The 210,660-nt window shown below is 37.4% G+C and overlaps 2 protein-coding genes and 1 pseudogene across 2 annotated transcripts in view; 1 reads left to right on the top strand and 2 right to left on the bottom strand.

The window, feature by feature from the left end:
* CPNE3 (copine 3) overlaps window positions 1-20,298 on the top strand; it is a 44,722-nt gene extending 24,424 nt beyond the window's left edge. Inside the window, exons 8-16 of the mRNA XM_076005176.1 lie at window positions 3,945-4,043; window positions 5,711-5,797; window positions 6,523-6,582; window positions 7,114-7,247; window positions 11,071-11,125; window positions 11,206-11,257; window positions 14,607-14,740; window positions 16,101-16,337; window positions 17,941-20,298. Coding sequence (XP_075861291.1) covers window positions 3,945-4,043; window positions 5,711-5,797; window positions 6,523-6,582; window positions 7,114-7,247; window positions 11,071-11,125; window positions 11,206-11,257; window positions 14,607-14,740; window positions 16,101-16,337; window positions 17,941-18,051 — 969 coding nt within the window. The 3' untranslated portion in view covers window positions 18,052-20,298. The remainder of the gene's footprint in view (window positions 1-3,944; window positions 4,044-5,710; window positions 5,798-6,522; window positions 6,583-7,113; window positions 7,248-11,070; window positions 11,126-11,205; window positions 11,258-14,606; window positions 14,741-16,100; window positions 16,338-17,940) is intronic.
* Window positions 20,299-42,113: 21,815 nt separating this feature from the next.
* On the bottom strand, window positions 42,114-187,737 carry CNGB3 (cyclic nucleotide gated channel subunit beta 3). The gene is made up of 18 exons (XM_076004675.1): window positions 187,627-187,737; window positions 183,775-183,856; window positions 172,596-172,722; window positions 129,565-129,719; window positions 128,008-128,160; window positions 126,947-127,155; window positions 121,010-121,060; window positions 111,381-111,467; window positions 108,056-108,120; window positions 107,199-107,321; window positions 96,387-96,528; window positions 91,418-91,577; window positions 88,841-88,938; window positions 72,561-72,644; window positions 62,274-62,392; window positions 44,319-44,465; window positions 43,906-44,080; window positions 42,114-42,374 (listed from the first exon to the last, which is right to left on the bottom strand). Exons 1-18 carry the CDS (start codon window positions 187,735-187,737, stop codon window positions 42,114-42,116), a joined length of 2,349 nt encoding a protein of 782 aa, XP_075860790.1.
* LOC109731084 (atos homolog protein B pseudogene) lies at window positions 64,974-70,769 on the bottom strand (annotated as a pseudogene).
* Window positions 187,738-210,660: the final 22,923 nt, after the last annotated feature.

The following is a 210,660-nucleotide window of genomic DNA, read 5'->3' as shown; positions in this document are numbered from 1 at the left end:
AAATAGGCGCCATTATTATTGAAAACCACTTCATTTCTGAAATCCTTAAACATTGTTCCCAGTTTGTAGAGAACTTTAAAAATCCCATGTAGGTATGATTTGTATGGTATTTTAAACAACATTGAAAAATATAGGTCCAAAATAAATAGTGGAAAACTAGCTATAAAAATTAGGGGTTTTTTTGAGACAGAATCTCACTTTGTTGCCCGGGCTACATGCCATGGCATCAGCTTAGCTCACAGCAACCTCAAACTCCTGGGCTCAAGCGATCCTTCTGTCTCAGCTGCCCGAGTAGCTGAGACTACAGGCATGTGCCACCGTGCCCGGCTAAATTTTTCTACATATTTTTAGCTGTCCGAGTAATTTCTTTCTATTTTTAGTAGAGACGGGGTCTCGCTTTTGCTCAGGCTGGTCTCGAACTCCTGAGCTCAAAGGATCCACCCGCCTCAGCCTCCCAGAGTGCTAGGATTACAGGCGTTAGCCACCGCACCCAGCCAAAAAAAAGTAGTTTTTATTATTATAATACCAAATCCGTAACTTTTGCTTTTCTCATTAAAAACAGTAAGCATCATTACATGTGAGAAGGCAGCAATGTCTGGGGGAAAAAATGCCTAAGCCATAACTATTTGATTGTTTGTAATGATATGTTAACAATAAAACAATGTTTTAAACTTTTTTGCTCACAGTGGCATGCTTACAGGGCTATTTTATTATAGTAAGTAAATTGATTTTCTGAGTTTTCCTCTGGTAAATGTCTTTCATTCTTCAAAGTTTCTTGGTTTGTTTTTAACTATACATAACTTGGTTTGACATGTCATTACTGACTTTATTTCACTCAGTTCTATGTTTTTTTTGCAATATCAGAAAGTCATACATTTGTGATTCTGTTACTGTTTGACAGTTGCTTACAGGCATCGTAAAGAGTAAAGGGCAGAGAATAGAGTCAGAATCCTTGCTAGTTTCTTTGCTATATAATATGTTATTACTCTAGCATGTGTTATTTCCATAAGATCAGGTGAATAAGAGAAATAATTATGCATGTTGCTACCCTGCCTAAAATGGGAATGCCTTAGTGAATGTAGTACTGTGTGGTGTGTGTATTCTTTTACATATATACATATGAACATATGTATATATACATACATTTATTATTTATTATGCATACACAAGGGCTGTCCGGAAAGTATCCAGCCATATACTATGAAAAATAGAGACATTTATTATATTAACCATGGCTGGATACTTTCCAGAGAGCCCTCATTTATTATGCATATGCACAGTATACATTATATGTATATTATGTATATGCATTATGTATCTGTATATGTATAGGTGTATTTTGTATAGCTGTTAAATGTATATGTATACATTTATTATACATTTATATATACATATGCACATGCATACGTTATTATGCATACTGTTATGCATAACAGAATACATAACATTATTGTGCATACTGTTGTTTAAACAACCAGTAATACTAGTCTTTGAATTCTTGAGAAGAGAGAAATTAAATAATATAAATCTTCTTATCTCAAACTGTACCTGGACATATGCCAGTATTATAAATATCATATCTACCTTTAAGGGGACAAAAGGGGCTATTCTATATTTATTATAGTGAATAATCAGAACTTTTAGTTTAAAAGTATTTTTTACATTTCCTAAAGTTTCAGTCAGCCTAAACATATGAACAGTTTTAGCCCTATTTATAAGCTTTGTTTAAATAAAATCTTGGCCTTACCAAGACTTAATCTTGTAGATACAAATTGGTATTCCATGAATGCAAAGTTATTTCCTAAATTATAAAGTTCTGATTTCCATAACTGAAAAATGTCTGTTAAAAAAAAAACATGAACTCATGAAAATATTAAGAAAGTTTGTTTTCCACCTTATCTAAGTTTTATTTCCTCTGGAAAAAATTATTAAAATTATTAACTTTCTTTTCCTTAGATACACTAAAGAGTCAGATAAAAGGCTTTTGGGTTAAGAATTGGATATTGAAAATGTAGGGCAAGAGTCAAACTGTCAGACTTGGTCAGTGACCAAAGTGCCTGCAAAGCATTTCTTTTTTTGTTTTTTCTTTCCTTTCCTTCTTTCCTTCCTCCCTACCTCCCTTCCTTTTTTCCTTCCTTCCTTCCCTTCTTTTTTTTTTTTTTTTTTTTTTGTGAGAGGGTCTCGTGCTGTTGTCCAGGCTGGAGTACAGTGGCATGATCATAGCTCATTGCAACAACCTTCAGCTCCTGGGCTCAAGCAATCCTCCTGCCTCAGTCTCCTGAGCAGCTGGGCCTATAGGCACACACCAGCGTACCTGGCTATTTTTTAAATTGTTTGTGGAGATGGGGTCTCACTCTGTTGCCCAGGCTGATCTTGTATTCCTGGCCTCAAGTGATTCTCCTGCCTTAGCCTCCCAAAGTGCTGGGATTACCACACCTGGCCCAAATAAAATACCTTACTGTTAACTCAAAATTGCAATTCTAGATTTTGGCTATTTTGATTGATTGATTGATTTTTAGTCTTCCTGAAGAAGAATGAAAACACAAGTAAGGAATTTAAGACTTCCAGTTATGGTAAGCACTCAATTCATAGAACCAAGGAGAAAAACAATTACTTCGCCAAGTATATATATAAAATCTTGAGCATTTTAACTTGATGATTAATATCACTTTGTGAAGGATAATAGCAAGATGAAGCTCTTTTTTGGCTAAGGGTAAATGTAAATTGCTTCTCGGTCACAAGCTTTCATTTTAAAGCACAGGCTATAGAAGGATTCAAGTGTCCTAGCATATCTTCACTTTACCTATGTTGGTTACCACACAAGGCATCTTGTCTTCTAAGACTTTATATTTAATTCCTCCAAGTTTTAGTTCTGCAAAATGGGAATAATAATAACAGAATTCTCACCCTCTGTACCTCACAATGCTATTAAGAGAATATGCACACAGCACATCATGAATGTTTGCAGAAATGAAATAATCTGTTTTGAAATTATAAAATACTCTAAAAACATTGGTGTTGAATGTACACAGTTATTATGGCCAGTTTGCAAGTTCCCTTGAAGACCTCTGCTTGCTAATAATTCACGCCACCTTATTTTTCCCACTGCAAAGAATATTCTAGTATTCTAGTGCATATTTACTTTTTGGTTACTTCTGTCAACCTGGCACAAAACTACATGTAAATTAAATACTCTCACCTCTCTTCTTTCTGCTTTCAGAGAGGGAGCATTGTAAGACTAGAACTCACCCTGTCTTACATGGAAATAGAGTAAATATAACCCTGTATAGATACTTCCTCAGTGGACTGAGTACTCTTGCCTTGGAATTGTCCATTTCATTGTATGAGTTGGGATCCTCAGAATGATGCAAATCTGACTTTATCATATTTAACTTTTAATACAAACCTAGCTTCACCACACTGTAGCTAATGAAATATATTTTCCATAAATCTAAATTATCTAGTATTTGATTATATAATTTTTAGCCACCTAGGATATTGACTTCCTTCCTTTCTCTAGACAATGGATTTTAGCCCTGGCCTAGTGCTAACGAGGTAAAGAAGCGGATGAGAAAGAAGCTATAATTTCATTTTGTCCTTTATCAGCATTTGTAGAGGACGTAATAGAGGAGCTAGAAACTGCTTAATGTGGAATTTAAGTAGTATTTGTGTTTTTCATCTGCCTGTGATCTATCTTAGAGCCCCATTCTAAGGATAGTTTGGGTTCAAAAGTGTTTCACTATTGTTACTCTAGGAAGTTAATTCCTACTTTTCCAAGTAGGGACTGCATATTAAACATTTTCACTTCTTTTAATTAAAATGGCACTTCTTCATAGGTTACATTTATTGCAGTCAGCACTTTGAAATAAAATTACATTGATGTTTATATATTTTATTATACTTATTTAATAAAGTTTATGTATTTTTGTTATACTTAATTTCAGGTAGAGTGTTATGATTATGACAATGATGGGTCACATGATCTCATTGGAACATTTCAAACCACCATGACAAAACTGAAAGATGCCTCCAGAAATTCACCTGTAAGTTACATCTTTGCATTTGCATATTCCTTATAGTTTGGCTATATATTTATTACGGTATTTCATTTTTTTCCCTTGGCATAGCAAATGGTTTACCGTGTTTTTACTCTGTATCACATAATGCTCTGAAATATTTAATAATCGCATAATCCAGAATTCATATTTGGGATATGAGTTTTATTGAGCAGAACACCATGTAATGGTTACCAATGCCAGGTAAGGACCCCAACTACATAGAGGTCAAAGCAAAGATCATCACAATGTCAGTTACTACAAATAGAAGTCCAAACAGTTTTGTCTACTGTGTCTTGGAATTGGAGTCACCAACACAAACACCATACAATCAAGCACTGGAGGGAGCAATACTTTACTCACTTGCAGAAGAAACAGAGTAGGATCAGCTTCAATAGTAGACATTGGTCCCCCATGGACAGCAGGTCCATCTGGCAGCCAACATAAGGCAGTTGGCCTCAGTGTACTCTTCTGGTGCTGCAGTAGAAGGACCCCACCCCTCCCACATGGAGTCTGAAAGCTGGGGGCAGGCCTGAGAACCATTGATACACAGGCTTAAGCAGAACAAAGGAGTACTTATTGAACCTGAAAGTGTGAATGAATGAAGTAACGTAGCCTTTTTTCAGTGAGAATTGTGTTTAGGGCATTTATGTATTTCTAATACTTAATAATTAATATTTCAGATTATGACCAAAACTCTGGCAAGATCCTGAACCACCAAGGAATTTGTTTAACATAATTCTGTTTTGCATGATTGTATCAAATGTATTTTTCAATGCTTGACTCTTAGAGAATTAGTAATGACTAAGTATATAAGTGGCTTTCTGTTAACTAGAAGAGGTAGCTTATTGGATGCCTCTTATGGTATTATTAGGCAAGACAGTGAGAATTTGAAGGTATAACTTGGAGGTGATTATACCCTAGCTGTGAAATAAAAATTAAATGAAACAATTGAGAATAATACAGAGTATGTAGCTAAATTTTATATGGTTATAGAAGTTTAAGGAGATGAATGAAGATCAGAGAAGACTAGAACAGTGGTGGAAATTACAGAGAAGAACAATGTGAGACCAAGCCTTAAGGATGGATAGGTGGATAGGAGGTGGAAGGAAGATCATTCTGTTTGGGGGAAGGGACTATAAAGGAGAATGTATTAGAAATTGGATCTATTTCTAACACATATTCCCAGTGGAAAGAGATGGTCTTTGCTGCGTATTTTACCATAGGATTGGGCTTTCATATATTTGTTTTATGATGTTGGGTTATTTCCCCTCTTTCCTAAAAGCCATATTTTTGTTCTTTGTGTTGATAATAGCTAGGGGTAATATTATATTTCCTTTATTATAAAGGATAAAGATTATTACTTGTAGCATTGCAGGGAAATTACCTACAGAGGTAATGTTTGTTCTTGAGAACTATTTTAAATAATATGTGATTCTTAATTGCCTTAATTGGTAGTGCCTTAATTGGTAGTAATTTAACTGATAAATAATCCATATACTTAATGTATTATGTAATTGTTTCTGAGTTGTATTTTGCTACAGACTTATATCAGTAGGTGGTTTGATTCCAAGAGAAAAGTAATTTATTTGAATTTGCATTGGCATTTCTATGATTGCTAATAAAAAGAAACATTTTGTCACCTTTTTCTACAGATTGAATTTGAATGCATAAATGAAAAAAAGAGGCAGAAGAAAAAAAGCTATAAGAATTCAGGTGTTATCGTTGTGAAACACTGTGAGGTTAGTGGGCCTTGGCTACTTATAATGTAATGAGATTATATTTCAAGTTCTTTGATCAGTATGGTTTATATCAAACAAATAATTGAATTTTAGGCAGTTGAAAATCCCGTGAACATCTGGTCACTTTTAGGAAAAAGAATAGAGTTGGAAATAGTAAAGATATCTTTCAAGTAACTTGCTTCCAAGGTTTGACAATGTATTAGCAAAGGACAAGGAAAATTAAAGTTTTTCATTATCTTAGGAAATATAAAGGCATTGTAGTATTTTCCCAGCCCAGTAGGAAATGGCCTGACCCAGTGTATTTATTCTGATCATAATCTTAAGATGAGATGTTATGAGTGGAGAAGAAAAGCCAGGTTTCTTACAGTATACAAGTGGAGGTTTTTTTTGTTTTGTTTTGTTTTTTTGAAAATCTCAATTACTGTGCTTATTAAAGTTCTCAACATATTAGACTCATTATTAATTTCTTAAAATTTAAAGTGAGTGTATTTCACCTTTGGCCATTAATATTCTAATGTTAACATTCCTATAATCTTGAAGTAATATTATACATTCATGACATCTAAAGGTAGAGATGCCTTAAACTTGAAAGCAAGGATGATTTACACATGTTTTTATCATGTGCTATTCAATTTACAAATTTTTAAAAACATATGCCAAGAGCTTTTTGTTTCTGTTGTATAGTAGGAGAGTTGTAATTTTAACAGTTTTTTCTTTATTTTTAGATTACAGTAGAATGCACATTTCTTGACTATATCATGGGAGGATGTCAGCTGAATTTTACTGTAAGTAACACACTGAATTTTTCAGCATAGTTTGTAACATGTTACTTTTTTCTCCATTTTACAGTATTCTTTCTTTTACTGCAGACTGACTTTGTGATGAAATTTATACAATCTGCTTAGCATGGTCTCTTCAAAGACCTCAGACAGGTTGTCTAGGTTTATCAAAACTCTCAGCTTTGTTGATGAGATCTCTTCTTCCTGAGAGAAAGCAGATATATACATATAAACTAGTGGTTCTCCTGAAGTAATTTAAGTAATAGAAAGCATCAGTCAAACAAACTTACAAAAAACAGCCTCTAAGTCTAGGTAATTGGTATGTTAATTCATGATTTAAGACATTTAGAAAAATAGGAACAGCAGGTTGTTTCATGTTCAGGCCTTAACTATTTAATTGTCTATGGAAACAGTGGTGGGTATTTGTTAGGAAATGGCAGTAGCAGGCTCCAGAATGAATGTTTGTCTCCCTTCTCCTGAAGTTTTCCTGGACATCAAGCCTTCTCCTTGGTAAGGGCTGCGATTGTTATTTGACAGGTGGGAGTGGACTTCACTGGCTCCAATGGTGACCCAAGGTCTCCAGACTCCCTTCATTACATCAGCCCCAATGGTGTTAATGAGTATTTGACTGCCATCTGGTCTGTGGGACTGGTCATTCAAGATTATGATGCGTGAGTATGACTTTGGAAAAACTAAAATGCTTGTTTTCATAACTCCACAGAAAGGGCAGTTCCTGTCTCATCAGATGGCTAGAACTCTGATATAGGTGGTAGGCTGAGTGTGCTGGGAGGAATATCTTTCTCCTTAAAATTTCCCTTATTGTTTTCTATTTTTCTCTTTGTGGCAACCTTAGTGTTTACCTTTGATCTTGAATCTCTTGCTGTGATTAGCTATATTATGTATAGCTTGCTTATTTAATAGCTGATCTATGTCAGCAAGGCTGTTTTTTCTTTGATCATGTTTCCTTGGGATTTATTCATTAGGCATAAGTTGTATGTGATTGAAGTCCAGATGACATGTTTTGTACTTACCAGTAAAAACTATTTTTTACCTATTTTCTTGGCATTCGTCAAATTATTTTTAATGGTGACTTTTAACAAGTGCTGAAGATAACTTGATCTAATTGCTGTAAAATATTCTGAGTGGATTCTCAGTGATTAAATTTTGAATATATTTAAATAGGTCCTCTTGAAGATTTACTAAACAATAAGAAAAAAATCTATGTTGGTATTTTTTTTCTGGATCTATTAGAACACAGGATAAATTTTCACTTGTTCTTGCCTATTAATATTTAATGATAAAGCCCTTACATATTGATGGAGCTTTTCATTAATCCGTCGCAGCATTTAAAGAGGTGAAATTTTCCGGCGAATGCAAACAAATCTAAAGCAAAGGTGGCAATTCTAATATCAGGCTAGTAAACTTTAAGGCAAAAGTCATTAAATAAATAAAACGTTATAAAACACTTTTTACTATAATCCAAAATAAAAATATAACCATGGACGTGTTTAATAGCAGAGTATTAAGTATTTCAAGTAAAAATAGCTGGAAATAAAATAAAAATTTCAAAGTAGCCCAATTATAATGGGATTCTTATATAAAAAGGAGAAAATATGTAGGGTTGTTTTCTCAGAGTGCCACCTGGAAATTAATAACAAAAGAATAGCTAAAGAAAATTTACCAAATGGAAATAAAAAAACTCAAGTGGTTCTTAGATCATAGAAGAAATCAAAGTGTAAAAATAGACTATCTAGAAATAAAGGACAATGAGAAGACTATATGTAATACTGTTTCTACAGAGGAAAATTTCTGGCTTTACATGCTTCTATTTTTCAACAAGAAGAATTAGATATATATAAATGAACTAGTTTTGCAACAAAATAAAATTAAAATAGGAAGAAAAAATAAAGGAATAATAATAATAATAATAGAATTCCATATATGTGTTAGCCATTATGTACCAGGGATAATTTAAAGCATTTTCTATGTGATATTCACCTAATCCTCATATTTCACCATGAGATGGGTACTTTCATCTTCATTGTACAGACGAGAAAACTAAGGCACAGGGTGGTATATAACTTGTCTAGTGTAACTCAGCTGGTAACTGGCAGAGATGGATTGAGCCTGGGTTGTTGGGCTCCAGAGACATGCTCTAATAGTAATGATTTGGAAAGTTTAAAGAAAAACCACCAGACTTATAAATTAAATCAAGAGATGATTCTTTGAAAGTTCAGCAAAACTTAGGGAAACTTTGGTAGCACTGACCCAAAAATCTGGATTAAAGGATGATATTTTAGCAAGCTGTAAATTACCAAAGTTGACTCAAAGAGGCAGAAAACCTGAATAGACCAGGAACCATGGAAGGAATAGAACAGGTAGGTACCAGTCAAAGAGCCACTCCTCGCAAAGGCACCAAGCCAGGACAATTTCATACGTAAATTCTAACAATCTTGTAAGGAATGAATGCAAATCTAAAAGAAACCAGCTGATAAATATTAGATAGTAGTGAGTTCAGAAAGGTGGTTAGATGCAGCATAAAATTAAACATTAACAATTTCTCACTAACCAGCAATAACCAATTCAAATAATGATAGTGGATAAAAGTTGCAATTCATAATGTAATGAAAAATGAAAATGAATTTAGTAAAAAGTCTAGGATCATTAGTAAAGAAAACTACAAAATTGTACTGAAGGACAGAGAAGGAAACTTGTATTTAAACAAGTGGAAAGGTATACTACAATTTTTAGACAGGCAGATGCCATAATGATGATGTAAAATTTTCTCCCTGAATTAATCAATTTTTATCAAAATTGCAGTGGAACCCTGACAAAATGATTATTAAAATTCTCTAGAAGGAAAAATGAATCAGACTAGCCAAGAAATTTTCTAGTAAAAAAGAAAAAAAAATGAAGGCAAATGTTCTCTAGCAGATATTAAACTTATTTTAAAGTTATCTTAATTAAAAGTATGAGTACATGACCAGTGGAAACAAGCAAGTAGTCCAGAAATAGACACACGTGTATAAGTGAATTTGGGATGTAACAGCTGTCAAACTGAACAAGAATTGAATTTGGATTCATGACTCATACCTATCTGTGTATGTTAGGATACTATTCTGTATAAATTAGAATTTAGAGCCATACTGCTGAAACAGACACCCAAAAACAAAGTAGCTTTGATAAAATAGAGCTTTATTTCTCTTTCATGTTGCATATTTAGTTAGGACTGATAGGGCAGTTCTGCCATTCTTAATTCATAGCTTCCAGCCCTGGGTCCAAAGCAGCTGCTCTGGTTCTTGTCTTCTCTAGCCAGTGGGAAAAGAAGAAAGGGACCTAGGAGCACATGTGCATTCCCTCCCAGGGGCATGATTCAGAAGTGGCTGACCATACACTTCTACTTGCATCTCCTTGACTAGAACCTAGTCCCCTGACCACATTGTAGAGAGCAGCAGTTTCTGGTTCATATCCTACTCCAAAACACTTTCCAGATGAATTAGAAATTTGATATCAAAAGCAAACTTGACAGCTCTAGGAGAAAATATTTGTGAATTTTTGTATAAGCTTGCATTGAGAGAAAGATCTTTAGGTAAGACAGAGAAGGCAGGAAAGACAGGGAAAGAAGAAATCACAAAAGAGTTTTTAATGTGTTCACATTCATTGATATTTAAAACTCTGAAAAGAAATACACTTTAAACAAAGTTAAAGATGGACTGCAAACTGGGAAAAATATTTCAGACATGGTAAAGGTTCTTTCTTCACTGCAAAAAGAACCATGAAGAATAATTATAAAAAGAGTAGCCCTAATAGAAAAGTTAATATGTTCATTACAGTGTTTTATAATGGCAGAACATTGGCCATCTGACATTGAGGGAAGAATAACCATACAGTGGGATACTCGGCAACCATTCACAGTATTTTATATGTTCGGGTCCACAGTACCTAAATGCTTGAAGCCAAATATTGGCAAATACATTTTGCCACAGAAACTTGAGAGTTTTATGATCTATAGCATTTGTACTGTGTTTCTGTGGCCAAATATATAAATATTCATATTAAGTGGCATGGATAAAGGCTATAAATAACCTCTTCCCTGCTGAAATCAGATTTTGCTGCCAACTGAGTTTGCTGTAAGCAAATGAAAAAACTTATGATTTTAGGGATTTATTTACACATTGTTCAGTAAAGTGATGCACAAGCTTTAAGTAGAAAAAAGTAGGCTATGAAACATGAATATTAACTCCACTTTTATAAAATATATATAGAGAAACATTTTTCTTCCTCAATACACACAAAAATATTTAGAATGTGAGTTGTCAAATGCTAATGTTGAATCTCTCTGGCAGTTATAAGTAATCTTTGTTTTATCTTTATACTTTTCTAAGATTCTGATTTTTTTTAAATTAGTTCATATTAATTTTATTATGAGTAAAGATAAAGCTCTTTTTATTTTGAACAAACAATATTTTACTTTTTAAAAAATTTTCTTTTTAGTGATAAGATGTTTCCAGCTTTTGGTTTTGGAGCTCAGATACCTCCTCAGTGGCAGGTAAGAGGAAATTTCATTTTAAAGCTTTGCCTTCTGGAAAAGCAACACAGGCCTCATCAATCTACTTTCATTTTTGACAGGTATCACATGAATTTCCAATGAATTTTAACTCATCCAATCCCTATTGTAACGGTAAGTTAAAAAAAAAACAACATGAAGTCTTTAAATTTAAAACCGGACTAGTCTTTGTTACTTGTTTTATTCTCTTAGTTTAAAACTAGTCAGATTTCATCTCTAGGTTTCATTCTGTTACATATTTAACTTTCTGTTGTATAAGGTAGAAAAGTTGCATTAGGTTGGTGGTTTGGGTGGTAATGATAATTATGGGGCAAATCAGTATTATGATGATGGAGGCTGTGAGATAAATTCTTCTACCTTCAGAGGTTTAATAGAACAAAGAAATTCTCAGTCATGGGAGTAAATCAATAAAAATTATCATATTAAAAGTATGTTCATGTACAAGTTGATTTAAAAATAAACCTTCAATAAAAAGAATAATTCAGCAGACAGATCTTTTGAAGCTTTTCTAAGTATCAGTATCTCTGCACAAAGAAAAAAGTGCCCAGCATCTAATTACTTGTTGCTCACAAAGTGTTCTGTGCTAGATGGGGTGGATGAAAAGAGCAAAGAATTGAGCACCGATAGCAGCTTTTCCTGCAGAGGGCAGGAGGCACACATTCATCTTTTATTTCACTTTTTTCTTTACACCTCAAATATTCAAGTGCTTCCTCCTTTTTACTACATTGATCAATCAACCTAAAATGTCATCTCTCTCACTAAATTACATAAGACTAAATAGTTTAGAGGAGGAAAGTTAGGTGTGCAGGCAGAGGCATAATTTAAAATTCTAGACAAAAGGCTGATTTTCTGCAAAGGGTCCTTCTAACAATTATAAAATGTATAGCTCTCTAAAGATGTTCTTTCCTTTTCTTTTAAATAATGATCATAGGGTGGAAGAGCATGAACATTTTTTGGGGGGGGTAGTTTGCATTAGGGTTTTCTCCTTTTTTCCAAAACACTTTTTCCATATTAATTCAGTGTTCCCTTGAGGCACTTTCAGTGGCTGGTTGTAACTTATTTTTTTTTTAATTTTTATATAATCTTTTACTTCTTTATTTTTTTTTTTCACACAGACCCAGTGGGGTTGAGTCCCATGGTTGTAACTTCTTTTATCCTTGGCCATTTGAAACTTGAAATATTATTCTTTTCAAGAAATGTGCTTCATGCTTATGATGAAATTGGAATAATTTCTGGAATTTTTTATAATTAAATATGGATGACATATCATGTGATAATTCATTCTAAAAGTTCATTTACTCTGAATTTTATGAGCCCATCTTTGGGCTGCTCACCATGCACAGCTTTTTTATTTTTGGTTTGCAGTCTGGAAAAAGAATCTGTGTGGTTTTAGACAAAGGAGATACTCTACAGAAAAAAAATACAGAGCCTTATTTTGAGGCAAAGAAATTTAATATCTTTGCCTAATTAATCATTGAACTTAGTTGCCTAGAAATAGCATGTCCTACCTGTTTCTTTAATTCAAAGGAAGGATTTTGACATAATTCAGTTTTAGTTTGAGGAATTGAAGGCTATTGATATTTGTGAATAAATTAAATTAATTGTTTATACCTTCAGGTTGAAAAGCAAGCTAAGATGATAGAGTTGGAAGAAAACATTAATGCTCTGGTAATGGGCTCAATTTTTCTGCAGCATTTGTCATTGCAGTGAGATTCTGCTCCAGCAGATGTTAACATTATTTTTATTACTACTGGGCTCTTAGTTCCATGCACCTTAGCATGTAAAACCACCTCCACATATGAATGAGTCATGTTCTCAAAGGTTGGTTATAGGACTACTTGGTTCTAAGTTCAAAGTAACTAAGAGGAGTTTATTGGAACTGCTAAATTTTAAGAAGGGGGAGTTGATCTTGTGAAGCTTTTAGATCAAGGACAGTCATGCATCAGATTACAATGTTTTGATCAATGATGGAACGTGTTTATGACTGTGGTCCCATAAGATTGTAATAACATGTTTCTATTATACCTTTTCTATGTTTAGATATATTTTGGTACACAAATTTCCATTGTGTTAATTGCCTGTAATATTCAGTACAGTAATGGGCTGTGCAGGTTTGTAGTCTAGGAGCAATAGGCTGGACCTATCAGATAGCTTAGATATGTAGTAGACTGCACCATCTAGGTTTGTGTAACTACACTCTGATGTTCCACACTGCACGATGAGGAAATTGCCTAATGACACATTTCTCAAAACGTGTCCTTGTTGTTAAACAACACATGACTGTGTATGTTTCTCTTCCTTGTTGCCCTGTGTTCTATTGGACATTTTTAAAGCAAAACACCTGTTTTGGTTTATATTAAAAGTTTTTTTTGTGGCAAATATCTGTGATGACCCCAGCAAGTATTGGGGGGAATTCTTTAGGATTTCTAGTGTATCCTACCTGCATCCTAAACACTCTGACATTAAGGACAAATTCAACAGGTGCATATATGGGATACAAGTTTTCATCGGCAGTGCTTTTACCAACAATGTCAGTCAACTTTCATTAGGTTGTGCGGTTAGGATAAACAATCGCTAAATCTCAGTGGCTTATAATGACAACAATTTATTTCCTGCTCATTTTACATGTGGCTAGATTGTAGCTCTGCTCTGTGTTTCTTCTATTGGGACTGAGGCTGCAGGAGCAGCTCCCACGTGGGATGTGCTGTTCCCATGGCAGAGGGAAAGAGCAAGAGATCTGGCGCAGACAGGCAGTAGTTCTGAAGACATCTGCTTAGGCAGGGATGTCATGTTCATTCACATGCATTGCTCAAAGCTAGTCAAATGGTCCTGTCCAATTTTCAACCTACCTCCAGCAGGCCCTGGGCAATAGCCCATAAACAAACACATTAGTGTTTCCATAGCAAAATGGATAAGTAACCTGGAAGTGAATATTTGGAACTAATACAGTCTACAATACTATGCTTAGCCTTTAAATTATTGAATAAACACTTACATCAATTAATTAACTAGGATTAATACTAGGTTTATAGCCATCTGTTATGGCTGTTGTGGAACCTCTGGCCATATATGTGATTATTATTATTTTTTTTTTTTTTTTATTTTATCAGAAACTTTTTCTTATCTTTTATCGTCAGTTGTATGATACAGCACCTTTTTTGTCGTTCTTTTTCCATCAGTCATGTTCCCAAAACACTTCAAAATTAAGCACAAATGTAACAGTCCTACTGTAGACGAACAATTTGACTGAGATGAGAATAAATGCCATTTACTGGGGAAGGGAGAGTTTATAGGTTTTTGCAATGGAGCATAGCTATGGAGTTTTGTAACACATAGCTTAGAGGAACTCCTGAACTTTTGACTATTTAAAACTCTATATGTTGATAGATATCATTAAATTAGCCCATATTGTAAGTAAACACATTGTGCTTGAGAATTTTTAATACTGCTTTTTTTGGTCTAGGAATCCAAGGCATAGTGGATGCGTACCGGGCCTGTCTTCCTCAGATAAAACTCTATGGACCAACTAATTTTTCTCCAATCATAAATCATGTGGCCAGATTTGCTGCTGCAGCCACACAACAGCAAACAGCTTCTGTAAGTGTTCTGTGGCCAGCGTGTGGGAAGAATGTGGGTTGGTACTTGCTCCTGTTGCCATTTTTCTATTGATTTGTCTATTTTGATACAGAGTTAGGATAAGATACCATGGTATAGTCATCCTTGGCTTGGGAGTAACATCTATTGTTAAATTAATGATCATTAAGAATAAGACAAAATTGGTCAGCTGTGGTGGCTCACACCTGTAATCCTAGCACTCTGGGACCAGCCTGAACAAGAGCAAGACCCTGCCTCTACAAAAAATAGAGAATTAGATGGGTGTGGTGGCGCATGCCTGGTACCCCAGCTACTATTGCCTGAGCCCAGGAGTTTGAGGTTGCTGTGAGCTGTAAAGATGTTGCTGCACTCTAGCCAGGGTGACAGAGCAAGACTCTGTCTCAAAAAAAACAAAAGAAAAGAATAAGACAACAACAAAACAATGCTTACCTTCATGAATCTTTTCTGTCTCTTTTGAATGGATTTTCTGAAGATCCTACCAAAAAGGCTATTAGCTATCTTTTTGAAATAGACTTAACAAATTAAGGCTTGATGGCAGCACATCAGTTGCAATTATAAGATTACTTACTGTACTAAAGAGATTTGAATTAGCTAACCTTACCTGTTGGACTTTGGACATCAAATCTCTCTTATTTTAATTATGTTCAAAAGTAAGGTAAGGGAAACTACCTCATACAGTTGTTGAAAGGGCTAAATATAATAATTCGTATAAAGAGCACAGTGCCTGGGTCAAGAGTGCCTGGGTCAACATTCAGCACATGTTAGCTACTATTATACATTTTATTCCATTCTAGACTTAAGTAGCCCAAAAGATGGAGTCACAACTCTATGTAACATTTTGCTACTATGAAAAGTTTTATCATAGATGACTGAATGTAGAGAAAGAGACCCTTAAAGCATACCCATGTTTTAAAAAGCGTAATTTAGCATGGTAAACAATTCTACTTCTGTATTTGTTCTTTTGAGAATGAAGTTGTTACTTGCTCCCTTGATTGATACTTTGACATATTTAATAGTTCAGTTAAATTAAAGTGTTTATTCCTATGCTTATTGAAAGGTTAATCTTTGACATTTAGATGCCTTGCTTCTGTCTATTTTGCCAACCCTATTTTGTGGTCTGCTGCACTTTTAATGAACCTGTAGCTTTTGTAAGAGTCCATTTCCTTGTCATCAGAGAATCTTAGAATATTTTATGCAGGTGGTATCCAGGGTAGAGACTGCCAAGGAAAATGAACAAGATAGAGACTGAATGACTCATCAAGCTAGAGCTGTCATTAACCATAGCTTTTATTGTTTGGGAGTTTGACTTGCTCATTGGAGATAATTTCTTTTCTTTTGGCAGCAATATTTTGTGCTCTTGATCATTACCGATGGTGTGATCACAGACCTTGATGAAACCAGACAAGCTATAGTTAATGCTGCCAAGCTGCCCATGTCCATCATCATCGTTGGAGTTGGAGGTGCTGACTTTAGTGCCATGGAGTTTCTGGACGGCGATGGTGGAAGTCTTCGTTCCCCTTCGGGAGAGGTGGCCATCAGGGATATTGTCCAGTTTGTGCCTTTCAGGCAGTTCCAGAATGTGAGTAGTATTCTTCCTTATTCATATGGTAAGATGTTTGAACACAGAACTTTGCCTGTCCACAGCCAGGCAAGTTGAGTAGGTGTGGGGTTACAGAATGTGTCAACACTGTCTTTTTTCCATTTGAGAGCTCTGATTGGATTTGGAGTGTTGCTTCTGGGCGTATACGGTGTGCTTCTTGCAGTCTATATGATAAATTGTCAAAAATGACATTGTTTTGAATATCTTAAAATATATTTTATCTTTACCTTCATAGCAATAGAAAGAAGCTCTATACAAGCATATGCTTAATTTATCAAGCTGGAAGTTAGTTTGATGAAAATTTCTCAGGAAACTGTTGTACATAATTTACTTCAGTGGTAACATCTTGAAAAACTGTGGAACAGAATCATAACCAGGATATTTACATTGATATAATCAAGACACATCACCACAGGGATCCCATGTTGCCCTGTTATAGCCACATCCATTTCCCTTCCACCTCTATCTCTTCCTTAACCCTTGGCAACCACTACTTTGTTCTCCATTTCTGTCATTTTGTCATATCAAGAATGTTACATAAATGGAATCATCCTGTAGTATGTAACCTTTTGGGACTGGTATTTATTTTTATTCAGCCTAATTCTCCCAAGAGTCAGCAAGTTGTTGCATGTATTCATTTTTATTGTTGAGTACTATTCCATGGGATGGATGTACCCCAGTTTGTGTAACCATTCACCCATTGAAGGACATCTGAGTTGTTTCTCATTTTGTCTATTATAAATACAGCTGCATATAGACATTTATGCATGGGTTTTTATGTAAACAATAAGCTTTTATTTCTCTGGGTTAAATACCCATGAGTATAATTTCTGGATCATATGGTAGTTGCATGTTATTAAAGCAACTGTCAAACTTTTCCAGAGTGGCTATACCATTTAACGTTCCTGCCAGCAATGGGAGGGAGTGAGGGCGTGTGTGTGATTATAAAGCAGCAATGTTAGAGAGCTTTGTGGTGATGAAGTACTTCTGTATCTTGATTGTGGTGGTGGTTACACAGATCTCCCTGTGTAACAAAATTGTATAGAATTTTATACCCACACATACAGTGAAGTGCATGTAAAACTAGCAATCTGAATAAGGTCTGTGAACTGTACCAATGTCTGTTGCCTGGTTTTGATATTGTACTATAGTTACAAAAGCTGTTACCTTTGGAGAAAACAGGGCAAAGAGTACATGGGACCTCTCTGTATTATTTTTTCAACTTCCTGTAAATCTATAATTATTTCACAATACAAAGTAAAAAAAATGTAATACCAAGTGAATGAAAGACCCACATTTAAAAGTTAAAGAACAACAACAAAATATCATCCAACGTTAAAATGCTGGAGTTGAAAAAGGGCTTGGTAAATGTTAGCAGGGATAATATAATAACAGCCATCGTAAGTAACATTGGTTACTTAGCTTATTCCATATTTCGTGGACTGTTCCTCAGAAAAGATACAGGCCTAGGAATTGGGAATTACTGCTTTTTAATGGCTTCTGAAGTATCCCTAGTCTTTTTTCAACAAGCTAATAAAAATTCAGTTGCTGATAAAGTTGTTTTGATTTTGTTTTTCACAAGGCTCCAAAAGAAGCACTTGCTCAGTGTGTGTTGGCGGAAGTTCCCCAGCAGGTGGTGGGCTACTTCAACACCTACAAACTCCTTCCTCCCAAGAACCCAGCTACGAAATAAGAGGAACTGTGACCACTTCAATAGAATTCTTTTGTGCTGTGTGGAGCAATGCTACCTTTTATCCAGAATCGTGTATCTGTCATTTTATGTACTCTTCACCTCTAGCATTTGTGATGTAGATCTAGTTTTCTATGGATTGTATCTGTTTAAAGCATTCTTTTGTACTTTTTTGGGGTGATAGTGCCAAGTCCATCTTTGCTCAATCAATTCAGTGATTACTAGTGATTTACAGTAATTGCAGTGAGGCTATTTTGATTAGAAACTAGTGTAGGAAAAGCTGAGTTTGTCATTGTTGTTTTTTACTTTCATATGATGAAAATGATGTTTTTAAATGTTTGTCCTTAGGAATGAAAAATTGTTGGGATGATGTGATTTGCAGGTTGCTGTACTTGGTTAATAGTGTATGATAAAGCCAATGTCCATACCTAATTATGAGAGCTTCTTAAATTAGATGAGGTTGAATTTGTTACTGGAACTCTGTGTTCACTGCTTTTCCATGGAGTAAAACCTCCCTTTAATTACATCTGATTTTTGCTGCAGTTTAGATTCTACAGTTTATAAAACAGCATGCACTCACATGGGACTTCATGAAAAGTACTAAATGAGCAGGAAAAACACATACTCAATTTTTTAAATGTACAATCAAGTAAAAAAAAAAAACCTCATGTAAGTAAGCCATTTTTATTTGCTTTTCTAGATAATTTATTTTCATTGTGGAAAACCGTAAACATAGTCAGATTCAGCCTTTCTTTTCATTGACTGAATGTGACAATCAGGATTCTATAGATGCATAGATGATAGATGTTCCAGATTCTACCTTATTAGATTATTTTAATTGAGATTTGTTAAAATGGTTAGGACCACTTTATCCAGGAAAGCTATGAGGACCAGACATATAAGGTGAAATTCAGAATTCCATTTCTTTCTAACTAATGAAAGATGTTACTTACTAAAAAAAAGTTTTTATATTTTCCTTCTAAGGTCCCATACATTGATTTGTACAGATTTCATTTTTATGTTTTCTACTTTTCTTAAGTGGCATTTTGGTCTGATTTTTAATCTAATGATACAGGTTATCTGTTAATCAAATCACATTTTACGTTTTAGTAATGTGCTATTTCCTAAGTAGAGAATATATCATATTAAGCATAAAACCTGTTGTAACTTAAAAAGAGAAAAAACCAAACAAAACCCTTTTTAAATGCTGCATTAAGATACAGTGTAATTTACATGCTTTTTTTAGAGTAGAATTTTTTTTCCTGACTGTTACCCTTTACAACATATTACTTAGTGAACATTACATTTCCAGAATAGAACATTTTATTGAGGACTTGTGTACTAAGTACTATGCATACCCATATATTGGCCACTTATCTTCAGTAATTTAACATTTAAAATTGTGTGTTTATAACATATCCTTAAGTAGATGCACACAGTGCCATGTTGACATGCCTCTCACTTTTATTGAAAACCTGTCCCACAGCGCATGTCTCTTGTTCTCTGCCATGTGAGAAGGAAGTGAGTGAGCTGTCAGCTACTAACAGCTTTGGCTTCTCAGAAATACTCTCATTGCCAAGGTCAGGCTGAGAGGGGACCTGTCTGCTGTCATGTTGCTTAGCCCAGGTGAGCAGTTACCTACCCACCTTCCTGCTTGGCTACCTGGCCTCTGGATTTGTGCTGTTAACTGGAAGGTACCTAACTAGTAGTCTGTTACTCTATAGCAGGTATCCTCAAACTACAGCCCGTGGGCCACTTGTGGGTGTTTTTGCCCATTTGTTTTTTTACTTCAAAATAAGATACATGCAGTGTGCATAGGAATTTGTTCATAGTTTTTTTTAAACTAGAGTCCGGCCCTCCAACAGGCTGAGGGACAGTGAACTGGCCCCCTGTTTAAAAAGTTTGAGGACCCCTGCTCTATAGTATGGCTCATTAGTCAGTTTTGACATTACCAATAAGGAAGAAGAAAACTGATTATTCTTCTAATTATTTGGAGCCACAGTTGTCTCAGATGTCCTTTGTCCTACAAAGTTCTCTTTGTATGCTTGGAAACAGTATAGCAATGTTGTTCTGGTTTTCAGAATTTTCCCTTTTAAGCACAGGACGCTTTTAAAAAAAATGACTTACACATATTCTCAATATATGATAAAACAGAAATGGAGCTTCTCTGTTTAATGCTGGGGCAGGGTCCAGAGCCCTACCTGTTAGGCCTACTCCTCAGTCTCATTCACCAGCTTCTCAGCAGCACCCAAGTCACCTGTACAGGGTACAGGGAACTGCTGGTCATGAACACTCATTGTTTGGCCAAATAATAGTCATCACTGTCAATTTGAGTTGGTCTTCATAATTTTGAATATTCTGATTTTACCAGAATTGTTGCTTGTTGTAAAAAAATTTTTTTAAATTATTAATTCTTGATCAGGATCATCAGTAGATGCTGTTATTCATAAGAACTGTGATTCCAGCAAATTAGGGTAATTAGTACCCTTTTGTAGTTTTGAATAAAAGCATGTATAATTTCTAAATTATCAGTTTGTAAAATTCTTACAAATTTTATGAGACTGACGCGCTACCTACTGCGCTGAGGCACCTAAAATTCTTACAAATTTTAACATTCACCACCATCACATACTGATTTAATATTGTTTTATATTAAAATAGTCCTTTTCCCTATTGTGCCACTATTTATTCAAGTGCCATTTGTTCTTAAAATGCATTTAAAGAAAAATTAGCCAAATTGACTTTTATACTTCATGTACTCAGATATAATGCAAACATATGTTGCAGTGACAGTGCCCTGGATAGACGTAATATTTCTCCTGTATGCCTGTACTGAGAAAATATAACAACTGTCCTAGTCACCTTACCTTATAGTTAGAATTGAAATTTTAAGACCATAAAAATTTAAAGACTGGTCAGGGATTTACAAGTGTTCACTTTGGTAGTGCCTTAGGCAGCCTTTCCAAAGTAAATTCAGGACCCCAACTTATGTTATCTTTTGGCATAGTTTGCCTTTTTCATTTCGTAAATTTCCTGGAAAGACACCTTCAGTAAGTCTCTCCTACTCTCTTTATATGTGTAGTTGATAATCATGGAAACGACACAAAAGGAAAGCTAGAAATTTGGTGGAAATTGTGAGAGACTATTTTGTGCTTTTATGGATATTATACTTGATAATATGTGTGTAAGTTACTAATATATGAATTGATGTTGAATATATATTCCATTTGGATTCCTTTTGGATAAAGTTATTTCTTGATGTAACACAGTAGTGTCTTGTTTTCATTTTTATTCTTTACATATTATCAAAACAATTGAAAAATTAGAAATAAAGAGAATATAGTGTTTTAGGTGGCCTGTATTCCATATTTTATTGAATTAAACAATTTGGGGGATGTTATTTTATGATATTTATTTATTGAAAAGATATTAAGTGGGTTCAAGATACTTTTCTGGGCACAGTAAAGGGAAGATTCTCAGCTTATAGATAGGGTGGCCCAAGATATATGGGACTCACATTTTATCAATCACATTAAACAGGATGGTATATCCATCTAACTTTAAAAATATATTTTTAAATTGCTCTGTATGTTGTAGCCATTGGACAGGGCTTTGCAAATGCAGTGGTGACCAAGGCAGCAACAGTTGCGACCTTTGTAGAAATAATGCTAGAGGGACAGAGAAAACATTAAACAAGTCATTACAGAGGCATGAAATCAGAGTGTGATATAACATATGGTAGAGAGACCTAACCCATGTAGGAAGCAAGGAGCACATACCTGAGGATAGGTCATTTAATCCAAGACCTGAAAGTTAGAAGATGAAGAAGGTTAAAAGTATTTCTGAAGGTGTCAGGTCAGCAACAAGTTTGGAGTTGAATGTTTTAGAAGTGGAAAGAGGTTTGAGTTTGTTGGAATGTGAAATGTGAGAGGGGAAGTGGTAAAAGAAGAGCAGGGGGCTGAGGTGAGTGGCTGGTGGGGCTTACATCCTGGGGCTCCCTGCGGTGGGTAAGGGAAATCAAACTTAGACTAAAGGTAACAGGATGCCACTAAATGGATTTAAGCAAAGGAATGACGTGATTATATTTGTGTTTCTGAAAAACTATAGAGGACCTTACATTTTAGGGCAGACAGCTGAGCTCAGAAGCCCACACAGTTCCAAACTTGGGTCTGGCCACTAATGGCTTTGCCTTGGTGACACCCTGGTGGGGTAGCTGGTGGTGCTCACCTTCTGGTGGAGACTCAGCTGTTTGTTCACTTGCTCAGTGTCTAATTCTAGATGTTCCCAAATGCTGTGCTTTTCCTACCTCAAGCCTGCTCCCATATCAAATCATCTGTTAGGCCTTTATCTCATCAATTCCTTAATGGTTCAGAGTCTGGCTCACAGATCTGTGATAACAGATCTCTAGGACTGCCAACCCCTTGCTGGTAGGAAGACCATCACCCTTGTCATTTGTCGCCAAGCATTATGTGTTTGGCCAGATTCCCCAGAAAAATCAAAGCAGGTTACATTGTTCTTGGAGAATCACACTTTGGCTTGGCTGTTGAGTCTTTCCTCCCGTAAAAGAAATGATCAGTGAGGCAAGTATCATTACAAGCAGAATGTTGACTTCTTATAGCTTGGATAAGGAGGGCTGTATTTCTGGTCTTTTCATCAGTAGACTCGCAAAGCGCCAGGTTTTATAGCAGCACCTGGTCTTCTAGGACTGGACTGAGAAGAATTTCAGGAATTGGGGAGCTCTAGAGAGTTCTCAGAGCAAAGACAATAGGAAATAATTTGTCTTTTTCAACCACCCCTTCCATCCAGGAAGAAGCATTCACTTGTTCATTGAACAAATATTTGTGGAGTGGCTTCCTCCTGACAATCAGTAGAGGGATTTAAAGAGTAAGGAGTAAGGAATTCTTACCAACTTCAAAGGTTATGACCTAATATGGAAAAGGAGATGGGATATGATGCTAAAACAAAACAGGAGTGAGTGAGGTGAGGGAGCCCACTGTATTTGGAGTAAGCCTGGCCCTTGTCATACCTTTGGGAGTCCATGGTCATGAGGAAAGAGGGGCCCCTGGACACTGCTTCTGGAAAGATGCTCCTCCATCCCATCCTTCTAACATAACATTGCTCTCCACCACTGTCTTATGACTCCAGAACTGTTGCTATCAGTGCTCACGAGAAACCCAGATCATTAGCTTCCTCACTCCATCCCCTATCTGGCTCCTTCATACAATCCCTACCCTGACTCCACATCCACTTTCCCCCAATGCCCCAAACCCTTCCACCCTGGGTCATTCATTAGCAAAATCTCTTCCAATGCTGCTTCTAGACAATCTCTTCACCTGGCTCTCTTGAAGAACGTTGCTTCCTCTTCAGCCCTCTCAAGTGGAGGTCATTTCTTCTTCCTGATCTACCACTGGGCTTGGAGGTTGAGTAGGTACTCTCCCTGGTCCTCCCTTCTGATTCCAGGTAACTTTCTCCTCCTCTTTAAAACCTCCAACTTTGAAATTCCTATCATTAGAATAGATGACTCTCTGTCCCTCCTTAGAATAATCTTGTTCTCTACCTCAGCCCATAGTCTGAAAGTCATATCATGGATAACAAACTCCCCCTGATCAAGTATTCCATTTTCCAATAACAACCCACTTTCCAGCTCACTCCTGGTTCCACAACTCTAACGAATCTCCATCAGTGCCTTCACTCCACTAATCTTACCAACTTTTCAACTCTCTCGTGATATGGCCCCTCTGGCTGCTTACTTTTCAAAATGTACTTTGCCTTGGACATTTGCTCCAACCACGTGGGCTATCTTGCTCTTGCTTAAATATGCCTGGCATACTTCTAGCTCAGGACTTTTGCACTTGCCATTGCCCCTTTGTGGAAATCTCATCTCCCTTGGTCACTTGGGAGCCTTGCTCCCATACCTCCTGCAGGCCTTCACCTAGTGAGTCTTTCGCTGATCACCTCAGTTAAAATTGTACCTCTTGGCTGGGCATGGTGGGCTCACGCCTGTAATCCTAGCACTCTGGGAGGCCGAGGCGAGAGAATCGCTCAAGGTCAGGAGTTCAAGACCAGCCTGAGCAAGAGCGAGACCCCATCTCTACTAAAAATAGAAAGAAATTAATTGGCCAACTAAAAATATATAGAAAAAATTAGCTTGGCATGGTGGTGCATGCCTGTAGTCCCAGCTACTCGGGAGGCTGAGGCGGGAGGATTGCTTGAGCTCAGGAGGTTGAGGTTGCTGTGAGCTAGGCTGATGCCACAGCACTCTAGCCCAGGCAACAGAGTGAAACTCTGTCTCAAAAAAAAAATAAAATAAAATTGTACCTCTTTTTCCAGCATTTTCTATTTCTCTTCATTTAGGTTTTATTTGCTTCTTGTCTTCCTTCACCACTAAAATGTAAGTTCCAAGAAATCAGGGATTTTTGTCTGTTCACTGCTTTATCCTCAGAGTCTAGAAGAGACCTTGGCATTTAATAGGCACTCCCTAAATAGATACTGAAAGAATGAACCAATGAAGTATGCGAGAGAGCAGATGTAAAGATAGAAGTTAGTTTATATGAGACAATATTGAAGCTTAGAATGGGGAGATTTTCTCTACAATGTGAGAAGCAGTCAGGACAGTGGGAAGATCCGGTAGACCTTCTTGGATGGTTTGGCATTGCATCTGGGATTTGAAGGTTACAGGGGATTTTATAAGGTAGAGAAAGCAGAAGAGCCTTTTAGACAAAGAAATCAGCATTGTCAATGGAATAAAGTAGGAACGTAGAGTGGGTTGAGGAACATTGTCAGTGTAGGGAGATGAATAGTGTGCTTGTAAGAACCCTTTTGTTTCATAATTCAATCTCTTTGCTCACTTTTACAAATGAGATATCAAAATTCAAACTATGTTACTCTTTCACGCATTTCTATTTTAGTGAAATCTGTCATTAGGTCCTTTCTGAAGGACACACTAAATCTGAATCTTTCCTGTCAGATTAGGAATATAACCATGGTCCTAACATGGCGGACTTGGTCATCATTTAAACCCATTAAATCTTGGCAAATGTATTTGTTTGATCCTTTTTCAGGCCGATGCTACGTTTATGATCTTCAAGTTTGAAAAGCAGGGTGATATCTGTGATCATGGACTGTGCCGTAAAGCTGGACAAAGGATCTTGTTTTGTGTTTTGCGAAATGGGGACTTGGAGTAGGAGTCGCTAAATTCCCTTTCAAGGCTGATTCTAGTGTAAACAATGGAGCTTGATTTATTTAAAGCTGGATGCAGGAAACTGCATCACAAGCCTGGTTAATAGCCCTTTGCATGCACTGTGTCCTGAATTCTGTATCACTTGGGATTCCCAGCAGAGAGGCTTCTTATAAATGTGAAGCAGAATCATCGTGTGCAGTGGGCAGAGATGGCGGGAGGTGTAAAGGGACAGGGAAAGGGGCTGTAACCTTTCTGGTATCACTCCCTTTCCTCACCCAACGGATTTATTATCTAGAAATGTCAGGTTGTATTGCTTAATGATGCACATTTATTTGGCCTTTGCACCATCACTTTCAGTCACAAAAGTTATAATAGGAAAAATACAATCAGTCATAAAAACCCATAGAGGAAAACATCAAATTTTACTATAGTGTATGGGGAAGGTACTTAAAGCATGAATTTCAAGTATCTTTGCTCTGATTAGGTATAATAAATTCCAGAACGGCATAATGATTAACATCTTCTAAAGATTTAAAAAATTCCTCCTAGGAAGGTAAAAGAATTATTGTCAATACAAAACAGGCCCAAATTACAAAAAGTACAGATTCTTCTCTTACTGATGTTCTATGTAGCAATTTTCCATCTGATACAATTGAAATGAAATAGCCTCTTATGTATTATTTTAGGGTTAATACCAGTATTAATGGTCCCTAGAATATGGAGAGGGAGCCAAGTTACTCCTTTCCTTTGGGTATACTTAGAGCTTTTGTCTCATTCTAATCCTATATTTGGTGAAGCTGTACTCTTTAAAAGTAATTTCTAGTTCAGAGTCCTCTTTCTTTTAGATAGAGAAAGGTTTTGCTTATTTTTGACATGATCTGTATAGGGTTGCCAGATTTAGTAAACAAAAATACAGGATGTCAAGTTAAGTTTGAATTTCAGATAAACAATGACTATTTTTTTTAGTATAGGCATGTCCCAAATATGGTACAGGGCATATCTGTACTAAAAAATTATTAATTAACTGGGTGTCCTGTATTTTATCTGATAACCCTATCTGGGAGGTAGATTGCAAAAATGACCACAGCCCTTCCCCTCTCTCTGGATCCATGCTTTGGCAATGTGACTTTGCAGTCTTCCCATTAAAAAGTGGGATTTATTTCTTTACCCCTTGAATTTGGGCTGGTCTTGTGACTTTGGCTAATGGAATGTAGTACTGTCTTTCCCCAAAAATAAGATCTACCCATAAAATAAGCCCTAGCAGGATTTTTAAGCATTTTTGCAATATAAACCCTACCCCAAAAATAAGACCTAGTGATGGGTGTGGCTACACAGCATATCTGCACAACCCATGATCTGCACAACCCATGCATTTCATCCCAGAGCAGTAAAGAAGACGAGCAGCCCTTCTAATCTGCCCTATCGTGACAGCTACTATCCCAGAGGTGACCAGAAAGGTATGGGCAGCCCCACCAACAAGGTCGGTTCCCCCTGTCAGGTCCCGGCCACCCTATGCGTGCTGCAAGCTTAGGCTTTGAGGGGAAAATAACACATCCCCTGAAAATAAGCCCTAGGGTGTCTTCTTGAGGAAAAATAAATATAAGACCCTGTCTTATTTTGGGAGAAACATGGTAGATGTACTGATATGCCAGTTCTGAGCCTAGACCTACGGAGCCTTGCTCACTTCTGCTTTCTCTTTCTTGGAATCCTGTGCAGCCTCCATGCCCACGTTAGCCTTTTAGCGGATGGGAGACCAGGTGGTTAGAGACAAGAGGGCCCATCTGAGACTATCTTACACCAGCCAGGTCCAGCCAATGCAGCCGCTGAATATAGAGCATGAATTAGCCCAGCTCAGATCAGAAGAACCACCAGCTGAACCAGTCCAAATTGGCAACCTGTAGAATTTAATAAATGATTCACGAGCTAATACTTTGTTAATATAAGTTATTAAGTTTCAGTTAGCAAAAGCAAAATTGATATAGTCTGACAATGTAAAGCAAAGCTGGGCATGTTTAAGATCAAAGAACAGCTTATAGGTTATGCTGAGTTTTAAGGGCCACAGAAAAAAGTAATATGAGGTGGTTTTTGTCATCGATTTTGAGCAAATAACACTTGGGGATGGCTTCCGTGAATCAGAAAAAATTGCTTGTTGAAGTGAACACTTGTGCCTACAGGAAAAAAAAGTTGACTCTTACAGAGACATTGTTTTGCTTCTTTATTTAATGTTTTAAAGTGTAGAACCTCTGCTAAGTGGCCTCTTTCTCCTTCCTTCCCTGCAGATCTTATCAGGATACATGTCTTTTAACCAGCCCGTTTTGCACTATATTTCTGGCGATTGATTGTTGAGGTCAGATCTGGGTTGTGGTGGGGGAAGAACTTTCATGTACAGTAAGTCTTCAATTAACGTCAGCGACAGATTCTTGGAAACTGTGACTTTAAGCAAAATGATATATAAGGAAACCAGTTTTACCATAGACTAATTGATATAAACAAATACGTTCCTACAGCATATTTCTGGTCACAAAAACATTACCAAACTTCTAAATATAGATAAAAACACTTCTAATAATAAATATTGAAATAAATGTGAACTATACATATATTTAAGAAAAATTAATAAACACAAGTAAGATAAATATTTACCTAATTATTGCAGTTCAGGGTCTCGGGTGACCAGAGCCTCTCCAGGCAGTTCAGGGTGCAAGGCAGGCACCAGTCCTGGACAGGATGCCATCCCCATAGCAGGGCGCACTCAGACAGACACCCACACTCACTCCGACTGGGACCATTCAGCCACACAAGTTCACCTAGCGTGCATGTCCTCGGGATATGGGAGGATAGTGAAGAAAACCTACACAGACAGAGGGCAAATGGGCAAACGCCACACAATGTCAAATGATTAACAATGGCTGGGCATGGTGGTTCATGCCTGTAATCCTCGCACTCTGGGTAGCCCAGGTGGGAGGATCGCTTGAGGTCAAGGAGTTCAAGACCAGCCTGAGCAAGAGCAAGACCCTATCTCTACCAGAAATAGAAAAAATTAGCCAAGCCTGGTGCCACATGCCTATAGTCCCAGCTACTAGGGAGGCTAAGGCAGGAGGATCCCTTGACCCCAGGAGTTTGAAGCTGCAGTGAGTTATGATGATGCCACTGCACTCCAGCCTGGGTGACAAAGGGAGACCCTGTCTCCAAAAAAAAAAAAAAAATGTAAGACTGGGATTCAAAATTTTCCCTTAGAGTTGCTCCTCAGGTACCTGTTAATTTCATGCCCCCATGGACCTCTCTTATTGTTGTATCTTGAATCCCCACAACGTTCTCCTCATCTCCTGTTCACTGAGCCTCTTTGCTGCTTTTCCAAACAATCGCTTCTTCCTACCGTAGTTCATGAAACCAAGTGTATCAGTGTGCTAGGGCTGCCATAACAAAAATATCACAGACTGGATGGCTTAAACAACAGTGATTTATTTTCTTATAGTTCTCAGAGGCCGGAAGTCCAATCTCAAGATGCAAGCGTTATTTTCTCCTGTGGCTTCTCTCCTTGGCTTGCAAACAGCAGTCTTCTCACTGTGCCCATCCTTGGTGTCTCTCTCCCTTCTCATAAGGACTCTAGTCCTACTGAATGATAGCCTCACCTTTATGACCTCATTTAACTTTAATTACCTCTTTAAAGGTCCTATCTCCAAATGCAGTCACATTGGGAGTTAGGGTTTCAACATATGAGTTTTGAAGGGACACTATTCAGTCCATAACTCTAAGCATTCTCAATAGTCTTTGCAATGGTCAAGAGTCAGGCCCCAGTTAGCAGATGGGGTGGCACTGTGCCTACGGCAGCTGCCCATGTGGCTGAGGAGCAATTGAGGGTAAAGGAAAGATCCTCGTGTTAATAGAGTTCTCACTTCTCTGCTGGCCCGGTACTAGACAAGACAGCTGAAGCTCAAGTGCGTAGAATGGAGTTAACTGTACTTCTCAGTTCATGACACGCTGTCATCATTGGCTGATGCTCTTGCTTTATTTTTCTCGTGTTATTTATTCCTATTACCACTCCCATTTCCCTCTCTCCCCATAGTCGCTATCTCTAATGCACATACCATGGTTCCTTGGACATATGTATACTTTTTAAAGACATAGAGTGTTTTTTGTGTGTTTTAAATTGGGAACCTGTAAAAACTGCTTTTGTTAACCGAGAAAAGGACACAGTGCTGAGAAACTTTGTTTTCTCAAATCATAGATTGTCAGAAACTTTGTAGTTTGAAATCGTATCAGTAAGACTGAAACATTCCACTTTTGCCTGGAGGATATGAATTATTTTGAAACCGAAAAGCAACCAGGTGTACAACTTCAGATAAGGGAATTTTGGATACAACATTCTGTTTATCTTAAGGTAGTAGTTTCCAAGGTAACAGGATCCTGAATCTGCTTCTTAGCCCCAGGTCTGAGGTTAACCCCGTTACATACAGTCTTATTTTAATTTGTGCCTCTCAAAACATCATTTCATTTAAATTCTACCTATCTTCTACCCTTCCACAATATCCTATAACTTTTGCCTTTCCTGTGTTTGCTGGGACGCCCTTGTTTCCTCTGCTAACAGTCTCCCTTATTGTAGCAAGTTAATAAACTTGACTTTAATTGTACTACATGTTTTGTTCCTGATGGTCTTTATCATATGGGCTTTATAAAAATATATATGCATGATATTATTGAAGATCTCATTTTTTTTCTTACTTAAATCTATACTAGTATTTAAAAAAAATCTATCCATATTGCTATATGTAAATCTAATTCATTACTTTTAATCGTTGACTAGAACTTCATCTTACAAACACATCTGCACTCCCACACACCATATTTTTTTTCTCAGTCTCCTCATGGTAGGTACCAGGGTTGTCTCCAATTCCTTGTAGTACAAACAATGCTGCATATCCTCACACATTTTCTCTTACGGTCCTGCTTGAAAATTTTCTGGAATATATGCTCTGAAATGGTACTGCTCAGCTCTAAGGTATACTGTCAGAATTTTGCTAAGTATTCCCAGAAAAGTAACTCCAGTGTACATACTTGCCAGCACTTGGTACTATTATCTGCTTTCAATGGTTTTCCAATTTGATGGGTATAAGGTAGTATTCCATTTTGGTTCTGATTTGTATTTCTTGGAGTACAAGTGAAGTTAAGTATTTTTTCTATGTCAGTTACCCATTTGTTTTTCTTCCATGATTGCCTGTTTATATTCTCTCTCCCTTTAAAAAACTGGGCTTTCTGTCTTTATACAAATAAAGCATAAGAGCTAGTCTTTTCCCTGATAGAGTTTATAATTAAACAGAAATTAAAGGACAATAGAGCGCTATATTATGTAGTACTTCCTGAAAGTGCAAAAGATAATCCTTTGAGATAGAACCAGCATAGGTTGATGTTTTTAGAGGCAGTGGAAGAGTTAAAATGTGACCAGATTTGCAAGTAGGACAGCGGTCCCCAACCTTTTTGGCACCAGGGACCAGTTTCATGGAAGACAATTTTTCCACAGACTGGCAGCAAGGGGTGGGGAGGATGGTTTGGGGATGATTGAAGCACATTACATTTATTACACTTGCAGCCACTCCCCAGCACTAGCATCTCTCAGCTCCACCTCAGATCATCAGGCATTAGATTCTCATAAGGAGCACACAACCTAGATCTCTTGCATGCACAGTTTACAGTAAGGTTCGTGCTCCTATAAGAATCTAATGCCCCCACTGATGTGACAGGAGGCAGAGCTCAGGCGGTGATGCTGGCAATGGGGAGTGGCTGTAAATACAGAGGAAGCTTCACTCACTTGCCCACTGCTCACCTCCTGCTGTGTGGGCTGGTTCCTAACAGGCCATGGAGTGGTACTACTCCACAGCCTGGAGTTTGGGGACCCTAGAATTAGAGGAAAGAGGTAAGTGATGGAGGAGAGACAGCCTTCCAAGACAGTGGCAGGCAGCATGGACAAAGGCCAGAGGAAGAAGGGCAAATGTTAGTTCCAGAAAAAGCAAGGAGACCAGCTTAAGTGGAGGGTATGGTTAGGGTAGTGGTAATTAAATTTGGATAAATATGATTTAATTGATGGGAGGACTGGTAGGTTTCTGTGATGGCTAGTTGTTTTAAATTTCAAAAATGAAGGGGGTACAACAGTGTTTTTTGTTACGTGTACAAATTGCATCATGCTGAAGTCAGGGCTTTCAGTGTACCCATCACAAGAATAGTGTACATTGTACACTATTCTATAATAGGCAGATTTTTATCCCTTACCCCCCTTCCATCCTCCCCCTTCTTAGTTTCAAATGTCCATTACAGCTGTTTATTACCATATATATCCATCATTTAGCTCCCACTTATAAGCGAGAACATGTGGTATTTGTTTTTCCATTCCTGAGATACTTCACTTAAGATAATGGTCTCTAGTTCATTGAAGTTGCTGCAAAAGACAGTATTTCATTCCTTTTATGGCTAAGTGCCACTCCATGGTATATATAGACCACATTTTCTCTATCCATTCATCTAATGATGGGCACTTAGATTGATTCCATATCTTTGCAATTGTGAATTCTGCTGTGAAAAACATTCTGGTGCAGGTGTCTTTTTGATAAAATGACTTCTTTTCCTTTGGGTAAAAGGAAATAAAATTACCCAGGAATGGGATTGCTGGATCAAACGGTGGGTCTACTTTTATTACAGTTCTTTGATAAATCTATATACCGGTTTCTGTAGTGGTTGTGCAAGTTTACATTCCCACTAACAGTGCATAAGCAGTCCCTTTTCACTGCAACCATGCCACCATCTATTGTTTATTGACTTTTTAATAATAGCCATTCTGACAGTGGTAAGGTGGGATCTCATTGTGGTTTTAATTTGCATTTCCCTGATAATTAGTGATATTGAGCATTTTTTCATGTTTGTTGGCTGTTTGTCTATTTTCTTTTGAGAAGAGTCTGTTCATGTCTTTTGCCTACTTTTTGATGAGGTTATTTGTTTTTTTCTTGCTGATTTCTTTGAGTTCTCTGTAGATTCTGGATATTAGGGCTTTGTCAGATGTATAGCTTACAAATATTTTCTCCCATTCTGTAGGTTGCTTATTTACTCTGTTTATTATCTCCTTTGCTGTGCAGAACATTTTTTAGTTTAATTAGGTTCCATTTATTTATGTTATTGCTGTATTTTCTTTTGGGGTCTCAGTCATAAATTCTTTGCCTAGGCCAATGTCTAGAAGAGTTTTTTCCATGGTTTCTTCTAGAATTTTTATGGTTTCAAGTCTTACATTTAAGTCTTTAATACATCTCGAGTTAAGGTTTGTATATTGTGAGAGATAGGGGTCCCGTTTCATTCTTGTGAAGGAGGCTATCCAGTTTTCCTAGAACAATTTATTGAATAAGACATCCTTCCCCAGGTGTATTCTTTTGTCTGATTTGTCAAAAATCAGTTGGTCATAGCTATATTGTTTTATTTTGGGGTTCTCTATTCTGTTCCATTGGTCTATGTGTCTACCTTTATACCAGTACTATGCTATTTTGGTTACTATAACCTTATAGTATAATTTGAAATAAGGTGATGTGATACCTCTAGATTTGTTGTTTTTGCTTAGGATTGCTTTGGCTATTCAGGGTATTTTTTGGTTCCATGTGAAGTTTAGGGGGTTATTTTTTCTAGATATGTGAGAAATGATGTTAGAATTCTGATGAGTTGAATCTGTAAATCACATTGGGCAGTATGGACATTTAATATGTTGATTCTTCAAGTCCAGAAGTATGGGATGTTCTTCCATTTGTTTGTGTTATTTATGATTTTTTAAATCAGTGTTTTATAGTTCTTCTTGTAGATATCATTAACTTCCTTGGTTAAGCATATTCCTAGGTATTTTATTTTCTTTGTAGCTACTGTAAATGGCATTGAGTTTTTGATTTGACTATCAGCTTGACTGTTATTAGTATATAGAAATGCTAATGATGTATATTATTACATTTTACATGTACATTAATTTTATAACTTGAAATTTTACTAAATTTATTCATCAATTCTAGGAGTCTTTTGGAGGAGTTTTTAGAGTTTTCTAAGTATAAGATCATATTGTCAACAAACAAGAATGGTTTCTCTTTCTTGATTTGGATGCCCTTTATTTCTTTCTCTTGCCTGATTGCTCTGGCTAGGACTTCCAGTATTATGTTGAAAAAAATTGGCAGCAATGGGCATCCTTGTTTTGTTCAGTTCTTAGATGGAATGCTTTCAACTTTTCCCCATTTAGTATGATGTTGGTTGTGGGTTTGTCATATGTGGCTTTTATAATTTTGAGATATGTTCTTTCTATGCCTAGTTTGTTGAAGATTTTTGTCATGAAGAGGTGCTGGATAGAAAATGCTTTTCTCCATCTATTGAGATAATCATATGGTGGTCTTTGTTTTTGCTTCTGTTTATGTGGTGAATCACATTTATTGATTTACATATAATAAACCATCCTTGCATCTCTGGGATGAATCCCACTTGATCATGATGGATTATTTTTTGATGTGCTTTTGAATTTGGTTTGCTAGTATTTTGTTGAGAATTTTTGCATCTATGTTCATAAAGGATATTGGTCTGTAGTTTTCTTTTGTTGTTGTGTCCTTTCCTGGCTTTGGTGGCAGGGTAATACTGGTTTTGTAAAATGAGTTAGGGAAGATTCCCTCCTTCTCAGTGTTATGGAACAGTTTCAGTAGAATGGGTGCCAATTCTTCTTGGTAGGTCTGGTAGAATTTGGCTGTGAATCCATCTGGTCTGGGGCTTTTTTGTTGTTGTTGGGAGAGTTTTTATTACTATTTCAATCTTGTTATTCATTATTGATCTGTTCAGGATTTCTTTCTGATTCAAGGTTGGGAGATTGTGTGTTTTCAAAAATTTATCCATTTTCTCTATATTTTCTAGTTTGTGTATGTAGAAGTTTTCGTGGTAGTATCAGATGATATTTTGTATTTCTGTGGTATCAGTTTTAATGACTCCTTTTTCATTTCTGATTGAGCTTGAGTCCTTTCTCTTCTATTTCTGGTTAATGTAGCTAGAAGTCTATTAACTTTATTTATTTTTTCAAAGAAAAAACATTTTATTTGTTAACCTTGGTGTTATTAGGTTATTAAATATGAGATGTTCAATTTCCTTAAATACTAAGTTAGACAGTTGATATTGCTGACATTTCACTTTAATGCTTCTTGTTTTATTTTTATTGTGAAGGTACATCCTGTGCATTCTTTTAAATGCACAGTTTGGCTTGTAATTATCTCTCAAAATTTTTTTAAGGCCGGGCGCGGTGGCTCACGCCTGTAATCCTAGCTCTCTGGGAGGCCGAGGCGGGCGGATTGCTCGAGGTCGGGAGTTCAAAACCAGCCTGAGCAAGAGCGAGACCCCGTCTCTACTATAAATAGAAAGAAACTAATTGGCCAACTAATATATATAGAAAAAATTAGCCGGGCATGGTGGCGCATGCCTGTAGTCCCAGCTACTTGGGAGGCTGAGACAGAAGGATCGCTTGAGCCCAGGAGTCTGAGGTTGCTGTGAGCTAGGCTGACGCCACGGCACTCACTCTAGCCTAGGCAACAAAGTGAGACTCTGTCTCAAAAAAAAAAAAAAAAAAAAAAAATTTTTTTAAGAGAATTTTTTGTGAAACGATGGATAAGTCAAAAATTCATGTTATTTTAAAAGATGAGTTCCGTTGTGGAACCAATGTGGCACAGACAGCTCGAAATATCAACAACTTGTTTGGGAATGATGTGGCTAATGATGAGAGTACATCGATGGTTTGAAAAGTTCCATACTGGTGATTTTAATGTTGAACATGAGCCATGTGAGTAACCAGAGACCAAGGTGGATAATGATGAACTGAAAGGTGTAGTGGAAGAAAGTCCATCTCAACCTACACATGAATTAGCAGCAAGGTTTGATGTTACTGTTCTAACATATTGGACAATTTGAAACAAGTCACTGAGGTAAAGAAGCTGAATAGATAGGTACCACGTGAATTAAACGAGCATCAGAAGAGAAATCATCTTGAAGCTTGCCTTTCTTTGCTGTCACAACATAAAGGCAAACCATTTCTACACATATTGTTACGTTTGATGAAAAATGGATTCTTTTTGACAATTATATGTGTTTGGGCACAATGGTTGGATAAGATGAAGTGCCAGAACACAGTCCAAAGCTGAATATCCATCAGAAAAAAGCTAATGGTGTCTGTTTAGTGGTCCAGTGCTGGTATTATCTACTCTAGCCTCAAGAAACCTGGACAATCAATTACAGCAGATGTTTACTGCAACAAATGGGATGGAATCATGAGGATGCTTGCAATTAAGCAGCCAACACTGGTCAATAGTTACGGGCCAATCCTCTTGCAAGACAATGCTCTACCACATATTGCACAAACTACGCTGTTGAAACTATAGAGGCTGGACTTGGAAACTCTCTCATCCATTGTATTCACCAGACCTTGCACCAACTAACTACCACTTCTTCCAGGCTTTGGACCACTTCTTGGAAGGAAAAATATTCAATTCTCCAAAACCTGTGGAAAACGCCTTTTATAATTTCATTGCTGGCTTACTCTCCAGGCTTCTTCGCTGCTGGCATAAGCAAGCTACCATTAAAATGACAAAACTGTTGATAGTTTAGGCACATACTTGGATTAATTGTACTGCTTATTGTTTGAGATATAATAATAAACTTTTGATTCAAAATCAGACATTTTATATTTAATGGTATTTTCTTGTTTCCATTTCATTTAGTTCTGCTCTGAGCTTTGTTATTTCTTTTTTTCTACTAGCTTTAGGTTTGGTGTCTTCTTTTTTTAGTTCCTTGAGGTGTGACATTAGTTTGTTAATTTGCGATCTTTCTGTCTTTTGTTTTTGAGACAGAATCTTGCTCTATCTTCTGGGCTAGAGTGCAGTGGCATTATCATAGCTTACTACAATCTCAAATTCCTGGGCTCAAGTGACCCTTCTGCCTCAGTCTCCTAAGTACCTGGGACTACAGGCATACACCACCATGCCAGGCTAGTTTTTACATTTTTTGTAGAGACACGGTCTTTTTCTTGCTCAGGCCAGTCTCAAACTCCTAACCTCAAGTTATTTTCCTTCCTTGGCCTCCTAGAGTGCTAGGATTACAGGCAAGAGCCACTGTGCCTGGCCCTTTCTGTCTTTTTGAAGCATTTAAGGCTATGAACTTCCCTCTCAAGACTGCTTTTTCTGTATCCCATAGATTTTTGGATGCCTGTGTCATGTTTGTCATTCAGTTTGAAAAATCTTTTGATTTCCATCCTAATTTCATCATTGACACAAGGATCGTTCAGCAGCAGTTTGTTTAATTTCCATGATTTTGTGTAGATTTGAGAGTTCTCTTGGAATTGATTTCTAGTTTTATTCCACTGTGATCTGAGAAGATACATGGAATGATTTCAATTTTTCTAAATTTGCTTAGACTTGTTTTGTGGGCTAACATATGATCTGCCATGGAAAATGTCTTATGTACTGATGAGAAGAATGTACATTCTGCAGTTTTGGGGTAGAATGTTCTGTAGATGTCTGCTAGCTCCATTTGTTTGAGAGTCTTTTTTAAGTCAGTGTTTGTTTGTTGATCTTCTGCCTTGATGATCTGTCCACTTCTGTGAGTGGAGTGTGGAAGTCCCTAGAAATTATGATGCTGCTGTTTATTTCTTTGGTTAGATCTAGTAGAATTTGTTTTATGAATCTGGTAAGTCCTGTATTAGGTGCATATATTCCTAGGATTGTTATATCTTCTTGCTGGATTGCTCCCTTTATCATTATATAAGGACTATCTTTGTCTTATTTTTTTTTTTACCATTGTTTATTTAAAGTCTATTTTATCTGATATGAGAACAGCTGTTTCTGCTTGCTTTTGGTTTCCATTTGCACAGAATATATATATATTTTTTCATCCCTTTACCTTGAGTTGGTGAGAAACTTTGTGAGTTAGATGGGTTTCTTGGAGACAACATGGTGTCTTGGTGTGTGTTTTTTCATTTGTTCAGCCTGCCTATATCTTTTAAGTGGAGCATTAAACCTATTTATGTTCAATGTTAGTATTAATATGTGAGGTACAGTTCTGTTAATCATGTTGAGTGATGCCTAGTTGCTTTGTTTTCTCCCTTGTGTTACTGTTTTATGAGTTGTGAGCTTTACTTTTCGGATGTTTTTATGCTGGTGGGTATTGATTGTTCTGTTCTATGTATAGTGCACTTTTAAGCGTTTCCTTTAGGGCAGGAAATGTTTGTTTGTTTGATTCTCTGTGAAATACTTGACTTCTCTTTCATTTATGAAACTTAATTTTGCAAGATACAAAATTCTTGGCTGTGGCTGAAAGTTATTTTGTTTAAGAAGACTAAAAATGGGACCCCAATCCCTTCTGGCTTAACAGGTTTCTGCTGTTATTCTGATGGGTTTTCCTTTTTAAGTAACTTCTTGCTTTCATCTCACAGTTTGTAGGATTTTCCCCCTCACTTTGACTTCGGTCAGGCTGATAACTATGTGTCTTGGTGATTTTCTATCTGCTCTGTATCTCCCAGGTGTTCAATGACCATCTTGTTTCTGGACATGTAAATGCAATACCAGGGAAGTTTTCCTCTATTATTCTCTGAAATAGGTTTTCCATAACTATTGCTTTTTCTTCTTCTCCTTCTAGGATATCTATAATTCTTATATTAACTTGCTTTGCATAATCCCATATTTCTCGCAGTGATTGTTCATGCTTCTTTGCTCTTTTTTCTACATTTTTTACTGACTGCTTTATTTCAAAATCCTTGTCTTAAAGCCCTGAAATTCTTTCTTCTGTTTGGTCTAGTCTGTTGCTATTTATGCTATATTTTGAAATTCCCTAAATGATCTTTCATTTCTATAAATTCCGTTATCTCTTTTCTAATATTACCTATCTCATTTTTAATAATTTTTAATTCATGTCCTGAACTATTATTATTATGTTTTTGTTTCTTTGAAATAATTTTCTACCATCTCCTCAATTCTATTCATCTTACTTGCCATCCATAATCTGAATTCCATATCTGTCATTTCAACAATTTCTTTTTGGTTGGAGTCCATTGCTAAAGAGCTAATGTGATCCTTCGGAGGGTACCAAAGCAGCCTGTTTTTTCATGTTGCCAAAGTTTCTACACTGGTTTCTTCTTATCTGGGGCCTCTTCTCTTAGCCCCAAACAGATAGAAGAATGGCACACCTGTTCTCCTCTGCTAGGACCTCTGTTGCTCATTGAAGATAGGATGGATCCTTGGATGGCATGTTTGGATCCTACTCTGGAAGCTTTACCAGACAGGAGAGGGTTGGATGCACTGTGACCCTTTAACACTGCTGCTCTGCTGTGTCTCCCCTGTTCCCTGTGGTTGTCACTGGGCTGCTGTGGCAGGGCTGGCCCCTGGTGCAAGGTGCACACATGAAGAGGGGCTGGCCTGCAGGACTGGGTGTGCATATGGGATAGAGGAGATCCACTGGGCATGGCTCACATTCATGCATGCCTGTGTAGTCGAGGTGGCAGGTGCATGAATGGGCTGAGGCATGCATAGGATGTGACACATATGCAGGGTGTAGCAGGCCTGAGGGTTGAAGCCAGCTTATAGGGCATGGGGGCTTGCAGAGTGGCACCAGTCCCTGGTGTGGAGTAGGCCTATGAGGTACCGCACATATGCAGGATAGAGTGGGTCTGTGTGTCACAGCTCTTGTGTGGAGCATGCAGGACCCTGGGACAGAGCAGGCTCGCAGAACAAAGTGGCTGCACAGGATGGACCAAGTCTGTCAGATGCTGCACTCACATGCAACAGCCAGGGTGGCCTCAGAGCAGGGCACACATGCGGGCAGGCCAGTAGCAAGGGGAGGGGCAGCAGTCACAGATCCGACCCCTGGACAGAAGAAGCATTTGGGAGTTGGGATGCCACAATGGCACCAGCCACAGTGCCCTGGGTTCACAACCAGCTGTCCCTTCTCTCCAGAGCAACGCAGCTGCACAGCGTCCAGTCAGGTCTCTGCATCAGTCCGGAGGAGGCCTGCTGTGGGGCAGGTGCCCCCTGCCATTCTAGTTGCAGTATCCTCAGGGGAAGCACAGAGCCTGGCGTTCTCTTCTCTGTCCCTTTCCCACATGTGGGCGCCTTCCCTAATTACCTCCAGTCCTGCTGAGCAGTTCACCCCACTTCTCTCTTCTTTACTCCACTGCCGCCTCCTCTCTGGGGATTCTCAGTGCTCTCACTGAGACCATCCATCCAAAGGTGGCTATCTTATTCACCACTTTCTAGTCTCTGTGCGAGAGCCGCCTTGTGCAGGCTGCTTCCAGTCTGCCATCTTGCCCTCCTTCAAAAATCTGTGTTGGTTAATTTTATGTGTCAACTCGATGGGGGTCACTGGGTGCCTAGTCTGTGAGGGTGTTTGTAGATGCCATCAGCATTTGAATTGGTGGTCTGAGAAAGCAGATGGCCCTCCCCAACGTTGGTGAACTGTCATCTAATTTGTTGAGGGCCTAAATGGAACAACAAGGTGGAGGAGGGAGAATTTGCTCTCTCTGCCTGATTGCCTTTACTGGGGCATTAGTCTTCTCAGGCCTCAGATTGGAACCCTCTGCTGGTCCCTCCGCCTTAGGACTCAGACTGGAACCACACCAACAGCTCTCCTGGGTCTCCAGCTTGCAGGCTGCAGATCATGGGACTTGTCAGTCTTCATAATCATGTGAGCCAATGTCTTATAATAAATCTCTTTATAGATAATAAATGTCTTTATATGATATATAATGTTAAAATAATTAAAATAATAAATCTCTTTAAAATGTTTACATATATATATATATATATATGTAAACATATTAGTGTTGTTTCTCTGGAGAACCCTAATGTAGTCTCTGATCAGGGAAGTAACATTGTCAAAAGTGGTTTTGTAGAAGGATCTGATTTTCCTATGGCAAAAGAACTTGAGAAGGCAGACCAATGACTAGAGCAGACTGTAGGTGAAAAGTGAATGTTTATTTGGATTAGACAGAAAATGTGTACTGGGTGTTAGCATTGGGATTGAAAAAAAAAAGGATAATTAGAAAGATTTAAAAAGAAAAAGATGGTGGCACTATATAAGCAAAAAAAGAGTTATTGATTATTCTTAGACTTTAGTCTGATAGACTGGAAATAAGAGGATATTGTCTGAAATAGGATAGTTTGAGAGGAGAAATAAGTGCTAGGGGAATAGCATAAATTGCAATGATGTTATATTTTAATTTCATTTGAATAAATTACAGGGTATAAGGGGAGGCATATTGTTCACAAGTTCAGTCTTTTTATTTTCCTTTTTTTTTCTTCCACAATTATCAGATTCTTTCCAGGCCCTATTTCCACCTTTTCTTTCTGGATTTTTTTACTAACTCTTTTAATACACAAAATCAGTCTTTCTGCACACAAACTTCCATTTATCAAATAATGCTATTTGGCAATTTATCCATATTTCCTTAAATTGTGAAACAAAACCCCAACCAACCTTTTGTAAAGTTTGTCATATTTTGTGACACTCAAGCACCATATTCATAAATGGTGACCCTACCAAATGATGCATTTTGTTATAGTGATTGATTTGTACGTGGTTTGCTGAACACAGTGTTGCAGGCTTTTTGGCTAATGTAATTTATTAAAACCCTCTCAGCAAAGTGCTGTTACAATGACCATCTTGTGGGACTGGGAAATAGCCTTATTATACAGAACTTGGTGTTATACACTAATGGCATTTATTAGAATGGAATTCTATATGTATTATTACTTCCGACATCAGCCTGGCCTTTTTAGCCTCCTCACAGCATGCAACTTTGGTAATTATGTTAATGCTAGCTAATTTATGAAGACAACTTCCTAAAGTGCACTTAATTAACTTGGAGATTTTGTAAACAGCTGTACATGTAGGTTCCACAAATTGTGGGGCTATGTCAATCTGACATGTGTACAGTCTGCCTTCCTAACCTCATCCCGTTTTACACTAAAGCTTAAAACGAAGAGAACCTCCAATCTCTGGTAACTTTTGCAGCAAGTGCTTGTAGAAGATTATGAAATATGTCACTTTGGGCTCTATGAAGATGAGGATGATCTGATTCCTCTGGTCTGAGTCTGTTGAGCCAGATGAGTTAGGTAGATTGTTGCCTTTTAAGTTGGTATACAGAAAAATATTAAAGTTTGTTTCCTTAGCAAAGGGTACAATTTTTTCCCAGCATGTTGCTGCAATGTGATTTTGCCAGTCAGTTTGCTAGTCCTGCTGACTAACATTGCTCTTCAGGGGACTGTTCTGAAAATTGGATTTCTCATTCAGAAGGTCCCATGGTCTCTAATTCCCTCCAGTCCCAGCCACTGGGTTGATTTGATGTTATAGTGACTCATCATGCTCATTTGAATGGACATCACTTGATGTTTGACCTACATTATTAAAATCTCATACTCCATATCCATAAGAGGAAAGATTCATAAACCTAGAACATTTGGCTAGGCTTAACAGTGCCACACAAGAAATTACACATGATAAAAATTTAAGAGAAAAGTACAGTGAATCACATCAGAGCCAAGACCAAGTTAATCGAGATGGAGGGAAGGAACATCATCAGGAAAGAACCAAAGGGGGAAAAAGAATCCTACTACATACAATTAGAAGAAATAGCAATTGCACAAAGTTAATGACAATGGAGAATAGGGATGGTTTTTAATAATCTTCTTATTACTACTGCATGAAATCACACTTTCAGATAAGTCCTAGAAACTAAGCTAGGGATTTGCCTTTGATTTTCAATGGTCCCAGCAAGGTCAGTTCCCCTCATTAATTTAAGCTACAATGCTGGGTACAATCTCTTTGGGAACTAGCTAGATTACATCTAAAGATAATCAAACATTTATTGCTTAGCCTTTTCTTTGACTTCAATAGTCAAAACCTCTTCTCCAGACTCAGCAGACGGGGCCATGCTGATGATGAGTGATTGATGGGTAGTTCCTCGGGGTAAAACTACCCTTTTCATCAACAGGGGCTTTTCTTCCATTGTAATAGAACTCGCTGTACCTTTGGATCTGTCTGGTGGTTCCTCTGCTGGCTCTCTTCCTTTATCTTCATATTCTTTTCCTTGACCTTCTCCTCCTTCAGTATTTTCCTTTTTTTCCTGGGTTATAAAGAATTGGTATTAAAATAATAATTAAATACATTGAAGTCTTTTGATTAGCATGTAATGGCTAAGATCACCACCAAGACAAAAACTATCCAAATTGAGCGAATATGGGCATCGTGTCTGCCTTGCTTCTGACTATCATTTGACTAAGTTTTCTGGTGTGCTGGAGAATGCAGGTGTTAAATTTGAGTTACGGTATTAGTCCAAATTGCTTTTTTTTGTCCTGGCCAGGGAATTCTCTTCCTGTTGTTCTTCATACTCTCTGAATTATCAGACTCAGTGCTTTTAAAATATTTACTTATTTATTTTATGGAGGTAAATTTTTAAATATTTATTTTTAATAAAAATGTATTAACCAAATATCACATGAAAGTACTACAGAGAGTATTGTTTTCCTCCTGCATAAGCTCATGGGAGAACTTCCGGGAGAAACTCATCTCTTTCCTACTGCAATTTTCTCCTTTTGTCCCGTAGGTGCTTGAGCTATCATTTTTGAACGTATTGTGTTTAGTATTATCTATAGAGATTTCATAAGGGCCGGGCGCGGTGGCTCATGCTTGTAATCCTAGCACTCTGGGAGGCCGAAGCAGGTGGATTGTTTGAGCTCAGGAGTTTGAGACTAGCCTGAGCAAGAGTGAGACTCTGTCTCTACTAAAAATAGAAAGAGATTATCTGGACAACTAAAAAAATACATATAGAAAAAATTAGCTGGGGATGGTGGTGCATGCCTGTAGTCCCAGCTACTCGAGAGGCTGAGGCAGTAGGATTGCTTGAGCCCAGGAGTTTGAGGTTGCTGTGAGCTAGGTTGATGCCATGCCTCTAGCCCAGGCAACAGAGTCAGACTCTGTCTCAAAAAAAAAAAAAAAAAGAAAGCACTTACATAAGGTGTATGGCTCCTGCCTATAGTCCCAGCTACTCAGGAGACTGACGGGGTGGGGGTGGGATCACTTGAGCCCAGGAGTTCAAGGTCAGCCTAGGCAACATAACAAGACCTTAATCAATAAAATAAATTTAAGAAATTTCATAGTAAAAAATGGTATGCTCTTTTCCAGTAATACTTGGGATGAATTTGAGAGAGGCTTCTCTGAGATATGAATGTGCAGAGAGAAAGTTGAAAATCTAACTTAACATATTTATTTATATATTTCTTTACCTTCATACATCTTTTATGCAAATTACTATTCCTATGCTAATGTAAATGAGGCATTTGGTTTACACTGTATCCCTGATTTTCACCACAGTGTTGTGTGTTTGGAAAAGAAAGAATATGAATAATGAGAGTTAAATGTACTTATAAATACATATATAATAAAGCCATCTATAATAAACACGTGGGGATTAAATGTGATGCTATATGAGGATTCAGTTTAAATAATAATAAGTGCTATATATAATGCAGTCATTATTAGCATTAGATTAGTCCTAATTTTCCCAGTGTCTGAAACAGAATTAGAGTAGGAGCTTGAGTGCACACACTTAGTTTAGGGCTATCTATTGCAGCCCTCCATTCACTCTGCTTTGTTACCTGAGCTGTTTGTTCCCTCTTCAAATTGAGTAGTCTTGCAAGACTTGTTTTTCCTGCATCTCTCAGGAGAGTTTTAAACAATTTGGGGGTTTCTTCTTTTGGTGGGAAGAGAAAGGCAAGTTCTTTCCTTGGAGGGGTTGCCTCTGCGCCCTTAGTCTTCTGCTTTAAAAGAACTCTGGACAGGAGAGAAAAACTGTTTTAGGTAGCTCTGTGAGAGTTCTGGCAAAATCTACCAGAAAAACTGTGATTCCTGCTAACCTGTGAAGTTCTAATGGGTATCTCCATTAAAAGTTGTTTATTAAGCACATGTCATGAAGAAAGTTGATCACAGTTATAATACAGTTCCTCTCATCTTAGATGTTACAAGGTAAAATCAACTCTGTCCCTCTCAAATGGAGCTTTAAAGGTTGTACCTGGCTTTCTTCATGAGGACCTTTTCAGAATCTGGATAATGCCTTACAATTTCTTGGAGAGTCTTTTTGTCCAGAGTTAAGAGATTGGCAAATCCATGGGCCACCACGTTGGCAGTTCGACGGTTTCCTCCTCCTGTTGCTAGAAGGCTGTGAGAGAGAAAAGTGAGTCTTTGCTGTCAATTTCACTTTTCCTCCACTGAAATCTTTAAAAAAAATAAATAGCAACTATGATATAATCAAACCATTTACACTGATTCAGAGATCATTTCCTCTGGAGGTGAGAGTTCAGGTGATTGTGTAGAGTCAAAACTTGGTGGCAATAGAAATGGCAACAGTTTTCAACATGTTTGATCGCTAACTCCTGCCTCAAATCAAGGATTTATAGTTCTCAGTGCCCTCTCAGATCCTTCATCCCAAATTCCAGAAGTGCAGAATCCTTTTGGACTCAGTATCCTCTGTTTGCTCCTTCAGATCCACTTTTCACCCTCCCCATGCTCCTTCACTCCCCAGAAAGCTAGCCTCTGTGGGCATGGCTTCTGACTTCCATTTGGGTTCAGCCATTGGGAAATACCAGCAGGAAATCAGAGAGCAGAAAGGGAGTGGTGTCAGAGCATTTATTTCCACTGTTCTTTCCCTGCCAGGTTTTAGGTTAGCAGTGGCTGCAGTTTTCTACCAAAATCTTCAGCTCCTGACACATTGGTATCTTCTAGAAGTGCAATTCCCATAGCTCTTTCTGGGTTCTGGTAACTGTACCCTTCCCTTGTCCTGTTCAGGCCTCGCTGTAACAAGGTAACAGTTGTTTTGCTGTTGCTAGATTTGAGATGCGTTGCCATCTCTTGTTGGCTACTCTTAGACTCTTCCTCACTTCTGTCAGTAATCCTGTCATTAGAATCTTCTCAGTTGCCTCACTTGAGTGTTTCTGTTTCCTGACTGGTCTCTGAGTGGCGCAGCTCCCAACAGCAAACCTGAGGGCCAGCTCTCATTGATGCCTTGGTTACCTCAGCAGCATCCCATCTCTTCTCCTACAAAACTCCCAAATCATCTTGTTTCTCATTATCATAAGCCGCTCTATGGTATAGTCACACACAACTCTGCATCTGAATGTTAGTGAACTCCGGGCTCTAGGTCTCTGAGGGACATAGAAGAGCATTTTGTATTTGAGAAATAACCAACAGATAGTGGAGGAATAAATAAACAGAGAAAGGACTAAGATAAGTGAATAAAAATTCTATCATTTATCAATGATCTGAGAAAGAAAGGTTGGTCTGTAAAATCTGAACAAGAAAAAACACATTTCAAATGTTTAAAAAAGACACCACAGGTTCCTCACTGAGAGGATAACACAGCAGATTGATCCTCTTGACATCACTCAGTTAGAAACCTGATTAGAAAGAAAGATTACATTAATTAACACAGTCTCTAGAGGCAGAAAGGACAGAGAAAACACTTTGACCTTTGGGAACAATGAGCTGTGAGAAGCTTCATGGGCCCCATGCCTGAAGATTTATGTTAGATGTTATGAATATCTCCTAATGTTGGTGTAGAAAAGAGAACATTCCGGTTGGTTGCTAACTGTTCAAAATCTAACGTAGGGTTTCAGCTCTGACAGGTAAAGAGCTTGGAAGTCATTATCTATCCCTACAACAAGATAAAGCTGGACTGGCTGGGTGCAGTGGCTCACACCTGTAATCCCAGCACTCTGGGAGGCCCAGGCGGGTGGATCACTCAAGGAGTTGGAAACCAGCCTGAGCAAGAGCGAGACATCATCTCTACTAAAAATAGAAAGAAATTAATTGGTCAACTAAAAATATAGAAAAAATTAGCTGGGCATGATGGCGCATGCCTGTAGTCCCAGCTACTCTGAAGGCTGAGGCAAGAGGATTGCTTGAGCCCAGGAGTTTGAGGTTGCTGTGAGCTAGGCTGATGCCACGGCACTCTAGTCTGGGCAACACATTGAGACTCTGTCAAAACAAAAACAAAAAAGAAAAGAAAAAGCTGAGCTGAACAAATGAAAAATTAATGTCTTCTCTTGGATCCCTCAGAGGACTAAGGTCATGGGGCAAACTACCACCCCCAAATTTGGAGATTCAAATGAATCCATATAACCACCGCTATTAATAGGTCTGTTTACCTAGAACAGAAGGCCCTGGATTCATAACTGATGGGAACTCTTCAGTGGTAATTTTAACAAATTGTTAGAGGCTGAGTGTGAACTAGCATGAGGGTGAGAAACTCTTGGGGGCACAATTATGAGGACATTCAACATTTTTATGGACTTTACCTCCAGGAATTTCATCAGGTTCTTAAGTTAAAGAGCCAAGAGAGATCTTCCCACTCAAAAAACACCTCTGGCAGGCATACCGGAAGATTAATCACTGTGAAATAGCCCACAGCATATGTGTTCTCTATGCCACAGGCCTACTATTTAGGGAAAAATACTTTACCAGAACCTTATCCCACCTGAAGGAAGAACATTTACCCCAAGGCATCCCCCTCAAAGCCTGTCTTTTCAAGCAGGGATGGGAAGCTAAAAAACTCTTGTGAAGGTCATACATAGCAGTGGGACACAAACCCCTCAACTGAAACTTAATCATAGAATTATAGATAGTTTCCCTCCTCTTTACCTTACCCCCACACCGAAAGGGCTCCTGTATAATAATAGCGAATTATAGCTGAAATAGCTGCAACATGCAGATCCTCTCTGAGCAGCCTCCCTTAGGCTTCTCTAAGCCCAAAGTCAACAGAAGAGACAAAAACAGGTACCTGAGAGGAACTTGAAGCCTCTGGCACCTGCAGCTACAGCAAACATAAAACACAGCCCAACTCCTAGCTAGATTAGCATAAAACGTCACAATAAAAGACCTGTTTCTACAGTTCTTATTATCTGTTAACATAATTTCTGGCTTTCAACAACAAAAAAATTACAAGGACTATTAAAATATAAGTGTTAGGTCCAGAGCAGGGGTGGGGGGAGGGAGGGAGAGAGAGAGAGAGAGAGAGAGAGAGAGAGAGAGAGAGAGAGAGAGAGAGAGAGAGAGAGAGAGAGAGAGAAAGAAAGAAGAGAGAAGAGAGAGACTGTGCAGATGGTTGGAGGCTGAAAAAGGCTTCCTGGAGAGAAAAGGGAAGAGCCCTGAGTTTTATAGAGGGTTTTTATTTAGTTTTTTTCAGGGGAGTAAACAAATTCTTTTCAAACAATGGGGAGGGATAAGGAAAGTAAGTTCCTCTTTTGCCTTTCATTCCTGTATCTCCCTAGGGGTCTGGCAAAGGCTGCATACCTAATACACTTCTAGGAAGGGGAGAGGGGTGGGTTTTATAAGAGGTTTGGGTGGAAGTTTGGGGAGGGTGAATTCTTTAAGCCTAGCAGTAAGAAAAAACACATCTCAAGAGACAAGAAAGCATCAGAAATAGTCTGAAATGTGACACAGATGTTGGAATTATTAGACATGAAATTTTTAAAAATTAGAATAAATATCTTAAAGAATTTAATGAAAACAGTAGATATCATGCAAAAACAGATGGGTAATGTAGATAGACAGATGGAAATTCTAAGAAAGAATTCAAAGGCAATGCTAGAAATCAAAAACACTGTAACAGAAATGAAAAATGCTATTGCTGGGCTCATCAGTAGACTGAACATGGTCCAGGAAAGAATCAGTGAGCTTGAAGATAAGGCAATGGAAACTTTCTAGACTGAAATGTAGAGGAATGAACAAAATGGAAATGCAGAGGAATAAACAAAACTGAACATAAAGAACTATGAGATAATTCTTAGTGTTGTAACACACAAGTAGCTGGAATACTAGAAGGCGAAAGAAGAGAGAACAGAAAACATGCTTGAATTAAGAATGGTTTAGGACTTCCCAAGATTAATATCAGACATCAAACCACAGATCCAGGAACACTGGAGAACATCAAGCACAACAAATACCAAAAAAGCATTGACTCTTGGGCATATCATAATCATCCTGCAGGAAACCAAAGACAAAATCTTGAAAGAATCTAAAGGGTCAGGGTAGGGGAACAAATCTCAAGCTATAGAGAAACAAGGATAAGAATTGTAGCAGATTTATCATCAGAAACTATACAAGCAAGAGAGTAGAAGGAAATATTTAAAGTGTTACAATAAAAACCAACCTGGTACTCTATCTTCAGTGAAATGGTCTTTCAAAAGTAAAGGAGAAACAAAGACTTTCCCAGGAGATCTGCCCTGTAAAAAATGTTAAAAGTTCTATAGGGAGTAGGGAAATGATGTAGATCAGAAACTCAGGTCTACACAAAGAAAGGAGGAACATTAAAAAAGGAGTAAATGAAGGTAAAGTAAAATATTTTTATTCCTAATTGATTTAAAGATAATTATTTAAATAATAAGTAGCAATTATTGGGTAATTATAGCCTGTGGATATGTGAAATAAATGACAGCAATGTCATAAGAGCTGAGAGGGAAGAATTAGAAATATTCAAAGTTACCTGTGCTACATGTGAAGTGGTATAGTGTTATATAAATGTAGGTTTAGATTAGTTTACAATGCCTATTGAAAACTTTAGAGCAACCATTAAACATAAAAAAATAAGCATACTTGTTATACTAAGCAAGATGAGAAAATGGAATCATATAAAGTGCTCAATTAAAGCCAGAAAAGGAAGAAAAAGGCAGGAAGGAACCTAAGACAGAAAGTATGTATTGGGAATCCTTAAATGTTGACCATGTTAATGCCTACTTATTTTGCTTGATGATTGCACACTCCATTTTTTTTTTTTTTTTTTTTTTTTTTGCTCCATGGCAAAAAAACACAACAAAAAAACACCAAACACACTATCTTTAGTCCTTTCCTAAGGTTGTCTCTTTTTTTTTTTTTTTTTTTGAGACAGAGTCTCGCTTTGTTGCCCAGGCTAGAGTGAGTGCCATGGCGTCAGCCTAGCTCACAGCAACCTCAAACTCCTGGGCTCGAGTGATCCTCCTGCCTCAGCCTCCCCAAGTAGCTGGGACTACAGGCATGCGCCACCATGCCCGGCTAATTTTTTCTATATATATTAGTTGGCCAATTAATTTCTTTCTATTTATAGTAGAGACGGGGTCTTGCTCTTGCTCAGGCTGATTTCGAACTCCTGACCTCGAGCAATCCGCCCGCCTCAGCCTCCCAGAGAGCTAGGATTACAGGCGTGAGCCACCGGGCCCGGCTTCTAAGGTTGTCTCTTAAAGCAAGCACTGCCTTTGCCAGAGAAGAGAAGAGAAACGCTAGGCATGGTGTAATCCTAGCATTTTGGAGGGCCAAAGCAGGAGGATCTCTTTAGGCTAGAAGTTCAAGGTCAGAGAAGACAAAAGAAATGAATTTTACCCCATCTATCTAAATATCATTCTGTCTATCTGTCTATCTATCATCATGGTCACCTCTTCACTCAGTCACCTACCCAACTTCCTCCCTATCTCTCTGTGAAATGGATGTTAACGTTTGAAGGACAATGATTGGATGTGTCTCTTTCATTCACATTCCTGTAGCCATAGACACAGGGTAATCGAGTGGTTAGGCTGGGCTGGGTGACATTGGGGAGGTTGATTTGAACCTGAGAGTGTCTGTGTCTGTATGTCAGACTTTGAGAACAGAACGGAAATAACATATTTAAATGTCAGGTTATTTTGAGATTTCTCGAGTTTTAATTAAACTTGCCTACAGGTTACACGTTTGGAGTGCTTGATGAGTTTTTGAACGGAAGAAATAGTCTGTCTGCCAGATGGATTTTGCCCAAACTCTCTGAGCAGCATTTAAAATAGCATCTTTTTTTTCCCCTCTTGTCCACAAAATGCTTCTCCAGCACTCCAACCAATGGAAAGTTTCACTCAGTAAATAGCTTAGTAAGGTTCCTAAATATTCCCAGCTCCACAAAGAGTTTCTGAAAGAGCCCATGCCGGAGGACGAATAGATGAGGTTAAAATTAAGTATCCCCAGGTAAAAATAGAGTGAACAGAGGAATGGCCCAGGAAACAAAGGAATTGGTTCTAATACTAGAGCCACTTCTATTTGCTGTGACCTTAGACACATACTCAAGGAAATTTTTGATTTTCACTCCAATCATTGTAAGTATTTATTAAGTGCCTACCATGTATTCAGCACACTGAAGTGAAATTGGGGAAAAGGAGAATTATTAAAGCATGGTATGGTTTTGTGAAAAGAACACAGGCTTTGGAACCAGATAATTCTACCATTTATTAAGTGTGTTTCTGAGCAGGTTACTAATCTCTCCCGTAGGAAACAAGGTCATATTTAGGTAGGTACTCCGACCATAGACATCCAATTATCTTTAAGAAGAAACAGCTGTCTGTAGGCTCCTGACTGATATTCAATTATGAAGAAGGTGCTATTAGGTAAAATTTATGGCTGAGCAGTTTTAAACCCTAATTTGTGGAATGTAACTGGACACTAAACTACTTGCTTGGTACTAGTGTGCCAAAGTTGAGTGAGTGAACAAAAGCAGTTGTGAGGATGTCACAGAGAGATGGTGTATTCAGAGACTGTGGGAGAACTTCTATGTGCAAAACTTGGTAAGTGTCAGGAACAAATAGCAACATGGAGATTTCCTATATACATAAACACACATATATATTCACACACATACATAAGTAGTATATATAACATTCGTGTGTGTGTGTGTGTGTATTTTTTTCTTTCAGAGAGAGAATTTTGAGACAGTCGAAGTCCCTGGTCAGTCATTCATTCCAAGCTTTGTCCAGGCCTGCCACATGTGGCATTGCAAATTGCGTGTTGCATACACAGACTATAATGTGATTGGCATTGTGCAGTGCACAACCTGCGTAGCCCTTTTTAGCAGAGCTACGATATCTGGAAAGCACACACATGGGAAAGTAGAGTACAAAAGAGCATGAATTAAATGTATGTAGCAGCAAAAGAAAACAAGAATGGAGACATAACATGGGATTTGTATAAAAATGCAAATTTCATCACAGGAAGGCTTCAAATTTGGCTTTAGGACTTTTATACCATAAGAATGGATCAATTCTAGGTTTTAAGACAGGAGGGCTTTTCTGGAGGGCTTAGTAAAGAGACTGTAAAGAGACTCTGTAAAGTGTTGGAAAACTTCATATTCTCTCAATAGACACAACAATAAATTTGCTAGGATCATTTGTAATAGAGTCCTCAGAAAGGGCTATGAATCACTCCCAAGTATAGTTCAGTAAGAGTAATTCTATGGATGGAGGGAGCTAGGTCAGTATCATGCATTCTAAATATCTATCTCTCTCGTTGTTGCTCTGACATGACCCATGGTACCTTTCAGAATAGTTAGAGAAACAAATACTCCTTCTGAAATATTGCCTTTCTCAGGTGGGCTTTGATAAGTAGTTTTTTGGATGAGTTTGAGGTTGTACAGAGATGATTGTGCTTTGAAGGTCAGTCATTCAGGGAAAGATAAAGAATTCACTGTACAAATTGAAAAGAAAAGGAAAAAATAAATTAGAGATAAATTAAGGGCATGTAGAAATAGTGTACTCCATAATGGGATAGATAAAATGCCAAGTTTTGAGTATATAGAAATGATTAACATCTTCCCTCAAACAGCTTGTAATCGAAGAGTGGGGTAAATGTGCATATAGATAGTCACACTGGCAAATATTAATAATAATATTAGTAATAGAAACATTAATAGATAATATTGAGTGCTTACTATGAGCTATTTTCCTAAGTTATTTTTTTATGCACTAATACATATAATGCTTTTCAATCTTATGAGATAGTTGTGTATCATTGCTACTTCATTTTGACTGATGAAGAATTGAAGTCTCAGCTGCATAACTTGTCCATAGTCACACAGCTCATAAGTCGTGACACGGAGAAGTAAACCTAGTCAGGCAGCCTTTTTAAACAGATAAGCACAATTTAGAATTATTAATGCTTTGATAATTGTAGGAAATGGAAGTGTTTCCTAAAATAGAGAAGTTTCTAGTCTGAACACATATTCTCATGTAGAATGATTTCCTAGAATAGAAATACAACTACCTCTAAATGCTGTCAATGGAAAGAGCAGTGCTTCTGATGCTGGGTAGGAGATTAAATCTTCAAATATTTGTTCTCATTAAGCAAATTTCCAACTGGGTCGTATTTGGGGAACATGAGGTTGGATCACCTGTGTAGACTTTTTCTGTGCTATTCTTTTATTTTTGTCAAAGTTATTGGAAAACACTTTGTTCCTTGAAAGTTTTACAACTCAACTAAAAATAAATTCTAACAAAACTTTTGTGGGTGAGCAAATAGTAGAGGATGTTCTAGGGTCACCTCTGTCTGGGCATCTTGCTCTTTGCAGATGCTTTGATATTCATAAAACTACTGAATGGCAAACACATATTAGCCTAGATTCTTTTTTTCTGTAAAATGTTTTGAGGAATGTTTGCACACATGGATTTTTAACAAAGAGGGTTGAGCTATCACAGATATAAAATATCTAGGCCCCTTTTCCTCCAGCAGGTCTTGATTTCAGAGGTGAATTGGCCTTAGAGAAGGAAATGAACACTGAAGGGTCTGAGTAAAGATTCTAAGGAAGGAGAGAGGAGAAAAAGAATAATATAAAATCTTTATTTTATGTCCTGTTTATCTACCTTCAAGTACCAGGAGAATATTTAATGATGATACTTCGGCTGGAAAATACTATATCAAACAAGTTAATACATTAGCCTAACCAAATGTTTCTTTGGAGTCAAAAACAGCTAATAATGTCATATATTTGTGCAAAGTTTATAGTCCTAAATGTGTTTTTTTTTAAAAAAAAAACCACAAATCTCTCAATTTTCTCATTAAATGACCACATCAGTGTGGCGAGGCAGGTTCTTATCTATGTTTATAGACATGGAAACTGAGGTCCAGAATCAGTTAAGTGAATTCTTCAAGAACAAATACTTAAGAATTTCATCATCGAAATGAAAATCCAAGGTGTGAGCTGACTTCAAGTCCAGGTGTCTTTTCCTTATACCATAACCTTAGTAATGCCAGTGAAATATTGCTGTTGTTTTAATGATTCACATTTGCCAATGAACATTAGAAAAAATAAGAGAGGAAGCCAACCAGGCTGGTGTGATAAACTATGTCAAGGTCTGACGCTCAGAATCTTTACTTCCTCTCTGTTGTCCCAAATCGTGAAGAGCCTTGGTTTAGCGCTAGATAAAGTTGCTTTAGGAGAGGTCCTGAGAATATTTAAATAAATGTTTAAACAATGATATTGATAGTATATTTGTTCGAGGAATATTGAATTAATGCTTTTTTTGCCCTAAGCAAAAAGGTGCTACACAAAGATTGTATTCAAAAGGATGTAGGGAAAATGTAAATATATATTCATAACACAGGTAATGTTCACAGGTTTGAGATAGGAAAAAAAATGGCATAGAAATAAAGAATTTTCTCCCTCAGAATTAATCAAGTCTTCTAAGTCTTCTTCTCCCTGCTCATACTTCTTTTTTTTTTTTTTTTTTTTTTTTTTTTTTTTTTTTAGACAGAGTCTCACTTTGTTGCCTAGGCTAGAGTGAGTGCCGTGGCGTCAGCCTAGCTCACAGCAACCTCAGACTCCTGGGCTCAAGCGATCCTTCTGTCTCAGCCTCCCAAGTAGCTGGGACTACAGGCATGCGCCACCATGCCCGGCTAATTTTTTCTATATATAATAGTTGGCCAATTAGTTTCTTTCTATTTATAGTAGAGACGGGGTCTCGCTCTTGCTCAGGCTGGTTTTGAACTCCCGACCTCGAGCAATCCGCCCGCCTCGGCCTCCCAGAGAGCTAGGATTACAGGCGTGAGCCACCGCGCCCGGCCCATACTTCTAATCTTCTCTCGTATCTATAATACTATTTCTGCCTTTTGGGAAAAAAAAAGAGAGAAAGGAATAACAGAGTTATTCTGATAAAAAAATAAGAATAAGAAATGAAAATAGTCCAAACCCCTAGAAGTTTCCCTTGGTACCTGTATTTAAAAAACTGAGTGTTCAGGAGAAAATAGGCAAAAATGGTTTAAAGGGAAAAAAGTAGATTTAAAATTATTTTTCAAAATATTTGGCCTTCACATGCAAAAGAACGGAACAGGATCTGTATCTCTCACCACTCACCAAAATTAATTCAAGGACTTAATTAATTTAGGACTTAAATGTAAGGAATGAAACCATAAGAATTCTAGAAGAAAATGTTGGAAAAGCTCTTCTGGATATTGGCCTAGGCAAAGAATTTATGAAGAAGACCCCAATGGCAATCACAGCGACCATAAAAATAAATAAATGGGACTTAATTAAATTAAAAAAGCTTCTGCACAGCCAAGGAAATAATTAACAGAGCAAACATACAATCTATAGAAGGGAAGAAAATATTCACAAGCTATACGTCCAATAAAGGACTACTAATGAGAATCTACAAAGAACTCGAGCAAGGAAAAAATCAAACAACTCCATTAAAAAGTGGACAAAAGACATGAACTGAAAGTTTTCTAAAGAAGATAGACAAATGGCAAATAAACATATGAAAAAATGCTCAATGACACTAAGTATCAGGGAAATGCAAATCAAGATCACAACAAAATATCACATTACCCCTGTTAGAATGTCTTTTCTTAAATAGTCCAGAAACAATAGATGTTGGCATGGATGCAGAGAGAAAGGAACACTTACAAACTGTTGATGGGACTGCAAACTAGTACAACCTCTATGGAAATCAGTATGGAGATTCCTCAAAAAACTAACAACTGACCTACCCCTTCGATCTGGCAATCCCACTACTGGATATTTACCCAAAGGAAAATGAGTCATTTTATCAAAAAGGCAACTGTACTTGAATGTTTATTGCAGTACAATTCACAATTGCAAAGATGTGGAATCAACCCAAATGCCCATCAATTTATGAACGGATTAACAAAATGTGGTATATGTATACCATGGAATACTACTCAGCCACGAAGAAGGATGACTTACAGCCTTTTGCAACAATTTGGAAGGAACTGGAGACCATTATCCTAAGTGAAGTATCTAGAGAATGGAAAAGCAAACACCATATATACTCACTATTAAATTGGAACTCACTGATGAGCACACGTGTACAGAGGGAAGTAAAACCCAACAGAAAGCAAGCAGGGGGAAGGTGGAGGGGGTGGACTGGATGGGTGGAAACCTACCTAATGGGTACAATGAACACTATTTGGGTAAAGGGCACACTTATAACCATGACTCAAGCATTATAAAAGTGATCCATGTAACCAAAAGGTTTGTACCCGCCCATAATACTTTGAAATAATAAAAAAGCCTTTCACAATGATATGAAGTAAAAATCAAAAAGAAATCCTCAGAATGGGTGATTTGAACAATATAACTATTGAAAAGACAGAACTTAAATAAATGTTTTGAAAAACGTAAGAATACATCAATGACTAAATTCTACTTAATAAATTGTTATATATGATGAAAAAAGAATGATGCACAAATTAAGAAATGCAGAAGGTAAATGATAACATTTATGAAAATAAATAGGCTCATAGGAAATTAATTCATTTAGCAAATATTTATTGAGGATCTATTATTTTCCAGGCACTATTTAGAGAAATGCAAATTAAAACACCCTATTAAAATGCAAAGCCAATGAGAATAATAAAGTAATATCAGTAATGCTAAGGAAAAATAGCTATACAGTGCTGTTTATATTGTAAATTGGTTTAATTTTTTTCTAGAAAATAATCTTGCTATATATTATAAGAGTTATAGAAATGCTTCCACCTTTTGACCTACTTATTCCAGTTTTGGGAATAAGCCTCAAAGAAATAACTTAAAAGAAAAACAAAGTAATTTTACAAAGATAAATATAACAGTGCTATTCTTAATAATGAAAACTGACAAAAGGGCACAAGCTGAATATGCATATTCATGACAAAAATTATTGTGTATTTCTACATTCACAAAGATAGAAAGATAATTACAGTCAATTATTTACTCAATAACTATTTATTAGGCACTTATGTGGGCCAGCCACTGCCCTAAGGGCTGGGGATAGAGTGTAGAACAAACCACACATGGTGTCTACCAGGATCCCTGGGAGCCTGTGTAAAGTATCTTTGTGTAGACTGGAAAAATGTGGCCTCTCTGGGCACATACAATCCTGTGCTTGGCTAGAAGAAAGCTGCCTTTTGCAAAGTAAAAGGCACCTGTGCATGAAGGAGTGCACAAAAGCCAGGGCTCATGGCCCAGGGGTGGGCTGGATTCTAGCCCTCCCAGCTCTCTGGGCCCTCCCAGCCCCTCACTGGACTTCCTGATGCAGAGCACAGCTGGCACCGCCATATGTGGTATTTCTGGTGCTTGCAATTTAGTAAAGAAGAGAAATGGGGAAGAAATAAATGCACTAAAGCATGTAGAGTTACAAAGATACATGCCCCAAAAGAAAAGAATATATAGTTGGACAAAAGCATATAGAAAGGAGACTTGAGAGGTCCCTATGATGGGGAATCCAAGAAGGCCTGAAAGAAGCTGAGATCTGGGTAAAGGGTTGGAGAAAGCATCTAGGCAGAGGTAACAACATGTGCAAAAAACTGGATGGAGTGTGCACATAATGGGAACTGAAAAACAGCAGGATGTTTGGACTAAAGAGAGCAAGGAGATTTGGGTAGAGAGGTAGGCAGGGGCTAGATTCTGCAGGATCTTGTAGGTCAGGAAAATAATTTTATTCTTAGGAATAAGACCAGCATGAAAGTATTGAATAGCTTTAAGCAGGAGGGCAGTAACATGATCAGGTGTGATCATGTTCTAAAAGGTCCCTCTGGCTCCAGAGTGGAGTCTAGATTGTGGAGGATGTGCTTACTGGAGTGGGCAACTTGTGGTAAACCATGCGGTTGTTCAGTGAGAGCTGGAGGTGGTTGGACCAAAGTGGTGGCTGCAGAGAAGGTAAGATACAAATGATCTGAGACATACTTAGGAGGTAAGATCGACAGGTCTTAGAGGTAGACTGGCCATGTAGGGTGAAGTAGAGGGAGGTGTCAAGCATACCTTTTTTGTTCCAGGAAAATTTCATAAGTTAACAATTTAAAGAGTTTGTTATTTGTAGGTCAGGTGCGATGGCTCATGCCTATAATCTTAGCACTCTGGGAAGCCAAGGTGGGCAGATCATTTGAGCTCAGGAGTTTGAGACCAGCCTGAGCAACAGCGAGACCCCGTGTCTACATAAAAAATAGAGAGAAATGAGCTGGACAACTAAAAATATATAGAAAAAATTAGCCGAGCATGGTGGTGCATGCGTGTAGTCCCAGCTACTTGGGAGGCTAAGGCAGGAGGATTGCCTGAGCCCAGGAGTTTGAGGTTGCTGTGAGCTAAGCTGATGCCATGGCACTCTAGCTCGGGCAACAGTGAGATCTGTCTCAAAAAAAAAAAAAAAAAAAGAGTTTGTTATTGTATTAGTTTCCTGGTATTCTATTGTTCCTCCTGTAATAAAGGATCACAAAACAAATGTTTACAATCACAGAAATTTATTCTCTCACAGTTCTGGAGGCCAAAAGTCCAAAATCAAGGTGTCAGCAGGGCTGTACTTCCTCTAAATACTCTAGTGAAAAATCCTTTCTCGCCTCTTCTAGCTTCTGGTGGCACCAGGCATTCTAGGGCTGTGGCTGTGTTACTGCAATGTCTGCCTCAGTCTTCACATGGCCTTCTCCTCTTTTCCTCCCTGTTTTTTATAAGAACACTTGACATCAGATTTAAGGCCCCTTCAGATAATCCATTAGATCTCATGTTGAGATCCTTGACTTAATTACATCTACAAAGACCCCTTTTCCAAATAAGGTCACATTTATAGGTTCCTAAGGTTAGGATGTGGCCATATCTTTATGGGGGCCATGGTTCAACCCACTAGAGACATTATGCAGATAATCTTTTACACACCAAATGACAGGAGCTACCAGGACTGACCTGTGTGCACATATCATTGTTTCCAAACATCATTTGAAGAGCACTGAAGTTTCTGCCTTCAGTTCCCAAATAACCTCAAGTAATTGCCAAAGGATATACCTTAGTCCTTGTGAAGTCTTTGTACTCCATAGCACCCTGTGCATAACTTCCTCTTTGGATGCAACCCATACATTGAATCACCTGATTATTGAAGTCTTTTGTTTATTTGTCTCACTTGTTTGTAAAGCCCCCTAGGGAAGTGACTGTTTCTTATTCACCTCTGTACCCTCATGGCTAGAACTGTGCCCGGCAAAGAAGGAATAGTCTTCTTTAAGGCACTTCACATTATGTTGTCAGAGGCCCCCAATATAATTTTCTTTTGTTTCTTTCAAATCCTAAGGAACTATTTAATTAATTAAAAATTGCTGAATAGCTGCTGCAAATTGTTTTTGAATGAAGGCAAGACATAAATAAAAATCACCACTTACTGTGTAGTTTTTATGTGACTGCTGATGATTTAAAGATGAATAAATTCTAGTTCTTGTATTTTCCTAGCTCAGTCTGTTGGAGAGACATGTCTGAACAAATTCATTATAAATCAGTAGTAATGACTATAATAAAGGCATGAAAGAAATACCAGGGAAGCATGGGACAGAGAACGACCAGTTGTTTTGAGGGTTAGAGATGGCTTGAAAAAGGTGACACTTGAAAGATGAGTAGGAATTTTCCAGGAGGAGGATATTCCAAAGAGAGATGAATCCAACAGAGGATCCTATTGAAATCAAAGTGGCAACACAGGAGTAAAAATTCAGATGCGTTTCAAGAAAAATAACATTTTAACAGAGGCAGAGGCAGATAGGAAGTGGTTAAATACATTCAGTGAATAAGACTTGGCACTAAATGTACACGCAAGGGAAATGATGCGGTCAGAACCACCGCGAGGCTGTCCCTTGGCAGACCCTGGGTCTCTCTTTTAAAAATGGGGTGTCTGCACTCTTCAGATGTTAATTGGAAATGTGGTCTGGGTTTTCTCCGTGACAGGCTGTAAATCTATATTTTAGTCAGGGCTTTGCTCTTTTGGATTAATATATAATGTCCTTGAAAGCCCTCAATTTTTTCTTTCCTATTTTTTTTTTTCCCTAAAGAAAAAGAATCTTCTTTAAAAAGCCATGTGATAGTGCTGGATTTAGCTCATTTTAACAAAGGTCACAGCATTTTTGAGTAGTAAACAGTATTACTAGATCTTTCCAGTATCTGGATGTTTGGCAAACGTGTCTCTATCTCTGGAATAAATGACGAGGGCTCCAGGGGCGTATGACAGCTCTGGCCCTGGAAGCCTGTGGGTATCTGGGAAGAGGCAGATACATCCTGTTTCTCTTCAACCACAGCCAAGAAGAGAATCAAGGCGCAAAAAGCTGCCTTTTGCTTGAATCAACCAGACTATTGAGCAAGTCTCGAACTTGTCTGGTCTACTGGTTTCAATTTGGCCTCAGAAACCACCTGGATAAGAGGAGATTTATTTGAGAAGCTGCTGCCAGGAATCTAGGATTACTTTCAGTTGCAACTCAGCAGCCACCTAGATTCTATTCCTAGGGCAGTTCCTTCTGTGATGATAATATCAGCAATTAACATACTTGTATTTATAAAGCTTTATTCTTCAGGGAGTCCTCAACCCTTGGATGAGGTCAGCTAATTAATTTCTGCAATGTTTCAGATTAGACTGTTGCATGTTTTATGACCTTGAAGATTGCAGTGATCATTAAGTCACAAAACATTAAATCACTTTTGCAAGGACTCCCAGCAAGGAGGTGATAGGAAATAGGCAAAGAAATAAGGTCTTGGACATTCTGAGATGTGTTTCCACCACTGCCCCCAAAGCAGGACCCTCATGGGATCACCTTAACAACAGTCACTTGTTAAGCAAGGAGAAAAAATAAAAAAGAGAAGCCACATTATAAATGGAGAAATTACATGCTTCAACATTCTACAGAAACCCTAATTATGCTAGTATGAAGTCATCTGAAATTATCCATATCTCTGGAATGTGAAGATAACTTCTTAGCAGCTATGAAATTAGAGCTTGGGTGAATACCTTTCTACTGCAGTGTGGTGGAAAGACCACTGGACCACGATCCGTGAAGACTCAGGTTTATGTATTGTTCCTATCACTTATTAGCTATGTTATCCTGGGCAAGATACAGTACTTGGCACTTTGGAATAGCAATTTTTTTCCGTTGTGAAATGAATATACCAATAACTGCCTGACAGTGTACTCTTTTTCCACCTTAAGACCAGTGTCCTAATTTAAGACACCATCATCTTTCACTTGAACAGCTGCTGCTCACTTCCAACTGGTTCTCCTCTATTTCATTCTTGCTCCACAGGGCTGTAGGAGTGGTCTTTTAAAATCATAATTCACATTGTGCCATCCTTTTGCCTCAAGCCCTCTACCGGCACCCATTTGTATTTAGGATAAAACACAAATTCCTCACCAAGGCCAAATAGACCATGTGTAGTCTGGTCTTTGCTGACCTCTTGGGCCTCATCTCCCAACAGTGTCCTTACTCATTGTACTCCTTCCTTCCCCTTGGCCACACAAACTTGCCATACCTCGAGGCCTCTTGCCCTTGCTGTTCCATCACCTGAGAGGTTTTCTCTCCATTTCTGAACGGCTGCTCCATTTACTCTTTCAACTCTCAGGTCACATATTGTCTGTCCGGAGAGGTCGTCCCTGACCACTGAATCTAAGTAGTATCCCCTATCATTTTCTAACAAGTTTTTTTTTCTTTTTTGCCTTCTAGCAGTTACTACAATGTGAATTTATCTTGTCTAATTAATTAACTACTATTGTCAGTTTCCCCCAACTAGCCTGTAAGCTCTGTGAGGGGTGATATCTTGTCTATGGTTTTTACAATGTATTCCCAGAATTTAGAGCAATACCTGACAATCTAGCATGTACTAGACACTCAATGAGTATTTTTTGGTTGAATAATAAGTTTAAATGCAATAATGCATATGGAAGTGTTTAGCCCACAGAATGCTTAAATTTCTTGTCTATGTTTTTACTCTTGGGGATGTACTTGTTCCAGGATAGACTTCTCCTGGTCAATAGGAAATAATGGCAATGATAGTTAATATTTATTGAGCTCTTAATATATCATGGACACAGTTCAAAGTGCTTTTAATGAATTAAGTCATTTACCAACCCTTTAAGATATGTACTATTGGCTGGGCACTGTGGCTCACGCCTGTAATCCTAGCTCTCTGGAGGCTGAGGCGGGCGAATTGCTTGAGGTCAGGAGTTGGAGACCAGCCTGAGCAAGACCCTGTCTCTACTAAAAATAGAAAGAAATTAATTGACCAACTAAAAATATATTTAGAAAAAATTAGCCAGGCATGGTGGTGCATGCCTGTAGACCAAGCTACTTGGGAGGCTGAGGCAGGAGGATTGATTGAGCTCAGGACATTGAGGTTGCTGTGAGCTAGGCTGATGCCACAGCACTCATTCTAGCCTGGGCAACAGAGTGAGGCTCTGTTTCAAAAAAAAAAAAAAAAAAAAAGATATGTACTATTATTATCCTAATTATTAAGATGAGGGAACTGAGGAACAGAGGAATCAGGTAAGAGAGGAACAAAGCTAGTAGGTGGTGATGTTGGAATTTAGACTCAGGCAATTTGACCCCACAACTATGATCGTAGCCATTGCCTACTTAAGACCTTCGTCTTAGCAAAGCATTCAAGTCTTCCAACAATCTGACAACCATTAAACGCCCCAACCTCTTCTCTTATTATTCATTCATTCACTTGCACATCCTTTCAATGTATATTGAGCATCTACGTTATGCCAGGTATTGACCTAGGTCCTAGACTAAAGAGCGGAATGACCCAGTCCCTTTCCTGAGGTATTTTGGGGGAAGGGAACAAAAGGAATGAACAGAAATGTGAAAATCTTTGATTTACCAATGCTTCCAGCACATTTGAACTTTACTTATTTTATGATCTAAGATTTTTCTTTTATGACAAATGATAGTCTTCAATATTTATGAGATGCCTTTCAGATACCTGATTTCTCCAAACACAGCACCAGCTTTCAGAGTGACCAGAACTTGAGCACCATCAGGGCCTCCAAGGACTTGGACTTCTCCTTGTTTGATGATATGCATTTCCTTGCCAATTTCTCCCTATGTGCCAGATATAAAGAGGAAACAGTTCTTGACAATTATACCCCACATTAAGAAATATAAACTCTTTCAGAGGAGTAAATGTAAGTGAAGGAAGCTAAGGAACATCAATGTACAAGTAATTATCTTTTTTTTTTTTTTTTTTTTTTTGAGACAGAGTCTCGCTTTGTTGCCCAGGCTAGAGTGAGTGCCGTGGAGTCAGCCTAGCTCATAGCAACCTCAAACACCTGGGCTCAAGCAATCCTGCTGCCTCAGCCTCCCAAGTAGCTGGGACTACAGGCATGTGCCACCATGCCCGGCTAATTTTTTCTATATATATTAGTTGGCCAATTAGTTTCTTTCTATTTATAGTAGAGACGGGGTCTCGCTCTTGCTCAGGCTGGTTTCGAACTCCTGAACCTCGAGCAATCCGCCCGCTTCAGCCTCCCAGAGTGCTAGGATTACAGGCGTGAGCCACCGCGCCCGGCTACAAGTAATTATCTTAAGATCTGAGGTAGTTGGCAGAAATCGGTTGTACATACCACGTGAAAGGAAATGATTAGGAAGGTGACACCTGAAGACATTTCGATTAGCACACTGCTCCAGGAAGGGGTATGGGTAGAGGAAGTAACTGATTGTAAGCATGGGCAAGCCTGGCTTGGTGAACACTGCTACACTTTGAAGAAGGTGGCCGGCCTATCCAAAGGGCCCAGGCTGCAGCCATTCAAAGACAATTCTGTTCTTCTGCCTATGGCATTAAGGTCTCATCTTTGGGAACTGGGGCATAGGAAATTTTAAGCCATTATTCTTATTTCATATGGAGAGGAAGTGTTAATCCTGCAGGTTGTTTTACTAAGTTTTTGCTTAACTTTGGGAACTCTGAGAGTCAGGGCAATGACCCTTGTTCGAGCCCTGGGAATCAAACTCCTGGAATGTTCACATGGCCACTGGCTAATTGTGTTATTCTCTATGCCTGAGGCAGTGTAGCAGGATATACCAAGCTGTCAGTACTGTTTAATGTAAACACGAAGATTTATGATGTGTACCTAGCACCAAGTTTGAAGTCTGAATCGTGCCTGGTCATGCAGCTACATGACCAGCCCCATTTAAGAACTCTGGACCCAAAATTCACATGGGCTTCCTAGGGTGGAGATATTTTCCTCATGTCTTTGCAGTCCACTGCAGAGAATAATGTATCCATGTGACCCTCACAGAAATAGGACCCAGGAATCCTGCACTGATTCCTCTAGTCTTCCCCCATGTATAGCTTTTTCTTCCTGTTATGGCATTGTATTCTTTGCTGTAATAAATCTTAAGCCATAAACACAGCTTTATGTTGAATTGTGTGAGTCCTTACAAGCAAATCACCAAACTAGTAGGTGATTGTGAGACCCCTGGAACACATTTTCTCACTCCAATTTCCAAAAAAAAAAAAAAATTAAATAAATAAATAAATATATCTTACAAGAGGTCTAAAGGGCATTTAGGTCAAGAAAGCTTGTTAAACTCCAAACAGGCCAGTTTGCATAATACTAGGCAATATTTGGATAGTAGTACCTGCTTGTCTGAATGAGTAGCGTCTTGATCACCCTCAGCTACAAAAAAAAAATAGCATGAATACAATAAATTCATTCCCTTGGTTTAGGAAGGGACTGGGTTATTTATTTTTTTCCAAACAAAAATTTATTCTTTCTTTTTTATTTATTTTTTTTTTCTAGAAAAAGTACCAGGTACAATTTTTTCCTGTTTTTTTTTCATTTTGTTTTGTTTTTTCAAGTTTCAGCAAATGCTTGTTCCCCTCAGCCCAGCCCCAGGAGTCAGGACTGAGGCTGGGTCAGAGTCTGGAGTGGGGAATGGGGTAGTTGGGGACCACACGACTGAGTTTGAGGGGCGCCCCTCACCCCAGCTGAGGTAGGTGGGTCAGAGTCTGGCCAGGTGAGAGGAGGGACCCAGTCCTTGGCCCTGACTCTGCCCCCTGGACACCTTCCTCAGCCAGGACCCCAAAGCAAGGAGACATAGGCAAGAGGAAAGGGACAACTGGAGTCTGGAGCCCTAGGTGAGGGGCAGCTAACCCCTGTGTGTGCATGCATGGACGCTTTCTCTCTCACACACACATGCCACATAAACACAAGCTTGTGCACACACACATACACATAAGTTGGCTCTCAGAGATGGGTCAGAAGGTAGGGAAAGTGCGGGGACTGCGGAAGGACAGGGGAAGCTGAGTCTTTGGCTAGTGACTCAGTCCCTCTGGAATAACCCCTCTGCCCTCAGCTGAAAGAGAGCAGTTCTCCTCCCGCCCCCTCATATGCCTCTTCAACTCCTGAGGTTGGAGCAATATCTGAGAGTGGGAAAGGAGGAGAGGTGATTCCAATGATCAGGTTTGGGAGGTTACCAAGGCAATCCAATTTGAATAGATTATAAATTAAAAATAAATAAAATAATAAGTGGCCCCTGCCCAGGACAGGGAGGCAATGCTGGCATGACTTGCCTGGGAACTTAGGACAACCTCAGGGTAGCTCAGGTTCCTCTTACCTAAGCTGGCCTGGGAAACCGAAGGGAAGGGACAGGCACATGGAGTACCTGGAGTAGGGCAGGGTATAGTAAGGATCAGAGGCTTTAAACACCCAAATAATCAATTTGGGCACGAGCATGGCTAGGGCTTTAATTCAAGCCTGAAAGGTCTCTTGCCATCTCTCCACATTTGTACTCTGTCCAGGATGGAGCAGGATGGGCAGGTTGTTGGCCCATGTGGGTTCAGAGTGCTGGCAATGAGGACAAAGGTGAATAACGTGGATTGTGAGGGGCCTCAGTTACGGCCTGCAGTGAGCTAAGCTGACGCCATGGCACTCGCTGGCTCCAGCGGGGGGAAAAAAGCAAGTGGGTATCTCCATGCAGGCTTAAGCGGCCTGAGCTGGAGCTTGGGAACCTGAGGTACAGCGAGTAGCAGAGGAGGGGGAGGGTGGGGCTAGCATTCCCCTCCTCACCCACAGGCACCAAAAAGAGGCGATGGCGCAAGAAGGTCATGTGGGCAGCAGGCATGTCCGAGAAGTCAAAGGTCACGAGGAACATCTTCACCACAGTCTGGTTGGGGTTAAACAAGGTCACTTGGATGGTGCCCACTTGGGGCACGCTGTAACCCTTCCTCCCGAGGGGGAGGTCCATGATGCCCAGGAAGGGGGCTGGGGCATTTTGCTCAGAAACATCAAAAAAGGTGACAGTGACAGGCAGCGTGACATGCTGGGGGCAGTAGGACCCACAAGCTCCAATCTCTGCTGTGAAGCTGTTGATGTGGCCAGATGGTGCAAATCGCCCTTGTCCTGGCAGCAATGATTCCTCAAGTTGCCCAGCAGGGTATGGCTGACAGCAGGGGTAGGAACGCGGGGGGGAGGGGGCAGAGGCCCTGGGGAGGCTCAGCAGGCATGGTCCCTTCTGGAGGCTTCAAGGGAGCTCAGCTTCAGGTGACGGGCACCTTTCAGCCACTGCCCCATGGGACTGCAGTCTGTTGGGTCCAAAACAGGCTCCTTGGGCCCCGGGCAGCAGGTGGCTCCAGAAGGGTGTGGCTTTGGCATCAGAACGGTTGGCAGCAGGAGGGTGGCCGAGGGTTCCCCGGCGCCTCAGAGGGGCTGCCCCTCATTCTCAGAGCTGACATCTGGGGCGTCTCCAGCAGGGAGCAGCCTTCGCTTGGTGGGGCAGGGGCCTGGTAGACTCCGGGAGATGTCGCGTCCTCTGCTGGGCTGTAGCCCATGAGCAGGCCACCCTGGAGAGCCCCCTGCCTGACTGGAGGCTGTGAAGGGCCAGCCTCTGGCTCCGCCTGCACGTGACGCATGAAGCCCCCCCTTGGGTCAGGGGGGTCCCCCCACACGGCCTTTATGCTGGGCCTGGGCTAGGGGGCCTGGGGACATCCCCATGAAGAGGCCTTAAGCCTAGCTGTGTGTCCCTCTTCCTGACTGAGGCCTTGCTTGCTCCCCTAGCTTGCGGTCTGGTCCATGCCCGCTGCACTGGCAAGGTGACTGCCACCATTCCATGCAGCTCCTGGGCTCAGATAGACGCGACTCCTGGACTCCTTGTTCTGGACGATCCCCTATGCCCTGCTAAGCCTTCCAGGTCCTTTCTCACTCCTCTCCTCCCCACTGCCTGGGGCAGGCCCCATACCCTACTGGAGCTTCCGAAATTTGCTTTTTCCTCTTAGCACACACTCACCCCACTCCCAAACTGGCTCTGCTGCGGTGGCCGCTGCTCCAGGCCCTTCCATCTCGTCCCGGTCCCTCACCCCGGATCCCCCGTCCTCCTTGCCTTGGGCCCCTAACTTAGATAAAGGGTGGCTCAGGCTGAGCCCTGCTCTGCTAGGCTCTTCTCTGTTCAGCTTCGTGTGCAATACTAGCCGACTCTAAGCGTCCGTAGCCCCCCAGGCTCTGCCGCGCCTCTCCCTGCGACTGTCCCTACGCAGGGCAGCCCCGCTCCGCTGCCCCTCTGACTCACAGGCCACGTCCTACCAGCTGATGGGGCCGCCCGCCCCGCCCAGCGCCCCGCCACCCCCGCCGCCGGGTTATTTGAATTAATCAAATATTCTCATTAACCATACTTTCAAAAGATTAGAATATACTAAAATCAACTCAGGATTAAACAATATTGATTATAATTTTTGCTCTGAGCTGGTTGAAACAATGTCTACTTTGTCCCAGTGCTGAGCACAAGGCTTGCCGTATAGTAGATACTTATTTATGAATGAGGGAAATATAATTTAACTGTTCTCTGGGAAGCTTTAATGTTCTTTAATACCTAGGTTTATTTTCCTGAACAACAATTATTGTTGTTTTATAATTGTCAGGTTGAATTTAAAGTTAAGCAGACTCTAGCTCTTAGTTAACAACCGGGAAGTTCAAATTCTCATTTTATCTTCCTGATACCCGTATGAGGCAGGTAGAAAAAGTATTGTTATTTTCATTTTGCAGAAAGAAAAACAAAGGCACAGATTGGCTTAGCCGAGTAGCCAAATTTCCATGACTCCAAAATTAAAAGCAAAGGGAAGCTAGAACCCACATCTCCTAACTGAGCAATACAAGAAGTATGTTTAAGTTTTGCATTGTGCAAAATATTAAGCATAGACTTATATTCAAAAACAAATCAGAGGCCGGGTGCGGTGGCTCGTGGCCAAGGCGGGTGGAACGCTCAAGGTCAGGAGTTTGAGATCAGTCTGAGCAAGAGTGAGACCCCATCTCTACTATAAATAGAAAGAAATTAAACTAAAAATATATATTAAAAAAATTAGCCGGACATGGTGGCCCATGCCTGTAGTCCCAGCTACTCAGGAGGCTGAGGCAGAAGGATCGCTTGAGCCCTGGAGTTTGAGGTTGCTGTGAGCTAGGCTGATGCTATGGCATTCTAGCCCGGGCAACAGAGTGAGACTCTGTCTCAAAAAAAAAAAAAAAAAAAAAACCAGATCAGAGTACAAATTCTAATATAGATTTTATTATAGTTATTTGCCTTTGCATAGTACTTTTAAAAATCACAATATATTTGATATTGACATAGCTCCTTATTTTAAATCCTGTATTTGTTCTGTCAGAACATACTACTTTATAACCACAAAGCATTTCATAGATATTGACACATTTAATTCTTGCAAAAATCCCAATGAAGTCAAATAAAAAAGGCATCATTACTCTTATTTAAAAATAGGTAGTACAGGCTTAAAAAATTGAGTGTCTTGAGCAAACTTATAAAGCTGGCAAGTGATAGCACTAGAACTAGCAACGCTTATGTTGCTTGGCTCTGTACAATATTAATACATGCAGATGGACCACATCTAACGGTGACTCCAATATGAAGACTGATCTCTTAAAAACCAATGAAACAGCTATGAATGATTTTAAAAATAAGGCAAAGTGTCTGAAAATTAGTTTTCCAAGAGATACTCCAGGAAGCAATGATCAGGATAGGTCATACTCCTTATTCTTTGCATGAGGTAATTCTCAAGGAACTGGAATGATTGTTCAAAGGCAGTTATTACAACTGACTGGAGGTAGAAGTGCATAATGGGTATTTAAATATAGTTCAGCACTTTTAATTATTTTTTAACGATCATTTCAATAATTTTCCAAGGAGATCTGGCATAATCAACGAACCAAAACTTCCACTATTTCTTGCATATTTCTAGGCTAATTTAATCCTTTCCTGCAAGTTTAATTAGCATTCAAATGAAGTAGACATTCCTCAGAGAATAAGGGCTGACAGCGTGTGTAAAATAAGATTGAACCAAGCTCTTGTGGTTGGTGTCTGGACTAATTTGGAGAAATTGTAGAAAAGCAAGAGCTTCATGCAGAGTGAGGTAATCCTTAGAGGGCATTTCAAAATTTCAGGGGTACTGTGTAGGAGGCTATTTCCAAGGCGGGGGTGGGGTGCGGGGGGGAGCGCATTATGACACTCAGGTGTACCCCATCAGAAAATAGCCATGCTAGTCAAAGTGTGCCTCCTGCGTCAGCGTCAGCATTAGGAGCAGGTTTAGAGGTGCAAATTCTCGGTCTACTGAGAATTCTCACTGTAGAAATATGGGTCAGAATCTCTGGGAATGAGGTCCCAGAATCTGTGCTTTAGCAAGAGCTCTATGTGATTCCTACACTGCCATGGAGCATTCTGAGAAAATTCCCCAAACCTCTTTCAAGCAGTCCAAGCTACCCACCAGTGAGTTTAGGAACCATCCTGAGGATTGGATGGGCCAGCAAACAAGGTCCCAAACCCTGCCATTTCTTCCATTACTTAGGTAATTTCAAGTTGAACATAACTGTTTTTTTTTTCCCCTTTCCTAAAATATTTTTTGAAAAGAATAAGCAAAACCCAAGCTGAATTCAGCTGTCTAAAATCTGGTCAAGAAACAATCTTTTTTGTCTGACTATATCTACTATCATGTAAGTCCCCTCTTAAAAAAACAAAAACAAAAAATGTGACTTGTAGTTCTGGTGCCTTCTCATTTCTACTCTTTCCCCTAATCATTCCTTTCTTTGACTCATTTGTCTTTGCTGATCGATTTTTGTTATTGAGTGGTGGATGTGATATGAAGAAGAAATCAGAAAGGAGAAGGCTGCAGGCACTCTGCATTTCACACTTTGTCAAGCTAATTTGCACTGCTTCTTGGGCATGGGTGCTAACCTTCATATGCGCTATCTCCGTTTGCAGTCTCTGCTGCTATTGGTATAAATGGGAACAGTCATTTTGGTGCATTTTTTTTTTTTTTTGAGACAGAGTCTCGCTTTGTTGCTCAGGCTGGAGTGAATGCCATGGCGTCAGCCTAGCTCACAGCAACCTCAAACTCCTGAGCTCAAGGGATCATTCTGCCTCAGCCTCCCGAGTAGCTGGGACTATAGGCATGCGCCACCATGCCTGGCTAATTTTTGCTATATATATATTAGTTGGCCAATTAATTTCTTTTTATTTATAGTAGAGATGGGGGTCTCGCTCTTGCTCAGGTTGGTTTCGAACTCCTGACCTCAAGCAATCCGCCCGCCTCGGCCTCCCAGAGTGCTAGGATTACAGGCGTGAGCTACCGCACCTGGCCCCATTTTGGTGCATTAAGGTCATGTCATTCCAATCCACCACTGCCCCAAAGGGGTCCTTAATCTGCATTGGGGCTTGTGTTTCCCATTTTAATAAAAATGATTTTATATCACCAATCTGTTTATTTTAACTTGGACTAATTTCCATGGGGCTGTAAATCTTGGTTTCCATTTTATCAGAAGCTTACCTTCTCTCTCTCTCTTTTTTTTCTTTATATATATATATATATATATATTTTATTTCAGCATATTATGGGGGTACAGATTTTAGGGTTTCAATAAATGCCCATTCCCCCCTCCCCCCACAAGTCTGAGTCTCCAGCATGACCATCCCCCAGATGGTGCACATCTCACTCATTATATATGTATATACCCGCCCCCTCCCCCCTCCCACCTGCCCAATACCCTATTACTGTAGTACCTATGTGTCCACTTAGGTGCTGCTCAGTTAATACCAATTTGCTGGTGAGTATATGTGGTGCTTGTTTTTACATTCTTTCACCTTCTCTTTTATCTCTGACAGTTCCTTCTCAGTTGCCCTCTCTGATTCTTCTTTTTTGATCTCCTCCATAAATGTATTCTTTAAAGTTATAGTCACAGCCCTCTTCTCTTCTGTGAGCTTGGAATCTTTGAACTTCTCTTGAAGTCAGCTTGTATTATGTTCCGGTTCCTAAACATTTACTTCCAGTTCCATCCTCTCTCATTACACTGATTTCCACCTGTGCACCTGGCATCGCCACCTGATGCCTTGAAGCACCCCACACTCCATTTGGCTTTGTCTTTAGCCGCTGGGACTTGCTTCTGTTCCTTGGATCTTCCAAGCTCTGTCTTGCCTCTGGACTCATGGCTCCAAGTTCTCATCAAAAATGCTGTCCCGTCCACTTTTTTTTTTCTTAACTATAGAACTATTTTTGTTTAGATTTTTACAAAGGTCATGCCTGACAATCTAATAACCTCTCCATCTCCCAATCCTGAATCTAAATTAAGTGCCTTTGTCACTACAAACTCTTTGAGCAACTTGTATTTTCCTTTTATACAGCTTAACACACTTTGGAGTTATGCATTTATTTAATATCACTTATTTATTGCTTGTCTCTTCCCTCAGGCCAGTGGTTCTCAATTTTGGTTGCATTGTAGAATCATATGGTAGATTTTAAAAAATACTGCTATGTGGGCTCCATCCAGACCAATTGAATCACTGGAGGTGGAGCCCAGACTTGTCCATTAAGGTGATTCTGATGCACACTGATCTGAATACCACAGCACTAAATGGTAAACCCTGGAGGGCAAGAACCATCTTTTGCTCAGTACTCAGCACAGTTCCTAGCCCATAGAATTGAAAAATATTTATTGACTTGTATTAAATAAATCATACTAAGATTGTTCTAACATCTGCCTTATTTTAATTCTCTGCACTCCCTCTGCAGACACAGTTCCTTCCTTTTTGCCTTAGCTCATGTTATTTCTTTCCTTTATCCAGAACACCTATTTCCTCTTTCGCCTTGTTCACTCCAATTCATTTTTGCAAGACACAGCTTGGACATCATCTTCTATAGGAAATTTTGCTAGTATCCAGGAGGGAAAAGTGCCCCTACTTTATGTCCTACAGCAGTTTGTGCTTACTTTGACCATAGCACTTAACACATTGTTTTGGAAGGATAAAAGTGTTTCTCATCCTCATTCACTTGTGAACTCACCAAGGTCTTGGATCACCTCCCATTTCTTTAAATTGCTCATCTTCCTCTATTTTTAATTTCCATTATTGACATCATCAATGATATAATCTCTCAAGATATAAAACCCAGAGTCACCATTACTTCTCTCCCTTCGTTTAAGTTAGTGATTAGAGATGTGCAAAAATATTACCCAAGGCGATGTTCATTGTAGAGTTATTTATAATAGCAAACATTTGAAAATTGATTATGATACACCCATAGGCTGGAATATCATGCTGCTTTTAAAAAAAGGATTGTATAAGATTACTTAATAATATATAAAACGTTCATATGATATATCATGACATGACAAGTTTCAAAACATATTTTCAGTATGATACCAATTTTATAAAACAAGCTCTGTCCATCTATCAATTTGTGTAAAAAAATAGGCCAAAATATGTTTTTAGTGGTTATTTCTGGATGGTGGAATTTATAGCTTTGTGTTTTTATGTGTTTTCCATTTTGAAAGTAATGAACGTGTATTATTTTTATAATCATAAAAAGCAGAGTAAAGTTTTAAAAAAATGTGGCTTCAATTATTTACTATTTGGGTGAGCAAAATAGAGGTAACTGATATTTTGTCAAAGACATAAAAAAGGCAGAACCACCTATCACTCTGTAACTTTCTCCTCTACTTTAAATATTTGGAATTAATGGGGTGTGACAATTGATAATTTACATTTATACAAAGCAGCTTTCCAGACTACCTACACTTCTATAAGTAATGAAATCCATACTGTCTTGTTCCGTTTTGAACTCTGAGTGCACATTATTGTCTTACAGAGCTGTATATCATAATTATTTCTATACTATGGCATTCATCCTGGACAAATTTTGTTGAAACTATGCTCTTGACCTGAAATTCTCAAGTGCATTTATTAGTTGTGCATTTGAAAAACAATACAGGTATGCACTCACCTTTTTGCAGACAAAGTCACCAGGTAAATAGACAGTGGATTTCAATCTTAACAACATGTCATAAATCATCTGTGTGTCACAGCCCTATATAAAGAGAGAAATAATTCTTATAGACACAGCTGAAAAGCCAATATTTCAAGTGAATTTGAAATGCAATGTAAGTAAATAGTAATAGATGTTGTCTGCATTAGCATTAAAATATTAATTGCCAATGGGTATAAACTTGCTTTGATCTCAAATTTTGAAAAAAAAAAACCTATAGCATACTGGCAAGAGTTTGGATTTTGATCAGATAGATTTGGGTGTGAATCCTGTCTCCACTACATATTGTTATGTAATCTCTCATGCCTTCAGTTTCTTAACCCATAAAATGGGAATAAAAATGGTCCTTCAAGCAAAACAACATGGTGCTTAATTAATGACTATTAGTGATCATGATAAATATGATAATAATGATTATTATTATATTAGGACAGACATGGATCAAAATCTTGGCTAAATATTTTTCTTTCTTATAACATCTTTGGTACTATATCTAATATTATTAGACATTACTTAACTCTGCAAGCTTGTATGTCTTTCTTTACCAACTCAATTTTCATCTTAAAGGCAGGGAAAATGTATATAACAGATACAAAAGCAATATGTGTTGAGTGATTATTTATATCCATCTTCATAGTGTAAGAAATAAATTGTATTTCTTCAAATATGTGTCTATATTTGTAGTCTGTCTAAATAATTATAATTTATCTATATGATGGGCTAAAGAAAATCTATAGATGTTATAAAAATCTCACTTTACAGAGTGGTTTTGAATCTTTTGCTTTCACCAAATATTTATATTTTTTCCTCTCAGAGCTGCTAACATGTAGTAGCTTTCCTTTTGGATTTGGTTCTGCCCACCCCTTAGGGGAATTATGATTTTGCAGAGAACTAATCATCAAGTCAGTACCAGAGAAAGGAAGAGGAGAAGCAAACGGTCTGCCCCCAATTTGTGGATTCGATAATAATTCCTTCATCAATCACCACTTTTCTGTAATAATTTCAGTAGCAGACACTTGACCTAGATCCATATGAATTTTAGACCTTGGGGTAGCTTGACTGATAAGGAAAATTAACAATTTGTGATTGAAGTATCATCAAGTAGCCATTGGTGAGAAGCATTCAGATGAATTTTGTGTTAGAATTTAAAAAAATCATTTGAGAAAGTATAGCTTATGGTTCTCCAGAATAGAAAAAGGCCAAGGCCAGAAGGAATATCTTCTTAATACAGTCCAACAAATATTGATGAGAAGCTGGTTTGAGCAAGGCTTTGTATGATGCCCTGGGAGGAGGTAAAGATGAACCAAAGTCAGTCTAGCTGGGGTGATGCAGGTAAACAGAAAAGCTATAATTGATGGTAGAAGGTGGTAGAAGATAATCATGTCACAAAACATCCCCCAAATATCCATAAACCTTGTAAGAAGAGGGAAGTTACTTTTGCTCAGGAGTGGGATGAGAGAGAAGGGAAGCATCAGGAAAATGCTCTTGCAGGTAACAAAAGTGGAATCACTTGAGGATGAGTGTGATTTGCATTTGCAAAGATGCACAAAGGCCCTGTTAGGCAGAAGGAAATTTCACTTTTCTTTCCTTGTTATGTATTTGCTTTGCAAAAAGTATGTAATTTTTATTTATATTTGTTATAGTCCTACCATGTCTTTTAGGTTATCATATTTGCTAAAGCAAACCACAAATATAATTTTTTTTTCTAAAAGGTGTAGTTATTTTGTTTTCAGTAAAAGTTTTCTAAATAAATGGCTCCTATACTGAATTTCTTTAAATGCTGTCATCATTTGAGAATAATTTTATTTCAAAAATTGGCATTCTGATCATTTAAAACCCACTTAGAAAAAAAACACAAACATACTTTGGATTGATTTTTGGATCTTCTCTACTGAGGAACGTTTGTATCTTTGATGTTTTAAAGAAAATCCATTTGAAATATGCTTGGAAGTTCTTGAGCATGGACATGTCTGGAATATTATTGCAACGAAGGTAACACTCAGACATTCATATCCATGGAGAAGATTTATATTATAAATGATTAGAAATAGAAGACCTCAAGAACTATTTACTTTCATATGTGTATATTTACTTTAATATATAAATATAAAATATATTATATAAATATAAATAAATATATTGAATATGTATAAATATATAAGATATATTTATATATTAAAGTAAATATATTTACTTTCATATGTGTAATTTGATTTTTTTTGGCATTAAGTTTTACAATCTTAATTATAATTTGTAAGTCAAAAATACAATTTTTGTTCCTTAAATAAAATTCCTATTGGAATACACTTTGAAGAAAATTCCTAACTATATTAAGTTGTAGTCATAGGAATTATTAATGATTTTAAATGTTGTTTTCCTGTCACAGTAATTCTGATTCTCTCTTTCTATCTCTATATGTATATACACGCACACAAAGATGTGTATGTACAGTAAATTCTTATACTTTTATGTTGCCTCAATGCCCATTTTGAAGTTTAACTTTCTTATCCCAGAAGCAAGGCTTAGTCACTCTTGTCACAGTTTCCAGTTCTTTGCCTCTTCCTAGTTCCTCAGTGTGGTCGATCCAAAATCTACCTTATACAACTGCCTCCTGGTGACCACCTCTCTGTGGGACAGCTACATACTTGACTCCCCCCACTGACCCCCGTACCCCACATGGCCTGCACAGATAAGCCACAGGGACCACCTGTCAGTCACAGGGCGACACCCGCAGAACTCATGGCTGCTCACTATAAACCCACCAATTAGAACTCCCCATGGGAAACCTCCCTGGGTCAGACTTGGATCCCAATAAAGGCTTTGCCCTCCCCCCTCTCCCCCAGCCAGCCCCCACTCCCTACACACTGGCTGAGCACAAATATTCTCCCTTCCTGTTGGCCCTGTGAAGCTGCTGGCCTGCTCTCTCTGGGATCTGTAAGGGAGAAAACTGCTCCTGCTTTTTCACGCGTTCTCTCGTGCTGCCTCCTGTGTGCCTCACCTCACCCACACACTCGAACCTAACTTTTTTCAGGTCAGGGCTCTTCTAGAGAGTGGCTATCTTGTAGGAATGAACTGGACACAGGTCAGACAAAAGCCAACAGGGGTAAACAAACTTCCTGTGAGCGGAACATCTGGTCTTGGGTTGGAGACCTAGGCGTTAGGCCATCCGTCGGGATAAAGAAGTACCCAGAGAAAGGCGCTCTGTAAACAGCCACTGCCACCGCCTCTGCAGCCTGGCCAGGCCAGGGCTGAGTTTATAGCCATTCTCCAGAGAAGGACCACAAGACCAAGCTAGAGGAAATCATAACAGCGTGGCCGCATAGACGATGGCCCTTTATATCCATGGATTTTGCATCTGCAGATTAAACCAACCGTGGGTGGAAAATATTCAGGAAAAAAAAAAGAAAATAACAACACCACAATGAAAATAATACAATTTTTAAAACACAGTATAACAACTATTTAAAAGACATTTACACTGGATTAGGTATTATAAGTAATCTAGAGAAGATTTCGAGTATAAAATAGGTTGTGTGTGGGTTCTATGCAACAACTATTACTATCTAACATGTTATATAAGAGACTGGAGCTTCCACAGATTTTGGAATCCTTGGTGGGGTAGGGGTAGGGGTAGGGGTGGGTCCTGGGACCAATCCCCTGTAGATCCCAAGGGACAACTGTATCATTTTCTATCTTTTTTTGAGACAGAGTCTCACTCTATTGCCCCTGCTAGAGTGCAGTGGCATCAGCCTAGCTCAAAGCAACCTCAGATTCCTGGGCTCAGTCGATCTTCCTGCCTCAGCTTCCCCAGTAGCTGGGACTACAGGCATGTGCCACCATGCCCAGCTAATATTTTATTTATACATATTTTAGTTGTCCAGATAATTTCTTTCCATTTTTAGTAGAGATGGGGTCTCGCTCTTGCTCAGATTGGCCTTGAACTCCTGACCTTGAGCAATCCACCCCTCTCAGCCTCCCAGAGTGCTAGGATTACAGGCATGAGCCACTGCATCTGGACTGTATCATTTTCAATACTCCGGACTGTATCATTTTCAATACTGAAAAAATTGGAAACAACATAATGTCAATATGTAGGCAGATAAAATATTGAATATTTATAGGTTGGATATCATAGCGTGGTTAAAATATATACACTATATATATTTATGTATGTGATTAAACTCAACAAGTAATGTGGTCTGAACGAAAGTATGGTAGAGAATATATTCACTAGGATTCTAACTATGATAAAACTACACAAAACACTGCCTGTTGTTTATGTTTATGTAGATATAAAGTAAAATTATGAAAATGAGGATTTAGAAGGATAGCCTCAAAAAAACATCCTAGTAGCCACCTCTGGGGAGGAAGGAAGGAGAATGGATCTGGGGAGAAGAATTAATGAGATTTCAACTTTAATTGTTTTTTTTTTTTTGAGACAGAGTCTCACTTTGTTGCCCAGGCTAGAGTGAGTGCCGTGGCGTCAGCCTGGCTCACAGCAACCTCAAACTCCGGGGCTCAGCGATCCTACTGCCTCAGCCTCCCGAGTAGCTGGGACTACAGGCATGCGCCACCATGCCCGGCTAATTTTTTGTATATATATTTTTAGTTCGTCAATTAATTTATTTCTATTTTTGGTAGAGACGGGGTCTCACTCAGGCTGGTTTCGAACTCCAGACCTTGAGCAATCCGCCCGCCTCGGCCTCCCAAAGTGCTAGGATTACAGGCGTGAGCCACCACGCCCGGCTAATTGTTTTAATTTTAATAAAAATAATAATGTCTCCCTTTGTGGAGAAATGCAGTTTTTCCCCTCTTTTATGCCTCAGGTGTGCTCACTGGCAGAATGCACTAATAAAGGAAACCAAATCAATGGGAAGTGTTAGGCCACCTTAGGAGATAAGCGCTAAAACAGACAAGCAAATAATTAGTGCTCTTCTCAGTCGGAATGTATACAAGCACTCACATTGATAGTTTCAGCTTTAGCTTGGATTTCCTCAGATAAAAACATTTGAACCATTTTAAATATGACTACTGTTAACACACTTGGATAGGACATGGATCGAATCATGCAAACTGAACCTAGCAGCTGTATATTGTAAACACTTAGAATTAAGTGATTGTGTCCCCTAACTTGCTTCATGGAAAGGTGCCACTGGCTTTGGGGCACGTGTGGTTTACAACTAAATCTTTCTTCTCTGGATTTAGGCCTAATGAAAATGAAGTTTGCATTATGAAGTTGTTATATTTTACGATGTGCTTGAGAACTATTATCTTTTTTTCCCCCAGAAAGTGATTATTTTCTAGAGATACGCTTTGCTCAATTATTGTATGATTAAAAAGGATTACATCCTGGGGCTAGCTTTTCTTCTTGGTAACTCAGCTCCATTTTCTTCATAGGAGTCAGGAAATTTTCTGATTTACAAAAAAGCCAAAGGATTGTTTCATAAATGCCCCCTTGTCTACTAAGACAGGATACCTGTATAAGCATCGACATTAGCATTATATTAATATATAACATTTATATTAAATTTTACTGTCTTCTTTTTTTTTTTTTTTGAGACAGAGTCTCACTTCGTTGCCCAGGCTAGAGTGAGTGCCCTGGCGTCAGCCTAGCTCACAGCAACCTCAAACTCCTGGGCTCAAGCAATCCTTCTGCCTCAGCCTCCCGAGTAGCTGGGACTACAGGCATGCGCCACCATGCCCAGCTAATTTTTTCTATATATATTGTTGACCAATTAATTTCTTTCTATTTATAGTAGAGACGGGGTCTCGCTCTTGCTCAGGTTGGTTTCGAACTCCTGAGCTCAAACGATCCGCCCACCTCGGCCTCCCAGAGAGCTAGGATTACAGGCGTGAGCCACCGCGCCCGGCCAATTTTACTGTCTTCTCATCTTTACTTATTTAATTCTCCTAACTTTCCTGTGATGCCTGGCATTAGTGAATATATAGTCATTACTCTTGGTTTTTATTATTATTTTTTAGGCAGAGTCTCACTCCATTGCCTGGGCTAGAGTCCAGTGGCATCAGCCTAGCTCACAGCAACCTCAAACTCCTGGGCTCAAGCAATCCTTCTGTCTCAGCCTCCCGAGTAGCTGGGACTACAGGCAGGCGCCACTATGCCTGGGTAATTTTTTCTATATAATTTTAGTTGTCCAATTAATTTCTTTTTATTTTTAGTAGAGATGGTGCCTTGCCCTTGCTTAGGCTGGTTTCGAACTCTTGATCTTGAGCAATCCACCAGCCTTGGCCTCCCAGAGTGCTAGGATTACAGGCGTGAGCCACCACGCCCGGCCCTACTCTTGGTTTTTAGATGAAGGACTGGAGTCTCAGCAGTCAACTGACTTTCTCTAAGGTTACACATGCAGAATGTGTCAGAGAAAGAGTGTCACTAGAGTGTGTGCTTTCTATACTTCCAGCAACTGCAGGGCTAAGGGTGTGTATTACTCACTCCTGTACCCTCGGGGTCTCACCAGTGTTTGGGGCATCCTAGCCATCCTAAATAAATATGGGCTGATGTATAGAATGAAGCTGTTAGAAATTATTCCATTTTGGACGATGAAAACTTCAGTGCTGTCTAAAAACTGTGTGTTACAGATTGAATTACGATTATAAAGATTTGAATGAAGTTGGAAGAAATCTTATTTTTATTCTAAAGAAAACCTGTATGTTAGACGGTGTTTCCTATACCCAGGAAATTCTTCTTTTAATAACGGCAAGCTTTGAATACAGTTGAAACGTTGGCAAAAATTTATCTTTGGAATGCCTACCCTCGTAGTCCTTTAGAATTTCTGTTTCTAGGCTCAGTTCTGCTTTCATCAAAAGAGAATTTAAGATATGATCAGTAATTTGTAACTCACTGTGAATTTAAGCCACTCACAGGTACAAACAATGGTCTTCAGGGGTTTTTCCACCTCAGCCTTGTTTATTCTAAAAGGATATGCTTTGCTCTATCTTAAACTCCATTCTCATTAAGCAAGTAGGCTATGGGTGATATGACTAGGGCAGAGATTCTGAATTCAGCTGGTCATGCCATTGACCACGCCAGTCATGGTACTGACTGGTAGCTGTTGGGAGCAGCAAAGTCAAATGTGATATATAATTTGCAAGGCACTCCGATATCATAACGTATTAATATTGAGTTCTAAGTAAGATCAGTCATCACCCTATATTTGATATTTGCAAACACTAGTAAAAATCATCTCCATCAAGCTTTCCTTGAGAACCGACAATAATTTTGTTTTTCTAGGAGTTTTGGTATCACATGGTCAAAGTTGGAAGTCATGAGTTGGACGGAACCCTGAGGATGAATGTAATCCACCTTCCTGTGATCAAGCAGGGCCATGTGAAGAGTCTGATCCTACGTGTGTGGAAACTCCCCTGTGATGATATCAGTTTTATTTCTCAGTCAATAATAATAGTAATAACAGCAATATAACTGATATAAGCACTTTACATGTTTTGAGTCACAACCACGCACGTTATCTTTTTCATTTAGAGTTCCCCCACCCTACTGGAGGGCCCCAGAGAGCAGGGACAATATGGCCATAGTAACTGGGAGCACCCCCTAGAGCCTAGCTCAGTGCCTTACCCAGAGGAACTGCTCAGGATATGTAGATGGCTGAAGTTCGTCTATATTATAAGCTTATTATTCAAAATACTTTAAAAGTGCTAGCAACAATACTGTATTACAATTATTTTTTTATTTTGCCTCTGTCACCCAGGCTAGAGTGCACTGGTGTCATTGTAGCTCAGTGCAACCTCAAACTCCTGGGCTCAAGTCCTCTCTGCCTCAGTCTTCTCAGTAGCTGGGACTACAGGCTTGCACCACCACGCCCAGCTAGTTTTTTCTATTTTGGGTAGAGACGGTGGTTTTACTCTTGCTCAGGCTGGTCTTGAACTCCTGAGCTCAAGTGACAGTCCTGCCTTGGCTTCCCAGAGTGCTGGGATTGCAGGCGTGAGCCACTGCACCCTGCCAGTATTTTATTGCTGATACCACTAGGGTAAAAATAAAGTTGGTAAAAATGCATCAGTCTCACTGTAGCGTTCAGATTTCAGGCCCTGAGGAGTAAACGTGTGATGACATATCGGAATAGCATGTCACTGCTGGGGATCCCTGTGTGAGTGGTAGACGGCAGTTTGCCATTCCCGTCCTTTTCCTGGCTCAGTCTGTCACTCACGTGCAAAACAGTCCTCATCATTCCTACCACAGGAGACACAGCCTGTGCTGGCTTTGCTTCCTGCATAATCACAAATAATGAGTCACAGATGCCAGTGAGGTGTCCTGTTGGGCTGGGCTCTGCCTTATTGCCAGAGCAGCACATAGACACATTGTGCCTGCTTTGTTAGACTAGTGGTGCCTACATTCCAATTTTGGGATTGCTGGGTCCCTGGTTTTCATTTTCCGCTGTTGATCTGTGGGCGCCTTTTGTTTCTATAGGGTGCGGTTTTAATACTAGCCACTAGGTGGCGAAAAAGAACTTCTGTTAAAATGTCTCCTATTTCTGGTTAATTTAGAGGCAGAGGCAAAATGTGCTTTCCCCAGCCTTTAATTTGGCAAAAATATATTTAAAAATAGAGATAGAAATAATAAATCAGAAAAGATGGAAAATTTCCCAATCTCTCCTTATTAGAATCGCTCCTTATTAGTTCCATAGTTACGCTTGGGCCTGGAATAACATGGAATCTGTGAAGAAGAGCCATTTTGTAAAAAATTAAAAAAAACAACACATATGACTATTCATCTCTAAGCTATTTCAAAACTCTGATCACCGCATATTGAAGCAGCAAATCTTACTAATTAACCACAATCGATTGAAGCAAAGTTTTAGTGAAAATCTGTGACTCTAATTCTACCTGCTTTGATTAAGGGGCGGGGGAATCCCATGAGATTCAGTCTTTTCTTAGCAGGGGAGCAAAATGTGTGTGTGAATTTAGGCATCTAACTGATGTGCCAAGTCTGAGTCTGTGAAAATTATAAGGAAGGATTCCCTTGAGCTTGACTTTTGACTCTAGTGAAAGTTATGGTTCCTTGCCATCGTATCTGTCACCCAGGCAAGGTTGGTGGGGGCTGAAAGGTGGCCTGATACAGTGGTTGAGTTCCCAGACTGTGGTGCAACAAAACCTGCGCTCAAACTGTCCCATTGCTAGAGTTCTGGGACCTCAGTCAGGTAAGTTGTTTACCCTCTCTGTAAAATGGGGACGGTAACAAAACTTTCGTCGAAGAGTTTCGCCATGTAATCCTAGGGCTTTGGGAGGCCAAGGTGGGAGGTTTGCTTGAGCTCAGGAGTTTGAGACCAGCCTGAGCGTGAGCGAGACCTCCTCTCTACTATAAATAGAAAGAAATTAGCCAAGCAACTAAAAATAGAAAAAATTAGCTGGGCATGGTGGCGCATGCCTGTAGTCTCAGCTACTCGGGAGGCTGGAGGCAGGAGGATCACTTGAGCCCAGGAGTTTGAGGTTGCTGTGAGCCAGGCTGACACCATGGCACTCACACTAGCCTGGGCAACAGAGTGAGACTCTGTCTCAGAAACAACAAAAACAACAACAACAAAAAACCCCCCAAAAAAACAAAACAAAAAAGAGTTTCCCCAGAGCTAGGGCTGCTATAACAAAACAATACAAACCATGTGACTTAAACAACAGAAATCATTTTCTAGCAGTTTTGGAGGCTAAAACTCGAGATCAAGGTGTCGACAGGTCTGGGTCCCCTGTGGCCATTGTTCTGTGTAGTGGCTCCCCTGGTGTCGCTTGGTATGTCCTGATTTCCTCTTCTTAAAAGGATCCCAGTCAGATTGGATCAGAGCCCACCCTATGGGCCTAATTTTAACTCAATCACCTTTTTAAAGACCCTGTCTCCAAATACAGTCACTTTCTGAAGTGCTGAGGGGGTTAGAGCTTCAACATAAGAGTTTTGGCAGACACAAGTGAGCCCATAACAAAAGAATTTCTGCGAGAAGGTAATGTGGCAGTTAGTACAGGGTAGTACGTGGTATGTACTCAATAAACAGCTATTGGTAATTATTATTTTTGTGAAGACATATGCATAGATTTTAAAGTTTAGGGTCAGCAGCAGTTTGGTTTCTTACTTTTGACTTAATTATATTCCCCACAACCTGGAGAGCACTTGGAGGGCCTGTAAGGTTTGGGCATGCCAAGGTGTACAGGGACAGCGTTGTTGGGATTGAAGAATTATGGACAGAATGGAGCACCTTCTTATGACATTGTCCTTATTATTTATGATACTGCAGCATAACTTACATTACTCTTGCCAGAGTATTATGAAACTTACTGTTCTACTAATATATAAACAGATTTCACAAGGCTAAAAGGAAAGGATATAAGCATACTTGTACTTTTCAGGGTTTTTAGCTTGAGTATATAGTGCAAAATTAAAGCATCAGACATATGTCTTTTGACAAACTAAAGCAAATTAGACTCATTCTCTGGTGCTACATTGCAAACAATTTCCACAAGATCTGTATTCATTCTCAAATTTATAAAATGGAGGACAGTCCTTTTGAATTTTTTCTTTTAATCACCGCTATATGAATAAGGGCAGAAAATTCATTCTTTTTTTATTTGTATTGTAATTTTTTTTTTTTTTTTGAGATGAGGCTGGACTGAAACTCCTGGGCTTCAGTGATCCTCCTCCTTCAGCCTCTTGAGTAGCTGGGATTACAGGTGCGTGCCACTGCACTCCTAAAATTTTTTACTGAGGACCTAAGACATACGCCTAAAGCATCCCCTGGGGCACCATAAAATATATATTTGTGAATTTAATGACTTTAATGCATTTTATTTACCCTATCCTGAAGACGGGAAGGGTACAAAGCATGCCTGCCAGCCTCCAATCTTGGGATCTTAGGGAAAATTCTCTCTCCCTCTCTCTTCCTGCCTGCCTTTCACAGATATGGAAGATTCAATTTCAGGGAGGATTCAAGATAGGGAAATTTTCAGCAGGTGACAATCACCCTTCTTTGTATCCCTGGATATTGTGGTTGGTCTCACTTTTTGTGTCTTTGTAAAACTGAAATCTATACTTTCTGTCTCCTCCTTTCACAACTTCCTTTGCCTATAGGATTGGGCTCACGCGCCACAGCATGGCTTCAGTTGACGTCTCCAGATTCATCTTTGGGCATCACCCCATGATCTGGTTCTAAAGACTTCTCTTTCAGTGAACAGGTTAATACTTTTCCACATCTGTGAGCCTTCACCCAGGCACCTCTAGCTTTTCACTCCAGAGGTTCCTAAGCATCCTTCTAGGCACCCACATTTTGAATGTTCCCTCCTTTGTGCTCTGAGCTCCAGGGGTGCATAGGTGGCTCTCATTGTAGGGAGCGGACTGATTCAGACAGAAGCATTGCAAGGATCAATTGGGTATAAGCTATGAAGGGTGTAGGATCACTATTCAGCCTATTTCCCTCCTAAGAAAATAACAGATTTGTATACACTGCTAAGACCGTCTCCACGAAAATAAATTTAGAAAAATTTCATACCTACTTATTTTCTATTTTACTTGACTTTAGACAAAAATAACTTTTGCATTTAACAGAAATGTAAATGGGTTCTTTCTGGAAAGAACTCCCTCTTTAATGGAAATGTCAGAAAAAAATGAATCAAAGTTTATAAACAACATTAGCAAGATGTGAAGATTTAACCTTTTTTCTCAATCAGATGTTGCTGATTTAATGGATTTCCAAAAAGTACATGTAAAAACAAAGAAAAAACTATGATGCAGAAAACCGATAACTTCCCAAATTGGAGATAATCCTATAAAAGTCATTGGTACCTAATGTAAAGTATTATTTTTTTCTTTAGAAAAAAGTTACTTGTTATCACTTATTCCCAATTTAGGTACTCATTATGGTATAAAGAGTTTTATAATATGTTAAAATACTGTTAATTTAGCTTAGTGGCTTTCATATATACATACATACATACATACATACATATTTTTCTTTTTTTTGAGACAGAGTCTCACTTTGTTGTCCAGGCTAGAGTGAGTGCCGTGGCATCAGCCTAGCTCACAGCAACCTCAAACTCCTGGCTCAAGCAATCCTGCTGCCTCAGCCTCCCGAGTAGCTGGGACTATGGCATGTGCCACCATGCTCGGCTAATTTTTTCTATATATATTAGTTGGCCAATTAATTTCTTTCTATTTATAGTAGAGACAGGGTCTTGCTCTTGCTCAGGCTGGTTTTGAACTCCTGACCTCGAGCAATCCACCCGCCTTGGCCTCCCAGAGTGCTAGGATTACAGGCGTGAGCCACCGCGCCCGGTCGCTTTCATATATTTTTGACCATACTCTATAACAAGACATGCATTTTCATTGTGTCCGCAATACCTACCTTTCCTTATTTGTGATGCACTATGATATTTTCTCTTCCATTTTATATGCTGGTAGTGACTTACTTAATTGAATTCATGACCCCCTAGTGGATGACAAGCTGCAGTTTGAAAACCTATCTAACTAGAGAAAACCACTAACCAATGTAGAAATCCTTTTCACAGCCTACCTTATAGAAGATCAGAAAATTCTGCTTGTACACATTCTGTGATGCTTCTGTTTTACTGGGAGCTTTCGTTGTGGAAGAATTCCTGCTAGAAATCAGAAACTACTTTCCTGTCCTCTCCAAGAATTGGTACCGGTGCATCCTCCCTCCTTTCCTGATGCCCTTGCTAAGCAGCTACTCTGTGTCAGAAACTGTGGTGTGTACTGCTGGTATGAAGACAATTAGGACCACACCTTGCTTTTCCAGGAGGTTTTATTCCAGCAGAGGTTCTGCAGCTTAGAAATGGAATTTAGGGTGGAGTATTATTTTGTGAGACAATATAGAGTAAGACTCATTCCTTGTCCATATAACAGACTTTAGTATAAGAGACTTCTGCTGTCCTTGAATCATTTTTCCCTACAACTAAACACCCTCAGCATCTACAAATTTTTCTTTTGAGGCCATTTTCTTCTCATGATTATTATTAATTTTTAGAGTTGGTGTCTCACTATATTGCCCAGGCTACTCTCAAACTCCTGGTTTTAAGTGATCCTTCCAGCTCAGACTCTTGAGCAGCTGGGATTACAGGCACAAGCCACCACCAGGCTTTTCTTTTCTTTCTTTCTTTTTTTTTTAATGGAGCAACAATTTACATACAGTGAAATATACAGACCTTAAGGGACAGTTAGGTCAATTCTGACAAATGCATACAATTATGTACCTTCCCTAGCAAGACACAAAACATTTCTATCACGCTACAATGCTCTGCCATGCCTCTTCCTAGTCAATCTCTTCATCCCCACTCCACTCTAGAAGCAATCATCGATCTGATTTCTATCATCACAGAGTAATTTTATAACATTATCCTTTTACTATCTTCTTGGTCCACTACTCAACTCCTACTTTTAACTGTTTAGCAGGAAGAAGATAATCTAACTTGTCAAAAATCCTTCTTAAAACTGGTTATTTGAAATGTGATATGTTAATCCAAATGTAGTTTAAATAATCAAGAAAACCAATATTTTGTTAACATTTAGGGGGATCTCTTACATAGCTCTGCTGACTCATATAAAGTTTTAGGCCAAGTGGAACTCCCTGGTCTAAAAAGAATTGTTATAAAATTACAATTGCTCTTTTTAATTAAGGATTGCTCTTTTAAACTAACTATTGCTCTTTTTATGTTTGTAATATTTTAATTTTGGACTTAAGATTTTTACTTGTATGCTTGTTAAAGTTAATTTTGTTGGCTTTGCGCATTGTTTCAAAGTATTCAGTAATTTTAAATTTTGTAATTAACACATTTTATACTATTCCTTTCTGCTTCAAGTCATCTGCAAATTTGAAAATCACACTTTTTATGTCTTCATCAAAATCTTGACGGACGTCTATAACAGGATATAATTAAGAAAAGAGTCCTAAGATACTGACCCAACTCTAGTATCCTATGGAGTCACAGGTTAACCTAGTGTTGGGAGTGGCTAGACCTGACCATTCTTCTACACAGCTTCTGCTTCTTCATCTTGTCTCCAGTGGTATTGATTATCTATTTTCAAGACATATCCTTCTGCCTGGATTACATTTTCTTTTCTGTCTATACTTGCATCTTAAGTGATCACATCGAGGGTGTAAAATGCACCAATATGCTCATAGGTACATTTATTGCTCCAGCTTGGACCTCTCCCTCGAAATCAGATTTATAAACCATATTGCCTGCATGTTATTTCCATCTGAAAGTCTAACACTTACCTAGTTTCACACATCAGTCTTTGCACTGCTATAAAAAAATAACACAGAATGGGTAATGTATATGTAATAGAAATTTATCTCTCACAGTTCTACAGACTGGGAAGTCTAAGATTGAGGCACCATCAAGTTTGGTGTCTGGTGAGGGCTGCTCTCTCTTGCAGGATGACACCTTGTTGCTGCATCCTCCAGAGGAGAAGAACGCTGTGTTCTCACATAGAAGGGTATGACGGTGCTTCCTTTGTCTTGAGCTATTTTATAAGGGAGCTAATCCTATGCATGAGGGTGGAGCCCTCATGACTTAATCATTTCCCAAAGGTCACATCTTTTAATACTGTTGCATTGGGGATTGAGTTGCAACACGAATTTTGGAGGGACTATCATCATTCAAACCATAGCAACAATCAAAAACAAAGACTTTTTTAAAACTTAATCCAAAATTTCCTGTTTTGCAAATGATATCTTTGTTTTTCTGGTCCCTGAGGCCTAAATCCTTAGAGTCACCCTTGGTCTTTTTCTTCCTCTTACCTGCTTCACCTAATCAAACAGGAAAAAGTATGGCCTCTTCCTTTGAATGTAGCCAATATTTGGTCACTTCTCAATAACTCCTTGACAACCCTGGGTCTGGTCACCACTATCTCTTCTGTAGGTGGTTAAGATAACTTCCATTTGGCTTCCTTGCTTATTCTCCACATAGTAGGAAGGATAATGCTTTCCAAACCAGTCTCAATGGGTTACTTTCTGCTCAACATCCTCAGTGTCTTTGCATCTCAGCGTGTGGTCCAATATCTGTACGACAGCCTCCAAGGACCTCTATTAACTTGCCCCTTGCCTCTGCCTCCTTTTTTAAACTCTTCTCTGACTAGTCTGGCTTGCATCACTCTGTGTTTGCCCCGGCCACTCTGGCTTCCTTGCAGTGTGTTCCCAGCTCAGGGCTTCATGCCATCCATTCTCCTGTAATATTCTATCCTTTCCCCTACCCCTCTGTCCTCTCCCACTACTTGCATAGCTCACTCCCTTGCTTCCCCAAGTCCTCTGTTCAGGTGCTCAAAGGCACTTCCTCGGAGAGTCCTTTCATGGCCAGTGACACCTTCCTCCTCCTCCTCAATCTGCTTAATTTTGTTCATGGCATTACCACCTCCACAACACATTATATATTTATTTTTCATTCCCTTCTGGAATTTAAGCTCCACTTGTGTATTTGTTTTCTTGTATTCCCAGTGGCTAAAATGGTGCCTGAAACATAGTAGGAACCTAATAAACATTTGTTGAATGAATTAATTGAACAGATGAATCAGTGAATGCCACACACAATTAAATCTTGGGTGAGAAAGAGTTATATGCAACATATGTTTAAAAAAGAGAGTATTAAAATCAAAAATATTCAACATTTTTGAAATTTCTTTGTTATGCATTTTTTTTTCTTAAAAAAGAATGAAGCCTCTAAGTTTAAATTTGACCATTTTGAAAGTCTAAATGCAAAGTATCTGTAATAGGAGACATGATTAGGCATGATTCTTTGACTGTCAGGCCAATCTAGAGCTAATCTAGGGCCTGATTTGTTGTGCATTGCCAAGGCACGTTCATAAATGGGAGGTGACACACATACTAGCAAAGACATAGAGCTATAGAGTTTAATTATATTTAAATGAATGCAATAAGAGTCTGAAGAACTCTTCTTTGACATCAGTTAGAAGAAAGACCTGCAATTTATTTGACTCTTTAATGCCATATAAATTCTCCAGGTTGTTTTGACTTTGTTAAAACATAAGGCAAAAAAATCATAAATGCTGTATACAGGAAAATCTTAACTTTCTCAGAGGAATTTCTTTTTTTTTTTTTTTTTGAGACAGAGTCTCACTGTTGCCCAGGCTGGTCTCCTGAGTTCAAACAACCCACCCATCTCAGCCTCTCAGAGTCCTAGGATTACAGGGATGAGCCACCACTCCCGACCTCTTGGAGGAATTGATATAGTGCCTTTCTACTAACGGTAAAAGCACTTGCCTTGAATAAGTCGACTTTGCTGATGATGCTGAAGTTCATATCGACGGCGAGGGCTAGCTGTACGGTAGTTGGCAGGGTCTTAAGCAAACTGGACTCATCTTTGCAAAGATAAGCACATCAACCCCCAAAGCAGAATTATTAATAAAATAAGGCACCAAAATATAAGTAGAAAAATTCAAAAAAATGAAGGAAACAAGATGCAAACACTTTTTATACATAAACAGACACATTGCATTCTCTATCTTCATTACTTCTATTGGCTGTACCTACCTATTCCAATGACACTGTTATCCTCAGGGGAGAAAAACGAGTATTTTAACTCTGGATGATGTATTGAATAACTCTAGAACATTATGCATGCTGAAGCTTTGGGATATGAAACTTAATGATCATAGGCCAAAGGCTGGTGAACAAGCTGCCATGGGAGAAGAATCTAGTTCTTGTTTTCCGATTGTCTTGATTCCAGCCCTAACATCCTGAGGATGGCAAATCATAATTCACACCGTGTGGCATCTCATCTGAAAGCTTGCAGAGCTCTGTCACACCCATTATCTTCTTTGACCCTGGTGACAAGCCTAAGGGTGAGTGTCCTTATTCCTACTTTGCAGGAAGAAGAAAAACAAAAAGAACTAAAGACCCACAGAGGCTGTAAGTGACTTGCTTGATTGTGCGTAATTAGTAGGTAGCTCAGCTGGAATCAAATCTAAAGAAGAAATGGGCTAAGGGAGAAAATCCAAATTATTGTTATTTACTTGCTTAATAACTCGATGAAGAATATGAATACATTACAGATTTTTTCTGAATGTGAATTAAATGATGGGCCTTCAGGCTGATAAAATGCTCCATAAACAACACTGCCTGTTCTTAATGTCTAGTAGGGAAAGGGTTTCTGAGAGTAGATTATTTTTGATGTTTTCTTATATTATTTAGAAATGAGAAAAATTACTGTATTATATTCCTATTTTTATTCCAATATAGATTCTAAATATAAAAATCCTCCATAAAAAAAACACAGTTCCTTGTTTTTGAAGGTTGTTTGTCTCTAGTTATCTCCTAAGCCAGGGAGTTGGGTCGGTATCTACAGCTGCTAAGGGGAGTGAGGGAAGAAGCCCGACACCACTCCTGTCGTTGCTCTTCCTGCTCACTTCAAATGCCCTGGAGTAGCTGTAGGTGCTCAAGAGAGAGGCATGCTGTTTGGTCATTCAGGAAGAGATTCTACACATGAGGCTGGAGTCTCTGAAGATTGGCAGAAAGGTGAAGAAAAGGTCCTACTGTCAACAGCCGAGTGGTTCCTGTGTGGTCCTGGGAACCTTTGTGACTGGAAAATCTCATTGTCATTTGCGTTCTGGAGGCAGTAGCGTTTTTGGCATCTTAGTGGCACTAATTCCTATTTTTATATAGTGAGGAACAAATTATTATAAGAGTTGAATTTGGTTATTGTCAACTAGTGCATTGTCTTGAACTTATTTTATATCCTTTAATAAAAGTTATTTTAAATTCCAATGGTATGGTACTAATAAAAGACACCATTAATTATTTAGGGTCTTGTAGATGCAATGGTGTGCCTTGTAGCAGGATGGGGTGGCCTGAAAGGTTGCTGCTCTTTAGTAGCACAGCTGACCTTTGCATGGCATGGTTTTGAATAACGTGGGTCCACGGATACAAGGATTTTCTTCCATTTCTGCCACCCCCGAGAGAGCAAGACCAACCTCTCCTCTTCCTCCTCCTCTTCAGACTACTCAACATGAAGATGACGAGAATGAAGACCTTTATGATGATCCACTTCCACTTAATGAATAGCAAATGTATTTTCTCATCCTTATGATTTTCTTAATAACATTTTCTTTTCTCTGGTTTGCTTTGTTTTAAGGATACAGAATATAATACATATACAAAATTTTTGTTAATTGCCTGTTTTGTTATTGGTAAGAATTCAAGCCAACAGTAGGCTATTAGTATAGGGAGTAATAGCAGTAGGCTATTACAGTAGGCTACTTAATAGCAGTAGGCTATTAAGTTTTGGGAGATGCAAATATATGTGGATTTTTTTATTGGGTGGGTGTTGGTGCCCCTAATCCCTGAGTTCAAGGGCTAACTGTACCGTGCTCTGGGCAAGACAGTGATGCCGCAGAAAGAGCAAGGGTTTGGAAGAAAACAGATGCTGGTCTGAGTTCCATTTAGACCATTTATTTGTTGGCTCTATGTCTTTGGCCAAATTTCTCAGGAGCCTCTGTTTTCTTGTCTCTTAAAGGAATGATAGGTGATACTGAATTTTCCTGATCCCCTTTTTTTTTTTGTGTGTGTGTGTGATGACTATATAAGACAATGTGTGTAACACCTAGCATCCAGTAGGCACTGAATAAATTTAGACTTTTCTCTTCCAAAGTTTAGGTAACCAGTAAGATAGAGCTCCATATTTAAGAAATAAAATCCCATGGTATTAAACATTAATGCTTTATAGATCATTTAATTGCTTTTCAATCTTTTGTTCAAATCTAATTAGTCTCTGCTACTATACGGAGTTTTTATTATATGACTAGGTTTACAGGAATTTAATCAGTAATCTGCCATGCTTACCTAGCATTCTTTGAGAGGCCCATGTGTATTCATACCAAGCCCGAACTCGCTTTTGCACACTTTTAGGAATGGAGTAATTGTTCATGTAGGCAGTGGTATGATCCATGCGGGTGCGGAAGTAGTTCTGGTTGGCTGTAGCTGCCCCAATTACATCTCGCATCTAAAATGACAAATAAGGTCACTCCACACCCAGCCAAGGAACTGGGAGAGTTAATAAAAGTTGAATTAAGTATTCTCACTTGATGCACTCCCTCCTAATGGCTTGATTACTTGATTTTAAACACACTGATATTGTGTCCTAATTTCACCCATTTCCATAAAATACAGGGTAGATTGTATTCTTTCAGTGACCCAATATGGAAAAACAAGAAGACCTGTTGGGCCAACCATGTGAGATTTTTGTTAGGATTCAGGAACAAAAAATGCATACGACTGCACGTAATTTTCTATGCCAACTTATATATTACTGCAAAAATGTTAGTAGATATTTTAAAAATTATACAGCTGTGCTTATGCAAGGGAAGTGCAATAAAAGTTGAGCAATTATCTGGCAGAATGGCTAGTCCATTTTGGTGAGTTTCACTTTGAAAGCATCCTTCATAGATTATCCAGTGTGGCTGGCTATATAGACTCAATTCATCACGAAATTGCAACCTCTGTACTTCTCTTTGTGTTGTTTAGACAGATAAAATCAAATTTCATCATGCTTAAGGCATAGTATTCAGCAGAAGTTGAAATGTGCTGAAATTACTGAAGCATCATCTACTGCTGTGACAATTCTTAAGAAACTGTCAGGTTTTAGTTCTTGGATGTTTATAACTCAGCCATAAAAACCCACTCTAGGTTAAAAGCTGATCTTTAAGGTCTCAGCACAAAAAAGATATATAGCTCCACTCTTCCTCTCACATAGAGGGAAGCAAGTGGCTGTAAATTTGCTTTGACTACGGGTTTATAATAGGGAGGAAAACCAGGGCCTTACTTTCACACTCATAAGACTTCACTCATTCATGCTAGTAGCTGCTGAGCCCTTTCTGCTTATGGAAAAACTACTCATTCTTTGAGGTCTAGCCTAAATGGCTCTTTCATTGTCAGCCTTCCTTAGTTTCCATTTTCAGAGTCAAAAGGTTCTTCTACTTATCAAAAGTATCTGCTGAGGAGCTATGCAATTAGTCCAACTGTACACATCTTTTTGAGACTCTAACTTCTTTTTTTTTTTTTTTTTTTGAGACAGAGTCTCGCTTTGTTGCTCAGGCTAGAGTGAGTGCCGTGGCATTAGCCTAGCTCACAGCAACCTTAAACTCCTGGGCTCAAGCAATCCTACTGCCTCAGTCTCCCGAGTAGCTGGGACTACAGGCATGCGCCACCATGCCCGGCTAATTTTTTCTATATGTATTAGTTGGTCAATTAATTTCTTTCTATTTATAGTAGAGACGGGGTCTCCCTCTTGCTCAGGCTGGTTTCGAACCCCTGACCTTGAGCAATCCACCTGCCTTGGCCTCTCAGAGTGCTAGGATTACAGGAGTGAGCCACTGCACCCGGCCTAAGCCTCTAACTTCTTAGTGGCAAAGTGGCTCTTCCAAATATTCTTCAACAACCTCAATCCCTAGGTCTCTGTTTTTCATGCTGTTCTCGGCAGATGACCTACATTATCACAGAGACTGGGAGACTTGGGATATTAGGGGTTGGGTTGGAAGATTTAAGAAAGCGCTAAATTTGGAACCAAGGACAATTAGAAGCATTATTGATTGGTGTTGAGGACCCAAGAATTTGTAGTGGCAATAATCTGAATGGTTTGTGTGCTATCCTTCAGCAATGTTGGGTTTTGTTGGTGAAGGGGTTGAGGAAGATGTACATTCCATGGTGGGTCCCAGGCTAGGGAAGTACACGATGGTATGAGAGGAAGAAAGTATCAGTTTCTATGAGTTGTATCAGAGAATAGAAAGTTGCAGTTAAAATGTGATGATTAGTTCCAGGGTGTAGTCATTAGTGTGGCTGTATGTGGGAATTCTGAACAAGGGGCGATTTTGTCCCAGGCTGTCTTACTGTTGTTTCTGTCTGTTCCCTTTCTCAGCATCTTTTATTCACTATGAAAGTTTAAGGCACAAATCTGTACCTCCAGCCTCAATCTTTCTCTTGTGCTCTACTACCACATTTTCAGCGACTTGATATTTCTTCTTGCTCCTGTTGGCATCTCAAATTCAATTTAAAAGCAGGTGTGGTATGACATATAAAGCAGCACCTCTCAGAGCTTCATGTGCATATGAATCACTTGAAGCTCTTATTAAAATGCAGTTTCTGATTCAGTAGGTCCTGAATTCTGAATTTTTCAAGTGCTGCTGCTGGTCCACAGATTACACTTGTGAGTAGCAAGAGAATTGAACTGGTGCTAGGCATAGTTCTCTAGTCTTGTAAAAGTTGTCCTGCACATAATAAGTGCTCAGTGAATGTTAGATTTTACTGTTATTATCAGCATTATTATATATGGTTCTATATCATATGACTGTATGAATTGCATGTATAAATCAGGGATGCCTCTTAATCTCTTTAAACTGAAATTTCTTCATCTGCAAAACTGAGAAATCATTGACTGTGATGTGACTACCTTACATTGATTTTATGAGAAATTATGAAATAATGTGATTTTTGCTCTTTACATTCAAATTGATCTGAATTGATTTCCTCTAAACCCAGCTTCCTATTTCAATGATTGTTAACACAATCTTCCCAGCCATTAGGATTATGGGGATTTTATACTTAAAGTTTTTAACTCTTAGTGTCCATCTTCCCAAACCTAAATATTTTCTACATAGAGTTTTCTTTACAGCCTCTGTCTCCATTTCACTAACTTGTTCAGGCTGCAGTTGCCATATCCCTGTGTATCTGTATTAACTGTGCTTTAGTTTTCTGTATTTTGATATGTTGCTATCTGGGGCCTTGCTGATCCAGGCCCTTGCTTAGGGTTAGCTAATTACTAGAGAGAGTAAAGTAACTAATCCAGCACCCATACCCCCAACTGCCGTCTGTATCAGGCTCTCACAAGGACTCCCACATTCAGGCCACTATCCACCTGCCCTACACCCCACTGCCCGGTACCAGGCAATAAGAGACAGCTCCTGTACACCAGAGCCTGTGAAATTATTCAAACCAGCCAACCTTAAGCCTGCTTCCCCTGCCTGGTCTGTTCCTCCCCTGCTGGTGCATCCCCATGTAACCCCTCCCCAGCCCCCCATGTGGTATGTGCTGCCTCCTCTTGGGATCTGAGAGTATAACAAACTGCCTTTTCAGTGGCAATTGTCCCCTGATCTGTTGGTTTTAGCACACCTAAATAATAGTCATATATTTTAAAACAGTATCATCCCCTCCAATTCATTATATTTTGATTAATCTTCCTTAAATCTCTTTGTTCAGCATCCTCCTCTTGCTCACTTCCATTGCCTTCAAGATAAGTCTAACATTTTTTTTTTTTTTTTTTTTTTTTTTTTTTGAGACAGAGTCTCACTCTGTTGCCCGGGCTAGAGTGCCACGGTATCAGCCTAGCTCACAGCAACCTCAAACTCCTGGGCTCGAGCGATCCTTCTGCCTCAGCCTCCCAAGTAGCTGGGACTACAGGCATGTGCCACCATGCCTGGTTAATGTTTGCTATGTATTTTTAGTTGGCCAATTAATTTCTTTCTATTTTTAGTAGAGACGGGGTCTTGCTCTTGCTCAGGCTGGTTTCGAACTCCTGACCTTGAGCAATCCTTCCAACTCAGCCTTCAGAGTGCTAGGATTATAGGCGTGAGCCACTGCGTCTGGCCCAACATCTTTAATTTAAAATTCAAAGCCCTTAAAATATCCTGTCCTTACATGCTTCTCTTATTTACAAGTGTCCTTCACTCTGCTCATTCTGGAACGCTTTCTGTTTCCTTAAACATGTCTTGTGCTTTAACATGGCCATCTTTTCACACACTGTTTTGAATTGATTGAGCTACCTATCCATCATACTGAATCCTACCTGCTTTCTAAAGCTGTTTCAAATGCATCCTCCTCCATGAAACCTCCTGGGAGACTTCCTTGTCCTGAACTAATGGAGAGCTTTCCAACTCTCCTCTGGTGCTTGCCATTCACAGATGTAGTATTTCAGTTTGGACTATTTGGGAGCAGCTTCAAATATCATAAAGAATAGTTTTGACTGTTAATTTTTGTTAAAGCATGAGTTTTATTCATACTCTATATGAAAAGAGTCAGTTAGTGGGAACCAATAATTTCTCTAGTAGGAATAATCATTTCATGATTTAGGCTAACCCTTCACCTGGGACAAATTTCTCAACATGGCTTTTTTTTTTCCTCTCCACCATTTAGTATGTAAAGTTCCTTCCAAAAAAGCATAACTTCTAAAGATGCTATGCTGTGAAACTTTTTATTGTGAATTTGGAAATCCACAAAGATTTGGGGCTGTATCCCTTGTAAATGCTAACTACTTTTAACATAATTATTTATGTATTTGTTTTGTTTTCTTACTACATCGATTTTTTGAGAATGAGTACAAAGAGATGCTATAAGAAACACTTGTGAAACAATGATTTATTAATCACTTTGATGGCGTTTCATAGCCCCTGGTTTAAATGACCTCGGAAGTTGATTTTAACCTGGTGAATTTATGACAATATTTGAAGTTTAAGTAAATGAGAGCTTTTAATGGTTTTCAGGAACCTCTAAGTGAAAAGTTAACTTAGAAACAACTTTCTCTGAGAGTTCAAAGTAATGCTCTTTGCTGACAGGTCTTTTGATAGATTTAATGGTTTAAAAATGGAAAAGTACTGTTGTCCCAATCACACCCTCCTTCAACTCATTAAAATAGATGAAAGTTAGTTAAAAAAATAAAAAGAACATGACAGATTTAAGTTTTTCCTCCATAAAGTTTATAAAGACTTGTTAGCCTTTCAAAAATTGACAGCACTGTGTATCTAGGAATTCGCACTCAACTTACCTGACCAATTAAGCTGGAGAACACAAAAACTCCAGAAAAAAAATTCAAGAGTTGAAAAACAATTTCAAATAAAGTTTCTGGTTCTGGAAGCCCCCCAATGGTAATTAAACTTCGAACTGCCCAATAATAACATCTCAGATACCTGTGAAAAGAGAAGATACACATTTTGCATTTTTCTTTTTTTATTACTACTTTTTAAATTTCAGAATATTACAGGGTACAAACACTTTGGTTACATACATTGCTTTTGCACTGCCCAAGTCAGAGCTACAAGCACACTGCACCTATTAGGTGTGAATTTACCTATCCCCTCCTCCCTCTTCCTTATGTACTCATAAATGTTGATCAATTAGTGCCAATTTAATGGTGAGTACATGTACTGCTTGTTTTTCCGTTCTTGTGATACTTCACTTCGAAGAATGGACTCCAGCTCCATCCCGGATAATGCAAGAGGTGTTAGCTCACCATTGGTTTTTATGGCTGAATAGTACTCCATGGTATACATATACCACATTTTATTAATCCACTCATGTATTCATGAGTAGCAAATACTACTGTGCTTGGGAGCATAGAGTACTACTAAATTATAACAAATTTTCCTCCTGATGAAGATTTTCTTTCTATAGACAGCACAGGCAAACACCATGTGTGCTAATGTAAACTTCTTACTAAACACTGTGAAATGACTAACCAATTAAACCCGAGAAATATGTTTACTAGCTGTTCCCGAAATTTAGTGGTATAAAACAATCACCACTTTTATTAGGCTTACAGTTTTGCAGGTCAGAAATTTGTGCAAGGCCCAGCAGAGATGACTTATTTATGGTCCATGATAACTGGGCCTACAATTAGAGTAACTCAAACGGCTGGAGATGTCTGGGAAGACTTGAGTTAGGCCAAATGTCTGGGACCTTGATTCTGACTATTGGCCAAGTTCCTCTGTTCTCCACATTACCTCTTTTTGGAACACCCAAGGTAGTTTCTTACCTTACCTGTCTGAGCCTAAGCTGGGATGGTTGGAATAGCTGGAGCTTCTAGCTTGGGCTTCCTCACAGCATGGCTGTTTCAAGGTAGATGGATTTCTTACATGGGAGCTGGTTTCCCCAGAACAATAGCAGCCAAGGCAATAGCTACAAGGTTTCCCATAACTCAGAAGTCCTATAATGTCTTATAGTTTATATTTACTACATTAATTTGTCAAGCAAGTCACTAAGGCCAGCCCAGATTCAAGGGAAGAGAAATTTGAATCTACTTCTCAATTAGAGGAGAAAGAAAACAATTTAAGGCCATCTTCAAACCATCACACTAGTGATTTGTGAGAACATTATAGAGATTAAGTATATTTATGTAGATAGGAGAGCCTTTTATAGTTTATATCCAATTGTTTTTAATAATGGGAAACAAAACAGATAAATACCTCTTTATTTTTCTACCCACATTTTATTATAGTATTGAATATATAAACCATGGCAGAGACAGAAGAGAATTCAGCTCTATCTTAATAGGAAAATTACTATTGGGTGCAATGGGTAATTTTTCTAGAAATTTATTTATTTATTTATATTTATATTTGTTTGTTTATTTTTTAGACAGACTCTTGCTCTGTCACCTGGGCTAGAGTGCTGTGGAGTCAGCCTAGCTCACAGCAACCTCAAACTCCTGGGTTCAAGCAATCTTTCTGCCTCAGCCTTCTGAGTAGCTGGCACTACCGCCGCACACCACCATGCCCAGCTAATTTTTTCTATATATTTTTAGTTGTCCTGCTAATTCCTTTCTTATTTTAGTAGAGACAGGATCTTTCTCTTGCTCAGGCTGGTCTCAAACTCCTGAGCTCAATCAATCCTCCCTCCTCTGCCTCCCAGAATGCTAGGATTACAGGTGTGAGCCACCGCGCCCGGCCTGGGCTTTTATTTCTTATGTGAGTGTGCCACATATAAAATTAGCACTTTGGGTAACTGTGCATTACTCTTTAAATAAGGGTGGCTTTCTTCTTAGAAAAATAGTTTGTGATTTTCAGACATTCAAGTAGTAAGAAGTTGAGGTTTACAAAGAAAGAAAGAAACTGCAGTTGAACTCAATATTCAAATAAAAACAGATCTGGAAAGAAATCACTCATTTAAAAATTCAATACCTTTTGAAGGACATGGGATTTTTTTTTTTTTAACTTGGTGGTTACAGGAACAGAAAAAAATAATTAACTCTTTGGTAGAGTTTGAAAGCAATGTGCCAAGAGAATAAAAATATTACCACTGTGATTTTTTTTCTAGCAGGCTTCCTTGGACTTACTAATATTATAGTGAACTTGATGTCAAAGAGAACCACCTTGAAGAAGTATGGAATTAATTTTATGGATTGCATTTTAACTTTTCAAATTCCAAACTATAATTTTTCCATTACCTGATTTATTTTGGTCCTAGGTCCTGCACCTGTGGGTCTCTTTAAATTAAGGAAATTTATTAAATCTGACACTACCCAAGAGTGGAGAGGGACTAGATTCTCCCCCTACATGGTCGGCTCCATTATAAGTGTTGGAATACTGTCTCCTCCAAAGTCACTCCAAAGTTTGTTGTAGTATTAACAGGAAAAAGCATATCAATGACCTTCTCTCATTTCCTTATTTATAATGTTAAAAAAATAACAATTGAATATGAAACTTTGGCATTGATTTTCCAACTCTCAAGGTTTAGCCTTGAACAATTTTTTTTTTTTGTATATCAAATAGCCTGCTATGTTAATTGGAAATTTTCTGCTCTGATGCTTTGAGGTTTATTTTAGGATTCTTTTCTCAGTCAAGTCTTACACCTAGACATGCACAACCAAAGGTAAGATTTGTAATTTAATTAGATGGCATCTTATTGATTTTCTAGGATTAGCTTAATTAATCAAGTGTGTCTATCTCTAATATCTACATCCCAGGATAGATCTTTTCAAAAAGATTCTATCTGGCTGATTTAATACATGAATTATCTAATATTTAACTGTGAACTATCTAAAACCTGAACTATATGGTACATGAACTATATCATACATGCTATACATATATACACACACACATACACATATACTTTAGCATGCTCCAAGATAGAGCAATAAGGCAGAATTTGTCATAAAACCATAAAAAATATTTATTGTGAAAATAAAAATTCTTCCTCTGTGAAACAAATGTGACATGTAATTCTCCCTAATATTTTATAATGAAACACTTAAACAGAAAAATCAAAAGAATTTTACAGTGATCACATGTATACCCATCACTTAGATTCTACCATTAACGTTTTACTCTTCCTGCTCTGTCACATATTTCTCTATTTATCCACAAATCCATTTTATCTTTTGGATGCATTTCAAAGTAATTTTTAGACAGATATTTCCTCCTAAAAACAGTACTTTGGAATATACTTGTTAACTGGAGTTCAATATTTATTTAGAGTTTCTTTTTTATTTTGAGCATACAATAAAAGCACTAATCTTAAGTAGTACCATTTGATGAATTTTAAAAAATACAGTTTTGTTAACTATAGGCATTATACTATGGAGTAGATTTCTAAGACTTAATTTGTCTTGCATAATTGCATAACTGAAGCTTTGTACTTTCTGACTAACACCTTCCTATTATCCCTTTGCTCCAGCCCCTGGTAACCACCATCCTACTCTTTCCTTATAGGAATCTGACTATTTGAGATCCCACATATAAGTGAGATCGTGCAGTATTTCTCTTTTTGTGTCTTATTTATTTTACTCAGCAAAATGTCCTTCAGCTCTACGTTGTTGCAAATGGCAGGATTTCCTTCTTATTTGAGGCTGAATAGTATTCCACTGTATATGTGTGAATATGTATATATATGTATATATCACATTGTCTTTATTCATTCATCAGTTGAGGAACATTTAGGTTGCTTTCATGTTTTCGCTATTGTGAATAATGCAATGAACACGGGGGTGCAGGTATCTCTTCGAGATCTTAATTTCAATTCCTTCAGATATGTTCACAGAAGTGGGATTGCTGGATCATGTGGCAGTTGTATTTTTAATTTTTAGATACTGTTTCCATAGTGATTGTACCAATTTGCATCCCCACTGACCATATATAAGTGTTCCCTTTTCTCCACATCCTCATCATTTGGTATCTTTTGGTTTTTGGATAGTAGCTATCATAATAGGTGTAACGTGCTATCTCATTGTGGCTTTGATTTGCATTTGTGTGATAATAAATGATGTTGAGCACCTTTTCATATACGTTTGTATATCTTCTTTTGAGAAATTTTTTAGGTCTTTTGCCCATTTTTAAAGCAGGTTATTTATTTATTTTTGCTATGGAATTATAGGACTTCCTTATATATTTTGGATATTGACTCTTTATCAGATATGTAGTTTGTAAATATTTTCTCTTATCCTGTAGGTTGCCTTTTATTTTGCTGATTTTTTACTTTGCTGTGCAGGAGTTTTTTTAGTTTGATGTAATTGCATTTGTCTATTTTTGCATTTATTGCCTGTGCTTTTGGGATTATATACAAAAAATCATTGCCCAGACCAATGTCACAGAATTGACCCCTAGGTTTTCTTCTAGTAGGTTTACAATTTCAGGTCTTACATTAAAGTCTTTAATCCATTTTGAGTTAATTTTTGTGTGTGATGTAAGATAAGGGTCCAATATTGTTCTTTTGTGTGTAGACATCCAGTTTTTCCAACACCATTTATTGAAGAGAATATTTTTCCCCATTGTGTATTCTTGGTGCACTTGTTGACAATCAGTTGACCATCTATGCATTGATTTATTTCAGGATTCTCTATTCTGTTTCATTGGACTAGATGTTTGCTTTTTATGCCAATATCACATTGTTTTGATTACAGTAGCTTTGTGATACATTTTGAAATTAGGGTGTTGATGCCTTTAGCTTTGTTCTTTTTGATCAACATTGCGTTAGCTACTTGGGGTCTTTTGTGTTTAGGAAGTTTTGGATGTTTTTTCTATTTCTGTAAAAAATGCCATTGGGATTTTGATAGGGATTATACTGAATCTACAGATTGTTTGGGTAGTTTGGACATTTTAACAATACTACTTCTTCTAATCCAAAAACATGGATGCTTTTTGATTCATTTGTGTCTGCTTTAATTTCTTTCATCAGTGTTTTATCATTTTCAGTGTACATGTCTTGCACAGCTTTGGCTTATTCCTAGTATTTTATTCTTTTTGAGGCTAGTGTAAATAGAATCATTTTCTTAATTTCCTTTTCAGATAGTTCACTGTTAGCATATGGAGATGCTACTGATTTTTGTATCATTTGATAAATTTTTGACAAATGCAACCAAAAGACTTATCAAGACACAGAATATTGCCATCACTCTAGAAAGTTCTCTCAGTCTTTTTCCCAGTCAATCCTTGCCTCCAGTGCCCAGAGGCAACTACTGTTCTAATTTTTTTCTACAATAGATTAGTTTTGCCTGTTTTAGGACTTCACATAAATGAAATCACAGTACATATACTTCTGTGTAAGGTGATAAGGTGCCTTTTACTTAGCATAATGCTTTTGAAAGTTATTCATGTTGTTGTATGTTATCAGTAATTTATTCCTTTTTATTGCCAAGTAGTATCCATTATAAGTATATATACCACATATATATTGTGTATTTATTCACCTATGGATGAATACTTAGGCTATCTCAAGTTTTTGATTATGATAATCATAGCTTACTGCAAGCTTGTTCCTTTCTTTCTTTCTTTCTTTTTTTTTTTAAGACAGAGTCTGGCTCTGTTGCCCAGGCTAGAGTACTGTGGTGTCAGCCTCGCTCACAGCAACCTCAAACTCTTGGGCTCAAGCGATCCTCCTGCCTCAGCCTCCTGAGTAGCTGGGACTATAGACATGTGCCACCATTCCCAGCTAATTTTATATACATCTATATTTTGTTGTCCAGATAATTTCTTTCTATTTTTTTAGTAGAGATGGGGTCTTGCTCTAGCTCAGGCTGGTCTCGAACTCCTGACCTTGAGCGATCCTCTCGCCTTGGCCTCCCAGAGTGCCAGGATTACAGGTATGAGCCACCATGCCTGGCCCTTTTTTTTTTTTTAAATAGAGACAGGGTCTTGCTTTGTCATCCAGGCTGGAAAATGCAATGGCATGATCATAGCTCATTGCAGCCTCAGACTCCCAGGTTCTAGTGATCTTTTTGTCTCAGCCTTCTGAGTAGCTGGGATACAGGTGTGTGCCACTGTGCCCAGCTCAGTTAGATGAGTAGAACTTCTATAAATGTTCTTGTACAAGTGTTATTCTATGGACAGATATTTTCATTTCTCTTGGGTAAATGTCTAGGCTTGGAATTTTTGAGTTGTAAGGTAGATGTATGTTTAGTTGTAAAAGAAACTGTTGGATCTTTTTCCATAATGGTTTTACCATTTTACTTTCCCTCCAACAATGTATGAGAGGCCCAGTAGTCCTGTGTTATCCTAACGCTTGGCACGGTCAGTCTTTTTAATTTTAGTCATTGTGGTGAATATGTGGGCCATGTGACTTTTAAAATACCCTTTCTATACTTGACTTTATGTATGGACTTTCTTAACTCCCTGAATCCATCTTAATTCCTGGTTTCTGTAAACTTATTACTGGAAGCACTGGCTGTGAGGGACAATGGTCTTATTAGAATATAAGTGCTACAGAGATAGATGTTGGTGGACTTATTAGCACACAATAAGAACTTACTAATATGTGTTGGCTGATATGAATGAGTAAATGGTTGAGCATACCTAGACTTACTGAAACAAGAATGTAGGAAGACTGTATCTGTGAGCACATCTGTTTAATCTCCTGACTCTTCCCTGTCATGCTGCCAGCTGTCCTTCATCTCCCTTCTCGTCCATTGAATGCTTTGCTCTGGTGTGTTTTGTTATATCCCAAGGCATCCTTCCAGGCATTAAAATACAAGATTATTTCTCTCTCTCTCTCTCTCTCTCTCTCTCTTTCTGTCTCCCACCAGTGTCTGAACTCAAGGGACATTGAATAAATATCTTCATCTATCTAGGTCTCATCTTCTTCATCTGTAAAATTAAGGTGGTGGATTACTTACATTTTTCTGGCACTATGTTATAGTAATTCCGACTCCTTCCTTATTCTGACTGAAGTCAATGATTGCATGACAGCTTTGCTTGCTTCTCTTCTCTTTCTTTGAGGGAAATATGCATCAGGAATTGGGTCCACGGTTTTGTTAGTTTTGTGTACATTGAGAAATTTATGTCAGAAAATAAATAAGGTTGGGATGCATGCGGACAAAAGCACATTAGGGCTTTTTTCAAGTGACACATAAGCTTAATTTCTTATTTGTGTTCTCCATTTGAGCTAAACATTTGCCTTCTTTGTCAAATGTTACAGTCTAAAGAAGGATACCTTTCATTCAATATAAATAAAAATGCCTTCTTGCCTTCCACTGAAATGAATAGAAGTTGTTGTTTTGATGCAAATTAATAGAATTATAATAAACTTGACTCATTTTGAGTGTTCACAATGCTCCACTTATGCCCAGCAATCTGCTGCCTAATTCTAACTAGGGCAAAGTTTACAAATCCAATGGCCTCGTGAATAACCTTCAGTTCACAGGTCATCAGAACCATCACAGGGTTAAGTTAAAAAAAGATGTTTTATGTCATTATTGCAAAAACTAGGCTTATAAGGTCAAAGGGTAATATAGAAGGAGAAGTTGATGTTTAAAAACTGTTAGGAAAATGTAAGGATATTAGTAAATGCCATATGCAAATTGTCTAAAAAATATAAGTAAAAAGGTTGCTTTTGAAAGCATTTTCTTTGCAAGAATGGCAACCTGTGTCCATGACAGTTGGTAACAGGATTATTGGAGCTTTGGTTTTGAGTGAGAATGCTCCTGTCCAAATGAGCAGAGCAGAGCTGATGGGGTAACGTTTATCTTTACAATCAGAGGATGTGGACTGTAGGATAACAATGCTGTGAAATATGTTGAAACTTGCTTTTTGGCCTAGAAAATGATCATTTTGACTAATATTTCTGTGAGCGATTAAGAAGAATGGGCAGTTTCTAATTCCTGGGTACAGGATTCTATTTGTATCCATTAAATCAAGGTTGTTGATTGGGTTCTCAAATCTTTTATATGTTAACTGTTTTTGACTGCTTGACCTATCAATAATTGTGTTGATTTCTCACAGTTTGATGGTGCATGGGCCAACTTTTCCTTCTATTAATTTTTGCTTTATGATTTCCTTTGAATAATTCTAAGCATTCTATTAGGTGTACACATATTTAGAATCAGAATATCTTGATGGAATTAAATACAATTTATGAAAGCCCATTGGTTTGGACTGAACTCCTGTACTAGGCCAAACAGCCCAGACCAAAATGGAGCTACCCATGCTGAACTTCTATGTTATCAAGCTGAAACTCAGTTGTTAATCTGCCATTCCAAGAAATCAGAAGTCAGATAACAACCAAATCCCTAAAGAGGCCAGTGCAGCTGGCATGGTTAGGAAGTCCCCTCTGCTTTCAGCTTTACAAGGTGTAAGTTTGAAATGACCAATCTGCTTTTTCTCTGTTTTGGCTTCCTTCAGCCCTTTTCTGCCTGTAAAGCTAACCTCCTCTGTGCAGCTGACCTGAACACTAATTCTACTTTATGGAATGAGGTGTTGCCTGATTCTAGAATCACAAATAAGAGCCAATTAGGATCTTTAAACTAAATTGGTTGTAATTTTGTCTTTTGACAATGGTGAGTCAAAACTTTTACCATTGCGTGGTGACCTTCTTTTTCCCTAAAATGTTTTTTTGTTTTAAAGCTTATTTTGACTAATATTAATTGACAATCGTTACCAGCAGGTGAATTTATTCCATATTAATTTACTGTGCATATTGATATATTTTAAATTGTTCTTGCCACCTTACTTTGTGCTTTTTACATTCTGCCTTTCCTATACTTCTCCCTACTACTGCCTTTCTTTATTTTTGTCTTTATTTTTGATTGTTGGTTTTCTTTTTTAATTTTCTTATTTTTTTCTTCTACTGATTAAGAAGTTATCCCTCTATTTCTGTTCCTTAGTGGTCACTGCCCTCTTATTCAATACTCTACTCCAGCTTCAGTACACAAGCTTGGTTTCAGCGTTTGGAGATGTTTCTTATGTTTTAGAGATTTCAGCAATCATTGAAAACTGTTATAATTGTATTCACCTAGAAATTTATTTATAATAACCAATTAAAGCAAGTAACTTAACAACAAAAATTAAAACAGGTAATTTATCTCGTATTTTAGAGGGCGTACTTCAGGTAGTTGGAATCAGAAATCTAAAACACTGGCACACTTTACTTTAAGTTTCTTATGAGTTGAAGTTACGATTTCTTTCTTCTTGTTATAATACATTATAGTTATTCCTTCCTTTTTTCTATACTCCCTCTCTCTCTTCTTTCCTGCCTTCTTCACATACCTAACATATATTGTCTATTATATTCTTAACACTGTATGAGGCACTGGGAACAAGATCTGCTTCCTAGAAATTCCGCCAAGAGGCATCTTGGTGTAAAGAGAGAAATAGCTCCATTTTTTCTGGAAGGTATTCTGATGCGACCTTATTTTTTTTTTGCTAATTTGACAAAAATAGTTACCAGACACAGGTACCTAATGGTGTCAGGTTACATGCTCACTTTCAGACCATATTTAATATAGTTGGTATCTTACTCAAATTTTTGAACAAATTAGTTATTTATATCAAAGTAAATTCCTACTTAAATTAATTTACATTCTAAAGAGAATTAGTAAGTAATTTTGATTATAAACTTGTAGGTTTGGTTATAAATTTTCTGGAAATTAATTGATTTCCTGTGTGTGTATGTGTCTGTGTGCGTGTATGTGTGTGTGTGTGTGTGTGTGTGTGTGTATGTTTCCCAATCCGTGGACCTTCTGGCTTTAAATTCTTTAAAACCAGTTTTGGTTAAAACTTCAAAAAATGTTGTTATAATCCCTTAAACACGTCTAGCTCACTAGGTAGTGTGTCATTTTGAAAGTTATTTTCACTCTCTTTGCTCTCTCCTATAATTGCTCTCCATTCCAAGGCTGCAGTGAGTTACCCTTCAAAGCAATGCTGGGGCCTGTTTTCCCCAGTAAGGACATTGCCTTATTATATGTTCAATGTCAGGTCATTGGAGCAGAAAGTTAGTGGAGTCTACCTCATGCCAAGTCCTTGTATCTACCAAAAGGAAATTTCACTATTAAATAACCGAGTTGCCATTACTGAGTCATGATTCTACTGCTCTAAATTTTTCAAATGATCTCTTTTATTCCTGGGACACTTGCATACCTAATTGTCAAGTTTAATTTATGATCCTCGTTACTCTCTAAGCGTTTAATTGAGTTAGTGGTTATAGCTGACTCATAAACCCATAAAACCCTTCAGTAGTAAACTAATTAGCCAATGCACCTGCCCTCTAAATGATTAACATTGTTCATTACTAACAATCAGCATCGGAGTTATTAAAAGTTACCTTACTGCTCAGTTTTCTAAAGTAGAAGCTTTCAAACTTTTTTGATCATGATCCAGTATAGGAAATGCATTTCACAAACCAACCCAGGATACACGCCCCCACACACATACCCACACTCCTACTACCTATCAGACAGACTCTGATATTTTCTATTCTCTTAATATTTTCCTCTACTCTTTCAATTAAAACATACTGACCTACTAAAGAGGTTGTACAGCCCATGAATGGGTTATGCCCTACAGTTTCAAAAACACTGGCTTAAGAAAATTCATACGCTGAAACAGAAAGTTAAGAAGCATCAATAAAAGTTTCTTTCAAAATTAAAACTTACTTGTTTCCTTCACCATCATACACCCATCTAGTAGTGCCAATTCCTTCATAGTTTGAAGCCCAGTAATAAATACAGGCATTAATGTGCAGAATAAACAGCAAGTATCCAGTTGTTCGAATGACCCTATCAGAAAGAATGGATGCAAAATAAGAGTTCATGTTGTTTCTGGAATACAGCCTATTTTAACATTTTCTTTTCCTTAAAGTCTCTGTTGAGCTCCCTTGCTTTGGATTTGTGAACTGTTAACTCTCATTAGTGTGGCATAAAGTGACGGTGCCATTGCATGTTTTCTGACTGCAGTGTCTTGACTGGGACTGACAGAGTGTAAAAAAAAAAAACTTCCTTTCTTTTCACAGCTGGTATGAGTCAACTCCGTGAAAGACATGCCTCAAGGGTCACCTCTCCATTTGAGTCCCATAAAATATGCCATGCTGATTTAACTGGATATCTCTGAAAAGCTCGTGGGACTTTATGCTGTAATGAACTGCAACTAGAGGTCTCTGGCAAGTGAAGTTCAGATCAGCAAATGAATGAAATTCAGATCAGGAATGGATTGTCACGAGAGAGAAAGTCAACTTTTGAAAGAGCATGTTTTTCTGTACTTATTTTGACTGAAGCAGGTAATAATTCCTATTTTTTAGTGCAATACTTTTCTAAAATCTGTTATGATTTTCATATTTTTATTTCACTTAAAATATCCAAATCTGTTGTAGAACATATTCCTATATTTTATATTGCCAAAATCTGATATTATTTCCTTTTCTTTAACAGGAAAGTCCCATTCCTGCTAAATGCTGTCTAAAATGTTGTACTATTGCCTTTTCCCCTCCACCCAAGGATTGTGAGTTATTCTTTACCTGTAGATGTACGCTTTGTCCATTATAGACTCTAGGTGATGATTAAACTCAAAAAATGAAGTGCACTATGTAGAAAACAAGCAAAAGAAAGCGAAAAGTATGTCAGTCTTAGATACATCTATTTAAATAAAGCTATATGAAATAGGTTTTATTTGTTAGTCAAAATAATTTTATTCATATGTCTTCTTAAAAAACTAGATCTTGTTTAATGATATTTTCCTCTGGGAAGTACATTTTATAGCATGGTGCCTAGTTTCCAGAGATTTTTGCTTTATTTTATTTCTACCTGGTTAGTAATAGTTTATTTGTAATGCTTATTGAAAATCAAGTTTAAAAAACATTTCTTTCCTTTTCCTTTTAAAGCATATACTAAAACTCTATTTCACAACAATTGAAATCACACTCCCCTCAAAACATAAATAAAAGTCTAATATAAATCCATTGAAGTCATAGATAGGTGTTAAGTCCTGTTGCTCAGCACTAGCATTATTTTTAAGCAAATTGCATTAAAAGTGCATTTGTTTCAAAAAAATTTAAAGCCCAGTAAATATTAGCATTGGCTAGATGTTCTTGACATTATTCAAAGATACAATGAGTTTATACACATATAATCCAAACATTGCTATTTCCCTCAAGGTTTTTTCCTGCTTCTACTTTTATCTCAACTTCTACTTCTTACATGCATTTTCCCTCTTTTCTTTCTTTCTTTCTTTCTTTCTTTCTTTCTTTCTTTCTTTCTTTCTTTCTTTCTTTCTTTCTTTCTTTCTTTCTTTCTTTCTTTCTTTTTTTTTGAGACTGAGTTTCACTTTGTTGCTCAGGATAGAGTGAGTGCCATGGCATCAGCCTAGCTCACAGCAACCTCAAACTCCTGGGCTCAAGCAATCCTACTGCCTCAGCCTCCCGAGTAGCTGGGACTACAGGCATGCGCCACCATGCCTGGCTAATTTGTTCTATATATATAAGTTGGCCAATTAATTTCTTTCTATTTATAGTAGAGACGGGTCTTGCTCTTGCTTAGGCTGGTTTCAAACGCCTGACCTCGAGCAATCCGCCCACCTCCGCCTCTCAGATTGCTAAGATTACAGGAGTGAGCCACCGCGCCATGCCTCTCTTTTATTTCTATAGGCAGTGAGAGCATGAAATCCAAAGCCAAAAGCCAGCCTATTTCTGCTACTTTTTAACTATGTAACTCTTACTATTTCTGTACCTTGGTTTTCCCATCTGTAAAATGGGGGCAATAAGAGAACATACCCCTAAAAGTGTGCATACATGAGTTAATATACTTAATATGCTTAGTAGAATCATAGGATCTTACAGATGACAGGGACCTTCAAAATTTCACCTAATGTAGATATGACTGCAGTAGAATACATATACTATAAAATAGTATATGTAATAGTTATGTAATATGACTACTTAACTAGAAAAATATGCAATTTGTTTTTTTCCAGAATTTCTGATTTTAAATTTAGCTTAAATGTTCACCATAGAGAAAATTTATATTCTTAATTTGTTTTCTTGCTTATAACTTGGAGATATAGATGATAAATATTTATGCTAGAGAATTGTGCATTGAAACGATACCCTTATAAATAAGTGAAATGAATTGACTATGGGGCTATGAAAAGAATATCACTGTTGACTCTCAGGATCTCCTATATTTTAAGAAAACTACTGGATATAGAGGGCTTTGGGGCATCTTAGGGATACAGAGATGAGGTATGAAGAGTGGCATTTTATAAACTTCTAGTATAATGCCAGAAAAACTCCCAAGTTTGTAGGAATCTGAGTCTTTCTGAAAACTGTTTATTTCTGAAACTTCCACAAAACACTAGAAATTTGATGAGAGGCAGCCTGACCACTAGGTTGCTTGGAGCATTGAGCCTCAATTTATAGTCACATTATGTGGTCAAACCAGAAGTCTCTAGAGTTGTCTTGGATGCATGGAAATACAGGGAAAGAGAACACTTATTGAAAAATCAGGGCATAGAAGGAAAGCCATTTCAGCTTCAGGCTTAGCTGCCAACCTAATTATAATAAAGAATTTGGAGTCAAATAACTATGTGATAGAGCTGAGATGCTGCCACTCATTGGCAGTGTGTCTGGACAGATTTTTTTACTACGTGAATTCTCCTTTTTTTCATCTCTAAAATGAAGTTGTTGGGATGAATAAGTGAGATAATGAATATAAAGTTTGAGCAATGTGTTGTTGTTGTCAGGATCCACCAGTGTTGCCAATTTATGTCAGCTTGTCTTCCCAAGATGCAAAAGAGATAATCACCTAAAATTTGTGAAATCTTGTATGATCCTTTTAAGAAGTTTATTTTTGGAAATAAAGAGAAAAAATTACCATTGTTGAAAATTTATATAAAATTTCAAATTCTGATTGTCCTTAAAATTTTTTTAGGTACCCAATGAATCTATGACTTACAACATATTTATGTCTTACAATCTTTTAAAATAGGTAATACATCCACATAGTTCCAAACAATATGAAATATATACCTTTAAAAGTCATGCTCTGACTCTTGCCCTCATCTATCCTGATTTTCCTTCATCCTTCTCCTTTCCACCTCCAGTAATCACTTTTATTAGCTTTTTTGTTGCCTTTAGTATTTATGTAAATATAGAAAAATGGAATATTTTTCCTTTTTGTTATACAAGAGTTAGCATTGTTGTACCAACCATTCTGTAACTAGCTTTTTCTCTCAGCAATTTATCTTGGAGTTCTTTCTATATCAGCACATAGAAAACTTGCTCTTTATTCTTTTAAAACTACAAACATTCTGTTTATATAGCTGTATCTTCATATATTTAACTAGTTCCTCCTTGATAAATGTTTGAGTTGTGTTTAAGTATGTAAGTGATTTTGTGATGTAAAAGTATGATTGCATTTTTTTAGAATCATAGAATTTTAGATGAGTAAGATAATTTGGGTAATCTAAATGGGTAATCTAATCTAAGACTTTAATTTTACAGCCCAGATACAAGGCATTTACTAACTGATCAAAAAGGACAAATAGGAAAAAAATTAAAATTATAAAAGATCCATTTGTAATTAGAGTTGAATTTTGAAGTACAAAAGTATTCCTATTTATGTCATAAAAATACATGTTATGAGATAGAGAATAAAAATAACCAGGAACAACTACCATCAGGCATTTATCCTTCATTCATTTAAGAAAATTCACAGCATTGATGAGAACAGAAAGATGGAAAACTATTTGGGAAAAATTAAGAACACTGGTAATTTTAGTATATTTAAAATTATTTCAAGATTGCTTCCATTATCATAAGGAGAAGGCAATTAAATATAGTATCTTACCTTTAATATCCTATTTGTTCTAAATATTGGATTAAACCCAAAGAAGAAGTAAAAAACATCAAATGGTATAACTGATGCGACATCCAACTGTTGGAAGAACACATTCACAATTATATTGTGTTTGCATGCTTTCAGGGGCATGGATATATTTATACTGGTGCAAGTAAAAGTTGACTAGTCACAATGCATTACTTGTTGTTTAATCCAAAGTTGCCTTCAGTTAAATATATGGTACCATTGAAAGGCATATTAGCACCTTGAAAACAAGAACACTATTTTGTAGCCTACTTCCAGTGTATTTCATTTCCACCTCCATGCGTCTGATCTCTCCTTAGGCACTGCATTTGCTGGGATTTTTATTGAGCTGCCACATATACTTCAGTTATGGCATGGTTGCTAATGTTAAAATACATTTTAATAGTGTATTAAACATGGGGCCTCTTGGGTCAAAAATCAAGTCCATTCTTGATTTTATTTGAAACCATTGCACTTTCATTGCAGTGATATATTTTTATGTTTCAGCCAATTCTCCAGTGTTCAGAGCTGATTACATTGTTGTTCATCCATGTTCTTCAATGCTTTCTACTCCTGTCTACTTTGAACCATTTTGCTACCAATAAACTTCTGTGAAAGTATTGACCAGAGACTGTGCAGGCTAAGGGAGAAAAGGAAAGAAATCAGTCCTGTTTACAAATAATCAGCAGCTCTGATGGGAGAAGGTATTAAAAGTACTATTATATCTAAAAAAATTTTAAAAATATTTGCCATGTATTAAAATTATCTTCACCTTCTATTACCCTGGTAATTATGAAATGACAACACAACACTTGCATACTTTCTTGATTACAATAACAATAATAAATTCTTTTATGCAAAATAATTATTCATTTTCATGGTCTTAAAAAAGAGTGTATTAAGAAATTTAAGATGTCTTAAGACAGTTAAGAACAATTAAGTACATATTGTAAGGCCGCACATAAAAAATAGAGTTGAGGTAATTAATTGTGTAACAGAATTTCAAAGCCTATTGTTATTGAATGGGAATTGAACTTCTAGTTTGAATTATCCAGATTAGTTGTTATAAACAAATTACTTACTAAAAGTATTGGTTTAGAAATTGCATCATATCATCAAACCTCATTGATTTTATCCTACGGATATTGATCCTTGTAACATTGAGAGACATACGGAACAGTTACTAAAATAATATCTCTCAAGAAAGAAAGCAGGAGCACAGAGCTGTTGAGTTGTCCAGTGCTACCCCAGAAACCACTGGGCATGGATGTACTTGGTTATTCCCCTACTGGATTTTGTTAACCTACCATGAATGGAGCTTGTAGGCTCCATTGTAGGCTCCAAAATGATCTTTTTACTCCATTCAATTGTTCAACTCCCTGCTCAACTTCTCTATGTAGATGGTTGTTAGTCATTTTAATATCAACACATTGGCATGGATTTGTGTAAACAGAGATAATCTATTTCTCATTGAATTGTAGAAAATTGAATTGAGGAAGTATTCACCAACACTAAACTCTGTGCAAGGCACATTGCAAAGCATCTTGGGGTTGAAATAGGAGTAAGATATTGTTTCTGTCTGCAAGAAGTCAACAATCTAATAATAGTAGAATAACCAATTACAAAAATATAGTCATATGTCGCTTAATGATGGGGATACGTTTTGAAAAATGCATCATTAGGTGATTTCATTATGTGAACATCATAGAGTATACTTACGTGAACCTACATGGTATAGCCTACTACACACCCAGGCTATATGGTATGGCCTATTGGTCCTATACTCCAAACTTGTGCAACTGTGCTTTACTGAATATTGTAGGCAATTGTAACATGGTAAGTATAATATTTGTGTATCCAAGCATAGAAAAGGTACAGTAAAATATGATGCAGAAGATAAAAAAATGGTACATCTGTATAGGGCACTTAACAATGAATGGAGCTTGAAGGCCTGGAAGTTGCTCTGGGTGAGTCAGTGAGTGGTGAGTGAGTATAAAGGCCAAGTGTTACTGTACATTACTATAGACCTTGTGAACCTATACCTAGGCTATACTAGACTTATCAGAAATTTTCTTTCTTTAATAATTAATTAACCTTAGGCTACTATAACTATTTTATTGAATAAACTTTGTAATTTTTAAAAGCTTTTTGACTCTTTTAATAACACTTAGCTTAAAACACAAATGCATTGTACAACTGTACAAAAATGTTTTCTTTCTTTATGCTTTTATTCTATGAACTTTGTTCTGTTTTTAAAAATTTTTTATTTTTATTTTATAAACATTTTTGTTAAAAGCTAAGACACAAATATACACATTAGCCTAGGCCTACACAGGATTGGGATCATCAATATCACTGACTTCTACATCCACATCTTGTCCCACTGGAAGGTCTTTAGGGGCAATAACATGCATAGAATTCTCATCTCCTGTGTTAACAATGACTTTTTCTGGAATACCTCCTGAAGGACCTGCCTGAGGGCATTTTACAGTTAACTTTTTTTTTAATAAGTAGAAGGACTACGCTCTAAAATAATGACCAACAGTATAGTCAGTACATAAATCAATAACATAGTCATTATTATCATTATCTAGCATTATGTACTGTACATAACTGTGCTATATTTTTATACAGCTGACAGCACAATAGATTTGTTTATATCAGCATCCTCACAAACATATGAGTAATACATTGTGCAATGATGTTATGATTAGGCTACGAAGTAACTAGGTGAGAGAAATTTTTGAGCTCCATTATAATCTTTTTTAAAATTTCAAAGTATTAAGGGGGTACAAATGTTTTTGTTATATGGATACCTTGTATAATGCTTAAGTCAGGGGTTTTGGTGTGTCCGTCACCAGAATAGTGTCCATTGTACACAATAGGTAAGTTTTTTTTTTTTTTTTTTTTTTTTTTTGAGACAGAGTCTCGCTTTGTTGCCCAGGCTAGAGTGAATGCCGTGGCGTCAGCCTAGCTCACAGCAACCTCAAACTCCTGGGCTGGAGTGATCCTTCTGCCTCAGCCTCCCGGGTAGCTGGGACTACAGGCATGCGCCACCATGCCCGGCTAATTTTTTATATATATATCAGTTGGCCAATTAATTTCTTTCTATTTATAGTAGAGACGGGGTCTCGCTCTTGCTCAGGCTGGTTTTGAACTCCTGACCTTGAGCAATCCGCCCGCCTCGGCCTCCCAAGAGCTAGGATTACAGGCGTGAGCCACAGCGCCCGGCCACAATAGGTAAGTTTTTATCCCTCAACCCCCACTTACTGGTTTCCAATGTCCTTTACATCTCTTTTAGCTCTTGTGTACCTATCGTTTAGTTCCCACTTATTAGTGAGAATGTATAGTGTTTGGTTTTCCATTGCTGAGATACTTCACTTAGGATAATGGTCTCCAGTTCCACTCAAGTTGCTGCAAATGGCATTATTTCATCCCTTTTATGACTGAATAGTACTCCATGTTATTTAAATACACCACATTTTCTTTATCAACTCATGACTTGATGGACACTTAGGTTGATTCCACATCTTTGCAACTGTGAATTGTGCTGTGATAAACATTCAACTGCAGATGCCTTTTAGACAAAATGATTTCTTTTCCTTTGGGTAGATACACAGCAGTGGGATTGCTGCATTGAATGGTAGGTCTACATTTCTTTCTTTCTTTCTTTTTTTTTTTTTTGAGGGAAAAATCTAGAGAATACATTTATTTCTTTGAGGAATCACAATACTGTTTTCCATAGAGGCTGGACTAATTTGCAGTCCCATCAACAGTTTATAAGCGTTCCTTTCTCTCTGCACCCACACTAGCATCTATATATATATATATATATATATATATATATATATATATATATATATTTGACTTTTTAATAATAGCCGTTCTGATAGGGGTAAAGTGGTATCTCATTATAGTTTTAATTCTCATTTCCCTGATGATTAGTGATATTGGGCATTTTTTGATATGTTTGTTGGCTATTTGACTATCATCTGTTGAAAAACTTCTGTTCATGTCTTTTGCCCCACTTTTTGATGGGGTTGTTTGTTTTTTATTACTCTTTTGTTTGAGTTCTTTGTAGATTCTGGATACTGCTCCTTTGTCAGATGTCTAGTTTGCAAATATTTTTCCTATTCCATAGGCTGTGTATTCACTCTGTTGATAATTTCGTTTGCTGTTAAGAAGCTTTTAATTTAATTAAGCCCCATTTATTTATTTATGCTGTTGCTGTATTTGCCTTTGGGGTCTTAGTTGGCTAGTACTTTGTTGAGGATCTTTGCATCTATGTTCATAAAGGATATTGATGTGTAGTTGTCTTTTTTTTTTTTTTTTTTTTTGTATCCTTTTGTGACATGGTGCCAAGGTGACACTGGCTTTGTAGAATGAGTTTGGGAAGATTTCCTCCTTCTCTATGTTATGAAATAATTTTTGTAGGTTCCAGTTCTTCTTTGTAGGTCTGGTAGAATTCAACTGTGAATCCATCTGGTCTGAGGCTTTTTTTGTTGGGAGACTTTTTATTAAAGCTTCAATCTTGCTGCTCATTATTGATCTGTTCAGGATTTCTATTTCTTCCTGATTCAGGCTTGGGTGTTCGTATTTTTCCAGGAATTTATCCATTTACTCCTAGTATTCTAGTTTGTTTTCATGCATGTTTTTGTAATATTCATGGATGATATTTTGTATTTATGTGGTATCAGTTGTAAAGTTTATTTTTCATTTTTGATCGAGCTCATTTGAGTTCCTTTCTCTTCTATTTGTGGTTAATCTGGCCCGGGGTCTATCAATTTGTTTATCTTTTCAAAGAATCAACTTTTTGTTTTATTGCTCCCTTGTATTATTTTTGTGGCTTCTATTTCATTTAGTTCTGCTCGGACCTTTGTTATTTCTTTTCTTCAGCTGGCTTTGGGTTTTTTGTGTTTTTTTTAGTTTCTTGAGTTGTGATGTTAGGTTGTTAATTTGTGATCTTTCTGTCTTTTTGATGTAACCATTTAAGGCTATGAACTTCCCCCTAAGAATTTCTTTTACTGTATCCCATAGATTTTGAAAGCTGTGCCCTTTTTGTCTTTCAGATCAAGGAATATTTTGCTTTACATCTTAATTTCATGATTCACCCAAGGATCATTGAGCAGCAGATTGTCTAATTTCCATGACGTTTTGTAGATTTGAGTGTGTTAATCTTGGAATTGATATGTAAGTTTATTCCATTGTGATCTGAGAAGATACATGGTATGATTTCAACTTTTTTGAATTTGCTGAGGCTTGTTTTGTCTTGTAAGATATGATAAATCTTTGAAAATGTTCCATGTGCTGATGAGAAGAATGTATATTTAGTAGTTTTGAATAGAATATTCTGAAAGTGTCTGTTAGGTCGATTTGTTCTAGAGTGCCATGTATGGTCAGTCTTTCTTTATTCATTTTCTGCTTTGATGATCTATCTGTCCAGTTCTGTCAGTGGGGTGTTGCAATATCCAGCAATTAAGATGCTACTGTTGATTTTTTGCTTATATCTAATAGAATTTATGAATCTGGGAGGTCCAGGGTTAGGTGCATATATATTTAGGATTGTTATGCCTTCTTGTTGAATTTCTCCGTTTATCATTAAAAAATGACCATTTTTGTCTTTTTTTTAAACCATTGTAGATTTAACATCTATTTGATCTGAGAATGGCTACAACTACTTACTGTTTGTTTCTATTTGCATGGAATATTTTTTTTCCATTCCTTTACTTTGAGTCTTGTGTGAGTCCTTGTGGTTTAGATGTGTTTCTTGGTGACAGAAAACACTTTGGTTGTATTTTTTCATCCATTCAACCCATCTATGTCTTTTAAATGGGGCATTCAGACCATTCACATTGAGTATTAATAATGATATATGGAATGCTATTCTGTTAATCATGTTGCACGATACATTATTGTTTTGCTTTCCCTGTCTTGCTATTGTTTTATAAGAGTTGTGAGCTTTAACTTTTGGGTGTTTTTACACTGGTTGGTATCCATTGTGCTGTTCCATGTATAATGTACTTTTGAGCATTCCCTGTAGGACACGTCTATTAGTGACAAATTCCCTTAATGTTCAGTTGTCTTGAAAAATCTTTATTTATCCTTCATTCATGAAACTTAATTTTTCAGGATACAAAATTTTTGGTTGGCATTTGTTCTATTTAAGAAAACTAAAAATGGGGCCTCAATCTCATCTAGCTTGTACGGTTCCCACTGAGAAGTCTGGTGTTAGCCTGATGGGTTTTCCTTTGTAGGTTAGTTGTTGCTTTCATCATGTAGCTTGTAGAATTTTCTCCCTCATTTTGACTTTGTCCAGGTTGATAACTATGTGTCTTGGAGATGTCCTATTTGCTATGCCTCTTCCTGGAGTTCTATGACCATCTTGTGTTTGGATATCTGAACTTCTGGTAATACCAGGGAACCTCTCCTTAATAATTCCCTTGAAATGGTTTTCTATATTTTTGCTTTATCTTCTTCTCCCTCCAGGATATCTATAATTTGTATATGGCTCATTTTACATAGTCTCATATTTCTCAGAGTGATTGTTCATTCTTCTTTATTCTTTTCTCTGCATGTTTAACCAACTGGGTTAGTTCAAAACTCTTGTCTTCAAGCTCTGAGAATTGTCTGTTTGGTCTAGCCTGTTGTCAAAGCTTTCTGCTATATTTTGTGATTCCCTAAATGACTCTTTTATCTCTTTATGTTCAGTTATATCCTTTCTCATGTTGTCTAGCTCTTTAGTGACTTTTTCATATATGTCCTGAAATTTTTTTTTATTTCTTTGTGTTGATTTTCAACTTTCTCTCAATCTTATTCTTCTTATTTGCCATCCATATTCTGAATTCCATTTCTGCTATTTTTAGAATTTCCATTTGGTTGGGGTATGTTGTTGTAGATCAATTGTGATCCTTTGGGTGTATTGAACTAGCTTGTTTTTCCATGTAGCCAGTGTTCTTTTGCTGTTTTCTTCTCATCTGAAAACTCTTATCTCAGCTCTGGGCTGGTAGGTTTGTGGTGTACCTGTTCTTTGCTGGAAACTCTTCTACTTAGTGAAAAGGAGGACAGGCCCCTAGATATGCTCTTGTCTCCTACTCTGGAGGACTGACCCAGCAGGAGAGGAGTGGATGCACTAAGAGCCTGAGTGGATACAGCTGTTCTCCTGCATCATTCTATTCCCTTGGGGTTGTCACAGTCCAAGCCAGTGCTAGGGAATATTTTTCCAACAGAGCCACTGTTGGAAGCTCTTACCAGAGGCTGAGCAAATCCCTCTCCATGGAGGTAGGTGGCATGACCTTGGCTGGTGCCTGGGGCAGGTTGCAGGACCTTGGTGGGCAGCTGAATGCATCACAGGACTGCAGCCAGCAGTGTGGCAAATTGTAGGACCTTGGTGTGTGCCTGGGCATGTCAAAAGTCCTTGACTAGTTCATAAGCAGGCTATAGGACCTTGGCAGGTGCTTGCACATTTCATGGGAACTTGGTGGGCCCCTGGGCATGCCACAGGACTGAAGCTGGCAGCAGATCAGGTTGTGGAATCTTGGCAAGTACCTGAGCACATCGTAGGATCTGGCAGGTGCCTGAAAACAATGCAGCACCTTGGCAGGCACCTTGACAGGTCATGGGACCACAGCTGGTGGTGGGGTGGGTTGTGGAATCTTCAGGGGTACCTGTGTGGGTCTGGGACCTTGGTGGTTGTCTGGACAATTCAGGGGTTCTTGGCCAGTGCCTGAGCAGGTCATGGAATCATGGCTAACACTGGGGTAGTTTCTTGAGCCATAGTGGCTAGGCCACCTGCAGCTAGCAGGACTGAGGAGGTGTGTGGCATCCTGCCTGGGAGTTGCAGTGGCTGGGGCTCTCCCTTCACCCATGTCTGACTATGGCGGCTGCTGCCATGCTCTTCAGGTGACAGTGGTGGCACTATTGAGATGGCAAGATGATAGCAGCTGGCAGATGCTGAGGGCCAGTAGGCACCTGCTTTGTTCAGATCCCTGAAAGGCAGACAGTAGGGGTGCTGGAGAAATATATGGCACCCAGTCACAATGCATGTGAGAGCACCTTCCATCTTCATTCCCTCTCTGTCCTGGAAGGGATAATGAGGTCGTGGCTGAAGTAGAGCCCATCCCTCTGCAAACTGGACACTCTGAGGCTGATAATGCAGAGTGGTGTCTGTTGCAGTGACCTGAGACCAGAAGCTGTAGGGACCCCACTGTGCCCACTCTCTGGTGCAGTCCTGCTGCACAGTTTCCAAGCAGCTCTCTGGTCAGTTTGGAGACCCGCTGTCATGGGGGAGCCCCCTTGCAGCTCAGGTTGCATGTCCACTGGGGGAGTGTGGAGCCCCTGGGATCTCTCCTTTAACTCTTCTCCATATGTGGACACTTCCTCCAAGTACCTTCCAATCTTGCTGAGCAGATCACTCCAACTCTCTCTCCCTCACTTTGGGTGTCTTCAGTGTCTTCTCTGATGATTCATAATGCTTTTTCCAAGACAGTCGATCTGTGGGTGAACCTCTATAGCAACCCTTGATCCTGCCCTTGAGAGGGGTGAGTGCAGGCTTCCAGTCCACCATGTTGATCCCCCCATTATGATCTACAGGACAACTACTGTATATATGGTCCATTGTTGACCGAAATGTCATTGTGTGTCACATGACTGTAACTATAATGCAATGCCATAGACAGGCAGAATGTGCTGAAGGAATTCAAAAGGAGGAGCAATCACAATTAAATATGTGAATTAATTTAGCCCTTATTCAAACTCAAAAAAGTAATTAAGAGTTTGAAATAAGCTGTGTAGCATTTACGAAGAATAGTCATCCTCTTTGTTGAATTCATCAAAGTAGTAGAAATCTTTTATGAATATGCCTAAGTATGTGGCAATGTTTTACAAAGAAAATTAGTTGGAGATAAAAACAAACTAAAAGGGATTTTAATCATTGTAGAACTCCAACAGAGATAGTTTGGGACCTAAATCAAGATTTTTATTCTTTTAAACAAAATTTGAGACCACTAGAGTGCTATCCTTGAAGTGGGAGACTGGAGTTGACTCAGACAGATTGGATAACCTTGGATAACCTCCAACCTCTGCCTATATCTCAGAGTCATATAAGAAAGTACTTTGAATACAATTATTGGCAATAAAACATAAGATTATATTTTTCTTTGAGTAAGAGAAGACTCTATGATCTAAATAATTGCCTCTTTTCTATTTCTTATTTTGCTTATATGAACAAGAAAGAAATAGGAGTAGAAACAATTTTGCAGATGTTCACACCATTATGTTACATGATTTGGAGGCTAGAATTCTGTGAGCAAGACAAAGTACACCCCATGCTCCTTTATTGATATTTAAATAAGAACTTAAATGTAGGCACTAACTTATTTTGGTCTGCTTAATAAAGACCCATATGTTGAATTACCCACTTGTACATACAAGGAAATGTATCATGTAATTATTGAGAGGCAGAAACTTCAGGCCTATCTTTGTCTAATAAAACTTCATCTGTATGAGTTTTGTTACAAAGGAAGATGATCTGTTTGGAGAAATCTGTAGATGGGACTTAAATTCAAAATGGTAAGAGATTACTTGAACAATTTTGAAAGTGTTTGTACATTACCTACCTGAAATTTTGTAGAACTCCTGTAGTGTCTCTTTAGCTCATTTGAATCCACCTGAAATATATTTATATTTCAGTTAATTTTAGACAATTTCATCAATTATTTTATCACTTTGTTAATAGATACAGCAATTTCTCTCTACAGGTTCCTTCCTACCTCAGCCTATATACATATGCTTCATCTTCTCACATTTTAAAACAAAAAAATTCCTTGAATTTTGTTTTCTTTTTGTTATTGCCCTATTGTTTGTCTTAGTCAAGCTTCTCAAAAGAGTCACCCACATTGCTTTACTCAACATACTTACCTCATATTTATCTTTAACCCATGACAATTTGATGGCAATTTGGTTTCTTCCTATTTCTCTCATTGCATCAAGGTTAACAGTGCAAAGACCACCAACAACCTCCTAATGATTACATCCAGGGGACCCTTTATCCTTTCATGGCAGTCACTATATTTTTAAATGACACATTCAAGGCTCTCCTTTCTCCGTCCCACTCGCCTCCTGGAGCACCCCACACCTACTCTGGTCAGCAGTTCCTCAAATGCATCAGAGTTTCTCACCTTGATGCCTTTGCCCTTGCTGTTCCCCAGGCTCAAAACATGGTTTTCGTTTTTTTATGGGAGTGGAAGGGTACAGATAACTCTAACCCATCCATCAAGATTGGACCAGGTGTCCCCTCCTTCACATGTTTTTTTCTGAGCCTCATAGCTCAGAGCACCCTATAGCACATTTGTCATGACTCGCAACATACGATCCCACCATTTTTCTTTTGTCTCTCTGTCCTTCATACTCTGAGCTATGTAGGAGAGTAGGGTCCATATCTTTGTCCTCTATTTCTTCAGTTCCTAACGCAATGTCTAACACATAGTAGGTGCTCGATAAATGTGCAATAAGTGATAGATGAATAGGTGGCCTTTGTTAATATTCATATCTAAAAGAATTAGATATGAATAGTATTTGACTTAGTAGTCAAATACTTAGTAGCTAGTATTTGACTTACAGTCATATGTTTCAGACATATGTAGAAAGGGATTTTCTAAGAGCTCTTAGTTGATCAAAGTATTATAACTTGTACACAGGGAAGCAGCATCTTAGAACAATTGTCATCCAGGCTACCCAAGTTCAGACATTTTAAACTACTGCTGAGCAATGTTAAAAATTAGTCAATGCCCCATTTCCTGCTGTCCCCCCTCAACTTTTTTTGGCTATAATTTTTACTCATATACACAATTTAAGTTTTACAGAAATATATTAGAAAATGCCTGACTTGCTCATTTAGTGTTTTTAAATATGAACAAAATGGCTTACCAAGCCACAAGTAAACACAGATACTGGTTTAAGTTGATAGCCTTATAAATCATGCACCATGCTTGAGTAAAATCGGTCACCTCCTTCAAAGCTTATATGGGACAGATAGACACATTACAAATGTTGGGTACTAAAAATAAAATACCACCTCCTCCCCACATCCAGGAAGAAGGTTGTTAGCACATTTGTCTGTTTACTTTCAGGGTTGTCTATAATCCTACAATTGAATAAACGTAAATGCAACTAAAACTTGCTAGATTAAATGAAATGCCATCTAGTGATTTTAAAATCTCTCTTTTTCAGAGTACTAAATAAATTTGGCATCATTAGCCTTATGAGGATCAGCATGCTCACAGGTAACAATTAGGCACTTATTTTTAAAATGTCACCCTTTTTAATTCTCTCTCCTTCTTTTAAGCCTCATCATTATGCAGACGACATTTCTTTACGGCAGGCTTACTTTAGGAAGGATATGTTAATTGCACCGAAATCCTTTTCCAACAGACAGTTTTTGAAGAAGATCTACCCAGGTGTTAGTATATTTACTTATTAGCACTGCTCTTCTGATAAACAATTCATAGAACCTCTATGCTTTTACATTAAACAGAAGTATTTCAGAAATAATAATAATATCTGAGACAACTATAATACAAATTAAATAATTAGTCAAGGATAGAAAATTCTTGAACCACCATTACTGTGCATTCACTCCTTCAAACATTTTTTGAGTATATTTTTGAGTTCCTAAGATAGATTAAAGAAATGAATTGAATAGTGTCTTTACTCTCTAGAAATTTATTTTCATGTAAAAGAGAGACGTCAGCATATGGACATCCACAGACCCTGAGCTAGATGTATACAGTGTCTTATCTAATCTTCTCAATAGATTTATGAGGTGGGTACTATTCCCGTTTTTCGGGTCAAAAAGATTTTATTCAATGAAAGGGCAAATTAATTTTCTTCAAGTTAATTCTATTAGCAAATTTCAGAAGTGGAATTTGACCCTGGTCTGTTTGTCTCTTCTACATCATAATTAGCCTAATCGATATTTAACAAAATTAATTAACAGAATTATGAATAAGGTACATGGAGCACAGAGAAGGGAGTAGTTAATTTTTTTTTTTTTTTCTGATTAGTTTATAAACAGGAATTGAGAGGATTAAGTGTCAAGAGCAGGGACTATAAAGGAAGGCCTAATTGACTGTGCTACTAGATGGCCCTGAGCATTTCCCTGGGTTGTTGTTAGTAGGTTTGGCAAAGGGTTGTGTATGTCAGTGTCTCATACCTAAATCATTTCCACTGTCGTTTCCAGTTTGATTTCTGCTATCTATAAAAAAACATATAGAAGAGACTTTTTTCTTGGTCCTTGATTCAAAATTCTGTCCTCTGGGTAGAATCACTTTCAGAAGAAAGATAGAAATAAATGCTGGGGAAAACTTGTAAACCCTGGAGATTCCCTGTATTGTGGCTGTTAACACTTCGATCTGTTGTCTGTTACTTGTTTGTTTTCTCTCAAGGCCTTGGGGAATTCATATTTCCATCTTCCAGTCCTGGTATAGTATTTAATAAATAAAGTATGTAGGTATACCTACTTGGTAACTGTAGGTATTTAATAAATGTTTGTTGAATAAATGAATGATTGGACAAATTATTTGGCGGTGTACACCAATGGTAGCACGAATAACTAAATGTAGTAAGACCTTCAGGTTAGGTAATCAATGTACATAGTCTTCCTACCAAAATGTAATCAAGTTTCAAAGGCTAAAACTACCTATTTTAAATTAAAGAAACCATTAAACTTCTTCTGAACAAATAAAGCAATTATTTCCTGCTCTATATTTGTAGCTTGTGATAATGCATTTTAAATAGAGCCCGTTGAATGTGTTTTTATTTGTTATTTTTCTTGGTTTTAACACTCCATTGTGTGCAAAGGCCCCTTAGAAAATTGAAAATGAAAGTCTCCCCTTACTGATTTTGTCATTTTCCATTTGTCAAACATTGATTTTCTCCCCCCTTGTGCATCTAATGGAGGTTGAAATTAGTGTTCTTTTTGTTGTTGTTGTTTACTTCTTCTTTGTACACCATCATCATCATTCATCAAGCTGCCAGACAGCTCTGGGGAGAGTGCTGGCGAGTTAACTAATGCTCTGAAGTCCTCACAAGGAATATTTTGAATAGATTTTTGCTACAGCTTTGGCTCTTGCCTTTAGAATGTCTTTCTAGGAAAGATTTCAAACAGAGGAAATGGTCCCCAGAAAATAATATTTTTTTTAAGAGAAAAAAATAACCAAACTTACTCCTTTGAAAGGAGTTGAACTTTTGGATAATTTAAGATTTCTTGGAGATTCAAAAGAAAGTATTCAGAAGGAATATTAAGGAGCCTGTTTATCTTCTACAAAAATGTCTATGAACTTGAGGTGCCATATACACGGTCAGTGAGCTCCTCCTGTTGTGACATTGGAGGACATGTCCTGTGCAGCCCTCACTGGGACTCATGAGGGGGATGTCACGGTGGCAGCAGGTGGAATGGAAGCATCCTCCCAGTCAGCTGGGGAAGGGGTCAAGGGGTAGAGGTTATGAGACTTGGGTATGTGCTTGTAAAAACATATTTTTCTATTTCTTTCTCAGATTGATTGTATTGACTATGACATTCCCCCGACACCGAGAATAAATCCAGGAGAAGATAATTTCTCCCAAGGGTAAGAATGCTAGTTTTTGAGGTAGGGCAGTGCGTTTGATCTCAAGAAATGGGTTGCGATGAGTTTGGAAGTAAAGCATGAAGAGAAGATAGGCCAATAGATATCATTAATCATCAAAAAGCAAAACAAAACCAAACAACTGTGGAGCTGTTCTACATGTTTGTGATTTGCACATGTCTGTGAGGTGTGTGGCTTCCTCCCTGTGGCTTGGCTCTCTTGATGGAGATATTGATAGCTCATTGCATTCTCATTCCTCTATGGCACTATCTGATGGTATATTTTGCGATGATGGAAGTCTTCTGTGTTGTCTGATGTGATAGCCACTAACCACATGTGGTTGTTAAGTGCTGGAAATATGGTTAGTGTGGCTGAGAAACCTGAATTTTTAATGTAATTTAATTATCATTAATTTAAATTTAAATTCGAATAGACATATATGTCTAGTGGCCACCATATTGGCAGGCGAGAATTCTACCACTGAACCACCAATGCTCCAGCTTGTGGCCACCATATTGTACAGTGCAGTGATTCTACACTGATTAAAAGAGTCATGACAGCTTTTTTTTTTTTTAAGTTCAGTTTTTTCAAAGTGCCCAGATCTGTCAACTTGGACTTGATTTCTGTACTATATGCAGCCACTGACTGTGCTTGGTGCTGACTATACAATTGATAAACTAGATACAGTCTGTTTCCTAAAATGTTACAACCTAATACTTTCTCACAACACTGGGCTATTTCCTAGGAGGGTTGAATAGTTCAGGGAAGGGGTCTAATGAATGAAATAATACCTGTCTTTTTTTTTTTCTTTTTCTGAGACAGAGTCTCACTCTCTTGCCTGGGCTAGAGTACTGTGGCGTCAGCCTAGCTCACAGCAACCTCAAACTCCTGGGCTCAAGCAATCCTCCTGCCTCAGCCTCCTGGGTAGCTGGGATTACAGGCACATGCCACTTGTGCCTGGCTAATTTTTTCTATTTTTAGTTGTTTGGCTAATTTCTTTCTATTTATAGTAGAGACAGGGCCTCGCTCTTGCTCAGGCTGCTCTCGAACACCCGAGCTCAAGCGGTTCTCCTGCCTTGGCCTCCCAGAGTGCTAGGATTACAGGTGTGGGACATTGCACCAGGACAATAATATGTGTCTTATTTAAAAAAACATTGACATGAATGGCAGACTGTAATATGATAGAAAACAATTGTATCACACAGACTATTTGAGGCTTGATTACTGGAGGAATATATATTAAATTATTTCTTACTTTTGCATAGATAATTTATATATCTTTAAAAACATTATTTACGTAAAAGATGTGTATGGCTTCAACATTTTAGACTTGGCACTATCTTTGTACCCTTAAATATTGTCAAATTCTGAAAAACTCACCAACCTGAACCAGGATGGTTTTGAAGTCAAGACTTGGGTTTAAATCCTGGTTCTGCTACTTTCTAGCTTTATGCCATGAACAAATCATCTACCCTGTCCAAATCTCATTTTCCTTATTTATAAATGGGGCTAATAACATCTTTTTCATAATGTTATTGAAAGAATTAGGTGAAGTGTTATAAATAACTTAGCTAGAATCTTAACCATATCTAACATTTAATAGTCCCTCACTATGCGCCAACCACAGTTCTAGATACTTCACTGGCCTCAATTCATTTAATCTTCCTATCAACATTATGCGGGTACTGTTGTTATTCCCATTTTAAAGATGAGGAAGCTGAGGCACAGGGAGATGCATGTTCTCCAACACGTAGTGAACACTCAGTGATTGTTTTATTGCTATTTTTTTATTATAATTACTAATATTTTTCTATAATGATCCATAAAGAGATAGCCAAACATTAAATTAAAAAAAATAGCTAACTTATTTTTTCATAGACTGAGTAGCTATCGTTCATTTGAAAGTTTCTGCTTTTCCGAAACCCCACTTACTATTACATCTCCTCCTCTTACAAACTGGAGTCTGGGCTGGATAAAAAGCATATCACAAAGGTAGACGATGTCACACACAGTGTCTGTCATAAGCCAGTAGGGTGTGTTGCCTGGTGTTTGATACGGAAAGACGAGGCGCAGCGGGATGAGCCAGCAGTTCCAGTTGTAGGCAAGGGCGACAAGAAGGAGCCACAGGAGATAGAGTCGATCTAGAAAAAAAGCAACCGGAGTGATCCAAATGGCACAAAATGAACATGAAAAGAATTCTCTTGCTTAGTTCAGTAAAACTGGGGCACTACCCTCTTTCTGGAGAGAAGAAATTTGCTGTACTCTGTTAAACATTCAACACGACTCTGCCCCTAGAGTGGGGGGCATCTGGCTTTACAAGAGATGTTAAGTGATCTTGACAACTTTTTCGACAGTGGAGGGTTTCCTTCCAGTCTCTTAGAGAAGTGGCCATTCTGAGTCTGTCCCCATGGGTAACTGCACTGTTTGCATCAAGAAAGGGGACACTCAGGAAAAGTCAGAGGGACACTTCTCAGGGTTCCCTGCTGCAGCAGGTGGTTAAGCTGCGGGAAGGGGTATGGCGCTGAGGGAGGAGGGCAGAGAATCAGCGCATTAAGGCAGCCCATAGCCCTTCCCACGTGGCCTGCTTCAGCCATGGGAGGCCATAGGTGGGGCTTTGTTCAATTCAAATAATCAACAATGTGACACATGGAAGAAGACACACTTTATAATGATTTTTCTTCTTTTCTTTTCTTTTTTTTTTTTTTTTGATGTCAGTGTACATATTGCTGAGCACTTTGGGGCCTTCTTTTCAAAGATAATTAGGGACGTGACAGACCCCAGACTTCCTTTTAAATATAGGCGGAACTATTTTAGCTCTTATTTTCACCAGAGAGGGGCAAATGACCTTTTGCAGATCATATAGTTTCAATTCTGCTTTCTTGATAGATTCAGAATATGGGCTAGGGAATCAGAAGCTACCTATGACTTTGGAGCACAGGGGTTCGTGGTGATAGCCAGTCCTCCCACCGAGACAGTCCGCCCTTTGATGGTACCTGAGTAGGAATCTATACTGCTTGGAAGTTTAATTCGCTTTAGGTACTCTGTCAGAGGCATCTTCTGGAATTTGCAACACAACATGCTGTAGTATTGTTCTTTTGTTAGCTTAGTATTGCTTTCTTGTGTTGATGATACAGCTATGGGCTTTGCTTCACAGGAAAAAAAAACAAGACAAAATAATTTTAAGAGGTTAAATTAGCTTCATGAACAAAAACTTTGGATTTCTTAAAGTGAGAACATTGGGAATCCTTCTCAGTACAGACAGATGAGGTAAAAACCTTCATGACATTCACATCAGCGACATTTATTTCACTTTATATACAAATTGAAATATGCAAAAATAGTTTTTATTTGTACATAAAACAAAACATCATGTTGTACACCTTAAATATATATGATAAAAATAAAACCTTAACATTTATGAAAATATACAAGTAATGAAAACACTGGAATTTGGAAATACATAACATGGTTAAAGCTCACTAATAACGTGTCAAATAGAAAATCTTAAATACAACCTTGGTTCTCACATATTTTGGAGCATAAATACAGTCAGGGTTTTGGATTTACCCAGATCAGAAACATTACAAATGTACATCATTCCACAGGGTTTAGTTTGGTGATTCTTTGTCCTCACACATATCCTTCAAGCTATCGGTAAATAAAGCTCAAAATATTCTTTTCAAATATCTTTATCAAACTATGTTGTGTATGTTTGATTGTGGCCTCTTCTACTTAAATAGAAACTGTTATACAACACATAGTTTATTTTGAAATCCTACCTTCCCTCATACAGAACTACAAGGAAATTTTCAACTCCATCCCATGTAATTATCAATTTGATTTGTATTTATCTGTTCCTAAACAACCCAACTTTCTTCTATTCTTTTTCTATAAGTGCATAGATATTTTACTTAGATGTAATCATAGCATATATCCCTTTTGTGGTCTACTTTATTGTACTTATTATTTTTTCATAAACATTTTTGTCATTACTAGGGAGGTTGTAATTGTTTTCTGCTCATGTGATTGGTTTGTGGATGTCCTTTGCTCTGTTGACACTTGGGTAATATTCTTGTATTTTTTTAATATTCACTTTGTATATTATGGGTATTCTTAATATATTGACAATGAAACTTACTACAGCAGATACTGGGCCAGGAAGTCACCTGCAGTGGGCTCCTCGTGTCTCCACCTGAGGGTTTTCTCGAGCAAGTTTACCTAAAGTGCTGAGGAGTTAGCAGCAGGCCACAGCACCAACCAACTTCCTCTTTTTCATTAGGATAATTCTTTGGTGTAATGCACACCATTTTTCAGCTGGGGGAAGCCCTAGTGGCCACAGCAATGATCCTCTTATTAATGCATCTTTACTGTCTTACTCCCTTCTACGTCTTTTCACTTTCACCTTTCTGGATCACTTTCAAAATAAACTATTTGTACCTAAATCACTGTCTCAGGGTCTGCTTTGGGTGGAGTCCAACCGGAAACATTTGCAAAATACATTTCCCCCCATAACTCCCTTCTTCCCAGTACTTGGAGGGAACGATGCTTACCAGCTTGTGGGCTGGCTTCAGGTGAGGATATGTCTCCCTCTACTAACTTTCTCTTGTAGACGAGTGTTCTTTGATGCATTTTTCTCACCAGGTTGTGTAGCTGGGCATCAGCATACTCATTTATCAGAGGGGCTCCAAATGGCTTGCTTTTTGGGCTAAATAAGGAAAAAAAAATAGTGACAGAGTTAGGAGATACATACAGGAAAAGAATTAAGTCTTTTCACCTTCCTTATATATTCAGTTACTAACTGTCCCTTTTTACAGTTGAATAGAACAATCCAAACATTAAGTTTAATGGAAATAGTGATGGTGGAATACAGATCTGTCATAGAAAAATTAGAATACACAATAACAAATGGTCATTCTTGACCTTATGGGTCTTGATGACTGTGATTCTGTCATTACACTGTGTCACTAGAAAACTATAGCTGGCAGGGCAGGCAGGCATCTAAGATGGCCCCAAGGTTTCCTGCCCCTTGGTATGCATGCCTGGGATCAATGAGGACAGTGGGTTTTACTCCCAGAATTAGTTCATGTTATATATGGCTTAGTTGACTTTAAGATGGGGAGACTATACAGGGCCTGATCTAATTCACAGGGACCTTTCAAAAGCAGAGAGTTTCTCCAGCTGCTGACAGAGCAAGGAGTCAGAGATTTGAAGCATGAAGGTGATTTTTACCTGAGAGAAATCCTCCACTGCCGACTTTGAAGAAGAAGGAAGCCGCTTGATAAGAATTGCATGGGGCTTCTAAGAGGCTGAGTGTGATCCCTGGTTAGCTGATCACAAGAACACAGGGACCCTAGTCCTACAACCGCAGGGAAGTGAGTTTTGCCAATAACATGAATCAACTGGGAAGTAGGTTCCTCTCCGCAGCCTCCCAGTGAGAACCTGGTCTAGCTCGGCTGACATCTTGATTTCAGCCACGTGAGACTTTAAGCAGAGAACCCGGCCATGCCCACCCAGACTTTTGATGCGAGCTGATAAATGGATATTGTTTTAAGCCATTAAGTTTGTAGTAATTTGTTAGGCAGCAATAGAAAAATAATAGAGCTGATGTGTTTTAATGAACTTCCCTTATGCGAAAATATACAAACAGACTAGTACAGAGTACAGGGCATAAATTAGTATATTTCATCTAGATTTGAATTTCCTCACAGATTTCCCAAGGAGCTCTCACTCTCTCTCTTCCTTCTGATATCTGACATGGGATCTACATGGGCCTGTGCAGGCTGAACTGATTCTTATTTCTGCACATTTCTATCTGCCCTTTCCATCTCACTCCAAACTGGAGCCCATGAGTCCAAAATGAATTTCTTTGTATGCATATGTTCAATTCAAGGTGTTTGAAGGACCTTAGATGATAGGACCTAGTTTGTGATACACAGGAGACATTCAGAAATACAGTCTGGCAACGAGAACTTGGTGGTCATCAGTGTATATGAAATATATGAAGAGACATATGCGAATGACATCATCATAGACTGTGACGTCCTCAAGTCTGGGAACTATGTCTTTTCTTTATACTCCACAAGACCTAGCACAAGGTAGGATTTTAATAAATGCTTATTGAATAAATAAACCTGCTACTTCTAACCTTTTGCTTGACCTTATTTGATGTGCCTCAGTATTTAAAATATATATATAAAAAACAAAGTTGAGGGTTGGTGGATCATTAACTATAAAGTCAGATAATCAAACTGTCAAAATGTCTAATACAAACCCCACCGAAAGAGCATATTTTTTCTTTTCCTGAATTATATATAAACCCTAACTGACCATACAACTGCCATTTAATCACACCAGTTTGTATTGTGCAAACCTACCTCGTGGTTAAAATGCTGAAAATCATATTACAAAGAATACCAGTATATCATATACATATCTATATTTTAAATATGATGCATTTTTATTTTTGTGTTAGCTGGAGCATGAATATGTCAGCCTATTTTATCTTCTTTTCTTTTTTTCCAGCTATTTTTCTAAAATCCTTGCCTTTCTTTTCCTCTGCCTATACAGAAGCTATGAATCTATTTTTCTTTAGGTAATTTTGTGACTGAGCAGAAAAAGGCAAATATAGATGAAGAAACATATATCATGAGATAAAAAACAAAAGGGGATAGAAGAGGGACCCAGTAGCTACACTGTATATACTGTGTTTCCCCGAAAATAAGACCTACCCATAAAATAAGCCCTAGCAGGATTTCTAAGCATTTGCGCAAAATAAGCCCTACCCTGAAAATAAGACCTAGTGATGGGCGTGGCTACGCAGCAAATCTGCACAACCCATGCATTTCGTGGAGGAGCAGTAAAGAAGAGCAGCCCTTCTCATCTGCCCTATGAGAGTTCTATTGCTCCACATGAGAGATTGGGGCCAATGGTTCTAAAGGAAATAGAGTCACAAGAAATTCAGGATGGAATTTGGGGTTTGGAGAGTTATGATGATGTTCCAGAAGAAGAAGACTTAACTATATTTGAATAAATATAGATTGTTGTACTGTACTTAAAAAAATAACACATTTCCTCAAAATAAGCCCTACGGTGTCTTCTTGAGGAAAAATAAATATAAGACTCTGTCTTATTTTCGGGGAAATATGGTAACTATGCTTCATTTGAACTATATTTGATATGTCTCATTGACGTTACTAATTGTATGTTTTTGTTTTTTTTTGAGACAGAGTCTCGCTTTGTTGCCCAGGCTAGAGTGAGTGCCGTGGCATCAGCGTAGCTCACAGCAACCTCAATCTCCTAGGCTCAAGCAATCCTGCAGCCTCAGCCTCCCGAGTAGCTGGGACTACAGGCATGTGCCAACATGCCTGGCTAATTTTTTCTGTATATATTAGATGGCCAATTAATTACTTTCTATTTATAGTAGAGACGGGGTCTCGCTCTTGCTCAGGCTGGTTTGGAACTCCTGACCTCAAGCAATCGCCCGCCTCGGCCTCCCAGAGTGCTAGGATTATAGGCGTGAACCACCATGCCTGGCCTAATTGTATGTTTTTTAAAGAATTATTCTTTCATCATTATTCCATGATGAAAGATTTCATAAACAGTAAAAATATTTTACAAATTTTGATAAACATGGAAGGAAAGTCTTATTAGATAATCTTTTATTGAGAAGAATGAGACTTTTAAAATTTGTTTATGTACCTATATGGAAGAAGAAAGGATTTGTTATTGTTAGAATGAAATTTGTGACTTTTTTTTTTGGTAAAGGTACAAGGAAAGTTAACTAAAAAAATTTGATGGAAAAGAAGAGAATTATAATAGTATTCCTTATTTCTTTAAGTTCAATCCTAAGAATAAGCAAAAAAAAAAGAAAAAAAATCATATAATTGACCAGTGTGGTCATAGAAGTTTTTGCCCTCCAAGGCAATGTATCATAGTAGACTGGGATGGATGAAAAATAGGTGTTTTTTTTCCCCCACAAGGTGGGGAAAAAATGTCCACCGTGAAAAGGGAGATAGGAAAGAAATACTTGTGTTCTGCAGTTGTACTCAAGAAGTTTTAAGGAAGAGAATATATATAAGATGTGACTCTTGAAATTGGTTCTTTAAAACTATCTGTGTTTGTTAGGACTCTTAGAAGGTTTTCATGTACACCCCAGGATAATATACTTTCTACTTTAAGATTACTACTTTAATAACCAATTTTGATGATCATGGTAAAATGGGTGGGTGGTGATGAGTTCACAGAGGAGGTGATATCCGAGTTAAATCATGAGAGATGAATGATACTTTGATAATATTAAGGAAGGTGTTCAAGGCAAGGGAAACAGTCTTAGGGTGTGTTAGTTGCTGCTTTATGGAATACGATAAATATATTTTAACATAGGAGCCCAAATGACCCTTAATTTGGCTTAAAAGGTCAGTTGATGCTGATGGGGAGTAGAGTTCTAAGGAGAAAAGGGACATGATTAGCTGTGCTTTATAAAAATCACTGAAAAAGAAAGAAGATAATTAGTTGTGGTAAGGAGGAAGTATAACTTGAGAGAGTAAAGTTAAAATATGTGAGTTAATGTAACAGTATGAAGTAACAGTATGAAATTCCAAGTTTGGTCATTGTAATACGTGGAATAGTATTTGCCAAAATTTATGTCCACCTGGAACCTCAGAATGTGATCTTATTTGAAAATACATTATTACTTTACAAATGTAATTATTTATTTTAAGATGAGGTCATACTGGTGTAGGGGGGCTCTTAATCCAATGACTGGAGTCTTTATAAGAAGGCCAGGTGAAGACACAGAGGGGACACAGGTAGAACGCCATCTGATAACAGAGTCAGAGATTGGAGCAATACATCTTCCAGCCAAGAAACTACAAGGATTGCTGGCAACCACCAGAAGCTAGGAAAGAGGCGTGGAACAGACTTTTCCTTGGCTCTTTTGGAAGGACCAACCTTGATTTCAGGCTTCTAGCATCTAGAACCATGAAGGAATAAATATCTGTTGTTCTAAGCCACCCAGTTTGTGGTGGTTTGATATGGCAGTCCTGGGAAACTAAATAGGGTTAGCAAAATGGATAATTGAAATACCACATGAGTAACTCAGATGGAAGCACAAGTTGTAGGAGAAATATAAATACATCCACGTTAGTATATGTTAAACTAGAGGTGTAAATTAAGAATCAAGCTCTCTTTACATTCAGTACAGCAGGCAGTTGAGAATTGGGGTCTAGAAATCAGAAGAGAGGATGGAGCTGGAGATACTGAACTAGGTAGGGATCATTTGTCTAGAGGAGATGGTAGGAGTTATGCAGGGGATGAGATTACTGTTAAGAGCCTGCAGGGAACAAGAAAAGATTGGGAGGTCACAACTTGGGAATTTGCTGACATTTAAGCAGTAGCATAAGAAAAGGAACTGAGAAATAGCAATTAGAGTGGTAGGTCTAAGAGAGAAAAATGTCACAAAAGTCAGTGAATGTAAGAGTTTGAAAAAGGAGGTCAGTGGCGTGTCATGCTGCACACAAAATAAGTAAGATGAAGGCGAGAAGAGGACTTTCATTTCAGCAAGTTAAAATTTTATTGGTAATATTTAAGAATACTGGTTACGAAAATGTGTAATGCCATCACATTTTGTCAGTTTCTCCCCATTTGTCTTAACAAGTATTTTGTAAAAAAAGGTATGTAGAATCTACATTTGTTCCTTAAATAATGTTTTAGATTTCCATTCATCATTTTCTTTTACAAACTTGGCTAGATTCCCCTTAATTCTTAATTCATTTTTCAGTGACTTAACTCATTTTTCAAAAATCTCAATTGGTTAAAGTTCTCTTAAACTTGCTAATTCTATCTTTAATAGTAGACCGGATTAGGCAAAGAATATTACATTCTAATTTGGGAAGTTTTTGAGGGGGAGGGAGAAGCAGTTCCCTTTTCTTTTGCTGTGTTTAGGCATAATTAATGATAAACCCAGAGAGCTGCCTTCAAAAGTTATTAATACATTTGAAGAAAAAAATCTGCTTTCAATAAGTGAACATTTTGAGGGGAATCAATTTCTAAATGAAAATAATTAAACATAGCACAAATTTATGATTTTTGTCAAAGTATGTGGCATCTACGAGAAAGGCCATAATTTTTAGGCAAATTTGGGAGAGTATAGATATAACTCAAATAAGTCTCACTTCGCTCCTTTCTTACATTCACCCCTAAATGCTGTGAAGATTTTGAGTTGTTTATCACATTTCACTTGTGCATATGGTATTGTTTGTACACATTAGTTTGTACATATGGGAATGTACATATGGATATTATGATGCATAATTTCTTAATCTGAATTATTCTTGATCTGTCTAGAACATGCTACAGTGCATTTATGGCTCTAAAGCTTGTTTCTACACCTTCTGTTAGCAGTCTACTCTCTAGAGCATTTCTTCTGTTAATCTGTTAAGTGTTGGAGGTTGTGTCCATGATGTTTATTTTTACTGTTAGTTTAATCACATTCTGATGTCCCATAAATGTAGTGGTACCTACTCCTGTCAAAAGTTAGGCAACTATTTTTAGAGTAAAGTAACAAAAAAGTTATAAAAATATTACCACATAGATTGTATCCATAAGACATGTATGTACACATACATGCATATGTACCACATATACCAACACACGTAACCGATGGCCACCCTTTCCAAATCTTAACCCAACTGGAAAAAGAATGAATAAACATATCGATATAAACATAAGATAATCATAATACTAATACATTTCATTTCAATAAACATTTTAAATTCCCTAATAGTTTGAGATATTTTTTTGAGAGTAAGTAAGCAACAAGCAGGATGACTACGTTTTTACCATTTTTTTCTGTAGAGTATCAGAATGAAAGAGTCAAAGAATATATTCACAACATCCCTGAAAATTGGGGTCTTGGGGAAGCTCTGAGGTTTATTTTGAACATCTCATTTATTTAATCAATGGATATTTATTGTGCACCTAATTTGCATTATAAAAGATAATATGTTCTATATTCACTTTGAAGATCCTTTAGTTGATATTCCTCTTGCATTTTACATACACCCTTACATTAGTTCTTACTTATTAGCTTGTTCTAAGTAAATTGATGTTTTCTGTGTTTAGAAACTGTTCTATTAGAATGTGTATGGACTGAATTGTGTCCCCCTCCCCCCTAGGACTGATATGTTGAAGTCCTGTCTTCCAATGTAACTGTATTTGGAGATAGGGCCCATAGGGAGGTAAGTAAGGTTAAATAAAGTCATAAGGGCGAGTCTGAATCCAATAGGCCTGGGGTCCTTATAAGGAGAGGAACAGACACCAGGAGCATATTCTCTCTGTGCATGCACAGAGGAAAGGCCCTGTGAAAATACAGCAAGAAGGTGGACAGATACCAGCTGGAAAAGAGGCTTCACCAGAAACCAATCCTGACAACACCTTGATCGTGGACTTCTAGCTTTCCAAACTGTGAGAAAATAAATTTCTGCTGTTTAAGCCACCCAGTCTGTGGTATTTTGTTATGGAAGACTGAGCGGAGTAATCTGGAATACATATATATCTAGAAAAAAAGGAGTAAAGCTATTCTAAAAAGCTGATAAAAATTTAGATCAGGATATTAGGCTGAATGGCATAAATCCCTAGACATGATAGAAAAACATTTTTTTTCTTTTTTTAAAATCAATTTAAATTTTATTTTAAATTTAATATAAATTGTTTATTTATTTATTTATATATTTTTTATTTCAGCATATTACGGGGGTACAAATGTTAAGGTTACATATATTTAAAAAACCAACAATGCTCGAAAACCAGACATTGCTACCAGTAAACCAGGAAGTTTGAGAAGGTTCTGAAAGATAGAAGGCACATGGGTTCATATGTTAGCTCATTTAATGCTCACAAATTGTGAAGAGCTCAGAACAGTGTTGTCATTATTATTAATGAAGAAGACCACTGCCCAAAATACTCACAGAAGTTTGTTTCAAAGTGAAAGGGTTCTACCCTTAGAGGGAGTGGATACAAGGGGCCAAAAGGGCCCATGCTCAACCACTAGGATGGTTACACAGAGAACCACATTTGAAGCAGGGAAGGAGTTGCCTTTCTTCTAGGGCATTGAATGGATGGAGGAAGAAGCAACTGCCTCTGGGCAAAGAGAGGAGATTTGGACTGGAGAAGCAGAGCTATATCCCAAGAGGATGGCAAATATGAGAAAGAGAATGGCAGGAGTCACACTGTCTTTTTCTTTCTAAGATTATGCATCCTTTTTTTTTGCTTGAGGGAAGGGTAAAGAGTCCTAATTTTTCTGGAATGCTAGCTGTGTCGATATCATACATTATTCTCACAAAATTCAATGAGATGGGCTTCATTAGGTCCCTTTCAGATGAACTGAAGCCCAGTCTATCTGACTGAAAAGTCATACATACATATAGGTGGTTCAAGGTTATAAACAAATTATTAATATTATCATTATGAGACAAGATCTTGCTCTTGTTGTCCAGGCTAGAGGGCAGTGGTATTATCATAGCTCACTGCAACTTCAAATTCCTGGGCCCAACTGATACTCTTGCCTCAGTCATGCCTGGTTAATTTTTTTTATTTATTGTTTTTTTTTTTTTTTTGTAGAGAGGGGATCTCACTATGTTGCCCAGGCTGGTCTTGAACTCCTGGCTTCAAGAAATCCTCCCACCTCCCAAAGTGCTAGGATTACAGGTGTGAGCCAATGCGATCCACCCTGTTATAAGCAAATTATAACAGAACTAACAGAAGCCGAAAATGAAAATAATTAAAATTTAATGTTTGTTTGAGCTTTAAAGGATGAGCACTTTGATTTTAAGAGGCCAAACTAGCCTCATAATGAATATCTTCTCTTAAAAAATAGAGCAAATTCACAGTACATGGAACACAGCTAAATGAGAATATAGTTATTTGGGTTTTGTTTTAGCAAGATGTGCTGAGAGGTGAATTTGTTAATATTTAAACTGGATGGCACTAACTTAACCTTAGTTTGCTTATGTGTAAAGTAAAGCTAATATTTTACAGAGGAGAATAATAAGCTAAAATATGGAAAAACGCTTTGGAATCTTTAAGAGGAAAATGTAGAAATCAAGAATGCCATATGGTACTATAACATAAATTTCCAAGGCTTTTCAGAGAGGCAGGCTACTCTCTTGATGAACATTGTCATCAAATTTTATGGTCAAAATTACTTACCGTGTCTTGTGCAAATAATTTGTATAGTCTGTCACATACTGTATTATACTGAATGTTCAATTCAAATACCCTGGTTTCTGAAGGGCATGGCAGCACATAGCTATAAAACTTACTCATAAATCATAAGGGCATGGTTGAGGGAGCTCACCATTTGATCTATTTGTTGTCAGTACAGATCTTGGATATGCATCACAGATTTTTATGTAAATCAGGGATATCAATAGTCATATAAATTTGCATTTGCAACTTGATTCCTCTTAGTGAATGTGACAGAATCACCTTATTGGCTACAAGCAAACTGCAAAAGCAATGTAAAAGAGATTACATCCTTAAAGTATTGCAGACGCCCTATGGATCTGTTCTTTGTAATTTGATATTTGAGAAGAAGAGGTAATTTTCAACAGAATTGCGCATAAATCCTTTTGGAAACTGAAATTTATATTTGGCTTTCTAGCAATAACCTGAACTCAGGGTGTTCCACAATTGATAAGAGGCTGGGATTATCAAGGTTCCTGCCACGCTACCTGTAGTACTAGGTTCTTAAACTTAGGTGATGAGATGTCTGTCATTAAATGTGAGTATGATGACTTTGGAAGCGAAATACTCTGGTGCCAAAAGTGGAGATAGTTATGTTGCTGTAATACTCATGAACATTAGATATTTATATTTGCTTGTCTGCAGGGGAAATTCAAGTTTTGTAGTTTTAGCAAGGAAGTTACATAATGTTTTGGCTTCTTTTTAAAGAAAAAGGATAGAAAATTATAAATCCTAATTTCAACACAGGGTCTTTAGTGAGGGACTCTGAAACTTAAGCTTTATTATCTTCACAGTAAAGTCATCTCTGCAAATGTTAAAGATGTGTTCAAAACAGCCCAATGTTTAAAAATCCACCACCCAAAGGTACCAACTCACACTCAGTAGGATGGCTTTAATAAGAAAAATGGACAATGAACATTGGCAAGGTTGTGGAGTAATCAAAACTTTTGTATTTTCCAGCAATACAACTATTGCTGGGAATATAAGACGTTCAGTCACTGAACTGTGGCAAACTGTTTGGTGGTTCTTCAAAAAGCTAATTGTAGAATGCCCATAATAGTACTATTCCCAGTAGCCAAAAGGTAGACACCACTTGAATATCTATGATTGGATAAATGGATAAACAATTTGTAGTACATACACACAACACACGACAGAATATTATTCAGTCATATAAAAGAATGAAGTACTGATATATACTACAACATGGATGAACCTTGAAAACATCATGCTAAGTAAAAGAAGGCTGGCACAAAAGGTCACATATTGTATGATTCCATTTATATGAAATATCCAGAATAGATAAGTCCATGGAGATTGGTGGACACTGGGAGCTGGGAAGAGCAGAGCATGGGGAGAAACTTTTTAATGGCTGAAATGTTTAACTTTAGAATGATGGAAACTTTTTGGAACTAGATAGGGGTAGTGGTTGCATAACATTGTGAATGTGCTAATGGTTAATTTTATGTTATATGAATTTCCCTTCAATCAATTATTTAAAAAAATCCAGCACCATTCATTAAGTCAAAAAACATTTATTGATGTATTAGGCCTTTGACCAAGCTTCGGAAATATAAAGTCAGAAGACCTTGCCCCCAAGAAGCATAGTATAGTGTAGGACAACATTACATTGCAGTGGGCTAAATTCCAAGGAGAAGCAATCAAGTGTTTATAGAGTGCCTACCATGTTTCCCTGAAAATAAGACAGGATCTTATATTTACTTTTCCTCAAGAAGACACCCCAGGGCTTATTTTCAGGGGATGTGTTATTTTCCCCTCAAAGCTTCAGCTTGCAGCACACACAGGATGGCCAGGACCTGACGGGGGGAGCCGACCTTGTTGGTGGGACTGCCTGCACCTTTCCGGTCACCTCTGGGATAGTAGCTGTCACGATGGGGCAGATGAGAAGGGCTGCTCGTCTTCTTTACAGCTCCGGGATGAAATGCACAGGTTGTGCAGATACACTGCGTAGCCACGCCCATCACTAGGTCTTATTTTCAGGGTAGGGCTTATATTGCGCAAATGCTTAGAAATCCTACTAGGGCTTATTTTATGGGTAGGTCTTATTTTTGGGGAAACATGGCATTATGAAATAGGTATCCAAAAATGCTAAGAAGGTAAGTCACATTACTTGTTCTTAAATAATTTAGCATCAGAATGAAAAAAACCTCTGTATGTTAACACATTTACAGAACTGTGTGACATTCGCAATGAATGATAATTCACAATGGGACTTGGGATTATTGTGAAGGGTAGATGGGTTGAAGGAATGAAGGGTACTGTGGGGGCAAGAGAGTGAACAGAAGCATGGAGATATGAAGGAGTTGGGATGTCATGGGAGGTAAAGAGAGACCCAGGAGGGAAATATTTTGGATGGTATTTGTTGTCTACTCATTCTCTCAACTGGGAAGATTTTTATTGTGAACTCAAAGTAAGATTCTACTCTACAAATTTCATACACTGATCCTCAATTTGTTCTCTAAAACTACACAGCATGAATCTAACCCTTCTTTCATACAATGGACAAAAATTATTGGCTGACAATCATCATTTCCCTCTCATCATGAAGCTTAATTTTCCAGGGCACCATGTTACTGAGGATATATGCATGGGCATGACATTGAGACTCCTTTATTAACATTGTGGGTGCCTTGCCCTGGAAGCACTTGATTTTGTCAGGGGACATATGGAGAAGTGATGCCACGCAGCAAGCAGAGAACTGCAGACCTGTTTTGATTTACACAAATAAGTGTGGTCTATGTGTTCTGCATTCGTATTATTATTATTTTTATTTGTTTTAGATCAGTTAAGTCCCAATATTGGCTTATATTGAGTCACTTTCCTTAACTAAGTTTCCTACCTCTTTCTAACATGGCTCTCCCTCAGTTTATACTCAAGTGATTGAATATTTAAAAATTCTATTTGGAACTCTACTTATCTCTCTGGTAAATTTTGAGCAATATTTAAGTTGCATTTTTCATGAATATCACAATAACCCCATAAATAAAATTGCTCACATGTGATTATCCTCTTTTTCAGATGAGGAAATTGAGTTTCTAGCAGATTAAAAGATTTTTCCAAGTTTACAAGGACAGTAAGCGAAAGAGTAAGGAATAGAATCAAGCTCCTATAGTTTCATTTGTTTTAATCTATTATTCTAATCTATTATTTTTATCCTATTGCAACTATGTTGGCTATCTTATCATATTTTGTTTTATTTATGGATGTGGGACTTGTGTCACCTGTGACCTTACTCTGGTCCTGACAAAAAATGTTGAGCTGCACAATATAAAATATAGAGTCTGTAGTTGTATCTTTAGAGTCAAGTTAACCCTGGTTCATTTCTTAAAATTCAGTGGTACATTTGTTCAGCTACCTACAAATTCACTGAACACACTTCTATGTTGGTGTAAAAAGATATTATAAAAGATTTTCCAATTCTTTTCTAAAATAAGGTTAATTGGACTTGTTTTGGCAAAACCCATTGTTATCTGGGGAACACCATTTTATTATGCTCAAAAACTTATGTTTAACAATTTGTTCTATCTAGTGTTCTGCCAGGTAGCAACATAATGTTGTATGATCTATAGTTTTCATATTCTACATCATGTCCCTTTTTGGAAATTAATTCATTTGCTCATTTTTATACAGCAGATTCAAATCATTTGCAAATGGAGTTTCTTATAAATGTCATTTGTTATTTAGATGTTCCTTGGAAACCAAATACAAATATCATTTTCATCAGGGCAAAATGACACTTCTGAATCTACTTGTGTGTGAGCATTATTATGATTTTATAGTCTATAGTAAGTAATTCTCTTTAATGAATAGAATAGAAAGCATATTTCAAGCCTGTACTTGGTGGAGGCTTTCACTAGGGCCAGGATATCTTTATGCAAAGACAGAGAAAACAATTGCCTGGAAAGTCTGAGTCCTTGTCCCATTCCCTCCCTAGCACTTCTTCACATTTGATGATATTTAGAATTTCTTCATAGAGGAAAAGTTTTTCTTTCCACAATTAGAATTAGGCTCAACTTGCTTTTTGGAGAGGTAGCATATAATTTGTGTTAGATATAAATTACCAAGATTATTTTATTTACCAAGCTGATTCAAATGATGGAGGTGAGGTGGTGATGGTTAGTGGGAAGAGGTAGGGTGCTAGAAAGAGGAGGTATTAAGAGGTTGGGATTTTCAATGTGAGGGAGATGAAGAAGTTGAAAATAGGTAAAGCACTAAAAAGATGAAGTTAAGGGACTCTGTGAGTCATGATGATAGATTTTGACTATTTCACAGTTCAACGCTGGATCACTTTAGACCACAGCAAGTTTACAATTAAGGCGATGAAGACAGTTTGTCAGTGAAAGCATTTCCCTCTTTGCTCATACTTCTTTTCCTCTCTCGAACCTTCTCATTCTGGACTCTTCTCCCCACCAGTCCCCCCCCAAACTGGCCCCACCTTATTTATTGTGGGCCTAATATTACAGACTCCTTAAGGGAGGAAAATCAGTCTGAGGGTCTCTCATCTATTACAGTGTATATTTATTGTCCCAGGTGCTGGGGTTGGTTTTTTCAGCTAATATCAGGTTTTTTTTTTTTTTACAATTAGTAATCAATGATCAAGGAGGTGATTGTTTGGGTACACCTTTATGTTTTGAAAGTTAGTGTAGTGGAATGCTCCCACAACTTGATTTTTCTCCTAAAAGCATGTTTTTAAGTTCCTCATAATTTCAACTTCTCTATTATACCTTAGTGTCATATTGGAAATTATAGCAGAATTTAAAAATCATCTTAATTTTTATTATTTTATATTGCTATAATGATTAATACTTTAAATATAAATAATTGCTCCTAATTTTACAAATAAACAATAGACATATAATAAGACCACTGAATGTCAATATATTGCATATGAGTACCATTTCCAATGAATCATTCATTAATACTTATGGATTCTTGTTGAACATTACACATTATGCTAGCCCATGACCAATAATGTCCTGACATCCACAATAATCAATAAAAGGAAAAACTGCTGAAAGCTTTCAAGTCTTTCATTGTCTGAAAACTGCAGTTAGTTGGGATAGAATTTTAATTTCCCATATTTTCAATCTCGTGTTAGATCCCTTTGCTAAATTTATAGGGTTGTCATAGTATTTTATTTGAACAACTCTCATGATCTTCTAATCTCATCAGGTGGTGAATCCTTTAATCTTTCTTCTCAGTCTCTCTAAGAGGAGAGTCAGTTAGAACCAAAAATGCAGTTTATTCCCTTTCCTACTTTTCTTCCTCTTTCCTGTCCCTCCTCTTCATTCCTCCCTGTCTTTTAATCTCTTTCATTCTTTCTTCTCTTGCTTTCAATCTAAATCAAGCCAAATAAAATACCAAGACCCCCACAAAATTTTAAATTTTAACATGCTTGATTTCTTATGTTAGTAATACAAAGACACTTAATTTCTATCCTTTTTTTTTTTGCTACTTCAAAGAAAGGAGGTCTAGGCATTTCCAAAACTAATTACTATAGAATAGGAGCAACATTGAATGAAAAGCAATATTTTTTTACAGGTTTATTTCACGTAACTAATACATACATCTGAAGCTCTTTGTGCTTTTTCCTTCTTTTTGTCAGTGATTAACTCAGATCTAGCTGAGGCACTTGTATGACATCTTAGAAATTATTAAAGTATATTGCCTGCCACTTTCAAACGCTTCATATACTCAGCATCATTTAATTAAACATATGGAAATTTACCACTAGGAAATTTTCATGAATGAATATTTTCAGCTAGTTGTATTTAAATGGTAGTTATGGTAAAAATTCTGGAAATTTTTCTTAGAGTAGGACTTCTTTCTCTAATGTTACTTTCTATTTATAAAAGTTCTCTAGTTACAATTAACAAGATTAAATTGTTTAAATTCTAAGTCCTCCATCCCCTTCCCCATTTCCAATACTCTCAGGTTATGATATGAATCAAAACCAGTGGACCAAATGTGGATGGACAGGTGAACTAGAGGGAAGGAGTGTTTTTGAATAATTCCCAATCTTGATTATTAGTTTCTGGATAATAATCCTGTTAAATATAGCTTAAAATACAAATAACATTGCAAAATTGAATCCTAACTCCACTAAAGTCCTTGCCTCCTAAGCCCAGAATGAATGCTTCCTTTTTTCATACTTTTGTAATGTGTGAAAATGAACTTTGTATTTTCTATTTTAATAGCCATGAGGTCATGATTCTCCCAATTAAACTTTATGCACATACTCTCTATCCCTCTCTTCTTTTGCATTCCAGATGTTCCTTGGCTGTAGGAAAATCTCTTTGGCAAGCAGAAGGATAGAGAGTGTAGACTGAAACTTCAAATATTTAAGTCTAAAATGGAAAAATATGTCGACATTAGTAATATTACAGAATTCATGGAACTTAATTTCTTCCACTGTGGAAGCATTTTCTGAGATACATATGGGGCTCTAACACTAATAATAATTCACAATTTTTGTGAATTGGGGCATAGAGGCAAGGTTTGGAGGATATCTTAGAAGTCTTTTTATCCAATTCCACCTAAGCAAGAATCCTCTCTACGTGATATCTGGACAGATAATTACCCAGTCTTTGAATATGGCCTCTCTGTGAACTGCTTGAGATAATTTAAAAGATTAGAAAGACAGGAACATCACAATGTAATAATGCATTATTTAAACAATAACTCTCTTACTGGAAAATCCCTATTTACTATCTCATGGTAGATTTTATTTTTAAAAATGATTCAATCGATAATCACGTGGGAATACCTGCAGTATTTTTGTACTCCTTTGTTGTGATTTTTACCATTAAAAACCTTAAAAATTATTTTTTAATTGTTAAACATGAGTAGCCATTATTGAGAACTTAGAAAATAAAGAAAAGATGAAGGAAGAGAAAAATATGACTTTTAGGTCATTATTCAAAGAAAGTCATTGTTAACATTTTGGAGCATATTCATTAAGCCTTTGTTCTATGTATAGGTTTGAAAACATATTGGATATTAGATGATATGTACAACTCTGTATTCTCCTCTTTGCTATTAACAATCTAACATGTGTTTGTTATTAGAATTTCTTTGTAAATACTTTAGTGGTTCTGTAATAAACACATTTAATGTATATACAATAAAATGCTTCTTTGCTGTTTTTCAAATTATGGCACACTGGAAAGTGACTATCATTAAGACACTATGAAGTGAAAAGATGAAGGTGCTTGAGGCCAGAGGCAACTGTCCTGGGGCTCTGGCTGCACAGACAGATCTTATGAGCATCTTTGAGGGCTCAGAAGATCAATGACTCTGTAATCCATTCTGTAATGTGGCAGAATCCACCAGTGGGACAGTTCTTTTTAAGGCTGTTCTACTTTGTTCCATCATTGGGCATTTAAGAAGCATACACATTTTGTACTATTATAGATAATTATTATTCCACATACAGTAGTTTACCACCTAACAGTTTTTTGAATAAATCTTTTATTTTCTTATAATTTATATTGTGATCTTCATTTTCCTTTAGTGTGTTATTTTTCTTATTATTTACATTCCTATTTTAAATAAGACTAATCTTTCACATGTATCCAAATATTTATACATAACATATAATTCTTTATTCATAGATTTTTTTCAGAGATCCTTTTCCTTCCACTTACAGCCATGGCCAAAATGTAAAAAATTGTATGCATTGTGTTGGTAAAGAAAGGTGGGAGTGGGGAGGAAGAGAAGAAAATGAGAGCTTTGTGATTATTTTTCTCAGAATAGGAATTCATTAAGTGAATTTACTTTTCTCAGAATAGGAATTCATTAAGTGCACACAAGTTTGTTCTTGTTGTAATTGTTTCCTTCTACCCTTTAGTCATTGTTTTCCTTTGATCTCTTTTCGGTTTTGCAATTGTTCTGGTGTGTGGCTGCGTAACATCTAGCGGACGGCCACTAGAGGGCAGTGTGAGCGCATGTTTATGGGTCCAAAACTTACTGCTCAAAGGCAGTTCTGAGTAGAGTTCTAGCTTTGTTGTGACTGATTGCTGCCGCGCCTCTTTTTCTTAGCTTAATCCATGCTTTGGTTCAGCAGTCCAGTGCACAGCAGGGGCCATTGCTGGACAGACTATTACATATAGCCAGGGAGCCTCTGCAACCAAGTAAAGCCTTATTTGGGTTTTATACTGTGAATCTATTCATTTATTCATTTGTATTTTTCAACAAAGAATGAGTAGCCATGGGCTATATATGAGTGCTGGGATTCTAAGTCATTTTTACTTTCGTTTTGTCCTATTTTCAAATTTTCTACAGTGGGCATGTGCAAATTATACTATGAGAAAGAATAAATGCTATAAAAATGAATATAGTTTTCATATTGTTTCTGGCAGCCAAAATTTATTGAAAATTACAGTTGACCCATGAATAATGTGGAGGTTAAGAGCACTGATCCCTTGCATAGTCAAAAATTGTGTATAACATTTGGCTTCTCCAAAATTTATCTACTAACTGCCTACTGTGGGCTGGAAACCTTACGGATGACATCAACAGTTGGTGGATTCATATTTTGTATTTTATATGTTCTATATATTGTATTTTCACAATTAAGTGAGCTAGAGGAAAAAATGCTATTAAAATCATAAGGAACAGAAAATATATCTACTGTTTGTTAAGTGGAAGTGGATCATCCTAAAGGTCTTTGCCCTCATCATCTTCACACTGAGTTGGCTGAGGAGGAGGGTGAGGAGGAAGGGGACGGGTTGGTTTTCATGTCTCAGAGGTGGCAGAGACAGAAGAAAACCCTTATATAAGTAGACCCCCACAGTTCAAACCTGTGTTGTTCAAGGGTCAACTGTATTAAAGAATTTTGCTTATGATAGGGACAAAAGGGGAGGAAAACTCCATTGGGCTCTATTTTCCTATATTGTTAACCAGGAATAGTGAAAATTTAGCTATAATGGAAATGGAGCCATTGGAAAGTGTCCATCAAGAAAAAAAGAAAAATGTAAATCCCTGGAGACTAGGCTTGCTTGAGGCTGACTGGGTGGGACGTTCTGTCTTGTGCAGCTCCTTATCCCTGAAAATCTTGTAGTTTTTGCCACTTCCCCTAAGGCGCTGCTCTGAAGGACTTTCTGTCTGGGCTATGGGAGCCACATTAGGGACATGGAGGTTTCCCTCTAGCTGACTGGCACTTGCTTCACCTTGGGGAGACGAAACAATGATCTTCACGTCAGAGGCACTGTAGCAGTGACGCCTTTCCAGCTGGAACTGGGAATACAATTTCTCACAGACTAGTTCTATAGTTCTTTTCATGCAGCACTGGTCTTAAGTAAATTATAATCTAAATTGAATTCTGTAGGCTACCTTGTCATCTGTCATTTTGTTACAATGGAAAAATGCATTAGGAGTTTCAAACAACCAGTGACTTTTAAAACACTATTTGTTTTTCTTGAGGTAGCATCTGTATAAGCAAATGACAGGGAGGAAGTAGGTCTCCTTCTCAATGAAAGTCATCAGAAACTTGTGAACTAGACCTGTGGCATTAGCAGCTACATTTAAGGAAAGACTGAAGCTAAAAATTGGATTTGGAATTAAAGTAACCCATATCCAAGCATTTAGAGCTGTCCACAGGCCATAAACTCCTCCCTCCAGCCCCCAAAAGGAATTTCTTTTCTTTTTTTTTTTTTTTTGAGACAGAGTCTCACTCTATTGCCCTGGCTAGAGTGCTGTGGTGTCAGCCTAACTCACAGCAACCTCAGAGTCCTGGGCTCAAGTGATCCTCCTGCCTCAGCCTCCCAAGTAGCTGGGACTACAGGCATGCAGCACCATGCCCGGCTAATTTTTTCTATATATTTTTAATTGGCCAATTAATTTCTTTCCATTTTTAGTAGAGACGGGGTCTCACTCTTGCTCAGGCTGGTTTTGAACTCCTGACCTTGAGTGATCATCCCGCCTCAGCCTCCCAGAGAGCTTGGATTACAGGCGTGTGCCACCACGCCCGGCCCAAAAGGCATTTCTGAGGAAGCAAATTGTCTAGGAATTCTAATTATCTGCTGAAATCTTTTGCCAATATTTCACTTTGAGTAGAATTCTCATATGTATTTCTGTTAGTGAGTAGGCAGCTTTCTCATTTCGCCAATTAAACCTAAGGGCTTGGGAAGTTTTCATTTTCATCTTTTAAGCTTTGTTAAGCCCTTCACTGTGTTTACCAGTCCAAGTTATACTATGGGCCAGTAAACTATTTACATTTTCCAGAGTGAATAAACCTCAGGTGTGAGGAAAAGTAAAAGGCGGTGGCAGACAGTTCTCCAAAAATGACCACACCCTCATCCCTGGAGCCTGTGATATGTTATGGTACATGGCAAAAGGACCTTATTAGCAGGTTACAAAAGTTAAAATGGGAAGACTATCCCGGATTAGCTGGGTGGGCCCAATCTAATCGTGTAAACCCTTAAAAGCAGAAAACCTTCTCTGGGGTGCAAACAGAAGGGACGCTACAGATAAAAATTTGTCAAATCCAAGTACCAAGAACAGACTGGATATCAGAGACACAGTGGACAGGAGCATGAGGTTTCAGAGAGGAGTTGTTACCTGAGTCACATCCTTCTGGGGTGGAGCTGCAGATGGTTTACACAGAGTGCCAGAGGCTTTGGTCTCAGGTAGTCAGTGGGATAGTAAGGTGCTGGACCTGCTAAATTTGTATTTACACCAATGCCTGGAGTTGGTCCAAATGGTGCAGATTATAGGGAGACACAGGACAGGAATAGTGGGTGATGCAGAACCAGATGCTGATCTGAAGAAACCAAGACAGAAACTCTGTTGCTGCTGCTGTTATACCTGGCTAAGTTGTCACAAAGTCATTGATGAGGAAGGCTTGCTAACTTTAGAACTTTCTTTATTGAGGGCCTGCACGATGATGAGTTTAGTATGGCAATTTAATTGCAGTTGCTTGTGTAAATCTCCCGTTAATAAATAGAACACAGTTCCTTTCATATTGTGGTTTGCATTCTTCGGTAAATCTTTAAAAAATAATCTTTAGAAAGTAGGTAGCGAAGTGCTTTTTCAGGTCCTTTTCAAACCAAATGTACTATCTAGGAAGGATAGATTGATGATTGAGTAGAGATTGCAATACTAAGGAGGCAGACTAGGCAAACAGCCCCTCTTCCCCTCAGATTAATGTCTCAACAAGGCCTATTTAAGTCTCCATGAACCATATGTTACATTTTCAGTTCCTTTCAAAACACATGTTGGTATGGTTTCAGCAAAACATTCATTACTTTAAAAAATACCCTGTGCTTCTAATTTTAAAAGCATGTGAGTAAATGCATTGCTCATTAGTGTGAGAAAAACACTGCATTGAGTTCCAAGTAGGTAAAAGTGCAATAGCCTTGAGAGCTCTTTCATGTGGCCACCATTTGTATATTAATCCTGGGGAGAAGCAAAACCTTTCTTCAATTAGCTTTGCCCTGAATAGAAGGCTTGCTGTGTCCCACAGCCTGGTGCTTTTGTCATGTGGACTGATGCCTACTGAAGTCCAGATTTAGACCATTGTTTTTCTTTCGTTTGAGTCTTAAATCATGTCCTAGACTCCGAAGGTGAACACCTAATGCAATCACCCCCTGATTATAGTGCTTTCTCCAAATCTGGTTATCATATGAGTCATTAGAATAATTGCAGTTGAAACCACCAATTGCAGAGAGGAAATTGAATGCATAACTTCTACTTCTTGTACTTGTGGAATTAGTTAAAGCATGAGGGTTCAATTTTGTTCTTGACCCCAAATAGCTTAAAAGTATATTAAATTGTGAATTTTCTTTGAGCCATTGGAAAAAAAAAACTTGGTGGTAGTTTGTGATAAAAATATTATAAAATCAGATGTGGAGCTTGATCAAAAATATTCAGGAAGATGTGCTGAGTTACTTGAGTGAAATTAACTTGATGATATTTTAAATTTAAGAATAAAGTCACATGTTTATAGGGAAAATATTATCTTTCCTCCAAAATTATATAATTTGGCAATCTCATTCATTCATGCATACATTCATTCACCATTTGTTTATCACAGGCCTATTTATTATATGCCAGGAAGTCCTTTGGGAATTGAGAATATAGAAATAAACGTAACAAAATCCTACCCTAAAATATGTCACTTTCTAGTAAAGAAAGACAGACAGTATAGACATTAAAAACATATAGAATATGCCAGGTGATGATAAATGCTATGAGGGAAAATAAATCAGGGTAAGGGATATGGAGAGTGATAGGTATTGCTGTTTCCTCCAGAGTGGTCTGGAAAGGCCCCTCCAATAAGATGACATTCGAGAAGAGACTTTGAAAGCTGTGATGAGGGAACAAATTATGCAGATGTCTGGGGAAGATGGTGCCAATGGGGCTGGGTCAAGATGAGAGGATGACAGTGGTGAGAGCTAAGTCAAGGAAGCAGCAAGTGGATTTAGGAAACTGAAGGCAGATCATGTTGGGCTATGTGGGCCTTAGTGAAGACTTCAGCTTTTACTCAGTATGAGATGGAAAGCTACTGCAGAATCCGGAGCAGAAAGGGATAATTTTCACTTTCACAGGATCATCCAAGCTACTCTATTGAACAGAGACCACAAGAGGGCAAAGAGTGGAAGCTCGGTGACCAGTAGGTTATCGCAAAGCCTTGGGAGAGACATGAACTAGGGTAGAAGCAGTGGAGGTCTGAGATGTGCTACAGGCTGTACCTATCCCAAAGGCACACCCAACCGAACTCGCTATTGGAATAGCTAGAATGAATGAGAGAAAGAACAGGGTGAATTTTTGGCCAGAGCAAAGAGAAGAATGAAGATGCCTTGTACCGAGATGGGGAAGATTGTTAAGAGGAGAAGGTTTGGAAAAGGTTAGGGAAATTAAGAGTTGGTTTTGGACCTGTACATTGACACCAAAGTGGAGGTATTAAGCAGGCAATTGGTAATTCAACCTGGGGTTCTGGGGAGAGGTATTCCAACTGAAGACATGAGTTTGGGAATTATCAGGGTGTCAGTGTTGCTTAAAGCTGTGGGACTGGATAAAATCACCTACTAACAGAATGCTGGCAGTGCAAAGAAGGGGTCTGAGGATTGTGCTGGGACCCTCTAAAGTTTAAGTTGGGGAGGTGAAGAGGAGCCAGCAATGAACAGCAAGGGGTGTCCGGTGAGACAGGGCATCAGTCAAAAAGAGTGGGGTCCAAATGAAGATGGCATTTCTCCAAATCCTTAATGAAGATAGCATTTCAAAGCAAGAATGAGGGATCAACTGGGAATAGCTGCTGATAGGTGGAAAAAAGCAGGACTGAAGACTGGCTTTGGCCCTGAGCACATTTTTGACTTTGGTAAAAGTGAACAAGAGCCAATCAAAGCTGTCGTAAAAGTAGATAAAAGCTGGGGGAATGAAGGAATGAAATCCTGGTTGAAACAGGTTCAGGGGAACGTAGGAGAAGGAGAAGTAGAAAAACTGAATATAGGAAACTGGTTTGAGGTGATTTGCTGTAAAGAGGAATACAGAAACAGGGCAATAGCTGGCCACTCACACGGAGTCAAGGGAGGCATTTTGCTGCTATTATTGTTTAAATGTGGGAAATGCTACACGATGTTTATATGCTTATAGAAATGATCTAACCGAGAGGAAGAAACATTAGGTGTTGCAGGAGAGAAAGGGAACAATTGCCATAGCGACGTCTGTGAGTAGGCAAGAGGGGACCAGCACACCGGGGAAGGAGTTGGCCTGAGACACAAGTATGTTCAGTCCTTTCGTCATAAGGCTGATGAAATGGCACCAGCACAGATACGTGCTACATTTGCCAGTGGAAGCATGTGGAACTTTTCTTCTAATTGCTCCTATTTTGTCAACTTGTCCCCATGTTGCTTTTGCTGTAGCTTAGAGTAGCGTAGTCGTTTCTCTACTGTCTGTCAGCGTTATAATAACCAGCGCTCGGTGAACTCAGACAGCCGTGTTTCTGTGAGCTGGCTGCCCACTAAAGGGCACTGGTGAACAGTTGCATATGAACAGTTGCAATGCAGTGAATCATTAGGCTAGGTAAAAGCAATTTACCCAGCTGATTGTTGGCTCATAAACAAGTTGCTAGAATATTACTTGTCTCAGCAGAATTAGGCTGAACATTTATTGATATAGAATTATTAGCCATTTAAGCTTTCAGTTTTATGGTTTACCACACTGTGTAACAAACTGTCCAGATACTATGGGATGCTGGAAAAGTACAAAAATAAATGAAAACATTACCATCCACATAAAAGAACTGTCAAGATGTTTTATGGCGAGTGAAAACAGCCATATTTGAAAAAATTCCTATATTTAAAATGAGAACAATATTTAAGTCTAAAGCTATACTCATAAAATTTCTATCAGAAATTTTAAAAATGCGTATGTTGTAACTTTGTGATTCCCCTTCTCGGAATTTACTCGAATAAAGCGTGTAATGTTTTATTCCCAAAGTGGTGGCCTTCAATTGCATGTCCTAAGTGCCAGACTCTTTGTTAAACAATTGGGGTAAAATGATCAATCCCTCTGGCAATAGCCTGCTCTGGCAAATGAGTTATTTCCCATACCTGTGCCTGCTGACTTGCTGAGACATTCAAGTCCCTTCCTTGCTTGAGGATACAGGAGGATAGAGTGGGGGTGGTGGTGTCTTATAAGCTGCCATTCTCCACCCTGGTCCCCACAGATCAGCTTACTTTTAGGTTGCATATGGGGTTGCTTCTCTCAACTTCTATGTGTGGCATTTCTGATGCTTTTTGAAAACCTAGATGCTGTAAATCAATGTACTAGTTTTGCCGTCTCCCAAGCCTGGCATGTTCTGTCATTAGGTGGACATGTGTTTTCTTTCCCAAATGACTCAACTCTTTTGTCTGCTACTGTCACCAGGTCGGGTGGTATCTCCCGCCCCTTATTTCTACTCCTTTCATCTCCTCTTGTTCTTATCTCCTGCTAATGCAGACCACGTTGGTCCTCCCCAGAGGATGAAGATATTAAGAAACACAGCAGTCATCCCTCTATTCTTTCAGAGCAGAGAGCTCCCATTTCACCTATTTTAACCAGGCCTTCTAGCCATTACGTTAAGTGAAATAAGACAAGCACAGAAAGACAAATCTCACTTGTTCTTACTCATTAGTGGGAGCTAATTATTAGAAACAATAGAGCTCACAGAGACAGTGAGTAGAATGTTGGTTACCAGAGCCTGGGAAGGGTAGTGAAGAAGAGGGATAAAGTGGAGATGGTTAATGGGTGCATCAATCAATTAACTTTCAAATAGAATCAACTGAACCTTTTTTCTAGGGTCTTGCTATTGATTCATATTTGAGCTATTCTGAGAGCATGAAAGACATTGGCTACAAAAAAAAAAAAGAAGGAAGTTGATTACAAAAACATTCTCTTACCATGGAAGATGGCTTACTAAATAGCATCAGACAAAAAATATCTAAAAATATAAATATCTAAAAAAAAAACACCCAACAGAAACAAAGTTACAATAGAAACCAAACCTCTCAAGCAATATTTATAAAAATAAACTGGAAGAAAATTCAGTAAAGGTAATTAAAATGTAAAAACTATTCTTTTTATAGCTTTGATTCTATACTCTATAACTGCTCTATATTGGGAAAAGCAGTAATGAATGCTTTTTCTGTAAATCACATCTCAGATTTCATAATGGAATTTTATTTTTTGACAGTGAACTTGCCTAGAATTCATCTTTTCTTTTAAGACAGAGATGGCAAACTAGTTACCTATTGCTGTGTTAAGTTTGGTCTATAGTTTGAAAGAATTTCAAATTATTTTGGTAGTATTTCAAACTATGGACATCTAGATATTGGGGTTTTCCTGAAAAAAAATCAGATGATAAGGCATTACTGGACCCCCTCTCCATATGGGAGCTCTCAGCTAGATTGGTTCTTTTTGAAAGCAAGAACCTTCCAATACACTCAAGTTCATCTCAGTATTCCCTTCTAACCTCCTGTCTCTTTTATACTCAGCCTCGCTCTGCTGTTTGATATCCCCACTGTGCTTAATTTACAGATATTATCTGTCTGCCTCATAGAAATCTGAATTTGTCCAATCATGTAATTTTCAAAAACTTTCAATCAAATCAGTCACTCAACTATCATATGGCTCCCCTCACTTTGCTAGGTACACAAGAAGACCCAGTTTTTAAAAGTCATAATTTAAATTCCATAGAACAATATAGAAGATGTCTAATTTCCTTCTTTCTATGCCAAAAGAAAGTAAATAGACACAGAAGTTCTGTTTGCTCTGGTTTTCTATGGCCACAGGCAACTGAGCTGTCATCTCTCCATGATAAATAGTGAAGAAATTAAGACAGTACCACAAACTGTGTCTGTAGGCTGGTTCCTCTCGCAGGGCTACTACATATACTCATAAAATTTTTGTCTTTTGTCTGCTGACTCATGTCTAACCACCTACCAGTAAAGGACTCTTGCTGTTTCTGATACTAGTCTGCTTCATCTCGGTACAAATCTAATTTTTGGTGGTATTATTAATAACTTTTAAGGGTAGAAAGAACAGATGGAGGCTCTAGCAGGTAATTCACCACAATATATATGACATATAATGCATAGTATATGAATATTAATACTTATTATATAATATATTATAAAATATACTTATGTGTGTCCTACTAATAATTACTTTTTTTGATGGAAAGATTTCACTATATTGAGTACCAGGACCACTGTTTTACTCCTGGGATTATATGATTTATTGGTTTACTCTAGGCTACTAATTAAAGTACACTGTGCTTCTGATATTTGATTTTGAAAAATGAAGAATGAAATAGTTGTAGTAACACATCACAAAGATATCAAGTTAATTAAGTCATTAACAATGTTAAAGTATCTTAATGCAAAAAAATTTAAATGTCTGTTATCAATCCCCCAATAAAATTATCAATCCTAGGAGAAAGCAGCAATGAGAATTTTCATATTTGGATATTTTTCTGATTCTTTCTTTTTTATTTTGCTTATGATTTGTTTTGTAACACAAAAGTTTTTTTTTGTATTTATGTAGTAAAGTTTATTTAGTTTTTCTTTTATTTCTTCTGAATTTTGAATCTTAGGAGTTAATGTACATTTCCAGGTTATAGAAGAATTAGCACATTTTTTCCCTAGTGCTTGTATGGTTTTGTTGTTTTTACATTTAAATCTCTGGCTTATTGAGAACTTATAATGGTGCATAGTGTGAGGGACAAATCCAATTTTAGTTTTTGCATATGACTATCTGTTTACTTTAACACTACTTATTTAAATCCACTTTTTTCCTACTGATTTTAGATGCCAACCTTATAGGATACCACATTTTTGTATGCAATTAGATCTATTTCTGTATTCTCTATTCTGTCATATTAGTTCTAGAAGATTTTACAGTGTACTTCAGGTATAGTATATGGTTAATTTTTTTATATGCTCTGTGTAAGTTTGAAACAATTGTGTATTTTTCAGAAACTGGATATAAGGGTTCTCTAAATGTCCTTTAGATGTAATTTGTTAATTTTGGTCTTCAAATATACTATATCCTAAATGGCTTTTTAATGCTTGATCTACTCATAAACAAAGAGAATTATTTTAAAATCATCTGCACTAGGAGTGTGGAATTACTGATTTTATTTTGTAATTGATAGAATTGCATGCTGTCTCTCATCTATCATCTTATAATGTTAAAACCACATAGGCTTAAAATATGGAGGTTAAATATTCTGTTTTAATTAATTTAGTATTTTTCAAAGAGATTTTAACATGTACATTTAATTAAGAAATTCTAAAATTAATCAAATTCTTAATTCTTTTGGATGCCAATCATCTCTCTTTAGAGGGGAGATTTTAGTTCTATTATATTTTTTAAAAATAGAATTTATTCTTGAGAGCAGTTGTACATTCACGGCAAAATTGAGAAGAAGGTACAGAGATTTTCCATATTCCTGTGCATTCACACATGCATAGCCTTCCTTATTAAGAACATCCCCCAAAAGAACGATATGTTTGCGATAACTGGTAAACCTACGTTGACTCATCATTATTATCCAACTTTCATAGTTTACATTAGGGTTCACTCTTGGTGTTGTACATTCTATAAGTTCGGACAAATTTATAATGACATGTATCCACTATAGTATCATACTGAGTAGTTTTAATTGCCCTAAAAATCCTCTGTGTTCTGCCTGAGAACTCTCTCTCACTGTCCAATCCCAGGCAATGACTGACTTTTTTTTTTTAACTGTCTCCACAGTTTTGACTTTTCCAGATTAGCAGACAGTTAGAATCATATGGTATGTAACCTTCTCAGATTGGCTTCTTTCACTTAGTCATACACATTTAAGGTTCCTCCATGTCTTTTCATGGTTTGATAGCTCATTCATTTTCCCACTGTATAATTAATATTCCACAATCTGGATGCACTACAGTTTATCCATTTACCAACTGAAAGGCATTTTGGTTGCTTTCAAGTTTAGTCCATCATGAATAAAGCTGCTATAAACATCTGTATGCAGATTTTTATATGGACACAAGTTTTCAGCGTCTTTGGATAAATACCAAGGAGCATTATTACTGGCTCATATGGTCAGAGTATGTTTACTTTTGTAAGAAACCACCAAACTATCTGTGGTCTATACTGTTTTGCATTCCCCCCAGCAATGAATGAAGAAAATTTCTCTTGCTCCAAATCTTCACCAGCAATGTTAGTGTTGCAGATTTGGGCCATTCTAATAGGCGTCGTGATATTTTGTTTCAGTTTACATTTCCCTGATGACATATGATGTGAAGCACCTTTTCATATGCTTATTAGCCATCTGTATATTGTTTTGTGAGGTATTTGTTAAGGTCTTTGGGCCATTTCTACTTGGGTTGTTTTGTTTTCCTATTGTTGAGTTTTAAGAGTTCTTTGTATATCTTGGATACCAGTCGTTTATGAGATGTTTTATAAGTATTTCCTCCTAGTCTGTGGCTTGTTTTTTCATTTTCTTGACCATATCATTCACAGAGCAGAAATTTTTTATTTTAATGGAGTCCAGCTTATCAATTCTTTCTTTCATAGACTGTTTTGGGTTTTGCATCTAAAAAGTCATCACCAAACCCAAGATCATCTAGATTTTCTCCTATGTTATCTATGTTATCCTATGTTAAGAGTTTTATTTTGTTTTACATAAATATTATGTTAATTATGATTTCATGTTAATTTTTTAAAGGGTATAAGGTCTGTGCCTAGATTCATGTTTTTGCATGTGTATGTCTAGTTTTTCCAGCAACATTAGTTGAAAAAATGATCTTTTCTCTATTGTATTGCCTTTGTTCCATTGTTAAAGATAAGTTGACCATATTTATGTTTGTCTATTTCTGGCTCTCTATTCTGTTCTGTTAAGCTATTTGTTTATTCTTTTGTCAATACTCCACATTGTCTTGATTACTGTAGCTTTAGAGTGAGTCATGAAGTCAGGTAGTGTCAGCCCTCAACTTTGGTATTCTCCATCAATACAGTGTTGGCTATTTTGGGTCTTTTGCCTACCCATATAAATCCATAGAACTGTTTTATTTATTTATTTATTTTTTTGATATCCATCAAATAGCTTGCTGGGGTCTTGACTGGGATTGCATTAATCTATAGCACCAGTTGGGAAGATCTGGTATCTTGACAATATTTAGTCTTTCTGTGTATGAACATAGATATTTTGTTTATATCTCATTTGGAACCCTCAGTTTAGATGTCATTATAATTGTTTTATGGTGTCAGTGTTTATTTCTATTTATCCACATTCTTGTCATTTTCTTTGCTTATTTCATTTTGAATCTCTGTGCTGGATTGCCTATTTGCAATCAGTAGCATTTCTTTCCCTTTTTATACTCTCCCATGCTATTGCAGTGGCTAGAAGAGTGGAAACCTTAGTTTTAAGAACCACTTGCCAGGAGGTCTGATTTACAGTCTACCAATGAGAGGCACATGTAGGAGATTTGGAAGTTGAAAGAGAGGCACAATTCATTTTTCCTCTGGTAGGTGACAAGAGCATACTTTCTCAGAGGCAGCAGCAGCTTCTTGAAATTTCTTAAGACTACATATGCTAATGCCAGTCCCCAGATTTAGAGTGGCTGTGGCTTTGGCAACCACTTTTCACACTTTCTTAGTTTTTGGGTTGCAATATCCACCTATGAAATTTGCTCTTCTAACCCTTATAACAATTTTAAAACTAAGTAATTCCTTATATTTAATTACTTTCTGTTTGAAATATTTAGAGATAAATTCTTTTTATCCTGACTGAACCCCAACCAATCCAATTGAAGTCTTTTATTCTCAGATCATTTTTCTTTTCCTTGTACATATGTTAAAATTTTTCTAAACTCCCTTCATTTTTGCTTGACTGAAAAATGTTTATATTTTACCCTCATATTTGAATAATAATTTTACAGGTATAAAATTCCAGATTGACTATTATCTTTAGAATCTTGATAATGCCATTCTACTCTCTGCTTGTTTGCATTGTTCCTGTTGAGAAATACGTATTATTAATAGTTTACTTCTTCTATTTTAGGTAATCCGTATTTTCTCTCTAGCTAAAGATCTTATTTCTGTCCTTTGTACTTTTAAGTTTCACTAGAATGTTTTTAGGATGAATTTATTTTATTTATGCTGATTTGTATTTATATGGCTTAGTGAATCTGACAATTACTGCCTTTTATTAATTGTATTATCTCTTTGAATATTGATTCTCCACCATTCTATTTATTATCATCTCCTGGAATTCTCACTATATGCATCTTATATCTTCTCACACTAGCCTCCATGCTTCTTAATCTCCCTCACACACTCATTGTCTTTCTCTTACTCTCTCACACTTTTCTTTTTTTCTTTTTGTCAACCCCCCACTCCTCTCTCTCACACTTTCCATTTTTTTTCCTGTGGTGGAATTCTGGGTAATTTCTTCAGATCTATGATCCACTTTACTGATTCTTCAACTGTCTAATCTGCTGTCTAGAGCGCACTGACTTTCTAATTTTAGAGATTATATTTTATTTCTAGAAGTTCTGCTTAGTTCTTTTGCAAAAATGGTCCATCATTTTTTTTTTTTTTTTTTTTGAGACAGAGTCTTACTCTGTTGCCCAGGCTAGAGTGCCTTGGCATCAGCCTAGCTCACAGCAACCTCAAACTCCTGGGCTCAAGCAATCCTTTTGCCTCAGCCTCCTGGGTGGCTGGGACTAATAGGCATGTGCTACCATGTCTGGATAGTTTATTTATATATATATATATAGCTATCTAGCTAATTTCTTTCTATTTTTTTAGTAGAGACAGGGTCTCACTCTTGCTCAGGCTGGTCTCGAACTCCTGAACTCCTGAGCTCAATTGATCCTCCTGCCTGGCCTCCCAAAGTGCTAGGATTATAGGCCTGAGTCACCACGCCCAGCCAGCCCATCATTTTTGATAGTTTCATATTCCTTTATCTTATTTTCAATCTTCTCTTTTAGTTCTTCAAGTATATTTTGCATGTTTATTTTATATCCTGTATCTGTAGCTTCATTGTTTTCACATATTAAACATCTGATTCTGTAGCTTGTTTATGGTAATTTACTTCTTCATGTGTTTAGTAATTTTTGATTGTTAGTTCATGTTTATTGGAACTTTACCTGTGGGGATACTTTGAAGCCTAGTTTTAAAGTTTGTTTTCTTCCAAGTTATATTTGCTTTTGGCAGATGTTTGGGCTCCCAAACTGAACCATTTGAAATATTTTCTTTTTATATTGGGTTTTTTTTCACGATATAGATGTCATAGGAATTCTGGTTCTAGACCTCTTTGAATATTGGTTTATGCTTAAGAATTCTTAGAGGAATAATTTTCTTCCTTTCCTTCCATTTACTTTTCTTTTCTGTTCTTCCCTTGCCCTTGCAGGCCCTTTCTCTCTTTTTGGTTCCTCTCTTCTTTACCTTATCTCATCTTGTCTCATCTCTCCTCTACTCCTTTCCTTTCCTCTCCTTTCTCCCTTCTTTTCTCTTCTCTCAACTCCACCTCCCCCACCCCCCAATTTAGAGCCAGAATAAAGACATACCCTGTTTCCATGAGTTCCTTTTGGGATCCTCATCTTAAGGAGGACTTTCCAATCTATTCTTGTACTTCTTTAGCCCCAGATGTGGTGTCACTGATGACATATTTTAACTCAAATCTAGGCCATAAAAGTTTGGAATAAAACCTCAAAGCAAACACCAGTTTTTGAAATTTTCTATCAATAGCCTTTATTTTCCACCAGCTTATTTATGCATTAAAAATATGGTTTTATATTTTATCTAGTATTTTGATTTATATTCACTCCAAATAATTTTCTACAAACATTGAGTCTGCCATATTGCTAGAAATAGAAGTTAGCAATCATTATTAAAATGGAATTGACAATCTGTTGTTCAAAGTGTTTGCAATGCTTAATTATAAAAATATTGCTTACCATAGAGGAAAATTTTAATTTGGGGCTAAAAGTAACAGTGCATCATTTTTATTATGCAACCCACAAAATTGGAAAGTATGTAGTGGGTTTCCTTTTTTTTTTTTTTTTCAAGCTTATAAATTACTGAAGTATAAATTGCATTTTATTTTTGTAAACTTGATAGCCGACATTCCTTTTCTATTTCAACTATAAAGTCACATATGGATTTTTAGCATCTTTACTGCAGTGATTCTTGCTTTTTCTAGCTACAAGACAATAAACGTCAGTGTTTATGAGTGGTGATAAGATTCTGAATTCTATTCTGCTCTCATTGTTCCTGCTGTGAAATGATTGCCTATTTTAAAACCACTCAAATAGAGACTGATTGCTATTATGAACAAAGAAGATTATTCATAGAAATAACCTTCCTCCTCAGTATTATGGGTAGCAATGGTGATGAAAAGCCATATATTATACTGTAAAAGTCAGTCTTGCAGCACACCCCCATCACAGGCACTGAACATTTCACTCACTTGCTTGTTCATCATTTAACCACTTAACCTATCAGCCATTCAACTCTGTCTCCTTTTCCAGACACAGCTCTTTGATGTTTCCGGCAAAACACATCTTTTTCTGCTTGCTATTCATTAGTGTCCATCAAAATATATTTTTATACATTAAAAAATAAGGATGTGCTAGATAGAATGCCAGAATCAGGCCCGTTTTCCTTGGTAATGGACAATGGGAGTTTCTAGAGGTGAACCCCCTGTCTTTCAGAAGCTAAGTGATTCATCTGACAAGATAATGAATTGGTTGCTTTTTTTGGGGGGGGGGAAGATTTGCAAAAAAATTTTTTTCCCAGAGATAGACAATTTGGAAATGTTGTGAAAGGATAAAAAAAAGAAAGAATGAAAAAAGCTAGCTTAATATTGAAGGAGCTCAAAGAAATTTCACCCCCAAATGTGACTCCTTGGTATAGAGAGTATTTTGAATTACAGACTCTTCAAAATAAAAAGGTATTGGAAGGGGCTGTCCCTCTATCTGCATAAACCAGACTGACCAATCAGAAGATCAAAGGGGCAATTGGCTTCCCTTCCTCTCTGTGATATCTCAGTATGTTGCTGGAAAAATGATCAAGAATGCAACCAGACCTGGCCCAAATCATTTAAATATAATTCCTGTATCTCAGGTTAATTTGATTTGCAAACAGAATCATTTACAAGTTAATCTGTCTCCCTATCCATTTGTCCTCCCTAGCACCATTTGTCACCCCTAAACAGAATGACTTGCGCTACTCATTTTCCCTCCCTTCCAAAAATACGGGTATAAAAATATCTGAACTTCACTGGGATATTGAGTAATCACTCTGTGATTCTTCCCATGCAAATGGTAAATAAACTTTTCTCTTATTAATCTGCCTTAATTGTGAGTTGATCTTTCAGCAAACTTTCAGGGGAAAGGGCAAGTTTCCCCTCACCCCTACCAGTTGGTGTAGGCAGAAGGATCTTAAAGCCACTCTACTCTTCTGGAAGCCACAGTGAGGAGAATAGAGAGTCTGACCAGCTGGCAACATGGTAAAATACCTTACTAACAAGTTGGACTCCCAGTTTTCCTCTCTCTGTGGACTCTGGTTGAGCAGAGGGTAAAAGACTACTGTCCTTTCCAAATTTGAGGTTAATGAGAGAAAAGGGTCTTGTGAATGACTAGTCTTGTGAATGACTCTGGTATTGGTATATTTTCTGGTACTTTGTGTTATGAATATTCATATTGTTTGAGTCCCTCTCCTCTCAGAAATAGCCTTTTTTGTTCTTGTTCTTTCTTTTATCATTGTTTTTCTGTGTTGTTTTTGTCATAAAGAGGGTTACCATCGTAGAGAACTTTGAGCTGGTCCTGCAGACTAGCCAGTCACAGGGTTCTGACTAGGGCGTCTAATACAAACATTGTTATAGGTCTCTGGAAAAAAAAAAAGTATGACATTTCCCTATCATCTTGTTATTTGTCCCTGAGCTTGTCTTGTGACTGAGTGAGAATTTTCTCCTTAGTCTCTGCCACCCGGGGCCATGTTTTTTTTTTTGAGAACACGTCAGGCAGTCAATCTGGAAAAGCTTGGGGGTCTGAGACATATAAGATCCTAAGCAGCACACTCTTTGTATCAAAGGTGTCAATCTCTAGGGGAAGTCTTTGCCTTAAAATGTCCTACCCTCTTTGTTATCTTGTCTGTTTGTGAGAGTGAATTTTTGGAAATCTTGGAAACTGCCTTCTCTGTGCCCTCTCTAGGCTAAACCTGGAAAATTACTGCCTGGGTTTTCTGTGAAGAGGCATAATGGATTGAGTCGCTTTTGGAATAAATATACAATTGAGATTAATGGCCAAAGGATGTATCTTTTAAATTAAAAGACTTCTAAATTTTCTTAAAAATAAATATTAGAGATCTCTTATTTGAAACAATTGCCTTATTTGATTTAACAGAGAAATTAGATCAAGAGAAAGACACATAGTATTATGGCTAGCCTTAAAAATTCTTTTGACAAAGTTAAAGAGCAAATATCTGGTCTAAAACAAAGATGAAAAAATCCTTTGAACTTTTACCCTGTGGAAATAATGGCATAGGCCAATTTGCTTTGTGACCTAATGGTTAAGGGTCTGTCTTTCACCCCAGTAGCCTAAGTTTGATTCCCAGGCAGGGAATGAGACTGTTCTGGTTTGATGTTTGCATAACTTTCACTATTCATTGATTCTCTTCGCTTCCTTACACACAGCTTTTGCTTTCCTGTATTCTTTGGAGGCATATGGGGCTTTTAGATATTTACGTATAAATGATCAGCTGAAAAGCTGGAACCCTACAAAATATGGTTGAACAAAAACTGTAAGTTATACCTTGTTTATGGCTATCAAGGTTTTTCTTTCTTTGAGTTGCTTTTATGGCTTTTCTCGATCTTATAAAAACTGTTATCCACTTCTTTAAAAACACCTCTTGCTTTCTTGATTAAATTATAACCTTGGTTAAGGCTTACTGGTTTCACTTAAAAGGATACTTTAGTTTAAAAGTTCAGAAGCAAAAATGTCAGCTGTTTGTCCGAGCTAAGTCTGCTCCACTCATCTTCACTCCTCCTTATTCCTTCCTCTCTGCCAGTCATGAAGTTTGAGCCAATCAGAGGCAGCCAATTGTTCAAACTGTATTTCAGTAAGGCAAATGCTGGAGCTGTAACCAATCCAGCTATTTCTACACCTAACTTCCATTTCCTGTTCCTTTCTCTTTTCTGTCCATGAATTTTCAACCATGCTACACCATTAGAGTCTCTCTGTAACAGAGGGAATGGCCTAAAAAGAAAAGGGCAAAAAGATTTTCTGTCTTTTTGGGACAGAAAAGAGTTCCCCACTCTTTTGGGAACTGCAGCCTGGCCTGCATCCCTGAAGTGGGTTAAGTCTTTTGGTAAAACTTCCAGGTGGAAGTCAGCCCCCCAGGTGGGTAGGTGGTGGAGTTCACAGGCTTTGTCTTTGGCTGAGATGGGATTTTAGAATAGTTAACCACGGTAATTGCCTGAAGCTGAGAACCCTCCCTTTAAAAGCTCTGTGTTTCTGCCTATGTTGGGGAAATTTGGGATTTAGAGACGAGAAGGTCCTTTGTCGACAACCTAAATGTCTTTTCCCTTCTTCCTCAAACTGCTTGTCTTCGCACGTCTGATTTGGCCTTGTGGACAAATGGCCGAGTTTTCTGTATCATCTCTGAACATGTGGGTTCCAAGGTAGAGCTCCCACAGACTGCCAGGAGCACCAAGAGTCTACGCGATGTCCTTGCTGGACCTGTTGTCCTTTGCTGTCTCATTGCAACTGAGGTTTGTGGGTAAGTTCTTTTTCAGATTCCAAAGTGCCACAGATTTGTGTTTTGAGCTCTCTGAGTTTGTTTGAGCAAATTTTTGATCCTAGCTGGGTTCAGAAGTTTCGACAAAAACCGAGCTAGGTCTGGGATCAGATTAGTTAATTAGCTTAGATCCAGTCAGAGGCCTCAAATGTCTGACTGGGTCAGGCAAAAACTGACAGTAAATGGCACCACTACGGGGGTGCGAACTCCAGCTTTCAGGAATTCACAGAGATTTCTGTGTTGTATTCCTTTGTTCCTTTTTCTTTTGTACTTGAGTAAGGAAAAGTCACTGCTTAAGTTCATCATGGAGATCTGAGAGTCAAAGCCAAGATCAAGGTAAAAATAGGAAATAGGATCCTTAATTTCTGTGGAACTGAGTATTCCTCTATGCCATACATGTATAGGTAAAGTATTAGCCCTGGAAGTGGCAAATGCTTATAGAAATGGCAAAATCTTACTAAAGGCAAAGTTGTTGCCTAGTTAGTAATTATTTAAAACAGTAAGATAGGTAATTGAAAGATCAAAAGTCTTTTTTTTTTTTTGAGACAGAGTCTCACTTTGTTGCCCAGGCTAGAGTGAGTGCCGTGGCGTCAGCCTAGCTCACAGCAACCTCAAACTCCTGGGCTCAAGCAATCCTGCTGCCTCAGCCTCCCAAGTAGCTGGGACTACAGGCATGTGCCACCATGCCGGGCTAATTTTTTCTATATATGTATTAGTTGGCCAATTAATTTCTTTCTATTTATAGTAGAGACGGGGGTCTTGCTCTTGCTCAGTCAGGCTGGTTTCAAACTCCTGACCTCGAGCAATCCGCCCACCTCGGCCTCCCAGAGTGCTAGGATTACAGGTGTGAGCCACCGCACCCAGCCTAGATCAAAAGTCTTAATAAAAATAATAATATTTAAGAGCTGACAAATAAAAATTCTTTATAAGAGCTATTAGAACTGCTTCTGTCTATATGTCTATATGAGTATGTGTCTATAGATGTCATGTGTTTGTGATATTTTACTACCAAATTATATAAAAGAGCTCTAATTAATTAGCTTTAAAAAATAAGTGCTTAACAAATAAGTGCTTAAATCAAATATTTTATCAAGAAAATAGAAACTAACTCAAATGTTTTTTAGTTCACATGACTTTAAGAATCAGTAATTGAAAGGCAATGCATATAACCTAAACATTTGTATCCTCATAATATGCTGAAATAAAATAAAAATCAGTAATTGACCTCTGCTGAGTTTTCTTTTCAATTCTGTTATGCCCCAATTCACAATTTCTCTTTCCATTCCCCTTCGGAGGGAGATAGTTAATGTGGACCTGAACACCTCAGAGATACTGTGAGTCTCCTTCAATATTCTCTCAAATTCTCTAGGCTGATTTAGACTCTATAACCTTTACCTAGAGACCCACTCTTGTTCAGTACTTGTTCAGTATGTTAATAATCTTTTACTCTGTAAATAGTGTGTATTCATAGACTCCCTCATTCTTTTAAAGACTCTAGCTAAATTGAGGCCATAAAGCCTCTATGTCTAGACTCCAATGGATACAGACAGCTGTTACTTAGGACATGAGATATCTCAGAGTCCTCAAAAGCTTACTCCAAAATACCTTTTGTTATGGCCCTCACTAGAGCTTGCACATTGGCAAAAGGAAAAGCTGCCACTATTTATGTGGAATTCAAATATGCCTTTGGAGTCTGCCATGTAGTTGGCATAATTTGGAAATCTCATGGTTTCTTAACTTCTGCTGGCATTCCTATTGCCAATAAATCTGTAATATCAGATAGATTGTATATTGGGCCAAACAGGGTCCCTATGGCCCTTTTTCTTTTAACTTTTTGACTTGTACTTATCTTCTATCACATGGGATATATGTGCAAATGGGGGCTAATTAAGAGAAAAAAAAATATATATAGTTTGTACTGCCCGGGATCTATAATATCCCTGACCAAATTATTTCCCAGTGATCTATTTGTAAATCTTACCAAATTTCTGGAGTAAACTGACCCCCAAAGGCCCAGACTGTCCATTTTTGACACTTGAAATTAACTTTATAGATTTACCTCCAGCTTTAGGCTTTTCTCACTGTTACGTTATTGTTTTCATGATTAGTAGATAGACTAAGTGCTATCCACTGTTACCAAACAGTGGTAAAGGAATTAGTAACTCAGATTATTCCTCCTTTTGGTATTCCTTTATGGACTGAGTCAGATCAAGGGACTCATTTTACAGCAGAAATAAACCACTTGCTTGGGAAGGCTCTGGAGTGCTCATTAAAATTTCATGCCCCATATCATCCCCAATCCGCAGGACAAGTCTAGAAATAAAAAGGACTTTGAGAAATATCTGTCAAGACACTGGATTTAAATGGCCAGAAGCATTGCCTTTGGCCCTTATAAAAATCTGGAATGCTCCAATTAGAAGACGTGGTTTAACCCCCTTTTGAAATAATGTTCTGACACCCATGCCCAGTGACGACTATAAGCCTTCTATTTCTGGACTATGGGGATTTAAGTGAGCCATTTGATACTATGACTAGCTACATACAGACACTAACTAATATGCTTGGAGCATATCATCGACAGGTGAAAGGAGCATGGCCTCCGCCAACTGAGAAACGTTATGCCACTCTTTTTTTGACCAAGAGATCGTGTGTACATCAGAGTTTTTAGAAGAAGACACACTGTCACTTCACTGGGAAGGCTCTTATGAAGTACTGTTAACTGTGTACATTGCCATAAAAACTAAAGAAAAATCTTCCTGCACTCACATGAGCCACGCCAAACTACATGGAGACAATTGAAGGACGAATTCTACAGGTGACCTGAAAGTAAGGATTTCCAGGGCCAGTTCCCCCCACCACCAAATGGTCCTTTTTGGACACTTCTTCTTTTAAGCCTCCCCTTTCAAGGCTTGCACATTGGAAGCTGAGTGGAGATTGCTTCAATCTATCCTATTCTCCCTTTTATCTTCCACTATAGACTCTTCTTTCAAACTATGCCTTGCTCTTACTAACTCTTCCTGTTTTCCCAGCAAATCAGGCACAGACTTGGTGTCCCTTTACACTAGTTTTTCAAACCCTGGCCACACTAACTACCTATGGAAGACTGATTTAATGGGGTGTGGGGAAATGTGCTTAGGTCTATTCTTTTCTGCTTATTTGTTCTCATTCTAATCTATGTTCTTATCTCCCTTTTCAGATCTCTTGTTACTAGAGTACTAACCCAACTGCTCTCTCTACAGCTACCGACTCAGCCTTTAATGTATGAAACTTCTAGGGAAGTTGCAGACAGGGCGAATGGAGGGGCTCAGGAAATTTCACCCCAAAATATGACTCCTTGGTATAAAGAATATTTTGAATTACAGGCCCTTGGAAATAAAAAGGCCTGTCTCTCTATCTGCATAAACCAGACTGACCTTATCAAAGGGCCAATTGACTTCCCTTCCTATCCCTGTTATCTCAGTATATTGTAGGAAAAAATGACCAAGAATGCAACCAGACCTGGCTCAAGTCATTTAAATATAATACCTATCCTTCGGGTTAATATAATTTGCAAAGATATCATTTACAAGTCAATCTGTCTCCCTCAACAATTTGTCCTCCCCAGCACCATTTGTCACCCCCAGAGTTACCTGTACTCCTTATCTCTCCCTTCTTCCAAAAATACAGGTATAAAAATATCTGAACTTCATTGGGATGTGTGGGAATCACTCTGTTCTTCCCATGTGCACAGTAAATAAACATTTGTCTTATTAATCTGACTTAATTGTGAGCTGATCTTTCAGCAAACTTTCAGGGGAAAGGTCTAGTTTCGCCCTACCCCTACAACATAAATGGATTTCAGTCAGAAATGTAGACATGCAATACTTGGATATCTTGAAAACATCTCCTGGGATGACATATATTTGAGATAACTATTATTACTATGGGCAAAAAACTAGTATTAGGCTGTATTTAGAATCTTATTAAGGGTCAAGTAAAAAAAAAGTCACTGAAGTGATTTTTGTTTAATGAAATTTATATCTTTATAATATTAATGTTAATGTTACTCATTTCTTTTTGTATTTATATAAATAAGTAAATAGCCATAATATGCTTAAATACATACCCATATTCTTTTATCCTTACAAAACAATATTTGAGACAGAGGCACAAGGAAACATTTTATAAACTGGTTACTCAATTTTGTCTGTTTTGGGGCAGGATGAAGAAGATTATTGTTTTGTAGGCCAAAAGTATAGAAGTTTTATGTTAAAGAGTTTTGGTTAAGGGTGGGTTCAGTGAGGCAAGGGCATTGTGAAATGATTAATATTATGTGTTAACTTGACTGGAACACAAGGTGCCCAGATATTTGGCCAAACATTTTTCTGGAAGTGTCCTTGAGGATGTTTTGGACAATATTAACATTTGAATCAATAGACTGAGTAAAGCAGATTGCCTTCCCTAGTGTGGATGGACCTTGTCCAACCAGCTGAAGGCCTGCGTAGAACAAAAAGGCTGACCTTCTTGAGAGTAAGAGGATACTCCTTCTGCCTGATTGTTTGGCATGGACATTGATCTTTTTTCTGACTTCAGACTCAAACAGAAACATTTTCCCTTTTTGGATCTTCAGCCTGCTGGCTTTTGGACTGAAGTGTATACCATTGGCTCTCCTGGTGTCCAGTCTGCTGAAGGCAGCTCTTGGGAATTTTTAGCCTCCATAATTGCATGAGCCAATTCCTTATGATAAATTTATTTCTCTATATTTGTATATATCCTATTGGTTCTAATTCTCTGCAGAACCCTGACTGATATAGGTGGTAATCTCTATGCCTGTGTTCCTCTTGATGTGTCCACCTCTGTTCCATCTTCTAAAACATGACAGAAATTAAAAGTATAATCAATAGTGTCACACTGCACTTCTCATACAGAGACAGCAAAATCCACAACATGCATTCTCCCCAAGATCCATTGATCAGCCCAGACACATTAATCCCTATTTAGCCCAGGGCTTAGGCCAGAAGATAAGGTAAATGCACTTAGCATAAGACACTGACTTTTAACTTTTATTAATAACCCAACTTTTTCAAAATTTAAAAAATTGAGTGCGAACCAGTCACTCACACACAGCATCTATATTTAGTTCCTGCAATCAATCAAATTCATAATGTTTTTCTAGGAGAAAGAGCTTTTTAAAACCTGACCTTGCTCAAGGTTAAAGATGCTGATTTTTAAATAACTGAAAATTCCAAAATGATCTTTACTCTTTGAAAGTATTGTGGAACAACAATTTTGGTAGAGAGATATTTTATCTGTGATATTTTCTAATGATGTATAAAAACTGTCTCTAGGATTCTAGATGTGGTACTGTTGATGCCCATGAGATCAAAACAGAAAGCTTTGGTAAGTCCCACATGGTGCTGGAACATTGGGCTTCCCATGAATTTTAGTCAAAGGTGACATTGGAATTTCTGGTGCTCCTTGTAAGTTTCTCCTTCAGTACAGCTGTTTTTCACCCAATTCACTGAGAAAAGGTGTGAATAACCATCCACTAATGATAACAACTTGGGTCTAATCAGCTATTTAAGCTAACTTGGGTTTAATCAGCTAGTAATAATTCTAAAGCCACTTTGCTATTTATATTGCAGAAAGAGCTATCAGGAAGCCATCAAAAAATGTTTCGCATTTAGGCACTTTTTGCTGGCTCAGGATAGTGATTAAAAAAAAGAAAACATGTAAGAAGAGGAATAAGAATTGAGAGCTTTATAGCCTCATTTTTTTTTTTTTTGTCATGATCTTTTTAATCTGCCACTGGCCAAGTTTCCTCTTAGTAAAAACTCTGAGTTGAAATGGAAAGACTTGGGAGCTGCTTGTGTCTTGCTCTCACCTTCTGAAGAAGCTGTACGGTTTTAAAAATCTAGACGTTCTGGAGAGCAAACCCAATAAGTTTGGATTCATCTATCAATGCATTTGTTAAATATTTATTGAATATTTACCATATGTCAGGCATCAAGCTAGTCAGTGGGGATACCAATCATCAGCAAGAACAGACATACCCCCTGTCAGCATGAAGCACACATTTTAGAGGGTGAGACTGATGGACTTTAAGCACATAATGATATGAATTGCAACAGTAATAAATGTCACAAAAGAGATCTTATAATAGGGGCATATGATCTAGTTAGGAAGGTCAGGGAAGGCCCTCCAAAGGAAGCAATGGTCATACTGATACCTGAAGAATGAGTAAGAGTTAATTATGCTGTCAGGGGAGGAGAAACTAGAACACGCGGAGGAAGTAGTATGTGCAAAAGCCTGTGGCAGGAGCAAACATTACAAGTACAGGAGACAGGACAGGTGTGACTGGAGCCCAAAGGTAGGAGGTCGAGGAGGAATTGAGTGGTGGGAGAGAACAAAGTAAGGGCAGGTGGGAGACTGACCAGGGAGGACCTTATAAGTCATGTCAAGGAGTTGTGTGGTTTTGAGCTATACTGATGGACTCACTTTCTGGGTAATTTAATGTTTTCCATTTCCACATTTCAGAAGAGTAAATGTACTATACCAAGAATGCAGATGGGTTAAGAGACATTTATCCCCCACAATATTAGTTATGGCTTTAACTTCAGTCCTTTGAAAATCTATCACTACCCATTATTACAAAAAATTAACTATATTAAAGTTAATGCTATTAATAGAAAGAGATTAGTTCAAAAGTTTAGGCTGTGGACTAAATGAGAATGTATTGGTGGGAAGGAGGAAAAAGTTCCCCTCAGGAATTCAAGTCTTTTGCAGTCTAATCTTAGTTGAACTGACCCTACCTATTATTGCAGGCAAACTAATTAACCTTTCTTGCCTTGGTTGCTTTTCTGCAGAGTGAAGATAATGATGACCCATTAATAGGACTGAAAATCATTCTGTAAACACTAATAGTCATATAAATAATGTAAATAATGACTTATCCCATTGTATAACTCCAGTTCTTACCTCAGAGTTTAAACATCTTCTCTTTGCCTAAATAATGTCAGGTTTTATTTTTGTCAAATAGCGCCGTGTGTGTGTATGTGTGTTGGGGAGGGGGTGTGTAGAAGTGAGCTCATGTTTATTTTCATATATAGCCAAATTTGTGTTTATAGAAAAGACGTTCTCTCTTCCTGATGCCTATTGTTTACTATTGTTACAGCAATACTCTGGGTCCCTAATCACAGTCTCTCCTCCTGATGGCAGCTGGTTTAACGTAGTGGGGATGCCACTGGGAGAGAAGGGGGGTGAGGTGGGGTGGAAGGGGATAGAGGAATAGGTACTTTTAACTTCTTTTTAGATGACAACTTTTCTTGTCTGTTAAAGAAGAAGAGTACACTTCTATTGTTTGATAAGCATATTGCAACTGTATCAACTATAGTTAAGCATCTCAAATGGAGCCAGCAGGCACATACCACCACGCCAAGAAGTGGCAAAAGGAAGAGGCTCTTAGCTGGGTTTTATTGTGGATTCACTGATTCATATTTAAATCACCATCTCTTTTCTAACATTTCCAATAATTTTATGGGAAGTATTTATAAACTGTCCTTCTTCAATGGCATAAAGATCCCCCATTTTCATAATTATCCTTGGTTACCATGCCACATTTTCTTTACCAGCTGAAAGGAAATCATAATTGATCTTCTGGAACAATAAAATATTTGCAGAATTGGAATAGCTATTTCTCTGTGAGCTCGAAAAATTCTCATTTTTTTTTCTTTAGCTGAAAAAATTGATGTCCAGTAAATATGAAGGCTTTTTTACATGATGACGCAATGACTCAGACATGAAACTGTAAAGTTTTTGTTGGGATGACTTGGCCTATAGACTGGGGCTACCTGAAGACCCTGGTTAGTGGCCATGACTGGCCAATGAGGCACAATGAACTGGACAGAACCAATCTTTTAGTTCTGACCCAATTCCCTTGTGTCACGTTGCTATTGTAGTTTTCCTGCCCTTTTGTTCAAATAAAAGGGAGAATAGGTGTTTGAATTTTTTAGTGCAGGCTGAACAATATCTCTGACACGTGTTATGTGTTCTATACAGTTCTTACCTGATTGGACCTTCTTCCTCAGTTCCTATGTCCTTCTGCCCTGGCATTGTTCTGGTTGGTTCTGTTGGATTTTGAGGGTCAGGGTTTGTGGTCATATCTCTGAAGGAATTTTTCTCAGAGGTTTTATCTATGAAAAAAGAAACAACATACAGATAGAAGAATATATGCCATTTTTGAGACAGTTTTATTTGACAACATAAGCTACGAAGATGCTGCTTGTTTTCCAGAATAGTCTTTTCAGAAATGCCTCCCCCAGGGTTCCTCCTAAAAAAAGTAGGACCTTGTACAGGAGGAGTTATCCTGTAGACACCTTCAGGCCAATAAAAAATATATAGTCATGAGTTGCTTAATGACGGGGATATGTTCTGATACAGGGAATATATCATTAGGCAATTTCATTGTTGCACAAATATCATAGAGTTATACAAACCCAGGGAATCTAGTCTACTACATACTTAGGCTAGACAGTGTAGCCTATTGCTCCTAGGACTACAAACCTGTACAGCATATTACTGTACTGAATACTGTAGGCAATTGTAACACAATGGTAAGTATTTGTGTATCTAAACATAGAAAAGATATAGTAAAAATACAGTATTGTAATCTTACGGGACCACTATTGTATATGTGGTCCACTGTAGACTGAGACATTATTATGTACCATGTGACTATACTTAAAGTTAATGTATTATGTAATAAAAAGGTCATGTGAACTGGACACAGCGGTTCATGCCTATAATCCTACCATTTTGGGAGACTGAGGTGGAAGGATAGCTTGAGGCCAGGAATTCAAGATCAGCCTGAGAAATATAATGAGACCCTGTCACTACAAAAAATAAAAAAATTAGCTGAGTGTGGTGGCTCGCACCTGTAGTCCCAGCTACTTGGGAGGCTGAGGCAGGAGGATCACTTGAGCCCAGCAGTTGTAGGTTGCGGTGAGCTAGGCTGACACCACTGCATTCAAGCCTGGGCAACAGAGACAGACTTTGTCTCAAAAAAACAAAAACAAGAACAAAAAAGCAGTTTACAGGTATATTTCTTTTTGATATTAGCAAAGCTAAGAATAAAAATTCATCATTCAACAGGCGTTTTTGGTTTTTCTAAAGTTTTCATAATTTGCAGCTGAATTGATGCATCACAAAATTCACAAAAATAAAATAGACAAAAATGATGTGATTGACATTATTTTAGAACTTGCATTCTGATTTTTTTATGAAATCAAGTTTTGATTTTGGTTGACAATTTTTGATTGTCTTTAGCTATGACATCTTTACTAAAGAAACAACACAAACTAATATATAAAAATGCAATTTCCAATTAATATAGTTTAAATTTTAATTCACTCAGAGAATAATCAACTCACTGGCAAATATTTGGATTATAGAGAAGGTTTTAATGAAAGTAAATTGCTTAATATTAAAAGAAAACAGAAACAGGAAAGAAAAAAATGAATACAATTTAGTGGTTATTCATTATCCATGGTTTCTAATTTATTTTTAATTGGTTGTTTTGTGCTTAGAAAATGGAAATCAAGGCCCCAATCATTACTCTTATTTTATTGCAATCCATTATAATTTAAAAATTTAAGCAAACTTAGTATTGAAAATTTTATATTTGCCAAAATGATAAAGCAAGTGTGATCACTATAAAAATTTTCACCACACAAGACCTTTAATATGAAATTTTCTATGATCCATCTAAAAATTTTTCAAAGTACTAAACTTTTCAGGAATATGTTTCAGGAATAAAGGGAGTCATAAAATCAAGTTACCACTTACAGTTTTAAAAAGTTTTTGAATAAGAAAGTTTAAACCCCTGGAGTTCCCAAGACTCTTTATCACGCATCTCCTACTTACATTTACTTTGGAATTATAGTATTTTTGGCCAGAAGGTAGAAAACACAGTATTAATTATGTTTTTGTTATGTTTAAATGAAAAAGAAAAAAATCCCAAAGCCCCCAATTTATTTGTGATACAAAGTAGCCTCAATATAATCACATCCTCAAAGTCTGTGTGTAAAGACTGTGCTCCAGGTGCAATATTGCTCTGTGTATAGAATCTTACTGAAAGCTGTAGGATAGAGGACTTTTTACACAGGCACATGTGGTACACTAATGAGTTCGTTAGTATCCAATAGATGTCAGAGTAAAAAAATAGCACTTTCAATATATCATTTTGTACTACTAGGCTTTTGAATAAAAGATTGAAGAATCTGTTTTCCCTATATGATTGGATCAAGCTGTATTTTCCTATTGTATTGCTGTCTAAGAAAGAGGTGGCCTAATCCTTTTCTTATATCCACAAACACTGGGACGATTACTGGAAGATATTTTAACGTAAAGTTCTTAAAGTTCTCAGGCCACGATGTCTAGTGCTTTTGTGGATTGAAATCCTTGAGATTGTATGTTGTATATGCCTTTTTTCACATAGAGAGGATCTAGAGTTATTATGGGCTCCTCAAGGGGGTCTGGGCCGAAAAAGGTTATGGACGATTGTGTTCATATATTTTTCTAGGAATACCTACCTTAAAAGAAAATCAGTACTGAAATAGAACATGCAATATGACTTTTAAAATCTGAAAAAATCCTTGAATATAAAACAAGCAGAATCTGTAAAACATCATTTCTTAAAAGCCTTTTATTGACTATTTCTTATTTAGCCACATGGATATAAGCTGCATCAGATACTGGCTCCATTGCTCATTCAAGCTACAGCATGTGCATTACACTTGCAGTATTAGTTTTTTTTCTTGTACCAATTAAATGACCGACTGCTTTGCAATAGTTCTTTTCTTCAATTTGTTTATCATCACAACATTTGGATTAAATTAACTCTAAGTAGATCTCATCACCTTACTAAGTCTTCCCTAGACATTATCAAGCCCTTCTAAAATGACACTGCCTCTGTTATAACAAGTCTAGGATATTTATAAATTCATTTCAGCCTAATTTGATTTTTGGATAAGCACTCAATTACAAAATAAATCCCTCATTAATATAGTTTATTGATGAAGATGAGAAACCAGTTATTGCCTATTCTTGGATTCAAAGCAGAAGAACTGAAAAACCCATGAGCACTTAACAACAAAAGGATCCCTGTCAGCTATAGTTCAGTGCTGGTGTCTTTTTATCCATGCAGCCTGTTATTTGTTTGTGGAAACAGATGGTCAGAGTGTTTGCATCATCCTCATCATGAAAGAAAAATCTAAAATACAAGGCAAATCTTGCTCTGGCATCTGGGTGAAGTTTTGTCAACTGCACATTGTACTTTTTCCCAGCTTCACACATGGACAGCAGGATTCTCTCTTTCATAGCTGCCCAAATGGATAGTGGTAAGTCTCTCTGCCAACTGTGCTCTTTGCACGTTGTATAGCAATTGCCAGATCTCATCAGTACACTCGATCGCATTCTGCCCTGGAATGTGTGCCTGCGGCAGATAGTGAAATCTGGAATCAAAGTGTTCTGACATGGTTGCTTTTATTGAATGTGCAAAAATAAGTACTATTGAGTTTGCCCTCCACACATCCAGCTGATTCTGTCTCGAGCCTGGCAGCATCTCACACTGGGCCTGTGTAATACACTTCCAATCTGCTTGGCCCCTATAGCAGCGTATCATGGAGACCCAAGCAGGTGTGAAACATCTGCTTCTCTCTTCGAGTGAGGAAATAAGTGATGCAGAAGCCCATTAACCTTCTGCATTTTATCAGTGACATTAAATAAATGTTGGAAAAGGAAGGATTTAAAGACTGAACCTAACATGGAAATAAAGTTGTAAATTAGAAAGGCACTCAGTTGGCTTGTATTGGATGCAAATAAAAAGGAGAAGACGACAAATGCTCTCATTGTTTGGAATGTTTGGTGTGGGAGATGATATCATTTGGTTGAATTTCTAACTCTTCAGACACCAAAAACATGTGGATATTGTCTCAAAAATAAATCTCTTTTCATTAGAGGCCAATAGTACTTGAGTAACTAGATGTTAGATGAAATAAATACTAAGTCTGTGCACTTTGATTAGATGCATAAATGATACTATTATTTTCATCTCAATGAATGAACATTTGAAGTTGAAGGACTGAATAACACGGTTTTAAGAAGTGTATGATTAATGATTATTTTCTGGCACCCAAAATTGTATTTTTGACTCTGCTTGTGGTTAATTTCATAGTTGCTAGATTATACAATGTACTTAGAATAATTTTAACTATAATACTTTAATCACACTTGAAATTTTATTACATTTTTGTAGATCGTCAAATGACATGCAGAAAGTTGACAAACATTACCCAATGCACATAAAATGGAAAATGAAAGAGCACTCTAACATGTCATTTATAAGAATAGAGAAATGGTATATTTTGTATTAGGACGTGCATGTATAATCTATAAAAAATCTAGAGGAGAAGGACTCAGAGTAGAACAGAGTTCTGGAAACCATCCCTTATGAGGAATTTAGGCTTTTTTTTTTTTTTTTGCTAAAGTATTGAAGATTAACTAGTGACCTAATAGCTATTTCAAATTCTCTAAAGGGCTGATATATATATATATATATATATATGTTTATTTCATATATTCTAGAAGGCAGAAGAAGGACCCATCAATGGAATTTATAAAACAAACAAAACCCCCAAACATTCTAACAACTCGTCTAACAGGAAAATGCATTGCTTTGTGAGGCAGGGAAGGCCCCTTTGGCTGGAGGTATTCGGGAGCCTCTAGTCAATCTAAGCCTGTGGTAAGGAAAGGGGTAAGAGGGTCCTTGCATAGGGTCAGAGCTTAGATGTCCTCTAGACAGCCTGAAAGTGCTGTAAAGTCCTGAAGCTATCTTCATATTTAGGAAGGTTTTGACTTTAGGATATATCATCACAAGTAAAGAAATGGACAAATCAATAAACAAAAAAGAATGTGAATCCATCTAAGATAGCTTTAGTATTGTCTCAGCATAGAAGAATCCTGTCCTCTCTCAATGTCATGCTGGGTTTCAGGGACATTTTTATTGAGAATAACTCATCTAGAAAACACATTTTATGTATAGGTATTAAGGAATGTGGTGAGTTACCAGAGCTGGGTACCAAATAGAGAGCTGCAATCCTTACATAACTAATTCTCTGGGTGACTCTGGGTAAGTCGCTTTTCTATGACAGTTTCCTCATCCATAAAATGAAAAATACTTTTGTCCTGGGGATTTCTGTGAGGATTAGATAAAGACTCCATTTGAGAAAAATGCAATATAAACACAAAATGTTCCACCAGCCAGACTAGGGTAAATTGCTTCTTTTTCTTTTCTTTTTCTTTTTTTAAAGATATATTAACTCTTCCAGGTCTGCATAGCACTGGCAGATGTGGGGAACGCAAGAGCTTCCATTCATTTAACAGAATCCTGGGGATAAGGAAAGTATAATGCAATTTCCCACAAGTCAGCTATATTCTTTGGCAGAAAGAAGCCTAAAAGCACAGAGTTTAATTGAATTATGCAAATATATTTAAATCATGCAAACTACAAAAAAGTTGACATTTTAAAGGGAAAAAACACACCCTTTCCATGTTGGTTAGATTGTCTTTAGTTTTTAGTTTCTAAAACAGGTAATAGTAATTTTGTCAGTCAGTCTGGTCTTCTATTCAATATTCAAAAGGGTATGTTTTCTATGCCTAACTTCTGTTTTTAGCTGATAGATATAGCTCTACCCTCTGCTCCCTCTTCAGTGAGGCACCTGTCTACGACTTGTAGGAATGGTTACTGATTTGTGCACACGTCTGGGCACCTGACCACAAGAGGGCAGCCTGTCCACAGCTGGCTGGTGATCCCCATGGTGGTATGCCCAGTGAGAACAATGCCTGTTATCTAAGTCGGTCAGACTACTCTCTTTGGAATTTGGACAGGGAAATGAGTACAAGGGAATGAGTGCAGTCCAGAGTAGATATGCAGAGAAAACACAGTGGTCATGAGACATGAAGCCATCATCACCATGAGCGAGATAATTAGCCTCTAAGCTGTCTCTGTCCCCTGAACGGCTTTTCAGCTCCAGTTATCCATAAGTTTTCTTACCATGAGCCCCTGCCACTGAGGATGCCCTGATTACGTCTCTGGACCTTGCCAGACCAGCATGGTTAGGAATTTTTTTCCATCGTTTCAAATTAGAAAGCACATGGCATTTCTCTTTTTTCTAGACTATATTTTTAGAAACTTTACATGCTAAGTTTATTCATTTCTCTATTCTTTGTTTATAATCATATCAGGTATCACTTTGAAAGAATTTACTTCTAATTGCTTACTAGATAAGACAATTTCTGTTTGAATGAAGCAGAGAAACATGCTTGAGTAGTTTTGTCAATAAGTTTCATACATTTCTTTTTGTTTGTTTCTATATTCCACCTTATCCTTTGCCTGATGAATAGCACTGGCAGTTATAAGGAGTGGACTACAGTACTACAATTAGCTGTAGTAGTACTTCCCATGCATGCCAATCATCTGGTTGGTTTTGTATAGGGAAGCATTGGTTGATTCTTGTAAATTAAGTTTCAGTAGATAGTCTGGCTATTTTTCTATTCCGTGTAGGACAAATTAAATGATATATGCTGATTCTTACTGCCAAGGACTGAAGAGTGGTTTCCTATTTAAACAAATCAGGATTTCTTTCCCATCCCTTTTTCTAAAAAAAAAAAAAGGGATTTGTTTTTTTAGAGCAGTGTTAGCTCTAGAGCAGTCTTTAGCTTTCTAGATTGCTGTCCAAACTGAGCATTGACTGAGACACAGGCTGGCTTGGTTTGGAGAGATGATGGGGGTCTGGGTGAGGGCTGGGGTACTCTGTAGACCTGGCCTTGGAACCCAGAAGTCTTAGCTGTGGAGAGCTCTTTGGCATGGAAGGCCCAGGGAGCTTCCCCATTTGTAGTCTGTTTACAAACCAAATACTAGGATGGGGAGCATGAGTAAAGAGGAAGGCAATTAAAATGTGTATTTGTAGTCTCTCTAGACAAGGTGGAATACCTGGTATCTCTGGATTCTCATCCTCATGAGGGAGCAATTTGGGGAGCTGAGTGGCCTCTGGCCTCCTCAGGCAGGGCACACATGGTCCTCGTTTATGGGGTCTGTCTGGCTTCTATCAACTTTGGATTTACTAATCTCCATGCTCAATGCTTTACATATTAATATATTAACTAATTTATTTCTCATTCACAACCATTTTATTCTGGTGAGTTTGATCAAAAAATAAATCATTCCATTTTATATTAGTAATATATATTACTGGAATATGGAAAATATGGAATATTTTAAAGCCATAGGTATTAGTTTTCTGTTGGTGCTTTAACAAATTACCACAAACTTAATGGCTTAATGTGACATAGTTTATTATCTTATAGTTCTGGATGTCAGAATCTGAAGGTCAGCATTCCTTCTGGAAGCTTCAGGACACAATCCATTTCCTTGTCTTTTCCAGATTCTAGAAGCTACTTGCATTTCTTGATTTCTGGTTCCTTCCTTTACCCCCAGAGTGTAGCAATCCAACCTCTGCTTTCATCGTTCCATTTCCTTCTTCTGCCTTTGACTCTTTTACCTTATAAGGCCCCTTTGATTACACTGGGGTTGTCTGGATAATCCAGAATAATCTTCCCATCTCAAGATCCTTAATAACATCAGCATTTTTTTCATGCTAGGTAACATATTTATGGATCTAGGGATTAGGGCATGGAAGTCTTTGGGTGGCTATTATGTGAGGTAGCTTACCACATCATATTAGCTATGAGTACTCAAGTTTAACCCATTTCCACACAAATAAGGTCACTTTGGAGCACCATAAACCATTAGATTAGTCATTTACATATCCTCTACTGGTACCAAACATTTGGTTAAGGAAGCATTTAATGTAATATCAGTGAAGTAGAAGCCTAAGAAAGATGATTGTAATCAAAAGAGGATGTTAGTAAGTTATCTTTATTTGAATCCAAAATCTGTTTCATTCTTCATTTCCATGGCAGATATAAATTAAACCATGCTCTGCAGAAGATAAGAATTCTATAATCAGAAATCAACATCTGCAGATTTTATGACATTGCACCTGCATGTTTTGAAGTGAAGAACACAAAAATACCAAGCATGTATTGGAGGCTATCTTTAAACACTAATAATTTTGCTTTTTCAAGACAAAATATCTTAAATATAACGGTTATTCCTATTGAAGTCTTTGAAGACATGCTAAGTCTGCAGATTTAAATGATACTATATTTTTCTTCCTACTCAAATAGCTCCTCTGTTAAATGAAACTTCCACAAAAGAGTTTTTTATTACCAGCTATGAAAAATTTAAGCTTACAAATACACTTTGAAAAAAGTATAACAAAGATAAGAATAAACTTGTCATTCCAAACATGTGACCGTTGGTTTTATGCCATTAAGGCTATATTTTTCTGTGCAAAGAACTGTAGATTTAAACCATCACTATTATAAAGTAACTCATAGTAAAACAGAATTATAGTGTGAATTAAATTATTTTGATAATTCTGTGGCCTTTTTTGTTTTTTTTGTTTTTCCTTGGTGCATGTAGATCTTATTTCTACTGTAGAATGTTTATTTCCCTTTTCCTCAATACTTTATTTGTTAACCACATTTCAGTATATGCAGTGAGGATTCTTGTTTGATTTACAGAAGGGCTTTCTCCTTTTAAAATAATTTGAAGATTGAATAATGTTCTACTGGTGATAAAGAAAATAGCTAGAACACATTTTTACTTATCCTCTTAGCATATGATTCTATTTGTGGAAGTTTTATATATATGGACTTTTATTATAAATAGAGCCTTATGATTATTAAATGCTTTCATTAACACATTATACTAAATATTTTAAAATCAGATAATCTAACAACTGAATAGCCAAGCTTAAGTCATTAGTTAGGAAGTAATATTATATTGCATTCATGTTGAAAAACTTATTGCCGGACATTTACTTATTTTATTTCTTTCTATTCAGGTAAGTAAATGCTGACTATATATTTGGGAGATAATGTTTTCCTATCTGCTTGGCTGAGATGAAAATGCAGAAGAAAGATAGTGGCAAAAACACCTGGTCTGTATAAGATCAAGTAAGTATTCTCCTATGCATTCTAATTTGAATAATAAAAACCCAGAGCTGTTCTTAAAAATAAGTAAATAAAGTCAAGAAAACGAAAGTAAATTTTCTTCCCTTTGTTTTTTTAAAAATTGTATTGCTTAAAGTGGGTAGAGAAGAGGTTGTGAAAATAGGAATATAAATTAATTTAGGGAAAAAAATCAACATCTTTAAAATATTATCCTCCCGAGTGGAAATGTATTTCTTTCCAATTATTTAAGTTTATTTTACATCTCCTTGTAAAATTCAGTTATTTTCTTCACATAGATCCTTTCCTTTTCTCTTAAATAGGAATAGCCAAGTAGAATAAGAGTGGGGCCATTTGTTCAAAGTAGTGCTTTTGATTGGGAGGATATTCCTTGATAGCAATTTGTTTATTTAAACCCTTTCTTGTGATTTTTTTTTTATATACAATCTTGCTTGCAATTTTTGTGTATTTCTTATTTTTTCCTCCTTAGAGAAGGGAAATTCTGGCTAGTAAAAATTCAGTTGTGCCTCAGTTCAGGTATTTGTTTTAAGGCAAATAGAATGCCATTAAAAAATCATCATACACAGACTGTCTAATAGATGAAAAGAAAAACATTTGTTCTAGTTCTATGGCAATAGTTTTTTTGTTTTCATTATTTAACATAGGCACATTCTGTTCCAGTGATTCCCCTCTCATTTTTGCATTTTCTTGTTTAGGGTATAGCGTTCTTACTAAGGAGAAGCAAGAGAGAAGGCCTAAAAGGGGGCCTGGGACTAGATGGCATTAGGTTCTACAAAGTTGGGTGGAGGAATTTAGATTTTGTCCTGCAGGCAATGTGGAGGCACTTAAGTTTCTTGAACAGAGGTGTAAGCTAAAGTGGTAGCTAATGGAAAATCTGGTAATGGTATTTGGGCTGGATAAAAAGGAAAGAAGGTGAAATAGAGTTCTAAATGGAAGAGACCACTGAGAGAGGCTGCGAGTAGTGCAGGCATGAGTTACTAATAAGGATCTGAGCTAGGATGATATTGCTGGGATTGGAAAGCAAGGAAGAGGGTTTGAAGGTCATCATGAAAGGAGATTTGGTGACTAATTTCTTTTTCAGCACATACTAGATAGAGGAATAAAACATGAGTGAGATTTTGGGCTTGGGAGCTGTAAAGAATGAAAGTATCAGAGATAGAAGTAAATCAGCAGGGGGAGCTTCTTTGATGGGAAAGATACGGAATTTAGTTTTAAACATGCTGTCTTTGGGATGTAGCCGAACATACAAGTGTACATGTCTACTGGTTAGTTGGAAAATACTGAACAAGGTCTTAAACAAGAAGTTGGTCTGATATGGATTTGGAATCATTCACGTAGAACTGAATGTGGTAGCCTTAGGAGCAGATGGGACTTTTAATGGGAAGAGTTTAGAGGGAGGGGGCAGAGGAGTGAGCACTGAACCTTTAAATGTGTATAATCAGGATGGGTGTGGTGGCTCACGCCTGTAATCCTAGCACTCTGGGAGGCAGAGGCAGGTGGGTTGCTCAAGGTCCAGGAGTTCAAAACCAGCCTGGGCAAAAGAGAGACCCCGTCTCTACTATAAATAGAAAGAAATTAATTGGCCAACTAATATATAGAGAAAAAATTAGCCGAGCATGGTGGCACGTGCCTGTAGTCCCAGCTACTAGGGAGGCTGAGGCAGAAGGATTGCTTGAGCCCAGGAATTTGAGGTTGCTGTGAGCTAGGCTGACGCCACGGCACTCACTCTTGCCTGGGCAACAAAGCGAGACTCTGTCTCAAAAATAAATAAATAAATAAATAAATGTGTACAATCCATATCCATTTTACTGTCTTTGTAACCCTTATCATTGTCTGAAATTGTATTGTTTACTATGTGCTTACTTGTATATGATCTGTTTCATTTTCTCTAGAATACAAGCTCCATGTTAGCACAGACTTGGCCTATATTATGCACCACTGCATGCCCAGCCCATGGTAGGTAATAAAAAAAGGTCTACTGAATAGATGAATGAGTGATTAAATGAAGAAATAATGTTTTTGTAAACATTAAGATCTTTGAATAGTCTCGGTGCTACTTTTTAGCTTTTTTCTACAGATTGCATTCTGACCTTGCATTTTGGTGTGTGACTCTTCCACTGTGACTGGAATCATCTTGGTTTTGAGAGATTTCTTTTCACCTTTGTTTTCTTCCTTTGAGGAAAAAAAAATAGAGATTTTTTTTGTGTGTGATGAATTTACATAAAAATGAAGTTGAATGTAAAATGTAACACCACTTTCCACTCAATTATCAATCCTATCATTAATATCGACCATTTGTTTATGATGTACTAAAAGTGATGATTCTTGCACTTAAATGGACATTGTTGGCCTACTAGGAAATAATCAACCTCGGCCTTCACAGCTTTTTGGCCTCAGGAATCTTCTGTTTTTGTTGGTGTGGATGCTGTATTTCCTTTGCTCATGTTTCTCTGAATTCTAGGGAGGCCTAGCGTTGGTCCCAGTCCAGGTCTTTAGTGGTAGAACTTAAAATGGTGGAGAGAAGTCTGTTTAGTCCCTTTAGACATAGATCTCTGTCTTCTTTCCATGATTTTATTTGCTTCTACCTTATCATTTGTATGCTCATCTAAGGTTTCCTTTGAAACATAGTTGTGCCATGCTGGACATGGCCAATGTGTGTCTGAAGATGTTCCCATAGCAGAAGAATGAGACAAGATATAAGGTAAGAACACAGAAAGGTGGACTCTCAAGCTATGCACAGTCTAGGAAGGGGGAACAAACACACAAAAATGTAAGTGCAAGAAAATGTAGGTGAGGCCACAATGTCTGTAGAAGATAGAGATGGGGTGTAAACATGGAGTGATGAGTTCTCCTGGAGTAGAAGGGAAAGGAAGGAAACTATGAGAAAGGAAGTGATTATATTTTTACAAAGATGAAATTTTGGTTTTCCAGATGGACAAGACTTGGAAAACATTCCAGGAACATTGTACAGGTGTGATTGTGTATAGGTGGAGGAAGACTACAGTAGCAGTGGCTGGATGGGATAGAGTGTGAGGCAAGAAGTAGGTAGGTACAAGGAGGACATTGAGAGTATTGTGTGTTGTGATATGGAGTTTTGACATTATTTACAGGCACTGTATGTCATAGAAGCATTTTAAACTAAAAACAAATTAAATGGATGATTTCATTTAAGCCTCACAGATACCATATGTGTTAGGCAAGGCAGCTATTATTGTTATTATGCTATTCAATAGGAAATTGATTAAGTGGCTAGTCCATATGAACATAGAAAGGTATGGATCCAGGACTATTTATAAATAGTGATAAAGCCTTCTGATTTTAGTTCAGTACTTTTACATCATGCTTGATGTCATTCATAAACATTCCCATCATAGTCTTTATGTGTACACATGTAGACTTATGTGAATAGTGTCTTATTCTAGAGTAGGAGAGAGAGAGGTTGGATCAGGCTGAGTTTGCCATTCTTGCATTATTGTTTATTGATAAGTAGAAATAACCTATGACATTTTGGTTTGTGAATGAACTCTTTGGATGACACTTTAAAAAACACATTATAAATTTATTTATTCCTCCTTATTTTCTTATGACTCAAGTAATTTATTTGTACTGCAGAGGCTTATTGTTTAAATGCCATTTTAAAAGGTTATATTCTGTGGAAGAAAATAGGATTTTAACTTTCTGTCATATTTAACATTTAGCATATTTGAAACTGGAAATGAAAAAATATATTTTTCCTATAGCTCCATGCTCTTGGAAAGAACAGATGCAAATAATTCCCCAAATATGACTTTTAAGATATTATAATTTGATGCCAGTAGACTTCATGATTAATATCCACAAATTATGGCTGCAGGAATGGCATGGGGTATACCTAAGGGTTGTTCTACCTGTGCCTGGTTAAGTACTTCTCTAGTAATCCTGTTTCTGAGGGAAAGAACTCTTTAAGGAGTTTCTGCTTTTTTTGTACCTTCTCTCTAACATCCCTTTATCTTGTGGACATAGCAGCTGAAAGGGTTGATTCAACTAATATTTTTCCAGTTCTGGAAAAACTCTTCAGCTCTTGGGTGCTGAAGATAGATAAAACACGGTTCCAGTTCAGGTTTTGTCACTTGCTAGTTGTGCATGAGTGGCAAATTATAATAGGACCCATGCTGTTGTGATGATCAAACACAATTGTGCCTGAAAAGGGATTAGCACATTGCTCAACGCATAGTTACTGGTGTCAGCTATTATGTTCTTCAAGAGAATGATATAGTAGCTACATTATGTACTCTTGGTAGGCAAGAGTTAAATATGAATGTAGTGACTTTTGTGAAGCAAAACGCTGCATGACTAGGTGAAGTATCCAGCTCAATATTTGTGACATTCCATATTTTCTTAAACACATAAATAACTTTTAAAGTGTGGGGTTATTTATTTGGACAGAAGAATTGGAAAGAAATCAAGGGCACTCTCATGAAGGAAGGCTAAGCACAAACCTCTACATCTCCTTTCTACTGCAAAGATAGTCAATGTTAATCAGAAAAGGAAGGTGGGTTTTCCATGGCTAATGTTAAACAATCTCGGTGTTGTCTATCCTCTCGGCTCATTTAAACCCGAATCATTAGACCACGCTACCCTAGTCCCTGAGGCACACTCCTGCTTGTACTTGACGTCTCTCATCTGACTCTTTCAGATGGGAAAATAACTATTGCTCTAAAAATCTTTTGCAGCTCTTTTAGGTAATTCTAGCAAGTAATTCATGGAAATTGTCCTCTAGATAGTTGTAAGTAAATATGGCTTTCGTAATTATCACTTTGGACTTAAACCTGTCACAAAAACACAAATAATTAATAATGATAATCATTGACACTTGGAAAGTATCTACTATGTGTTTCTATACACTGTCTCTCATTCTCAGAACAAAGCTACAGAGCAGATATTATTATCTATATTTTACAGATGAATAGACTTAGAACTTGTGAAAATATTTGTCTAAAGTGGGGTTCCTCCACCTTGGCAGTATTTTTTTTTTTTAGACGGAGTCTCACTCTGCTGCCTGGACTAGAGTGCCATGGCATCAGCCTAGCTCACAGCAACCTCAAACTCTTGGGCTCAAGCAATCCTCCTGCCTCAGCAGGAGCTACCTCCTGAGTAGCTGGGACTATCGGCATGCTCCACCATGCCTGGCTATTTTTTTCTATATATGTTTTAGTTGTCCAGCCAATTTATTTCTGTTTTTTAGTAGAGATGGAGTCTCAATCTTGCTCAGGCTGGTCTCAAACTCCTGAGCTCAAATGATCCGCCTGCCTCGGCCTCCCTGAGTGCTAGGATTACAGGCATGAGCCACCATGCCCGGCCCACCTTGGCAGTACTAACATTTTGAAGTGGAGAATTTTGGTGTTTTAGAGGGCTGTCCTGTACGGGGTAGAGTGTTTAGCAGTATCGGTAGATTTTACCCACTTGATGCTAGTAACATCCCCATCCACAAACTGTGACAACCAAAAATGTCCCCAGATAATGCTAAATATCCAGAGTGGTAAAATTACTCCCTATTGAGAACCAATAGGCTCCCTATTGGTTTAGAGTATTTATTGTTAAAATGTGGCTTATTAAGAACAGGATGCTTGACATTCTTTGTTGAAACTAAATCATATAGTCAATTTACATTTGAGAAATGATTTCATTTTGGATGATTGTAGAAGTGAAAATCAGCAACAAGAAGTCTTTACTTGGCTTTTCAAAATTCTAATATTGTCTCCTAAATATTGCTTGTTCTGTTTTTAAACAAAGACCTACAGTATATATATAATTTAATGGAGATAAACTCCAAACAGTACACAACTCAGATGGTAACAAGTAAAAGTGCTAAGCGATCTTATATATCACAGCATTTATTAACTTCTATTGCCACACAAGAAATGATGAGAATCAAATCTTATTTAGGAATGTAAAGGACATACCTGCTTTGTGGACGGCTGAGACTGATTGCTCGGACGAGAACCTTGTTCTTTCCCATCGCTATTTCCTACAGGCGTCACCTTGTTGAATTTTATTGTCAGTGATTTAAACATCTTCTTAGACGTGGTTTTAAAAAGCTTTGTTTTTTTTTTTTTATGACTCTGTGTCCGGAGGTAGAGAAATGTACTTTGTTTTTCTTTTCATTAGTAGACAAGCCAATTAGGTGTTTAATCAGGATTTTGTTCTGGTTAATTCCTACAGGCAACTCCCTAGCTAGTCAGGGCTTTGGCTTAAAAGCAGAAAATCACTTCTGCTTGGGTGATTTGCACTCTGTTTATGAACTTTAGAGAGTCAAAATGCCCTCGTGAATAATTTAAGAGTAAAGGATTGAAGAACACTTCATAGTTGATTTGAATTGTTTTAATATGATCACATTGCCCATTGGTTTATTTGTTTTCTTTCTTTCTAATTACCCACCTACCTATATTTATCTATCTAATTTTAAGCAAAGTAATACATGTAAATGATTAAAAAATAAAACATACATGAAGGCTTGTATCATGAGGTCACTATTTTTAAGCGTCCTTCTTTTGTTCTTCTGGTGGTTGGTTTCTATATCACTGAAAAGATTGCTTATTCTACTCTGTGTGTGTGTGTGTGTGTGTGTGTGTGTGTGTGTGTGTAAATTTAGACCCCAAACCTGTGTGAAGCATAGGCACGAAATTAAGAATTGTTAAAGATAACTTTTTTCCTCTACCTAGAAGCAAGACAAACTTCCTTAATATTCTGTGCTGTTAGATGGGAATTTTAGTTCATCAAGCATGCACGTTTTTTTAAGGGGCCCTGGTTTTGTTTGGTTTTTAATGGAAATTGTGTAGTTTCAAATTAAAACCAAAGCCTTTAAGCAATAAGGCCACCCTCCACATTCCCTATACCCAGGGCAGCCTGAGTCAACTCATCCAATACATTTTGCCCTCTGTATTGGGATTTCCTTGAGATACTAGTTATCCATTTTAAAGTATGTTTGTTATAGTTAATACAGAAAAATATTTTAATTTAAGTAATATGAAGGATGAACTTTAGTTTTTTCATATTATCAAAATCACAATTCCATTATTGATTTTTTAAAATAAATTAGAAGTTTTAATTTTAGATTCAACTATTTTATCAAAAAGAAAACTTATCTAATAAATAACTTAATTGAATACATGATTTGACTTATGTGTCCCAGAAACAGAAAACTGCTTATTTTTGTTTAAAAATGGGTAGTTATCATTTTACAAGCAAAGATTTCTTTTTTGTTTTATTATTGCTTCAGAAATAATTCTGAATAAATTATCAAATATGTATGGGATCATTTTTGAGACTTCTCAAATAATCCTCTAATCCTAAAGTTGATTACATTTTGAACTTAAAATAGAGACATTAAAGCCAAATCATGAGAAGGTAAGGTGTTAACAGCAGGCCTGTGACTAATTCTCTCCTTTCTTGGGACCTTTAGATGAATAAATGATCTCACCAGACTCTTTTAAATCTGCTCATAGTATTTACCAGTGGAAACATACCAGGGAGTCCCTATTTATGAAATTTATTTAGTAGGACATTTCTGATATGTCTATATTGCTTATCATAAGTAAGCCTAGAATTTATGGATTTATATGGCAGACAGGCTAAAGAATGGGGAGAGAGGTATGTAAACTTTGTAAGGAAATATGAAATGAAGTTGTCCCCAAACTAAACCACCTTCCTCTTGTGAGAAATTATTTTGTAGACAACACTCAAAAACTTATAAATGCAAAACCAAAATGTGCTGAATATTGAAGAAAATGGATAGTTTTGGATGCTGTGTCTGATGGTGTCTACTCCTCATGATGGCCTGTATCCATCAAATCATTAATAAAGTTTGATGCTAGATAAGATCTGTGATCCTGGGTAATCTACTTTGACAATTCAACCCTTGGTATTATCACAGGTCAGAATAAATGTGATACAGATATTAATTTAAGCACCTTTAAAAATCATTAAAAATACCACTAACAATCTGATTTTGGATAGTAGAATATCATTAACATGGACATTAAAATTATAGATGAATACTTTAATTTTGTCTAAATCAGAGGATTCAAAGTTTGGAAACTAGACAAATGGAAAGAATTTTAGAATGTCAGACATGAATTTTGGGTCATTCTTTTTGACTTTAGTAAATATGTGAGCTGAGGTAAATTTCTCGCCTCAATCTAGAAATGACAGGATTGGGCAAAATAATATTTAAGTTTTCTTCTAACTGCAAATTCTGTGATTTTGTATTGTTGTTCTGCAGAAGGGCTCTCAGTCAGAAAGAAGACAACAAGGGAAGGAAGAGGGTGGCTTATTCTGGGTAAAGTAGCTCACTGGAATTTCACCTATAGTATGCTAAAGTTTTTTGTACCAAGTTGCTACAGCCATTGAAGTAGTGTATGCCAATGAGAATAAATGCAATTGTTCTTCAATACAAATATGACCACATGTCTAACTGAAACCCCTCAGACACTCTTTCTGCCTTTTGGGATAATGTCTAAACTCTTTGCCATGACATTCTGGGCCCTTTAGCATTGACCTTTGCCTAATTCTCTGGTTTCATCTGTAACCCCTATTTCTCCTCAGTTTTGGCTCCTGCCATAATAAATCATTTACTATAACTTGAGCTGCTCTGATTTTTTCTCTTCTCTAGGCATGTGTTTGCTCATATGTGCTAACCTGCCTGAAATGCTGTTCTACTTTTTGTCTATTTCGTCTAGGATGGGTATTTCTTTCTCCCACTTTTTTTCTCCTTTCCCCCACCATGGACACATGTGTATACAATTCTGTCTTTGTTGTCCCTATTGTACCTTGTGCCATGCAGAGATCTCTACTTTGTCACTTCTCATTTTATAGCCACTTCCAGATCTATTTTCCCTATTGGAGTGTGAACTCTTTCAGACAGAGACTAAGCTTTGGCCACCTTCGGATCTCCCGTGCATGGCTCAGTGCTTGGCGTATTCTAGGTATTCCATGAATGCTTGTTGAATGAATGATACGAAGATGATGCTCTAGGCTACCTGTTAGCTCTGAGTTAAGAATAAGGAGATTATTGGTGGCAGATGATGTATGTAAGAAGAAATGAAGGAAATCTTGCTGAAGGAATTCAGATGTTGTGGCTCATTGCTTTTTTATTAGTAGTCATTGCAAGCAAGACTGTCTTAGGCTGGGCTTGGGGTAGGCTAAGAGAAGCATATACAACAAATGGTATCTTAGATACCATATATGGTATATAAATGGCACAGTAATATAATATATAAAATATAAATATGATGGTAATAAAGCTATGCTAAAATAAAAAGAATTATCATCATTAGCAAACAGTACCATATTCTTGTAACTGGTGATTTGGTTTCAGTGGAGCATTAGCCATATTTTTAAATTTTATGTTAAATTTACAAATAGGCTTTAGCTTTATAGTTCTATCAGAATTATAAGCAAATGGAGTTTGTATCTAGTTTCAGGTATGAATATATTTAAATATCATTCATATAAAATTATTAAAATCAATGCTAGAGGTTCCAATAAAGTTTTCACTTAATAGGAAGCAGGTTTGAGAAATGCTATCTTTCTTTGAAGAAATCTTTAGTGATGGGATTTCAGACATTCTCTTGGGGGAGTGATTTTGGATGAAAAGGACTTTCTCAAATCACAATCTCCTCTGTTTCTGGGACGGAACATGGGTTTGGAGCTTTTTTTTCTTTCTCATAGACTCTTGGAAACAAACAAAGGCTACAAAACCAACTAAGGTTATATTTTCACCTATGTCTACCAGAAAGAAACATTTAAGCCATTCTCTGAGAACCCTCTGAATGAAATTCAAATAGTCTGAATATTATTTCAATAAGAGAAGAGTGACCACTGAGTATAAATCAAGTAACTGGTTTTCAGTAGATAACCTCAAGCAATAACTTGAAGGCAGAAAACCAGAAGTCTCCCTCCATCTCAGGTTTGGGGAGATATTTATTTTTAGGCGAAGAAAATAAACTGATAACAAATGTGAACATTAGCTGACTCATGAAAAATTCACTACACTGAATATATTATACTTAGTAAGGCAGGAAAGTAGATGATTAAATTATGAGCATTTTTTCAATTATAAGACTTTAGAGGAAAAGCATTAGGCATGTTGTCAGGTCACCTGTGAATGGGGTTTATGTCCTCATCTATAAAGTGGAAGCTAGAATAACAAGCTCTTTAGGACTTGGGGAAGATTACACAAGCTAATAAATGGCACACAAAGATTATCTGGTATAGATTAAGTGCTGCACAAATATCTTCTAATTAACTGAATAAAACAAATTGTGTTTCTGGAAGCACTAAATTTTAAAGTGGTCTATTTATTAAAGCATATAATGTTATCGAGCAGTAAATATTTGAGTTCTTATTGTGTTTTAAGCTCTCAGCTAGCTGCTGTGGGGTATACAGAATTGACCAAAATATGGTACCTGTTTGGACACACTCATGCTCTTCAGAGAGAAAAAGAAGGTGTGTAAACAGTCACATACGACTTCTATAATGGCAGTATGTGAGCAGTGTTACCTTAGCACAGAAGAGCAGGTCACTGAGTCCCTTTGTGTGAGTGGACTACAAAATGCAGAGTAAAGCTCTGAGGAGGAGCTAACGTTCATGATAAATTTTGAAGGATGAGGAAGTCTCCTGGCAGATGCGGAAAGAGAGAACATTCCAGACATCAGAGACAGCATCCAGTTAATTAAGATATTACAGTAAGTAGCAGTTTATCTGGCCAGCACAGTGCCGTTAGGAGACATGTAACAAAGATCTGTTAAACTGCTGTTGAATATTAACAACAAATATGAAATATATACACAATATTTTCTATATTATACATAAGCTGTAGACCTTATCATTTCCAAAAGAGACCAACGGCACTGATTTTTATTCTTTTAATTTTTGTAGGACTAGCAAAACACTAACATTGTATTTAAAAAATCAAAAATCCAAAGAAAAGTTCTAAATATATTTATTTTTCTTGAGTTGACGACATCAACTATTTAACGACCTTACAAAGTGAATTTACAGCAAATGATACTTAGAGGAAGTTTGCCCTCATAAAATATGTATAACGCTATTTAGAAATATTTGCCAGCATGATTTTGTGTGATTACAAATTTAGAGTATTTTGATATATTTTTTTCACCTGCAGGTGTAATGAAACTAGTTGTAATGCAACTCAGCTGACATGAAGAATTTCTAAAACTAAAGTGATTTTAAATATGGTAGTTCAGTAAGTGGAAATGCTGTCTGTTTCTTTGATTATAATATTTGTACTGCTTTTAATTTATAATTAAAATGCATGAGCAGTGAATGTAACAGATATTAAGGGTAAAAATGCCTTCAGGAAATTGTTAATAACTAGTGGCATCTGTGACTAATGAATGCTATATTGGTTTAGACTGTGACTAATAGAATAAATGTTTTGAAAAAAATCCTTATGTTAGTATTTCATAAACAGTAATCAGGTTGTGATGGATTTGTTCTGTGAATATGGATGGGGTAACTAAAGTTTCCTCATTCTTTTACCTTTTTTTACAAAGTTGATTAGCCTGTTTCAGGATTTGGTTCCAATTATGGACTACCATTGCTTGCTTATTATTTATTTATTATCATCTAGTGAACTAACTAAAAGCACTTCAGTTAATTGAATATCATGATCTACTGTTATGTAAAGAGATTAACAGTGCCATTTGCAAATAAGATTGTCTAAATACAATTAGCTTTCTAGCTAAGCTGCTTTTAACTGCATTTTTTTGTTTTCTATATTCTAAATTTATCAATGATCTGAATCTAATGTGTTAGGAATTTCTAAACTATACCAGGATATTCTTAGTTCTAATAAAAAAAATACATTCATCTCCTATTGAAAGCAGTTGTTGGTTTGTGAATAATAGCTGCTGGTTATCTCAGTAATAATAAGAGCCAATGCTTATAAAGCAAATATATTAATCCTTGGCCCAACAGGAAGAAGTGATTACTTTTCAACAATTAAATTTGCCAGTGGTAAAATTTTATCAGTCTGTTAGATATGACGGATGAATATCATATATAGCAATTTGAAAATTTTCTAAGAATGATAACTAGTTCTTTATTTAGATGTCAGAATCCATTTTATCCTTGAATTTCAGTCTTATGTTTCCTACAGTGTGCTAGATGTTTGGTTCAGAATGTCTTGTGATCACTTTATGATCAAACAACCTAAAAACACATTTACCTTCCTTACCGCCAGTCTAGCAGCTTTTCTGACTTTCTATTTTGTTCATAGCAGTCATTCTTTTAACTTTTTCCCTTATCTTTATTACATGAGCTATTTATTTGGTTCTTTGATTTGTCCTTTACAAATTTCTGCTCCTTATCTCGTCTTCTTTATACCCATTTTAACCACCATATCTAAGCCCTTAAAGAATGTTGCTCTGTTGTGATAACTTCTGAATTGGCCAGAGCAATGAATGAGGAGTCTAGATGGCCAGCCCTTGTGTGTGGGAAGCGCTAGAAGCCACTCATGATAGGTAAAGGAGAATTCAGCAGAGAACTTGTTTGAGCAATGTTTTCCATATTTTTCTGTAACATCAAGGAAATCACTGCTTTCACTGAGTACAAGTTCTGAAATTGATTTATAAATATCTCTTATGTTGAATCTCCTGATATACTTGTTAGAAATTAAAGAAAAAATAATTTTCAGGCATACCTTGGAGATATTGTAGGTTCAGTTCCAGACCACCACAATAAGGCCAATATTGTAATAAAGTGAGTCACCTGAATTTTTTGGTCCCAGTGCATATAAAAGTTATGCTTGTACTATATTATAGTCTACCAAGTGTGCAATGGCATTATGTCTAAAAAATTACACATACCTTGATTAAAATAACTTCAGTGCTTAAAAGTGCTGATGATTGTCTGAGCCTGCAGTGAGTCAACGTGTTTGTTGGTGGAGGGTCTTGCCTTGATGTTGATGGCTGCTGACTGATCAGGGTGGTGGTTGCTACAGGTTGGGGTGGCTGTGGCAATTTCTTAAAACGAGGCAAAAATGAAGTTTGGCATATTGATCAACTCTTCATTTCATAGAAGATTTCTCTATAGCATGCAATGCTGTTTGATAGCATTTTACTCATAGTAGATCTTCTTTCAAAATTGGAGTCAGTCCCCTCAAACCCTGCTGTTACTTTATCAACTACATTTATATCTAATTCTAAATCCTTTGTTGTCATTTCAACAATGTTCACAGCATCTTCACTGGGAGTAGATTCCATCCAAAGAAACCACTTTTTTTGTTCATCCATAAGAAGCAACAAAAAAAGTGGTTTTTGTTCATCCATAAGAAGCAACTCCTGATCTATTCAAGTTTTATCATGAGATTGAAGCAATTTAGCCACATCTTTACACTCCATTTCTAATTCTAGTTGTTTCATTATTTATGTCCTATCTGAAGTGTGAACTCCTCAAAGTCATCTAGGAGAGCTAGAATCGACTTCTTACAAAGTCCTGTTCATCTAGTACATCTCCATCAGAACTTTTGGGTGACTAGGTGCATTGTCAATGAGCAGTAATATTTTGAAAGGAATCTTTCTTTTTTTCTTCTGATCAGTAGGTCTCAACAGTGGGCTTCAAATATTCAGGAAACCATACTGTAAATATATATGTTGTCATCAAGGCTTTGTTGTTCCATTTATAGAGCATAGGCAGAGTAGATTTAGTATAATCCTTAAGAACCCTAGGATTTTCAGAATGTGAATGAACACTGGCTTCAATTTAAAGTCACCAGCTGCTTTAGCCCCAAATAAGAGAGTCAGCCTGTCTCTGTAAGCTTGGAAGCCAGGTATTGACTTCACTTTAGCAATGAAAGTCCAAGATGGCATCATCTTTCAATGTTTCATCTCCATTGAAAATCTGTTGTTTAGTGTAGGCACCTTCATCAATGATCTTAACTAGATATTCTGGATAACTTGATGCAGCTTCTACCGCAGCACTTGTTGCTTCACCTTGTACTTTTATGTTATGGAGAGAACTTCTTTCCTTAAACCTCATGAATTAAACTCTGTTAGCTTCCAACTTTTCTTCTTCAACTTTCTCAGCCTTCATAGAATTTTGAAGAGTTAGAGCCTTACTCTGGATTAGACTTTGGCTTAAGGGAATGCTGGGGCTGGTTTGATCTATCCAGATCACTAGCACATTATCCATATTACTAATAAGGATGTTTTGCTTTCTTATCATTTGTGTTCACTGGGGTAGCACTTTTAATTTCCTTCAAGAACTTTTCTTTTGCATTCACCACTTGCATTCACCACTTAGCTTTTGGTCCATCTCAAGTCCCTCACTAAGCTTAATCATTTCTAGCTTTTGATTTTAAGTGAGAGACATGCAACTCTTCTTTCACTTGAACATTTACAGGCCACTGTAGAGTTATTAATTGGACAATATTGTTGTGTCTCAGGGAGTAGAGAGGCCTGAGGAAAGAGAGAAAAATGGGGGAAGGGCCAGTTGGTGGAGCAGTCCCATGAACAATGTGTATCAATTGTTTGCCATCTGTGTGGGCACAGTTCGTGGTGCCCCCAAAGAATTGCAATAGTAACATCAAAGATCACTTACCACAGATTGCCATAATGGATATAATAGTAATAAAAACATTTGAAATATTGAGAGAATTACTAAAATGTGACACAGAGATACAGACTGAGTACATGCTGTTGGAAAAATGGCACCAATAGACTTGTTTGACCCAGAGTTGAGACAACATTATCTATGAAGCACAATAAAGTGAAGTGCAATAAAATAAGGTATGCATGTCTTTTGAAATAGTATAAAATTACAGAAATTTTGTAAGAACACTACAAAGAAGTTAGTATTTTCTTCATCAAGATTCTCCAGTTTGATAACATTTTACAGTTCACTGGATTTGTTCAATCTCTCTCACTGTCTCTTTATATATATATCGATTATCACCAATCTTTTCCTGAAACATCTGAGAGCAGGTTGCAAACATGATGCCCTATCATTCTCAAATATGACCATCATTCAAACCTCCAAATCAGGAAATCAACATTGATAACACTACCATGTAATCCACAGATTTTGTATAAACTGTCTGAAAAATGTCCCTTTCCCCTTTCTGGTCCAGGATCCAATACAAGATCATGTACCATCATACCTTGGTATCCACTGGGGAGTAGTTCCAGGATTGCTGTGGATACCACAATCTATGGATGCTCAAGTCCAGTATATAAAATGGTGTTGTGTCTGCATATAGCCTATGTACATTCTCCTGTGTATTTTAAATGATCTCTAGATTATTTATAATACCTAATACAATGTTAATGCTATGTAAATAATTATTATACTGTATTGTTAAAAATGTGCATTATTTTTATTGTTATTTTTTATGTTTATTTTTTCCAAATATTTTTGATCTGCTATTGATTGAATCTGCAGATGCAGAATGCACAGCTATGGAGGGCTGACTCTTGCATTTAATTGCCATGATCCTTCAGTTTCTTTCAATCTGAAATGAATCCTTTGTCTTACCAGCTATTCTTTCTATAGATGACACCATCTTTTTTTCTTTTTTTGAGATAGGGTCTTTCTCTGTTGCCCAGACTCGAGCGCAGTGGCATCATCAAAGGTCACTAAAACCTCAAATTCCTGGGCTTAAGTGAGCCTTCTGTGTTAGCCTTCTGAGTAGCTGGGACTACAGGCACATTCTACCATGCCCAGCTACTACTTCTATTTTTTGTGGAGACAGGTCTTCTTGTGTTGCGCAGGCTGATCTTGAACTCCTGATCTCAAGCGATCTTCCCAATTCAGCCTTCCAAAGTGCTAGGATTACAGGTGTGCAGCACCACGTTGGGCTTGACACCATCTGTGTTACACATCATCGTCAAATTAGTATTTCTAAAAAGTTTAACCGAGTGTCTCAGATAGTCTCAGGTCTTACACTGGCTTTCTGATCCCCACCATTTAGTTTGGAGGTCAGGAAATTCCCAAGTGGGTATAGATACATGTTTATATTAATACTGTAATACAGGTATGGACACTGTACAGGTATAGCACAAAAGATAGAACAATTTATTTATTTGTTGCATGGTGTTTTCAGAAGACTTCCGGAAGCCAATTCTTGATGGCTGAGTAGAAACTTTGTGATGAAATTATATAGGGCCAAGGGAAGGAAGTAGGGAAAAGCTCAGTTGTATGGGGGTGCTGAGGGGAGCATTCCAGGCAAGAGAAAGATGATTATAAATTGTAAGAGATTGAGCTGAATTTATATAAAACTTGGTTCATCCTCCAGAATTAGCTTTTTTTGGAGTAAATTTACTGTATTTGTTTTTTTGGTCAGATTAAGGAAAATAGCTTTAATCTCTGAATTAGTTATCTATTGCTGCATAAAAAAGTATCCTAACACTTAATGCCTCAAAAACACAGTCATTTAGTTTATCCAACAGTTCTGTGGACAAGCTGGGTTGATCTCTGGGTTCTCTCACACATTCATGGTCAGCAGGCAGGTCAGCTGGGACTGGCAGCTGTTTGATTTAGGATGCCTCTACTCACAGGCTAGTGGTTGGCAGGGTTTTGACCTGGCTTCCTGATTCTCTTTCATGTGGCCTGTCATTCTCTAGCTAGCTTGGGCTCATGGTACCAAGTGCAGCAAGAAATCAACCCTCCCCTCCCCTCCCCTCCCCTCCTCTCCCCTCCCCTCCCCTCCCCTCCCCTCCCCTCCCCTCCCCTCCCCTCCCCTCCCCTCCCCTCTCCTCTCCTCTCCTCTCCTCTCCTCTCCTCTCCTCTCCTCTCCTCTCCTCTTCTCTTCTCTTCTCTTCTCTTCTCCTCTCTCTGTCTATGTCTTTGGTGGAGGGAAGAGAGGAAAGAATAATAACAGTAGTATTTAAAGAAACATAAGAGCTATAGTTGGTCAACATTTGACAAATTTCTGGGAAATTTTCATATGTTAACATTGATCCTTACAAAACAGCCCATCAAAGAAATTATTATCATCTTTATTTTGCCAACAAGGAAAAAGACTGAGAGTGAGAGAATAGCTTATCTACAGTCACAACAAAGGAAAAGAGCCAAGATTTAAATTTTGGACTTTCCGATTCAAAACTTGTGCTCTTCTCACTATACGAGTCTCCATTTAATGAGCACTTACTATGCACCCAAACTTAAATTTTTTTTTTAACAAAAACTCAGGGAGATTGACAATTATTATTCTTTTAAAGAGGAGGTAGAGTTTTCCAAAGCCACGTGGTAAATTAATGACAGAGCCATGATTCATATCCAAGACTCTTGTACTCAAAGCCTCTGCTTTTTTCTCTTTCTATACTATAATATTTTAGTAAAGTAGCATTCTCTATTTCAACACATTATTATGCATAGAATATTCTTTAAGAAATTATTTGAATAGTCATTCAATAGATTTTCTTTCCTGTGCTAACTCCAGTCAATTGGTGGGCACTTGGTTGAGAAGGATTCTTGGGGCAGCTCGGGCTCAGATCAGCGGGATGAGGTGATGAATCAGTAATGTCTGTCTTGTGTATGGAAGGGGAGGACTTGTGGCCTCTGTGCCCAGGATTTACCATTCCTGGTATGATTATTTTAAGATAATATAAGATTACTGTTAATTAATTACATTTCTACAATTATTGGGTGTATGTATGTGTATGTGTGTTTCCAAAATGGTCTGTTAATAGAAATAAAATACTCTAGTTATAATAAAAGAACAATCTATAATAGTATACACATCTATATAATAATTCTCAGATAAAATTCTATATGAAGCCATTTTTAGTATATATCCAAGACAAAATTATTCAGTACTATTTGACCAACAGCCTTATTCATGTAGCCTGCTTCATTTCATTGCAGTATTATGTTCTGCAGAAAGATAAAAAATTATAACCTTCTGCTCTAATAATTTTCTGTCCCTCAGTCTGATTTTATGGGGCTAGATTATTTTAATAACTCTTTCTATGTCTTTAATTTAGACCTTTATTTGTACTTAAAAGACCAACTTTAATTAGTATTTCAATTGGGAAGAACATGGGAACTTGTTTTAATATGGTACTTTGGCTTTGCGAGTGTAGATAGGTTTGGGGACTAGAAGGAAGTTAGCATTAACACTGGAGAAGAGTGACAGTTCAGTACCAAAGGCCAGGTGATGCCTCCCTACACTGTTCCCCTTTGTGCCTGGAGTGAAGTTGCTTTAGTTGTACTATTAATTTCAACAATTGCTTCAAGCAAAACAAGGGGAAGGTAACTATATTTTCCACTTGGCTACTTGGTGCAAAAATAACTGGCTCTCTATGGAAAGTAGTATGAAGATACCTCAAAGAACTAAAATTCAAACTACCATTTGATCCAGCAATCCTACTACTGGGTATTTACCCAAAGGAAAAAAAGACATTATATAAAAAAGACATCCGCACTTGAACGTTTATAGCAGCAGAACTCGCAATTGCAAAGATGTGGAAACAACCCAAGTGCTCATCAATACATGAGTGGATTAATAAAATGTGGTATATGTGTACCATGGAGTTCTACTCAGCCATAAAAAAGTGGTGAACTAATACCTCTTGAATTATCCTGGTTGGAGCTGGAGATCATTCTAAGTGAAGTATCAGGAGAATGGAAAAACAAACACCACATGTAATCACTATTAAATTGGTACTAATCGATCAACATTTATGTGCACATAGGGAAGTAACATTCATCAGGTGTCAGGCAGATGGGAGGGCGGGGAGGATGGGTACATTCACACGTGACAGGTGCGGTCTGTGCTGTCCGGGGGGATGGGCATGCTTGTATCTCTGACTTGGGTGATACAAAGGTAATTTATGTAACCAAAGCATGTGTACCCCTGTAATATTCTGAAATAATTAAAAAAAAAAACAGAAAAAATAACTGGCATAGATTGTTACAAAAAAGTTGGATTTTAGGAGGAAGATTTTTATGGTTTCACTGTGGAAAAAAAGCACAGAGGGGAATTTGAGAATCAGAACACCTGGGTTATGATCCTAGTTCAATAAGTTAATGTCATTGATCTTCAGTAAATTACTTATATTTTCTTAGCCTCAATCTATCTTGTCTTCTTTAATGTAAACTGTAAAAAAATACATATATACACACACGTAATATAAATGCATGACACAAATTTTCAATGTGGCAAATGATTAGAAAGTGAACATCTATGAAGCCGCTAACAAGGTCAACAGATCAAACACTGACAGTTCCAAAGAAGACCTCACTCCAGATTTGTCCCTTCCAGATGCTCCTCTGTTCCGCACCATACCATCAAAAGTAACCACTGTCTTGACTTTTATCATTCTCCCTTTCTTACTGTTCTTTGTAGTTTGACCACCTATATATGCATTTATAAGTAATAATTTTGCTGTATTTAAACATTAGGTAAAGGGAATCATATGTTCTGTGTAACCACATAATGTTCTCTATGTCTCTATTAGGTCAAATTTGTTAATTGCGTTGTCTAAATCTCCCATATCCTTACCGATTTTTAAAAACAAGCATTAAAAATCTCCTACTGTGATTGTTGATTTGTTTATTTGTCATTGTGGGTCTGTTAATTTATGATTCCTATGTTTTGTCCTAATACCGTTAGGCGTTAGAGAGGTTAGGATTGTGTGTCTCATTGGTGGAGTAAAAATCTTTTTGTTGTATCTTTGTGTTACTACTTGTGTTTGGGCATGCTTTTCGCTTAAAACTATGTTTTGTTTGGTATTAATATTGCTTCAATAGGTTTCTTCCTTTTATTTGGAATTTGCATAGTACATATTTTTCTTTCTTATACTTCCAACTATCTGTATTGTTGTTTTCTATGCACAGTACCTACTGTAAACAGCACATACAGTAGTTGGATATTGTTTTTCTTAGCTAGCCTAACAATATTTATCTGAACCATGGAGTCCATTTTTATTTAAGGTAAAATTTCAATGTATTATGTTTAAATGTATCATTTTATTTCATACTTTTTGTTTGTTCTGCCTATTCTTTTCCTTTTTTTTTCTTCTGTTTTTTAAAAAAATAAAGAATAAATTTTAGTCTGTCTTATTATTAGTTTTAAATTATCTCAAAATACTGCATCCCCTTATTACCTAACGGGACAGACTACTCCATCTCTCCTTCATCCTTGATATACCATACACCTTCTTACTTCTTTTAATACCATTTTTTACTACTTCCTTTTTCAGTTTAAGTTTTTTCCTAATGGTTTGGATGATATCTACTTTGTTTCTATTCATTTTGCAATTGCTCCCCAAATTCCTACATTTACCTTCCACCTGTAAACTTTTATATAGAATACCTTCACTCTTCTCTGATATAAGAGACTCAATTATTCTCTCCATGATATGAATGTGATTGCTGCTTTACTCTTATCTTTTTGTTAAAACCCCATGAGACATCATTAGTATTATTATTTTATATGGCAAAGCTTTTTTTTTTTATTATTAATATCCATACATCATTTTCCATGTTTGGTCCTTCATTTCTTCCTGCTTCTTATACTTTTCATCTGCCATCATTTCTCTTTGCCTGAAGTACATTTGTTGACATTTCTTTCATTTGCTTCCAGCAAATTCTCTCATTTTTTTTCAAATATGAACATGTCTTTTTTTCACCTTCATTCTGGGAAAACATATATATTTTTTTCTAGGGATGTTCTTTGAGCAGTTTTATTATTTCAGCACATTGACAGTTATTGTCCTCTGGCTCCCAACATTGCTGTTGAGAAGTCAGCTCTCACTCCAATGTTCGTCCCTTTGAAGAGAATCCTTTGTTTCTTCTCTCTCTCTTTAAAGATCTTCTATTTCACATTGATATTCTGCAGCTTCACCATGTTGTTGCTAGATGGATATTTCTTTTTATTTATCCTGCCTGAGATTTGCAGGGCTTGCTTCTTAAATCTGTGGGTCGGTGTCTATGACAGACAGCCTCCTGGTTTGCATGCCCTTAGGCAGTCCTGGAGACATTTACCAGGGCTGGTTTGTGAAACCAGGAAAATATGGCAAGAGTCACTTCTGAGGTTAGGTCTTGGTTCCTCTGTCCATCTTACTCTTGCTCTCTCGGATCATTTTTTCTGGTCAAGTTGGCCGCCATGTTGCAGCAGTCCCCTTGAGAGGCCCATGTGATGAGGAATTGAAGCCTCCTGCCATGTGAGTGATCTTGGAAGCCGATACTGCTACCCAGTCAAGCTTTCAGATGACTGAAGCCGCAGCTGCCATCTTGCCTACAACCTCATGAAGGCCTCTGAGCCAGAACCACCCAGCTAAGCCACTTCAGTTTGCTTTCACCCAGCTTTACATTTGCACTTTGTAAAAGAATAAATGTTTGTTGTTTGAGCCACTTTATTTTAGGGTATTTATTATGCAATGATAGATAACTAATACAGTGTTTTTCATCATTTCTGGAAAATTCCCAACCGTACCCCTTCCAGTATTGTTTCTGCTCTGCTATGTTTTCTCTTTTATCTCTTTTGGTCCTTCTCATTAAAAAAAAAATCTAGGTTACCTTCCCTTTATTTTCCTTTTTTTTTGGGGGGGGTCTCTGCTCCATTCTAGGTAATTTCTTCTGACTTACTATATCTCATCAAATTTAAGACACCATTGAGTATAAGAGAAATAAACTATGACAAAATATTTTCTTAATACATTGATGTAAAATGCATACAATTTCAAAGATACTAAAATAAAAAATATTTATTTAAAAATCAATTAGATATGTCATCATTTTGTTCACAAATTCCATTTTCAACTGTGTCTTATCTGTTTTTAAATCGAATAATTCAAATTTTAACTTTATTTAATAAATTTTAGGTTTAGAAGTATAAAATTATTTTTTTTGTAAATATTGGTTACTGTTTACATTTTCCTTTTCTCTATTGATATCTTCAATTTTTTATGTTATTATTATAAACATAGTTGCTTTATAGTCGGTGTTGGAGGGTTCCCCAAGAACACCTCCAGGTTTAGTAATTTGCTAGGAAGAAGACTCAACAGAATTCATTATATAGTCATACTCATGGCTAAGACTTCTTACAGTGAAAAGATACACAGCAAAATCAGCAAAGGGGAAAAAGTGCATGGAGTAGTCTGAAAGCAAACAAGCACAAGCTTCTAAGGGTCTTCTCAGTAGAGAAACACAGGACACAATTCTCCCAGCAGGAAGATAATACATATGCTACCAGGAAATGAAATTCATTAGAGACTCAGTGCTCAAGGTTTTTATTGGGGGCTGATCATATGGGCACACTTTGCCAGGCACATACACAAACTCCAAGAAGGAAGACAGGAGTTCAGCATAAACCATAAGATTTGCACAAATAGTTTAGGCATGAAGAGCCACTCTTATTAGTGAATGGTGGAGGGCAACCTCCCAAAATCCAAGTTCCCAGATCCAAGTACCAGTCAATGGCCATCTTTGTAGTAATAAGTAGGTCTTATAGAGAATAACAGTCAAGCCTGCTATGTTAATGATGTTTTGCACATTGTCCCTATCTAAAGTCTTTGTGGATCTGCTCTTGTATGTTCTTGATTTTTGCTGCTTCTTGCCCATGGAATCTAGTCTTATGTTTATCTTTGTGGTATTCCTGGTTTTCCACATGCTAATTAGTTGTATTTGAATGATATTTTGAAGGAATAATTTGGGGCACAGGATGAAGTTACCTTCTTTTAAAAAGAATTTGTTTTTACATTTCTTCTGTCTGGACCATCTTAAACTAAATCCAAACCTTGAAGGTCTTTGAATAACTCTGGTGATTGGAATCTGAACTAAATTCTAGACATGAGCTGCTCCACTTCTGGTCCACACTTACAGCCATGTTCTTGGGTCCTTGCATATTGTGGCTCCTGCTTACCTAACTATCCTGTGGTCCCTGGGGTATGACCTTGATTCCCTAGAGAAGTCATCCAAATGAAATTTCAAATTTTCTTGGATAGATAAATGCCTCCAAGACAAAAGTCTCATCTGAGCTTGTTTACTCCTCCAGATTCCCATTTTTTCTCAACTTTGGCCTGATCATTCCCCAGGTTTTCAGTTATTTTTCAACACTTCCACGAAAGTACTTTATTAAAAATATTAACCTTGATCAACATTCCTAGTCAAATTCATTTGGTAGGGTTTGCTTGCTTATCCTTAGTTTTTCTTACATATAATGGTAGCTATAATAGCACTTTTACAATGCTGTGATGATTATGAGGTATTAATAATATGCTAACAAAAGAAAGCATTTTGCAAGCTCTTGAGACCATTTTTGATAGTGTAGACATTGCAGCAATCCCTCTTCTCCCCCAGCCATACTCTAGGCTACTTGTTAACTCAGGTTCTGTTCAGACGCATAAGAGGTTTTGCATCCTCTTCTCTCCCCAATAATAGAAGGGGGGAAAAAAGTAGGAAAATGGGGAAGATGTAGAAAAGCCTCCTGGTCTGGACCTATGGAGAGCATGTGACCATCTGTGGTTGACTTGGAGGGACAGAGTCTGCTCTGTGCAGGAGGCTCTGCTCAACTTTCGCACAAGGGCTGAGCTGTGGCCAGGGAACAAAATTTGCACAATTCCACACGTAAATTCTCTCACCTTGAGAATCCGGAGTTGATCTATATCGAGTCATAGTCAGTGTGGTTGTCATGAACTGCAGAGGTGTCTATAAGTACTTTTTGTAGGCAAAGCACATGCACAAGGGGGAGTCAGGGCAGGGGATAACTTACCAGAAGGAAGCAGGGTGAAGTACTTCTGCTGATGGTCTTGTTTATGATGTGCCACTTTTGGGACAATCAGAGGTCCATGGAAGGCACTTTGTGAGGGTCTGGGGCCCTGCTGTGACAGTAGAGGGGCCTCTTGAGCCTATTATAACAGGCCCTTTAGATAATTCTCATGCATGTTAAGGTTTGAAAACCATTTGATTTTTTTTTTTTTTTTTTTGAGACAGAGTCACACTCTGTTGTCTGGGCTAGTGTGCCGTGGCATCAGCCTCGCTCACAGCAACCTCCAACTCCTGGGCTTAAGCAATCCTCCTGCTTTAACCTCCCGAGTAGCTGGGACTACCACACCTGGCTAATTTTTTTTTTCTATTTTTAGTAGAGACAGGGGTCTCACTCTTGCTCAGGCTGGACTTGAACTCCTGACATCAAGTGATCCTCCTGTTTCAGCCTCCCAGAGTGCTAGGATTACAGGCATGAGCCACCGTGCCTGGCCAAAACCACTGATTTTAGACAATTAGCACAAATCACTTGTATATAGGAAAGTTTTATTTTGAAGTCATTGATGTTAAATATTAGATTGCTAAATAGTTTTCCTGTTTGAAAGTCAGTATTGGCATGCATAATATACCACATTATTAGATAAATTCTATCTATGTTCCTGATAAGCCCATACTGATGGATTTGGTTTAGATGAGACTTCGTAGTAAAAGGCCATATTGCATTTTTCCTCAATGAGACTCACATGGGATTTAGGAATAATTTATCATCTACCAATGGCCCAATAATATTTTGGTTAATAAACCTGAAATGCAGGAAAACAAATTAGCTTTTGATTAAGAAACTATGCATACCTCTGGGGAAGAATTCAGGAGTTAAAAAGTGGTATATAAAATATCATCTGTTACTTCCGTGACTTGTTATGTGGATTGTAGTAATTGTGTAGTTAAGGAAGAACACACTTGGGAAGCCAGCTGGTGACTTAGACAGGGTCAGAATCATTATTTGATAAGGTCATCACTTTACCGGGTTGGATTCTCAGCTCTGCAGGCCCACAAATTAATTTTTCAAGCTTGCCCTGAGGTGACATCCTCTGGGCATTGCTACCAAACCAAATCCCTAAGAGACTCATGTTTTGTCCAGAGTTCTAACTTATTAACTCATTATTTAAAATATTTAACTTTTGGCTAGACTACAATATTTGTATTGATATGAGTGAATTCTCTTTCCTCTCAGCAAAAAGACATAAAAGGATAAATTACAATCAGAAGTTTGCTTGGTGAGCATGGAGCCAGTCCAGAGGGAAAGAACTGGATGATTAAATGTCTGTTACATCTGTTCTTGCTTGGGGTGTATTTGTAAGGGGGATGGGGTTCCTCATTTCTGGGGTCAGGACATGCCCTCCCCTGCATTGTCCTGGATGCTGTCTCTTTAGAGACCCCCTTCCTGTCCTTCCTCCTATCAGTCCCTTTTTGTTAATATTTTTCTTCATAATGGAAGCATGCAGTTAATTTGATTATATGTTCTAATAGTCCTTGTCTGCTGAGGCTGTATTCTAATTTCAATGAATATGATACACACATCACCAACCTCTCCAGTCAACAATGTATAGGGTGTTTAGTAGGATTGGGAGAAGAAATGTATTGCAGCACTAAGGAAAAAAAAATTCTGCCAGTTATGATACAATGTTTTAGCACTTAGAATCTTTTGTTTATGTTTATAGAAAGAGCACTTTTAGACTTTCTTACACACAGATTTTAGAAAATCATATATCACTTCTGTCTGTACTAAAAAGGAAATAATAAGAAACATAAATTGATTAAAGTATTTCTTAAAGGTCTTCACATACAGAATCCTTCTGAATCATTTTTCAACTTAAGAGTTATTGACAAGCAGGTTTCCAACACAATATCACCATTAGTGCCATCAAAAGCATTGATGGAACTGTGTTTATTTAAAAAGTGCCCTATTGAAAACCATTTCACAAGTTTTGATGTTCATCCATTTCTGTTTGACAACTCCTTTCCCCCCTCCACCCCATTAAATTGAAGATAGCTGGAAGATAAGAGCTTCTTTTCAAAGTCGGTAGGAAGTTTCAGAGTAGTGGTGGTTCTATGCAATGTATGAATTGATCATACCAGCCTCTCCATGTTTTGAATTTAGTTTTCATTTATTTGGAGGAAATTGACAACTTATCCCACCTTCAGTTGCATTGCTTAGTGTGGAGAGGGAATTCTGTGGAGAGGTTATGTCAATAACCTGGGAGCTCATTATAAATGCAGAATCTCTGGCTCCAACTCAGGTTTACTAAATCACAATCTGCACGTTGAACATCATTCCCAGGTGACTTAAGTTAGAGAAGCATTAGCAGGCTTCACAGTTTTATCCACTCCACTTCTTAATTGCCATAATGTTCATGGTTGCTCCTGTGCAAGATCTGGGTTTGTGGTCATTTCTCCAACAATGACTATTTTAATCCTTTCCCCCACTCTATTTCTGTGTCTTTCTGCACACATGGTTACTTAGTTTTGATGAATCATAGATTATTTTTTTGAAGATATTTTAAGTGGTAATTAACATTCCTAGTACCAATAAGTGCACATAATTCAACTGAAGTGATATAATCTGAACAATATGAATAACAGTCATGATCCCTGGCTGATACTGACTGTAAAATGACATATCTTGATTTGAGTTATTGAAAGATGAACAAAATGTTTGTACTTTAGAATTAATGAAATATGCGGCAATCATTTTGTTAAATTCTAGGCTCTTTTCTACTCCTTGCTTCTTCACTCCTTTTGTCCTGCAAGAAAGGAAATGGCAATGGAGATGAAAGCTTTAATGTGGAGAAACTTGCAGACTCTGCAGAGACAGGACCAGTGAAGAGAGCAGGGAGAATACTGCAGGGTGGCAGACCAAGGCTTTGTCTTCAGAGCTAGATCTCATTTTTTGAAAATATTTATTTCTTTTAGTGTTAATCCTCAACACAGCAATAATAACTTTCCGTACTCTGTTGTAATCATAGGTCTCACTTCTCCAGAATCTATGTGGCTTTTTGGGTGGCCTTCTTAAATTGAATATTTGCATTTTCACCTACTCAATCAGGCATAGCCAGTTGCTGTTCCCATGGAGTGGCTCAGGGTGAAGGGATAGAGAAAGAAATCTGTTCAAATTAACAGATTGGCTGGAGTAAAATAGGGATATGCATTCACTCTAGTGCAGAATTGCTGTATTGCTCACTCTGTATTTTTTTCTTGGTAAATTCTCAAATGGTTTGGGATGGTTGTGTAGTCAAGGCATTAAAAAGTTGGAATATTGAGCATATGACAATTCAAATTTATCTGCATTAAAGCTTCCAGATCTTAAATGCCTCCGTATTTGATTTTCCTACAGTCATTTTTTTCTCTCTGTGCTACCAGATGCCTTGCTCATTGACCTGTAGGTCATGCATGGATGGGAAATGTATCCTTCTGAACTTTAGTATTTCAATATCTTTAGGATAATATTTATGCCGAAAAGCAACCCATATAGTATTTACTAGATTTAATTTTTGTAAATGGAATGTATAATCTTTGATAATTTTATTTTCTCCTCAGATATTTTTATATTTAGAGAAAGTGAGCAAGCAATTACTGGTGGGATGGGGGTGAAGGGGGACAAGGTCCTGTATGCCTCGGAGCTCTTACACATAAAAGAAAGAAAAAAGAATGTTTTATTTTATTAATATTTTATTTTTCCAGTAAAGAGCAAACATAAGAGACTTGTTGCTTGCATCCCTACCTTTAGTAACCTGTAGCTCCTTGGGAAGCTAAAATGTGCAGTGATATCAAAGAAATGTATTCTTTAAAGCCCTTCTGTTTTCTGCACCTTTCCAATATGTCTTTTTTCTGCATTGACACTGAGTCTCCTGTTCTTTTCCATGAATATTTAATGCTTGCTACCATAAAAATCACATTAGCTAGTTCCAAGTGGAACTTGAATATCAAATACTTTAGAGGGTAGACCTGGAATAGTAAAAAATTAAAAATAAAACAACACAACTTCAATCAGTTCATCATTATATATGAAATTCAAAATTTGAAAATAGTGTGGATGCATTGTTATTGAATTCATTAAAGAGTTATGTGGCTTTATTTGCCCAAATCATTATTCTTTTATTTGAATAAAATCTTGTCTGCTTGTCACTGGGACCCAATTTGAATGCTATTTGCTTACTTCAGTGTGTATTTTATACTACTGTATTCACTCAATTCTCTTGAAAGATGTCTGTAAATTGTGCCCATTTTATAGTTACAAGGTTATAAGACACTAGGCCTTTCTGAGATGTTGGCATAAGCCCAAGAATATACTTTTACTTCTGTTTCATCATTGTATTTTGGAACTAAATTAACATTTAAAAAAATTGATAGGTGTTTATAAAGCATAAAGTGAGTAGCTCTGCAATATGACTTTTTGAATAAATAAAATTTAAAGGGAATTCAAAGGCATGTTTAGTGCAGAAATATCTATTCTAATCTTTGAGTCAAGAATTCTTTCTCAACCCATGGTACAGGCTCCCACCCTAACAATAACATTTGTACCAAATTATACATTCAATAATTTTCAGTGATGACTTGTAGAATCCAAGCTCCAGCACCTGAGATACAGGGATGACACATAATAGGGGCTCAACAAGTATTTCTTAAATAAATAAATTATGCTAGAACGATCAGCTTGAGCAAAGGTATAGAGGTGTATATCTGGGGCAAGCTAGGGGAATGGTGGCAAAACTTGTATGATTGCCCACAGGGAGAGCAGTCATGGTGGTGATCAGGTGAGTTTGTTTGTTTGAATAAGTGTCATTGGGGCATTGTATGATAATGAAGTTATGAGCTAGGTCAGTGCCAGTGGAGTCAGAAGCATGAGACAGATAGGAGACTGTGGAATATTTAAAGAATTTTATGATTGGCTTGGTGGAGTGTGAAAGAGAGGAAGATATAAAAATGACTTTGATATTCATAAGAGAAATTTTCCAAGGGGTGGAGTTAATAATTCTGTTTACATATCACAAATTTGATATGTTACGGAGAGTTTGATTTACCATAGGCGGTGGCACAAATGCTGATGTTGGAGGCAGAAATCCTATGCTTCTTGTTTGGCTCTTCCACTTAATATTAATATATGTGTTACCCTAGGGAAATTACTACATCTCTTTAAGCCTCATTTGCTTAATTTCTAAAATAGGGATGAGGACGATTGTTTTGAACGGAATGTTTTCCTCCTCCAA

The sequence above is a fragment of the Microcebus murinus genome, chromosome 7, assembly GCF_040939455.1.
Source record: "Microcebus murinus isolate Inina chromosome 7, M.murinus_Inina_mat1.0, whole genome shotgun sequence".
Taxonomy (NCBI): Eukaryota; Metazoa; Chordata; class Mammalia; order Primates; family Cheirogaleidae; genus Microcebus; species Microcebus murinus.
The sequence above is the reverse complement of the archived record's forward strand: the minus strand, read 5'-3'. Positions and strand labels throughout refer to the sequence as shown.

Bases quoted from the DNA above. Each gene is read 5' to 3' on its own strand.
- CNGB3 (XM_076004675.1), bottom strand. From the start codon at position 187,737: ATGTTTAAATCACTGACAATAAAATTCAACAAGGTGACGCCTGTAGGA. The intron at 172,723-183,774 runs GTCAGAATGCAA...CTTTTTTCATAG, and splicing joins GTCACACACCAAAATGCAAG to ATAAAACCTCTGAGAAAAAT. The intron at 127,156-128,007 runs GTACCATCAAAG...CTTTTTTTCTAG, and splicing joins CAGTATAGATTCCTACTCAG to ATCGACTCTATCTCCTGTGG.